At 43.5% G+C, this 258,059-nt stretch overlaps 10 protein-coding genes and 1 long non-coding RNA gene across 41 annotated transcripts; 8 read left to right on the forward strand and 3 right to left on the reverse strand.

Annotated features, from left to right (window-relative positions):
- Nucleotides 1-21,815: 21,815 nt before the first annotated feature.
- On the reverse strand, nucleotides 21,816-76,262 carry LOC135281768 (uncharacterized). Of its 5 annotated transcripts, XR_010348284.1 has the most exons (6): nucleotides 72,411-76,243; nucleotides 72,274-72,320; nucleotides 35,503-35,700; nucleotides 33,387-33,752; nucleotides 32,849-33,026; nucleotides 21,816-22,306 (listed from the first exon to the last, which is right to left on the reverse strand). It is a non-coding gene; the product is annotated as an uncharacterized LOC135281768 (long non-coding RNA). The 5 variants fall into 5 exon arrangements; XR_010348281.1 differs by having other exon boundaries at nucleotides 72,274-76,243; XR_010348282.1 differs by lacking the exons at nucleotides 32,849-33,026; nucleotides 33,387-33,752 and having other exon boundaries at nucleotides 72,274-76,240.
- A 222-nt stretch (nucleotides 76,263-76,484) lies between these two features.
- LOC135281678 (basic proline-rich protein-like) lies at nucleotides 76,485-78,734 on the forward strand. The gene has a single exon (XM_064390739.1). It carries the CDS (start codon nucleotides 76,485-76,487, stop codon nucleotides 78,732-78,734), a length of 2,250 nt encoding a protein of 749 aa, XP_064246809.1.
- Nucleotides 78,735-79,822: 1,088 nt separating this feature from the next.
- Nucleotides 79,823-93,619, forward strand: KDM8 (lysine demethylase 8). Its single transcript, XM_064390934.1, has 6 exons — nucleotides 79,823-80,562; nucleotides 81,863-81,995; nucleotides 82,916-82,957; nucleotides 83,714-83,863; nucleotides 85,035-85,127; nucleotides 85,217-93,619. The coding sequence occupies exons 1-6, from the start codon at nucleotides 79,880-79,882 to the stop codon at nucleotides 85,379-85,381; spliced, it is 1,266 nt and encodes a 421-aa protein (XP_064247004.1). The 5' UTR covers nucleotides 79,823-79,879; the 3' UTR covers nucleotides 85,382-93,619.
- NSMCE1 (NSE1 homolog, SMC5-SMC6 complex component) lies at nucleotides 87,002-94,448 on the reverse strand. Of its 3 annotated transcripts, none has more exons than XM_064390937.1 (8): nucleotides 93,965-94,448; nucleotides 93,478-93,553; nucleotides 91,487-91,608; nucleotides 90,589-90,666; nucleotides 89,710-89,856; nucleotides 88,677-88,793; nucleotides 87,687-87,807; nucleotides 87,002-87,237 (listed from the first exon to the last, which is right to left on the reverse strand). In XM_064390937.1, exons 1-8 carry the CDS (start codon nucleotides 94,106-94,108, stop codon nucleotides 87,161-87,163), a joined length of 882 nt encoding a protein of 293 aa, XP_064247007.1. In that variant the 5' UTR covers nucleotides 94,109-94,448; the 3' UTR covers nucleotides 87,002-87,160. The 3 variants fall into 3 exon arrangements, with proteins under 3 accessions (XP_064247007.1, XP_064247005.1, XP_064247006.1); XM_064390935.1 differs by having other exon boundaries at nucleotides 93,478-93,619; nucleotides 93,965-94,442; XM_064390936.1 differs by having other exon boundaries at nucleotides 87,002-87,225; nucleotides 93,478-93,619; nucleotides 93,965-94,437.
- A 702-nt stretch (nucleotides 94,449-95,150) lies between these two features.
- On the forward strand, nucleotides 95,151-107,691 carry IL4R (interleukin 4 receptor). 3 transcript variants are annotated; one of them, XM_064389817.1, is made up of 10 exons: nucleotides 95,151-95,268; nucleotides 98,202-98,315; nucleotides 100,528-100,669; nucleotides 101,536-101,687; nucleotides 102,774-102,925; nucleotides 103,475-103,631; nucleotides 104,427-104,526; nucleotides 105,120-105,189; nucleotides 105,328-105,404; nucleotides 105,506-107,691. In XM_064389817.1, exons 2-10 carry the CDS (start codon nucleotides 98,246-98,248, stop codon nucleotides 107,244-107,246), a joined length of 2,661 nt encoding a protein of 886 aa, XP_064245887.1. In that variant the 5' UTR covers nucleotides 95,151-95,268; nucleotides 98,202-98,245; the 3' UTR covers nucleotides 107,247-107,691. The 3 variants fall into 3 exon arrangements, with proteins under 3 accessions (XP_064245887.1, XP_064245889.1, XP_064245888.1); XM_064389819.1 differs by having other exon boundaries at nucleotides 105,373-105,404; XM_064389818.1 differs by lacking the exon at nucleotides 95,151-95,268 and adding an exon at nucleotides 95,583-95,722.
- A 4,450-nt stretch (nucleotides 107,692-112,141) lies between these two features.
- On the forward strand, nucleotides 112,142-130,794 carry IL21R (interleukin 21 receptor). 6 transcript variants are annotated; one of them, XM_064389821.1, is made up of 9 exons: nucleotides 112,142-113,000; nucleotides 119,745-119,819; nucleotides 122,911-123,016; nucleotides 123,666-123,862; nucleotides 125,509-125,660; nucleotides 126,067-126,244; nucleotides 127,538-127,634; nucleotides 128,444-128,525; nucleotides 129,038-130,788. In XM_064389821.1, exons 2-9 carry the CDS (start codon nucleotides 119,765-119,767, stop codon nucleotides 129,950-129,952), a joined length of 1,782 nt encoding a protein of 593 aa, XP_064245891.1. In that variant the 5' UTR covers nucleotides 112,142-113,000; nucleotides 119,745-119,764; the 3' UTR covers nucleotides 129,953-130,788. The 6 variants fall into 6 exon arrangements, with proteins under 6 accessions (XP_064245891.1, XP_064245893.1, XP_064245892.1 ...); XM_064389823.1 differs by lacking the exon at nucleotides 112,142-113,000 and adding an exon at nucleotides 113,039-115,449 and having other exon boundaries at nucleotides 125,551-125,660; nucleotides 129,038-130,794; XM_064389822.1 differs by lacking the exon at nucleotides 112,142-113,000 and adding an exon at nucleotides 113,043-115,449 and having other exon boundaries at nucleotides 127,541-127,634; nucleotides 129,038-130,789.
- Nucleotides 130,677-145,244, forward strand: LOC135281187 (interleukin-9 receptor-like). 2 transcript variants are annotated; one of them, XM_064389827.1, is made up of 9 exons: nucleotides 130,677-130,808; nucleotides 138,877-138,967; nucleotides 139,366-139,474; nucleotides 140,705-140,898; nucleotides 141,569-141,714; nucleotides 142,019-142,193; nucleotides 142,420-142,534; nucleotides 143,559-143,643; nucleotides 144,125-145,244. In XM_064389827.1, exons 2-9 carry the CDS (start codon nucleotides 138,889-138,891, stop codon nucleotides 144,662-144,664), a joined length of 1,443 nt encoding a protein of 480 aa, XP_064245897.1. In that variant the 5' UTR covers nucleotides 130,677-130,808; nucleotides 138,877-138,888; the 3' UTR covers nucleotides 144,665-145,244. The 2 variants fall into 2 exon arrangements, with proteins under 2 accessions (XP_064245897.1, XP_064245896.1); XM_064389826.1 differs by lacking the exon at nucleotides 130,677-130,808 and adding an exon at nucleotides 131,569-132,978.
- Nucleotides 145,245-146,017: 773 nt separating this feature from the next.
- Nucleotides 146,018-223,736, forward strand: LOC135281725 (3-phosphoinositide-dependent protein kinase 1). Of its 14 annotated transcripts, XR_010348262.1 has the most exons (24): nucleotides 146,911-147,052; nucleotides 157,523-157,792; nucleotides 161,463-161,505; nucleotides 161,693-161,830; nucleotides 163,041-163,185; nucleotides 165,503-165,600; nucleotides 166,373-166,448; nucleotides 167,927-167,995; nucleotides 168,499-168,595; nucleotides 169,870-170,043; nucleotides 170,468-170,685; nucleotides 171,540-171,597; nucleotides 172,529-172,681; nucleotides 184,440-184,481; nucleotides 185,054-185,162; nucleotides 186,269-186,360; nucleotides 187,213-187,308; nucleotides 196,201-196,326; nucleotides 215,363-215,441; nucleotides 215,684-215,767; nucleotides 218,299-218,371; nucleotides 219,980-220,089; nucleotides 220,262-220,341; nucleotides 223,076-223,736. XR_010348262.1 is itself a non-coding variant. In XM_064390844.1 (21 exons), exons 1-20 carry the CDS (start codon nucleotides 146,033-146,035, stop codon nucleotides 198,843-198,845), a joined length of 2,184 nt encoding a protein of 727 aa, XP_064246914.1. In that variant the 5' UTR covers nucleotides 146,018-146,032; the 3' UTR covers nucleotides 198,846-198,859; nucleotides 203,403-209,483. The 14 variants fall into 14 exon arrangements, 13 of the variants coding, with proteins under 13 accessions (XP_064246914.1, XP_064246920.1, XP_064246919.1 ...); XM_064390844.1 differs by lacking the exons at nucleotides 146,911-147,052; nucleotides 215,363-215,441; nucleotides 215,684-215,767; ... (2 more) ...; nucleotides 220,262-220,341; nucleotides 223,076-223,736 and adding exons at nucleotides 146,018-146,050; nucleotides 190,357-190,473; nucleotides 198,801-198,859; nucleotides 203,403-209,483; XM_064390850.1 differs by lacking the exons at nucleotides 146,911-147,052; nucleotides 215,363-215,441; nucleotides 215,684-215,767; ... (2 more) ...; nucleotides 220,262-220,341; nucleotides 223,076-223,736 and adding exons at nucleotides 146,018-146,050; nucleotides 190,357-190,473; nucleotides 198,801-198,859; nucleotides 203,403-209,483 and having other exon boundaries at nucleotides 157,523-157,582.
- On the forward strand, nucleotides 211,407-223,736 carry UBE2I (ubiquitin conjugating enzyme E2 I). 2 transcript variants are annotated; one of them, XM_064390858.1, is made up of 7 exons: nucleotides 211,407-211,462; nucleotides 215,363-215,441; nucleotides 215,684-215,767; nucleotides 218,299-218,371; nucleotides 219,980-220,089; nucleotides 220,262-220,341; nucleotides 223,076-223,736. In XM_064390858.1, the coding sequence occupies exons 2-7, from the start codon at nucleotides 215,376-215,378 to the stop codon at nucleotides 223,137-223,139; spliced, it is 477 nt and encodes a 158-aa protein (XP_064246928.1). In that variant the 5' UTR covers nucleotides 211,407-211,462; nucleotides 215,363-215,375; the 3' UTR covers nucleotides 223,140-223,736. The 2 variants fall into 2 exon arrangements, with proteins under 2 accessions (XP_064246928.1, XP_064246929.1); XM_064390859.1 differs by lacking the exon at nucleotides 211,407-211,462 and adding an exon at nucleotides 211,722-211,776.
- A 1,935-nt stretch (nucleotides 223,737-225,671) lies between these two features.
- On the reverse strand, nucleotides 225,672-229,743 carry TSR3 (TSR3 ribosome maturation factor). Its single transcript, XM_064390857.1, has 6 exons — nucleotides 229,575-229,743; nucleotides 229,275-229,491; nucleotides 228,261-228,454; nucleotides 227,318-227,491; nucleotides 225,912-225,975; nucleotides 225,672-225,835 (listed from the first exon to the last, which is right to left on the reverse strand). The coding sequence occupies exons 1-6, from the start codon at nucleotides 229,741-229,743 to the stop codon at nucleotides 225,703-225,705; spliced, it is 951 nt and encodes a 316-aa protein (XP_064246927.1). The 3' UTR covers nucleotides 225,672-225,702.
- Nucleotides 229,727-238,937, forward strand: GNPTG (N-acetylglucosamine-1-phosphate transferase subunit gamma). 3 transcript variants are annotated; one of them, XM_064390854.1, is made up of 11 exons: nucleotides 229,727-229,850; nucleotides 229,932-229,986; nucleotides 230,203-230,270; nucleotides 232,391-232,445; nucleotides 232,554-232,637; nucleotides 233,560-233,653; nucleotides 234,926-235,040; nucleotides 235,591-235,673; nucleotides 235,930-236,058; nucleotides 237,489-237,570; nucleotides 238,733-238,937. In XM_064390854.1, the coding sequence occupies exons 1-11, from the start codon at nucleotides 229,742-229,744 to the stop codon at nucleotides 238,855-238,857; spliced, it is 999 nt and encodes a 332-aa protein (XP_064246924.1). In that variant the 5' UTR covers nucleotides 229,727-229,741; the 3' UTR covers nucleotides 238,858-238,937. The 3 variants fall into 3 exon arrangements, with proteins under 3 accessions (XP_064246924.1, XP_064246925.1, XP_064246926.1); XM_064390855.1 differs by lacking the exon at nucleotides 238,733-238,937 and adding an exon at nucleotides 238,340-238,555 and having other exon boundaries at nucleotides 229,749-229,850; XM_064390856.1 differs by lacking the exons at nucleotides 229,727-229,850; nucleotides 229,932-229,986 and adding an exon at nucleotides 229,994-230,131.
- Nucleotides 238,938-258,059: the final 19,122 nt, after the last annotated feature.

The raw sequence follows: 258,059 nt of genomic DNA on the forward strand, positions 1-258,059 counted from the left end.
GACAAACAGATAACAGATAACAACCTTTGAGGGTAATACCCCAAGAGTCAGTCCTGGATGGATGGGGAAAGCCCTCCTGGGCACTCAGGTCAATGAAACCACAATTCACCACATGGGTTTGGGCTTATTGAGCAAGTCAGTGTTGGCACTTTGATTTTTCCCCCTAAAAAAGAATTGCTGAAGGAAAAATAAAATCAACAAAGAATGCCATCTGAAGCAAAGTCTCAGAGTCTTTTGAGAGGAGCTCTTTGAGGACGCGTTCTCCCTTCTCCCAAGGAAGAGCAGCTGCCAAGAAGCACACAGAGCCCAAGGTGCTGCCCTGTCAGCCCCCAGGCCAGCTGCTCTGCTCTTTGGTCTCTGCAATGCTTAAAGAACTTCACACCTGGCTTTGACCTGTCACCTGCCCTCACTGCTTCCCCAGGGCCCACTCCATCCCTGCCAGGCCCATCACCAACACAGGGCAGCTCTCCACTGTGTTTCTCCAGGCATCTCCTTCTGACAGTGCTCACCCTGCTGCAGCTGCCCGTCTGGAGCCCTGCACTCAGGCCTCACCAGGCTGATGACAGAATCATCCTACCTGCACATACATTTGTGGGCAATAAGGCCAGGAGGGATCTGATCAGAGAAGCATAGAATGGCTTGGGTTGGAAGGGACCTTAAAGCTCAACTAGTTCCAATCCCTGGCCATTGGCAGGAAATCTATTCAACCAGGTTGCTCCAAGCCCCATCCAACCTGACCTTGAACACAGAGGAATGGGACATCCTCAGCTGCTCTGGGCAACAGCTGCAGCTTTTTTTCCCTCATGGGGAAGATTTTCTTCCTAATGTCTAATCTAAACCTACTCTCTAACAGTTTGAAGCCACTCCCTCTGGCCACATGCTCTTGTAATAAGCCTCTCTCCATCTTTTTTGTCAGCTCCCTCCAGGTCCTGGAAAGCCACAATTAAGTCATCCCAAAGCCTTCTCTTTTCCAAGCTGAACAACCTCAATTCCCTCAGCCTTTCCTTACAGGAGAGGTGTTCTATCCCTTGCCTCATTGTCCTCCTCTGGACTTGCTCCAGCAGCTCCGTGTCCCTCCTGTGCAGGGTCCCAGAGCTGGATGCAGCACTGCAGGTGGGGCCTCACCTGAGCAGGACAGAGAGGTGATGATCACCCAGGATGACCTTGTGCCCAGCACAAGCCTTCAGACTACTCTGGATTAACTCCAGTTCAAGCAACCAGAAGGTTTTTTTATAAAGAAAACATTTGATCTTCACAGACAGCATTTCTAATGAGGAAGAGACCTGAGGTCCATTGTTCCAGTGCTTAATTACATTCAGTTCCCACTGTGTAGCTTCTCTCTAATCTAAACTTGTCTGTGTTCAGCTGCACACAGTTAGAGAGACCTTTGTCCTCCAGACACAGTGTCTGCTACCTGAGCTCTGTCCCCTAAGTAGGGGCTGAAGGAAGCTGCTTGCACAGCCTGTCTCTGACAAGGAATAAGAGATCCTTTCCTGCAGGCTCCCGCCCCACAGCATGAATTCATTCTCCATAATCTCATAGCTCTTCCCAACTCTTCTCCCTTACTCAACTTCCACCTTAGCACAGCTGGCAGACCCAGGCACTGTGTTTCAGTCACAGATAAACTTCAGCTTCAACCTATTCTGTCCTGTGTCCGTGAGGGGATGACTATTTAGATTTTATTGTGTTCATACAAAAGAAACAAGTTGAGTCCTAACACCCCCCAGCTCTCCCTTCAAAGCTATCTGGAAGGTCTGGTTCAGGGACCATGTCCTTGGAGCAGAATGGTTAACAAGGTTAACAAAGGATTAACAGCTGCTTTTCCTTGGGAAAAACAAGGGCTAGCACAGAACTCCTGAATGCAACTCAAAACTGGGCACTTGTCATGTATGGATTTGGAAACATGGGGTCATTTTAGCTCTGGTAGCATGGGACCTCCAGGCACATGACTCCAAGCAAAATATCCTACGTAAACCTGGTCTTTTGTCCCCTTTCCATAGATTCACATGGAGCTATCCTCCTCCATCACACATGCTGTTTTCCACAGCAATCAGCCACCTCCCCACCTCATACCCTACACACCAGGACACCCAGCAGCAGACCCAAGAGCACTTCGGCTGAGATGGACCTTCCCCAGTCCCAGCAGCTTTCTGGCTAGTGGTTTTCCCATGTAACTTTTCAGTTAACTTTCCCAGCAGGTCCCAGACACAACAAATAGTTGCAATGGACTCTCATAAAGCAGCAATTCTAAATCTTCTTGTGTATCTTCCTGGCATTGATACACAGCAATTAAATAACCTTGTTAATGTATCTTTCCAAACTTCTTACTGCACACACAGGAACGCCTTGAGATCCTATCACCCCTGCCCAGAGATTTATAAGCAGAAGCAGCAACTTAGATAAGATAGACCAACTAGTGCATGAAATCATACCAAAGCTCTCCCCACTTGGCTCACAACAGGAAATGCAGCCTTTGGGGTAAAAAACTGCTTCAGAGAGAACCAGAGCTCCTTTCTAATCAAATTGTCGTGCCAATGCCAGTCTTTACCATCAGTGCAATTAACCCCCTCATGCAAAAATACAAATGATTGAAACATTTCTGCTCTCCAGGCTCTGTGGGACTCACACATCAGGTAGGAGTGGTGCTGGTCCATCCCTGTCGCTGGGAGCTTCTGTGGCTTCTCCTGCCTCCAGCAGCATCGTCCTCCTGCACTCATCTCCTCTCAGTGTGCACTAAGCACCAGCACCAACCCCACCTCTCTGTGCTCCTCTTGTCTCACGGAAGAAAGAACAGAAGAAAAAAACCCTGAAACCCACAAGACTTCATAAACAACCGGTCCCCTGCTCCTGTAAGAAGGGCATGTCCCACACACTTGGTGCCACTGTTGCCACCATGTGAAGCAAATCAGATCTGCCCAGTGAGAGCTGTTTGTCTCCAGGTGACACCTGCCTGGAGGTCAGCCACACTGTCAGCATCTGGAAAAGAGGACACACCAAATACTGGAGCTTTTCCCTGCACCTAGCAACAGTGCCCAGTGCTGAGGGAACCAGCCCTCAGCTCTGCAAGAAGCACTGGGAGCGACAAGCTCTCGGGCTAATTCACATGAAATATAAAACACTTTACATGGAATGAAAAAACACTTTATACATTACTGTGGCAGCCATTTCCTACACACCAAACAAATGCAGTATTGGTTGTTCTTTCAGCCAGTCTTTCCCTGCCCTAGAAAGAGCTCTGAAGTGCTCTTCAGCATCCACAGTGCTGCTAAACTGTTGCTGACTGCATCCCCTCCCCAGGGACACTTCAGTGGAGGGCCCTGGCCAGGCTGTGCTGAGGTGCCATTCCCAGGGGCCGTTTGTCCCTCCACAGCTGCTCCTGGCCCTGGCAAGCCCCAGTGAGCAGAGCCCTGGCACATGAGTGCAGAGGAAGGGCCACAGCCAGGCAGGTCCAGGGCTCTGCTGCTCCCTGGCCGTGGCCGAGGGGCAGCCAGGTGGGCACAGAGCGCTGCAGGCTCTGTGAGCAGCTGGACACAAGGCCACATCTGCAGGAGCCAGCTGCCTTGTAAAGCCCTAAGAGCTGCTGGAGTATCCATTTGTAGTCAGTACCGGTGATGTATTAAGGGAGGATAAAAAGCCTTTTCCTCACACACGCACTGGCAGCAGCCACAGTCCCTGCAGCAGGCTCAGCGCTGCGGCACAGCTCTCCCAATAATCCAGCCCCACCACCAACCCCAGCCTCCCCCTGCTCACAGCCACCGACACTGTGCAGGTCTCCCAGGAGCAGGCACTCCCTGCACATCAGCAATTCCCAGACAGGGATATCAGAGGCTGCAGCCCAGTGCAGTGAGCTGACATCATGTGCCTGATGTTGCCAAACATGGATGAGCTGTTGCTAGAACAATCAATTTTTAAATATCTCTGTGCTTGTTACCCTGAGCCTGCAGTAACTATAGTAACATGCTCCGGGGCTCCTCTTCAAAGGCACCACAGCTGTGCCTGGGGCTAGGGGTTTCTGGGGGCTGGGAAGGCTGATGCCTCCTGGGCTGTGTCCCAGGATGCTCTGTGGGTCACCCTGCAGCATCCCATCTGTTCTGTTTTGGCAGCACCTGTTCAGGAACTGGCAGAAGGACTCTGCAGACACCAGGCAGCTCTGGCCTCTCTGACCAGGGAGGAAGCATTCCTGTCAGCACTGCCAGGGTCTGCCCCAATACCTTGGGAACAGGAATCCTCTGGAAGGGGCCACAATGCCCAGCCACAAGGCTTTTGCAGGGCTCTTTCAGGGGGATCCAGCATGGTCCTGCAAAGCAGATTTGCTCTGGCACATGTGGCTCTTGGCAACAACTGGAAGAGTCCCTGACTGAGTGTGCTGAGTGGCAGGAGCTCTGTGAGTGCCCCCCACCCTAAACTGCTCTGTCTGCAGCACAGGTGATCACAGTGCATGCCATGAACACTAATGAAGAGGAAACCAGACTTAGCTTGTTTGCTGAGCTGAATTAAAGGATCAAGCAATAAATACCAGGCTCAGAAGTAGGAAAAGGCAGAAGAATGATGTGCACTGCCAGTATCGGACAGCCCAGTGGCTGCCAGCTGACCTCTGGGCTCCCTCAGCGTGCAGTGTTGCCATGTCCATCACCAGTGCCACAGACCTCTTTCCAGAGTGCAGAGACACAGCTCTTGTCCAGTGTCAGTGCAGTTCAGGGTGCTCCCATCCTCACCTCTCTGCACTCACACAGCCTGGTCCAGAGTGCAGCATCCACCACCTGCAGCAGGATGGCATCTCCCTGGGCTCTGAGACACCTGCCCCATGTAGGGAACACCTCATGCTGTGGTCTGGGCTGTCCGGGATGTTTACCTTATTTTTCTCCTTACCTCTATACTGCTCAGCAAAAATGCAAACGAAGTGTTGTCAGTCTGATCACTCTTTCTGCAATGCAAATGCCGTGTGCTCCCTCTGTACCTGCTACTTCCCAGATTGAGGGGGTGGAGAACAAGGAGGGAGGTGGGTTGGCTGAATTGCACCTTAATTAGGCTCCTCCCCAGACAACCCACACTGTGAGTTTTTCAAAATCCTATAAATTGTGTGATATCAATTATTCAATCATTCTGCTAATCTAAAGGCTTCCAGAAGACTTTTAGCTTTGTAGGAAAGCTAAACATGAAGTATCAATAATTGACAGCCTTTCCATCAGAGGATTAACTCCCAGAAAATATCCCTTTGGAGCACAAGTAGAGCATGCAGTGCTCCCTGGGGAGGTATTACTTCACTAGTCAAAGTGCTCTTGGAGAGGTGTCATCACACCAAATTCCATCACTGCATTTCATAAATCCTATCCTATTAGATGCATTTATCCTGCAAACAACTTTGCAGTAGCATTCCTAGGTTTTCCCCTGACATGACTGAAGTCCATATAACCAAGGTACATGAACGAGCACATTTGACAGCCACATTTGCAGATAATTTCTGGAGTGTCCCATGGGGCTGGACTCTGCATGCACGCACTGGATCAAGGAGGGTCACCTCGTCTGCATGCAGTGCAAGCTGAGAGGGGGTAGTCCTGTCACGCCTCAGGGTAACTGCGTGCTTTGCCAGCCCCTGTCCACCGCCCCCAGCCCCAAACCAGGCAGTTGCACCTTCCATCTGATCAGAGTGGGGTCACCTTTCGACCTTCTCTCAGAAGCCGGGTTTTCCCTGCACAGGCTTCTCCCTTTCCCTGGCTGGCTGCATGCCGCTCCCGGAGGGCGCGCTCCCCGCAGCCCGGGATGATCTCCGGGCGGTTTGCTGGGGACAGGGACCCTCCCGGCACGGCCTGGGGCAGCAAGAGGAGGATGATGGTTTTCCCCGGCAGCTCTGGAAGCACTCGCTACAGAGGCTGCAGAAAGCCGCGAGCCTGCCAGCACCACGCAGAGCCTTTGGATGCCTCCTACAGGCAGGAGGGGCGCAGAGAGTTAATTAAAATGCACTGAGCAAGTGTAAAGTTTCATTACAAGACACAAAGGTAGGCAGAGTTCCTCCTCCAGCAGACGTATCTGCATAATTCGGCCCGGCCCTGCAGCTGCCGCTGATGCTGTGCTCGCTGCTGCTGCAGACACTGTTTTCATCTGTTTTGTTGAGTAAACACTACCCCAGGTTGGAGCTGCATAACCAGTCCTGCTGCGCAGTAATGCCTTTGCTTTCTTCCTACAAAGCTAACATAAAAGTGACCATCCTGCAGAGCTGCATGCCCCTCCTCTGCCACATCTGGCACAGGGGACTGAGCATCCCCATGCACAGTCTGCACATTGGCTGCTGGCATGGCTGAGCCCAGGACACCTCCAAAACCTCTGGTGGTTGCTGGGGTTGCAGCAGACTGCAAACCATCCAGGGTCAGCAGTCCCACTGCAGCACATCTTCCCAGGAAAACATCCACAAAAGTATTGCTGGTTCCCTGGCTGAAGCCCAGCTCAGCCTGCAGTGTTTGGAGTATGAATATACTGTACATGTGAACGGCAGATTTGTTCCACATATTTTCCTTGAAGACTGTATGTCTTTTCCTTTTTTTTAAAATAATGTCAGTCATAAATGTCATGTGTTGGAGCCCAGATCTCATTATTGTGAGCAGAGAAATGTATGCCAGGCAATAAATTCTTTTGTTGGAAATAACCCTGGTGACTAGAGAAATTTATGAATTTATTACTCTTTGTAGAAGCCTTTCCTCCTATGACTTAAAGAGAGATCTATCATCCTACAGGAGACCTTGCTGGTTCACTAGAAACCTTTGTACAGCTTTATGTCGCATTCTCTGCCTTCCTGTCCTAAGGATTCATTCACATGCGTGGCTCATTATAAACAAGGCGTTCTGAACCCGGGCAGCAGCTCAGCAGCACTGCCAGCGCCTCCCAGGCTGGCAGTGCTCCCACATGGCCCGGGTGCCACGGCCCTGGTGGGGACAGTGCCACCGGCGCTCCTCCTGGCAGCCATCCGTGGGATGGGGACAGTGCCACCAGCGCTCTTCCCAGCAGCCATCCATGGGATGGGGACAGTGCCACCGGCGCTCCTCCTGGCAGCCATCCATGGGATGGGGACAGTGCCACCGGCGCTCTTCCCAGCAGCCATCCATGGGATGGGGACAGTGCCACCGGCGCTCCTCCTGGCAGCCATCCATGGGATGGGGACAGTGCCACCAGCGCTCTTCCCAGCAGCCATCCGTGGGATGGGGACAGTGCCACCGGCGCTCCTCCTGGCAGCCATCCATGGGATGGGGACAGTGCCACCAGCGCTCTTCCCAGCAGCCACAGCCACTGCCAGGGGAGGTGGCACTGGGTCTGGGCCCTGTGGCGTGGGGCTGGTGGCTCCAGCCCTGCCAGCCGAGCGCTGCCAGCCAAGCCCCTCCTCAAGCCCCAGCACTGACACTCTGCCAGCCGCATGGCAAAGGGCTGAGGGGCGAGGTGGGGCTGGCAACTGAGGAAGATCAGAGGATCTGATGGCATCAGTTCAGCTCCAGACAGCGTGCCAGCTGCAGAACATCCAGAGTGCAGGGATGGGTGTGCGATCACCTCCTGACAGAGCCACTACAAAATTACACCTTGTTATCTCACTGTCAATTATATTTTCATGTAGGTCTGAAATACTGTGAATACAAACCTTTTCTGTAAGATTACAAATCACTCAAGCACTTCTGCAATTTGGATGGCAGGGGGTCAATTATTTGGACATGGGTTTGCATATAATGGCTTGCAACAGATTGTAAAGTTTCTCTGTTAGTGAAGCAATTATGAACACTGAATCCAAACTACGGCTGGAGGGTGGTGGAATGGGGCCATCTGGACGTGGAGACACATGCACAGCTGTGAGTGGACTCCCTTGCCCAGTGCTGTAGGTACTGGGGTATGTGTATGGTCTCCACAGAGCCTGCTGGGGCAGAGAATATGTCCAATAACAAATGTAAATAATACAAATATAAATACAAATACAAATGTAAAAATAAGAAAGAGAAGTGTCAGATTTTTTTTTGCCAAGAAAGAAGTTCAAACTTCACTTCCATGCGATTACTGTTTATTCCAGAAGACCATATCACTTCATTCATTTAACAATTCAAAACATGTTATTTTCAAAAATCCTTAAAAGCTTTCACAAACAGACTCTCATCCAGCCAAAATCCAGCTGGCAAAGCTCCTGGGTGTGAGGATAGACTAATTTATCACTTCTCAGCAAGGAACATTAGAGTTTATTTGTTGAAAAGGAAAACCAGTCAGGGTTTTGACTATCCAAAGTGGCAATCACTGCTGCTAAACACAGAACACAGAGTGCCTGCCATGAAAGACTCCAGAAACCACGTCCATAAGAGCACATTCCCAGCACCAGGCTCTGTTCCTGGGCTGTCTCCACAGCTAGTTTATCAGTCCCAGGCTCCTGTCCTGCTCCCAAGGCCATCGTGTCACCTGCTCTCCTCTAGTGGCACACGGACCCACCAGTGCTGTGCTTCTCTGCAGCATTTCCCCACCATGGTGTCACACTGTGCCCCAGCACGGCTGAAGCCTTGTCACAGCCAGGCACAGCCTCCTGCACTGGCAAAGCTGCCTGTTCCACACCCAGCCACGCACCTCACAGCTACGGCCTTAATTTCCTGCTTTTTTCTATCCCTTCATAAAAAATGGATGTTGAATGAAAGGTTTTACACAGAAAACAGAACTGAGATTTAGGGCTACAAAGGTCAGATTTCACAACACTCTGCCCATGAAACTGAAAGTCACATCACCAGTAGCATGAACCAGGGGATGGGATCACAGATTTCCTAAAAGTAAATGAAAATGACATCTGAAGTTATTTTTCTCCTACTCTTAAAAATCAGCCTAACAGGAACATCAAAGTAATCCATGAGCCTGGTCATTCCTGTAACACATTGGCATAAATCAAATACAAAACCGTGGTTGAGCAGGGTAGAAAATCATCTTCCAGAGACATCCAACTGAGCTCAGCAAAGGAGAACAGGCTGACACAACATCTTTAAACATTTTTAATTACCCTGTCAAAGTGACAATTATAGAGCTAATTATTAGGAAGACAATACCAGATATACTGAATAGCACATCAACAGTGTTTTTATGTAATTATGCAATTTAATGAATTGAAGGCTACAGTAATGGACTATATCTGGTTAATTAGGGACTCCCTTTCTGCTAATAATGCCATTTATTTTCAATTCACTATATTTCTTTTTCTGTAAAACACATTTCCATAGACAATGAGGGATTTTTCAGAGCAGCTCATACTGCTCACCTCTTCATGTATGGGTGGGACACAGAGTTTTTCATGGGGTGGACAATGAGCTCCTGCTGTTGCTCTTTCCACCTTTGCCTTGTTTATCTAGGGGTTAGTTACACCCTGGGGCTGGGCTCCTGGTGTTGGCACTCGCCTGCCCAAAGCCACCCTCTGCCCTGCCCTTCTGGCCCAGTCCCCAGCCCAAAGACAGCCCAGGGCACTGGCACAGGAGGTCCCCAGTGGCACACAGTTGGGTTGAGGTCGCTGTCTCTGGAGCCCTGCAGGACATGTGGGGCCTGTTGAGCCAATTCCAGGTGGACCCCACCCAGCAGCACCCAATCTGCATCAGACCCCACACCTCTGCCAGCCCCTCACCCTGCTCCTGAGCCACAGGGCAATGTGTGCACGCCTGGGGCTGGCTGGTGGTGCTGCTCCTCTAATACCAGTCACAGGAAGGAGAAGAAATAATTTAAGCATTTTCCCCAGCAGACAAAATTTTGGAGAGTTTCAAGCCTCCTAATTTCTCATTGTTGAACAAAAAATCTCTGATAAATTATTAATTGTATTTTAAATGTACCTATAGAAGTAATTTTAATTCTTTTTTTTTCCTCTTTTTGAAAATAATTAACCTGTTTAAATTTTTTAATCACTTGAAGATATTTCCCAGTTGTTGTTATCCGGTGGGGAGGAGCCCTGCCTGCCAAACAAACCCACTGGCTTTGGAACACTGGAGAGGGAGGAACGGGCTGTGGGAAGCCTCATGGCCACACTCCACTGCTAGACCAGATCCCACATCCCAGATTCCCACAGCATTCCAGGGTGGCATCTGCCTCATCAGCCTGTCCCCAAGGAGAAGACGTTCTACAGGAGAGGTGTCAGCTTGTGCCCATGTGTCTTCCTCTTCATGGTCCACCTCGCAAAGACAAAAACGGCCCATCTGAAAACAGCTGAAAAACTGCCCTTGGCCCCTCAGTTCTGCAAAGAGAGCTGTCCAGCTGCACCTGCTGCCCCATGCTCTCCTGCAGATGCACAGCAAAAGCCACAGCTGGCACAGAACCCATGGCCAAGGGGCATTTGGGCTGCAGAGAAGAGACACCTGTCACGGCAGAGGGGTCCCAAATGGTAACACAGGCACAAGCTCACTTTGATGCCCACCTTGACTCAGAGGGCAATAGAAAGCAGCTCAGTTGAGGGGTTGCATAAAGCTGCCAGTGAAGGCAGCTGGGACCATTGCCTGTACAGGGCACGGCAACCTGCCAAGGTGGGTATGAAAATGTGGGTGGTGAAGCTTCTGCTGAGTCAGATGGAGCCACTGTCACCACAGGTTCCTGCAGGAACTGCTTGATGTGCTGCCTGCCACTGAGGTACAGCTCAGATCCTGGCCTTTCTCCCCTCCTTGAGGAAGAAGTATGCCTGCCCAGGCCACAGCTGCAATCCTGCCAGCATCCCCCACACCACCTGCCAGCCAAAAACACCCCTGCCCTGCTGCTTTGGTCTCTGCAGCTCATTTAACTGTTGTTATGGGACAGGTTGACAGGTCCCAAAACATCGATAAAAACAGAGGTATTTAACTCCAGGAGCAGTGAGAAGTATCATAGTAACAGGCCAGCTTTTTCAGGTTCTGATGCCAACTGGGTACTTTCAAAGAAGGTGCCAATATGTATTTATGCCAGAAATATCCAGAACTTAAAGAAGATGTGATGGAGGAAGAGCCTGTGTTTGCACCAAGTGCTGGTGGAACTTGCAGGCTGTGCAAGAGCCTCATGTCCCACCAGCCAGGTGACACAGTCAGCTCTGCTCCCAGAGCCAGGCCTTCCCATGGCATGGAGGTGACTGGCAGTTTCTTCCTTCTGCAAAGAACTGCAATACCTGACAAATGAAAGTATCAAATTCACCTTTTCACATTTGCAGGCTACCAGCATTAATGGCACAAATATTTGGCAGTGACCCTTTGCAGAGTTTTACTGGCTTTACCCAAATACACTAAAGGACTTCCCATCTAAGTGGAAGTTGCTGTTAGGAAGGAAGAAATGCAATAATGTACTTGTAAATTAATAAAATCCTGGCAATTGTGAAAACATGCTGGGCTTTTGTTGGCCTGGAGATTTATTCAGTCCTGATGACTTCCCAGCTGAGGCAGAAAAGATCATAAACCTGCTAAGAGAAATGCCACTGCAAAATGTTCCAGGCTCAGCTATAACATCCCTCCTCCTTTTGGCACAGCAGCCAAGGTGCCCCAAAAAGGCCAAGAGCTGAACTTGCAAACCCTGTCCCATCTGTCCTTGCCAGAGGCTGCTCAGGAGCACTAACGCTGACAAGAGCTAACAGTTCTGCAGTTAGAATTTGGTTTGGGAGGATCTTTCAAAGCTTCCTTCTTTCTAGGAGTATAGTAACCCTTGAACTGTGTTATGTACCCATCAAAATTCCACGGGGGAGTGTTGGGAGGGGGTTGTGGTTGTCTGGACTGTGCACAGTCCCTGCTGTCAGCTCAGGCTGAAGAAGAGCCTCTGCTGAGCTGCAATGGGAATGGTCAGGGCTGAGTTCACGTGTTGAGGCGGACCATCCAAGTGTGGGGATACGAGGCTTGACTCCATTTTTCTCAGAAGGCTGATTTATTATGTTATATATTATATTAAAATACTACATTAAAACTATACTAAAAGAACAGGGAGAGAAGAAAGATCAGAAGGCTACCAAGACCAAGAATAGAATAGAATAGGAATGCATAACAAAATCTTGTGACTGCTCACAGCCTTGGCACAGGTGGCTGTGATTGGTCACTAATTGAAAACAATCCACATGGACCAACGGAAGATGCACCTGTTGCATTCCACAGCAGCAGATAGTTATTGTTTGCATTTCTTTCCTGAGGCTCTCAGCTCCTCAGGATGGGAAAAATCCTAGGAAAGGATTTTTCATAAAATATCATGGCTACACACATGCCCCGTTCAGAGCACAGCACCCAAGTCAGGGAGACCAGGCTAAGCTGCAGCTCAAGGCAAGGGCGGCAGGAAAGGGACCAGTTGAGTGCTGCAAGGCACAGCAGCAGCAGGAGCAGCTGTCTGCAGTGATAGTCACGTTCCTGCTCCTGCCTGTTAAACAGGGTAGACACAGCTCCCCGGCCTCGCTCCCCCAGCGATGCTCTGAGGCAGTGAAACATTTTGCTCCTGCTGTACAAGTCAAACACATTAACTCCAGCCCTCTGGGGAGTCTCTGAGCACTGTACCGAGCCACTTCCCCGGGGTCAGCAGCTGATCCAACCATCCTCCCAGCTATCTGTCAAGGCAGCAGAATTCACCACATGGTGAATTCACCACTCGGATTCATAAACACTCCGAGTCCCCGAGCCCAGGTGCAGGAGATAAATACTCTCTATGAGTAGCATCACCACAGGACAGACCCCAAGGACTCAAAGGTGCTGATGGGAGCTCTGGCTGAAGACTTGCAGCCCAGATTCCAGTGGACAGTGTTGCTTGCTTGGGATGCTTTGCCTTCATAAATTTAGGAACAGGATGATATCCAGGGTCTGGAAAGGGCTGAGCAATGAGGATACCAGGGCTTCAGTCAGACATCACCAAATATTTAATAGAGAAATGATCCAGAACCAACTCTTCTGAGGCACAGCAGCAGTTCATTTTCATCAGGCAATACTCAACTAGCTGATTTTATGACAGTATGTCTTCTTTATGTATATAAAACATGTGAATTAATTTAGTGCTTGTGAAACCAAAGAAGTAATCACACTGCCATGGGCCATGGATACAGTGGAAAGAATGGCCAGCAACTTGGGTCATGAGCTAGCTCAGAAACATGTGCCACACCACTTGTACCACAGCAGGAAGGCAGCTGCCCTGCTATTCCAAGCACTCCAGATCAGACAGGGCCACTTTCTGAGACTCAGTACTTCAGAAGGAGAATCTTCACCAGCTTCAGTGCAACACTCATGAAAACAGAAGTTGGTTGCACCAGTCCTTGTGTAGTGTAAGTGGTGCCAAGGAAGATTCATGCAGCTCTGCTGGATGGAGATTCACATGACTTGTCTCCAGAGTGGTTACCCAAAATGTCCCAAGAGGCAACAAAAGAGAAAGGCACAACTTGTTTAATCTACTTCCACACTGGTGTAAGAAGAACTGAGCTTCTCCTTCTCCTGCACCCCAGAGCACCTTCCCTGTTGTGGTCTCTGTTCTCTTGCTGCTCCTCATTTCCAGGGCAAACCAGTACTGGGGAGCCCTGGGAAGAATCTCAGGCACACCACGCCTTCCCACAGCATCATTCCTGCTTCCAGCCCTGTCCTCAGCCTTCCCTGTCTGGATGCATTAATGCCAAACTGTCTGCAACTTTATCCAGGCCTTGGCAGCATCTCACTGCAGAGCCAGCAGTGACCAGGGTGACATCACACGTGCTCTCCTTTGCCTCAGTCCTGTGTTCCCACCTGTGCTCCCACCCCTCTGGCTTCTCTCCTTCATTCCTCCACAGGTTTATTAACTGTGCTGTCACTGTGGGTTTGATCTCTCTTCTTCTCCTTTCCATGCAATGACACAGGCAAACTTTCTTTTCAGTCATTTACAATTTTTTTTTCTACTTTACAGTCTAAGATTTTTCTGGCTGATAACAGAAGGATTATGAGGATGGACATCCCCACCACTTTGCTCAACTGACTGCCTCTTGCACCTGCTGGGCTTTCAAATATCCAGAGTGCCTTGGATGTTTTATCTTTCTCTTCCTGCTCTTCTGCTGCCAATCCTTCTGGGCAGCTGCTTCCTCTCACCCCTCCTGCTCTGGCATGTCTTTGGCACTAGGTCACGTTGGATAAGCAAAGTCATCTTCTCTGGTCTGGACCTATGAAATGCCAGATTTTGTACCCGAGCTGAAATTCCATCTCCTGCTCAACCATCCATCAGCCAGAGGTACAGACTAAGCCTTCACAGAGCCCTGGAGAAGGTGAGAGGCTGGCAGAGCTGTGGGCTGAGGGCAGGAGGGATGATCAGAGCAGAGTGAAGTCAAAACTGGTCAGGCACAAAGGCAGCACTACTCCCAGCAAACATCATCCTCTGATGCCACCATCCCATTGTCCCAGGAGCAAAGCCATCCAATGCCAGAGCGTGGTGTGCCGGGGGGCACTCACAGAAATAACAAGGGGGGTTCTGGTGCCAAGGAGCTCACCCTGTACAAAACAAATGCTCCTTCTGCAGGCCCAGAGGAAGGGAAAGGCAGAACTGGGGTTTCAGGGAAACAGCCCTGGAACTGAGGAGTGGCCCAGAGCCCCCCAGGGCCAGAGCAGAAGGAACAGCACTGGGCACAGGGCTGCTCTGCTGGCAGAGCCCACCCAGCCTGGCCATTGCCAGTGCCAGACTCTCTGCTGAAGCTGCTCAGCCATCACCCATGGGGTGCCCACTCCGGAGCATCCACCTGCTCTCACTGCACCGAGGGTGCCCCATCCCACTCCTGCCTGCAGACCATGGGATTGGCTTCTGCCACCCTAGCACGAAGATCAAGATTTTCCTAATGACCAGTCCACAGGGACTGCAGGGTAACCGGAGAGCTGTTTCCTGGCTTCCAAATGTTTTTGCAGAGCTCCATCTAGGGGGGATGATTCTGGGCCAGGCTGCAGATCAAGACAGGTATTAGTAAGAAACACAATGGCTCCTTCCCCTGGCCTGAGGCCTCTCATCACACACTTACGGTGCTAATTACAAAGGAAGGAAACAGCCTATAAATTTTACAGTTTATTCTAATTTCGGTTGCAACTGATTTTAAAAGAGCTGGTGAAGGTAAGTGCACCTGTGCAGATGAGTGGTGCATCACAGCAGAGAGCCAGAGCACTTAATTAAATGTTATTCTAGGAATAGCCCTCATTGGACAAGACTGAGTACTAAAGCATCAATTTTCCAAAGGAGACTGAGTGTAATCAGAATCTCTTGCTATAGAAAAACAAAACTAATCCCAACTCCAGACACTAATGTCCCTCAGAGAGCAGCAGAGGAAAGTAGCACTGCCCTGGAAGCTCCTAGCATTTCCAGTGGCCTGCAGAGAGAGAAGCCCCTGGGAGGTCTCAGAAGTCTGCTCTGCTCACAGTTGGCCCTGCACAGGGAGCTGGGTCCCAGATCACGCTGACAGTGATAGCAGCACAGGTGCTGAAAACAAATGGGTATTTCCCCAGCCCTACTGCAAGTAGAAGTGATAGATGCTGTGTTGGGAAAATTGTCACAGCTGTGACAGCAAGCAGCAGGTTGGGTCACTGACAATCCCCTCAGAGGGGATAGAACAGATCTAGCCTCATCCTCAATGCCTTTTTATTTTCATGGTGTCTCATTTTATGGCCTCGGTCCTGAGATAAAAGAATAGTGTTAAACTTCACAAATCCTCTAATATTGCTGTGCCTAGAGTTGGAGGCCTCACATATGCAGATATTACTTCTCTATTGCTCTGAGGTCTCTTTCTAATTTAATACTTTAACAATATTGCAAAATTCATAATGTGGGTTTCTCCAGAGGAAAACAGTTTATCTTCCAGCAAAGGGGGCCTGTCACTGCAGTGGATTCTGCTGTTCCACCCTGTCCCCATGTCTGGATGGCGAGACAATGGCTACGATGCCAGCACATACCTCTGCATCCAGCCGGGCATTTGGGGTCCGTGCCAGCCTCGGTGAAGCTGCAGCAAGCACAGGGCAAAGGTTGTGTCTGTGGGCCCTTTCCATCCTCCAATGGTCTCCACACCCCCCACACGAGCAGGAGGAGAGAGAGCCAGGGAGGGAAGAAGGGGGACAGAGGGGCTGGCAGCCAGATTTGCCCTTTGCTGTTACTGTCACATCAAATAGCTGCTAATTGACCGTTGTGTCTCCTTTTGCTGAGCTATTAGCCACGGCACCATGGCAGCTTCCTGACATTAATTATCTGTGAGTTAGCAGGGTCTGAAAGCATAAATAACAATTTGCCATGATGGCAGGGTGAGCTCAGTGCTGCAGGCATGGTGTGGTCACTGTGCCCTGGTGTGGTGGGTGCCCTCGCTGGGCCCATGGCCAGCAAGGTGTCAAGCACAACGCAGAGCAGCCAGTTCTTCCCAAAAGCACTCAGTTTGATTGGACTACCATGGTGCAGGGGTGCCCTGCTTCTTGGGCCACTTCAGCAGGACAGCAGTACCAGAGACCTCAGCACCAGACAATGGTATCAGCAGGACCACAGCACGCTGGTGTGAGCCACGCTGGCTGGGCTTTGCCTCGGTTTGGAAGCACTGTCTTGCAGCCAACACAACCATGAAATGCAGCATGAGGGTCATTCCTCCAGCAGACCACCACCACAGAGAGGAAGGGATCAAGTACAGCAAATCTTGGCACGTGTTCACTTTCCTGGCAAGTCTAAGAAGTTCCCATTAGCCCCCTTGGTTAGAGGGGCTCTGACTGTCCCCTCAGCAGCCCCCTCTGAGACCAGCAGAGCTTAGCAGTCAACAAAGGAGCTCCTGCAAAGCAAATGGGCTCCTGGAACTGCACTGAAGGAGCAAGGAGGCTCTGAAACTTCCTTGCCTCATTGCAACACAGCCCTGCACAGACCTGGCCCTCCTGGGCTCACTCGGGGGCTGGGACACTTGTGGCACCTCTGCCCTGAGGGGATGGAAGTGGCCCCAGATCCATGGCACACATCATCCTCCCTGGCATTTCACCAGCTACCAGGTGGGCTCACCTCCTGCCAGAGGGGGGCTGCTTTCAGAGAATCCAGACCTTTAGCCAAAGGGTAGATGGATGTGACCTGGAGTGTAATTACAACAATTATGCTATTTTTATTTCCTAGTAGTTAAATTATTTCAAAAAGTGAATGACCCAAGGTCATTAAGCTTTCTAAAGAGATTAGTGCAGGTATTTCCAGACATCTATCAGAAACCAAGTCACCATGACTGCAGATGACTAGAGGAGAGCACAGGTTGGCAAACAGTAAATCGCCCTGGTTTATATCCCTTCAGAATTTTTGCTGAGATCTCCTAGTTCTTCATGTCTAATTTGATGACCATATTGCTTAGAGTTGAATAAGAGGTACCCTTACCCTTTTATCACCCTCTCTGCTACGAAGAATGAGTCTAACTTTTGAGAATATAATGAAGATAGATAACTGTAGAACTTGGGTTCTTTAAACCAGTTTCTGATTTAAGGATTGTAACTTTTGGGGATAGTTTTGCTTGCCTGTAATATTCAAGAGACATGCAAAGATTATTTAAAAGTTATAGGTTGCAGAAGTACAACATCACCCTTGACTCCATGAAAGGGGCCCTAAAGAGCATCCTTGCCACTCCCCTGGACAGCAGCATCATCCCTGGTGTGCCCCACGCAATGGACACCACGTAAGCAATGACACCCTTGATGGCCATAGGGTTTTCCTGGGGCCCTCATAGGGCTTTCCAGGCCAGCAGCCCCAGTGCTGTGTAGGACTGGGATGGCACATCCACTGCCAGAGTGAGCACCTGTTCCCAGGAAGACCCTGTCTTTAGAGGCCACACAGCAGCACCAGACACTGCTGCTCATGGCAAAAGTATGACACAAACAGATACAGCAGGATTAGATTGGATTATTTTTTTTCAATCTTTTTGCTCTGTTTCAGTGTGGGAGAAAAAAAAATCAAGCCAGAGTTAACATGATCAAGGTGTGAACATGAGCAGCCAGAATGCTGTGAATCACATAAAAGATTTGATCACAGTCAATATCAGCTGCTGAGCTATAATAGCTTTTGTGACTCTCCTAACAGGATTTTAATTTTATGTTTATTATTTGGGGACTAGCAAAGCACAGGAAGTGCCCTTGTGGTAGTACAGACCCCCTTCCCTGTACTTGTTCTATGCAAGCCTGGGAAGACTCAAGTGCAAAGCAGGCTGACTTTCAACATTTTCAATTTTTGCTTGTGTTCCCCAGGCTTGGCAGGAGAGGGTGAACTTAATTAAAATCAATGGAGAAACAGAACGGAATAAATCACAATATGAATATTCTCGGTGCCTCTCGTCATTGAAGCGCAGCACATGGCTCTGTCACACTCAAACAGTGACTCCTTCAAGGCTGGAGGAGCCCCCAGCCCTCTGCTGTCTCCAGCAGCACATCAGCCCCACTGCAGAGGCTGTGCCCTCCATCCCTTGCTCAGTCTGCCAGGATGGGAAGTGGGAAGCAGGCAGGAAGCGTTGCCTGGCCAGCCTGGGTGTGCTGTCCCAGGCACACAGCTTGTTCTCCAGCAGCCTTGGCCTCAGACCCAGCCCTGCCTCACTGGCCAGCACAGCCCCCGTGCAGAGGGTCAGCCTCCCCAGTTTGACAGACCCCAGGTCTGTTTCCAGCAGAGGAGTTATCTGATTCTTTTCCTCAGCCAGGAAGTTTGGTGGGCAGTGCTTGTTCTCCACAGCCACACACAGCACCATCCTCTGCATGCTGGCAATGCCTGGGACACTGTCGAGCCAGAGATGGGGACAGGCCTGGGACACAGTTGGAGGGGGCAAGAGGGGGAGTTGCTCCTCATGGTGGTTCAGCTTCTGAACCCCAGCACAGACCACGAACAGGCCAGGAAATGAGAGCAAAAGAAGAGGTGAAAGAAGAAGGAGAAGGGGATACTGTGAGGAACTGCCAGCCCCAGCCCTTGCTTACTCCCAAATAGGCTGTTTATGGGCAATCTTGGATTGCTTTTCAGAAGCAAATAACAGCTTTTTAGTCACCTGCCAGCAGGTGTATGTACTTTAAAGCTTTTCCACATCAGAACAGAATTGCCATGTATAGTGTGCTGAGTGGTTAGCACCAGCAGGTTAGAAGAGTGCCAGGAGTGCCTCACTCCAGGCTGGCCCCACATCGCAGTGCTTGCCATCCACGTGCCCACAGGGGCTGTGTTTGGGGCATCCAGGTGTCTGCCCCAGACAAGAGCAGATTCTCTATCGCTGCCTTGCAGCCTCCTCAACAGCCATTTTCCCAAGTCTCTCTGACTGTTACAAACGCTATATAGAGCCACAAAGCTGAGCAGCAACCAGCTTGTGCCTCTGCAGCAGAGGAGAACCCTTGGCTCAGCGAGGATCATGACGAGCCCCAGAGCCTCAGGCAGGCCCAGGCAGCCTGTCTGCCTCACCAGCCTCAGTGCTGTCCTGATCTGCCTCCTCCTCACCCTAGAAACCTGCAACCAGCACCACACCGGGGCTCAGTCCTCCCACCGCATTTAGCTGCTGCCATAGCTATCATGCAAGAGCAACAGGGCTTCCTCTCTCCATGCAGCCAGGGGTTCAGATTTCATAAAAAAATTCATTATACCATTGTTTAACACCACATGCCAATCCCTTCCAGATGACTTAATTTGTTAATCACACTTTTAATGGTGGAGACGGTTAGCGCCCATGAGGGAGAGGTTAATATTAGTGCCATTTAACTGTCGAAAGCTTTTCATGTCGTAAAGCAGGCACACGGTCAAACAATAAACCCACAGTGTAATTGGCGGGTAACAGGCCCCCCGGCGCTCATCGCTCCTGCCTGACAGCCGTGTGCCAGGCCAGGATGGCCAGCGCTGAGAGGGCACTGCCACAGCCCCCGGCCCAGAGCCCCCAGCCCAGAGCCCCCAGCCCAGAGCCCCCGGCCCAGGGCCCCCGGCCCAGAGCCCCCAGCCCACAGCCCCCAGCCCACATTCTCCAGCCCAGAGCCCCCAGCCCACAGCCCCCGGCCCAGAGCCCCCAGCCCAGGGCCCCCGGCCCAGAGCCCCCAGCCCAGAGCCCCCAGCCCAGGGCCCCTGGCCCAAAGCCCCCAGCCCACAGCCCCTGGCCCAAAGCCCCCAGCCCACATTCTCCAGCCCACAACCCCCAGCCCAGAGCCCCCAGCCCAGAGCCCCCGGCCCAGAGCCCCTGGCCCAAAGCCCCCAGCCCACAGCCCCCAGCCCACAGCCCCCGGCCCACAGCCCCCAGCCCAGAGCCCCCAGCCCAGGGCCCCCGGCCCAGAGCCCCCAGCCCAGAGCCCCCAGCCCAGAGCCCCCAGCCCAGGGCCCCTGGCCCAGAGCCCCCGGCCCAGAGCCCCTGGCCCAAAGCCCCCAGCCCAGAGCCCCCAGCCCACATTCTCCAGCCCACATTCTCCAGCCCACAACCCCCAGCCCACAGCCCCCGGCCCAGAGCCCCCAGCCCACATTCTCCAGCCCACATTCTCCAGCCCACAACCCCCAGCCCACAGCCCCCGGCCCAGGGCCCCCAGCCCAAAGCCCCCAGCCCACAGCCCCTGGCCCACAGCCCCCAGCCCACAGCCCCTGGCCCAGAGCCCCCGGCCCTGCTCGGTCAGCGGGGTGACCGCAGAGTGACTGGGGGGCAATCACTGCCTCCGGGCTGGGTTGCTGCCAGTGGCAGGGATGTGCGAGTGGGTGCATGGCATGAGAGAGCACTCAGCAAGTACGTGGGCTGTTCCTGACTGTATTTTTCTTACAGTCAATCTTTCACAGATTTATGCTGGAGAAATGGGAACATTAAATATCCCCTTGCTGTAATTCAGCATGCCGCAAGAGATACAGATTTAAATATTTAGTAGCACATAACTGGCTAAAAGCCTCGGCAACATTTTAAAAAATCACTTTTTAATAAAACTGGACTGAAATATTCCCCACAGTTAGAATTTATGGTTTGTAATCGGTGTTCTTGTGATAAATAGGAGTGAATATATATTTATGAACAACAAATGTTAATGAAGAAATAATATGGGAGCCCACCTTCAGGCTGCTGTGTAGCTGCTAGTGCTCTGCAGCATTCCCCGAGGAATGCTGACATTGAGCAAACAAAAAGGCCAGATCAACAGTGCTATTAGACTGAAAAATCCAAGCGGGAAGGAGCATGGCCTGGGCACAGAGGCCAGTTCAGAGGCGCTGCACTCAGTGAGAGGCTCTGCACACGACTGCAAAGGCACGACTGAGCTGAACTCGCTCTTGCCTGCGGATCACAGACACCGCGTGTCTGCATCGCAGCCGGCAACGCTCCAGCACGACTGATTGCTATCGGGTGAGCCATTCATCTGCATGTGTTTCCCCGTGATAATAAACCTGGAGGCAAAGCCCACAGTACGGCTTCTCTCTTCTGTCCGATGGCAGGAAGAGATTTATCTCGGGGTGGTGATCTCGATTACTGCCTGGGCGCAGCTCAGGCAGGAGCAGCATGCTGATTTCTCTGCACTTCACACCCAGTAGGAGCAGTCTGGGTTTTAATACTGGCCATCTTCTGCACCAAAACGTCGAATTAACACAAGCCAGACTGAGGAATGCCAGAGAGTGTGGAGGATCTCTCCTCTCACATAGCAGCATCTGCACCTGTGGGGGCTCTGCACCCCAGCCTGGACTGAGTGGAAGGAGCCACTGGGCTGCCCAAGGTTTGTGGAGGACCTGCATGGACTGTGCAGGCAGAAAAGCAGTTCAAACACCATCCCAGGGGACCAGCTTCAGGGAGTGAGATCCACAGCAGGAGCTCTTGGAGCAGCCGTCACATCTCTCTGCCCCACGGGGAGGCTGGCACTCGCCCCCACACTAGCAGCACTGAAGAGCTACAGCAGCCAAAGGAAACATTTCCAACATTAAATAAAACAGACATGTTTATTGTACAATAGAAGCTCTGTGATCTTGGAACACAATTTGCATAAACAGACAATTTGGCTATAAACAATTTCAACATTAACTAGTATTTACATATAGAACAACTCACTCGAAGTACAATTAAAGTCCTTGATGGATTATAAAATGTCAACATATTTAAAAGGCTACAATACATGCTTGGTTTATGTCTCCTTGGTCAGACATAAAACTGGAGTTTGTTTACATTTTCTCGGCCAGAGCCCAGAGCACAAGGGGCTTCTGGCTTCCTGCATCAGGACGTGCAGAGATCAATTGGCTGGTTATTCCTCCACACGGGGAATAATCTCTGTTTTATCTAAGAACATATTTAAAATAGGGAGGCTATGGTTCACCTCATCACCCCACTCACTCCATACCTTAAAAGAATCTGCAGGGCCACTGTTTTCCATATTGCCCAAACAGAGGCTGGTAGGATGGCATTCATTCAAGACTGAGATATTGCAGCAGAAGACAAGACCTGGATCTCACCACAGGCTGCCTGAAAGCAGAAGAATCCCAAATCAGCAGCAGCCTTTTCCAGTTTGGGCCAGAACCTCTAGCTGTCCAGACAAAGCATCAGACTCCTCAGCATTTACCAGAACAATGCCAAAACCCACTTCTCCCCACTCCCCACAGAGTCTCCTGCTCGCAGGCTTGCTACTTCACCCCACCAAAAAGCTAAGTACCTAACACAAATGGGAACATCTCCAGTATCAGCAGAAAGTCCTCCCCACCTCAAAGAGGCTGCCTCACTACTGTGAGACGTGGGAGATACATGTCCAACCACCCTTGGAGAAGAGGTACAGCACAGCTCAGTCACCCACATCCTGAAAGATGCTCTTTCCTCCCTCCAGGAGGAGGGTGCAGGCAGGAGCTTTGCTGGCACGGCAGACCCGCAGAGCTCAGCTCACCAGGCAGGAGCTTTGCAGCACATGGCAGCCAAGCAAGATGGTGAGAACCAGGCTGCACACTTCTGTCTGGTTGAGCTTCACACCCTCAGAGCTTGGCTGTCAGAACCAGCACACAAGTCACCCAGCCAAGACTGTCCCAACTGCCAGGAGTGACGCATCTCTGGAAATCTCACCAGACACTTGGTAACTTTACCCTCAAGTTCTCCGCCTCTGACTGCACACTGAGGTTACCTGAGAGAAAGAGGAGGCTGGAGTTTCTTCCCAAACCACACCAGCCAAACACACCAACTACTGCTGAAATAATAAGCAAGAGCAATTGTCCTGTCTGATCATTCTGAGAACATTTTGAAAGCTGCTCACAGCATTTCTTCTCTTCAAGGTCAGATTCTTCAGGGACTGAACAATTCTGCATTCATCCTAAAAACACAGAGCTTATTTATAAACTGCCTAATATGTTTTAAAGGGCAGACACTCCACATTTTACTTTTTATTGCCACTTATCTTTCATCTCTGCTGTAGTTTTTTATCCTCTGCTATGCCAAGGCACATCTCCGCAGCCCTGCTGGTGTGTGGCTGCCACGGTGGAACACTGTGAACTCAGTTAAGTGCAGCCCTTGTAATGTGTCAGAGCTCATGGAGGGGATCCGGATGCTTCCCCAAATACCACTGAGCTTATAAAGCAAAGCAAAAACCCATAAGCAGTCATTGACTGTGGAGCTCAAGGAAAGACTGAGAGCTATACTCACAAAACCCACAACATCAGCCTGGGAAAGTGGTGGAGGAGCAGCTCCAAAAGCGAACAGGCTTTGCTCCTGGAAGAGCAGCACCCTTGCTGGGATTCTGTTCCATCCACAAGGAGCCATTTGCCTCCCTATACTCTTTTATTCATTCCTTCCAGGCTGCAGCAACTGTCCAGCTCTGTGCCAGCCTGTGGGACAAGGCTGCACGTGAGCCCAGGCTCCACCAGCACACTGAGAACCTCTGCACCCTGCTCCGGGGGCACAGACAGCATGGGCAGGTGGTGCAGAACCTCTGGGACATGGCTGCAGCTGGAGAGAGCAGAGGTGCTGCCCAGGGAGCCTGTGTGGGGCTACCCACTCCTCTCCTACTTCCCAGCCCCTCTGCTGGGCAATGCTGCCCCTCTGCCCACAGACCCTGCCAGCTGCTGGCACCACCAGCCCCACTTAGCACAGCAGCAGAACAAAGAGCTCCTTCTACTCCACCAGGTTCAACAGCTGTGTATTAATTTGGCTTGTGGAGGGTTCTTATCCCTCTTTAACCTGTCCCTCAACACCACAAGTACCCAGCAGGGCCTTCCTGTGCTGACTCCTCAGCTAAACCCTCCTTCTGTGGTAGAGCCCTTTTTTCATGCTGCTGCTGCTGCTGCTACTGCCCAGCAAGTCACAAGCATTATTTATTGCAACACAGCTTACGGATGCTCTCTTTTCTATTTGTCTGCATTAAATAATTATTTAAGCTATGTTAGGTATTTATCAAAAAAACTGTCAGCATTTGAAGTTTCCTTATTATAGTTGGAGATAGAAGAGGGCAATTCATATGGATCCTAGCCCTTGCATGGAAAGGACTTTCTGCAGGCTGAAATTATGACATGACCATGTTTTCTGAGATACTAGAACTTAACCTCAGAATCTGGGGAGATGGGAGAAAGGAGTGAGGGGAAGCAAGCTCTCCGGGTGCCTGACACAGCAGGAGGCTCCCAATTGTGCTTCTCCTGGAAGCTCAGGGGCAGCAGCTGATGGTGGGGCAGTTGCAGACAAACCAACACGACTGTCACCTCTGGTCAGGGCACCCACTGAGACTCTGCAGTGCTCCCCTCGCTCCTCCTTCCTGAGCAGGAGAGGGACTGTGCCTGGCTCAGGCACTGACGGGGGACTGACCCCTGCCCTCCTGTCCCTCCTGAGATCTCAGAGGCCTCTATGAAACTGCTGCAGCAGCCAACACAAAGCTCACTGAAAGCTGAGTGCTTCCTCTCAGGATCCTGTCCACAACCCCTGCCTGCACAGCACATTTGGACGGGGTCTACATCATGGGATGATCAGTACAGAGATGGAAACCCACACAGTTTTCAATTCCTGAAAGAAAATACATTTTTTTCCTTTATAGATTCTTGATAATCAACCTACTCAATGCTTTTTATTTGCATTGATCACATTTTATAGTATGATTAAATTTGTATGGAAGCAAACCAGTTAGTTTTGTTTTACACTTATTGAATCCACTTTATGGTCAGACAAATTAACTCAGTTAGTTAGTTTGATTTATCTAGCAGCATAAAGCTTGACAACCTGGGCTCTCAGAGAAACAGTTTAAATTTTTTTTTTTTTTTTTTTTTCCTTCTTGGGAAAAACTGTTAAACCTGGAGGCAGGTATGAAGAAGCAGCAAACACCAATCACAGACTGGCCCTTCCCAGCAATTTCAAAACTCAACCTGACTGCCCACTGCCAAAGTGTCTGTTGAAAGGCACCACCATATTCTGCCCAGAGACTGTCTCCTGGCAGAGAGTGAGTGCCATCACAGTGACCCTCTCCTGAGGAGTGAGTGCCAGGCTGTTTTAAGAAGGTCACTTTACCCACTGTTTGGGAACTGCATGTAGGCACAGGACTAACGGGTACAGTGGGTGTCCAAGATGCTCCCCCAGGGAGCAACTGGAAATGCTGAGCCAAGAGGGTGTACCCAGGCAAAATTACCTCTGGGAGAGCTAGAGGAGATCTCAGAAAAGCGAGCAGCCTGGACAGCCTATACAGCCCTGCAGGGAAGCCTGCTAATAGATGCCCCTTCCCCTCAGTCTCCACCTGGGCTCTGCCTGTCCTGAGGACAGGAGCTCCCACTGCTGTGGCAGGCAGTGGATGGGATGGCCCCTGTCAGAAGTGTGCATCATGGGGCAAGCCTTGCTGTATCCCCCACAGGTCTCAGAGCATCGTTCTTGCCAGCGCTGTGTCACTACAGAGACGTGTGTCAGGATGGGGCACAGGCCACAGCTGATGGCTGCCCTTTAGAAGTGGCCTGCTCCGAGGCTGGCTCCTCTCTCTATCACTTGGGCAGGGCACACAGTTTGGAAGAAATGATTGCCAGTGCTGGGGATGTGTTCCTCTGCACTAGAACAGAGCTCTTGCAGCTCAGCACCAGAGATAGGTCTCTGAGCTTGGTCTTCCTCCTGTGTAAGCATTCCTTAGCCTGGGGCTCAGCAACCCTCTCATGTATAGCAGGGCCCATCAGAAAACAAGTTTTTTACTGGCAGAGTGCAACTGTCATTGATACAGGGACAAATGGGCCAAGGAAGTTTCCTGGCACCTGGGCAGCTCTGAAGCCCAACCTCATTTGTATTCAGCAGTTACAAGAAAAAGAATTTGTTCCCAGTTTGTAAATGAGATTTAGTTAATAAATTGGCACATGTGATCAAGCTGCCAGTCATTCCCATGCAATGCAATAAATGAAGAGATGGAAGCTTATTATTTTATGAGAAGAAGCTGTTTTGTTACGGGATGAGGTGCAGGAGAAATGTTATTTTTTGGCAGGCAGTGGCCACATTTGATGATCATTCATTTCATGGATCTTCACACGGCAGTCAGAATACTGCCAAGTCTGCTGAACTGTGCAGGGGAGCCCCTTCCTGACAGCTCCATCACCACCAGACTCCTCAGGCATGGGGGGCTTCTGTCACTGATGCAAGCCCCAATATAAGATCTACAGAAGAAGCCACATCAGGTTACCCTGTATAGCTGCTAGATAGGAAAACCTGTTATGTTAGAATGGAAAACTGCTGGAGAAAGAAGGAAATCTGGAAATCCATTATCAGGCCTGTCATATGGGGCCCCATTCCTTTGGTCCTTATTGATCCTGTAACATAAAATTCAAAAGTAGCATCTCTTACCAGATAAACCACTAGTTACTCTCTAAAATATCAAGCCTAAATATGATACTGAGAGACTGAGACAGCAACGGACTTCTAAGGTGGGGAACAGAACTGTAGTTTGGAGGACTGCATCCAAGAGAGAGGAGCATCCCAGCACTCCTCTGAAGTGGGTACAACTTTGCAGGGTCCTTAGAGGACACAGTTGCTCCTCTCCCTTACAAATGGTCTCCTTGAGAGGCTTCATGTGCACAGATTCCACAACTGCCATTTGGCCAAGCCATGAAGCACTATGAAAGTCAAGCCTTGGACTGGGAGCAGCACACCATCTGTTCAGGCCTGAAAGACAGGAAATCACTATCACAACTACAATCGAATCATGATCAGCTTCCTGGCAGCCGACAAGAACACACGCTGTCTGGTGAAGAGCAAAAATGCCTATCAGCTGAGCCCTGCAAGAGAGAAATGAAGTGTCTGATGGACTGAGGGAGAAGTACAGAAGTGGGTAGCTAAAACAAGGTTAATGAAAGAGGAGAGTGATGTGGTCCAGTGATAACCAGGGAGCATCTGCACAAGGTTCCTCTACTTGCACCTGTACACCTGTACTTTGTACCTCTAAGTTGAACCTTGTTGTTTTGCCCTTGAAGAGTTTTCTCCCAGACCCTATCTCAACTCATAAACCCGTCCTTAATTTTTTTCTCTATGCTGTCCACCTGTGGACACCTGGAAGATAAAAAAGGTGAAAAACTTAACAGAGCCATTATCTGCAGTAATGGTGTAACAGCTATTCCTTGAGCAGCACAAATCACAGTCCTGCCTGTGCTCAGCTGTGCACAGGAAATGTAGAATTTGCCCATCATTGTTGTTTCCTTATTGATGACATCTGGGATCTGTAACAGACATAGATTGTCCTGAAATGTCTCCTCCACTTTTCATTTCAAGCTTGCAGTTTGAATCAAAGGACTCGCTTAAACGTATTTAGAGGATTTTTTTTTTTTTTTGCATTGCTGTTGTGTATGTAAGAAGTTTTAATTGTTTCCAAAAGAGCTTAGTTTCAGACACTTTCAGCATTCAAGGTAGTGCAGCAACACAGGTGCCACAAAACACATGGTGTCACACCTACAGCCTTCCACAAGTAAACACGAATCCTGCGTGCTGATCTGGGCCAAGACACAGTCAATACACCCAGTACTTAGGGAAACAGAAGGCATGTTGCATTTGAGTAAGATGAATGGCTAACTCCAGGATCACTAATCACCCTCATGGATCACAGAAAAAGGGAAAGAGTACCAGGGAGGACAGGGAGGGAAAGTCCCTCTTTCCCCAGCCCCACAGCCCATTAGAGCTGCCACTTAGGGAGAATCTGACACTGAGGACAATGCTGACCACCCTGTCACTTGCTCACAGACACAGATCCATAAGCCAGGGGTAGCTGGGTGCAGGCCAGGCTGGCTGCAGGGACAGGGATAAGCTCAGTGTCTGTGCCATGCAGGTTTGGAGGCTGGGGGCAGGGCAGTCTGGTCCTCTCTCCTGGGGGCAGATGGAAGCAGAGCCCAGGCCAGGAGGGTCTCTGCAGAGACAGTGATGGAGATGCAACGGCCCTGTTTTCATGTCAGATGGAGGGAATGACAGCACCTCCCAGAAAAACAGAGCATCGTCCTTCAAGAGCTGTAGCTACAAAATCACTTCTCTGTGGTTGAAGTGATTCAGGATGTGCATCTCAAATGGTGAAGGACTGCAGCAGGAGCAGCTCAAAGCCCTGACCCAGAGGAGGCTCCTGCAGGCACGATGCTGTCAGAGGAGGCAGTGCAGAGTCTGGGGAACAGTGCATCCCCCCACTTCGGGAGACCCTCCTCCAGGGCAGAGAACACACATCACTGAAGAAACTGAACTGGAAGTTTTCAGGCTGCTATGATACATCCAATTTTGCTTTTTAACAGTTGCTTTTCTTTTTCTCCTGTCTTTGGTCTTTCATTTCTTTCTGGAACAATAACGAGAGCAGATAGGCATTCTTTAATCTGCTCCCAAGGAAAGGTGGAATGTGGATTGCTTGCTGTGCCTCTTTTGGTCAAGCAATTTTATCCTGAGTTGCTATGGGGAAAGGTCTTGGCTCTTCAGGCACCAGCTTTTGTCTTTTCGTGAGCTGAAGGATTTTTCCCAAAGTGAGTACTGAAATGCTTCAATGATCTTTAAAAAAACATTGTGCAGATTTTTTGAGATTTCAGGCTGCAGTAAAAGCAAAATTTAACATGCCGAATGTCTTTTTTTTTAAGGAGTTAAGCAAAAGGCTACTGGAGCTGTCAGAGTTTAAGCTTCAACCTTTATGTTTACAAAGCAAAAAGGGCAATTAGATGTGGAAAAATAAATTTTTCCAGGACTCTGTCAGCAGCTGTGGTTTGTAGTCAGACTTCTGAATGACAGGCTAGTTTCGTGCCGCAGGCAGAGAGTCAGTGTAGAGCAGCCCTGACATTTCTTTGATGCTAAGCAGTGTACCCTAATAAAGATGTGCTTTGAAGTCACTCCCTCTTGCCTGGCATGCAGGCATTAGAGAGCATTCCCAGGGCAGCAGGACTGGGACTGGCTGCATGCTCCAGACCTCCCATGCCTCCCTGCTTCCCTCCTTGCTTCAGACTTCCCCCACACCTCCATCCACTGAACTTGAGGAAGAAAGTTTTGGAATAAATGAAAGATATAGCTAATAGGCAAGTTCTGTGCTTTCACCTCCCAGCTATCTCACAAAGCCTGTTTTTACCAAGGAGTTGAGGACAGAAAACCTCACGGTCCTGTAAGCAGAGTCCATGAGTGAGCACAGCCCAGCCTGAGGCAAGGACAGGTGCCCAAACTTGCAACCAGTCACAGTCCTCCAAGCACCTGCGAGCAGCTGAAGGCAGACCTGCTTTCCCAGCAGATGGAGCGAGCTCCTCTTGGCTCTTTCCTGTGCACCCTGCCAGTCAGTTTTGAGCCTGTGGCCAGGCCAGCAGAGCTCCCTGTGAAGGGAGGGCATGGGCCACAGACAGCAGTTCCCAGTGCCAGCTGTGAGGTCCTGGCTGCCATACAGGGAAGGACTGCACTTTCTTCCCATTCCCTTTCTATCAGCCTCCTGTTCTTCATGCATTTCTTCTCTCTGCAAAGACCAAAGTGCAAAAAGAGAGATGTACAGAAGTGGGGGAAGGCACTGGGAAGCCCATCTCCAAGTGTGAAGTGACAGCAGATGGCAGAGGCACTGCTCTGTGGCAATGAAAAACGTGTCAAAGCAGTCATTACAGCAGCCTGCCCGACTGCCTTGGCTCCCAGCTGCCAGCACTCGTTGGGCTTGGATCTCCCAGGGACACAGCACTTTCTTGAGCCTCCTCCCACAAGGCTACAGACACAGGCACTGGAGCAGCTCCTCAACCCCTCAGGAAGGATGCAGCAGAGCAGGGTCAGACCACGGACCTACAGCGCAAATTTGCTCAGCACTGCCTGGGCATGAACTGCTCCTCACACGCTCAGCAAAGTAACACTGTTCCCTCTGCCTTTTGCTACCCAGGGTGGCTCATGCCAAGGACGGCTTTTGGCACAGCTGGCACACAGCCTCCAGCCTGGGCACAAGGCTGGGAGGGAGCAGGGCCACAGCAGCAGCAGCACACAGCTGCCAGTGGACAGAAGACCATGTTCCTACCTCAGCACTGGAGCAGGGCATCCCAGAGTGAAAACTTAATTAATTATAACACTAAGCACTGCTTTGATGCCTTTACATTTACAAAGCACTGGGTAAACACTAACTAATTAATCTACTCTACTTAGCAATTATATAGTTCTTTATATTTTCCAGGTCCTGTGCAAACATTAGCTAATTAATCCACTCAATTATTTCCATGTTTTGTATTCCAGAGCACTGCACACTGGCAGCATGAAGAGGAAGCCTTAGCAGGGGTAGTGTAGCAAGCACACTCAGCTTTTAGGTGCCTGACACATTTTGGGGAGATGTATTGAGAAGGTGACAGCAGTCCAGGACAGTCCTTCCACCACAGCATGCCAACAAAAGTAGACAAGTCAAAACTAAAGAAATGTGAAGCATTTTCCATCAGATCCTAAAAGAACTGAGTCTGCCAATCACACCCTCTCCAAACAAGGATTAATGTGCACCCCCTCATGCAGAGCCACAGCTCTCGGTTTATTGCATTTTAACATTGTCAACAATGGTTGCTGCGGTACTTGCTGTGCTCTGCTGACCTCCACTATTTGGGATGGCATGTGAATTGATTGCAGTTGAAAGATTCTTACTGGAATAAAATGAGCTTTTCAATTATTGCTATCCAAATAAATCCCTGTGTTCCAGTGATCTCCACCAGGAAGCACTTCCAAAACCCCAATGACATGGGGTTTCATGACAACAGGTATCTCCAGCTCACAAAATAAAGGTAACTGTGTTGTCATCACTGTTGAGGTACAGGACAGGGGAGGCCAGGTGATGCTCTTTACGACACAGGGAAGGGAGGCTGTGGGGGCAGTGTAGGGCTTAGTGGTGTGTCTGATGAATAAATGATAAACTCTCTATCAAAGCAAGCTGCGGTCATTTTTTATACCTTTTGTGAAACACAGTGCAGGAGATATGCAGGAAGTATTAACAGGATGATGAACAGGTGAACTAGATGAACCAGCCTTTCCTTGGATGTCTTACAGTAACCGAGGAGCTAGTTGCTTCTTTACTGTGCTTCTCTATAGCACTGCCACAAAGGCACATATGCAAAATTATAAAAGAATATAATTTGGCCAGAAAAAAACATTTTTTTTTTCTCTGAAGAAAACAATTGTGGAGTGGGGAGCAGACCCCTAAGCACCACAAGGTTGACATCTTGGGTTACCACATCAAGCATCCAATGTAGACCATAACTCATGTGTTATATCTTCATTCAACAGGAAAATATTTGTAATAGTCCTGTTCTCACCTGAAGCCTGTCAGCATGCATGCCCCTTTCTCCCAAAGCCTGCCCAAGAGGGCTGGCCCTCCCTCCCTGCAGTTACAGATGGTGATGCCAGCCAGCTCCATCACCACAGTGTGCCATCCTGTCCTGGCAGCCTGGCTCTTGTGACACCAGTCCTCCAGGAACACTGGAGTATCCTGTGACATGAAGAAGAGCCATGTGCAGCACAGCCATGGTAACCTTGAGGTCCCACGGAGAGCAGGAGTTGCTCTGACACTTGTGGTGAGGGGAAAGGAGTGAGGGTCTGCTGGAAGCACTGACTCCAGCCTGGGCACATACCCTGAGCATGCTGTGCCAGGGGCAGGCCTGGGCACATGTCCAGACAGTGGAGCAGCAGCCCCTCTCTATGCTGGCCTTAGTCTGAAGGGACCATGCACCATAACCATCATATAAATCATGGAAAGTCACCTCAGATGCAGGTGAAATTCTCCCACATCCATAAGAGGAGCACAGGATGAGTCCAGCACGGAGTGTCTGACTCACCAGTGAAGCTGTCCATGGACCAAAGAAGGAAATCCTTCTTTTGTCAGAGTTGTTTTTTTAATATGCCCTTTTGTTCAGTCTTGATTAATTCAGCTTCATATCTATGTGTCTTGCAAATTAATTGGCAGAAAAATGGAAACCATTAAAAACATTAGTTTCATCCATGCTTCCCCGAAGCAAAACACTGCAATGCTGCTCAAGCCTGCTGTGCTCCTTCTGAGCAGGACTTGCAAGCCTTGGGCTGGAGTTCTGGGTGGAGACTGCTGTGGCAAACCTACCCATGACCTGCCAGGTACCACGAGAGAAGCTACAGCAGCAGTGTTACAATTTAAGTTGGTTTCATTTCCATGGATCTCCTGGGGCTGCGCTTCCTTTGCCTGCTTTGTACTTGACAGAGAAGCTCATGCCTATGAAAGGCAAGTACTTTGCCCATAGTTCTGGCAATTATTTAGAGTAACATTAACAAATAGATCAAGCAGACTGCTTAATAGACACATAGTATTTCATTTTTCATTATAACCTATTAAAGATGGATTCTCTCAAGTTGCTGGAATAGAAGAAAGCTTTCTGAAAAGCTGATTTAAATACAACTACTCACGTTTTTGTGTACCTGAAAAGATTTTTCTTCTGACTGATACAGTGAGCACTGCCTATGGACACTAGTAATTGGAGTTCTGATAGAGTTGGCATTGGCATTATAACACTAATTAGTAACTAGTTTTTAAAGTTGAATTAATTAGAGGACTATGTATCTGAGGTTAAAAAAAAAAAACAAAAAAACAAAACAAAATGTTAATGAAACATTTACCCATGCTTGAACTTGCACACCCCAGCCTGATTCTGAAGAACAGCAAGTGTTCACTCACGTCCTGGCTCTGCCCCACAGGCGACAGCAGTGCTGCTCCCAGGCAGATGGGCACCCAGAAGCCCGACTCTTCCAACAGCTGCATTCACATCCATTCCTGGGAAACTGGGGCACGGGAACACTGCAGAAGGGAGCAAATGGGGCGGGGGGGAGCTGGGACAAGGAACCAGGTAGCAGTGCCACAGATCCTCCCAGAGCATCTGAGCATTGCCCTTCCCACAGCAGGAAAAAGCACTTAGGGCACAGGATAAGTGAACACATACTCTTCCTACAGGAAAGACCTAAGAGGAAATTTTAACCAGCAAACATAAAGAGACAACAAAACTGATGCTGACATGGCCAAAAAGCAGTGCAGAGCAGCAGCCGCCACTGAAGCCTCGGCTCCTTGGCATGCACAGCCTTCCCAGCAGCAACATTCCCACCATCCTATGCCACTTCCCCCCCAGCATTCTCTCATGTTGGATGAAGAGGTAGTACAAACCTGCAAGGATATGAGAAGCAAGCAACAGGATGGCTCCATGCACCAGCACTTCTCAGTCCCACTCTGGAATGCCAGGACAGAGGAACCATGTTTTGCATACCAAGGATGTCTAGCAGAGGAGAGAGCATCTGAACTGGGGAGAGGGTCAGTATCCAAATGAGGACAAGGCCAAAGGAGGAAGATGGACAACCAGTGCTTCTCTGTGACTGGTCAGTTGGGAGCAGGGAGATTTTCATGATCCACCATAGCCCCTTGGTAATATCAAATCAGACAGAGGCAAGCAAGAGGCACACTCTTTCCCAAGGTTTCCTGAGTCTTCAGTTGCAGACAGATACAGCTTGAGATTTGAAGAGTGCCACATGTCCTCTGCAATAAGCAGCACCAGCATGAGCAACAGCTGTGACACGTTTCTGCCACAGCAGAAAACAACTACATGGTCCAAGGGACAAAGGTCAGAAGCTGGGATGCAGCACCTGCCAAGGACCAATGATCACACAGCCTGATTTCAGCATCACTCCACAGCTGAATCGGCCACACCACCCCAGCCTGCTTGGACCAGCACCCTACACACCTACGCAGTCCTGCAGCCCTGCTGCTGGCTCAGGCCACGAGCCCAGGGTTAAAGCTATGCTCAGCATCTGCTTCCTGCCCTCTGCTCTTGGGCCATCCCCTCTGCACATGCCAGGTGGAAAGGAAAGCAAGGCTGAGAATCTGGACAAGAGATAAGGAAGCCATGGTGCTGTGCCTGCTGCTCTTGGGGGAGTAAGGGGTGAATCATAACTTTATCAGCCTACAAGGAAAAGAAGCAATTATCTGGCAATTGTATGAAGTCCATTTCAGTGAGAGGCTCATAACCTAACCAGCCCTTGCAGTCAGGGGGAATAAAATATATGCTGACATCAGTATACAGAGATTCCCATTGGAAGCCACTTTCACTGCAGTGTTGTGAATCTTTTCAGAGGCAGCTTGAAAAGATTCACTCAGTGTATCAATCTTCCTGGGGAGCAGAGCTGACGATGGTTGTACATAATAATGCTTAAGCCAATTCACATGCACTGTTAGTGGCTGTCTACAAGTCCTGGCCCTAATCAGTGCATTAAATATAAACATATAAATAATAACTCTGAAAGACCCTCTTCAGGGGCAGTGAAATCTTCTGCCTTGGCCACTCTCAGCTCCTCAAGCTTCCTCTATAGTGGCACAATCTCCCCTTGACTCCAAGAGGGAGAATGGAAAACCATAACTCTTCTTTTTGTTCAGGTGACATATTTTTTATGAGCCAGATTCTTTACTTTAGGTTTTGATGGTGATTCTGTGACTTTATGTTTGTCCTGTAATCACAACGCTCCTCTGAAGCAGGAGCAGAGCCCATAACTGCTACTGCCTTAACCAGCTTGTGCTGGAGGGGAAGAAGCTGCCCCACTGCAGCCCCCTGAAACAACCCATTGCTGGGGTACCATGGGTGCCCAGCTTTCCACCACGACAGCTGCCCTCTGGCAGCCAGCCAGCCTGGACAGGTGGACCTGCACTCTCCTGGCATGAGGAGCCCAGGAGCTGTAAGCTAAACAGCAGCTAATGGAGCAGGTGACTCGGAGCTCTCTGGATCAGGACCTCCCAAGCAGTCAGGATTTCTTGAGCAGTATTTGTATTGCCATACCTGTTATCACACATACCCCTTGGGGGTGACACCTTGGCAAGGATGGAATAACCTTAAATGCCACATCTTCTGCAGAAAGTATGTGATAAATCCTTACCAGACACCCATGTGCTGCAATACTGCTGGCGCCACTCACTCCATGTGCAGGAAAATCCCTCTAGAAGCAGCATAATCCTGTTGCAGACTTTCCCATGTAATAGAGTCTGTGTGTCTTTTTCTTTCTTTTTGATTCTTGTCGGGTTTTTTAACAGGTAGTAAACCACCTTAAAACTTCCCCTTTCATCATTACACAAACAAAATCTGACCATTAATTCCCTGTTTATCCCCTGTGCATGTACACCTCTGGTTACTGCAGCTGTGGGAGTCCCCCATTTACTGAATTAAATAAACAGGCACCTAGTTTTTGCTGCCAGAGGAATGTGACATTTGAGATAGAACACAGTATTCCCCCTTCCTTACCTTGGTGTCTGCTTTACTGCTGGCTCACAGGTATGCCCTGCACTTGGGCCACTGAGGAGGCAATGCAGGTCACTCCAGAGGAGGCAGCCCCTGAGCATGCTGTGAGCTCAACTAGGGGGATGCTGCCATCACTTGTTAAACTTGTCAGGTTTGTAGGAATGAAGTGTCATCCTAGACCAAAGTCTTGTGAGTGACTTTCTGTGAAGAAAGGGGATAGAAAAGAAAGCATCTTACGAAGCAGATTATAGCTACCTTCACCTTCCCCACCTCTGTATGACTGAGGTGCAGCTCCTGATATATTGGCTGTGCCCTGACTGTGTGGGCAGCAGCTCTGAGCTGGTAGCCTCTGTGCCATCCTCCATAAGACACTGAGGGTAGGACAGCCCAGATGGGGTGTCTAGGCCAGGCTAAGTCCAAATCCAGTGTTAAGAGTCCTCTCTGTATGTTGTTTTCTGTAGCAGCTGAATCACAGATGCTGCTTCATCAAGCTTGAGATTCATCAGCCATTGCTAGTGTTTCACACACTAACAAAAAATATTTTAAAGAAAATGGGCATCAGAAGAAAGCAAGCACACTGGCTTCTGGGTCTGCCATCCCCCACTGAAGCCTGGCAGCCTGCTTGCTGCCAGGCCTGACAGGTAGGCAGAGATGGGAAAACCCCTTATGGCTCTTTTTATTGTGATAGCCCTATATGAAGCTGCAAACATATCTGTCACCTTCCAGCACATTGTTTACCAGCTCTCCTCAACATTCCCCAAACAATATTTTCTAGAGACTGTAATTCAATACTCACACCCCAGAGCTGTAGCATCAGCCCAGAGAGCAGCATGATGAATGTATTGTGTTCCTCCAGAGCTTGGGCTTGGGAACTGGTTTGTGCTGTTCCAGCTGTTAATTATCCCTCTGCTTTTTGCTATTCTCATCCCACCTGTGCCTCTGTATTTATCATGTGGGTCTACATGCACTAAAAACATCCTTACTCTTTAAAGTATAAGGAGTAATTTATCCCTTTTGTGCAGCACAAGGCAGCTCAGGGGACCAAATGGCAAGTCTTGATCAATAAGGTGCTCACTAGATTAGAGGCACTGGGGCTCAGACCTCAAAGTGCTTGTTTAGAAGAAATGCAAGAGAATGAACTAAGAATGTTAAGCACAGGCACAAATACAATTTCCACCACTCTCCCTTCCCCATCCTTTCACCAGCCTGCATCCCAGAGACATCCTCCCACTAACCACTGCCGAGAACAGCCTCCAGAGCCAGGCCAGCCCAGGTCAGGCTGCTCAATGGGAAGAGCTGCTCCTGGCCTCTCAGGCATGGCAGCGCTGTCTCTGCAAGCAGCCAGTGCACTGGAGGAGCACCCACGTTGCTGGGAAGCAGCACACCAGTCTCCATCTGTTCAGCCCCCGGCACCCGCTCCGCACAGAGCACTGCTCTCGGCTGTTGTTACCTGGGCTCACCCAGCAAGCTGCAGCTGCTCCCCAGAACACTCCAGAGTCCCACCATGGTTCACTCACTCCTTCAAACCTTTAGTTAGTGTGGAGTATAAATGTTGAAGGCTGCACACATTCATGCTCATAGCATGCGATCCAGAGGACCAACCAGTAAAAGTGACAGGTAACTCAGAGGCGCCAACACCTGTCCTTCCTGTGTTTCTAGAGAGCATATCTTAGACCTTTGTCCACACTGTTCTGCACCCTCCCTTTCTTACCACTCCAGTACTGCTGCAGGTTTTTCTCACATCTCTGCTGAAGTCTTGTTCTCTGCTTATAATGACAGCTTGGATTTCTTAGGAAACCTGCAGCCTTATGAAACAGCCATGATGTACCCAACTCAGAATCCCTGGCAGGATTGCTGTCCTGCTTTCCACCAGTGGCCAAGAGGCTTCCTCCCACTGAGGCACCACACATCTCACTCCTTACAAAGGTGAGGGGTAGTTGCTGACCACAAGGACACTTTGGTTCCAAGGACCTCATACAGATAATTAAGACAGGTAATTAAGACCCATGCTGCCATTTCTTGCACTGGGAACTGCTGATATTTAACGACATTTCCAAAATATTTTTAATAGAAATTTCAGGTCTTGTTTCTAGTATGACATTTATCTTCTATTAGCATGAAAACAAATAGAAAAGTCTGAAAATCATTGCCTATATTATAAATTACTTTATTGTTGGTTTTATTACCTTCTCCATTAAGCTGTCATAATCTGTGCTTCCTCCCATTTTTGTGATGGCCAGCCACTGAAATCCATCGTGTTTTCCCTGTGATTTATACAGGACCCTAGTGATAACTTTATTCACCACGAGGATAATTATCAGCTATATTATTAAGGCTGCTCAGTTGCCCTAGGGGATAATGTGTCACAAAGGTTAAAATATTGACAAGCAATAAAGTATGTATTATAATTACACCAGTGCTGGGATAGATAACTGGCTGTGAGCAAGGAACTGACCTACATCTTTGCAGCCTTCTCCCAGGAAAGACAGCAATGCTGTGGTCACACTGAACACATCCCTACAGGACTGCAGCAGTCTCGGCCCATCACCGGGAGGGGACCCCAACAAAGGGAGTGCCCCAACCCATCCATATGGACCCCACAAAGGGCATGCTCCTAATTCACATATATTGACCATTTAAGCCCTGACAACTGTGCCCTCAGTGAGTTTCTTTATGATTCATAATTGAACAGCATGCGTAGCTGAAGTAGAAGAGGGTTTTCCACAATCCTTCTATATTTCTTCCCATGTCCCTTAAAAAAGCTTTTCTTCATAAGAATGGCAGAAGGAGGGAGAGGAAAGAACTGGCATCTTTGAAATGAAACATTGATTTCTTCTGGAACTGGAGCAACCAGGTGCATGCCTTATTGGTATCATGGTATATAGGTATAATCTGAAGGATGTTACTGAGATAAATTGCTTTTTGGTTCAGGCACTAACAAAACGAAGCACTGAATAACTTGGCACTGCATCTGAAGTGAGACCATAAAAGTAACCTTGGTCATTCCTCCAGATCTACTATTGTTACATCAAGAAGACTAGACCAGGGATGGAGGAGCTCATAAATAATTTCTCATGGAAAGCACGTACAACAGCCAGACAAAATCTCTCTCTGAGAAAATGTGGAAAAGTAGTAGACTTAACCTACTTCAAAATGTCATTTTTTGAAGAAAGAAAAAGCCAATCCACGTCTCTTTCTTGATGCTTAAAGGATGTGTCTGTACCACAGCAGCATGTTAAGCACCAAGCCCTAGACCTGGCTTTTAGCAGCTGAAAGAGCTTTGCTGCATCAAATTCTGCCACTTTCCTCCAATATAATCATATTGGAAATAGATGGTCACCTATTATGGGTAAACATGACTGAACAAGAACTGTAAGACATTTAATAAACTACATTGCTTTACTTTCTTCTGCTAAGGAAGTGCCAAGGACTACAGAAACTGTATTTACCTCAGGTTCATCTACATCTCACTGGATTTGTCTAGGGGAACATAAGTAGTATAGAGGACTGTGGTCCTAGAGATGAGGGTCAGAGCTCTAGCCCAGCCAGCCTGAGACACCCTGCAGCATTTCTCTGGAATATGAGCTCATGCTACCCTTTCACTGCCCCTTTGAATGAGTCATGGATGCTGGAGAATTAGAGGTAATTCAACAAAATATAATTTCTCTGTTCACCACAAGTACAAAAGTTAGAGCTTTTGGCTTTCTTTGATACAGAACCAAGAAGCCTGGTGCTATAGATGCAGCTTTGTGCTCATGAGCAACAGCTTTTCAACCCGAGAGGTGCAAGACACAGCCCTGGAGCAATAAGCAGATTCAAGAGCCCTACAGTAATTACAAATCATGCCAAAAAATAGCTATAGGGAGCCCACAATGCACTCCAGCTCCCCTCTGCAGACGCCCTGGAGTCCCACAGGAGATGCTTAATGCAGTTCTGGTGGAGAAGCTCCTTGGGTACTCACAACCGCATCTGTCTCCAAGCTTAACATTTACCCTAGTGCTGGACAACTTATTTCTGCAGCACACTGCTCAGGGCTTCAAATGAAAAGACCTCTGCAAGGGTGACTGGGGAGCTTGCCTTCCTGCCTGATCACCAGGTTTTTCCTCCTCCATCCAAGGAGTTGTCTGGCACTCAGGAAAGTATCAGAGCCAAGCCTGACTTGACTTAAGGACCTACCCGTGTCATCCCCAATGCCATCTCCAGCACAAATGCACCAAAGTCCTCAGAGCATGCCATCTGCTGCCCGTGCAAGGGGGTTTCCACAAAGAAGCATCACTGCAGTCAGTGCTCCCCTCACACAAGAAGGAAGGCTGAACCCCCCAGAAAGGTTGCTTTTCTCTGAAAATTTGTTGTTGACTTCCCTGATGACCCCCACACCATGCACTGCAGGAGGTATTAAAACATGGACAGATAACCACGAGTCTCCTCAGATGACAACTTTGTGGGACTGATTTAGAATGCCTGGCTCAGCCTGGCCACAGCTGGTACTGCCCAACACCCTGTGACAGGATGAGGGAGACATGAGCAGCACAAGCTGCAACAGGAGCTCATTTGGTCCACAGGCACCTTGGGAACTGAACATGTTTTACAGTGTCACATCAGCACACGAGGAACAGATGACATAAATGGAGGTGAATTAAAACCTACGTCTCATGAGGGCAAATGGCTGTGTATGCAGCATCTGCTCAGCCTGCAGCTTCAAAGCAGCAGAAATTTTAAGTACTACCATTTACAAAAGGTTCATCTTCACCTTTTGTTTGACCATAAATCTCTGAAGCTCACCTTGTTAAGGAAAAGTGTGGAACAGCAGGAGTCTTGTACCTCTGCCACACCTCCCCCAGTGCGTTCCTCTCTGATGCATTACAGATCATCTCTAGGAGAGATACATCTGCATTGCAAAGCATGAATACTCCTTTCAATAACAGACATGTCCACCACACGCCTGACAGCAAGAGACAGAGTATTTAATTTGCAGTCACCTGCTCCCACCATCAGCCCAGCCTGCTCTGGGCAGCGACCCGAGGAGGGGTTTCCTAGGTGTGCCACAAGGAGCAAGAGCACTGGGCTATTTGGTAGGAGTTTCCCTGTGCTTGCCTTTGGCCCATTATTGAAACGTCCAGACAAAATCACAGAGAGGGGCTGGTGTCAGCCTGGGGAAGGCACAGGTAGATGGTCACTATATCTTCTCTCCTACCAGAAGCACTGAAGGCTGAACTCCCTCCTCATTTGAAAGAAACACTTCATATTTACTGACAAAGAATTAGACAACACAGACTCTTAGAGGAAAGCATGATTAAATAACACACCGTCCGTGGCACAATGCATACAAATGCCTATGCTGGCTCTCTGTATGCTATCATCTAGCATTATCATTCTTTCCAGAGCACCAGAATACTGTCTCTACAGGACTATTACCTCTGACTCGTGATAAAACCTCTCCTGAAGTATTTTCTTTCCATTGTGCCTTGCAGATGTTTCCCTTTTTAATTTGTCAGAGACAAGTAACTGCATCTCTGAAAATAACATTCTTCAACAACACTCTGTTTACTGCCAGGTCTCCTTCCTCAGCTAGTACTGGTAATGTTTATCCTTGTTTATCAGATGGAAAACTGCAACCAGGCCCATGGTTTAGGTTAACAGCACAAACATGTTCAAATAAAAATCAACTTTATATTATTGAAAGCTCTATAGCTACAAAAAGATGGAAAACATGAAGTCTTCTCACAGCACAAGGGTCCCTGGCACTGGGCTACAACAGCAGACTGGAGAGCACTGATGGTATAAAGTCACTTCCCCGTCCAGCTTCTGCCACAGAACGTGCAGCCAGAATGTACTTGATTGCATGCAGGTCACAAGCCTCTGTCGTTACTGGGTTGCAGCTGCTGGGAACATACAAATCACTCGGTGCCTCTTCAGGAAACCCAATAGCACAGGGCTGGGAAATTCCTACCAGCTGCTGTCCATTTGTGCTATAGTCAGCATAGATTCAGGAATCAATACTACTGCTTGTAGGAATTACAAGTATTAAGGATGTTAGATAGAAGGTGAACTTGTCCTTTCCTAGAGCTAAATGCCTCTTCATGGCATTTAAGCAGCCTAGTAGTAATCTGCCCTTGCTGGATGTACAATCACAGGGGCTCTGCCAGCACTATAAACAGATGTGGAGAGTAGAACCAGCATCTCAGAGGACAGTACATCAGTAGAGCAGGTGCCAATGTGACCAAGGAAAGTTTGAGAACAGAGCTCTTTCTCAAGGGAGGTGGTGCAGACAGGTGCCAAAGTCTCTTCCTTTCCTCATGGGATACCCTCAGACTGAAATAAAAAACACTGAGCAAAGGTGTCCCATGCTCTTAAGGAAGGTAGAAATTTCAGGATTCACCTACCCTGGACCCAGAAGCACTGCTGTTGAAACCCCCAGTCTTCACAGCCCACAGACCCCTACCTCTACAGAAAGTCCAGTTCTACTAAGATATATATAATGAGGCGTTTTGTCCTGCCAAGCTCACCTGTAAGAAGAAACAAAATTACCTGTCCCTGTTTCCTTCAGTGAGCTGTAAACACACTTCTGATACAGCCCTTTGACAACGGCATCCTTGTTGCACCTGAGACTGGCAAATCCATGTTAGTGACCTCACACTGTCCCCCAGGGTAAGTGCAGGGCAGGTTTCCAACTCTGCAGGCTGATAACCTTGCAGGGTTGTGTAGGCCAAGTAAAAAGTATAGGAGGGATTCTTCCTCCTAAAATTAAATAAACCTTATGTGAAAAATGCCATTTTGAGTGTCTTGAGCTGTCAATTGCAGGAGAAAGTGATATTGATTTCTACAGAAACTTTATTTGAGTAACCTATTAAATGAAACTTATTTGACACCAGATGACTCCTGCAATTTAATTCCCGAGTGAAGTGTTGTCTCCAAGGCTTTGTGATGTTCTTTAACCTGAATGATGAAAGGCATTTTCCTTACAGCCATTTGCTGATGGATCTCAGGGTCTTTGCAAATAAAGTCCTCCAAAAAATCCGGAAGATGCTTTCACTGGCAAAGTGCAGCTGATACCCCAGATACCCCAGAACACACCAGGCTTTAGGAGCAAAGCTAAAGGTACAAAGAGCCTGAAAAGAGCTGCCAAACTCTGCGGCCTCCACCTAAACAAAAGTGCTGAGAAAAGCCCCAGGATCCAGGAGTTCAGTGGCCACAGGTGTTACAGTCCTGCCCCAGACAACACTTGTGCCAGGGCAGCCGAGCTCAGGGCTGGGGTATGCTCAGACCTCAAAACCTCCTCCCCTTCCTCCTGCACATTTCTATCCCCAAGTGCCTCAAGGCAAAGCTAGAGCTGCAGAGGCATTTGCTTTTCAGTCCAGCCCCCTCTGCATTGCACCTTGAAGACTTGTTAGCTGCCTGTGATCATGAAGCTGTCTGTCATGCTTCAGGGGCCACTCACTTCTGCTCAGCAAACCTTTTACACAGTTTGTTCTTTTAAAAGAAGCCAATTTATTTTTTATTTGAAATTTACAATAAACAATTAAATAGGAAAAGTGTCAGATTCCATTTCTTTCATCAAAATGGCTCAGTCATGTCTGGAATGCCAGCACTAACAACCCTAGTCCTTTGGTGCTCACAGCCCCAAGAGCTCATGCTGCAGCACCAGACCAGCTGTGTAGAGCTCTGTGCTTTGTCATACATACATGAACTAAAATATAACAGGGAACCCAGTGGTCATTGCTTCTCAGAACAAGGCCCAGAGAAATCAATTCACTCAAGGCACACACAGTCTGCTTGTTCAAAGAGGACACGGTACTGATGATACATGGATTCCACTGCAATGCACCCAGCTCAGCTCAGAGCTTCTCCCTCTGCTCCCAGGGTCATCTCCATCAAATTTAAACACAATAGCCGGGGATCTGGGACCTAAGAACTTGGACAGTAAACACTGCAGCCCAAAGAAAATCAGAAGAGCTTGTTGAAAACAGATAAGCTCTCAGCTAAGATGCACAGAGCACCACTGCCTGTCAGCAGCAGTGGAGGCTAGCTGGAACTGCTTTCTTGCAAAGAATCACATATGAGTTGTCATTCCAGGGACTGAAACTGGGCTTGACGTATACAGAGTTAAATTAATGATGACCCTTTCCATGTTAGCTGCCTGAGGGCTGGCAAGCAGCTGCCACAATCATGTTCTCACAACTGGCCTGTCTGCTGGGAGCCTGCAGGGCATCTCCTGCCCTCAGGAGGGTCCAGCCTGATCCAGAGCCACTGTCTCAGCCACTGCACAATCCAGCAAGGTGCTGTGCTCCCAAGACAACTCATACCACAGGAGTTATTCTAAGATCAGCCCAGCCTTCTGGAGGGAGACCTGAAAAGCTTACTAAAGCCTCAGATGGAACAGCAAAGGGAAATTAGGGCTCACTTATGCCACTGGCAATGCTTGGCAGCCCAGGATCCTGTCAGTTCAGCTCGCATGGGATCAGAATCTACACCACTCTGAAGAAGAATGAGGTTTTCCTGGTTGAGCACATGGCATGTATTGTCACAGAGGAGCAACCAGTCTAATCACCCTGTCAGGTCAAAGCAGCAGCTCCTGACAGAGACCAGCAATTTGCCACTGAAGCCAATTCCTGCCAAAGGTGCTGGGGGGCTGCTGGAGCCTGTTACAGTCAACGTACAGCTGATGGGCTGCCACATGGATCTCTCACAGCTGTGTACTGATAGCTGATGGAGTATATCCTTAAAGACAAGTTTCCATCCTTTAGTATGTTTGTTTTCTCTCCCTGCTTCCTTTCCAGATGCCAAGCCTTCTTTAAAAAGAAAGCACACAAAGCAGCATTTAATTTATAAAACACTACTTTCTTTCTGAAATTTCAGCAAAGCTGAAACTTGACTTGAAAATTAACATCAGCTGCATTTACTCTACAAGTAATTAATTCACTTCATCCAAGTGCTACCTTGGGAAAGAGAACAAGTCACAAACATATTCACCTGTCATTAAAAAAAGGCAGACAAAGTAAATAATTCAAGAGGTTTAAAAATAAATTCACACATTCATAAAGGCAGACTTCCAAGCTTCTTTTCATCTCCTCTCTGCAGCACCCTGCTGTATGTAATGGAACAGTGATACAAATATAAAGGGAGAGAACACAGAACAAGTCCTGGGCTTGACTTACTTGGAAACCAAAGGAGTCTGTTTGCAGTGACAGAGCCCTGTAGAATACACACAAAGGCTTCTGGATTTGCAGCTGGGCCCAAAGGAACCAGACCTTTGATATTCTGGAAGCAAATGCTGGCTTACAGAGCAGATCAGGCTCTTTTGACTGGATCGGGGAGGGAACCTGCAGTGCCTCCTCAGAGCTCTGAAAGGGGATATACAGCTGTGTTGTCTAACAGGAACCACATCAGCTTTGCTGCTGCATTTATGATGCAGCATTCATTACTATTGTGGTTCCAGCTGGTACTTTCAAGCCCTACATTTATGCTCAGCATCCTTACTAGAATGAAATAGTACTGCAGGTGCATCAGTGAGGGGGCTGGCTGCCCCTGCTCTTCCCAAAGTTCTGTGTGCTTCTGAAGGATGCCAGGAGAGTGGCATGTGCCTGACTCCACTGCCGTGGACCTCTGTCCCAGGCTGGGCCTGGGACTGTCCAGGGCTGGGTGCTGGCAGACCTCACCACAGTCCTTTGCCCAGGAAGAGACTGCTCAGGGACTTGCCCCAGAAGATTGTCCCTTCAGCAGTTAAAAAGCATTTCAGAAATGATGGGTTTGGAGATCATCCCTAGAAATAAGGAGGAAGAGTCTTCCCTGGCTCCAGTCTGCCCAGGATATTCTAAACCAGGGCAGTAAGGCTACACAGGATCGATGTTTCTTCCACCTAGCAGTATGTGCCTGACTATTCTACATAGAACTGGGAAACATAATTCCTAATACCAGGAGTAATGATCCAGGACTTTTAGTATCTTCAAAGTCTGTAGAATTTTATTTCCTGAAGTGTTTGAAAATTACTCTTTGCTAATGGCTAGCTAAATGTCTTTGAAGCTAAACATCTTTCTGGAGCCATGTCAAGTAGCTCAAAGCAGTCACCATCCCTTGGGGTACAGAAGTCACAGCTCACACAGATTTAGAGAAGTCCCTAGTTTAGCACTCACAGACTGAGGCAGGGAACTGTGCAGAGACAGAGCCCCAGCAAAGAGCTCCCTTTAAAGTATACAGAAGTCACGTGGTATTTTGTCTGTAATATTCCCAGTGCAGATTCTTTTTTTCCTCCCTTGACATCCACCAAGCTATCCTCTCCACTTTCAGGTCAAATATGCTTTATTTTTGAGAAATCCTTTTTTTCCTCCTCTTTCATAGAAGCAGCAACAAGTGTGGGAAGGTCTCTGGCACCTAAGACAGAATTCCTTGCAATGCCTTCTTGCTGAAGTCAAGAGGCTTCCTGTCACGTGAACTTAAATCGACCAACCTCATACAACAAAAAAAGTGAAGCCATCTTTCAGCAAAGAGCAAGAAATGGCAAATTCTGGCAGATCCATCCAAAGCAGTGATAGCATATTATTCCTTAATGCAGTGTCAGATACTTCCATAGTACAAAGGAACTATATGGATGTTACTATACATTGCTCAAAGATTTTGTGCTGAATCCCCTATCTGGGCAGCTCTGTGGTAGGATGCTCTCACTCCTCATCAACTACATGAGTATGTGGCTCCTTGAAAAGATTGCATTTTATCTTTCACTACATGAAGAGCTCCTATTTTCTTTTAGTTCAGTGTACACATATCCATACTGAACAGCACTTTGCTCACATGCTGCCTGCTTTCCCAAAGACTCAAAAAAAGTCCTTCCAGTGTGTGCTGGCAAGAGACAGGATCCCAGCAGGCCTGCTGCACCAAACACTTGGACTTTATGATACAGGCCAGAAGGAGCAGAGAGCCAGCATTCAGACTGACAAAAAAGGGATTCTTTTAGCATCTCCTGTGGGGACTGCATGGGACACCAGCATTCTTTGGGCCCACGAAAACTGGCTTACAGCTGGCTGTGACAGAGAGGAAAAAAAAAAACTCTCTTACAAATGTAGTTCCCTGAAAGTGTTCCTCCTTGGAGAAGGATAGAAAGAAATGAGGATCTGAGGGTGCCCCTCTTGGGGTGTGCAGCAGAAGCAGGATAGCTCAGGTTGTGCTGCTTTGTGACCTGTGATGACAGCTGAACACTGGGGATCTTCCAGGAGCTGGCTGAGCCAAGACTGAAGAGGAGTTGGTAAAGATGTGCTCAGGGTCTAGCACGGAGGCAAGATCAATGTGGATCTGGAAGCCTGGCACAGAGCCCTGTGGTTATCTGCCAAGGTGAGGGAAGAAGAGCCCTGTGTCAGCACAGCTTCTGTCAGAACTGCTCTCAGTCTGCCTCAGCAGCCACCACTCCTCTGCTTGGGAGGAGAGAGAAGAGCTCCTCTTTGATAGAATTTCATTTGTTCTCTTTTGTAATCCCAGCAACAGGATGGAAGCAGATAATGTGCAATTTGTTTTAATTCAGCTTTATCTTGTCAGTCCTAGCTATAACACTGCAACAAACATCATTCTGAAGAATAGAAATGTGATGGAGCAGGGTGAGATTCTGCAAACCTTATTGATTACATCACAAGTCATCACTATAAATATTTGAAGGAGAGAAAAACTCTTGATCTAAACATGTTCATGTAACAAATTGTGCAATTGAGAGTGAGTGAGAGATGGTTCTAACAGAAGAGGGATGCTAGAAAGCAAAGCATTTAAGCTGCTTAGCTTTCAACCCAAATAACATCCATTAAATGGAGCATTGTGGAATTCATGCTGTGAGAAAAGACATACAAAAGGCTCAGTGTTCAGGAGCCTCAGAAGCACGTGAATAAAGCATGTCATGAAGGAAGCACTGTGTTTCTAATCACTACAGAGAAACTAAAGCACTTTCTACAGCTCCTTTAGGGGCCAAGAGCTGCTGTGAAATTGAGGGAGCCTAGAATTGCTGAGTGGAGAAGGGTGCTGACAGCCATTACAGACAGGAGAACACCAGAGTAGCACAGCAAACCCTGCTCGGTGTTCCAGGTTTGTTACTGTGCCAACACTTCTCACTGTGCAGGAAGCAGAGAACAGGGATGTCTGGCAATCCCTGGCCAGCTCGTCTGCCCTTGGAAAAACCCTGGGCTCTTGCTCTTCTTCAGAATAAAGTCAAATTCGGGGAAAAGGCAATGCATGCTGTCAGCACAGCAGTCAGTAGCAGCTGAGGGCTCTCACCAGCTCTGCAGAAGTGATGAACACAGCCAGTGGCTGCTCCCCCAGAGCCAGCACCTGTGGCCACAAAGCCTGTTCTTTCCTTGTCTGTAGGAAGGAATCCTGATTCATTCAGACAGCTTGTATTGATCTTCTTTTTGGTTTTTTATAAGAAATTAATTGTGAGGCAATTTACCCTCTGTTTAAACTTGAGTAGATATTGTGACACTTCTCTCTCTGACAATTTTATTGGGTAATAGCCACAGACAGTGTAGGTGTGCACAGTCAGTCAGACCTTTCATACTATGTGTGTTCCCATAAAAATGATTGGGTTTAAAGCATTATTCTAGCATTGTTGTGATTGTACCACAGGACAAAGCAGCCTAAAAGGCAGATGTGAACTGAAGGCAGATCAGTAAGTGTGCCCTGATCCTCCCTGTCCTCCATGCCCAGCAGGGAGAAGCCAGACTGATATCTGCCTGCCAAAGCAGACAGCATAGAAGAGGAAAGCACAGCTCTGCTGAAGTTCAATCAACAAATTATATGCCGACACCCCAGCTCTCATGGGGAAGGGCCATATCATATTTCTCTGGCATCCCAGAGCAAACATGGCTCTTCTGTCACTCGAGGCACATTCTGCCCATGACAATGTCCCTGACTCAAGCTGTGGAAGTGCCCAGGCAGACAGTGCTGGGGCTGCCCTTCAGTATGACATAGCCAGAGCTCATGGACCTCCAGAGCCTCTGGTACCCCATCCCTGCCCCCAGATCTCCTACAACAATGTCCAAGGGCATGCTGTGCTGCTGCTATGAGCACCTAGTCATGCAGACAGCAAGCTCCGTTTATGGCACAGCTTCACAAGACAATCACTGAGAGCTGTCCTATTTTTTAGAATGTTTTAAAATACTCCACTGTATGCAGCTTGGAGGGGTTTTGATCTGACTGTAAAGCAAAGGACAGTCCCTCTTAAAAGCAAAACTGAAGGTATAATGATGATATTACCATCCCTACTATTCTAATTCCAAAGGAGAAACAGCTCCCAGTTTTAATCCTCGGGACTGTAGTGAGTTCTGTTTTACCCTTGAATTCTGTGATTTCTCTTGAAACCAATTGTCCTTTCCATAACCATTATGTGCCTTGGGGCAAGGCTTCTAGCAAAAAAAAAAAAAAAATTATTATTGAAAACATGGAAGTTCACAAAATTGACTTCTCAGCAGCTCAGACAACAAAGGCAGATGACATATTTGCTGCAAATTCCAAAGACAGAAAAGTATTGTTTTTATGGTAACAGGAACACCTGAATGAGACATTAATAGTTCCTTTAATCATAATTACAGAAGCTGTCCTTTTCCTGAAATGAATGAACACATTGGTAGCTTACCCTCAAACCCTCCCTAGTTAAATTAGTATTCCCTAGACTGGAGTTCAAACCAGACTGATGAAAGCCTGTGTTTCCTTTTGCTGTAGTAAAAGCATAATGACCAGGGATGCTCCTCTTGGCACAGGAATTTGCTCTGCATAAAACATTATAAACCATCCCAGGTTCAGCTCATCTAAAAGAAAGCTGCACAAGACGAGCCAGATGGCCCTACCCTGCAACTCTCACTTGGTCCTGAGGGAAATATACTGTAACCTAAGAGGTCTTTCCCAGCTTTTACTGTGATGACTTTGGAAGGAGAATATTTTTGCCCTGAGTAATGAAGAATCTACTCCTATCTATAAGTATAATGGCAGAATTGCCTCTGTCCAACGTGAGAGAGTTCCCCCATGGACTGGCACAGAAGCCAGTCCCTCACTGTCCCTCCACTGCCAAAACCTTGCCATGTAATCCCAACACAGGACAACGCTGTCTGCTCCACCTATTCCTCTGCTCCTCCTGGCCCCTGCCTCCACCTCTGCAGCAGGTCATGGAGGAGAGCATGGAACCAACCAGGTAAACAAAGGGGCTAAGAATCTAGATCACTCTGGATAAGTGCCTTTAACTGACACACACACCTTTGGCACTAGCTCCCTTGTCATCTAGGTCCTGCAGGTATTTATTAATGAAACCCTCCTGATTGTTGATTCATTTGATTGTTAAAGCTTGTGGAACTTGTGCCATTATTATTCATTGTTATTAATGTTCACAACTCAGCCTGTCTCTTTCCAATATGCTCCACAGAGGAAATCGAAGGCTGAAGCCAATCGTTGCAGTAAATGAGTGATGGAGATGCTGGAGGACAGGACAGAGCCCATTGCTCTGGGACTGAGGCAGGTTTTGGGAAGGACGTTAATCTTCAAGCACAGGGATTGCAAAATGAGTAGCTGTTTCAAGTACATTCTCTGGTGTGTGCAGTGCTTGCTCAGTTAAGTCACCAGGGAGCACCACCCTAACAAATCTGTATGTGCACAGGACCAGTGACCCAGGCCAGATTCTGATCTGTGTGCAGAAAGTTCAACACAACAACCCACACAGATGCTACAGGCCACATACAAAGCCTTGCAGAAAACACATCTCCATGTGATGGCTGAAGATGCCCTGAGGAAAAGCAGGGCTGGATAACCTCTGGAAGCTCTCTTCACTCCTTTGCAAGGCACAGGACAACACCAGAAGGACACAGCTGGTGGTGTCCCAGACCTCAGGAGTGCAAAACCCCAGTGTGCTGAGTCGGGGCAAACAGCATGCTGCTTGCTTTAGCACGCTCCCTCTCCTCCCCTTCTGCAAGCCTCCTTCACCTTTTCACAGCCTCTTTGCTGCACAAAGGTTTGCCCATTCTTGCATCACATATAAACACCACAGGTCAAGATGGTCCTGCTCCTGCAGGTTTGGTAGCTGGAATGCTTCTAAATCTTCAGCAGTGTTGTTATACCAGCTCTCCAGAACAATGTATTTGCTCAAGTTACATCTTTAGAGTCTACAGAGCCATCACATACCATATTCAAACCATTATTCATCTCAAACAGAGAATTCTGCAAAGCAAGAGGAAATAAAAGAGAGTTTAACACAGCTTTACTAAAATGGAATTTGCCAAAGACTCACAGAAAAATGGATTTAATTAGGGCTGCTAATGGGGAACAGTTTGTTCCTGTGATTTAAAACAGAAGTTAGATAGTGCCTGTAATTCCAACATTTTTAAATTATATATAGGGGGTTATTTCTCATTTCTACCTTAATTATAAAAATCCATCTTTATGAATCACAATTTTAAGGCAAATAAAGCAAAGGCAGTAAAAATGATGTTTTAGTTAATAAAACTTTTAAGAACTCACCAAAGAAGCAAAAGACTTCAGCATGGATGAAACAGACTTAACATAGCAAATCATAGTTGTAGGCAGTCCTCTGGACACTACTTGAGAACAGCATAACAAGGTTAAGATTTTTACTTGGGAATAGATGTGTTCTGTTACAAGAAATGAAATCAGGTGTCGATTTTAGGGAATAATGGAAATGTCCTCCATTTCATTTCACAGCTAGGTCTCTTTAAGTTGCAGGCATTAATTAGCCTGACATGCTCCAGATAATAATCCCAAATTCTAGAATTCTCTGCTACCCATTCTTACACTGACTACTATAAAATTTTCTGAATTGCCTGCAAATTATTCGTTCTGATTAAAGTGGACACAATTATAGAACTGTGAGCCTCTTCTGCAGCCTTTTGTTTTATTTAAAACTAACAAATGTTGGTTTTGTGAAATTTCTCCTGTTAGCTGGCTCTGACCACATGACCTACGTAAATGAGTCCCAGCATTGTAAAGCACTGAATGATTTAATTACAAATAGCCCAGACAACTGATAAGTAAGCTGGGTCTAACTTCTGTCACTGCTGCAGATTCTTCACCAACCATACTGCATTTTAATATTACACCTTGGATCAGAACAGAATCAATGAGTGAAGTTCAAATGTGGCACGTTTCCTATTTCTCTGACAGCTTATTTCATGGATCACAGGGACCAAAGTACAGCTGCTTATTCAACAGAGGAAAGAATGAATCAATTTTCATTCTTTAACACACTGTGTGACCTATTATCTTATGTTCTATCCTTTACAATGGCTTCAGTCTCTTCAAGACCTTCAAATTTGTCAGATACAGAAAATTTAAAATAATGACAAAATCCCCTGCCCTAGGTCTGCTTCCAACTGACTGACTGCTCTGCTGGTAATAAGTCCAAATCGAAGCGATTAGGTCACTCAGGTTGAATTAAACAGACAAATTATAGTCCTAGATCATTAAAAATGAACCAATCTTCTGGAAGATTTCTGTGACTTCACTCCAAGCTCCCCACAAAAGGCACTGGATGCCACAAAGCTTGTGATCCTCATGTGCTCCAGTTTTCTTCCCCTACTTCAAACATGAAGGACTAACATGACAGGATGGCAGCCGGGCAGCAGCTGCTGACCTGCACATTGCACAGGTCGCCCCAGTGTCTGCCCTGTGCAGCAGCATGAGGCCAGCTCTGGGCACCCAGGCCAGCAGGCGGACAGACACAGAGGTGCAGGGCCCCCTCCCACCCCACTGTCACAAAGACCTTGCCACTCCAAGGGGATATCAGAGCTCTACTGCTCGGCTTACCCCACCAGACTCCCTGAAGCCAGCAGATAATGTCACAGTTCTTTAGTTTTTCTTTTTCTTTTTTTTTTAGAAATAGCCCTTGGTATTGGGGTTTAAAATACTTTCTGTGTACCCTGTATTTATCTTCTTTTACTGTTAACCCCAGTTAATTGGTGACACTTGTATAGTTCCTTTCATTGATAACTTCGTATCAGCTTGTGCTTTTTACTGTAATCAATTTTCAGAATAGGAAGCTTATATTCTGAAAAGGAGAACAGAGCACAAGGGCGAGTGCTGTGGTCACCCTCGGCAGCAATGGGCACCACAGGCACCATGCTGGCACCCCAGAGTCAAGGCAGCAGGGCCCCTGCAGAGCCAAGGGCAGCAGGCAGCAGCCTGGCACCAAAACAGAGGGGCAGCTAAAGTGCCAGACAGATGGTGGACTGACAGCATGGCCTGAAGTAGAAACTCTGAAAGTGACAAACTAAGACAATTCTACCAGCAAAGAGGATTTCTGGATCTCCTTTTTCAAACTCTTCTCCTGCCTCATTCTACTTTATGACTGACCCCGTGAGGTTTGCCTGGCCTTAAGACATAAAAGTAATAAATCCAACCTTACCAGGATATTACCCAGATGAAACACACATATCACAGCCAACTTTTATTTGCTTCTCGCTCTGCATATCCAGTAGTTCAAATCTAGGGCTTTCAAAGCAGTGGATTTGACAAATAGCAGTACTTCAGGACACTCGGGCAGACAAATTGCTTTTTCCAGTTCATAAGATGAATCTGGGACAAGCATGGGTCACTAAATGGTCACAGCAAATGTTTTAGTCCAGACCTGTGTTTAAACAGGCCATGAGATGTAGCAGAGGTGGATGGTTTGCTTTGCTTTCCCCTGAGAGACTAATTTTCCTTTTTTATTTTTCTGCCTTTTGTGAAGGAAGACCAAAGACCCATCACAGCTCAGGATGGCTCAGCAGTAGTAGCCATTCCACTTGCTGCTTTAGTGTAGAAGGAAACAAGACAGTCAGCTTGTGAGAGCTGCTGGCTGAACTGTAAACTCTTCAGTATCTGCTGTCTCTTTTCTTACCCAGCCAGGAGTGCACTGCAGCTAAAGAAAACACCTGAACTTCCCAGTGATCAGGTTTTGGCACAGTTCTGGAGGACTGTAATGTGAAATGGAGGCTGAGCAGCCAGCAGGTAGTAGACAGATGATGGTTTGGATGATGCTCACCAGATCAGCTTTGGGTGCACAAATGAGAACTGTGCATGAACAAATACCACCACAGAGGTTACGCTCAGCGTGCCTGTCACCAACACCCATTTGTCCCCTGGCTAATGGAGACAAATGCCCACCATGTTCTGCTGAAGTAATGTTCACAATGGAGTTCTAACATAGCCTTTTCCCTTCATACAGTACAAATTAACAGTCCGCAGCATTTGAAAAATGGCCCTAATCCCTGTCCACATGGGGAGTTTGTTCCCAGTGCAAAGTGCCAGATTATGACAACAATATATATTTCAAGTGGGTGAAAATGAATGAATAACAACATCCTGACAGTGCTGCTATTCCTGAGTCTTAGGAGCTGGGTAAAACTGACAGTGCAAGATGAATATGGCACTGAGATGTTACTATGCATAGCTGGTCAGGAGAATCCAGACTTACTTGTCGTTACAGATGGGTTAATTCTAAAGGCTGCATTTGATTCTGAGCCATAGTTGCTCTCTAAGGAAATAGGGAAGGGTCAATCACATGAAGGACTGAATTGCAGTGATAAATGGGTGATAGTCCCATTTATGAAGAAAGCATCAATGATCCTAGAAACAAAGGATGCAAATTTGCCTGTTGCCTCTGCCTCCAAGAGCAGGCTGAGTCCCCTGCCCACCCCTGAAGGATCCAGTCAAACGGAGTGGACAAGTCACCTACAACTGCAATCAGGAAGGCAGGACTGTCCCCAGCTGGTGGGATCACCGTCACACACCAAATATCCATTAGCCCATTTTCATAGCATAAACATCACAATGTGCCAGGGAAATTATTTGCTATCAGGCTGACAGAGGAAAGCCAGTGTGACCCCAGGATCAGATGTGGCTCTTTACCAGGAATCCTGTGGAGCCCAGATGTACTCAGGATTTCAATAGGCTTCAGAGACACCCCTGGAGCACAACCCCATGTGCTAGCTCAGAGCAATGGTCGAACACAGACACTGCTCCAAAGGACTCTGATCATGATCTCAAGAACACCTCACCTTGTCTGCTACAGGCTTTTCAGAACCATCTGCTAATGGCTGTGGCCAAAGAGAGGCCCTCAGTCAGCCAGCCTCCCATGGCTCAAGGAGCTTTCTCTCAGATTGTTTTCATGGTGGTGCTGAGGGTCCTTCCATGGCTTGTAACTGCCAGCAGCCAAAAGCAGCACTCCCCAAGCTCAACAGAGGATCCCCAGCAAGGGGAATCCCTGTCTCAGTTACTTCTGCCCATCCCCTGCAGTGCTGTGGCATGTCCCCTACACCTGTAGCATCAGGTAGGCTACATCATCAAAGAAGGCTCGGCCTGCAGTAGCAGGCAAGGGTCACTCATTCCCCAATACTTGACACAGCTGCACCTTGTTCCCACTTCAGTTTAAACACAATCAAGGGCAGATCTTCCCTGTCCTCAGAAGATACAGAGCATGTCCCTTGCACCTGTACCTCTTTCCAGGAGTAGAGATTTCATATTACAATAACCTTGCAGTACATTACCCTGGTGAAATCATCGTTGCAGTGATGTCAGGATGGTCTCTGAGCCTCTTACCCCAGACACCCTCCTCCCCAAGAGAAGCTGGTTCCTGTAATTACAAAGTGGAGTCATATTAGAAGAAAACTAATCAGCTTCCTGGATGCCAACAAATTAAATATTAATCTAACTATTGTGAAAACAAAAATATTCATCTTCAGATATTTTCTGGCACAAGTGTCAAAATCAGAGTGGAACTAAGATTTTATTCATTTTCCATTATCAACTCAGATAAAAACACTCAGAAAAATGGGCAATGATGTGCAGAACCACTCAGCACAGATAATTACAGAGTAAGTTTAGGCAGCTAATCACTTCTAGAATATGCTTCAGATCAAGATAACTGACTGGCTTGTTTCCTTGCCTTGTTAAATCGGGCAGATTCTCAGCTTTGCCTAACGGGCACGGAGCTCCCAGAGTCAGCATCTTTAACAACAGGGCTGTCTGGCAGGCATGCTTATCTCACCAGTCAGAAGCAGACTGAGAGATGGTGTCCCTGCATCAGGAGAGCAAGACACAACAGAGGCAACAGTGGCAGTTGGGGCAGGCAGTGGGCAGGGCAGGGACAGTGGGAGAAAGGCAGGGCAGAGCAGGGTATCTGTGGCAGCGGACAGGCAGACAGCCACAAGCAAGGACATATTGAATAAGGATGAGCCACAATCTTTGGGTGTATTCTGCTCAGGATCCCAAGGGCTTGGCACATGGTACTGACAGAAGTCAGTGAATTATTCCAGCTGAGCCTAAAAACAACTCAAGCTTTTGTCGATATAAACCAAAAATGACCGTGCTCTCATTCTGGAAGAAACTGTGGTATTAGAAAGCATAGGTTTGACAAGACAAGCTAAAAACCTACACTCTTCAGATTCCAGTAGGTCTATGCCATATTAATTATTAATCAACATGTTTTCTTAAAGTAGTGTCTCTGTGCCTTTAATTTTCAATTCCCTTAATGCTAGGAGGATCTCTGCTGGCAACACATAAATTATTAACAGAGTTAAAACAATATTTGTTTTGCCCCAAAAACATTTTTGAATGCTGTCCTCATACCAGTTACATTTTTCTGAAACTTTAATGAAGGTCTCTAATTTCCTCCAGACTCATGGCTGAGGCAGAGGCTTTGCTGGGCCTTTGATTTGGCTGTGGGAGCACATGTGGCACCACATCCTCACACTGTTCATCCCACTGGCGCTGGGGGAGTGATCAAGAAAAACAGCTGTGATGAGGCAGGAGAAACAGCAGCATGTCTGTAATTAGGAATTTCAGTTGCTGAGTTCAGAGGTTCTGTTTTTCTAGTGACTGTTCTTCATTTTTTTTATTTCAGCAGCTGTCCCTAGGCTCAGCATAGAGAGCCCATGCTTCACTCTTCTTGGAATACTTTTCTCCTAACAAAGAAAAACACAATGCAGTTCCTTTAATCTACAAGAGAGCCATTTTGATTCAGCAAAAGGATACTTGAAACATCATGGGTTTAAGAATTTTATGCAATCTCAGCCACTTCTCTCTCTGCCAGGGAGCATATAAAAAATTAAAACCCCAAATATTGCTTCTTGCTCTTCTAGGCCCTAATTACAAATACATTTTCAAAAGGAGGAGTCAACTTAAGCCTAATATTGTGTGAAATCTCATACTTTCAATACAGTCTTCACTTGATGTGGATTGGTAATTGGAGCTGTGGAATCAATTTTTCCCACACTTGAAACACTCAAATGAGTATGAAATGTGTTGCATTTGTTCCATGCACGTTTACAGTTCTGCACTTTGCTTGGAGTGGAATGATCATTCTGATGTATTTTTTATAACAGAGCAACATTTCCTCAGACTTTGATGTTTCATGTACAGAGCTATTATAACCATTTGCCATTTAGGTGCATGATCCATGGCTAATCTCCAAAGCTTTGATGCATGCAATAATTATTACTATTGATGTCATTGCACCATATTTAAAATACGAACATCTCATTGTAAGTCTACAGCTAACAGAAAAGAAAGGCAATCAGTCCACACCAAGACGGGAAATTCCCTGTTGGTAAACATCTGAAGGCATGTAAGATGACATTCCACAGGCTCCAGTGAGGCAGTGATTGTGAGTGCAAGGGCTCTGAAAACAGAAGGGTGATGCAATGTGTGTGCTGGCCTCTGCACTGAGAACAGCACTGGGAAATTGAGAACTGGGGTCTCCAGATGACATATTCTGACAATCTGTCTTTGAAGTTTGACTCTGAACTCAAACACATGGCATGTTTCAGCAGCTCCTGCACCTAGGCCTCTAAGTAATTTTATCTGTGCCCTGTGTCACTGGCATTCTGGATACCAATATTCATTCAAACCACGGTTTCCAGACATGACTAAGCAGAACACCTGGAAGTGTCTGAGCTCTCTCCTGCCTTTTTATGAAATCTGGGTCTGAATAGATTGTTAATTGGGACACTGTCATGCATGTTTTCAATGAGGGCTGAAAATGTGTGTGCCTGTATTAATACTTTCAACTTGCTAAAATGTACCTTACAGGTCTCTAATTACACTGAAACAAACTGCATTAATGTATTTAGTTAATGGTCCATTTATGCTACTGGCAACTGTTTCTGGAAAGTCAAATTAACAACTCTGAACATCTGACTAATAGAAACAACATTATGTTTTGATTGTACATGAATGTTAATGGTTAATAAATTTTCAAAGCTTCTGTATCAGAATGAAATCAATATTTCCTTTAATTGCCTTAGCATAATGCTGTAACTGTGGAAAAACTTACTAGAAAATAATGACAGAAAGCAGACCAATGTCTTCAGCCTAAAAAGTCACATGGGTCTGAATGCACTGGAAATAGTCTGCCTGGAGCATATAGGACAAGATTAGTTTACTTCTGAAAGGTGGAAGGCTGAAGCTGCTAAGCTTGGCCTGTGCCCTGGGAAGCCAGTGAGAAAGCTCAGAGAAAAAAAAGAAAGCAATTCTTATCTCTATTTGCCGGTCCTGTTGTTGGGCACATGTGGAATGTTGTTATGGAGATTGTTTACCAAAAGTGATTTCTTAATTGGACTCTGGTGATAGTTGTTTGGATTGATTGACCAATTAGGTCAAGGCTGTGTAGTGACTGTCTGGTAAAAGGTCACAGATTTTTCTTTAGAATAGTTTAGTATTAGTATAGTATAGTATAGTATAGTATAGTATAGTATAGTATAGTATAGTATAGTATAGTATAGTATAGTATAGTATAGTATAGTATGTAGTGTAATATAATATAGTATAGCTTAAAAAAGCCATTGTTCAGCCTTCTGAATCATGGAGTCAGAGCAGGTCATTCCCTGGATGGGGGTCATCCTGCATCGATATAGCCCCACTCTTATCTTTGGGGTGGCTCACTGTGAAGCTATCATGGCACCACAAAAAGGCCTTGGCAGAGCTCATGTTTCTCTGTTTCACTTCTGAAACAAATGAGCTGAATGCAGCATCTTGATCTTTAGCTGGTGACAAAACAGCTAACATGCTTCAGCAAGATGACACAGAGCACCCAAATGTCATTATCACCTGTCAGGGCACTTCATTTTATTTCTTCAACAGAGATCCTTTTTAAAGCTGCATTGTGAAGGAGAGACCAAGTTAATCTAGAACTGAATCAGGCATTTCATTCTGCAATACAGCAGTACAGATCAGAAAGCACTAGGAAGGAGGTTAAGCAAATGCAGAATCTCTCTGAAAGGGCAATATCAAGCACCTGACAAGCCCAAATGCCTGCCCAGAGCACCCTGAGGTCACAATTCTTCTGCTGGGAACAACCACCTCACAGAAGCCCTCCCTAGCTGCCAGGCCACCTCCCATTCTGGCATTTGCCTATTGGTGAGACAAAGTCTAATCACAGTTTTAATATTATATGACTTAAGCATTATATACAGCAAGTTTAGAATGCAGGAGATTAGTGAGCAAGCCTGGTCTGCAGTCCCTTCATTGTGGATCTGGCCAAGAGATCCCCAGAGTGGTATGTAAGGATGACACAGATTTGTTTGTATCTGAGCAAATTGCAAAAGAAGAACCTCTGGGATATTTAAGAATTCAGGTGACAATATAGCACAGAACAATCTTACTTTAATACCGATTGCCAGCTACCCTTCATCATTCAGGCTGTTTAAAATAAAACAGAAGCACCAATGAGGTGCATTTTCCATAAAAATATATTCATGTATCTAAATTTGGTTGTAGTGGTTTGACCCCAGCTGGAGGCCAGGCACCCACCAAAGCTGCTTGATCACTACCCTCCACAAGTAGACGGGACAGAAATTATAACGAAAGGCTCGTGAATTTATACATAGGCAAGGAGAGGTCACTCACCCATTAATGTCACAGGCAAAAAAGACTTGGCTTGAAGAAATTTATTTAATTTATTACCAATCAAAATCAGAGCAGAATAATGGGAAGCAAAAAAAAAAACCAAACAAAAAAACCCCCCAGTGAAAATACCTTCACTCCACCACTCCCTCCTTCATGGGCTTAACTTTATTCCCAATTCTCCACCTGCTCCCCTCAGCAGTGCAGCAACAGGGGGAATGAGGGCTACTATTAGTTCATCCCACGTTGTTTCTGCCACTGCTTCTTTCCTCTGATGCAGTGGGCAGTCCCTCACAGGGAGACAGTCCTCCACAGACTTCTCCATGCGAATCCTTGGGCTGCAGCTCTTCATGAACTGCTCCAGCACGCGTCCCTTTCCAGGGGGTCAGCCCTTTCGGCACAGTCTGTTCCAGCCTGGGTCCCCCACAGGGTCACAAGTCCTGACAGCAAACCTGTTTCAGCTCTCCAAAGGACCCTGCTCCCGCACAGGCTTCCCATGGTGTCACAGCCTTCTTTGGGCATCCACCTGCTCTCGTGTGGCATCCTCTAGGGGCTGCAGGTGGATTTCTGCTCCCCCACTGACCTCCACAGGCTGCAGGGCACAGCTGCCTCACCATGATTTTCACCACAGGCTGCAAGGACATGCCTGCTCTGCCACCTGGAGCATGTGCCCCTGCACTCCTGCAATGACCTGGGCATTTGCAGAGATGTTCCTCTCGTATACTCTCACTCCTCTCTTCTCTGCCTGCAATTACCTATAAATAATAATTTTTTTTCTTTCTTAAATATGTTATCCCAGAAGCTTTAGTGCAATCACTGCTGGGCTCCGACTTGGCCAGTGGCCTGCAGCCAGCTGGCATTGACTCTGTTGGACTTGTGAGAAACTTCTGGTAGCTTCTCCCAGAAGTCCCTGTTACCATCCCCTGCTACCAAAACCTGGCCATGAAAACCCAATACAATGGTGTGCAATCCCATTCTCTGGCATAATACTGGTAACACATTAACCCTAGCTCTGTGTGTTTGACCTTTCCAGCGTCAGCCTTGGCTTCTTAACTCCCTATTCAAACTTAACCTCTGCAGGAAGCAGAATGAACAAGGTTTGCTCAGTACCTGTAGCACTTTGCCACTTAGTAGCTGCCCAAGTCTTACTGTGCAGAGAACACAGCAAGAACAAGACCCACTAGGAGGGAAGCATTACAGGAACCCATAAGGAAAATTCAGTGTTGAAAATGCTCTGAATTTATTTTCACTTTTTCAGGCCTACTTTGGAAATAATTATTGTTATTACTGAACATTTGACTTGATTTAAAAATGAATATAAAACTGAGAATAATGGTGATATTACCTTCCCCAAGGTGGGCATCAAAGGTAGAGAGTTTTGTCTTTAACTCACAAGTCTAAAGATGGGATGCAGGTACCCACATAGCTTCTGAAGTCCAAAAGGGGTCTCTAGAAAGGATGCAGGTATCCCTCAAAAAGAAAGAGGAGGAAAAAAAATTGGGCAGCTATTGCTGCCCTTGTCACTCTGTCAACAAATCAATGAATAAGCTCAATATCAACCATGAGAGCTTCAAATGATGCATTATTTTGTCATCCTCAACAAGTTACTAGACAGCTTCCCTACCTTTGATTTCTGTTGCAGAGAAATACAAACTTCTTCTGAACAATCTGACAGTACGGTGGCAGAATAGGCTCTGCACAAGTTCACCATATACCCTTATCTCCTGCTAGCCTACAGAGATGGTATAAAAACTATGGAGAAGTGACTGCATCCTAGACAGCAACAACTACAGCCAGTGCACAGCAAAGTCACAGACAAAATGAAGAAGGATGGAATGCCATGCATGGAAAATTGCAACTACCTTTTCTTACTACCTGAGGTTTCTCATTTTGCTGCTTAATCACTGTTACACATGCAGTGACTACTATCTCTGTTAGACCACAGCTTGCTGTAGCCAAAGACTGTACATACACACTGTGTGAAACTGTCTATAGCAACAGAAGTTTATATCCCACTGGATATATTTCTTCTGAACACCAGAGCAGAAAACAGTAGCTGATTCCAGAGCAGAAAGGTAGAGCCTGTGATAGAACAGCAGTCAGACCTTTATCACAATATTGCATCTGAGTGGTGCTTGAAAAACTGTCCCTGCATCATGTCTCCAGACAGATTTCTCCTCCTTTTTCCCAAAGAGGCCTAAAAACATCTCAGGGCTAGGTTCACAACAGCTCTCACCAAGCAGGCAAAGAATGAGACACCAGCACCCTTTTTGTCTACTCAGCACTCTGCCCCTTTCTGTCTAGGATCTTTTTGGCCAACTAACTATTTAGAAGAGTGGAGAAATTCAGCTATAAGGAGCAGTCCCAAATTCTTGCAGCAAAATGCTAGAGTTGCTTATGATCTGGACACACAGAAGAAATACCTGTACAGTATATAAATCACCTGTCATCATCCTCTCTGGAAAACTCATTACTATAATAGTCTAATCATTGTGATATCCAGTGGCATTATTCCTGCTAACATTAATCCTTATTAGTTCATCTAGTATTAATGTACATGTCACAAGTATTTCTACATGATTTTCCAGCTTCTTGTGTCCTTAAGACCATCCTGGTTTCTGCTTCAAGGAAAAAAACTGTTCATTCATCACCTGTAAGACAGTCAGGCACTCAAGTGCCCAGATTTCAACCTAAGGAATCCCTTCCTTAGGTCTCCCAGTGTCTTTCTCTTAGTGAAAAACATACATCATACCCCACCACCTTGCAAGTTCCTTGGTATAGGGGATGTGTGTTTTCATTTTGTTATTTTGTACACATACCACAGAACTGAGGCTGAGTTCAGCATCAGTGTTCAACAGGTAGTAACAACCTGTCCACAACACTGGAGTCACAAAGTCCTTCCAATATGCAGGGTCAGTCTTTCAAAGGGAGGGAGGCACTGTGGTTTCACATACCTGCTTTTCTGTGTCTGCACTGTCCCCTGGGGACCAGTGTGGGACCAGCCTGCAGGCAGGTCCCCCAGTACAAGACATTAGCCTCAGTCTGCAGCAGGCAGCACAACCACTACCAAGAGACAATTTTTCCTGTAAGAACAGGAGTGGGGATCACTCTGCTCAGCCTGGGCATCTCACCACAGAGCCAAGAGTTTTACTACCAATTCCTTCAATGCTGTTTTACGTTTCACTAGCTCTGCCTTAAACATGGCTGGAATGTAAAGCAGAATTCCAGGCGAGGAGCATCAGCTAACCCATGCTGCCCTCCTCAGGAGCCGAGCACAGCCTGCACAGGGAATGATGGGCTGCTTTGCATAAACAGGCACACCATGAATTTCATTTTAGTAAAAGCTAAAGAGCTTCTCAAAAGGAAGGCCCTTGTCTACAGCACTAAACATGCTCGTCTTCAGCTGAAGCTCAAGGAGTGAGAATAATCCTTTCTTTGGGACAAACACGCACTCAGGAGATGCAAAGGGAGACAAAGAGCAGGTGCTACATTAGTGGCAGCAGCAACACCCACTGCATACACCTGGTGGAGCAAACAGCTGGGTGGAGATTAAAGGTAGCAAAACCCGTACTCCTTGCTTCACATCCTTATGCAGTGAACAGCAGACAAATGGGGATTTCTCCATAGCACATGCCATCACACCCACACACAATGAGCTCTGCTGCTCGATCACAGTCACTGACTCAAAACACCAGTACCATTCTATTGCAACAGATAACTTTATAGCTCAGAAAGAGAAACATCCAGAGACAAAGCAATCGGTCCACCCACTAACAGGAATATGTTTCCCAGAACCAAAAGGGGATTGTCCAGTCATAAGCTCCAAAAGGGGAAAAGGGGCGAGTATCAAACAACAGGGAGACAGCAATCAAAATAAAAACATCAATGAATCACCTGAAGTGGGAAAAAGGAGGATTTTAGCATTACATCAGTATGGGGAAAAAAAAGAAAGTCATTGAGAGAATTCCAGCTAGTTATGTTCCATTGAAGAGCTAGAATTCAGCACAAGGTTATTGTGTTTGAAAGATGCAACTCCATATGGCAACGTCATGGTCTGGCATGTGCCACAAGGGCTGCCAGGAATGGTGTCACAGTAAAGGGCCTTTAGCTTCTTTTCCCATGAGAGGAAAAAGCTAGAGCAACCATATCCAAAGCAGATATCTGGAGGCAAGCTGTGGCACATGTCAGAGATTATGTCTATAGTCCAATGATGTTTAATTCTTTTGCTCTCATCTACCACCTAGAGACAACTTTGCATTTTGCTTTTATCACCAAACTCTATTCTCATTCCAGTCCACAGAGGCTGATGAACAATATTTCTTTATTTTTCATTTCAGAGGATCATTACTTACGTTGAACTCATTTGTCCCTAACAGAGATGTAAGATGTAGTTCCCTATAGGAATTCAGAGTTATTTAAAGTTCTTTTCCAATATCCAATTTGCCTGTTATTTATTTAGGGAGTTATTTCTGCAGGAACACTGCAGCTGAGAGGCACTTTGACTTGTTACCAGCACTGGCCCTAAAGGTGGCCAGAAGTTGGGGCAGGCAGCCAGATGGTAACATTGTAGATTAAAGTAGTAATTACAACAGATGTTAAAGAAATGTTCTTCAATGTTAAAGAAAGCAAAAGTAGCAAAGTCAAAGGAGGAAAAGAAAACATAAACAAGGAAATACACAGTGGTGCTTAGGGTAATCAGAGCACAGGAACTAGAGTGTGCTCCTGAGAAAACACTTCCCAGACACCATTCACTTCAGAGTAGCTCTCCTTATGCATGCCGAGATGCTGCTAGTGTGGCTGGCATATCACCTCTCCGGAGGCCATCAGCCACACCTGTGTTGGCAGGATGGCTCCTGAACCACTGCTCAGCAGAAGGGCCTGCCTGCACGCAGCAGAGTGTGGGGCTGGTCCCTCCTAGGAGCAGACTTGCAGCCCTGACTCTGCTCTGCTGCAGACATACTGCACAGCCCTGGGCAAGCCTCTTCACCTTTCTCTGTCAGAAGCACTGGCGACAATGACATTCCTCACACACTCACAAGAAAGTGATACATTTGTGACTGCCTGGACCTGCACTGAGCCTGTCTGAGAGGAGAAGAGACTGAACAAAGCCCTGTCACCCAGCATTCCCAGGCACCCTCCCATGCAGCTCTCAGCAGACATGCAGTGAGGAAAGGGAATGGACTCAGGCAGGTACCAGGAGCTGAGCAGCCTTGTTTGCACAGAACTTCTCTGGAATAAAGCTCCTTGTGAGTAAGACCTAGCCAGGCCCCTCTGCACAGCACCATGATGCCCACCCAAAATTCTGTGGCACTTGCTTGGCAGCACCAAGATTACCTGCATTCTCATTAACTATTATGGGCTTCTGAATGAGCATTAAGGAGGTAAGCCCATGCCCCAAACACAAGGCAGCTGCTAATTATTCCCACTGTTAGTCTCCTCTGGTCTCACTCTGATCATTTAATGGGAAGAAGATTATGTAATAATCAAATGTTGGAACCAGCAGAACCCCCACTCCAGCAGGGGATACACATTATTTACCCATAAAAAAGGGTTATTACCATGTAAACTGTGATTAATTAATTTCACAGAAGTTATTTCTGTGGCATGTAAATGGAAAGCTTCCTGCAGAGGAAAAGCTGGGGAGCTGGCTCCATCCCGACAGTAACACAGACATGCAGTGAGGCAGCCCTGAACTCAGCCACAGGACTTTTGTGCTATACAGTGAACAACCAAGTGTGCAAAGCAGTGGGAATGGTGGAGACTGGAGTGTCTGCTTAACCCAATACCCATTTCCATCTATCCACAACCTCCTGACCATCTCAGTTTCTCCAGCTAGCAGGCTGCTAGCCCCTTCACAGGAATATAAATGCATGTTCTTCAACCATCATCTACTGCACAAGAGTCTCCATAAACATTCCCAGGGCTTCAACTGACCACCTCACAGAGAACTCTGAATGCTGACTGAACCTCTTCTTCCTCTTTCTTCCTTCACCCCAATCAATCACCAAAACATCACTGGATCAGGACCTTGCCTACCCATCTGTGACATCCATGCAACACAGCACATGTCTCCCAAATTTAGACCTGACTTCCATTGCTGGTATTACAACTTTCACTGCAAGAATTAAACACACCACAGCTTATAGCTGCAGTTATCCCTGATGAGCCAGAGGAAAATTTTAGAGGTAAATAAACCAACAGTAAAAAAGACTGGCCCTAAATGTAAATCTGCATCATACATAGCTTCTTCCCTGGAATGTCTCAAGTTGAGAATAACATAGACATGTAGGAGTAGCCACATGGCTTCAAATCTGAAGTCCATTCAGCTTAATATCCTGCTTCTGGCAACAGACAGAAGAAGAATGTCTAGCAAAGAATGTAAGAAATAGAAAAGCACATAGCAGCATGTTCCCAATCTCCAGTGATGCACATACAGTTTGAAAAATTCTGAAGAGAGAATGTGGTGGGGCTTTGGTGATTAATATTCACAGGTGGATTTCAATTCCACAATTTTTGCAACTTTTAGCACCTACAACATCCTAACACAAGGAGTTCCACAGCTCCAGTATGCAGAGTGTGAAGAAGAACCTCCCTTTTGATTTTTTTATTTGAGTTTGACTCATGTATTTTCATGTCGTCCCTCCAACTCCAGGCCCTTCATCAACAGAAACAGTGAACAATCATTCTTTCCTCATCCTTCCTATTCCACATGATTTTATACACATATTTTCCATTTAATTGCCTCTTTTCCAAGGCAGAGCTCTCCTCATAAAGAAACCATTCCAGATCTTTTATTATCTTTGTCCATCTTGGCTAACATTTTCTAGTTCAGTTCTTTGCTTTCTGAAATGGGGGAACAGCACTGCACATAATATTCAAGGTGCACAACATTGGGAATTACAATCCTGTTAAGTGTTTTGTTGCTTCTCTAAGAACTCCTAACATGTTATTTACTCTTATGACTCAGTGCTATGCCAGCTTTTCCATGTAAGTATTTATTACCATCCCAGGTCTCATTCATCACTTAACAATCACCTCTGTACTTTTGACTGTCTACACAAAATTAGGATTATTCTTCCTTCTGCTCATGACTTCCTAGCTCTCTACACTGGATTACATCAGGTTAGTCACTCATAGCACAGGGCAGCTGGGAGAGGTGCCCCACTCCTCTGTGGACATTGCAAGATGGTCAGAGGTGGTGAGACAAGGTGAGCACTCACATCCCACTTACATGATGTTGCTCCTCTGAGGGTGCAGAAAAGCTCCCTGGTTCCAGGGTGCCAGTGTAAAGCTCTGCCATTGGCCATGGGCTCCTCATACATGTCCCTTTATGCCTCCTGACATCGCTACCACAGGGACTCCCAAAACCAGCTTCAAGCCCAGGGGTTCAGTGCACACTAAAAACATCCACACTGGTGAAGCAGACAGGAGAGTGAAACAGCATGTGTGACTTGGGAGCCATTTGTCACAGAGTTTTTTTAGTTCCTCATAGTGAAGAAAACAGCAGAACATAGAATTCAAATTTTTAAATTCTATATAGCGACAAACTAGCAAGTGCATTTAACTACGAAAATACACTTCACAGCCAGTAATGGATACTGTAAAGTGTAAGCTGGTACTTGGATTATCAAAGGCAGAGTCTATCAATTTTTGGTTTTGTATTACAGTTGCTTTTTCCATCTGTTGAAAGTGGCTCTTTGTGATTTCACAGGGCATTACACTTTATGTGTCTCATTTGCTGCACCCAAAGGAATTTCATTCTGCTACATTAAGAAATACCTTGGTACACTGGCTAAGCTTTTAACTTTCCAGAACGTACTGTTTCATGTCTGTCTCCATCTCAGCAAATACTTCCTTTAAGTGTCTCATTTATACACACACACATACAAGATATAGTGTAATTCACGTGTCATATTGGCTTTGTCACAATGAGGATTCTGTCTCTGTCCCTTTGTGACCTCTGTGATCACCACCCCAGCTTCTGCCACATGTGTCCAGAAGGGACCTGCCTGATCTCTGAAACACACTCAGATCTGTAGCTTTTGCTCTGCTCTGCACTACACACAGGTGGAGAAACAGGAAACTACACTGAAACTCCTTTTGCTGGGGACGTCCCACAAATGCACACTGCAAACACAGACAGTTGTGCCTCCATTCTTGTGAGCATCTCATTTTTTCATTTTACAGCAACGTACATTCCAGCAGGGTGTTCCCATGCCAAGACACGGCTGCCTCTTAGCAAAGGATCACCCCAGTCGTATCACAAATACCATCTACTACAAGTGCCATCGCAAAACACACTTCCAGATGCATATTCTATTCTTTCTTAAAAGCCATGGCAACCAAACATCTGTAATTATGCTTCAATAGTAAGCCTGGTCTCCCATTCATCCAAAGTTCACAATGCCCCCTTCTCCCTGCATACTTGTCCTTCCTTTTATTGTCACTATACTGCAATCAGCTCAGATCTTGCTGTCATTAGATACATATTCTGAAGGATCTTGCTACAAATTAAATTTAGGGAAGGTTTAGTATATTGCTGAATCTAAGCTTCCCATGGGGTTTTTCCCACCTGCACTGTTACTTCACAAAGCTGTTGACAGGAACTGATGGTAGCTAGGCAGGTGACTTGAACCTGCTCTGCAACACACACTGGCAAAAATACCTGCTCTAGATGGACCTGCTTTAGCCGTGGGTTGGGCTAGATGATCTGCAGAGGCCCCTTCCAAGCCCAACCATTCTGGGATTCTGTCAAAAGCAGAGACAGTGTGTCCTGCACCGCCTTTTTGGAGCAGTAGTGTTGTCCGCAGTTCTCAAACACAAGCTGTGTGTAAAGCATGGCTGGGTGACTTGTTGGGAAATACACTTTATTTCCACAGTGATGTGTATTATATTCCTTTAAAGATCATGATGGAGATAATCTCCAGGGCAAAGGAAGCTGCACAGCATTTTCATAGACTATTACAACATGAAGGGATGCTTCTTCCCTTATCCTCACTGCAGTGATCCAGAAAATCCTCTTCCCCAAAAGCTCCAGCCTGTCTGAACTGGAGAGTTACTCACAAATAAATGGAGGCTGTTCCTTCTCAGAACGTGCATGAAAATACACCCATTTCTACTAATTCTCCTTACCGTGCTTTCCAGAGCACAGTGGGAGCATAGCCTGGCCTTACAGGACACTAAGATCTCCCATCCTGGCCAGACTCTCTGTGTGCTTTGTGAGGAACTTTGCTATCATGAGCATCAGGCAAGGTGGGTACACAGCTGCTCAAGAAAAATCAACCCCAAAATTCCACACAATATCTTGGAATGAGTCAGGAGGAGGCAGCAGAGCAGCATATCTACCATCTGCCCACATGGGAAAAATCAAAACCCATCTCCAGTCCAAGGAGAACACAGCCAAGAGCCCCTGATTGCTGCTGGGCAAACATGGAGCCACAACAGAGTCAAACTTCTGATTTTCTAACACAATTCCAGCAGGGACACCGAGCTATACAGAACAGACAGATGCTGGACACTGCAGACAAAACTGAAACATACGAACCTGATGGGTTTCTTTCCTGCATTTTCTTACAGCCTCTAATATTGCTATAGTGACGCACAACACCAGAGAATATAATTGCTGTAGTGATTACTTACAGCCATTACATTAAGTTTTAAAATGCTCCTTTCAAACTGAACAATGTTTTTTTCAAAGTCAACAGCTGGTTCACAGCTTGAAAGCACCAGTTAAGATAAATTAAATTAAAAGTGTAATAAAATTACAGACTAAATTTAATTTTTGAAGCACATGCAACCTCCAACAAAGACTTTAAAATATTTTTCAAAAGCATCCACAGAAACAAAAGGCAATACAACCAATAATTGTGGTGTGCAACCACTGTGCCCATTAATAAGAATGTAATTTAGGAACACAGATAAATGTGTATACTTAGAGCACAAAACAAATTCATGCAGCATTTATGGCTCTAGTCCAAGGGATGAATCAAACACAAGTTTCAAATGAGATTTTTAAATCTTGGGAGGAAGGCAAAAATGTTTATATGTATAAATATTCTTTCTTTTAAGGTACATAAATGTATATAAAATGTGGCTAATGAAAATTACATGTCCCAGCCCTTAGCACAAAAAGGGAATCTTGTGTGCACTCAAGATCAGTACAATGGCAGGAGCCTGCACCAGCTCTTGAAATGCACTGCTGGAATGACGAGTAAGCCTTATGTTTCCAGAGTGTACAACATCATCTAAATGCCAAGAGACTTTCCTCCAGCCTGGCCCTCTGTTTGCCATTGGGAGAACATTGTTAACAATTCCAATGGCCTCTGCCGCACTAGCAATGAGGTGCCAAAGCTACACATCCATTTGGATAAACAGAAAAACATAAAGGACCCGTGCCGTCACTTCCTTCCACACTCCTGTCAGGAAGTCTACTACCTGCAGCAGCGTTCCAGACAGGCTGACTACAAGCCAGCTGTCTCTGTGCCTCAGACCTTCGGGCTGCCAATCAGCTGTTCAGCAGCTGACATTCTGTGGCACTTGAATAAGAAAATGATAGAAGAATCAGGAATACATATTCTACCTTCTTCATCACAACAGGGTTTTCTGCCTCATGAGAAAGGCTGTTTTTCATTAATGCTCATTAGCAATAAGAAATATTGAAATTCAGTTTTCTTTGCACCTGCAGCTATAAAGATTGTTTTAAAGATTTGTTCTTGTTGTAGTGCATCTGCTCCATTCCTTCTTGGGCCACAGTACAATCCAAGAAATGCTGGCTAGGCTTTGGCCTTGACAAACAGCACCTGCGCCAAGCTCCTCTTGAGCTTATCAGAAACAGTGTCTGTTCCCAGGAAGTGGTGCTGTCTAATGAGCTCCTGCTTTTAACAAACAGCCTAGGAAACTTATTTTTCTTGCCTGAATAACATCACAAGTGGAAAAACATTTTTGTTATTGAAATTTCAAAGGAAGTTACCAAAGTGAACTGCAGCCAGGATGAAAAATTACTGTGACTGAAGCCCACTCTCTTGAGACCCTATAAACAATGGTCCTGAATGAGACCCTTTGAACTCTCCTGGACTGCAGCAGGCTGCAACCAATGACCTCCTTTTGAGTGGGGCCCCTCAGAGCCAGTGAATTCTCGTTTGCTATACTCAGACAACCACTGCTGAATGACAAGATAGATCCTGGGCTGATGCCTCCACTCCTTGAGGCTCAAACCTTTGCCTGTTGAGAAGGTGCAAAGACATCCAGTGTGAATCTTCCACTGAATTCGAGGGGAATTTTTCACAGGTACATACCTCGTACATAGTGTTTAGTCTCTATGCGTGTAAATGTGAATATGCTATATGAAATGCACTATAAACGTTGCTCTCTTAAATTCTTAAGAAGTTTGAATGTGTAAGTAAATTAGGCCTGGTAGTTACTGTTGCCCTATAGTAAATGCTAAATTAATATTTTGTTAAATTGTTCAACTTAAGCTGTCAAGTGTTACATTTAAGAGCAGTTAAACCTTTGGGCCTAAACTGTTGGTCATGCCCCAGCTCAGTTTAGCGGAGAGGTCTATTCTGAACCTTGGGACTCAGCAGGAGGATCTTTCTTATTCCTTTTTATCCTTATCATTTTCTGCCCTTACCCATTTTTCCCCCTCTACTCCCCAGCCTTCACACAGATAATTTTGGAGTTGATTCTGGGTTTAGATTGATTTTAGACTTTAACTTGCTTTTCCTAGTTCTTAAACCAAGTAGTAGAGTTAACCTTGCAAACAAACATTTTCATGCTTCCACTTTTATATTAAACATGGTTTTGCTGATACTTTCACTGGTGATTCTTTAAGCAACCTTAAAACACTCATTCATGAATGTTTTCTTTAATGTTGAAGGAGCTGTCTGAACTTATTTGCAAATATTAAGGGGATTCAAGTTGATATAAGGAAAAAGAACTTTAAAATAGTCTAACTTACATAATTTCCATCCAGCAAAGGTAACTAAGGCTACATGTGTAAGCAATACTGTCTCAGTTGCGTCTCAGCACTGACACATATGTCCCAGATGGATGTTACGTAATGTTTTTGTAAAATAAGTATTTTCCAGTGATTTCTGAAAGTATAACTGGGTGTGCTGATATAGCTTGCACCAGAAAGAACACTCTGTGTCCTACACCCAAAGCAATGAGACACATTTCTAAGTGCCATGCAAAATGTCACCTTCTCTCACTTAAAGTTATTTCATCTAGTAATATCAGGGAAATTACAACAATATGTTGTTATACATGAAAGTACATAACAGCACTATTTGTGAGACCTGGCAGCTGCCACTCTTGGCCAAGCAGATGGCAGTGATAAAAACAGTTCAGGGTACAGGTTGATAAAGATATAGCCATCATTACACTGTCGCTGCACAACTACACTCAACTCCAAGATACCATGAAAATACACGGCTGTGTTACTCTCAACCAGGAAGACCTTGCTCATCTGATGAAAATTATGTTTAATAATTAATTCTGTACATATTTTAATCAGAATCATTCATCTCCTGTTCAGAAAAACAGAACGGAAAGACAACTAAAATCATTACAGTTTTATGCGTTCACACTTTGACAGTAATTTTCTGAAAAGGAAAATAACAGCCAACTATGGCTTTCATGGCAGTCATCAATTTATATTCTCATTTAAGTGCCAGAGGGCATCTTAGGTTCCATTTTCACATATTTTTACCTTTTTTTTTTTTTTTTTTTTTTTTTTTTTTTGCATGGGTGGGGAGGCACAGGGGTGATGTTAAGTGAGTATATTGTGTGTACTGCTCATGGAAGGTACCAATCAACCACTTCTGGAAGCAAAAACAGCCTAAGCACTGCTGGCAGAGCAGCAGCAGGATCAGCCTGTCCCCACTTCATCCCTGCTCCTGGATGCTGCCAACACTGACAGGCACTTACCTGCTGCGACAGCCAGTGAAGGCACATGCCCAGGCATTCCAAAAGCCCTGGAAACAAGGAAACAATCACCTTCTCTGGTACAGAATTACAGAATGGTTCAGGTTAGAAGGGACCACAGGTGGGTCATCTGGTCCTACCTCCCTGCTCAAGCAGGGCCATCCCAGAGCACTTGACACAGGATCGTGTCCAGTACATTCTGGAATATCTCCAGTGAGGGACTTTCCACACCCTCTCCAGGCAATCTGTTCAGTGCATCTCACTCACACAGTGAAGTTCTTTCCAGGGTCAGGTGAAACTTCCTATGCATCACTTTCTGTGCCTTGTCTCTTTTCCTATTGCTGGGCATCACTGAGAAGAACCTGGCTTCATCTTCTTGCCATCTTCCCTTTAAGGAGGGTATAAATTCCAAAGTGCCAGGCTGCCAGAAGGGACATGGCACTCCTGAGGAGCTGAGCAGCAGCCCAGAGTCCTGAGAAAGAAAATCTTCAGTGTTACTTGTTGTGGTCTGGATGCTAGAAATGGTGTTGCACCGAAGAAGGTTTCATCTTTAACAAGAACTCCAGACAAGGCAACCCATCTGAGATGACGTCACCATTCAGCACTGCAAACAATTTACATGTCCTGACTTGTGTTTAGATATTTGGAGCATCTATTTAGTTTTCATTACTCCTGGCCTCAGCTTTCACACTTCTTCACGGAACAAATAACTGCTTTCTCTATCTGCTAATTCCAACGGCTGGCTATTTCTCACTACACTTCTGCTACATTCATCTAGGGAAGAATCATAAATAAATATGTACACACAAGCAGATGCTGTAATTTTAAAAATTCATCCACCTAATACAAACATCCTACTTTGGACTTAAGTGGTGAATCACTGAGCATGTGCCTTCATGTAATTTTAATAAAATCCTAAAACAATCACAGGACTTTGTTCATTAACTTAAATTAGCAAATGAGGAAAGTGTGCTATAAAGGAGAATATTCCTATAAATAATTTTTTTTTTTTTAATTATATTCTGGTCAGGCCAAATACGCTTTGGCCAACATTCTTTTCAATGAAGACAAATGCAAAATAAGATATAGAGTGTATTTTTTTATATTTGGTGTAACTAATGACTTTTTCACCAGTGGCAGACATGGTAACATCGACTGTGGGTCCTGGAATCTATGACTTCCAGAAGAGAAGAAAGAAGAGAAAACAGAAGAGAGAAATACAGATGGTTTTATCTGTATACAGATGGCATTATCTCCCTTAATTGTGTGCCTGTTCATTTGGGTTTTTTTAAATAGATATACTTTCTTTCTGAAAGTCCATGCTAGGAGAAAAAAAGCTGGCTGGAGGCTGGAGCATATTTAAAAATACACAGAATATAAAAGAGAACAAAAGGCACAGACTATAACCCAGGAAGCAGGAGGGGAAGTCTTGGTACCAAGTTTTCTTCTATACTTTAAGGGACATCTTTCTACAAGGTTAGGTAGTCTGCTTTCCACAATCTTAAAAAAAATTACTTCTGATGAAAACAAGTTTCAGTGATGGTGGCATAATCCGTGGAACTCTTTTTCCCATCAGTTTCTGCAGGTCAGACACACGACAGTAATCTTTGTTCTTTGGCAGCAGGAATTAAATTCTCTCTTCTTGACCTAAAATGGAAATGTCTAGTACTGAAGTCTTCTGCTTCCTTGGTCAGCCAGCTCATGCAAAACATCTGTAGTAGCTTACAGGCATTTCGAAATTAGCATGCATTATTGCAAGGTTAACTGCTCTGAGAGGTAAACTTCCCAATTCAGCATTTGCAATCTGTTGGGTTTTTTCCCCAATGAAGATAATTTCAACCAAGTTGTTAAGATGCAGCATGATATTATGAGGTTTTAGTGGATTTTCCTCCAAGGCTAGAGGCCAAACACACAAGACTCAGTACACACCCCAAGACCTGAGCTTTATTAGCTCAGCAGATATACAGCCCCTTTAACAGCAACGACAACTTCCTGAAAGGAGTTTGTAGCCAGGTGGGGTCGGTCTCTTCCTCCAGGCAACCACTGACAGGACAAGAGGACACAGTCTTAAGATGCACTAAGCAAGTTTTAGGCTGGACATTAGGAGGAAGTTCCTCACAGAAGGAGTGATTGGGCATTGGAACGGGCTGCCCACGGAGGTGTTTAAGGTAAGTCTGGAAGTGGTACTCAGTGCCACGGTCCGGGTGACAAGGCAGCGTTAGATCTTCGCTTTGACTTGATGATCTCAAAGGTCTTTTCCAACCTAGTTGATTCTGTGATTCAAGACTATTGATGCTGTATCAGAATTCAAACTATTGCACCAAAACTGACTAGAAATAATTGTTTTCCAGTGTATGCTTACAGAGGAACACAGCCTCCCTGAGTACTCAAAATCTAAAATCACCTGAAGTGAAACTGATAAAGCTCATCATGGCCTCAATGCCCCACTGCTGTGCTGGAGATTACTTGTTCAGACCTTAGTTTTGTTTGAAATTCCAGGAAGAAAATCCTAATCTTCAAAGTGAAACTCATGAAAATATTACTCATATTTAAATTACAAAAACTATTATTTAATGATAATTGTATTAACTAACCTAAATGCAAATAAAAACTAATGTAAGTGGTTATAAAAGTGGACAGCCCACAAACACAAGACTAACAACACTTGCTATCATCCTCAATTGCAAATAATGAACACAGAGTCTAACAAGAAAATCTCCTCACCACTTAAATACTTTCTCCTATAGCAGCATATATTAACATTTAGCAGTTAAGGAGAAAATACTGAATGAAGGTGCTAAAATCACACTGTCACAGAAAGAATTTAAGGTGCTAAGAGAAAGGCAGTCAGAAGACAGCCAATAGACAGGCCAGCATGATAAGCAATGCACAAGTCTGAAGTGTGAGAAGTGTGAGAGCAGAAGTGATCATTTCGAGGAGACAGCTGGGGGCAGGGGAAGAGCCACCAAGAGCAGCAACAGAAGGATTCACATAAACTTTTTTTTTCCTTTTTGGAAAGCAGTAGTGACTGAGCATGGAACAAAGAAGAGCGAGTGTCTGAGTACAGAAAATGATTATTTTAACTTTTTCTGTAAATTAGGATTTGTCTCAAATCTGAAGATTTCAACCCTAAGTAGGAGCTAACAATTCCTCATTTCTTCTTATGATGATTTAGCTTGGTTCACCCTGCAAAACATTCCTCAGTTGCAGAATTCTAAGTAAAATATTATTTTGCCTTTGCAGTCAAGTATTAAGTCCCGAGAACGTTCAGAGCACATTTTCAAAGCAAGTTTGGGTTCAGTGATGCCGTGCCCAGAGCGTTAGAAAGAAGACTTCCGTGCATATCCCATGCAGAAAGCACATCCTATGTGCAGATTAACAGGCAGCAGCTGAGCCAGCGGGAGGACACGGGCTCGGCGCCGCGCCGGGCTTCGCTCGAGCTCCTGGAGCGCCGCGGGGGCCGGGCAGAGGCGTTTCTTTGCAGCACGAAAGGGAAGAGCGCAGCTCCCTTTCCCCCAGCACTCACCGCCTGCGCTCCGCTGTCCCGCGACCGGGACCGAGAGGCTTCCACAGCGCAGGCAGCCACCTCCTCACGCCGGCCCCCGGGGAACGGCCGGAGAAGGGACCGAGACCTTCGCCGCGTCTGCGGGCTCCCCTTTACTACGAAAGCAGCGCCGATCACAGTCACGCAATTCCAGTTGACTCGCTGGTCTAGTGCACAGGCAAGAACGACGAGACCGAGCTTCGCCAGTAAAACAGAAGCTCCGGTCCGGGAGCCGACAGCGCGACCGGCCTCCGAGCGCCGCCTCAGCGCCGGGCCCCGCCTCCCGGGCCCCGCCTCCTGCGCCCGGCCCCGCCTCCCGCGCCCGACCCCGCCTCAGCCCTGGGCCCCACCTTCCGCGCCCGGCCCCGCCTCCTGCGTCCAGCCCCGCCTCAGCCCCGGGCCCGCCTCCTGCGCCCGGCCCCGCCTCCCGCGCCCGGCCCCGCCTCCGCAGCCGGCCCCGCCTCCTCCGCCCGGCCCCGCCTCAGCGCCCGGCCCGGCCTCCCGCGCCCGGCCCCGCCTCAGCCCCGGGCCCCGCCTCCCGCGCCGAGCCCCGCCTCCTGCGCCCGGCCCCGCCTCCCGCGCCCGGCCCCGCCTCCCGCGCCGAGCCCCGCCTACTGCGCCCGGCCCCGCCTCAGCGCCGGGCCCCGCCTCCTGCACCGGGCCCCGCCTCATGCGCCGAGCTCCGCCTCCTGCGCCCGGCCCCGCCTCCTGCGCCCGGCCCCGCCATAGCGCCCGGCCCCGCCTCCCGCGCCGAGCCCCGCCTCCTGCGCCCGGCCCCGCCTCCTGCACCCGGCCCCGCCTTAGCGCCCGGCCCGGCTCCTGCGCCGAGCCCCGCCCCCTGCGCCCGGCCCCGCCTACTGCGCCCGGCCACGCCTCAGCGCCGGGCCCCGCCTCCTGCACCGGGCCCCGCCTCCTGCGCCGAGCCCCGCCCCCTGCGCCCGGCCCCGCCTCCCGCGCCGAGCCCCGCCTCCCGCGCCGAGCTCCGCCTCCTGCGCCGCGCCCCGCCTCAGCAGCCGACCCCGCCTCCTCCGCCCGGCCCCGCCTCAGCGCCCGGCCCCGCCTCCCGCGCCCGGCCCCGCCTCCCGCGCACGGCCCCGCCTCAGCCCCGGGCCCCGCCTCCCGCGCCGAGCCCCGCCTCCCGCGCCGGGCCCCGCCTCCCGCGCCGAGCCCCGCCTCCCGCGCCGGGCCCCGCCTCCCGCGCCGAGCTCCGCCTCCTGAGTCCAGCCCCGCCTCCTGCACCCGGCCACGCCTCAGCGCCGAGCCCCGCCTCCCGCGCCGGGCCCCGCCTCCCGCGCCGAGCCCCGCCTCCCGCGCCGGGCCCCGCCTCCCGCGCCGAGCTCCGCCTCCTGAGTCCAGCCCCGCCTCCCGCGCCGAGCTCCGCCTCCCGTGCCCGGCCCCGCCTCCTGCGCCCGGCCCCGCCTCCTGCGCCCGGCCCCGCCTTAGCGCCCGGCCCCCCCTCAGCGCCCGGCCCCGCCTCCCGCGCCGAGCCCCGCCCCCTGCGCCCGGCCCCGCCTCCCGCGCCGAGCCCCGCCTCCCGCGCCGAGCCCCGCCTCCCGCGCCGAGCTCCGCCTCCTGCGCCGAGCCCCGCCTCCCGCGCCGAGCCCCGCCTCCTGCGCCGAGCCCCGCCCCCTGCGCCCGGCCCCGCCTCCCGCGCCGAGCCCCGCCTCCCGCGCCGAGCCCCGCCTCCCGCGCCGAGCCCCGCCTCCTGCGCCGAGCCCCGCCTCCCGCGCCGAGCCCCGCCCCCTGCGCCCGGCCCCGCCTCCCGCGCCGAGCCCCGCCTCCCGCGCCGAGCTCCGCCTCCTGCGCCGTGCCCCGCCCCCTGCGCCCGGCCCCGCCTCCCGCGCCGAGCCCCGCCTCCCGCGCCGAGCTCCGCCTCCTGCGCCGTGCCCCGCCTCCCGCGCCGAGCCCCGCCTCCTGCGCCGGGCCCCGCCCCCTGCGCCCGGCCCCGCCTCCCGCGCCTAGCCCCGCCTCCCGCGCCGAGCTCCGCCTCCTGCGCCGAGCCCCGCCCCCCGCGCCCGGCCCTGCCTCCCGCGCAGAGCCCCGCCTCCCGCGCCGAGCCCCGCCCCCTGCGCCCGGCCCCGCCTCCCGCGCCGAGCCCCGCCTCCCGCGCCGAGCCCCGCCTCCCGCGCTGAGCCCCGCCCCCTGCGCCCGGCCCCGCCTCCCGCGCCGAGCCCCGCCTCCCGCGCCGAGCTCCGCCTCCTGCGCCGAGCCCCGCCCCCTGCGCCGGGCTCCGCCTCAGCGCCGGGCCCCGCCTCCTCCGCCCGGCCCCGCCTCAGCGCCCGGCCCCGCCTCCTTCGCCCGGCCCCGCCTCCCGCGCCCGTCCCCTCCTCAGCCCCGGGCCCCACCTCCCGCGCCGAGCCCCGCCTGCTGCGCCCGGCCCCGCCTCCTGCGCCCGGCCCCGCCTCCTGCGCCCGGCCCCGCCTTAGCGCCCGGCCCCCCCTCAGCGCCGGGCCCCCCTCAGCGCCGGGCCCCGCCTCCCGCGCCGAGCCCCGCCTCCCGCGCCCGGCCCCGCCTCAGCGCCCGGCCCCCCCTCAGCGCCGGGCCCCGCCTCCCGCGCCGGGCCCCGCCTCCCGCGCCGAGCCCCGCCTCCCGCGCCGGGCCCCGCCTCCCGCGCCGAGCTCCGCCTCCTGAGTCCAGCCCCGCCTCCTGCGCCCGGCCCCGCCTCCTGTGCCGGGCCCCGCCTCAGCGCCGGGCCCCGCCTCCTCCGCCCGGCCCCGCCTCCTGCGCCCGGCCCCGCCTCCCGCGCCCGGCCCCGCCTCCCGCGCCGAGCCCCGCCCCCTGCGCCCGGCCCCGCCTCCCGCGCCGAGCCCCGCCTCCCGCGCCGAGCCCCGCCTCCTGCGCCGAGCCCCGCCCCCTGCGCCCGGCCCCGCCTCCCGCGCCGAGCCCCGCCTCCCGCGCCGAGCCCCGCCTCCCGCGCTGAGCCCCGCCCCCTGCGCCCGGCCCCGCCTCCCGCGCCGAGCCCCGCCTCCCGCGCCGAGCTCCGCCTCCTGCGCCGAGCCCCGCCCCCTGCGCCGGGCTCCGCCTCAGCGCCGGGCCCCGCCTCCTCCGCCCGGCCCCGCCTCCTGCGCCCGGCCCCGCCTTAGCGCCCGGCCCCCCCTCAGCGCCGGGCCCCCCTCAGCGCCCGGCCCCGCCTCCCGCGCCGAGCCCCGCCTCCCGCGCCGGGCCCCGCCTCCCGCGCCGAGCTCCGCCTCCTGAGTCCAGCCCCGCCTCCTGCGCCCGGCCCCGCCTCCTGTGCCGGGCCCCGCCTCAGCGCCGGGCCTCGCCTCCTCCGCCCGGCCCCGCCTCCTGCGCCCGGCCCCGCCTCCCGCGCCCGGCCCCGCCTCCCGCGCCGAGCTCCGCCTCCCGTGCCCGGCCCCGCCTCCTGCGCCGGGCCCCTCCTCAGCACCCGGCCCCGCCTCCTGCGCCGAGCCCCGCCTCCTGCGCCGAGCCCCGCCTCCTGCGCCGAGCCCCGCCCCCTTCGCCCGGCCCCGCCTCCCGCGCCGAGCCCCGCCTCCCGCGCCGAGCCCCGCCTCCTGCGCCGAGCCCCGCCCCCTGCGCCCGGCCCCGCCTCCCGCGCCGAGCCCCGCCCCCTGCGCCCGGCCCCGCCTCCCGCGCCGAGCCCCGCCTCCCGCGCCGAGCTCCGCCTCCTGCGCCGAGCCCCGCCCCCTGCGCCGGGCTCCGCCTCAGCGCCGGGCCCCGCCTCCTCCGCCCGGCCCCGCCTCAGCGCCCGGCCCCGCCTCCTTCGCCCGGCCCCGCCTCCCGCGCCCGTCCCCTCCTCAGCCCCGGGCCCCACCTCCCGCGCCGAGCCCCGCCTGCTGCGCCCGGCCCCGCCTCCCGCGCCCGGCCCCGCCTCAGCCCCGGGCCCCGCCTCCCGCGCCGAGCCCCGCCTCCCGCGCCCGGCCCCGCCTCAGCGCCCGGCCCCCCCTCAGCCCCGGGCCCCGCCTCCCGCGCCGAGCCCCGCCTCCCGCGCCCGGCCCCGCCTCCCGCGCCCGGCCCCGCCTCCCGCGCCAGGCCCCGCCTCAGCCCCGGCCCCGCCCCGAACCGGCCCCACAGCGCCGTCTCGCGGACGTCGGCGCGGGCGCGGCCATGGCGGTGACCGGCAGCGCGGAAGGCGAGGGCGACAGCCCCGCGCTGTGGGCCGAGGTGCGGGCGCTGCTGCCCCGCGCCGAGGAGGGGCTGACCTTGGCGCTGAGCGGCGAGGTGGAGGACTGCGTCCTGCCGCTGCTGCGGCGGGCCCGCGCGCTGGTCTACGGCGCGGCGGGCCGACCTGATGCGGCAGCGGCAGCGGCGCTGGAGCGCCTCAGCGACGTCCTGCGTGACTACTCCTGGGAGAAGCTGAACACGGGGCCATGGAGGGAGGTCGGCAAGGGCTGGCGCCAGGTCTACGCCTACGGCTGCCTGTTCGGGGCGCTGGCCGAGGTGGCCGCGGGCCGCCCGCTGGCGCGCGCCGTGCGGCTCTGCGACCTGGGGCTGCTGATGGGCGCCGCCGTCCTGGACAACGTCCTGGCGCGCCTGGTGCGCGCGCTGCAGCCGCGCCTGCCCCCCGCGCGGCACGGCCTGCCCGCCGCTGCCCCGCGCGCGCCCGAGGGCCAGCGGCCGCTCCCGAGCGCCCGGCCGCGGGGGCCGCCCCCCGCCCTGCAGCCCCACGAGGCCATTCCGCACCTTCGCTGTCCTTCGCTGGAGCACTTCAGAGACAACTACCTCCTTCCCCAGCGGCCCGTGGTCCTGGAGGGCGTCATGGATCACTGGCCGTGTATGAAGAAGTGGAGGTGAGAATTAAGTTCCTTCCCTGTCCAAGTGAAGGCACGATCGTTCCTTGTGTTGGATATCATGATGCTCGATAGAGCAGCAGCCCTTCCCGGGTGATGGATACCGTGGGCAGTGCGTTTTGCTAGCAGCACTGTCCCACTGCTCTGTGGAAGTGGCTTCATGGATGAGGGAAGCTCTTCAAAGCATTCAAGGTGGATGCTGCCCTGTCTCGGAGCCAAAGGTACCCTTTGACCAGCCTCTGGCTCTTCATGGGTGAAGGCCACCCTCTGCCGTGCCTTTAGCCGTCCCAGGAGCCCAGCACCTGGGAACTCACGAGAAGTGCACATTGCAAAGTGCCAGTGAGCTGTTCAAAGCTCAGTGGATCTGTGTCAAGCACACATATCAGTGGTTTTTACCTCTTGGAGCTTTCCAATAATTACTGCAATACAAAGTGAATTCAGAGCCGAGAGTAAGCACGGTTGGCTTTTTCATTCATAAGTCCAAGCACTGATGTTTGTTCAGTATTGTGTTATAGAGTGTTGAGTTTCAGACACGCCTGTGCAGGACTGAGTAACAGCATTGTGCTGCCTGGTTACTGCACGCAATAGTGCCCACATTTCCAATACTGAGCATCAAATATTTGTGAGGTGAAGGTCATGATTCCCCAGAAAAGGGGAAAAATCACTCATGTTTAGTTTGAGTAATTGCTTTTGTTCAAAAACCAAAGGTAAAATTATGTGCACACACTTGTTATGTTGTAGAGATTTAATTAATTTTTGAGTGAAGGTACTGCACTGGTTCACTTTAGATACTTAACAAGATTAACTTTTCAGTTTAATTAGTGCTGTTCTCCATGGAGAGATGTATTCACCCATCAAATTAATCCCTCTGGCTACAATTGGAATGGATATTATTGGCACCTGTATAGACACTGACAGAGAGTTGATCTAATGTTACTGAGTAAAAGATACAACATTTTATCAAATGTGGCAGCAGGCAGAAAAAGGATTGGCCATCCTTGCCAAGAGACAGTAACAGCTTAAAACTTGTAATTTTGGAATGAAACAACTGAGGCAAACAGGTTTTTAAACCAAAACAAAAGAGAAAGTTGTGGGGTCATGTACACACAAACATGCCTGCTGATTTCCTGGTTGCTTGCATTGTTTTATTCTGCCTTTTTCTTCTGGTGTGTTTGATTTAGACAGGAGAAACTCAGGGTAGTAGAATTTTATTACCCAACAAAATTGATTTGGGTTGATTGCCTTACATTCAAAGTTAATAAGAGCAGTATAGAAGGTAATGGAATTTTCTTTATTTCAGTGTGGACTATTTCTGTCAAGTCGCAGGGTGCCGCACAGTCCCCGTGGAGCTGGGTGCTCGGTATACAGATGAGGAATGGTCTCAGCAGCTCATGACTGTCAGTGACTTCGTCAGCCAGTATATCATGGATGAGGTCTGTTACACTCCTTTGGTTCATCTCCAAACACAGCAGCATGGTACTGACAACACTTCTGTTTACAACAAACCTACTCAGAGGTGATATCAGAGGAGGGGGTGTACTGTAAGCACACCTCTGAATTAAATGATTTGACATATTTTCAAGACCTGAAGCCAGGAATAATTATTGCAACAATAGGTTTGATTTTTCAAATTTGTGTATGTGTGATTTTCAAATGTGTGTATATATTAATCAAATTCCAGCTACTGTACATTTCATAATCAAATGTACAGTAGCTGGAATTTGATTAATATATACACACATACATATGCAGCAAAAACCTGAATGGTGGAATCCAAGAATAAGGGATCCTCAGCCAGCAGTGTTCCTCTTTCTCATTAAACTGCTTAGATCCAAATTTACAAGCCATGAGGCAAAAAAATACAAAGTTGATTAGCATCTGGGATGTCCTTTTGCTTTCACAGATGAGGATCCCAAGCCCCCATTTCTGTTTCCTGGCCTTCTGGCAGGAAGGATTATGTGCCATAGCAAATTGATCTGTGGTGTACCCTGCAATAGAGTATGGAAGTAGTTCCAGGGTGTGAAGGAGAACTGGTCTGTGTGCCAGCAGGGTCTGGCTAGAAAGATGCAGTGCATTGCCAGCTGTCAAGTCTCCATAGGGAGTCCCAGCTTCCTTCAGTAACTCAAGCTGGATGATTTATTCATTGCGGAGACACACCTACATTCTCACTATTTCAGTGGAGCTGTAAGGTGCTGTTTCTGAAGACACCTTATACTGGTGAAATAGTTATGTACAGTACTCTGAACAGGACACTGGAATTTACTATAAGTAAATTCTATTCACATGTAAGTAAATTAATTCACTGTCTTACCTGTATGTTACTGTGTTTTTTCTTCCTCTGCTATCATTTCAGAGCAATGTAGGATACCTTGCCCAGCACCAGCTTTTTGATCAGGTAAAACTGAGTGAATGTTTTTATCTTCCTACAGTCATGTCTTCCTTTTGTAGCACAAGTTGTCTCTCAAGATGTTGACTGTACTAGATTGAAGGGCATATGGAGAATTCACAGTAATTCTGAAGTTTCTATTCCCATAATTTAAAGGATCAGAGGGAGAAGTTTGTCCATTTGGCTACAGGACATGGAAACAAATCCTGTTTAGGATGAAGACATTCAATCCTAGTGCTGTTTCAGTACAATGTAGCTTATACTTAGGGGGATATCACCTGGAAAGCCTCTTTCATAAGTCAGGGAAAAGATTTGGACAGGAAAGTTTTCAACATTAATATGTTTACCATAATCTGAAGTGTCATTCCAGTTTACTGGAGCATTTGTTGGTGTGAGACATAAAAAGGAATTTCACAGAGAAGCAAACATAGGATAGAAGAGATAGCTGCTCCTTTTCCATGAAGAGCAAATGAACTTATTCTTGTGGGTGTCTCTGATTTCTGCAAAAGCAAAGGGTCTCTGAAGAATGAGGAAACCCCTTTCTTTCTCCTACTTCTCCTTCCAACAGAGTCTGCTCACTAGAACAGAAAGTTTGAGAACATTTCCTGCAGATTCCTAGCAGGTCAGCTGCTTTTCTCCTACCCTTGCTATACCAGCCAGTCATTTGTTTTCTTCTCATCTAGCCTTGCTCATCTGTTTGATGAATTACATATTTTGGCAAGTCAGCACATACCCTTTTTAATGTTTCTTTCTTTGTGGAAATAGATCCCAGAACTGAAAGAAGATATCAGTATCCCCGACTACTGCTGCCTGGGTGAAGGGGAAGAAGATGACATCACCATTAATGCCTGGTTTGGTCCAGGAGGCACAATCTCACCTCTTCATCAGGATCCCCAGCAAAATTTTTTAGCCCAGGTATGTACTCTACTTGCGGTACATATGCCATTAATGCAAAACTTAGAGAAAATGTTTACGGTATGTGTTAGAGACAAGGGGAGCAGACAACTTGAACAATTGAAGGTTAGAGAACATGCAGATACTATTTTGCTACTTTGTTGTATTTGTCACTACTGCAACTTACTACTGAATGTAATCTTATAGACCACAGGTGTTGCTCATTGAGAGACCATTACTTCCCCTTGTTTTACAGATGATAGATAGAAATCACAAGAAGCAGATTTTCCAAGGTCACATGGAATTTGTAACAGAGTTACAAGAATCTGGATCCTGTCATGTTGTACTAAGGAGTTTATTTTCCTGGTGTTGTGGTTTGAGCCCAGTGAATCCCCAAGCCTCATGCAGCTGCTCATTCCCCAGCCAGCAGGATGAGGGAGAGAATGGGGAGAGTAAAAGCTAGAAAGCTTTGGATTGAGGTTTAATAGGCAAAAACCGTGCATGTAGGTAAAGCAAAACAAAGAATTACTTGACTGCTTCCCATGGGCAGGGGAACACCCAGGGTGTTCAGTCATTCCCAGGAGAGCAGAACCCATCATGCTTAACAATTACTGGGGGGGACAAACACTGTCACTCCAAACATCCCCCCTTTCTTCTTCTTCCCCCATATACTAAGCATGATGTCACATAGTCTGGAATATCCATTGGTCAGTCAGTTTAGGTCACTTGTCCTGGTTGTGTCTCCTCCAGTCTCCCAGGTACCTCCAACTTCCTTGCCAGCATGGCAGTATGATAGACAGAAAAGGCTTCAGATCTGTGTAAACCCTGCTCAGCAATAACAAAAATGTTTCTATATTATCAACCCTGTGTTCCGTACAAATCCAAAACATAGTCCTATACCAGCCACTTGGAAGAAAATTAGTTCTACCCCAGCCAAAGCCAGCACTTCTGGAAAGCAATCTGGTTAAAAGCATTTCCTTCCCAAAGGTATTTCAAATTCTTATCTGTTCCAAGGGAAGAGGTACTTGAATTCCAATAGCCTGATTTAACTTTTTATTATAGCAGTGTCTATTACTAACAATAATTATGTTCCTTGTAATCAGGTATATTTTACTGGTAAATGCCAGCTATGGCACACAGCTTCCAGTAATGTGCCAGTTAATGATCAATGGAAAACATTTATTATGTACAGGTATTTGGAAGAAAGTATATCCGTCTCTATTCACCACAAGATTCAGAAAACCTATACCCCCATGAAAGCCAAATTCTTCACAACACCAGTCAGGTAAATAGTTGCCTGAAATTTTAGTATCAGTAATGTTATCAAATCATATTTGAGTAAAGACATTCTTCTGATGATTGTTTTTTTTATAGGTTGATGTGGAAGATCCAGACTTCGTCAAGTTTCCAAATTTCACAAAGGCTGCATTTCAGTCCTGCATTCTGATGCCTGGGCAGATTCTGTTTATTCCAGTTAAATATTGGCACTATGTGCGATCGCTTGAGCTCAGCTTCTCTGTTAGTTTCTGGTGGTCATAGTTCTGAAATGTAGTCAGCAGCACTGAAATTAAATTAAAAATCAGGCAAGTAGCATCTCTCTTTCAGAAGAGGTTAGAGGTGGAGCAAAACCAACAAACTCTTGCTAAAGCATGGAGAAGTAGTCATAATGGGTAAGTGGAAAGATGATGCTGTTATCACTTCATTTTTGTATATGTTTCTAATAACTCCTAAATAGCATAGGTTAGGTCATTCTCCTGTGTGTGCATCCATCAGAAAGAGCCTCTGTATGGGCACTGCCAGGGCTCTGCCTGAGCCTGTCTCAATAACCGGGTCAGGGTTATCTTCTACTTGGATTTGGTAAATAAAACCCTGGACTTAGCTAGAGAGATGGTGCTACCTGAAGATTCTATCTATGAAAAAATTAAGCTAACACCAAGCAAGGTACTAGTCTCCTGCATGAAAAAAGTTACTCATGTGCTGGTTCTGGCGAGGATAGGGTTAATTTTTGCAGTAGCCAGGAACGGCATGGCCCAGACCCAGAGGTTATTTTGTCCTACCTCAGCCTGCCACTGCTGCAGGCCAGGGGTAGGAAGGGGCTCCTTGGTCTTACAGTGACTGAATCTGTGTGAATCTTTTTGTGTGAATCTTTTGTCTCTCTTGTACACTGTTATTGAGATTGTTGCTACTACTGCTTATTTTCTTATTCCATTGCTGTTTCCAGTAAATTGTTCTTATTGCAACTCATGGTCTTTACCTTTTGGACCTCCCAATTCTCCTGTCCATGAGGGGAGAGGTAGGGGGAAGAGGAAATGCGCAAGCATTTCATGGTTTGGAGTGTTTTGGTGGGAACACTAATTTGGGGAGTACTGTTTCTAAACCACAACATCCTATTAAAGCCTAGAACATAACTGAAGTTAATCCATAGTTTAATTGCAGTTAGATAACCTGAAGTTTAATTATATTTTGATTAACCATCATATGAGCTGCTGCCACAGCTCTTCTGCTGTGTCACATATCTCTACCAAGGACAAGGATGCTGCCATTTTAGTCTGCTGTCTGGCAATAGCCAGTCCTTGGCTCCTTTCCAAGTTCACTCTTAAAGGAAAAAGCATCCTTTCTTAAAACTGGAGACAGAAGTGCCAAGATGAAAAACCTAAAGAGTCTCAGTATGGTAATGTTTTCAGCAGTTTGCAGACATAAGCTAACATTGCCCCAAGTCCTGCCCTACTGCTTCCCAATCCTTCTGTGGCAATATTCCCTCCTTACAGAGCACAGCTGCTCGTGACATGGCCTTATGTCAAGACAAATTCTTCTGCATCTAAAGAAGGGACAAAACACAACCACAGTGCCAGCTAGAAGTGTTCCAACTCCAGCCCTAGGTCAGAGACTGAGCCAGCTGCCTTGCGCACACCGCACTGATTTTTCACCTGCTTGATGTACCACAGCAGTTCCATTGTGCAACTGAATTTGTACTGCTCCTGTACAAACAGGGAGCACTTGCTGAGAAAGGCTTCTTTCAAGAGTTTAGCTGCATATATCAGATTGCAGGACTGACTAAAACATTTGCATCTTTCATCCCCAAACATGCACTGAGAGTCCCAACCCAAGAATATGGAGAATTACAAACACAAAACAGCCTCCAAGAAAGCTGTGCAGGCATTACTGTGAACAGGAACATCAATGATAGTTTTATTGTAAGATTCTTAGAACTTTAGAAAATGAGTACACTGAGCACTGTTACTAATGAATACAATACAGTCTGGCTGTTCTGCCAGAGTGGGGGCAAATAGATGTCACTGACATCAAGTTTTACTGGCATCATCTAGAGCCAAGAGTGGAGCTCTGTGGTAAGTCTGTACCATTGGAACCCATCCGATTCACACCTGTAAAGAAAACTAAAGGAAGGTTAATGGACAACACACAAAAAAAAGATAACGTTGTATAACCACCTTTTCTAAAATGCTTTGTATATTCCTCTGTTGCTGTTCACAATATCCAATTTCCCTGGACAAATGGAGGAATTCCAAAGAGATTCTTAGAAGCTTGGTATTTCCAGAAGTTCTAGTGTCATGGGTTGTGTGTGCTTCTATTCCTTCTCCCCTCCTCCCCACCTCCTAAAGATAGTTATAAAAAAATTTGCACAGGGTCTGCTAATGCCCCTGTGGCACTCTTTGGGCACTGTGGGGGCTCAATGCTGCCTGTGTGTGGTTTAGTGCCTGAAATGTACCACTGGAGTCAGAAATAGCTGATACAGTTATAAATAATACAGGCAGTGCCACTGAACATGACAGCCCATTTCCTAGTATTACTACATTCAATTTTTTAAAAATACATTGCTTAGTACCTGGGGTGTCACAAGACCAGAATTCATTACACTTGGGACAGCGGGGTTCAGTCTGGCCTCTGAAGTACTTTCTGACACAAAGTAAGTGCATTCCAATTCCACAGGATTCACATACTTGGCTCTGAAATCAGGAGTGTTGATTCATAAAATCATTCTAAACTGTCCTTCAATTTAAGAGAAGGTTGTTACAAAGAGCAGCAGATACACAATGCTTTGTTCCAAAGAACGGTTCCCACAATATGGGTGGTAGACACACTCAACAGTCAAAGTTGGTAAATCCTAAAAGAAAGTCTTTTTCTATAAACTGGGAAATACTATTTCCCTATATGGACAAAACTTAGTTTGAAAGGCAGCAATTTCAGTGCAATAAAGGAGACTAATTCGGATGGAAAAAGTAACAGGGAAGCATGTATTAGTTGGGCAGATCAGAAGATGCAGGCTCACAGAGCAAGAAAATGTAGCAGTTTTGGAATATGAATCCAGGCTGTAACTACTTAAGCAAGATGGAATGGTAACATCCCAGCTATCAAAACACAGTGCTTTAGCATGCTCTACATAGCACGTGTGTTCCTTCTGAGGTCCAAACACAAGCAATTCCTGAATTAAAATCCCAAAACCAAGAATGAATGTGTCACACGATGACATCTACTGGCAAGGCCCAAAGAGGACACTGCTAACACCTCACTGCTAAACCTCTTTCAGCATCAGGAGCTCATCTCTAACCTGCTGGTTTGGAAAGCTAGACAGCACAACCATGTTCCTCATTGCGGGAGTGCACTTTTGCCATTTTATACTTGGAGACACTGCTCCAAGACAATTTTATTTCTAAAGACAGAAGCTAAAATGCCTAAAATGGAGAAAAATTTTTTTTTTACAAAATGCACGAGCACCATGACCAGATTACAAGACCAAGATTATACCCAAGAGAAAGCATCACAAACCCAGCTATAACCATGCAAGTCCATTGGCTGAGGTGATATAACATGTTACCTGGATGGCAAGGCTGCGACAGATGTTACATTTCCTTGCCACATCCTGGTAGTTGCTGAGAATGTACTGTTCCATCTCAATTATGCAACGAGTATGCAGAGTGTAGTCTCCATTTTTCTAAGGAAACAAATGTTGAGATGAGGAATTTCCTTTCATTCCTTTACCTTTTTTGACTTTGCTAACCACCTGTTAACAAGCCATTCTACTGTCATGAAACCAACATACTGGTACAATGCAACACCAGAACACTTTTGAAATAGCAGAACTCCTTTGTTTAGAGGAGCAGAATAAAAATCCCACACCTTTAACAGAGATCTAGTCCTTGGAAAACATAAATGAGCAAGCATGCACTCCTTAACAGCAGTATGGTGTTTTGGGATCCTCCCAAAAAGAATGTTAGAGGAAATTCTCCCAGCTTTCAACAAAATCTAGGCATTTCCTGCTTGATGTATCTTTGGAAATATCTGCCAAATCAAATTAACATGTAAGTAACTGTGTGGCAGCAGGTTGAAGATCTATGGTGCAATGACTTCAGCAAAAAAGGGATTAAGCAACTACAGTATCCATGTGGTCAGTCCACCATGGTCCACATGGTGAGCTCATTTCCACTGCTGCCTCGTAAAATAAAACAGGTAACATGCACAGTGGCCCATGCATTTCTGGTACAGGAGTTTTCAACATGCCTGGAAATTCCAAATGCAACTAACAGCACTGATCACTCTGAAGAGCTTTCCCCAACTCTTGTTCCAGGTTGAAGAATGCTGTGCTGTTGTGTCTGTGCATCACTGGGCAGGACTGGACACACAAACCCACCTGGCTCCGGTAAAAGGAACCGAAACCATATGGTCCTGTATAGACCTACCCAAGGACTTTTGTCCATTTAAGTCCTTTTCTGCAAAAATCATTGGAGCACCAATAAGCATGGGTGCCATAAGACCATTTTTGCCATCAGAAGAGCTCCAGTCTCAGCTACCACATCCATAAGAACATGGTAGCTGGACCCTTTGAACTAAGAACACTTGAATGCAGTTACCTCAGAGAGCCACTTATCCTCCACAAAAACTTTCAGCACTTGTTCTGCTTCTTTCTTCTTCATTTTCTTTGTCTTAAGTTGGTCAGCCAAGTTTAAAATATCTGTAGATGAGGCAAAGCCATTTTCTGATAAAATTATTAGGTCCATCTACAGGAAGAAACATTACCAAGTATTAGAAACACTGCAATTAGGCAGACATCAGTAATGTGCTGATGTGCAATTTTTTTTGCATCCATGTATGTGAAAGATACTACAGTATACAGCTTGACCCAGAATTGTAAAACAAAGGCCAAAAGGTGAAACACTCATTGTCTCCTTAAGATTTTGATCTTTGCCAAGAAAACATTTCCACAAATAGAAGTATACATGCTGCCTAAATAAAGCTGCATTCAGGGACACCACACTCAGTGGTGACAGATCCATTTCTTTTTATCTGCTCTTTGTCAAAGATGTTTTGAGGAAAAACCTCAAAAACCATAGACAAATATTTAAATGCAAATCCACAAATTCATTTTGTAAGTTACTAGCATTAAAAACTACTGTATATTACTAAACGACTAAATCCAGTGAAAAACTCAGCAGTCATGACTGAAAATCCTGAAGAAATTTGTTTGTATAACTAGACGTAGGCATGTCTTGTCCCTAACCCAAGGAGCCATTACCTGGTGCTGATTTTGCCTTACCCATAACTGACTAACAACAGCAAATCATTACTTGCACATACTTTCATTCCTGCCCACCCCATCCATTTGATCTCAGATAAACTTAGGTGAAATGGCAACTACTTCTTCAACCACATCTCCATTTCCATTTTCATTCATTTTAAGATGACAGCTTCACAAATAATGTGATTTACTAAGCTATAACTGACATACATACTGTTTTTCTGAACAATTCCAATTCAATTTCTGTATAGTCAGATGCCATTTTAGTTACTTCCGTTTCCGCCAAATTCACCTACAAAAAATAACATGATATAAAGTGCCGATGTAGTTTCATACCAGAAACTGTAAAAAAACCCCTCAGGTTAAGAATACATCATATAACAATTAACATAAATGTTAATTCTTTTAGGGGCACTTGATGGTACTCAAGTTCTTTCTTTACAACCCCTCATCTTCCAGCCACAAATTCTCCACAGCTTCCTCTGCCCAGGCAAAGCCATTCCACAACACAAGCTCCCAGAACTGACACAGAGTGCTGCAGCAGAGCTGACACATCACAGGTGCTAGATAGTTCCTGCTGCTGCCTACCACCAGACCTATGTTAGCAGTCACCTTTTTATTCACTGTGAAAATCAGCTGCCCGTGTTTTCTACTGTTATTGCACATGCTACTACTATTAATTATTAGCTCAACTTAACTGGAAAAGGGAAAGGTTAAAGGCAGCAGCTAATTTAGGATACCTTCTGTATGGTCTTCTGAAATTACCAGATAACCTTCTCTGCACATTGCAGATCATCTGGTGAAACAACTTGTACAACTCCTTAGCAACCTTTTTGTGCTAGGTTGATTTTTGAGTGGGAGAAAAAGAAAACTGATGTTGGACAGCTCTCTGTGTTTTCTAGTTTAAAAATCTGTCTCAGGAAAGAAAGTCTCCAGTGGAAAAGAAATCTCACTTCAGCACTTAAGCAATGTTTATGCTAAGTAACTCCAACGCTGCTGTCATCCTTGCTGCCGTGTCCTACTCCCATAAATCTGGTCTGTGACAGTTGATCCTCCAGCAGCTCCTGCAGCCACTGCCAGCCCCATGCAAACACAGCACAGCAGGTACCTACTACAGCATAATGTGCTCTCCCATCATCTTCTGATATTCCTTTCCGGATCTGCATAAACAAAGGCTGCAGGTGGCTGTTAATAGTGCTGATGAAATCATCCAGTTTATCGTGTGCATAGTAAACTGAAAAAGAATGAGAAAAGTCATACAGAGAAAAAAACATAAGTCAAACAACTACACATCAGACAGATCTTTTTATGTGAAACATTTTTTCCCAGGTAAGACTGCTAAAACTGAGACAGAATTTGAACATGAATTCAAACTGTTCTATTCAGCAGAAATAGCACTTCCTTGTGCTACTATCTCATGACCTTCAGAGATGCTCAGCTCCTTTAAAATCAGTTGACAGAGTCCAGACATTCTGCCTTGTTGCAGGGAACCCATAGCACTGATCCAGTAATTACAGTGACCTGAACTAAGCTGAATTGAAAATGAAATATGACTGGGAAAAAATATTATGCACAACAGAAAAATACACTGACTTAAATTCCTTTATATACAAGGGATTTCTTCTATGTTTCTGTATGCTCTGTTTCACAAATTAATGCACATAAGTGCTCAAGTTACATATCAGAAAACCTAAAATTCCAGTGTTGTAGAAACAAGAAGAAATATCTCGAGTCACATTTTATAAACCAAGCAAATACTAGGAGCAGTTTTACCATAGACATAATTAGGATGGACTTTGCAGTAGTTCTGTGGAAGAGAACACAATGGGTCTTGCCTGCACAGCACCAGCACAACCCTCACATCTATCCAAAACAAGACTTTGTTGCTCTCTGTGACCAGAGAGCTGCTGCCACAAATTAACAGCTCATAATTTTAGATAAATGATTCACGTCTAAAATTACAACCAGTTATCATGAAATTAATCCTGTTCTCAGCCACAGGAGTCCCTTGCTCACTTAGGAACACCGGGCCAAGTCCCACTCCCAAAGCGCACCGCACTATCCAGCCCAGTGCCAAACAGCCCTCATAGGATGCTCCTGCCCAGGAGTTCCTGGTTCTGATATACAAGATTCCCTCAGTGAACAATGCCAACATACAGCAAGAACAATAGTAAAGTACAAAATTAAGTACAGTTTTGCCATTGGCTTGGCCCCTGTCAGCAGGAAAGTGCACACAGCAGCCAGGGAGCTTTAGTGACTGATCTCAGAGATGGTAAAAGATGAAAGGGTAACAGAATACTCTTCTGTACAACAGCTTTAACACTTTAATGTTACATTTTAATGTTAAGTGGCTGCTCGAGTAGATCTCATGTGGAAAAAAGGGATAAAAATTCCCCATAAAAAATGAATAGGGGTTAGAGAACACCAAAAGTTGCACTTCACAATTTTAGCATCTAAGAAGTAGGTCAAGTTACAGTTCCTGACTCAAGAGACTATACAAATAGATTACTATAATCTATATAAACAGATTACTTTGTGGGAATCTGATGTTGCATTATGGGTAAGTAGGTACAAATTCACAGAAAACCAGAAGAGTCCCTGCAGAGTAGCATGGTGGCATGGCACAGGGACACTCCTAAACCTAGCAAGAGCACAGCTTCCAGGACTTGGAATGGACAATACATTGCAGGTGAGGTGGGAAGAAAGCACAGCAATTCACCAGGAATTGCTCATCCTCACAGAAATATTTTTGTAGCAGTCACTTCTCCCACAACACCTGGGAGAAATGACTGAAGTGCATTTACTTAAAATTATTCAATATAGTGAAGTACTTCCAGTGTCAAAAATTATTTTTTAAAATCATCTATATGTATAATCGATAAACAACAACCTTGGCAAAATAAAAAGTACTATATACGAATCTGGCCTGATTAGAAGTTAGTTTACTCATTGCTGTACTATTTTATCTTTCAGGAAAGAGACAGAACACTCATATCATTACAGTTTTTAAACTTTTTTTAGCTGATGCATGCCCTTCAGAAATCAAATTTGCGAGCTGCACCACGCAAAAAATCCAGTTCTTTCATCACCAAGACAGACACACCTTTATCAGTTTCACAGCAGTGCTGGTGTAATTTTCTGGCCTCTGATCCTTCTGTTATCCCATTAGACATCAGAACCTGCAAGAACCGTCGATGAGCATTGGTCATCTGAGCTGCCATCAGTATTTCACCAGGCTTCAAGTGCTGCAGGATGTTTAAGGTGGAATTAATGCACGTTAATTGAAATTAAGAATACAACAGTCCAAGTATACACAAGATTTTAATTAAAGTCTATTACATTGAACGAAGGCAAAAAAAGCAGATCCCAAGATTGTCCTCAGAATGCAGAGGGTGACCAGCTCGGAGGTTGTGGAAGGGTGCAAGAGATAAAATCCAACTAGTTTTAGCTGCAGAAAAGAACAGTGCTGTGTCATTGCCACCCAAAATCGGGAATCAAACTCCTTCTTAACACCAGTGTAGCATTAAAAAGCAAGCAATACTTTATTGCAGCACTGATACACAGGGGAATGACTTCTGCTCAACACGCACAGTTGGCTCAAGGTTATACACATGGTAGCCGCTCGAGTCTGCAGTCAGTCTCAGACGGTGCTCCTGGAGGGCTTCAGGCACCCCTGGTGGCCACTGAGCCTCTAAACCCTGACAGAGATCTTCTCCATGCGGCGCAGCTTTCATGGAAGCTGCAGAGCATGTTGCTGAGCAAACTGGATCGGGCCGGTTTGACCTGCTAGGAACGGGAGCTGAGAGCGCTCCACGTCCCACTAACCGCTACAAAACGCTCCCTGCGGTATTTGCAAACGTGACAACAGCAGCGCTGGGTGACAAACACAACACCGCCTGTCCTTCTGTGTCAGATCAAGCTCCTGCTCCCCACACAGCCTCATCTGAGCACAGGCAATAAGCCTCAACAGGTTTCGAAGAGCACCTGAAGTAATTAAAGGCAGCTCAGGAAATTCCCTGACCACTGCACCACCCGAATGCCCGCTTCCGGCTGAGCTCCGGCCTCGCCGCCCGCGCGGCCCCGGGCCAGCCGCAGCACACGGAGGCAACGCCCCGGAAAACCGCCCGGCCCGCCAGCCCTCGGCCCAACCGGGCCCTACCGAGGTTCCCCGGGGCTCCCACCGCGGTGCCGGCACCCCACCTCAGCCCCCGCCCGTGCTCGCCTGCTCCGCTGCGGCTGCGCGCGCCCGCCATCAACGGCCCGGCCCCGCCCCGCGCCGGCCCCGCCCCGCGCCGGCCCCGCCCCGCGCCGGCCCCGCCCCGCGCCGGCCCCGCCCCTTCCCCGGCCGGCCCCGCCCCGCCATGGCCCCGCCCCTTCCCCGGCCGGCCCGGCCCCGCCCTGGCCCGGCCCCGCCCCGGCCGGCCCCGCCCCGGCCGGCCCCGCCCCGGCCGGCCCCGCCCCGGCCGGCCCCGCCCCGGCCGGCCCCGCCCCGGCCGGCCCCGCCCCGGCCGGCCCCGCCCCGGCCGGCCCCGCCCCGGCCGGCCCCGCCCCGGCCGGCCCCGCCCCGGCCGGCCCCGCCCCGGCCGGCCCCGCCCCGGCCGGCCCCGCCCCGGCCGGCCCCGCCCCGGCCGGCCCCGCCCCGGCCGGCCCCGCCCCGGCCGGCCCCGCCCCGGCCGGCCCGGCCCCGCCCCGGCCGGCCCCGCCCCGCCATGGCCCCGCCCCTTCCCCGGCCGGCCCCGCCCCGCCCTGGCCCCGCCCCGGCCCCGCCCCGGCCGGCCCCGCCCCGCCCCGCCCCGCGGCGCTCGGGCGGGTGCGGGCGCAGGGCCCGGGCCGGGCCCAGCCGCGTCCGGGGCCGGGAGCGCTCGGGGCCGGAGCGGGCGCCGGTAGACACAAGGTACGTCTGGCGGCCCCTTCGTCCTGGCGTCAGGACCGGCTCCTGCTCGTTGCGTGCGCTTGGCGTGCCCTTTGTGCGGTCTGCGTTTTTCTCCGTGCCGCTTCTGGCGAGGGCGGAAGGTCCGTGCTCCCTCCGGGGCTTGGCCGGGCGCGGATCCCTGGGCCCGTCCCGTGCGGTGGCTCCGGCTGGAACCCACGGCCAGAATCGCTTCTCTTTCCTGAAGCTGTTCGACGCGAGTGCTCCTTTTACAGTATTTTGCACAGAAGTTGTGATTCTCCGAAGTGTTCGTGCGGGGCGCGCCTGTCCCGGCCCGCGTTCCCGGCCGGAGCCGTTCCCGGCCGTGCCCCCCTGTGCCCGCGGGCCGGCGGAGCTCCGGAGCGGCTCGTGCTGAGCGCCGGAAAGGAGAGGTTTCTCGGCACAAGGCAGTACACTCCGCACGGGTTTTCTTTTCAAGGTTTGCTGAACCTTTTGCTCTGCTATGTACCGCTTGTCTCATTCTATTCAGCGTTTCTAGTCAGCGCTTTAAACTAGAGAGTAAGACGAGATGTGCATCAGTTTTAGAAAGAGGCAGTTTTAAACAGGGAAAGATGTTTTAGCTGTACAATTGCAGCAACGGTGCATTAAGCAGTCTTGTTTAATATGACCTCTTGGTTTGGGCAGAGTTACTCTTTGCACATAACAGTTTTGCAGATTATACCTGTTAATGAAATGTGACCCTAATTTCCACAGAAGACCAGACCAAAAATTAGTACCATTTTTCTTGATAGTAAATGAAATAATTCTAACCACATCCTATTTTTTTTCAGGAAACAAAAGGGTAAGTGATCAAAGCATGTAGCTTGTGCCAGTAACCATGTAGATCTGCTTCTAACCCTGACAGAGATTTCTTTCCTGGTTTTAGGGAAGTAACTTATGTCTTTGCAATTTACTTTCCTCAAGTATATCAGAGCTACTAGGTTTGCTGCAATTTTAATATTGTCTATATGTGTTACATACTTTTTTAAGATTGGTGTTTTATTGTCTGGTATAATGAAAAACTTAAGAGGTAACAGGCAGAAGAGCTGTGGATTTTTTAAAATTTTCTCCTTTTGCAGTTTCATTAAAGCACTGGCTTAACTCCACTTTCATCCACATGTGCAGATCCATTCTTCCACGAGAAGATGGTTTTGGTCTGGCATCTGCTCATTTGGACATGCTTACGTGATTCAGGATTCTTTGCCAAAGTTCCAAGAGTTTCTTGGAACTCCAGTCATGTGGCAGTATTACCTAACAGTGGAAAGCTGCAAATGCTTCCTCTCTTGAGAATTCCAGGAAAAAGGGAAATGAATTTTTTTTTTTTTATGCCAGAGCAGTTGGCTCTTTTTTTCTGAGCAGCAGCAAAGGTGCTTGTGTTCTTTTAAAAAAAATGTATTACTGTGCTTAGTAACATTTCATCTATTCTCAGAATATGAAAAAACTCAGCTCTTGAGTAATAGTTTTCTCAAGCTCTTATGAGAAATTTGTCTTTCAGGTTTGTTCTTTATTACTCGATGAGCAGTGACTGCCCCAGAGAAGGCCACAGAAGAGTCTCCATTCTGATCTTCTATTTTGACTAACAATGTCCTTATCCTTTAACTTTTAAGGTGGATATATTCAATCAGACAGACTCACCTTTGTCAGACACATATAATGTGGTTCTGCTGCATGGTTGGTTTGGGAAAGAGAGTATTGAACCACCATCCAAAAATACCTTCTAGTGGTCTTTTCTGCTTCAGAGTCTGACCAATCTTATACAGAACACCCAGTACCATTCACCTGCTGAAGAGGACTTCCCTTCCCTTCCCTTCCCTTCCCTTCCCTTCCCTTCCCTTCCCTTCCCTTCCCTTCCCTTCCCTTCCCTTCCCTTCCCTTCCCTTCCCTTCCCTTCCCTTCCCTTGAAATAAAAACTAGGATACTACCTGGGAGCCCTACAGGTATAAACAGAACAGCTGAAGCTTGCAGGCAGCAAGAACACTCTGTCCAGATATGAAAGTTAGAAAATTCCAAAAGCATGAGAGGAAGGGACCAAAGGGTTGTGTCTTAACAATGTGCTGCTGAACAAATTTTATCCCTCTTTATACTGAAAACAAAGCCAAAAGCATATTAGTTAGCATGACTTCACTTACACATTTACCAAAATTTTAAATGCCTGATATCCGTTTATAGTTATATGAAAGCTGGTAGCCTTATCTTAGGCATTAAGTAGCTATATTGGTAAAAAAATCTTGGGGGCACTTGCTATTTTTAAGTCTGAAATTAATTATTTCATCTGTTTTCAATTTACCTAGACAGTTTTGCTATGCTTAGGGACATAAAAGCTGCATTATTTTCCTTCTCCAAAGTTGTTCTGGTTATATCATAATTAGGTGTGTTTTACAACTTTTTAATAATTAATGTTTTAATGAATCTGTATTCTTTTGGAGCAATGCTCAGAGTTCTTTGCTAAAATTCTTTTCTTAAAGAGTTGATACTCAGATTTTCAAGGTACTGGTGACAGGACTTGAAGAAAACATTTTAGTCAATAGATTGGACACTTCATTCTTAAATTATTTTACTTATCAGAGTGGAATCATAAGGCTTTGGTGACGTCACTGGTTTTGGTCCAGTGCTTGCCCTTTATTACCCTTTACATACTAGCAGCCTTTCTTTTCTAGTAGCTAAAGAGAGCAGCTCCACTGCCAATGTCAGTCCCGTATCCTCTGTAATGGAAATTTTGCAGAAAACTCTTCTAGCTCATTTGTGTTCTCCTTATTCTTCTACATGTCTCATTCCATGAGCTAATTTTAGGGGCCAGAGGTGGGAAACAGGTACAGCAGGGAGTCTGAATTCTAACATCTAGCAGAATTGGTAGGGAGAGCTACACCTTTACCTTAACTGAGACAGGGATGTAAGCTTATTATGTTTTCTGTTGGCAGAATTGCAGCACAGTTTTTCCTACTGAACCTGACCATTGTCAATAATGGCAAGGCTCCCAAGTGCTGCACCCTGTACTCTGTGGATCCTTTTCTTTTCGTATACAACAAATGAAGGTATGTTTGTCAATATTTTAAATTATTATAGTGAAGTTTTTCTTGATAGCCTTTTTCTATGACCACTAGGTAACACTGTTACCACTAATTAACTACTATAAAATTTGTAACTTCAAATGTCAGAAGTATCCCTGTACTAGAAAAAAACATAGATTTTTTTTTTTTAATCTTTATATTGACCTTTTCTATGTGAACAAGAAAAACTAGAAACTTGCAGAAAGGAGAAACAGGTTTGGAAAGCCATCGCCTTCTTCCTCAGCATCTGATCTGCACTGGACCGCTCACTGTGAGCCAGGTCTCTGTAGCCCAGGCAACTCTGCAGGAAGCTCCAGTGTCCCCTGGCTGCTGTGGTTTGCCCGTGGGGCTGCAGGGGAGCCGCTCACAGAGCTGCTGCCAGCAGAGCTGCTGCCAGTTTGTGCTCTCCTCTGCTGCCAGTTTGTGCTGTCCACTGGTGCCAGTGTGTGCTCTCCTCTGCTGCCAGTTTGTGCTCTCCTCTGCTGCCAGTTTGTGCTGTCCACTGGTGCCAGTGTGTGCTCTCCTCTGCTGCCAGTTTGTGCTCTCCTCTGCTGCCAGTTTGTGCTGTCCACTGGTGCCAGTGTGTGCTCTCCTCTGCTGCCAGTTTGTGCTCTCCTCTGCTGCCAGTTTGTGCTGTCCACTGGTGCCAGTGTGTGCTCTCCTCTGCTGCCAGTTTGTGCTCTCCTGTACTGTATCAGAGTATGCAGAAGTTGGATCATGGTAAATAACACAAGTGGACTACAGAAAAGTAGACATGTAGGGAAGTACCAAATGAAATTTGGTACTTTCAGCAAAAAAGGCATGTGAGGAATAATCTGAAATTTAGATACCTGTGGGAAGGAATAAGCATGTGAAGCAGAGGTGGCTGAAGGACGAAAGACCTTGCAGGATGTGAATAGCTGACAACTGAGTCTTGAATTTGCAATGTAAATGACCAGCATGGAGGGTTGGTAATGTACCGGGCCATGTACACAAAATTTGGTCTTGTATAATTGCCACAGAAAACCTTCTAGCAGAATCCCTTTGGAAATTCTCAGATAATTAATAGGATTTTAAAAAACAGGTATTTTATTTTTTTTACAGGAGATTGACATGTAAAGCAGAAAAGTATTTATGTTTGTTCAGGTTGTGCAAGAAAAGGGAGATACTGTTGTTATTATTTACCTGTGAAAGAGAAGTCAAACATCAGAAAAGGCAAATAATTGTCTTTGATGATAAAAGTATTATTTATTTCTAGCTATTTTCTTATAATCACATTCCAGGGTCCAGTATCAATATTGGGTTGGCACACGGTTAGTCCAAATAACAACATGGCCTTACTGTCACCTGGCTTCTCCTCTTCTGTTCTGTATATCACTCTTGTGGAGCACATTGAAATAAAGGAAAGTGAGGCTGGAAGGGATACTGAGGATTGTGGATTCTATTTCCACTTCCAGTGCTAACAAAGATATTTTGACCACTATATTCTCTTTTTTGGTTAAAACCTCCAGTGAAAATAGTTATAAACTTGAACACTGGAGTGCAGAGACTCTGGGCTTTCATGTACCTCCTCAGTGCCTGGCTCAGTGTGACTTCATCTCTCCTCAGTCTTGAATGCTCTCATAACAATGATGAGTAGAAGACAGAGCAGGAAGTACTGAGTGGAATGAAGTAAAAGTATATATTGGAAGAAAAACTGTGGCAGGAAGATCTGTTAGTCTCTGGGGAGCTGCTCTGGGAGCATGCTCTCCCATGCATTTGGGAAGCTTAGAACCTTTTACCTTAGTTGTAGGTAAAACACGAGTCATGACTGTAAGCAGTGATCCTGGTCTGACTCTATTAATTATCTGCATTTTGGGTTTTGAACCTTTTGTATTTAATGCTGTTTTGTAATTTAAAGCTGATGTGTTTTAAATAGAGCTATTGCAATTGGATTTTCTTTCTTGGAAGTCTGTGTTGGCTGAAATGTGCCTTTCTATCTCAATATTACTACTGCAGACTCTTCCTGTCCAAGACCATAGACATTGTCTCCAGAAAGGTGGAGACAGTCTCAGTGTCTGTTACTCTTTCCATTTACTCAGACACAAAAAATAAAAATGTTTTCACTTAATTTGTAGCGGTGTGGCAGCTCTGTTTAGATGGAAAAGTTAGTATTTCTGCTTAGTCCAATATAGTCTTCTGATTCTCTTGCTTCTCATTGTATGCTGCTTTCCCCTAGTTTTGACTGCAGGACACATACATGAATTTGCATGCTTCACTGACTATGACAAAGAGCTGGTTTGTCACTGGAAGGTGCCTGCACAAACCAATTGCTCCAAAGAATTCGTGCTCTACTACAGCAAGGAGACTTCTTCTGTGTCGTAAGTATTTAATAAGATGTTACACTGCCATTGTTAGAGTTTCATGTATCCTATAGCCACTATTTGCTTTAATTTCCTCCCTCTACTGTGGGTGTCTGGGAAAAAATTTACTTCAGTAATTTTTTTTAAAGTAAAATTGATTATTTCCTTTTAAGTAAAACAGGTTTCTGCAATTAACAGCACCCTCAGTTCAGTGGTCTACTCTTCCATAGAACTTTCTGCTCTCTTAGGACAGAGGAGGGATCAAGTCCTACTGGTAGGAGTGGTAGGGCTCTTAGAAGTTTACAAAACCTTAACTTCATGCAAAAAGTTAGCTTCTTCATGAGAAATCTTTCTTTATTCACTGGTCTGTAGCCTATGTGAAAGATGCTTTCCACTGAAGGCCAGGTGATTGTCTCTGCATATAGTGTAGCTCCTTGTTCAGGCACAGACTGCTGCCCCTGTTCTGAGCAGGGCCAGGCATCATCTCTTACAGGAAGATGCATCTGGGTTCTCCTGTCCCTTGCTGCATGATTTCAGCACACCAACATTCAAATAACCTTGCTATAGATAGAGTGCAATAAACCTGTTCCTATACTAACAAGCTGTTAGTATATTCCTTTAGAAGCTGAAGTGTGACAAAGGGTATTTGGGATCAATCCTGGGCCTTTCTGTCAAGTTTTTAATTTGTGTGATACAGATATCCAGGGGGTAGCTAGGGAGGGTGGGTTGTTTGGGGATCTCAGTTTTGTTTTGGAAACATTTCTGGGAACTGACTTGTCTCAGTTCTGATTAGTTATACATGTTGGGAAACTTGATTTCACCTTTTCAAGGAATAGTGTGTCACATTCTCTTAAATATTACATAGTTTTGTGCCTGTTTTTCAGAGACAAGTGTGTTCCTGAGAATGAAAAAGACAGTTTAAGGTGCACTTGTACAATATATCCGGAATATTTTGTATTAGGCCTCACATATATTCTAGCCCTGCAATTCAATGGCACTGATTCATGGAATTACAGTGTTACACCAGCCCTTGTTGGTAAGAACTTGTTTACTTTGTCGCTGGCGCATCTGGCTCAAGGCTTTCTAATCCTAGCTGACTTCTCATTCATGTCCCCAGAACATGCTTTGTTTCTTGTCAATTTCTTGACAAGAATTTGCTTGTCAGAGGTGCAAAATGTCATGGTAGCTTAAGTGCAAAATCCATTTGTTTTAGAAACCTGATTCTGCATTGGATTCTTAAGGAATTAATATAAGTAATGGGGAAGGCAGAGAGTGATTGTACCTCCAGCTGTACCCTTTCAGCTGCAAGCCAAAAGGAGTTTGGGGACTTAAATTATCTTTAGTGCCTTTTACTTGTGGCTTACAAGAGGAACAGGAATCATGCTACTTTCAGTTTCTAGAAAGAAACTAGGTTATCCCTACTGAAATTCTTCCCATTCCTGTCTCTGTCATACTCTGATTTTTCACGCTAGTTGAATCATGCCAAATGAGCAGGAGATTTTTACAGTAATTGCTGTTGGATTTTAACAGCTGGTGATAAAAATGTTTAAGAGACTGCTCCTAAACAGGACAGAGTGTAGACACAATTCATGTCTGCGCCTAGACCCCCAGTTTTGTCAGAACAGTGTGCTTGTTGGTAACGCCTGTCACCTTAAACACTCAGAGAAACCATTTTCATACCTTAGGCAAGGCAAGGAGCTGGTTCTCTTGAGAATACTTGATTGGTGCTGGTGCTTATCTGCCAAATAAGCAGAAGTCCACATTGATTTTCAAGAGACAGGAAGCCAGGACAGCTTGGTGATGATGTTGAAGTTCTGTGCCCACCCGACCTCACAGCTGCTACTGTCAGGGCACAGGTTGTTCCTGTTTGTCCAGGCTGAAAGCTGCATCCAGTGCACCAAAAGGCTGTGCTTGCAATTGGTTCAGCCAGCTTGAGGAATCAGTGCTTAATAAATACCCTCAAGCTGCTCAGGTTCGGCCTCTCTATTCTTGTGCTGCAGCATAGTGAAAAGGGTATGAGCATTGACTGCAATGATATTCTGGTCTCTGGTGAATGCTTCTCTCTCTGCTTCTATCTATCAGTGCTCTCCCATTACCCTGTTCTGTGTTTTTTAACATACAGTTAAGCCAAGAGCCCCCAAAAATCTTGCCATTGAGAAAGCTGAAAATGGTAATTTCAATCTGAGTTGGGAGGAGAGCTACTCTCATCCATCATTTCTCTCTGGACCAGTCATCTATGAGGTGAAATACTGGAGGAAGCAGCACCCGACAGAGGTAAGAGACACCCAGTCTCTTCATTTTCTGTCTCCAGAGTTAAGGTTTAAAAAGTCCTCTACGAAGTCACTTCATTAATAATATAAGGGCCAGCCAGAGCACAGTGATCCTGATTACACACTTGCCACAGTTCACTTTGCCCCCAGAATGGTTCAGCTGGGTGTCAGAGAATTGAGACTCTTCTGACTGCCACCCCAAAATGGTCTTCTGCTTGCAGTAGACAGGGCAGAGATTGAAAATAAATGCTTCTGTTCCCTGAACTTCATTTTCTCCTTAGACATCAGGAAGCTGGAGGCTGATGGCTCTGTGGGGCAGATGAGTTATGAATAATCCAGCATTACTGGGCTGGGCTGCTTCTGGTAGCAGAAGAATATGCATGGTGACAGGTAACAAATGCCACCTGCTGATGACATGAACTGCAGTATCATAAACCGTCATTCATTTGTTCATTTGTGAAAGGTCACTGAAACACATATTAATATGTAGTTGCTGTCTCTAACCCTTCACCCTATAAAGAAAACAAAGTGAACTTTCTCACTTTCTTTTCAGGTTTCTGTAAAAGCAATTAACTACCAGGCAAAAAGCTTTGAGATTACTGCAAGCTCCTTGAAGAGAGGCTATGATTATGTTGCAAGTCTCAGGTGTAACTACGTGTACTACCCAGCCTACTGGAGTGAATGGAGTGAAGAAGTTGAATTTCGCTATGGTAATAGTGTCAGAAATAACAGATTGGTAAAAGGATGGTATACAGTCTTACATACTCTGCTGCTCTCTTGGACGAGAGTTATGGACTCATCATCTTCATCATTTTGATTGTAATGTGAATACATCTGTAAAGGCTTCCAAAGACACTAAACATAGATAGGCAACTCCTTGGGAAACTAAGGAAGAGAAGACCAAGGGAGGTTGGATTGCTTAGCCTTGTGAAAACCAGGCTGAAAGGAATCTGTATATTATTCTCTATAAATATTTCATGAAGTAGAAGAGATATTTGAACTAAACAACAACATTGATGTGAGAGCAAGTGAGTATAAATTTTACATATATATATATATATATACACACGTATATATGTGTGTGTATATGTATGTGTATATATATATACTGCAAATAAAGCAGTATTTTAATAGAGGTAGGAGGGTTTATAAAAACCCCCGAAGAGCAACAGAAAGAACAAGAAACATAGCTGCACTATAGTGACAATGATAATGCCATTTTAGGCTCTGTGTGATAGCCCTTGTCCTTGAGGGCTGACACGCTGGCTCTCCTAGCTCCTGCCACACCCAGCAGCTGAGCACAGACCTGTGCCAGGTCTCTGACACACCACACACACCATTGCTGCTGGCAGCTGTGGGGGTCTGTTGTTAACATGCTGGAAGCTTTATTTTACATCCTCTAAAAGAGAATTTTTTTGAGTTGCAGAAGAGCAGCAAATAATTTGTTATTGTCAGTGCTTGCATGTAGATGCACATTCACATGTAGACATTTGCTTATTTAACAGATTACCAGGTGAAGGCTGAAGACATTTTGCAGATGGCTGTGCCCACATCCTGCATACTGATCATGGCAGGATCTATAATTTGTTACTTCTGTTTCACCAAGTAGGTATCCTGGTTGTTACACAGTTTATAGAGTAACAGTTTATACGGATATCAGTATTGCTACTGGTTAGACAAATGTCTGGTAGCACAGAAATGTACTGTTTTGGGTTTTCTCAGCACCTTTATCTAGCTGTCTGTGAGCAGAGATTTTATAAACACAAGTCAGTTTTATAAACTGTCATTTTCTGAATAGTCTTATTAATCTTACTAGAATAGGCTTATTATAGTAGGGGTTGTCAGTTTTGGACCTTGGTCTTTGCTGGAGTTCAAGTAATGATTGCTAAATACCTTTATTTGTTTCAAAAAAATTTAAATGGTAATATGAAATTTTCAAATGGTTATGAGATCCTATTTCACACATCCTTTTAAACATGATTAGAAGTACAGGTGACTATTGTTGTGCAGGGCAGTCACATACCAAACATACAAACATCTTTGCATTGGTTTAATGAAAATCAGGAGATGTCCAAAATGAACACTTTCCGTTGCTGCAATGCAAATGCCTAAGAGGGAAAGGAGAACAGAAGAGAGAAATGTACACTCATTAAGCCCAAGTGCAGTCAAAACAAGTTATTTTCATTCTTCCCTTGCAGAGTGAAGAAAGAGTGGTGGGATCAAATCCCAAATCCAGCAAAGAGCCAAACGGTTGTAAAAAATGTCAAGGTAATTTAAATGTTTTGCAAAAAAATAGCTTTTCCTGATCATCAGAAGTAGAATATGTAGTAAATTCTATTGTCTGTCTAGTGTAAAGGATAGCAAATACAGCTTATATGTCTCCTAAATCCCATTTGTATCTATTAGTTTTCAGTTTTGTACTATTTTGATGAAATTAAGTTCCCGTTCCAGGACTTAAAGCAGAGTCACATGGAACAACAAATGTAAGTAAGATTTTTTTTAAAAATCCCTCTGCTTTACCGCATAAAATTGTTTCCTGTACCATAAACATTAACTGTCCTTTCCTCTTGACTTCCAAAAACAGAAGTTGCAAGAACTGTCTGGCTCGAAGTTTGTCAAGCCAAAACTTCAAGGGAAAAGATAACATCAGAAATGTTGAGAAATCTTGCAGTTGCCACAGCAAGTCTGAAGAGTGGTTGCCAAAAAGCAGCAGTGCAGTTTTAACCCCTGATACGATACCGGTTGAAGAGTGTATAGAAATCTGTGTCTGTTTAACAGACAGTGAAACTGAGAGCCAAGAAGAAACTGGCAACCAGATCACCATGTTTGAGCCTTGTGAGAGCAGCATTGGTGCTTTCAGAGAGCACCCTGAACACAATGAGTTACTAGCTAACATGTTTGATGCACTCCTGGCAAATGAAAATAACATGCAAGACAATAAAGGCCCAAACATCCCCACAACTGAGAGGAAAACCTTAGAGAGCATTGGGTCAGAAAATCCATCACAACAAAATCCAAAAGAAAGTACAGCCCAGAGTCCACAACCATGTGGTATTTCTCATACAGCTCCCCTTTTCACCAAAGCCTCTCAAGATGACTACAATTGTAGTACAGCCAGCAAAGAGTCAGAACTATCAGAAGAATCCTTTGAATCTGGCTATCGGAGCTCCAGCATAAATTCTGCTTCTCTGGATGCAAGAGATCTTCACCAAATGGTTCATCAAAGCCATTTTCTGTGTTGTTCTGAAAGTGAGCTTGACTCTTTTGTCCAGACCCAGGAGTCTACGAATAAATCATTGTTTGGAACCAAAACAGACAGAATAAACAGCTCTGCAGACAAGAGTTTTGATACCCTTGTGCCTGCATCCATGGGGTTGTGTGGTTCTGCCTACAAGAGCTGTGACACCCTTTTGTCTCCATCCCTGCAACCCTGTGGCTCTGCCTACAGGAGCTTTAATATGCTTGTGTCTGAATGCAAGGAACCAAGCAGCTCTGCATACAAGAGCTTCAGTGCCCTCATGTCTCAGTCAATGGCTAACTGTAGCCTGACTCTGGGCTTTGAAAGTGTGCCTTCCTCATCGCCTTTGAGACAATTGTCAGAGATGCCCAAATGCAGCTGCAGAGATCAAAGTGCTCAGCCTGGTAGCAATCAGATGTGTTATAACAGCTACAGATCTCCCAGCACGGAGCTTGATTTTCCAAACACTTGTTCAGAACATACTGATTTTCCATCTTTCTCCTCACATGCAAATGAAGATGCTTCAGCTTTTCTTTCAGAGAAAGAAATGCATAAGCAAGTAATATATCAAAATGTTCAAAGGAAAGCCAATATAGTTTCTTGCTCCATTGCACCTCAGCCATCCGGCTATCAGCCTTTTGGTAGTGCAGGTAAATGTAATGGTATGTACTGGGACAGTGACAATGAGGTTATGTCTACATCACTATATGAATCCTTCATTAATCTGTGCAACAACCTGAGTGAAGCACCTCCAGATACTGCAACCTATGAATCTGACCCAAGGATAAAGGACGGTGTGTGTTTGACTGTTCAGGGTTCTGACTGCCCCATTGTCCCAGGTTTAGCATCTAGTGAGAATGACACACAGACTAGTGATGGCAGTCCTTGGATCAACAGCACTAATGAACTGTATGGTGATAGCAATGATGAAAATACCAGCAGAGATGAACAGCTGTTGCATTTGTTAGAGATGAAATGTCAGGATTTAAACAGCAGAGAAAGAGCTACAAAGGCAACAAAATGGAAAAGCTTTAACCCTACTCATAAAGTAATGCAAGAGGGTGGTGATAACAAACTAAAATACTGACTTCCACTGCCACTCACACAACCACTTGAGGGAACTTGGAGATGCAGGGGGAAGTGAAGAGGTGCTGAAGCATGCACAGACGGGGGTGGGGGGTGGCTCAGCAGTCAGTTTACCAGCATCACTGAACAGTATTGAGCTAAACTTAGACAGAAAACTGCAGAGCCTCTGGAGCTCCATAGCTCAGACAAGGTGCTACCTTGTAATTTTGTGAGTATCTCCTATCCTTCTGACTCTCATACCATTCACAGAGAGGACTCCAGACTGGCACTTGCAGTTTAAAAAAAGACCAGTAGAACTATTAAAGGAAAACAGCAGGAAAAATGAGAAAAAAATGAAACTTTTGTGTGAACCCTTGCCCAAGAAGACAACTGCTATATGGAGGTAGCCTAGCTACATTTGCCAGAACTGAACTAGTCTTTGGAAATAAACTGTATGGCAAGTTGAATTGTTGCTTGTTATTTCAATCTTTACTGAAGTGAGGACTACCATAGGTCACCCATGATTCTTTGGGTTGTAGCACTTATGCCTGCCTGGGACTGGCAGCTGGGCCATGATGCCGACCCCAGGGCACAGTTGGGTTTGGCACCCAGCAGTCGCAGCCGCAGCTCTACAGGGACAAAGTCAGAGCTGGTGTCTGCAGCTGTGAGAAATCTCTAAAATGGAGCAGCAGCTGCAGGAAGCAGGAGTTCTTAGTGGTTATTGTGGTTATTGCCCTGGCTGTGTGTTGCTTGGGAAGCACACAAAGGTTACATGGAATGTGCTGACATACCTGAAAGTGGGATATGGGTGCAGGTCCAAAGGGAAGGTGTTTGATTTGTGACACAGCTTCCATATTACTTCCTTTGGAGTGGGGGATGTTGCCTTGTGTGCTTAGCCCTGGTATGGGGTGTATGTTTCTACACCTGCACAATCAAGATCTGAGGTAAAGATTACCATCATTTGCACTTACACAGTGCTATTATTGGTGATTAGTTTCTTACCTTGTAGAAACAAGCAGTTACTTCAGCAGCTGTAAAAGGAATCAGGGATTTCTAAGTAGTGTTTCTTCCCAGGAAGATTATCCAGTGTGTGGTCCGACACCCTACTTTAGTGAAACACTTTTTTTAGCTTCTTGTTCTTGTCCAATCAGAATGGGAATTAGCCCACACTTTAAAGGCAGTATGTACTTCTTGTTGGATAATTACTCAAGAAGTTTTACTGACAAGTTCTCTACAGCATATATTTCAGTATGGTAAATTCCACCCTAGTATGTTGGCAACAGCATAAAACAAATAAGAACCATTAAGTAATGGAGTTTTTCTATTGAAATGTGTATATTTAGTCTCATTTAGAAAACTCTATTTGTATTACTATTCATAAGATAGGAAACCATAATGCTAAGCACAGCAACTGATACTGCAAATCTCTCTCCAAAGCTGGTAAAATAGTAGAGGTGTCTGTGTAGGGACACCAGTGGTGCTTTCTTTCCCTTCTACACCTGCGCTCTCTTTTGTGTTGTTTGTGAGAAGAAAGATTTTGCATCCATGAAGGCTTGTGCTTGGCTGGAGAGGTCTGCTTAGGCCAACTTTGCTGCAGCACTTGCTTCTCTGCTGAGCCCCAGCTCTGTTCTGCCTTTCCCTGGCTTTTTTGTTCAACATAGCACTTCAGTCTGCACATTTCCATATGATGGTTTTCTGTGTGGGGTTATTCTTCCCTTTCTCTCCCTTCAATATTTCTCTGGTGAAATGGAACCTAACTCTCAGAGAAGGGGGATCCCTGTTCCTATGTCTTTGTATAACCCAGAACTGGAGACAGACAGTGGGGTTGAGGAGGCAGCTGTCTGGCTCACCCTCTCCCTGCAACAGGCATGGTGCCTGGCTGTAGTGTGAGCTGAGTTCCCTGTTCCGTCCTCTAACCCTGCCACTTTTGCCATCCATAGCTATTGCCAGGCTGTGAAACCCAGATGGGTTTCAAGTGACAGATTTCTAGCGCAAGCTGGTGATCTGCCCCTTGGGTGGTGAGTGAGAGTTGTGACTTTGAGCTGGCAGTGAGGGGTCTGAACTGAGGTCACCACTTGGGGACTAGCCTGTGCCTGCATGCTTATACAGAGAGAGGCAGCTCACCCTCCCAAGAGAGGAGCTTTGGTACCCTCCAGGTATGTCCTATTTGTGAATGGAGGGCTCCTGCCAGGACAGAGAATTACTGATCATGGTAAGCATATATTCATTGGTTTTCAGTTTGTTTTGAAAGACTTCTGTGCAAGTGAAGGCTTGTGCCAAGTTTTAGCCTAGTTGTAGTGCCATTTATTACTTGCTCACAATCACTCCACCTCCACATCTTTCTCACCTATCTACCAAATACTAGCAACCTGACTCACCATGAGTGAAATAGGTTCCTGAGGAAAAAAAAGCTGGTGTACTCACAGTTCAGGAAAAACTAGTTCAGATACATTCCTTTTCCGTTACAGAAATGCCACAGGCTTGGCTTCTTTTCATTTCTCTTCTGAACAGAGTTGGCTCCTTGGAAATATGCACCTGTTAGGATCAGCTGTTGGCAAATTCCCATCAGTCATGAGGTTTATCATTGCCCAGAAAAAGCTAACAATAACCACATGACAAGGGTGATCCTAGTATAGAGCAAGACCTTGAGGATGTGGCGTCAGGTTCTTGGGGGTAGGGACAAGTTAATTTAGGGTGAAGGAGGGGTCAGCTTTTTAAATAGCTTGACTCTGCCTCTTGCTTTGTGACCCTACATTGTTGAGGCAGGGTCCAGGGATGTCCAAGTCTTCACCCACCATGAGGTACAAACTTTATATAAGAAAACCAGTTATTTTAAGTGTTGCAATGATAGGGCCAAAGGAACAAAGGGTTAGAGAACTAAATGAGAGGGTTGCAACTCCCAAAACCCTGCTCCCTAAGGTTTACCTCTGACCATTCAATTATGTGACAAAACTCCTTAATGAAGAGAGGCTGAGAGAACAGGTTTTTTTTTCTCCTAAAAAACAAACTGTTGCCAGGTCTTCTCTGTCAAAAACCTTTTAGGGATCATGATTCATGCAGTTTGTGTTCTAGCCCTCACAGACGTGCTTCCAAAATGTGTTATTTTGTATGCAGTTGCTTTTACAAATAAATAGGTAATTTTTATTAATTGTTGGGAGAACTATGCCTGGGCATTGCCCTGGCATGTGTGTCCATGCATGCATACAAACACACAGATCATTTCTCACCTGTGCAGATTGCTGAATACAAGGTTTGCCCCAGGCTCCCACATGATGATGTGTCTTGATCTCATATTACCCAGAATTTTCATTTCTTCAGCATACTTCTGTGACTGAGACCTTGCAGTCATGGCCACAGCCCTCAAGGCCCTCCTACTATGCCAAAGTCACAAGGTCAGAAGGTAAAAAAAGCAGGGAGACCAGTGAACTGGTTTGGTTTTCAACTGCAGGACTGTTGTCTTTCTAAGCAGATTGCTCCAAAGCAAAGGAAAAACAAAGTCAAAGGAGGAAGAGAGCACTTTCTCTTCCAATGTTAAAGCCTAATGAATTGCCATACGTTGGCCTGTTTTCCCAGAGTGCCTAATAACAGCTATCAGCAGAACAGCTGGATTTCTAAATCCTGAGTGTTTTCATTCCTTGCAGCAAGCTTGTTGAGAGGAACTTTACATCTTTGCAGTACTCTGGCCAAAGGCACTTTGCTCTATTTGTCCTTTTTGCTGTCCTGCTACCAATCTGCCCCTCCTGTGGTTTTCTATAACACTGGAATGTCCATGCTGTCCCTTCAGTAAGACTGAAAGATGAAAGAGAAGAAAAACTGGCAACAGCCCTAGCTGAACAGAATGGGGAACTGGCTGCTGTGGCATGTTTAGCTGCATGAGGGGAGGAGCAGCCGTTTTGGTCTTTTTTTGCTCTTAGCCAGAATGCTGTCTATAAAACTGACCATCTTTGCATGAGACCTAAGATTCTACATTCTGAATGCAGTGAGGCAATTGTCATGGCAAGAGCTGTTACAGTACAGCCTGTGAGTCACAATCTGTCTTTGGTACAGGGATTACTGAGCTAGACCTGCCCCAGTCCAAGGAGCATGGCAGGCGTCCTAAGGAGCTCCTGTCCCAGTTTAGTGGTGGATCAGCCATTTCCTTCATCCTGTCTCTACCCAATGGTAAAGAGCAGGGCATTCATAATAGTGTGTATTTGTGCTCTGATTGAGGGCTACAAAGTTGGTGACTAATACGTAGCACTGGGATTTTCCAGCTACTGTTTCCCCAGCTCTTAGAAATGGGGAAATTCACTATAAGCTGAAGGGTTTGAGGTTGACTGCTTCTCCCCAGCTCAGCTACTGCTGGTTTCACTTGCAATGAGCCACCCACACAACAAGAATTATAATGAGGTGAGAAAGCACTGGACGGTGTTATGGGGGTAGAATTTCCATGCCTGGGTCAGCCTTATAACCAATCCCCAGTTCTTGTTTTGATGCCCTAGGGAGTTTCTGTGAGAACCAGATGTGCATTGGCCATGGCTGGCCATGGAGCCAGTGCCTGTGGTAAACAGCCAGCTGAGGTCTGGAGGAGCTGGCTTGTACTGTGCTGCAAATGCTGACCAGTGCACATGTCTGGCAGGCCCTGGGCTTGAAGTTTATGCAGGGCAGTTCACTGTTGGGTGGTCTTCCCTCTCCACTACCTGGCTGAGATGCTTCAGAAACACATAGAATGCTCCTCCACAACATTACGGAGGGGAATGAAGCCATGAAATGCCTTGTTTCTTCTACTACAGCAGGAATTAGGATATACAGTTTGGCCTGTGCTATTTCACAGCCTCATTCTGAGCTGTGCTGTGCCCCTGCAACAGACACTCTTGTTCAGAAGTATTAGGAAGTCTTCCCACTTCTGGTCAAGCTGTCTTTGCTGTTCTTACAACTTAAAAACCTCTGGCTCTGCTCCTATATTGGCTTTGTGTAGCAAGATTTTATAGTGGAGGGGGGGCTACAAGGGTGGCTTTTCTGAGAAGCCACTCCCTTCCTGCCTTTTCTCCTAAAGACACATCACATTGCTGCCAGTGACATGGGAAGTCACCAAATGTGTTAGGACTGCATGTTCTGTGGTTTACAGATGCAGCTGGCCACCCTCCCTGCAGCTTGCTGTGTGAAGCCTTTGCTTTGCACATGCTGCCAAAGCCAGAGGCTGAAGACAGCTGGTGTTTTTCACCCTGTGACAGGTGCCCGAAGCTGCCTAAGTCACACTCCATTGCTGCACCAGTCCCAAGTGTGGAAGAGCTGCAGCCAGGCAGGATAGGTGGGACATGCTGATTTTTGACAGCTGTGGTAAAACAGAGCTCCATGAGATGCAGATGAGGATCTTGCCATAAAGAGCTGTGTGCCAGGGGTAGAGTTCTGGTCTTGGTGCATCCCCAGTGGCAGATCTGGGAACAAGGTGATCGATGTTGCCTTTAGGGGGTCAGTTTCTGCCAACCTGTATGGAAGGCGCAGGGAGTTCTGCCAGCACTGCTAGCTCAGGTGAGCACTGTGGGAATGCATGAGTCTTGCTGACCTTGTGCAGAGGTGCTCTGGGCATGCTTTGCATGGTGCAGCTGCGGATGTTGGGTTCAAGCCTGAGCAGAGCTGTAGGTTTCTGTTCCAGATGGTCAGGGTGAGTTCACAAGCACAGTCATTCCTGTTTCTCTTTACCAGCATGTGTTGGGTGATTTCCTAAGAGAAGATACAAGCCTCTGTGCAATCTCCTCCATGTGAGCAAGACGTACATAGCCACAGCTCTGTGAAGGTAAGCTCTTTTCCCCTGCTAGAGCCAAAATGATGTCCTCTTACTACAGCATTCATGCAGTATGGGCTCAGACTTGATGGATATTGGGGAAAACAAGAGGCTGACCCCAGTGTTGATGGCTACAGATAACTGGCAAAGGCAGAAGGGAGGAAGGAGGGCAGGATGCTGGGCTCTGCAGGTGACATTCAGTATTCCTCAGACTGAAAGAAATGCACTCCTCCCTCCCCTGCAGCATCCTGTGTCAGCTCACAGCCACCACCTGTGGAGCTTCGGTGTTTTTCAACCTGCTGCTTTGCTGACTAACACCTCTGCTTTCTGCCTGGCTCATTCATATTTTAGCTTGTTTCCTGAGCTTTGAGGTGGTTTCTTCTATTGCTTTCCTTTCCAGCAGAGCACTGTTACTCATGTCTCAGCTGTTCTCCTGCCATTTTTCACTTATTGTAATGTATGATTATCTTCCTACTAAATGTCACCAGCCAGTAATGGTGCCTTTGACTCTAAAGTTATGCCATGTCTGTATCTTTGACGCTGCTGGGGATATTGGTTTAATTCTGTTATGACAGGAAGAAAGTACAGAGGTAGTACTGTTTCTGTGGAGTTTTTTCTCTTTTTCGTCAAATCATGAACCTGATAACTCTGAGCATGACTGGTTTTATATTCTAGAGAAAGGAACTGTCAGTTCTGAATGTTGCTTTTTCAATGATTTATCTTGCTGATAAATACGTAATGATGTTGTCCTTCTTCCAGTGATGGCAAAATGGTTTTGGGTCATGAATAACAGAATCTACCAAGCCTTCCCTTGTGTGCCCTTCACACTTGCTTCTTGGTGAATATTACCACTGCAGACTAGGCTGAAATTACACTTTTTATGAGTTAAATTTGAGGAAAACAGGCCTTTTGATGCAATATGTTTAAATTTATAAAGCCTTTGGCCTTACAGTTCTACCAGTGTTCCTGTTTTTAAAATTAGCTCTGTAATATCAAATGCATATTATTGCATGGTTTAAAAGTACTGTGGCTTGTGACTGCCAGACTATCACTCGTTGGAGTGATCACACATGCTGCTCTTTCCCTCCCTCCTGCACAAATAACAATATTGGCACACATTGGAGAGTCCTGTGTAATCAGGGGGCAAAAGCTACACCACTGTCCTGGTGTGCTATCCTCATAACAGAAAGATATTACTAAGAGCCTGGGAAATTTCTGACTTAGCCACTCAGCCTCATTAACCCTGCACTGTCCCACACTGCACCCAAGAGAGGTGGCAATCTCCACAACCCACAGGCACCAGCAGCTGAGACAAGTCTTTTCTAGAAGCTTGGGCCTGACATTGTGCCTGTAAGTGATCCACAAAGCCTGCAGAAGGGAGAGCTGGTCTTTCACAGAGGCTGCTCCAAACACAGTGAGGAGCAGCTTCTGGGTTAAGTCATGTGACCTTCTCCATGCATGTTCTAACAGTGTACAACCAGCTCAGTTACCAGCAACTACCTGGCAAGCATGGTCAAGAGCCACCTGCCCTGACCTGAACATTCCAAAACATCTGTTTTTCAAAGAGTGAGTCAGAGGTATGGAGGGCTTAACATGGAGCTCCCTCATCCTGCACCCTGCTGCTTTGTGCCAACTTCACTGCTGCAGTCTTCTTGGGTTATTACAGCTCCTTGTTCTTGCTCCTAGCTCCTCCTACCTCCACACTGTGTTGTGTGTGCCAAATCCCTCCATAGTGCTGCTCATTTCCCTCTTGTCCAAGAATACAGTGAGTGTGCATGGGTTCCTTGAAGCCCCTTTAAAGGCATGATAAGTGAGTTGATGGACCCTCCCTCAGTGTCAACCTTGCAATCTAGAGACCTGGCCCAGACACAGGTCACAGGCCCTCACCTTGTAGGAGCCAGGTGACCTCCCTGCCTGTGATCTAAGGACTGGTGCTCTTGCCCTGATCCTGGGACCATTTTGGGAATGGATGGAAGCAGAACACAGTGGTATTTGACTGTCTCCAATGTGGCACATGCTGTACTATGTAGTTTGGATTAGCCCTTTAATACCTTGACACTGATGCCTCCTCACTGCACAAGTCTAAGCCCCACTATGACCTTTTAAATATGAGGCTTGTGAGTTTTTATCAGTTCTCCCACCCTTTTCTCACGTAAGAAAGCAGAGCAGTACAGTAATAAATGTTGTGTGGGTGTTTGGACATGAATTCATCACCTCCTCTCACCACATCCTTCTGTTGGCACAGTAATACTGATACAGTGGTGACGTCAATCTCCACTTATCGCTGTGTATTCCAATACACCACGGCCCTTGGTTGTGCACAAGTAGGCTTTGCTCTTACTCTGTGCTAAGGAGATCCACCTGCTCCTCAGCTCCCCAGGTGGGGTTTGCAATTGCAGTAATGATTTAGCCAGGCTGGTCATGGAAGTGTTGGAGGGCTGAGATGTACAGAACAGGGCAGGTAATATCCATGTTTCCATCACTTTTCCCTGCTGCCAGTTTGTTCCTGCTTGATGTTGCAACTTCACTGTAAATCTTTCTTATAGCTGATGTGGCCCTTGTGCCCCAGCTGTCATTGCTCTTACTCTCTGGACAATCAGAGCACCCCTTTGTCTCCCTGTTGCTTCAGCTTTCTGATCAGATGGCAGTGTGCATTGATAATGATTTTTTTCTCAAGAAGAAAGCTTATTTGGGCATATAATTGGTGGACTGTATCTTCCACTCTTTTTTTGCTTGGGTGCAAAAAATTCATTTCCTCATGCTTGGAAATATTTTTCCCTTTTTTTTTACTTAAACTGAGCTCTTAATTAGTTTTTATCTGGGATTTGATGTGTTTTTTTTTTGTTTGTTTGTTGGTTTGGTTTGGTTTTTTTGTTTGTTTGTTTTTTGGGGATGTTTTTTCTGGTGGATTTTTTTTTTTTTTGTTTCTTCTTTTGTTTTTGGTTGGGGTTTTTTTGTGTGTGTGTGTTTTGTTGTTGTTTTGGGGTTTTGGGGTGTTTTTTTTGTTTTGTTTTTTAAGTACATACATTTCCTGAAAACAGTTCAAACTGTGAGCTTAGACTGCATCAATGTTTGGCAGCTTATAGCATCATATTTCCAGATCCTTAACAAAAAGAATCTTCATAAAGGTCTGTCTGTATTGGTCCTATTTCCTATTCTCTGGTATATTAAAAACTTGTAGCATCATGTACATGTGTATATTATGAATGGCTACTCAGCTTTATTGCTGTAATCTCATAGGGATATTACAGAGTTTGCAGATGTAGTACTTGGCAGCTGTACAATGCTTGACATTTTATAACAAGGGTCTGTGTTGCAAGGATGTGTGAAACTGATTCTGAGTCCCCATTTCACAGACCAAGAAAATGAAATGAGGCAGTAGAAAGGACTTTTCTAATGCCAGACTGGGAATAAGTTCCTGCCTCTGCTCATTGCCCACTGTCATTCTTTCCTCCAGGTTAACAATCACATGCTGACAGATAGAAGAGATGGGAAGGGTGTAACAAATGGAGGGATGCAGGAAAGGTGGGGGGTCCGAATAATAGACTGGGATTGAAGCTTGCAGGGGGCCTGACTGGAGCATGCTTCAGAATTAGGGCTGCTATACGTCTCCATTGAAGTCATGAGGTCTTTGGCATCAAACACCACGAAGATGCTGCTGCAGAGCTGCAGCTTTCCCAGCTCTTCTGCACATGTCTTGTCTGTCCATGTCTTGTCATAACAATCTGGAGCACAGCCAGGAGGTCAGACAGTTTCAGCCGTACTGAAACTGTCTGTGGTGCTCTTAGAGGTCATAGTCCTTTCCTACTACACTGAGGTAGGGAAATAGAAGGAGATAAATGTTGGACTAATCTGTGGGCACTAGCAAGGGTAAGAGATGGGACAGTGGCATCCCAGCTGAGGAAGTATTGTCTCTTTGTTTCAGCTATTTTAGCAGATCCTACTGTTTTTCTTATTTTTGCTACTGTGCTGCTCTTCATGAATCTTCCCTCTAGATTACAAGGCTATGTGCTAGCCTCTCCCCATTGTGTAATGGCAGTCCCTGGTAACTCTGTAAGACATCTACTCAATGAGCTATTTGGGCTCCTTGTTTTGACTTTTTCCAGTTCAGTCCTGCCTGTCCCTTCTGGTTGATGGTGCCATTCTCTGAGTAGAGACAGAAAAGTAGTGTAGCCCTTGAAAGAAGCCACAGTCCAATAAGTAAAAGCAGCAAAGACTTTCCTTGCATTGGTATGTTCATTTAGTCAGGAATAGGCATAAAATCAGGGAGTTACTGCAATATTGTGAATACAAAGCGTCAGAGGCCCTGCCAGTTGGACTCTGAAATAAGTGGTGGGTCTGCAGATCTCTCTGAGGGCCCAGCTTTTCCCTTTCCCTTTTCTTTCCTTTTTCTTTCACAAATTGCCTTCCTTTGTTTTCCATGGTTGCCAAGAGTGTGGAGCATGACAGTCACAATACTAAGTGATGCTGAGATGGGCTCATGGTGCAGCCAGTCTCAGCATGAAGTCAGCTGAGCAGGTTTCAGATAGGATGACAGCAAGCCTTCCTCAAATGAATGAGGATTTGCAGAAGAGCCATTGAAGATGGGTTTTATCACAAGGTGGAGTTAGACAGTGGACTGTATCTCAGTGACTAGGGACTGCACCACCAGAAGTAGTGGTAATGACAAGAGTTATTATGCAAAGAAAACTTGGAGAGCTTGGACCAGAGTGGTCAAGAAAAGGTGTTTACACAAGGCAATGTGTGATGCAGAAAGAAGGGCTGGAGTATGAAGGTAAAGAGTTTGCCCTGCCACTGGCAACAGGTGAGGGAGGATGGCAGGGTGCCTGGGGCTCCTTGCTGAGCTGGAACAGTGCTTCATGGGCAGGGTTTGTTTGGCAGGAAAGAAGGGGCAGCAGCTGCATCCTTGCTTCCAGGAGGGAGCACACAGCAGGGTGTGACATAGTGTGTCTGTGGCACCTCCAGAGCGAGTCTTGTTAGTCTCACCTGGGCATTGACACCCTGAGAGCATGTCTGTGTGCTCACATGAGGCTGCAGGGGCTTTCTGGTGGCTGCTAAATTTGTTTTGCTTTCATTATTTGAGTAAACCTGGGAAATTTTTAAACTCCACAACTGTTCCTCAAGTCTTAAAGGCTTCATGGGTTTCTCTCTTCTGGGTGATTGCCTGGGCATTTGTTGCTTGTGTTGGATGCTGCATAGGCACGCCAGGACCTGAATACCTTGAACTCCCCATATGAATACAGGCTGAGGGACAAAGAGATTGACACCAGCTCTGCTGACAAGGACCTTGGGGCAGTGGTGGAATAAAAGCTGGCCATAAGCAGGCCATATATGCTGGTAGCCCAGAAACTCCTGTCTTGGGGTTCTTCCCCAGCAGTATGGGCAACTGATAGAGGGAGGAGATTTTTCCCCTCTGTTCTGCTTTCTTGAGACCATACCTGGTGTTCTGCCTTCAGGTCTGGGACCCCCAATGTGACAAGCATGTAGAACTGCTGTGTTCAGTCCAGGGGAGGCCACAGAAATGCTTCAAGGGCTGAAGCATGTTTGCTATGTATGACAGGCTGAGAGAGTTGGGCTCGTTCAGCCTGGAGAAGAGCAGGCTCTGAGGAGACCTTACTACAACAAGTAAGAAAGATAAGGACAGGCTTTTTAGCAGAGTCTGTTGCAACAGGACAAAGGGTGATGTTTTTTTTTTAAATCAAAAGGGTAGATCAGACTATGTGGCATGGCATATGGGCCCTTCCTGCTGTCTGTGCATCCTTGCAACTTGCTTTCAATGAAACTATGTCACCAAAATAATACACATTGCTTATCCAAAGTTTTGTCCCATTTGAGAGCAGCTTGAGAAAACAGTGCTGAAGTGTGTACCAGGTATCAACAGCCAATACTCTGCAGAGAGCACATTTTGAGTTTTTCTATGCACATCCATGTATTTCTATAAATATTTAAATGTTGTGAAAACACAGCTTTAAATACATTATATGACTTGAGGGCTTTGTCTTGGAGCAGGGGCTGTGGGTTGAACAGTCATTTGTATGTGATGCTATTTCCTCTGCTGTCATCTTCTCTGAAGACTTTCTTGCAAGTTCTCTTCCCTATACCATCTGGGCAGCCTTTCCCTGCAGTCAGTACTGTACATTGTTCTCTTGGATGCTATATGAGAGGCTGGGTGTTTTTTTTCTTCTTTTCTTTTTCCTCTGGTCTGTCTTTCTGGAGTCCCTTAACTAGATATTTCATGCTTATTTAACTATAGGTAGGCCAAATCAATGAGTTCTCACCAGCTTTCCTCACACAGATCCACAATGACATTCAGACTCCATTTGGCTAATTCACTGCATAGCTGTTTAATCTGCAGCAGTGTCACTTCTAGTGGCAAGCCATTCCTAGCTGCAAGATACCAATGAAGAAAAAATGGGTCAGCAATTAACCCAAGAGTCTTTCTTGTTGCCTGGATAGCCAGAGCTGCGGTTACTTTGCTGCTTTCTCTGTGCATGTGCTAGCAAGGAGCAAAGATTTCACTGACCTTGCTTATGGCAAGTTGGCAGGCTGTTGGTCCTACCCCCCTAGCACATGGAATGGACAGGAGAGCTGAAATTAATTGTCTAAATAAGACACTCTACTTTTAGATGTTTAAATGAAAGCAAGATTAATTCCACCTCAACCTTAATCAAGTTAATGTCCAAGCAGAGCTCTAAATTGGTCGTGGGAGTCTTGTGTGTGGGTTTTTTTGTTTTGTTTTGTTTTTTTCTTCCTCAGGACATCCAGTGAGAACTACCATGAAGAACAAACTGTGGCTCCAGAATATTTTCTTCTGCCTTTTATTTCAGTACAGTAAGTCCTCAGATATTTCTTTCAGGTTGTATAACCACAGGATTTATCTTAGTGACCATATGTACCAGCTCTGATGAGATGTGCATGGCACAAGGTTGCCATGGGACAGCAAGCACGAGATGAGGTCCCAGGGGAGAGAGTTCCATGCAGTAATGAGTGGAGGACAGCACAGGAAGGTGCACAGCTGGGCCGAGTTCAGCCAGGCTGTATACGGCTCTAGGGAGCAGCACCAGTGGAGAGCCTGCAGAGGCAGTGCCTGCCTTGCACTGAAATGTCTCCTAGTGACATTAAAGTAGGATTCCCCCCACCAAAAATACCCTTTGCTGTAGAAAAGGTTCTGGTGGCCAAGACCAGGATATCCCCAGGGTTGCTGTTGGCTGCTCAGCCAGGGTCAGTGTAGTGAACCTCTCCTAGTCTGAGTCTCTTTTTTTAGGACTGGACTGTGCATACAGTCACACACTCCACACGCCCCCTCCCCCTTTTTTCTGGCTCCTACCCACACTGCAATCTCCAGCTGACTCATAGCTGACTTTCTGAACAGATCAGCCAGACAGAAAAAGGCAGTGACAACCATGTCTGCAGGGAACCATGCAAGTTTAGTATTTTACCTGCTGCTTGTAGGCAGAGCATTGGACCTGCCCCAGACCTAAATAAGGAGAAAAGATGCATTCAGAATTATATCTTTCTGTCATAGGGGACCACTGTGATGTCTGGTCCGAATTTTGTGTGATGCAAGCCAGGGAATTACCGTGTACTAATTTCAGTTTGGATCAATCTAGATCTTACTGTTAAAAGTATTCAAGTTTTTGTTTCTAAAGCTGCCAAGGAGAGACATTTCATCCTAGATCTAACTAATTGGTTTTAGGACACTTAATTATTCCTTTGCCAGTAAAAAGCTGTTCTCTTAATTTTGTTAACAGATTCTTGCCCAAAGATACCCTTGCAACTTACCAGCTACCTAGGAATAGTAGCCTGTCTACCAAGGAATAATAATCTGTTTGACTAATTAGCACAATAGCATAGAAGAACACTAATTACTGATGCTTAATAGCCTATTAATACTTGCTGCCCTTTCTAAAGGAATGCAAGAGATTCCTAACCCAATTTTTTTCTAGGAGAATAAAGTTAGGCTAAAAGAGAAAAAGTACGTTGCTCAGGATTCTGAACTAAACAGTGCTTGGTCCAGGATCCTCAGAAGAGTCTATTGAGGGTTCAAAATAAAACGTGAGAACTTAATGAAAATTTTAGAAAGAATTCTGAAGTTGATGTGAAATTAAAAAGTCAAAATAGAAGTTAAAAAAAATCATATGTTCATCTTTTGGACCAATCTGTTCCAAACATGCCCAAATTTATTCTGCCACCATCCTAAACCTTTGGGTTAAGGAGGATTTTGTATGCAAATCTGAGTGCTGCCCTGAGTTTGTGTAGGGAGAGTAGTGTGTGCTCTGATATGTAAGGACTAAGAAGTAAATGTTGTGATGGGTGACTTCAGCAGGGAAAAGTTGGACTTTGTTTTCCTCTGGGCTAACCCCTCCCAAGAAGGAGGCTGCACCCTCCGCTGGACACACCTGCGGCTTGTTGTGACTGTAAATGCAGACAGCTTGTTTGTGTGGGCAGCCATTTAATCTGAAGGGAGAAACGGATGTTTCTGGTCCATCATTGCACACACTGTCTGCATTCCATGGTGGTTCTCTGCATACAGCTTCAGCTGTAAGATTGGGCATTGGGGTTGTTGAACATATCACACTTGCAAACAACACTCTGGACTTAAGCATGTTGCAACAGAGGAGGAGGAAGCAGGGAGTGCAGCTTCTCTAACCAAGAAAGCAGCAGAAGAACAAAGGGAAGTGAGCTTGCAGCGTGGTTAGTATCAAAGGGTTTGGTTGCCTGATGGCTGCAGAGTAGTATGTTCTCAGGAGGCTGGGAGCAGCCTTTACGGTAGGGGAGGACACATGCTTAATTTAAGCATGGATGTAACAATTTTGAGTCTTTTCCTAGATGATGACCATTTTATTCCCATTGAAAATGGGTAATACTTTACGTGTCAGAAATGACTGTCACTGCAGTAGGCATGGTTTGAACCAGCATGGCATGCTGCATCACCTGCAGGCCTTTCCTCATTCAGTCTTTCCTAGTGTAATGGTGGTGGTTCTTGTCAGCCCAGGGAGCTGTCAGGAGGGGACTTGTCAATGCAGACATTTCTCACTGTGCTACTATCTTACCTGCCTTGAAATCCAGGGAGATAAGTGTGTTATGTACAGAACAATTGTACTTTTATAAAGCACGTACTGGATATTGCTCTGTGAGCAGAGCTCCTGAAGAACAAGTAGAAGAGTATAAATGCTGCTTTGTGACCACTTTCAAAATATTACTTGATTTTCCTAATACCAGTGTAAGTTCTACAATTGCATTTCAAGTTCTCTTGAGAAGTCTGTAATTAATAAATTGTGCTTATCAGAATGTTTTATAGAAATTATAGTAACAGCAAAAAACTGCAGTATTTTTTATTCCCAAATTTAATTTAAAACATACTTCAAGGCTCTAGAGCTGCACATAAAAATTATTGATACTGCAGATATCAAGCTTTAGAAAACAGAAAAGAGAATGGCAAAGAAAAATTACTAAAATAGCACTTGAAAAAAATGTGTAAAGTGCTATGTAGATATACAATGAAAACTAGACTAGCAATGAACAGTACCCAACTTTTTGGTATCATTAAAATGTTTGAATATGCTACTGTTTCTCACTGGGTTTTGGGCATCTTCTCTGTGCCATATAAGCTAAGGTTCTTGCAGAAATATGTGCCTGTGCTGTAGTGATTCTATGAGAGTCACAATTTGGACATTTCCTGATTTTGGCTGCCACAGCATTTTTAATAGGTTTTTGTTTGACACTTATCTTGGCATCAGTGACTTGTCACCCTGTCGAGTTGGAACACATCTTATGCCCCAAAACTGGAGACTTTCAGTGAGAGGGAGGGTGGTTGTCAGAGACCAGTCTGTTCTCTCCAGATTTAGTGGGAACCCTGAGGAGTGCATATGTTGATTTGTCACAGAAGTTGATATTGTGTTTTCTCTTTCCAAACCTACAGCTATGTGTTGTGAAAACCTCACTTGTTTTGTGGACTATGTACAGACCCTGTCCTGTATCCTGCGAGATGAGCTGGGTGCCGGTTCATACAATGTCACTGCTACATGGTATGTCTTGGTGGGATGAGCAAAGTCCAGTTAGCAGGAGCTTCTACATGGCCATAGCACAGTGGCGACCTTCTGTCCTCCTTGCTAGGTAGAAATCCTGGTTTTGCTACTATGCTGTTTTTTACTTGGTATTTTGCAGTCCAGTTACAAACTAACTTCTTCCCTAGCAAAGGACCCCTGGTTCCTGTCTCCACTGATTGTGCTTCTTGCTGCCGACTGCTATGCTGACTCCAGCTTCCTTAGCATCGCCTTCTCTGCTGCCGTGGGAATACCTTGCCCTTTGTTGCTGTTAAAAGTGAAATTTCACCCCTGTGCATTGGTGGGGCTCATGTAGACTGTCCAGTCTGCTGCTGTTCTGCCCCAGTAAGGAAGTGGATGTAGTCTTGGGCAGTGTAGGCCTGAGGATCACCTTTCCTTTCCAGAAACACTTTCCTATTTCTCTCAGAGACTATAAGCTGAGCAAGTAGAAGGGGGAAAAATATCTGTTGACATTCAAAGATAATTTTTTATTTGAACATGTTGATTTTTCATTTTAATAATAATATAATAATTTCATTTTAATAATTTCCTGGTGCCTGGTGGTTCAGCAACAAATTAATCCAACTACAGCATGTGATATATGCAGACTTCTTTGTTTCGTCTTTTTTAGGGTTCCTGGGGAAGATACAGAAAATACTGTGGCTGCCTGCACTCTCATGCAATTGTCAAGAAACACCAGTCACATCCAGTACATGTGCACTGTGGATATGACTGAACTCCTGGCAGATACCAAAGTCCAGGTGGATGTTATAGAGGTAGCTGATAGGCAGCCCGTGCTTTCCAAAGACTTTTATTTGTCAGACAACAGTAAGTACAAAAATGGTGAATTCCATAAATACTGTTTGACTTTATGTGCTAGGATAGTCTGGACAAGGAGTGAGCAAGCAGTGTGGGGCTACATTTGCTGTACACTCATCTACATAAAGCACTGTGTTCTTATTATTGCTATTATGCTTGAGGCTGAGCTTTAAGCTGGCTTGGTCCATGCTTTTTGTGTGGAAATTCCTTTTCCTCATGAAGCAGTAGGTGATAAATATCCACCTTAGACCAGTCTCATACCTAGGCTATGCAAGAGCTTGTTCTTGGCTGGATTCTAAAGGGCAGGAGGAATTACTTTATAACAAATGTCACAAATCGCAGAAACCTTAAAATGGTTTGGGTTGGAAGGGGCCTTAAAGATCCTTCAGCTCAACTCCCTGCCATGGGCAGAGACACCTCTCACCAGACCAGGTTGCTCCAAGCCCCATCCAACCTGGTCTTGGACACTTCCAGGGGTGGAGCAGCCACAGCTTTTCTGAGCAACCTCTGCTAGTTCCTCACCACCCTCACAGGCAAGAATATCTCTCTGATATCCCACCTAACCCTGTTCTCTGCCAGTATGAATCCATTCCCCCTTGTCCTATCACTACATGCCCTTGTCAAAAGTCTTTCTCCAGGTCTCTTGTAATATCCAAGGAGCTGGAGGCTCCCAAAAGGCTTTTGCAGTGAGCACCTGAACCAACACGGCTTTATGGCTTTATTTTGGGTGGCACAAGGTGTCCCAGATGTACTGGATGTGGTAGTTTCCCTTTCTGGAGCAATTACTAATAATTTCTCCTGCATGGCACAAAGAGTGAATACAATCCTGTAGCTGACTTGGTGGAATGCTGGTATGTTCTGGGCTGTGTATCAAACTGAAAAAAAAGGAGTGGTTAGCCAGGCAGATGGGTACCACGCAGATGTAGGAAAAGGATTTTTCTATTTGGCTTCTTCTGAAACTTTACTTGACAAGTGTCATCTTTTTGACAAATGCCTTAACATTTCAGGAAGCCTCCTGGCTGCCACTTACAGACTAGAGATTGGGTAGTGGTGCTTTGTATATCTCCGAAAGGTCCTCATTCAAAGGCATCACAGCTCAGTGATGGGCCCTGCAGACTGCTGGAGTTCTGCATTACTGCTTTTCAACGTATGAACACTCTCTGCAGGGATACAAAAGCATGCTTTTTGAGCAAATGGGATGTGGAGTTGCAGTGGGTTTATGCAGTGTCCCCTAGCCTCAGCTTTTCCTCATGACTCTGTTACATTGAGGGGTATTTCCCCAATCTTGTGAGTAATCATGACTACACAGAGTTCTTTTATGTCATGAGAAAACAAGGTGTTCTACATTTTACATAATCTCCTGGGAATTTATTATCTCTGTGTACTATCTTGCCTTCTCCATAGGCAATGAGGTGATTCAGAGACAAGCAGAAAATATATTCAGAGAAATGTGGTCTGGACTTCATTATATTCCTCACATGTGGGATTCTGTGCATGGCTGAGGACAGGAATGCTGTGGATGTTCTCTAGTGTAGGAAGGCCCACCACTGCGAGGGCAGCTTTGTTCTCTTCTCACTCTGCATTGCTGATACCATGTCAGGCCATCTCTTAACTGTAATAATCTTAATGAAAGGTAACACTATCCTGTCTTTCAGTAAAACCACAGCCTCCATTCAACCTGACCGCTTTGTTCTCAGAGGGTTACAATATTTCTTGGGAAACTATCTACCAGAACTCTTCCTTCTACTTTTTGAATGAGGAGCTGGAATATCAGCTGCGTTACAAAAGAATAACTGACACCTGGGAGGTAAGTGAGACGTCAGTTTACCGTCAAGTAGGGTGTACCAGAAAAGAGGAGGCCAGCACACCTAGGACGGTAGCACTGGTGGGAAAGAAGGGTTTTCATGGTTTAGAAAAAATGTCTCTCTGCTTGACTGGACTGAAAAAAAGGCAAACCCAAAAATTAATTGAGAAGCGGAAGCTGTGTGAGAAGTATTAGATCCTGTGACGAAGGCTGATAACTCATTTGATTCTCATGCTGTCCTGCCTGGCAGGCTCCCCTAGGACTACATGCAGCTGCTGACCAGTCAGAGCATGGCCTTGCAGAAATAACATGAAAGGAGAAGAGCTTACTTTGCAGGCATCCTCACTGTGCAGCAGTGCAAGCAAAGTAAGAGCAATCACTCTAGTGTTTGGTATTTAATAATTTACAGATTCAGAAGACCAAAGCTGTTCACGAAGATAAACGGACATTGGTGATCCTGCCATGGGAACTACAGGAGAACACTGAGTACGAGTTCCAAGTGAGAGCTAGACCCCGTGAAGACAGTGGCTATGGTGGTTTTTGGAGTGAATGGAGTTCTCCACTGTCACTGAAAACCAGCCCTGCCGGTACATGCTGCCATATCTCTTTGCCCTTTCCAGTCCAGTGTCAGGAAATGCTTTCAGAAATTTAATAAAATCTAATTAATTAGAACAAATTTTAAGCAGTCCAGTGAAGACAGGTATGGTTAGTTTCTTTACTGGTTATGTGAACCCCAAGCCTAGGCTGTCAGTATTGATGTTCTCACTGTGCTGCAGAAGAAGGGTGTTTGGTGGACTTGGCTGTACATTTGGATGCTACTTGCAGAAGTGCAGCCTCTAGCTTCCTTTTCAGTGTCAAATGTCCAGGGTCCTATTTGCAGCTTTCAGAAATGGGGGCGATCTCCTCTACCGGGTCTTAGTGTTGTCTTCAGCTGAGGGGAAGGGCATCCTGCTCTCAAAACTGAGTTCTGTGTCTGGACTGGGATGTTGGGTCATGCTGGGCATGGATGTTTTGTTTGGTAGCCACCACTCTGCAATACTCTGCAGGGAGTTCACAGTATACAGAAGTACACTGATGCACATCATGGTGGAACAGAGGCTGTGAAAATAAGGAGTCTTTGCTCCAATAGAGCAGGTGCAAAATCACTGTGGTCGATGCCAGCAGTGTGTGCTGAGCTTCCCTGCTCTCACTGCTCTGCAGCTCAAACTGAAGTATTACAGGGTTTACCTGGTGCAGTGGCAGCATGGCCAGGTCCATTTGCTAAGGGATATCTGAGTTCTGGATCTCAAAGGTGCTCCTTTTCATCACAGGTGGAGAGCAGCTACCAAACCATCATCTAGTCAACACCTTTCTCTAATCAGCTGCACTCTTTCACCTCACAGATCATCTGTGGAGGTGTCCCGAACCAGGAGTCAGAACTCCAGGGGTCTTTGTGGCAAGGAGCTGTCCTGCCCTAACTATGTTGGCTGTCTATCTGTGGTGCAGCCAGGTCATAGGGCAGCTGATGTACTGCTCCTTTCATTGATGCAGTCATCTCTGAGCACCCTCAGTCAAACCTGTCTGGAGTACTGATGCCCAGGTGACAGCCTCAATGAGATAATCTAGGATAGAAATTAATCATTTAGGTTGGAAAAGACCTCCAAGATTATCAGGTCCAACCTTTGACTGATGATCATTTAATCAACTAGACCATAGTATTAAGAGTGACGTCCAGTCTCTTGACCTCCAAGGATAGTGACTCCGCTATCTCCTTGGGCAGTCCATTTCAATGCTTGACAACACTTTGCATTCCAAAAACCCTTTTTCCCCTCACCATCTCCTGTTTATTGATCAGGGTGTAAACACAAGGTGAGCTTGAATGACCTTGTCTCTTTCTCCAGCAGCGACACAGAGAGCAGGCATGGAATGGCTGTTGCTGTTTGCTATTGTCGTGGCAATCATGGCCTCAATCACAACATTTCTGGCCAAACAGCAGAGGTAAGAATGCTTCAGGAGGCAGAAGTTAATGCTTTTATTCTATCTTGTTAAAGATGGGGTGTTCACATGCAGCCCTCCTTGAGTCTTGTATATCTGTGAGTGGGCAGCATGAGCCTGTGAGGAACAGCCAAGAATGGTCACTGGCTGATGTACTGCTCCGAGTGACCTGCTTTTCTCTGTGACTCTGTTTCCATTCAGGTGGCTGGGCCAAGATGGTGGCACATGGAGATGAAGCAAGAGCCACACAGCCTTCTGAGCTGTTCTCCTGGTCTTGTCTGTGCTCTGCAGTTGCCAGATAGAGCACAGTAGCCAGAGCAGCTTCCCCTTTCCAAAGCTGACATAGGTCCCTCAAGGCTGGAGGCCTCTATCCCTCTCAGAGGCTTGTTATGCCCTTGAAGAGATACGGGGTGCTGACATGGAGGAGGGCTGGGCTGGTGCAGCAATAGGGCTGGCACAGCCTAGGTCCACAGAAGAATTGCATAGGGAGGATTTCTGGCCTGCAGACCACAAACCACCTCAGCCTCAGTGAAAATTTCTAGCATTTGGTGCTTTTCCAGGAAGGAAAAGACTGGAACTTCTTACCTTTGTGTGAATGTGTGTGTGCAAGTGCTGAGGTCTCACCTCTAGTGAGGTTCACAGGAAAGGCTATTAGATGGCTCTGGCAGCACAAGACATCCTTGGAACATCAGCTGCTTGCTAACTCACAAGGCTGGGCAAGTGATTCCAGTTGCTTGAATGGATCTGGACATACCTTGCTTTGCATTTGTAATGTGTGCTTAACCCCAAAGCCTTTTTCTTTTCTCTTCCAGCTTGTGGAAGAAGATGGCTTGCATCCCAGACCCTGCTCCCTTTTTCAAACCTCTTTACATGGCTCATAATGGAGATTTTAAGGTACAAATGGGCTGCACAAGTGAGTGGAGTACATGACAAACTAAAAGCCCATCATGCTATCCTGAGCAAGGGATTCTCATTAGGGCAGTAGAAGGACAAATCTATCTCAAAGGAATGCCAAACGTCTCTAGATATAAGAACCAGAGCTTTCCAGTACATGTTCGGTGCCATGAAAATCTTTATGTTATACTCTTCATTCTCTGTAAGTGCTGTCTCAATGTGTGAGCTGAGTTCATGTGATTTCTGAAGCCTGGGATCCTGACGGGAGTGTCAGAGAAAACTGCAAAGCCATGCAAAGCTCTAAGAGGAAACTAATTATTTTCAATTACTTCAGTTAGTTCTCCTGCAGTTGCCCATGTCTCATAATAACAGCATCCTCCTATGATATTGGAGGAGTCAGTGATTTTAGAGTTTAATTTTTGCCTCCAAAAGTGTAAGAAATTTGATTATTTCTGTGGAACCTCAAACCTTGTGATGCTAACTTCTCTCTCTCTGTGTTTCTTTTTCTGCAGAAGTGGGTTGGTGCATCCCATATGAAAATGACCTTTGATTTCTTTGAATGGGGAATAGTCCTTCCAGAAGTCCTAGAAGTTTACACCATGCATCCTTCCAACAGCCCCCCACAGGAAGAGCTGTGTGAGCTAAGAAAGAATCTGCCTTGCAAGCCCTGTGTGTCTTGCCTGACTGCCCCAAGTCATGGTAGCCAGTCACTGTGGTGCAGTGTGAACAGTAGTGGTGGGACTGAGGACCAGTCATATGGGCACTTGTCAATTGATACAGTGACTGTGGCTGATGAATTTACATCTTGTGACTGCCAGTGCAGCTGTAACCATGTGTACAGGGAACATGACCATACCAACAAAGAAGATGATAGTGCTGGAGAACCTGGTTACCCCAAGGTTAACCTTGATGAGGAAGACAGAAAAATATCCAGTGACTTGCATTTGGCTGATCTGAGTACACAGGACAAAATACTTGCTTCAGGCTCTGTGTCCACAGACCACTTGAGGAGCACAAGTGTCCCAGTCAACCAGCAAGGAGAAAGGGGAGTGGAAGGAGGGGTGGGAAGCATCCTAGAAGCCCTTTCCTTGCAGCCTTATCAGTGGGATTTGGAAAATCCAGGTTCCCTACCTTCCCCTGATGGTGAAAGTGTTTCCTACAGTGAAGGCTCCTATGACTTCTTCCCTCACAATACAAAGCCTGGTGACAGTTATCCTTTGATCTGTGTAGATTTGGACACTATTGACAGTGGCTTTATGGACTCAGACTGTGGAAGTCCAGTTGACTCTGAATTTGGGCAAAACAGTCAGACCATTTGTGGGCCCATCTCTCTTGAGCAGGAGGGGCAAGACTTTACACGGAGCTACGTCAAGCAGTGGGTCTCCTGTCGCTCTGAGAGCCCTATCAGTGGAACACAGACAAACTAGGGACTGGATGAGTGTGGAGCCTTTTCCATAGTGTGCCAGGAGCAAACTGCTAGCAAAATTCAGAAGAGAAACAAAGTTTACTTTGTGTAAGCTATATTGCATAAACTGACACCTGTTAGGTCCACAGAAGTATGCCTGTTTCTATTCCCACTTATCCTATTAATGTCTCAAATGTGTTGTGATTGTTTCTGAGTTTTGTTGGGTTTTGTTTTTTTTTAGAATCATAGATCAACCCTCCTTTGATGGTAGAAAAATATCAGAAAAAAACAACTGTACTTTGAAAATTATCCTTTATTATCCTTATAGGTATGCAAAATTTTTTGCATTAACCTTATAAAGAGTACAGAACTTTAAGTTATTTTCCCTGGTATTCTCACTTGAATTAAGAGTTTGGCTGCACATGGAACCTTAGAATCATAACCCACACATGCTTGCTATGTTAAAATTTCCCTACCTTTCCAAACAACATGTGATGTTACTTTTCCTTCTACTACCTTTGGCTCTTTAAATTCAGCTGTAGTAGTCTGTTAATTACAGAGGACTCCATATTTGTCCATGGGGATCAAAACTAATTCTTATGAAATTATTGCAGAAATGCATGTACTAGAGACTAAGCACAACTCAGGTTTCAGAAAGACTTTCCAGGTGGAGTCTGCAAATGAAAATACTTCAAAATATATATCATTCTAAACAAACTCTCACCGCTAGGCTTTTCTATTGAGTCAGACTCTCTCCCTGCACTTTTCAAGCATTTTAATTGACCAGCTTTTAGAATTTTGCCAAAATTATCGAAACATTGTCCTACCTGGATATGCCTGCCACTTCTGCCTTGGACTTGCTCTGCTGCAGTTAACAGGTCAGTAGCATAAATTTTGAGCAATTTCTGCTGGCTAATAAAGTCAAATATGAAACTGCACTGTAACCTTGAATCTGTTTTTCTCTCTGACATCTCCACATCTCTGATTTGTTCAGGATAATTGTCTTAAAAAGTCACTGAAAAGTAATACTGAAATTGAATGTGAAGACCTTCATCTTACGTAAGCATACTGCTACTAACCCATAGACTGCTTAGCTCCAGAAGGTCGTATTTTGAGAGAATCTTTGAATGATGCATGTTTCCAGTGTAGTGATAATCTGTTGTTGCTGTGATACCAATAAACTCCCTTCCCTCACCCCCTTCTCTTACCTGAGACTATAGGCAACCTCACAGCTCCCTCTCCTCTCTCAGTGGAGAGAGCACTGTAGTAAAGAGAAGCTGATTTTTTCATAGGTGAGTGCTGGGACAGTACTGCATTGCATCCACATTCTCTGGTTTGATTGTTCAGATCCGCCATGGTATTTGCTGTGTTGATTTTGGACCTACATGACTTAGTTTTGTCCGTGTTGTTATTGCTCCCCCTGTACAACCCTCGCTCAATGGCTTCCTGGGTACTGCTCTAAGATATATTAGCTTCTTTGGTTTCTTCCCTCCTTATTTTCCATTTTTCTTGTCATATGCTGTGATAAGTCATGGGAAGTGTTGTCTTCGTGTGCTGATGCATGCTCCCTGCTGCTATTGGTCCCTCACATGCCCTCCACAAGGCAGCACAGAATCTCCCCAGCTCTTCTGCCCCGATGAGCTGACTGCCCCACGCTGTCCTATGAGAGCTGCTTGTGAGAGATCACATTGTGATCATGTTGATGCAAATGTGTACTGGACAGAAGCATTTCTGATGGTCTTAGCACAGTCTTCTGCAGCTTCATCTCACAGGTCTTTTCACTTCAGAAACTACACTGTGGTAACTGACCCCAGGCTGCTTAAGGGAGAAACTTCTTGTTTTTCTGGGGCCCTTTACATCTCAGTCCTGTGTGCTCCATTTCCATTTGTGTTGATGGTCCCAGGACTGCTGAAGGAACTGTTTCTGTTACTGGAACACTATTTGGTTGTACATCTGATAGATGGTGGTGGTTTGGTGTTATGCTGTGCTGGAAGTTATCTCTGCTCACCCTAGGAGTCAGACTTCATGAACAAGTGTGTGACACAAGGGTATTAAAATAAGGGAAGTTTTTCCCTTTGAACCAAGCTATAACAAATAGGCTTTTGGTCAGTGAGTTGTCACTGTGGATGTGGAGGGGTTTGAGGGGGGGATTTTCAGTGCCTCTTAGGAGCAAACTGCAAATGTCCCTGACCTAGCAGTTCTAGGTCAGGGACATTTTTTTCCCCCAGGAAGAATGGGGGAATTTTTTTTCCCCCAGGAAGAATGGGGTCAAAAAGCAGGTACTTTCTGGTGTACCAATTTGGAAATGTCCATCTCCATTTCTGCATGACCCCTGCCTCCCTGTCTCTTGGCCCCAGAAGCTGATACTGACAGACTGTTAGTCTGTTCTTTGACTGCTTCTCTCTCTTTCTTCTCTAGCACTAGACCCATGTACAGGACTGACTTGATGGATCCTGGCTATAACACTGCCATTGCATCATTGCTGCTGGGCATGGGAAGAACTGCTCCTTATATGGTCTAGGATCAGGACAAGGAAGCACTGCAGTGGTTGTTTGCCTTTGCTTCCAGAGCTGCCCTTTGAGCACAGCACAGCAATCGGCTGTGGAAGTACAGGACAGGGCAGCTCAGGGGTGCCACGGGGGTCTGAGCACAGCTGGGCACAGGTCCTGGGTGGAAACAGTTTAGCCACATACCCACACGGCTATGAAATGGCTTTGGGTTACTTAGAAAGTTATTTTGTTGACCTATTTATATAAAAGTTGCAAGCAGATACTTTTCTATTCAGCAATTACTTGGCCTTTTAAATATTAACCCTTTAGCAGAAATTCCTGTTTCTCCATGACTAACTGAGAAATTACATATATAGCTACTTTAACTCAATCTGATAATCAGAGCAGTTTTTCATTGGTTCTTGAGATAATCTTTAAAATCAGGCACAGTAAGCTCTGTTTTATTATGCCACGGCTGCTACTGCTTGATCATCAAACCACACAGCTTAAACTATCAAGGGACAGAAGCAGGATGAAAAGTGACATTTCTTTTTTGCTGGTAAGACAGTTTACCATATTTTTGTTCTATGCATTCCAGTATGTATGTTAGGGGACATCTACTGAACAAAATATTGAAAAATATTTTCTTTATCTAAATGTGGAATTCTATACTGTTTCTTGAACTAGGAGCCTGAAGAACAGAAGTGTCTTTGTACTTTTGTTCTGACAGTTTGCTGAGCACAAAACACCACTATTGCAATAATTCTGATGGATTTTGCTTGAAAGAAGGGCCATCTTGAACAAGGTACTCCTCTCTGACTACAAGAGATGAATGTAAAGGAATCCAGCAAAAATAGTCCTCAGTGTTTGGGACTTTGCAGACGTGAACATACTTTTTTAATGTATGTGTATATGTTTGTGTGTGTATGTATGAATATTGCTTTATTGCAGTCATCCTTTGTAGCAGCTTTCTTTCTGGGATCCAAGTATATCACATCTAAAAGTACGTGGCTGGTTTTGGGCATCAAATTGTTGGGAAAATGGCTCTCCAAAGATTAAGAGAGAAAAAGGCTTTTTATATGGGGTTCTCTCGGATAATCTATGCAGATAAGAAAATCCAACTACTTTTTCCTTATTCCCCAGGACAAGTCTCATGTGAGCCTGTTGAGCACATTCAATGTGTTGTTATTGCTCCCCCTGTACAACCCTCGCTCAATGGCTTCCTGGGTACTGCTCTAAGATATATTAGCTTCTTTGGTTTCTTCCCTCCTTATTTTCCATTTTGTTTCCGTCTTGTTTCTGCAAGACGTGTGCTTAGAGGCCTAGATATTCAGAAGGTAGATAAGGTATCGCTAATTTTTCTTAAAGGACCTGCCTTTTCTTATAGGCAGGGATGATAGTTTGCAATGTGTACCCCTCCTACTACACATACTAGCATGACAGATTGCTCTGGAGACTCTGCACTTTGGGTAATCTTTGTGGATGAAGGAGTGTACCTGTTGGTACGGACACTGTTTTACTTTGTAGGTGCTAGTCAGTGTCCTATCTTTCTTTAGTGCCTGTTGCTTAGGCCTCTGGAAGAGACCTAAGCAAAGGAAGGGATTATGGCCAAGGGAGAGCAGGTCATTTATGACTAATTGCTAAGATGTAAGGAATGGAAACTGAGCATTCAAGGGTCCAGATCTGCTGTGTCTCCTCCCACTGTGCACCACTCATCATATCATAGAATTCTGGAATAGCTTCAGTTGGAAGGGATCTTCAAACCCTCTGCCTTGGGCAGCAACATTTTCCACCAGACCAGGTTGCTCCAAGCTCCACCCAACCTGAGCTGGAACACCTTCAGGGATGGGGTAGGAATGTCTTTTCTGGACAACTTGTGCTAGTGTCTCATTGTTCTCACAGGGAAAAATTTCTGTACCCCACGTAACCCTGGCCTCTGCTGGTTGGAAGTTATTCCCCCTTGCCTCATCCCTACATGCCCATCTCCAGCTTTCTTATAGCTCTTTTATGTACTTAGGGACTCTAAGATCTCCCTGGAGCCTTCTCTTCTTCAAGCTGAACAAATCCAGCTATTATCCTGTCTCCATAGCAGAGGGACTCCCATTCTCTGATCGTCTCTGCGGCCTCCTCTAGACCTGCTCTAGTAACTCCATGCCCTTTTCATGTTGAGGACCCCAGAACTGGACACAGTACTGCAAGTGGGGATCTCACAAAAGCAGAGTAGAGAGGTAGAATCCTCTCCCTTAACCTGCTGGTCATGCTGCTTTTGATGCAGCCCAGGATACAATGGGCTTTCTGGGCTGCCAACATGCATTGTTAGACCTTGTCAAGTATCTTGTCAACATCAGAATCTTGTTCTGGGAGTGATAACAAGTAAAACACCTTTTGAAAGAGTCTGAAGCGACTGCCAAATCAGAGCCTGAAGCTTCTGACTTCCTCTAAGATTTAGGTGAGCATACAAAATCATGTGAATGAGCTGCAACAAGAAAAAAATTCATTAATTAAGCAACATACCTTATAAAAAAGTTGATGTCAGAAGTGGAATAAAACCCAGAACTCCCAGCTGTCTTCTGTGGGCTGGCATATAATATCATATGTATCAAAGGATACCCAAGCATATTGAAGAATCTTATGTACATATCTCCATGCAAAATCCTTGCTCATGCTCTTATATGATACTTCATGTTTTATCAGGCTTTTGTAAAGCTGATTGTACTTGCAGCCATCCAAAAGTCAGAGACACAAAAATCCTATTTTATGTCCATTTCTTTGAGTTCTTTGCATTTCTTCTATCTCTTTTCTCTATCTCGTCAAGCTTCTTGTTCCCACTTTTAAAGTCACTGACAGCGTCTTCTTGTCATCTCTCACTTCCCTATCTAGAAGTTAACTCTATGATGTCAGCTTCTACCTCCTACTAGGTCATTAAATCTACTTCTCCTAATCATCCTCCATGCTACTGCTTACACATTGGAAGTACTGCTTACAATTCTCTTGGGTTACATCAGCCTCATTCTTCAAGTCTCCCTCTAAAGCTCTGCTTTGCAGAATTTCTGAAACCTAGATGATATCTAAGCTACCCACATGCTGAGACTATGTTTTCAACTGCTTGCACTATTTCCTCTCTCAGTGGTGTCTGTCAAATAATTTATTTTACCTTATACATTCTTATGAGAAAACGTTATATTTTTGTTGTGCGTTCAACTGGACCCCAAATCCGGGGTAAATCCCAGAATATTAGTTTCTGGTGACAGATTTAGCAATAACAGTCAGTTATCTGTTTTTCTGTTAATAAGCAGTTGAGATCATTTGGAAAATCTGTATTGTACAAATTCTGGTTAAAATTACTTAAAATTACTTTTGGGAAGTGGAGACAGGAACCACAGGAGGGGAGGGGAAAGGCACAGATACAAGGTCTAATTTCCTTGAGCAGATAACAGGCAGAATTCTGCCCTGAAAACATACACAAAGGATGGAAACACCATTGCAATCAGCTTGAGACCACTTTGGAAATCAAGGTCACTACCACCTCCTGGTGCTGATAGACTGCTGGCAGCATACCTGATGTATCATTTCTGGGCATTATCTCAGAAATGTTGTCTCTTTCCTACAGGTGAAGGTAGTTCTCCTTTCTTGACACTAGTTCTCATACAGCTTCTCTGCCTTCACCCACAACTTTGCAGTGCTGCAGAAACTGGACATTAGAACACAAGAAAGCAGCAAGCAGTCTGGTCCCCAAGACATCCAGCTAAGAAGCTGATTTGTCTTCCACTGCTAGAAGCAGCTGTAATTGTACCTGCACTGCTAGTACTGGGCTTCCATCTGAGCTAATAGGAAGACTACAAGTCTTGCATATGTTTAGGCAAGAGGTTTCATAAAGATAATTCCCCTTTGTAAAAATTCTTCATTTCTGTATAATTGTATCTACTTTCAGTGTCCAACTACTGGACTCTTTTCATATTTCTCTTGTAAATTTAAAAAAGAAGAAAATACTTTTCTCATACCTGAAATCATCTTCTCATGTAAGATACTTATGGCTTGTGAGAAATGACTACTTAGCCTTTCCTTCAGCTAAGTTAAAGAGATTTACTTGGTCTGTAATTGTTAATTTCTGAGTAAAGTTATTCAGGACTAAATCATTCACATCTCCCTTTTCAGAAGCTTTTTCATATTGGCAGCTATTTTTTGTTTAAAGTGTTGATTCCAACAGAAGAAATTAATTGTGTTTCAAATGCTACATGTATTGATATGTATCCACAGTCTGCATGTTAGCTCCTCTAATTGTATTAATGTACTGCAGAATCTCATTCAGCTGGTTATGTGCTACTTCCTGAAATTATTTTCTGGTAAGTCTTTCAGAATTCAGTGCTCCGTGACCTAATTATGACTAATGTTTATGCCTTCTAACACAAAAATTTGCATTTAAACATGCTGTATTTATTTCCAGGAGAGTCAGAGAGCCAGAAATGTCTAACGCATTTCAAACATTGCAGAACTGAACACAGAACTTCTTGTGTGGGAGTAGGGGGAGTTTATCAAATAAGTAGCAATTACCTGGAAACATTCTGTCCTGGTTTACTTATCTTGACCTAAGTTTGTTTATTTGTTTGTGTGCCTGAACAAGTTCTTGTAAGCACATGAATAATTCTACTTAATGCAGCTCTCTCTATTTCATATTTAGTCAGTATTACTGTATTTATCATAGGGACCATAAGCAAACCTGATCTGAATGATAAGCACTAGAGACTTCAAACCTCCCAGCCTCTCGGCTAAAATCAGCTAATGGTGATGTTTCCTCTCAACAACCCCCACCCTGAAGAAAGTCTGCAGCAAAACAGGATATTTATGAAAAACCCATAACTGAAGAGGTGGTGAAGTGAAAGCCAGAAATACTCCTTTTCTCTTGATCAGTTTCAGAAACATCATAATTATTTTACAATTTAATTTAGACAAGGGAAACTATAGACAGACATAATCACATGCAAGAAGTTATACTTGGATGCTGTTGTCTAGCTTTGTGAAATTCATGACTGGAAGGATATTCTTGGTCATGGATCAGGTTGCTTAATCTCTTCCATAAAACAATCCTAATGAGTACTATATCACAGCTCTTCTAAGCACAGGCTTTTTCTTGCACACTTCTATTCAAGACTGCTTCAGATCCTTTGTTGATTAGAAATCACAATATTATTCTATAGTCAGGCTATATACCCTTGGTCCTATGCTAATGCTGTACTTATTTTTTCTCCTATCCTGACACTCCTTCCCTTCTCCCCACCTTCTTCTGAAAGAGAGATCATAATCTCTGGCAAGTTTTGTTTGGTCTTTTTTTTCCTTTTTTCTTATAATAACTAACCCAAGCTCTTTTGAGACTGAACATTACCTCTTGTTACCCCAGTTATAAAGCTCGGTTCAGTGTCTGTGCTAGTCAAGTAGTGCAAACATTGTTCTTTCAATATTTTTTTAACTTTCAAGAAACTGGTTTTTTTTATACTGATTAATGGTCTCTGTCTACAAAATCAGTCCAAGTTTTCTGGGTTTCAGGCTCTTTGGAGCAGCCCTCTCCTTGCAGTGGTGCTGGGCTCATTTGCTGTGTTCAGGTAACAGCAAATAATGCAAACTGGAAACACCTTTTTAAAACATTGCTAAATAGATCAGGTCCATATTCTTCATATTAACTGTTGTCATAAAATCATCAAATCAGAAACTTTTAGTGAAAAAGTATAATTTTAAATTAAAACTTCATCAGGAGAAAATTCAGAAAACTGAATTTTTGGCTAAAGAGAGTGAGTCCACTATAACTTTGTAGAGATGTAGAGTCCCGTATTGTGGAAGATACTCTTCAAACATCCTTGCACAATGCTTCAGTGAATTGGGGTAATGACTAGGCCCTAAGTATTCTATATCTCCCAATGAGTGCTTTGACCAGGATCATATCAGTTATTCTGTGTCTGTTTTCTGAATACGCGAAATAACGTTGCTCCAGGAGGCCCCGAGCTGCAAATGTCCAGAGGCCGAGAATGCTCAGAGAGGAACATCAATGCTTTATTGCTACGATTCCCTCTAAGCATCTGGTTTTAACTATGATCAGAAACAGGATTTGGGGAAACATGAACATTGGTTCCAATCTACTGTGGCTCTCTACTGCTCTTCAATTGTCACAAACCAGATGACAAAAATGCAGGAAGAAAGAAAAATAGAACACCCACACCTTCTCCCACCCTTGATAAAATTGTAGGAATTGTAGATTTCCTTTCAGGCAGTTGGTGCTTTAGTGCAAAGTACTGTTTACTGCTATGAGAAGAACAGTTCCTATAGAAGAAATTATATAGCTGAGTTGGTGCCTTCTCTGACAGATTCAGGATCAGCTTTTGTCAGGCTGGCAGAAGAATGCAGCTAACGCTTCAACCTGCTGGTAGAAATACCAACAAAACTGCTCTTAACGATTATTCTGTTCTAGATACTATCTGGAATGGGAGGAGTTGTGTGGCATTTGGGGCTCCAGCTGTGCATTGCTGCTGCACTGCTCTTTGGTGGAGGAAGAGGGAGAGGTAAGAGGAGATCTGGAATATGACCACTGTACAAAGACAGGTACATGCCTGTGCTCATTTTTCATTCACAGACCCTTCAGTATGCAATCCAAGATCTTGTGACTGCCCTGTCCCAGGAGCCAGTACAGCTGGCTGACAATGCCGGGCCTAGGGGACTGAGCACATACAGGACAAGCTGGGCACCAGAAAAAGTGTAGCCACTGCCCAAGGTCCCTGCTCTAAGATCTTACACTCATGTCATGCAGTGAAGTGTGTTACAACAGAATAAGAACATGATGAGGAACACTTGATGCAGTGTCAGCAAAGGAAGTACTAGCAAGTAATGCATTTATTTAGTGTGCTGAGCAAGGCATCATCCAGTGATATATTAATCCAGTTCTGGTCTCCTTCCTCTGCAGAGCTGTCTGGCAGCCTGAGCTGCCTGAATAACTACGTGACTACTGTGAGCTGCATGTGGGTAACAGAGAAGCCCATGGGTGATGGACCTTTCCACCTGCATTTCACCAAGTAAGAACTGCACACCAAGAGCTGTCTGTGGCAGCCCCAGCTCTGGCTTGGACAGCCCCAGCACTGAGAAGCAGAGATGGAGCCCAGCTATGGGCTTTGCTCCCTCCACAGCAGGAGACCTGTGGAGCAGCTAGCTCTGCCATCCCACCACCTCAGACCTCAGAAGCTGCTCTCTACTGTGGTCCCACAGCCTCAGGGGCCACAGCAGTCATGTGCACATGATCTCCTGTCAGCTGTGGACTCTCCATCTGTTCAGCAAACCATTCTGGCAGGCTTCTCAGAACAGAGAACCTTTCCTTCCTGGCCTCTGGGTTCCCATGACCCGGGAACTTCCAGAGCCCATCATATGTAAAGCTGTCTAATCAACTTCTAATAATTTCTTTCCTTTTTTGCATAGAAATTAAACATCTAATGGTTTAATGCATATTAGTAAATATATAAATATAAGTCCAGTTATAAGCTTTAATAAGAGATTAATAGATTATTAGAATAACAGAATATTGTCTGAATAGTTTTTCCTCTAAAAAAGAAATCAGATTAATAGTTTGCTAACTGATAGGATAACTTGAGTTTAATGTGTTTAGGTTATGTAGAAACATTGTCTTGACCACCAGTAGCTATTATATGAGGGTAAGCCACTCTGACATTAGATGCCTTATATTCTGCTACGGTTAAGTAAAAAACAGCCTCTTATTAATACTGGATTTTAAATCTATGGAAAGATGGGCAAGCTGATAAGCTGTGATATCCCAGTTTCCTGTGGGATCACATGCAATGTGAAAAAATTGCTAATGAATGGCTAAACCACAAAAAGAAAAGCAACTTCTAACACATTTTGCCGTCAGTACTGGTTTGTTTCTAGTGAAAGAGGACTTAATGTACAGCTTATTGTTACCTCTATGCTATGCACTTGTAACCAACTGTCCATCCACTCCTTCCCCCTACCCAGCTGCTTTCCTGCAGTGATAGCAACTCTCTCACTTTCAGAGGGAGCAGGGAACAGCTACTGGATGCTATGTGCAACTCCAGTGAGATCTGGTGCTCTAAGCAGTAAGGTTATAAAGGTGTCTTCCTATTCAGCCCTGCCATCCATCCAGCACTTGGATTGCTGGTTTGCTTCCTGTCTGCACTAATGAGGTTCATGGTCTTCCACAGAGTGGTGCAGTTTATGCCATATATGCATAAACTGAAAAGCACTTAAAGAAACTTTCAGCCTTTTTATTCTTCTAGCCTCTGGTCAAAGGGCCACAACGCCAGCTGCAAACTGACTGCCACAGAGAACATGCAGAATCAGTACCACTGCACAATTCATTTAGCCAGCCAGATCTTGGAAACAGATGGTTATAGAGTCTCTCTCCAAGGAAACTTCTTTGGATGTAATCAGACATACATGACCTTTCCAGAGTACAATCCCCGCAAGCACAGTAAGTATGAACCAGGACAGCTGTGAGCTGAGGTTCTGTCTAGCAGCTTCAGGATAGGTCTGATATGCTGCCTAACAAAGGACAGCAAGGGAAAACAATGAAAACAAACAAGAATGTCCATCCCCAGAGAGTGCACTGTGTGAACTGCACCAGTAAGGATGCAGTCGCTGAGTCTCTCCATCCTGACTTTTCCTGGACTTCAGAGGGGCTGGCTCTGGAGCACCATCCAACAATACTTCGCAGCTGCATCATGGTTTTTTGTGCCATGGGTAATTTGCAATTGGATTGCTTCAATTATTGTTAATTTTGTTGTTTTATTTTTCTCTAAGAAATTATGTAATGAGGAGTCATGGGTTTTATCTGAGGGTCCCATGGCCTGGTACCAGGGAGAAATCCTCAAAACCTGTCCGTATTTGTGGTACGTTGTAAGGGCAGAATGTGATTTTCAGAGTGGTTCTTTGCTTGCAAGATTAGCCCTAGGGACTACTGGATTGCATTTATGTCAGATCTGTAGCTGTTCTGATGCTGTAAGCTAACTTGGTCTACTGCTAGTGTTAGTATCCCTCTTTAGACCCAGCTTTATCTTCCATTTCAGTCACCCTAATATCATGCATTTTTCTTTTGTGGTGTCCCAAACACTGTAAAAAACCCCCACCTCCTCTATTTCCAGTAAAACTTGATCCACCTTTGAACATCCAGAGCAATGCCACTGCCAGCAAGTGCCAGATATGGTGGAATGTATGGAATGTGCCTTGGTACCTCGCTGAAATTCTCCAATATGAGTTGCAGTATAAGGAGTACAGCATGTCCTGGGAGGTAACTAGATGAAGCATACAGTGATTCCTACCTTTTTCTTTGTGTACAATGGCCTTGCCACTGAGCTCCACCAGCTGACTTAAGATGGCCTTTCTGGTTTCCCATATTAAGGCTGAGAAATTTTACATTAAAGTTCAATAACTCTTCTTCTTACGAACCCTGCATAATCATTCAGGCCCTCTTCTTTCATCTAAGAAAAGAAAACATGGAAAAGAAAAGGGAAAAAACAACAAAAAAAAGAGTATATAAAAGACCATCCTTTTGCCCAATCTCATTAACAGCAATGCATTGTAATATTTGGCAGGTTGCAATGAACAAGACACTACCAAGTTCACTGCCACAAGTAGAAATTGAAGCCACAGAGCTCCGCAGTGGCATTGCTTACGCTGCAAGAGTTCGCTGCAAAGTTTCTGAAAATGAGAATTCATACCACAGTCAATGGAGTGAGTGGAGCCAGACTACAGTGTTTCAAAGAGCAGGTACAAGAATGTTGCTTTCATCTCATTTCATTTCTTTTAATGTCCGTGTTAAAAAAAAAAAAATGAAGCTTTTCAAATCAGAGCAAGCTTTCTTCAAGTATTCATAGCCATATTATTTTCCTTAAGACCTTTAGCTGCCTGTTTAATTTGTAGTCCTTGGTTATTTGGGGTTCTATCTTGACTTCAGACTTTTTATTATAAATTTTTGTGCTGATTCTTTTCCTAGATGTCCCAAAAGTCTCTGAAAAGATTCTAAATCTCAAAACTATACAGTACTTATTCATTCCTCTGAGTTTTGGCACTCTACTCTATTTATTCTGGAACTGCAAGCTTTCCTCAAGGTATGTGATTTTCAATAAGTTCCCCTTGATCTTTATGGCCTGAAAAGGGTAAATCAAGAGCTGTTTTATTCCTTTTCCTTCCTGTTTCTGCTGCACACAGTCATTTCCAAAAGGTCTTCTGACAATCTTGGAATGTGACATGTTCCTCAGCTGATGATAGTTAATGACCCACTATACAGTCCTTAAGGAGACCAAAGTACCTTTGGGACTCCCAAATTTGGCTGAAGTCCAAGAATGATGGTATCTTAAAGGTAAAGAAATTTAAGCACATGGAAATATTTGAAGTTTCATGTAGATAAATTAAAAGTGCAAGTACACAGTAACCCATAAAGGCGGTTAAACTGATTTCAATGCTAACTACATGTGATATTCCTGGCAGGAGTCAGTAGGTAAAAACTAATATAGGCAAAATAAACCGACTCTGATTCATCTGAGACCAAGTTGTACTGAGAAAAAAAGTGGTTTTAGAACCTTGGTTCAACAATCCTCTGCAATTTTTTATGCTGGCAGAGCATAAGTACCTCCTTCTTTTCTACCTTGACATACATTATTATGCTCCATATACACATCATTCTTGGAGAAACAGAATACATTATGTCCACATGATAAAATATTTTTATAGGATAGACTCCAATAAAGGGACCAGGATGTTTGGCAGAATTTCTCTGTTTAAATGTAATGAAACTACAACTCTTTAAAACACTTTCAGAAACAGTGGTTTAGATCAAGTAAGCTGATACACAAAAGCTTAAATAGCTCAGTGTATATAATGAGTAATAGACCAGTATATTAAGTTTGTGAAATATTCCAAAGAAACTTATGAGACTGTGCTTCAGGTTAGAAACATGAAATGGATGCACAGGTGGCAGAAAAATAATTGCATGAGAAGTCAGAAATTATGATGAGTGGGCTTCTTGTGCAATTTTACTAACATAAGTGGGGTGGGGTTCATCTAACCAGTATCATGGAGACAGAACACAGAAAAACTATGAATGTTTTTTTGAGTGTTGTTTTCTCACTTTAGGGCAAAAAGTCTCGCCTGCTTTAACATTCCCACACCAGCTGCTTTCTTTCAGCCACTCTATAGTTTGCACAACGGGAATTTTAAGGTAAGAAATAAATTTCATTTCTTTCTTATGAACCTCCATTCATGACAGAAGGACTTTTTTTTCCAGGGATTAATAATTCTAGCTCCTGAGCAGAGTTACTGACACATGGTTCTGATCTTCCTGAAAGTTTATAGTTTCTCAGTTTACTGCTTCCACATACTAGCTAACCACCAGAGCTTCTGTCCAGCCTCTTGCTCCTTAGAAGTGGAATTCCTCCAGTGGCTCCCAGCTCAGACTGAATGCAAAAGGTGCACCTTTTCAAAACCAAAGCAATACCAGCAGCTTGCATTATATTCTAGTGTGTAAAAATTCTTGTAAAATTTTGTGAAATTAGCTGCTGGGTTTTTACCCTATTATTTTAACCTTGCCTATTAGATTTGCACTAAACATCTGGGTTATTGTGCCAAAGCCATATAAAGAAAGAAAAGTTATTTTGTAATAACTATACAAAATGACCCCAAGTTATTGATGCTTTCATTAGGACTGGGTTGGACTGAATGAGGCTTGTAGCCAACTTGAAAGAGAAGAGGCCAGCAACTCAAGCAAAGTGAGTGCAGACAGCGTTTCTGATCTAAACACCCAAGAACTGATTTCCCAAATCCCATGGAAACCTACAGGAAGCACAGATGTGGCTACTGCAGAAGAAAACTTTGCATTTGCCTCAGGTCCAAGCCAGCAGTATGTCCCCAGCAGGTACATAAAAGCAGAAGAGATAGAGACGTGGCCGGGACTATTGTTTGCACCAAGCCATGCTGATGATACCATTGGCCTAAAAATCTCTGAAATAATTAAAGACAACCTTGAGAGCCCTAGTATTGGAAGGAATTATCCTTCTCACTCACAGCATGGAAAGGGTGACTTTCTTATGCTTCGAGAGTCTTTAGGGATAAAAGATGTGTCTTTCAGTGGTAGTGACTACTGTACTTTGTGTGACAATGATATCACAGGAGGTTTGATTTCTGCTGAACTACTGAAGCTTTCTAATCACAATAGTCATGTTAAACATCAGAAAGATCAGTGACCTTACCTGAGGAATACTGCCTACAAAGTTCCTTGTGCTCTCCTATCACCTCCCAACACTGTCCTCCCAAGCGGCACAAATGGTGACTGTGCAGACAGTTTCAAACATGTATCATTTTAAAACATTCTCAACTTCTGTACTTCAGAAGAAGATTGTGACTAGTCCCGTCTAGCAAATACTACCCCTACAGGCATTCCCTAAATTAACCTCCTGACTGCAAGATCCAGTAGCAGACCTGCTGTTTTCCTCAGGAAGAACTATTACAGTTGTGTGCCTCTTGGAAGCAGCAGTATTTTCAAGGTGATCAACCATGATTTAAATGCCATCATTTTGTAAATAATATGCATGATTTTTCACAAAATCATGAGAAACCATTTTTGCTTTAGAAAGTAATTCTGCTTCTTAACATGATATTGATGAATTAAAGGGATTCCTGATTTGATCAGAATTTGTTATTGCTCTGTTTAAAGATAATCAAACAGTAGGCCTTGTTCTTTATTATCTTGTATGGCTGTAACTTTTTATTTTGCAATAACTAAGCCTCATGTACTGCTTTAACAAAAATTTATTTCAAGGTTAAGTGGCTGGTCTGATTTAATGGAAAAAAAGGTGAAAAATAAGAACAGCACAAATGACCTTTACTTAATCACAGTATAGGCCAGGTCCACTGCCTCTCCAGAGCTTCTATTATTTCTCCAGAATTCATGAGTCCTTTGACTATCTGCACAGCAGGTGCAGCCTTTGCGAGCTGAATCTCTGGAGGTTTACTTTCTGCCCCAGACACAGAAAATCCTATATGTGATTAATAATCTACCAAGCAGATTTCTGGAGTCTTAGTTGCATCTCTTAGATTTAATGGGCTCAACAGTTTTAGCAAGCATGCTGAGATGTGTACACATACATCCGAACTAGCTGACACATCTATATACACAGTCACATACATTCATTCCTTACTCTTTGGAGTGCTTCCCTTGTCTCTCTGGTGAGAGCACAGATTAGTTTTGACAAGGCATCCCCGGGGCAGTGTCCCCCCATCCCCGGGGCAGTGTCCCCCCCATCCCCGGGGCAGTGTCCCCCCCATCCCCGGGGCAGTGTCCCCCCCATCCCCGGGGCAGTGTACCCCCATCCCCGGGGCAGTGTACCCCCCATCCCCGGGGCAGTGTCCCCCGCCCAGCACGATGCCCCTCGGCGCGTGGCCGCCTCCTGCTGGCGAATCCCGGACGGTTCCTCCGCGTCTCCCATCACAGGCAGCGTTTCCTTCCCTCGATTCTCTCCAACTGCCTCACATCTTCCTGAAGGCACCTAGACTTGGATATACCTATTCAACTGCATCCTCATTTGTTACATGAAGAATGAAATAAGTACTAGATGCCGTTCTCCAATTCTGTATGTCATTACATGTTAAAATAGCATTTATTTGCAGTAACTATTAATTCATTATGTAAATTCTGGTACCCTGTAGCTCTCACATCCTATTAGAAGGATGAGAAAACTGTCATACAGGAAAGCTGATTTAGGCTGGCTTCTTAAAAAAATCTTTCTGAAAAAAGTGGATCAGCCCTGGGACACGGCGATTACCCAGGGCCTTCACGCCACCCCCACTGGAAGCTAAATATCTGTATTGTGTAGATTCTGATGTTCAGTAAACTAGATGGTCTTTTCCTGCCTCATCCTTTTGAGTAATCCCTCACAATTCTAGGAATTCCTTGACAAACTCAATTTGTTCGCTGCAGCGTCGCGCATCTCTGGCCCGTCCCTCCCGGGCCCCGCGGCCGGCGGCTGACAGAAAGCCGCTAACGGGCACCGCGGGCTCGACCGGGCCGCAGGGAAACAGCCTGTCCGAACGGGCACGGCACCGCGGGCGTTACGCAGACGAGGCGGGTTCTCAGGAGCGAATACCCGCACTGGAACTGCATTTAAGACGCACCCGAGGTCCGAGCTGCGCGGAGGGCGCGGCAGTCCCGCCCGCCGCGCTGCCGCCGTCCCCCGCTCGCACGGCGCCGCAGCACGGACCCGGCCGCCCCTCCCTCTTCCGCCCTCAGCATACGCAGCTTCCTGGGGGCGTCATCCCACAACTGCGCATCCTCTCTTCGGCTCGGGCGCTGAGGCTGCCGGGGGACGCTCTGGCCGGGCCCGAGTGTGAGTAACAGCTACCGCCACCAATGAGCGAGCGCAGTGCGCGGAAAGCCCGCCTACGGTGGGGGGATTGTTGTGGTGACGTCAGGGGCGGGGGACGCGGGAGCCCCATTGGCTCAGGTTGGGCCGAGCGTCTGGCGCGGAACGGGTGGGGAGAGGTCCCGGTGGGCCATGGCCAGCACCGGCAGCCCCCTGGTGAGTCTGGGCACGGGGAGCGGCCCGCGGGCCATGGCCAGCACCGGCAGCCCCTTGGTGAGTCTGCCTGGGGCCGCGGCCCTCAGGGTGCTAGGGGAAATAAGTAGGCCCGGGCGTGAGGGCCGGCCTGTGCGAGGTGGCCGCCCGTGCCCAGCGCTCTGGCGGCGGTGGGGTCGCGGTGGGCTTTCGCGAACGGCCCCGCCTCCTGCACCCGCTGGAACGGGGCGGGTGAGCGGGCGCTGCCGCCCGTGGGGCCTCTCTTGTGGCTGCTGCTCGCGGTCCTTCCGCCCCCCGCTCCTGGTTCGCCGCGGGTCTCGCGGGAAGGTTCCGTTCTTCCCCGAGCGTGGCCCGTTCGCGGGAGGAGGTGAGGCCGATAGTGAAGGGGCCGCACCGCGGCCTCTCGCGGACCTCCGTTTTCGGTTCCGGTACGGGGCGTTGGCGTGGCTATGCCGGGCCGTTTCCCTACGGGAGATCAGGTGTTGTTGCTCTGTAGGGGCTGCCTGTCACTCTGTAATCGATTTCTTTTGTAGTAGGAACAAACGCGTGAGGAAGATCGCAAGGGTCACGGTAGGACGCCGTTTCAAATGGAGTTGTTTACTTTAGTCTGACAGCGTAAACTCGCTTTGTATGCAGTGAGATATCTAGAAGATGGAGTTGTAGATGGTATACAGAGGTGGTAATGGTAAATCTTCTTTTGTATTGTAAGTTATACGGTTCAGTTAGCGTAGACGTTCCCTCACGAAAAGGAAAATAATCATCAGCTTTCACTCGTGTTGGCAAAACTACCTGGCAGTGATATGTTCCTTATCCTCATGTGCATGCTGCTGTGCTTTTGGGTCTTGTGTTCTGTCAATTGCAAGTTGCCAAGCTTCATTCTGCAACACTTAAAACCTTTTCATGAGTTGGAATAGGCTAAGGAGGGTTTTCTGTGGAGAATAGCACAGCACTGTTGATTCTTGGCATGCTGTTTCAGTGTGCTCTCCTCTTCATGCTCAGTGATTTTTTTCATCAGGGTATTACGCAAAATCATTTATTGACTGAAGATGAGAAGTCCCGTGTGAATAACTCTATAGAGCACATAAATGCTACATTAAAGGACTATGAGATAAACCAATTTTTGATTATTAAAAGAATTAGTTTTGCTTTCTTGCTAGTTGATGCAGCTCTATAAAGCTTCTTCTTAGCATCAGAGATGACTTCTGTTTACTTGGACTCTTAAACACAGAGTATGCTTCCCTTTGAGTTTCTGCTCTTGTTTTTTTCACTTTTTTTTTTTTTCTCAAAAGTACTTGCCTTTCTGTTCCTTTTCTATATACAATTTAGGTCCTTGCCCATAAGAAAAACATGTAGAGAGGGGAAAAATTAAGACTGCAACTGATGACTATTTAGGTAAAAATTAGGGTATTTTGTCAGGATAATTCTTTCTAATTCCTTCTCTTCCATTCTATTTAATATTTTCCTGGTTAGGTGAGTGTACTGACAGGCAGTACCAGATACAGGTGGCTCAATTCACCTAACCTTTTTGTAATTCAGAGGATATCAAATATGGGAAATCCAGTATTTCTGAGACTGAGCAAGTTACTGTTAATGTTTATGTGATGGAGTTAATGACATATAATGAGTTCCATGATGACTGAATTATAAATGCATAAGAGGGATTAGGGAGGGGAGGTGTGAACAGAGCACAGCTTTGAAAGGAACATTCTAGCAATTTTCTGCCAAAACAGTTTTCTGTATTTCTGTATGCACAGACAATTCCTAAAATGTTCCTTTATTTTCTGAAGACGTGACATAAGGAGGGAGTTGTACTTCTAAGAAGGAAAGTATTTTAGTGCAGCTTTAGTTGCAGATTCCAGTCTGGTTTTAGTTATTTGCTGTTAATCTTATTGTGAGTATATTGGGTCTCAAACCAAGAAGTGCCCTTCCTCTCAAAATGAGGAGTCTGGAAGTATGGTAATTAACATCTTCATTTGTAGCAACATCTTCACTGGACTGTTCAGCTGCACTAGCAGTTACTAGATTCTACCAGTGTTCCTGACCTGATAAAGCCTATAGTGTAGTCATGGACCGGCTGAACAAAATTGATAGCTTCTTTTTATTCCCCCAGTGGAACTAATATGAACTACAAAGAACTGGGCTCGCAGAGCTTACATAGTGTAAGTTTTGCATTTATGTTACGAATTAGATTACACTATGTTAAGAGTTCTGTTTGTAGTTATTTGTAGGTATAAAATTTCCTGATACATATGTAGGAAAAAAACCCTTCAAGCCTGTGTATTTAATGTTCTCTTCTTTTCATAATAAAGCCATGACTAGTCTTTATCACTCATATATGGGCTTTTAACTGGGATAAGTTTTCAGTAGATGTTTTAGGCATCAAATCCCTTACCAAAGCAGGCTGCAGGAATAGAAAACAGGGATGTTGAAAGGATGCTTAAAGGTGGAAAAATCAGAAGTTTTAAGAGGAGCAGTTTTATATGCATTCATATTTCGAACATTAAAAGTTCTTAGAGTTAGTGGAAAGAACATGATCCGCAGGATAATCTGAGTATAATAGGGATGTTCTAAACAATGATTCTACTATGTGGGTAGGCTTTTTTTTTTAATACATTTTTCTTTGGGTTATTGATCTATTACAGTGCCAGAAGTAAAATTTAATTTAGCTCTTGAAACTCTACAGGTAGATTACTGTAGCTGGATGTTGTAAGATACCCTGAAGGCTCACACTCATTGCACTTTGCTAAACCAGATCAGTTAGAAGGCAGCATTGCCAGAAAATCTTGGAAAGGGATGCTGACTACTGAGGTACTTGAAGGAATTTTTGTACAGAAGTCATGAAACCAGGGGCACAATCACTTTGTTAGACTGAAAAATGTAGTTAGTTGGCAAAGTAATAAAAATAAATTTGGTCTGTGAGTATGTGAAATATTTTAGTAATACCTGTTTTTTAACAGAAAACTTGTATTTTTTTATATGTATTTGTCAAGAAAAGCTATACAGATTGGTGTAGAACTAGGACATTTATGGCATTCAGAAAATACGTGAGTGACCTTAATTTAGAAAACCCTATGTTTGAAAGATAATATCCTTTTCCATGTTCCTCATAATGGAGCTTTCCAAAGAATATGTATGATGCCAAGGAATTATTGTTTCTGGTATTTCAAATGGATAAACTTTCTTTGCAAGTGGCCAGGTTAGATTATGTATATATAATAAAGAAGGAAAAAAGTGGAAGAAGCACTTCCCCACTTCCCCTTCTGACATCTTATTTTCAGGTAAGCTTGTAGAAACTTACTGCAATCTAAAGCACCTGAAAGGACTGTAGACAAAATACACAAAGCTAGCTGTTTGGTCTAGAATCTTACTTTTCATGCCATATGAATTCAAATTAAAATTGCTGTAGGAAATAAGTGGTTTGCTGTGTGGTTAAATATTGAACTTGAGAATTGATTTCTGCTTTAAAAGACAAGCTGTAAATACTTCACTTGCAAATATTTTATAATTCTTTATGGTGAAAAATTGCAAAGATTAACTTGCTTAGTGCATTCTTCTGAAAAAATACTAAATTCAGTGTTTGGTTCTTTAGTAATCGTGCAGGAATTTACATTTCTTGACTGTGCCATAGTTCTTTGTACATACGTTCCATCTGTATTCTGCCACCTTGGTGCGTCTGCTTCTCTGTTCTTCACCCCAAGCTGTTCTCTTTGCTTCCTATAGTTGCTAGCAAGGAGCCTGGCATAGGAAGCCGTTTTGTGTTTGCTAGCCTGAGCCCCATCTATGCCGTGCAGCACCTGATTATCAGTGTGCCTTGTGAGATAGCTGGTGGTGTATCCTAAGATCCAGACTATTGTGATCACAGATGGCTTTTGTTTTCTTGTGAGCTAGCCTAGATCTGTTTATGTTAAATTAATTCTCAGTGGTTTGTTTACATGATAGCTGTTTGGGCTGTAGGCTGACTTTAGGTTCTTGGAGATTTGAGTGGTTTCCTGTTTCTGATTTGTTTTGAAGTACTAGGCAGTGGAAGGAGGCCTTAAATAGTGTGTCTCTGAAGATGATTGGAATTTAATGCTTTGCTTAGCAGTAGAGGAGGTTAGAGGGTAACTGGCTGATATGCAGGTTCTTATAAATCCTTTCATTAGCTTTAATCCCTACCTGATTTTTGAATTAGAAGTGGAAGTCAGTGGCAAGAAATACCACTATATGTAACGTTGTCAAATTTAGAGAAGGGCATTTGCATAAACTAAAATTTTGGATCAGCATTACTTGGTATGTGAAAAATTAATTTCTCTGGAAGTGAAAGTGGTCTTGTGGATAAAATACCTTTATTCCCTAAAGGCCAAAACAATCTAAGAATGTAGAGGTGTTCTCTGTGCTTCCAAAGCATTGAACCTCTTGGCTGTATTTTTGCTAATATAATATGAAGCTGATATCCTCATTACTCACTTAGGGATGAACTGTGTTGTGGATTTTCTTGCTCAAAGCAAGAAATGGCGGTAGACAAACAGTACTTCTGTTTGCCACTACTGCAGAGGTACCAGCCATTTTTGGTAAAATAGTATGTTTGAATAGGGGAAACCTTGAAGCTTTCAAGCTTTCTCCTTCCATTAATTTGTACAGTGTTTGTTCTTGAAATGTATTACCAGGACATGGTTTTTGAAGGTCTTTTATAGTTTTTTTAAAATTATGGTTATTTCTGTCAAGATATTTTGTTAAGAAGATTTTTGGGGGAAACAGTTTTATGCAGTACTTCAATGAGTGCTTACCTTTCAGCATTAGAGAGATTTCAAATGACACTGGGCATGAAGGTGAGCATAGTTGCTTCGGTGGGTTAGAGCCTAGACTTCTTTAATCAGTTAGTATAGCAGTCTGTCTGGACAAGAACAAAAAAACCCACTCCTTTTATGCAGCCTAATGCTTTTGAAATTTGCATGGTTAATTCATAAAAATACTCTTTAAACAACAGTTTTTTCATGTGGCAACTTCTGAGATCAAAAAACTTCACCGTAGATAGATATGACTTACGATTCTCTTGCAAAATGAATTTGTGTTAAAATAGTTTTTATAATTGAACTATGAGGTTTTAATATGTTCATTTAAATGTAGTAGTAGGTAACCATTTATGAACCTTGATCAAAGTATAGATTTTGACAAATTGTTTGGCTTCAGACTGTTTTGCTGACTGCGAAAATCAGTTTCTTCAAAACGTGGTGTTAAAGAAACAGTTTGTTGGCTTATGTGCTAAATTTTAAGTTCTCTACAGTAATCTTTTGCATGCCATTTGATGATGAGGTTTGAAAGAGCGCTGATGCAGCTCTATGCAACATAAGTGCAAACCACAGCTACATGAGATCACAAGATTAATGTTTGAGGTCAATGCTTTTTAAATATCTACAAATAACTAATACATAGAGTGGGGTTTCTTTGCTGCAGTTTGACTTACTAGACTTACTATTGCTATTGTCTTCAAATAAATGTATAGGAAAGTGTGTCCTGTCTTTTTTTTTTTTTTTGGAGTAGTGTTTGCTCTTAGAAGTCCTGCTGAACTTCTGTCAAGCTGAAAGTGTGAGCAGAGTACATGTCTTTAAATACCTCCCAATTACTGTGATGTTTTAATATGGCTGTGTATATTTTGGTGTCAAAGTTAACCTGTTCAGTGGGTGAACAGTTAACGAGATGTCTGATGCAGTCAAAGTACTTCTGAGACTTGGCTTACTGTGAGTTTTGTCCTGTTCATTACATGCTTGATTTTATGTTACAGTAAAAAGACAGACTGATAGCATCTAGTGACCTTTTCTAGTGAACGTTTTTTTCTCTTTAGCCTAGTATTTTAATTACTTAAAGGCAATAATAATCTTGGCAGATAGATGTACTGTTGAATTCTTGAGATTATCTGACAAACTTCTAAGCATATTCAAAGTGTATATAAAGAGAAAGTGGCACACAATGGATTTTCATTAGTCACTATATTTCTCTCTATACAGATACATGTACAATTGGTTAATAGAAAGAGGATGCTGTTGGTCACTTAGCAGAAAGTCTGGCAATCCATTTTTAGACAGACATACAGAGCATAAATAGACATGAGCATATAAGGTCTGAGAACTGATGTTTACTGCAGTTTATAAAAGCACACTATCTGTTATTGCTCTGGGTTTTCTTCATTGAGGATGCTTCACTTTCATGCAGCAACAGAATTTATGAAAGGAAAACTGGTGTTAAATATTAGTAAGGGTCCCACAATAGTCATTACATTTCCTGCAAACAGCTCCTATATGGGATTGGTATTTATTGGTGCAAACTGTACTGTGCTCTCTGCACTGAAATGTGAGGCCTTCAGTTGGATTTTGTTACTCTGAATCAGTGGGTTTGTATCTTCAGTTTCTTGTACCTCAACTACACTGCTTTTGCCTGAAGTCTCATTTTAGGTACTATGATAGTTTGAGGACATATATTCAGACCCATCTAAGTATCTGACCTGATCAGTTGCTTTTTCTTTGGAATATGCTGGAGCTCTCAGGGTGTGTTACATAGTAACCTTTGAACTGGAGACTGTCACAATTGGAGAACATAGAGAAGGTTAACATTTTAATTGTGGGATATGAGGGGTGAGGAGGCCAGTGGAAAAGCTGTGTGTAATATCTGTTAATTATTCCTTTATGCCTTCAGATGCTCTTTTTCAGATATGTGTGTCACATGCAGTTGGTGCATCTTTGTCAACCCTCTGAAACACCACCGTGCCATGAAAAGAATATATTAAATATAACTGCTTAGCTTTTAGTTTTTTTCACTTTAGACCTCTAGGTTGTCAATGTTTAAATTGTAAGCAATACAAAATAAATTTCACTTTCAGAACTTTTGGCTTACATGACAAGGTCAAAACAGTTTACAAAATAGCTCAGGCCAAACCTGTCTAACTTAAACTGCCTTTAGGAGAATCTTGGGTTGTGCCAATCTTCTAGCTTATAGTCTCATTAGCATTATTTATAATGAAAACAAATGTACCAGTTGTGGTTTAAAGGTCAGGTTGCTTTGTGTAAAAAATACTTTCTGTTACCAAGGTCGGCTTCCAAAAAAATTAGCTTTATAAGTAGTTAGATGGAAAAGGTTCTATGATCATGTCTGCCCTATGTCTTAATGCAGCTTGAGATTCTGTAATAGTCAGCAGTCAGACTCAGTGTTATCAGACACCTGAGAGGTCAGGATCCTGTTCATACTGATTTTCTTTGTAATAGATCTTGCTATTGGAATTTCAGCAATAGCAAAGATGTTCTCAGTCATCTTCAGTGTTCAGCATCATGTCACTTAATACAGAAGTAAAGGATATTATATTGGAAGTTTCTGCTGTCAGTGTTGATAGAATGGTCTCAGGAAAATAGTGTTGCAGGTTTTGTGGTGGGAAGAAGCTAGTGGAGATGGCAGTTGTAGTGGTAGTTGCTTTAGAGAAGTGTGGTATGTGTTTGCATATAAATACATCAATAGTTGTAGTGATAGTGCAGTTGTCAAAATGCTGAATTGCAGAGGGAAAAGGTATGAGTCCTTTTGGGTGGCGGGGAAGAAAGGATCACATTTTTCCTATCTAGTGGGCTTTTGGCATTGATTCCAGTTTACTTAGTTTATTTCTACTGTTTGCAGACTGGTGGGGAAAAGAACAGTATTAGTACTTCATGTATAATAGAAGGAATACTGTTTCTAGTTATTTAGTGAAAACTACTCGATAGAGATGTTGAAATGACTGTTGATCTGTAATGCCACATATATTCAGCAGATTTGGTGTTTTCTTCCTTGAAAGGTTTTCAAATTCAAGTATGTTGTACTAAGAATGAAACTACTTCTATATGAAAGTAAATGAAAAGATCCCTTAAGGTTTGGAAAAGTAGTGTTAGAGACTAGTTTTTAAGAGACAGAATTACTGGATAAGTGGTTATCAATATGGTCTATGGTGATACATGACATGCAATAGGTCAGTCTGTTGTTGCCATGTGAGGATCTGTGCTTTCACTGGCTGCCAGCAGAGAAATGTTAATAGTTGCTAGAAGGAGAGAATCCTCAAGATTCTGAGATTGCAGATGCAGTTTAGAACATTTTAAATTTCAGTTAGTGACTTTGTTTCTCACTAATAAAATGTCTGCATCTGGTAGAAGAAGGATCTAAAGTCTGATTTTTACAAAAGAGTATGGTACAGGGTTACATTAGATAAGCTGGCCTGTATTCTGTTTTAGGCATATGTGAAAACCTATATGTAGAGGCATATATGGTTTCTGCAGACATGGTTTTTGGAGCCTTTTAAAATAAAACTGAGAAGGTAAATAATGCAGGACAAAATACTAAAGAAGAATATATGGAGTGTGAAAAGGCGAGTGTAGGAATTACATTTTTCAATAAACGTTGAGGTGTAGACCTAGTTGCATAGTTCATTTCTTAGGTAACTGATCCTTTTAAATCTATTGCATGTTTCTCTGTCCTCCTTGTTCTTAATCTTGACTTTCCTTTGAGAAAGTCAGGGGACTAATTGATGTTATACCCTGGCTGAAAATAACCTTTTCCTACGAAGTCCATTACTCCTGTCTCTTCCCTCAGGATTTTTCTATACTTGATGTTCATTGTGACTTAGTTTCAGCTGCTGTGTAATGAAACACTGCATCCAGCACCTTTTTCTCCCTTTCTCAGTGCTCTGATGCTTTTGTGATGGATGTTCTTCTTGCTTGTTTGCTTTTTCTAGGTGATCTTGCTAGCTGCAGAATCTAATCAGACCCTCCCGCAATGTTACTGCTTTATTTACCTGTAAAACCTCATTTGTGACTGGAGCCAGTTCATAATTTAGATCCCGATATTTAGTCTGTGTATGTGTGTTTTGTTTACTGTATTTCATTTAATGGGATGGTTTTTATACTGGCATCACTTTAGTTGCTGTGCACTCATGCTTGTGTCAGTCTTGCTGCAATCTTGATGGGAAAAGGTATAATCTGTTTTTAATTCTAGCTAGTGTGTATCTTTGGACATGCTGCTGTGTGAGTAGCTGTCTGAAGGAGAGGTGATTCATGTGGAATATGAAAATTCTGGGGACAATAGTTAGTCTGCAGAAGGTGTCAGCTAAAATATATGTATATAAGGCATAAAAGGAACTGTGACCTACAGCACATAAATTTTAATGTGTATGTGTGTAATAATAGTATCAGTTTAGCAGTAAATAAAGGCAGCTTTTCTCTACTGCACAGAGCACAGCCAAATGAGGAATCGCTTATTTGGGAGCTAGGTTCCTTAAGAGTGAGTGCCAGTCCAATTCCCTTCCAAGGTGGTTTCTGACAAAAATGCAGAAAACGGTTTTGAATTGAAATGCATGAGGTAAAAAAAATTCTTTTTGTGAGAAGTAATTTTTAATTTGGTAACATGATGTATGATATAGACTCTCTGACATGGTTGTACAATACATCTGTTTTGAGACTAGGTGATTTGGTGATTTTCATTAAGGCATAGTTTAATTCTGCTGGATGTATGTTAGAATATGGAGATTTAAAAAATGGGTGTTAACTTTCTTAAATATTTCCTCTGTTTACATACTATTTTTTTTTTTGGTCAGTGGTAGCTTAGCAGAGCTCTCCTATCTGTTTGTGTTTTCTGGCCAGTTTCAAGTAAAACATCAGAAGCAGTCCCTGACAGACTAATTGTGGTGTATTACCAAAAGGGGCAGAAAGCAACTTCACAAGGTTCCTTGATCTTACTTAGGGAAAATTGATAAAAGGGTACCAAATGACAATTTGCTTTGTATATTACATTAATCAGTTTTAGGAGTGTGTCTTGTATTTGCTGTTTTCTGGGCTATCTATATCTGTTCTTTTTGTTTTGCAGTTGGATTGTCTTTATGTGGCCATATGTAAAATTTAAGTAGTGCAATCTCCCTTGTTTTAAAAGGTCATGAACCAGAGCATTCTTCAAAAAAAGTTTTAGGTGTTGCTGATTATTAAACCCTCCACCTGATCTTCCTTTTTATGTTATGTCCTTTCTCAGTGTGTACTAAAAGGAAATATCACCAGAGAAATTGAAATTCTGAGTAAAAAAATAAGAATGTGTCCTTTGTCTCCATTAAAGTTTTCACATGTTCGTTTAGAATTCATTGTAACTTGTATCTCTGAACTAGTGTTACTGGTACATACTGGTGTTTATTGTATGACTAGAAGTTTAAGGTCATGTTATTCATAGGAGAAGATGCCATGAAATTTGATAACTTGGTGTTAGGAGCATTTTTTGAGTTCAAAAAAAGCATTCTTGAATTAAAGTGTTCAGATGTTTTGACCTCGGGCTGTATGACAGCATGACCTAAAAAGAGTTATTGATCAAATTGAAATTGAAAAGATTTATTTATCAAATTGTTGCCATTTCCAACATAAATATTTTACTCCCTCCTAAAGAGATTTTTAATGATAACCCTTTCAGAGAAGAATTTTTATGATCCTTGTATGGAAATAAAATATAGTTGTGCATGGTAATTATGTCAGGTATGAGAATAATAGTTTAATTTTCTTTTTTCAGTATGATGCTGTTCCAATCCAGTCAAGCGTGGTCTTATGCTCCTGTTCGTCCCCTTCAATGGTGAGGAACCAAGCAGATTCCAGCACTCCACCTGTCATTTCCGCTTGTGGCAGCAGACAGGGATCTAACATGGAGGGTACAGCACCTGAATCAGGATCTGATTCAAACTCCTTGCAGCAACATACAGGACAGCAGCCTCCACAGCCTCGAAAAAAACGACCTGATGATTTCAAATTTGGGAAAATTCTTGGTGAAGGATCTTTTTCAACGGTAACTTTACTTTTTATCAGAAGTGACAGATATCTTAGATAAACTTGAAAATTTGTTGTGTAAGATTGATGACATTGAAATATGGAGAGAACAGCTTGAAGAGTAAATGAATAGCACTTAGTGGATTTAAGCTTAACTATTAAAATTAAGTGTCATCCTAAATATGGGTAGCAATTTTTTTTAAGTTCCTCTTAAATTGATCAGAAATCCTGTTGTATCCTAACGACTTGATGGCTGGATGTTTAATCAACATGCTTTCTAATGTAAGTGTGATAGCCAGAAAAGGTTATGTAAAAAGTTTGATATAAAGGATTGGAACTGTTCTAGGAGCTTGTAGTAAAAACTGTGATGTCCTGTCTATGGCAGGAGGTACTGCCAGATGCTTTCAAAAGAAAGAACGCTGATACTTCTCTGTTGTTGTTACTCAGCCCCTGGTCCTTGAGGATTTAGTGAGTCACAGTCAGTATGTTTGTGTTCAGTAGCCTTAAATGGTTTGTTTCTTACATCCACGGCATTGCACAAAAATGAATTACTTAAGTGTTACCTTAATGAATTCATGAAGCATTTAATACTTTCATTTGATGATTTGGTAGTTTCCCAGTTGTAAGACAGTAACATTTCTGTATCTATTTCATATGATACTTGTTGTGTACAATTTTTGGTTGTAGGTCTCTAACAACAGGTTGGGGTTTTCTGGTTCTTCCAGTACAGCCTACTGCAGTGTTTAGGATGCAGGCCTGTAGTACTTGCCAAGAGTAATTTGAGCTCACGCAGTTGCGCAAATTACACGTAGTTTGTGCAATTTGCAGGTTTCCCTAAAACATCCAAAAGTGGTTTGGGTATACCAGGACACTTTGCTTCAGTAGTACACTTTTCATTTCTGCTTTTGGTCTCTGAAAGTTAATGCCATGTTCTGTGTAGGTGGAGAAATTCATAGGGCTTAGCCCAGACTCTGAATTAACTTTGTCCAGCACTCTGCTACCTGTCTCACTGGACGGCAGCACAATCCTCTGTAGTATCAACTTCAGAGCATTTGATCTGTGGGGCATGTATCTTTGTGTTGTCATCAAAACATCTTGTTAAAAAGTATGACTTGTTCATAATAAACACAGTTGTAGACCCAGAGATCTGACTGTACTCCCCAAGATCCTCATCGATATTCTAACTAAAAGGTGTTTATCTCAAAAAATAGGCGCCCTCAAATTACCATATATCCAGTGACAGCTTTAGATTAAAGAAGTATTTTCTTCATGGTCGTAACAAGTATATTCCATTTTCTTGGACTTCTTTTAAGAGCTACCACAAGCTCTTACCTAATGCCAGGGCTGCATTTTAAATTCAACAGAGAGACACATGGTGTGGCTTCAGGGTTTTTCTTCAGAGCCCTCTCCAATTTTGTGGGATCTTCTGCAGCTGCAACTTCTTGGACCCATGCCTGATACAAATGAACACACAAATACATGGTCTTCTATTTTTTGGTCTGCACTTTTAAATTAATGAGAATCTACTTGCTTTGTAGACAGCTTCAGGCTTCTCTTAGAATAATATCTCTTATTGGTGGAAAAATTGTTATTCTCATGATTGAGGAAGCATGTTGCATAGCTCACCTCCTTCAATATGGTGGGTAGGGTACATATATATTCCACCTTGGTTTTGTCTCCACCTATAAATGTGGCATTTCTTAAAAACAGGAACTCTAAGGAAGTATGATTGTCTGACCAAAACCAGTTCTTAAATGCAGATTTAATCTCTAGCAGCCTAAAGTATTTGTTTAAATTTAGAGTGGGGCTTGGTCATGATGTATGCCAGGTATGTTGACAGTTATTTCTGCTTTGTAGCCTCTGAGGATTCTCTGCTCTACCTGTCTCGCCTTCCTCTCCCCTTCCTTTGATTTGGGATGTTTAACTACATTTCTTACCTTGCTGTTGTCTGAATTTACAACTTACACATTTACATGTTCTGTGAATGCTTTTGTTTTTCTGTTAGTTTTTATAGCTTTTTTTTTTAAGCTATCCAGTTAATGTCTAATTTCTTTGTATAGAATTTACATTCCATATTGATATTACTTCTTCTCATAGGGTGGATAAGATTCAGGCCCCTGATAACAGAGGCATTGTATTAGTACGTCTGAGGGGTTTTCTGTTTGTTTTCTGTGCATATCTACTGTTGTTTTCTGGATTATTAGTTAGGAGGAAATTAAGATACATGGTATGCTCAGATCTGATGGGTGAGAAGGAGCTTGAGGGTACCAAAGTACTCCTGCTATCAGGTAAGTGCTCAGTGTACTTAGAACACAGCTGCTCAGTATCAATGTATGTGGGTAATACCTGTGAAATACAGTGGTAAAAAGTTGGATACAGTACAGGACTGGAGGAGAGTCAGTCCTTAGCTTAATTTGCCAAGATATATTTTCATCTGTGTCGGCTGATACATTCTGCCATCTGAGTTTGGTCTCTGCATATGTGGGGTTTTATTTAATAACTGCCTTTTAAACTGACCTGCTTTCAGAAGCTTTCATGGTAGATGTGGTTATTGAAACCTAGCTGCAAAAATTAGAAAAGTTCACAACATTGTCATTCAGCTGCACATCTTATCTAGTGTTAGTGTACACAGAAGGATCTGAAAAATTCCTTGTGCAGAGACATAGATGTTAACAGACTGGTTGTTTGTAACATTTCTAGTAGAAATTTTCATTGATCAAATACTGTAAATGTCAATGTGGTTTTAGGAGATGAAATTTTAAAGAAAGTTAAGGCTGCCTGTTACTACTGAACTGAGGTCAATTTTCTAGTACTAAAGAGTGCAACTGCATACACTTCTTTCATCTGACAAAATGCCATATTTAGATTTCCTAAATACCTAACATTTAGCATCAGGTGTGTGTAGTAATATTTTGGAGTACTCTGTTATAACTGATTTTGCGAGGGATTAGAAGCAAGCCTGGAGCAGTCATGAAAAAAATAGCATGAAGTTGAGATTTTTAGCAAGGTGTTGAAATGGATATAAACGTAAAATGAGAAAAACAAAGAATGGTACTCATCTGTTGTTACAAGGTTATTGGTTGCATTCATGCAAGAAGACTTCAGATTGTCTCTAAAATGACCTTTTATAAATTTCTGTCTTGAAAATGTGCCTTGTGTTCCTCCAAAAGTATTTCTCTTTAAAAATGTAAACCTGCTTGCCTGAAATTTCATCCCTTGCTTCTACTAATTGGAAATTTTCTGTTCCTTTTATTTAAATCTTTTTCTTAACAAACTGTAAAGAGTTGAAAAGTTCTGTCTCACTTCTTACTTTTGCTCATTTGTATAAAATTTATCTTTCAGTCTTTGCCATCTGTATTAAGGAAAGTACTATGACAATTATTTTTATAAGTATTCCTCAGGGTACTTGTTGCTTTTTTTTTCCCCCTTTAGGAAAATTTGTGACTTACATTACAATCTTCAGAATTCTTCTGGAAAAAAAATCAGTATTTACACTTAGATGTGTAACTCTTTTGGCAAAACAAACATTGGTCAGCTGAACTGAGTTTCTGCAGAAGTCTTGCCTTAGCCAGCATAATATGAACACATGCTTAAATATTTTGCTGTGTTCCAAATACTTACTGAAAGATGAATGTTAGTGCATGTGTTTAGTGGCCAGTTACAATATGTTTTCTTTCCTCTGACAACAGGTTGTCTTGGCTCGAGAATTGGCAAGTTCTAGAGAATATGCCAGTAAGTATTGACTCCTTTAACATGAATTTTTTTGAAAATATAGTATCGGTGTAGTCCAGTTACAAAACACCGAAGGAACAGAATTAATGGTTTTATGTTAATTAAATGTAACCAAAAAACTCCAAAACAAGATGGGCTTCATTTACTTGTACCTCTTGCATTTTTACTCTCTCTTTTTTTCATTAAGTTAAAATTCTAGAAAAACGTCACATCATAAAAGAAAACAAGGTACCATATGTGACACGAGAGAGAGATGTAATGTCCCGTCTGGATCACCCTTTTTTTGTGAAACTCTACTTCACCTTTCAAGATGATGAAAAGCTATGTATCCTTTGCATATTAAAACTTGCTGTAACACTTTCTTAAGAGTAATAACAATGCCCAGTTTTGATTCCTTGAAAAATGGTCTAATGAAAATGATGGAGGTAACTTGAGGTATTGAAAATATCCTAATGTATGTGATGCAATTTTTGTAGTCATGCTTTTTACAGAAATTAAGCAGATTGAATGAGTGGGTCCTCTCAAAGAGAAGATTAAGGGTCTTGTGAGACATGGGTGAGCAATGAAACAAATTGTCCATGTGGGAAATTTTGAAGGCTGACTTGTAACAATTCAAGTTCAAAAATAATTTGAAAATTCTAAAAGGATGGATGTCGGATGTTGGATGTATGAGAAGTGTTTCAGAAGTGTTTTATTCCTGATGTGTATATGTGTCTGTGTATATCCATCTGTCTTCTGTAGTAAAACACAGTAATTCCTGCATTTAAAATAGGGGTAGTCAGCTAATATTTCCTACTAGTTTCATTTCTACAATTAGAGCTATTATTAAAATTTTTGTGTAAAGATGAAGGTGCTTATAGAATAATGTGAATCCTCTGTTTGGGCTGCTGTTTTCCCAGCTCTCTCTAACAGTAATTGTGAAGTGCAGTTTCATCCTGGAAGCGCATTGCTTGGCAGTTTTTTTTTTTTTTTTTTTTTTTTTTTTAAAGAAAATGTTAATTATGTGAACTTCCTCTTAAACCTTCTGCTTGGAATTGGCTGTCCCAAGCATAAAGGTATAAATCAGTCTATTTCTGAGGTCAGTAAGTAGTTTTCTGGTTTTCCCAAAGGCTGCTAATAGTGCTGGGAAGCTCTACATATCATACAGTATGAGCTCACAGGGCCTCTTTTGTATGGTAAACACTTGCTCTGGTACTTTCCAGGTGATGGGACAATTTTTAACTACTATCAGTTATTACTATAAACAACTCTGAGGACAATTTTGTATGTCATTTGAATGAATTATCCAGGTCACTCTCTGGAAAAACTGTGAAGTTAACCCTTTATGTAGTTTTTGCTATGCTAAGAAATTTGGACCCATGGCCTAAGTTGTTGATATAGTTAAATTGCTTGGGCTTGCTATTTGTAAAGTTTCAAATTAACCAACTTCCCTGTTGTTCATGTATTTTTAGTAGTATTCTTCTGTTTGGAATAAGATTGTGGGCATTTTTGTTTTAGAGTGGCTTAGAGATAAACCTTAACTAAGTTACATTCAGATTTTGGACTTAGCTATGCCAAAAATGGAGAGCTGCTAAAGTATATACGCAAAATTGGCTCATTTGATGAGACCTGTACAAGGTTTTATACTGCTGAAATTGTATCAGCCCTGGAGTATTTGCATGGCAAAGGAATCATTCACAGGTAATGCAGAGTTGAGACAGACATGCAGTTGATCATGTGAGAGGTGGGTTTTTGCTAAAAATGTTCTTTGTGAAGCTAAAAGCAAAGTTGGATTTTGTGGCAAGCTAAAGAGCACAAACAGTGTTTGATCAGCCCTAGCACAGTTAACATCAGTAGTTAAACAGAGGAGAACTTGAGGAGGAGAGCCAATCACTGTTATACCAACTGTTGGAGCAGGAAAAAGTAAGAAAACCTTCTGGCCTGGAATTAACATTACCAAAAGCTTGTTTTTCAAGCTTCATTGGTTGACTTGAAAACCAGAAAATGACTTTGTTTAACTGCTTTTTTCCTGTGCTGTTATGTAGCAAAAATAACTAGAATTCTTTTTGTGTGTGGCTTAATGTGCACTATATAATCAAGTAAAATTAATCTATATCAGTTTTCACTGAGTAAACAAATTCCACAAAGCTGCACAATAATTAGGTAAGTGGTGGAATTAGCGAAGTTTTAAGTAGTACTTTCGAATTTGTTCTTGATGTAATATATTGTTTGCATAGTCATGTTTTGTCATTCATATTTATTAAATAAAGCTTTAAGTGCTGGACATCTGAGCTGCAGAACTTCTTTTTGGGTAAGAAATCTGTTGTGTTTTGGCTACCAAGCAATTGTCATGGGACACTAGATGCTAGTTTGCAAAAAGCTAACTAATTATAATTCTGATAGCATTATTTCTTTCAGTTATTACAAAAACAGTTTTTCCTTTTAAATACAAATTTTTGTGGAATAATTTGAATTTGAATCTAAGAGTATGGATGTGTAGCATACTGAAAACATAATATATTCTGTAGGGACGGGGGAAAGTTCAAGAATTCCCAATTTTACAGTGTTTAGGCTGAGAGGATGCTTATAAAATGAATGTGGCATGATTGTCAGTATTACTAAGCCTATATTGGAAACCTCCTACTGGAGAAGAGCTGCTTTATACTTGTTTTTATATGAAGGACCCTACGAGGAGCTCACAAGAAAACAGTAAAATTGTGCAACTGGAGAACTTAGTATGAAGTTTATGAGGTCACAGCTCTAGCAATGCCTGAAAACTCTTGGGACTTTTTGCTGCCAGAAGAAATAGGACATGACATAGAACCACTTTAAGATGTCAGGCTACCCTGGAAAATTTATTACAGATATCTCTCTATGTATTTAGATATATAGCTATAGATCCATAATCCAGTATTAATGTAGGTATAGGATATATTATATAAACAGTATATGTGAATTGTGTATAGGGTACAATTATCTACATACGTACGTATCTTAAAGCCCTACACAAAACTGTTAAAAGGGTCCATTCCATTCACGTACTTTCTACTTCTCTCATAGGACAGGCACAGGAAAATCAACCAGATTTTTATGGCTTGTTGCTCTCTGTGGTAGTTTCCAGACTTTAAACTGTACAACTCATACTTTTCCATAGTAGGGGGCTTTAATCTGAAGAAAATAGTGCTGCACAGTGATTGACAGAAACAGCTTTCAGTTTTTACTGTTTTTTTCTTGCCAGTCAAACAAAACAACTCCCATGCTCCTAGATTTCTTTATAAGCATTCAAAGATTCTGCTTAGGAGGGAAGCATGTAGGTTTTTTTTGGATCAGCTAAGGAAACTTGATGCAAAGGCATATCATATCAGTGTAACTGAATGCTCTTAAGTTGTTTCTAATGCACCTCTTGACATCTAACTCTGTACTGCTATCATGTTTGTGATACTGTGAAGTCTGGTTTTATTCCGAATCAGAGGCTGTGCCTATGCAAATGGTAGGCATACATTTGAAATGCAGATTATGCATGGGGGTGATCCATGGTTCTTACCTGGTCAGGACATTTAGCTGGGGTTGGGTTTGCCAGTGTTTGACTAACTGGAGTCTTGCAGTGAGGAAATGGACATAGAAAATCTTCATGCCATATCAACCTGTCAGATGTTATGTAAATTAAGGCTTTGGAGTGAACGGGCTTAGGGTTTTGTGTGTGTTTTTGTGAGGTGGGGTTTTTGTTAGGATTTGTTTGGGTTTTTTGTTTGTTTTGGTTTATAAATTTTTGAACATATGACATACACAGTAGCGTAGTTTTGAGATGATTATTTATGTGATGTTTTAAGAAAAAAGTTAATGGATTTAACAAAATTTGGTAGTCTGCAGGTTGACAGCTGCATGATAGAGAAGTTGTTGTAACAAAGTTTATAGAATGTCTGCATCATTTATTATAGCATTATGTACCTAAGTCACAAGACAGTTTTTTCAGCTTTAATTTGTGTGCTGTTTGAATATAAAAATCTGTCTTTTCCAGGGACCTTAAGCCAGAGAACATCTTATTGAATGAAGATATGCACATTCAAATAACAGACTTTGGAACAGCAAAAGTATTATCTGCAGATAGCAGACAAGGTTTGCCATTATTCATTATGTGACACCAATAATTATAGCAAGTGATCCTTTAAAATGTACATGTGTTGTATTTGCCAAGATCGTAACCTTCCAATGTCATTACCTCGCCTAAATCACTAAAAGATCTCAAAACAGTTTTGACTGTCACTACTTAGATTGTATCTGAGGAGGTAGCATTTGGTGTAGTGGAACACCAGCTAGATTACCAAATAGACTGGGAAGTTGAACTACTTCAGGTTGCTTAGTTTTCCTTTGCAAGACAAGAATACAAACAAACAGGTACCATGGCTCACCTGATACAGTAAGTTTTATCTCTGCTTACATGTTTAACTCCAGTGGCTGAAAGAATTACACAAATGTGAAGGTTGTAGAATTAATGTGTCTGCAGTTGTTACTAATTGCCTCTAAATAGATGCTGCAAACAATGCCTGAAAAAAGCACTAGGCTGAACTGAATTCAATTGACACTTTTTTCTTAACTATAGCAAACTTGTGTTGGTAGATATTATAAATAAGTACCTAAATGCCTAGCTTCTTGAACCAAACAGCTATCACCGAGATTGATTTGTTTCTTCCAGGCAGGTTTTGTGGATAGGTAGAGAAGTTAAATTCTCATGGGTTCTTTGCAGCATTACGTAACTTGCAGTGGATTGCCTTTTGGGTTTTGTTTTTTTTTTTTTTTTTTTTTAAACTGGGTGGCGACAGGTGAGGAAGGGGAATATTGGCTTATGCATAAGTATGTGTTTGTTTATTTCTTTCTATTTCCTTAACAGCACGGGCAAACTCATTTGTAGGAACAGCACAGTATGTTTCTCCAGAACTGCTGACAGAGAAATCTGCCTGTAAAAGGTGAGGGCTCTATATTCCAGAACTTTCCTGACTCTGTCAGGAAACTGTCAAATGGGGAGGAGTGGATAAGTCAAGCAAGAAAGCTTAGTATTTTAAAGAAACAAGATGCTTGAGTATTTTAACAGAGTTTGAAATTTTTTTTCTTATTAAGTATTGCTTCTTGTCTGAGGGCTGGTTTCCTCAGTTTATCTACTTTGAATTCTACTAACAGGACTAGGTGTTGTTGGAGAAGGTATAAGGTGAAGTTGGATTTCTCACCCATAAATAAATCAGGAAAATCTGTTATCCAAGTAACACAATTATTTTAACTCCATTTGGTATAAGATTGCTCAAATATGGTATTTCCTGCTGTAGAAACAACAGAATATCTCATGCTGTCCAGTTAAGGAGAAGGCTGCAGCTTTCTTTGACTTGTATTTAGATCAACTTGCAGTTATCTTTTCTAAACTGTAGTTAGGATTTGCAACATTTTAAAGCTCATCTCAAGGGTATGAGTGATGCCCTTAAGAAATTTCTGAACTCATTAAAATTGCTTATTGATGGTATCCTCCTGAATATGTATATTATTTTATTGTAATGATAGAAGAGTAAGCTAGTTGCTGACAAATGACAGGTTAATTGGATCATTTATGTGAATAGTAGTAGTAATTTGTGCTAGCATTTCTTGAACTGATAGAGATACTATCAGACTTTTCACATCTTTTAGTGAAGAGCTTTTGACAATTTTGGCTAATGGAAAGACTTAATTAGAATATCATCTCCCTTTAGAAGTTGCATAATACTTCACCTGTACAAAAACCTCTTATTTTGAGTAGTTTTAAGTATTTGTTAGTATTTTAGTCTTCCATGAGGGTTTTGAAGCTTTAATCAAATCTATGGGTAGCTTACCTCGAGGTAAAATAAGTTGAAAGTGTTCTTTCAGGTCAACACACTAAAGCTTAACTTTCCTTTACCCGCCACACTAGAACATAGCTTTCCCTCACCATTATAGCCTGTCTTTTTGTTTGAGTCTTAAGAAAAGCTTCAAGTGAAAAGGTAAAAAACTGTGTTGTAATATGTTCTCTTTTTTAATTCAAATATTTAGAGGAAAATATTTTAACTCTGAAGGGGCATATATTGAATTAAGTTGGATGAATCTTTGAATCATCATGTGGATAGTCAGGATTCTTTTCAAAGTCATTACTTACCCATTATTTTGACTGAGAATTCACCTGTCTTCCACTTGCTCCTCCTGTGCTTGGAGTCAGGTTTTATGGGACTGTTACTCTACGTTTTTTTTCATTTAAGTTGTGTTGCTAGCCTACTCTTCTTTCAAGGGCTGAAGTAAAAATAGTGTGGAAAATATTCAAAGCAGGTTTGTCCACTGGGTTCATGTTATGTTTTAAGTAGAAGAAGATTAAGAATTTTTCCTTTTAGATTTCATTTTAAAGACTTCTTTTACAAAAAAGATTCTATGTTTTTTCCTCCTTGTTTTGAAGCTCTGACCTCTGGGCTCTGGGATGCATAATATATCAACTTGTAGCTGGATTGCCTCCATTTAGAGCTGGGTAAGAGATCTGAGCTAATTATTTACATGTGGATCATAAATATATTGCCTCTGATTGGATTTTTACCTCACTACCAGTTCTGAAGTATTTTCATTATGCAGAGCTGGTATTAATGTCATGCGTGCTTTTATTTGTCCTTTTTGATGTCATGAAGTTGCTTAGACAGCAATAACTAGAGCTTCTGAGAGACAGATGCCTTAAACTATCCTGGAATTTCACATCTAATTTGTGCCATGATGGTAACTATATAACTTATAACTGTATGTGAAGAGGTTTATAAGGCACATCCTCAGCACTCTCTGTTAAGTCATTTGAGCTTTTGTTGTTATTGCTCAAGTATCTGGTGCTTACAGGATCACAGTACCTCTTCATACTAGGAAGAGTTATGGGAACATAACTGAACTTGTAGATTTTTTGTTTAATATTTGTCTGGTTTATTCAGGTTAAGGTGAAAGAACCATGGAGGACTAATAACAAGAGTTAATATTTTTTCTCTTCTGCAGAAATGAATATCTTATATTCCAGAAGATAATAAAGTTGGAATATGACTTCCCAGAAAAATTTTTTCCTAAGGCAAAAGACCTTGTGGAGAAGCTGTTGGTAAATATTTGTGCTTTTCTTCTCAAATGTAGTATGCTTGTCTTGACTTTTTTTTTTTTTTAATAACTGACCATGTGCCTAAATGCCTAACTTCTTGAACCAAAAGGTTTAACTGAAATTGATTTGTCATTAAATGGTTTGATGACATTGGAAAACATTCAGCTTATGTAGTTTCTCTTTTCTGAAAGTTTCTATGCACTCTTGCAAATCTTATAATATGAATATCTGTGACCCTTACTAACTGTCTAGAGGACTGTCTTGAAAATTGACATCTGTTGTTAAACAGCACTTTGATTTTTTTTTTTAATGTGAATTCTGACAAGAATTGTTAGAAGGACAAGGAATGACTTTCTATGAAATGGAAGCAAACAATTCTAGATACTGTGCATTGCAAACAAATTAAGATTCAAATACTTAGGCTTATATAGTTCTCAGATTAATTGGTTTTGAGTTGTATAAGGGATCATTTAGTTGAAAACAGCTGAAACAGTACATCACAGGCACATATATTCATTACAATATAAATCCAGTTGCCTTGCATTGTAGCATGCACTTAACATGTTTCAATAGTATCAGCCTAAGAATTACTGTGCCTGTGAAAGTTTGACAAGTAGGAAGAAAAAGTAGTTATGTTCCATCACTGAGATTATAGTCATGACACTCAAGTGAACATTTTAGGCGTTACAAGCTTTTTAAAGTTCAATAATCTATCATATTAGCAGGGGATGGGGAGGAAACACTAATCTTTGTGGATGATGATAAATACAACCTAAAAGTGCGTTCCTGTGTCCAAGACCAGTTCTATGGCCAAGACAGCGTCTCCTGAATGGTGAAGTCCAGATTGTATTAACCTGGTTGTATCCTGAGAATTGTGTCATTTTGAGGTGCTTGAGAGGCTGATGTTTAACAACAACTGTAGTTTCCACAGCTTCTTGCATCACTAGAATGTGATGGTGGACTAAACTTAAAATGAGGTGTGCTTCATCAGGCCTTCTCTGTAAGGATTTTTCAGTCTTGATGAAGAAGCAAAGCCAAAAAATTGTGTCGACCTAAAGAAGTGCTCCTGTCCTTAGATCTGTGAGCTATCTAATACGCAATGTTGTTGACAAGACATACTGACAAATAAAGTCTTTTATTAGAAACAACCTCCTTACAGATACGTATGCTTAGGGCAGGAGGACAAACTGGTTTTATGTTTTCATATGGAGCTTTGCAAATGTGATGAATAATGCTTGCCCTTTGTCATTATTTTAACTTAATTTTCATTTGTTTAGGTTCTAGATGCTACCAACCGATTAGGCTGTGAAGAAATGGGAGGATATGGACCTCTTAAGGCTCACCCCTTCTTCGAATCCATTGTGTGGGAGAACCTACATCTTCAGACACCCCCTAAACTTACAGCATATTTACCTGCTATGTCAGAGGATGATGAAGACTGTTATGGAAATGTATGTTTGTCTACTGCTGTATTCAGCTCTGATGCTGCCTGAGACTTCAATTATAGCACAAATATTGAATATTAATATAAATGAATAATATAAATACTAATATAAATATTTTTACTGAAACTATGGATTAGTTATATTTTAATGAAGATTTTAATTATTAAGAATGTAATAAATATTGCTGGTTATATTTTTACTTACATCAGCATTTGTTTTCTGATCAAGTGAGTATTTTGAAAAAACAAGGCTTGCTTTTGATCAATCATACTTTTTTGCATAGATGCCTGCTGATCTATAGGGAGTAGGCTGGGGTTTGGCCCAAAAGTAAAATAAACTAAAACATGCTTAAATTAAAAGCCACAGTTTAGTGCAAAACAAGCTTTTTAATAAAAGACATTTAATTACTTCATTTTGTTTCCTCCTTTAGTATGACAATCTCCTGAGTCAGTTCGGTTGCATGCAAGTTTCTAGTTCTGCCTCTTCCCATTCACTGTCTGCTGCAGAGACAAGTACACCACAGACATCAGGAGGAAATATTGAACAGTATATTCATGATCTTGACAACAATTCCTTTGAGCTGGATTTACAGTTTTCTGAAGACGAAAAGAGGTTACTTCTGGCAAAACAAGCTGGTGGAAATCCTTGGTAGGATCTTTGAATGTAGCTAAATAACTTGCCCAGCAATAAAGAATCCTGGAAAATAAGTGATTTTCATTTAAATTCATACTTGTCAGTCTTAGTATTTTCAAGTAAACAATTAGCAACTAGATTTTGCTTGGCTTCTATTTTTAAAGCAATAGCAGCAAAACACTAATGTTATATTTCCAAAATTTACAAGGTATAGAAGATGATGTGGAGTGTATTTATAAGATAGGCAGAATGATGCTATCAGTGCTTCAGAGTCTTTGCACTACAATCCTAGAATTAGAAAAGGTTCCTCCTATTTTACAAATGCCATAAGTTGTTGGAAATTTTTGCATGATAATATTCTGTGAATATCTAACCAAAATACCTCCAGACTATGTAACAGGATTTCTTTTCACTCTTTAGAGAAGTCTGTCATGTGTGAACTTTTGTCATTGTTGTTCCTTGGAGGTTGGAATGGGGTGTGCTAAGGGGTTTGGGTTTTTTTTTTTGGTTGGTTGGTTTCTTTACAGTTTTCTTGTTTATTTTTTGTTCCTGTTTTGTTAATTTTTGGGGGGTTGTTGTTTTTTGTGGTCTTTTTTTCCATTTTCATAGTTTTGTTTGGTTGGGTTTCTTCTGTTTGATTTTGGTTTTTTGTTTGGTTTTGTTTGGTCGGTTTTTTTGCCCCCTGTCAAATTTTGGAAAAAACTCACTGATCTGGACTAAGGAACAGTCCAAAACTCACGTACTAAAGTTGTTCAGGACTCTCGTGGAAAAGGACATGCTAGGGAATGACATGAAAAACTACTTGATCATTATAGCTGTTTCTGTGAAAGAATTACTTCTGGAGTAATAGTTATTTTTCTTTTTCTAAGGCATCAGTTTGTAGAAAATAACTTAATCCTAAAAATGGGTCCAGTGGACAAAAGAAAGGTAAGGGCTTTTCTTAATTTCCTGTAACAAGATTGAGCTGTCAAATTTTTGCACAGCTGCAGCATAGATAAGCAGCCTGTTTTAAAACTTCCTCATTTAAACAATTTGTCACCTATAAACAAGTTATTTTACAAATTCAGTGTTTTCTTGTGAGTAGATTGGATTTTTTCTTGATTTAGTGATGTGCTCTGGATTTCTTGGAAAAGCCTAAGTAAATCTGCTATTGATGCTTTCATTTTGAGATTGTAGCAAATGAGAATTGCTTGTCCTCCTTCTCCCAGTCTGATATAATCTAATAAACACTTTCTTGATGCATGTCTGAATGTGATTTGAACTAAAAATACCAAAAAATTACCAATGTTATTCTCAACTGTGCTTTTTTCCTGAATCTGACTTTGTGCCTTTATCCTGAACGACGCAGAGATGATCTTAGAACAGCTTTAAGTGTTAATTTCAGCAGTTTACAGATAAGCAAGGATAGTCTGCATCAGCTTTAGCAGAAAGAAGGTTCTCCTTCGTCTAAGTTACTGCCTGCTTTGTTGTAGTCTTTTCTACAAAACATGATTATTGATTTCTTTGAGAAATAGATTCTGCTTCGCTCTGTGCTGCTAGATGTTTTAGGTTTTGCTAGAACTTGAAGATACTTTCCTAAAATAGTAATTGTTTTTTGCCATGTAATAGAATAATGCACTGCAGCACCCTAAAAAAGGTACGAGGTCAAATAGGTAAAGTAAAATTAAACATCCCCCCCCAAACCCAAATATACCATCCTAGCACTGAGCTGGTTTTATCCTGCCTCTGTTGGTCAGTTCAGAGATGTGTAAATTTACATTTTTAATTCCCTCATGGATTTTTCTGGGGTTTTTTTGTTTTTCTTTTTTTTTTGGTTTTGTTTTTATTTTTGCATTGCTACTTCTACTTTTCTTGTTAGGGATTGTTTGCACGTCGGCGCCAATTGCTGCTTACGGAGGGACCCCACCTGTATTATGTGGATCCTGTCAACAAAGTTCTAAAAGGAGAAATTCCATGGTCTTTAGAGTTGCGTCCAGAAGCCAAGAATTTTAAGACATTTTTTGTTCATACGGTGAGTTTACTTTCTGAATTTTCATTGTAAATTGCTCTAAAGTCCTTGGCCAATTTCTGTAAGTTATCAAAAAGATTTTTCTGGAGAAAGTAGAAATGCTTAGACATAAAATTTCATAGTCCTAATTTAAAACAAAACTGAACAAATACCTGAACAAAGTCAATCATCAAAAAAATGCACAAAATCTGTGCCCCTAAACAAAATTGAATAATAATAAAACAAAAATCACACAAAATCTCACACTGACATACACATTTATCATAAAAATGCTACTGTATTTTTATTATTAGTGTTTAAATTAACCATAAGTGGATTTTATGCTTTGAAGGACGTTCTTAATGACTTAACATTTAGCCCTCCTTGTATGTAGTGAATCATGAGATGTGTATAATATATTGTCAGTTGACTGCTTAAAAATATTCAGGTGCCAGATGTATGGTTAATCAGTAATATATAATGTTATATAGCTGTAATTGAATTTAACTTTCAGAAAGTTAATGAGCTAATTCTGAATAATTTTTTTCATTGGTAGGTGCAGAATTACTACTGCTTTTTGGTTAAACTATGTTTGGAGTAATCATTAAAATGTTGTTCACTTATAGCCAAACAGGACATATTACCTGATGGACCCAAGTGGGAATGCTCATAAATGGTGCAAAAAGATACATGAAGTTTGGCGACACAGATACCACCAGAATGCTGCAAAATAGTAAAGCTCATCCAAAATTTCCCAGTTTCCCTACTTGCTGCTAGAACTCCGTGTGCAGCCGATCAGAGGAATCTTTTCAACCCGCCTATATACCATCTCAAGGGGAAGCATACGTCTGAAATGTTCTTGGGGTGTTTTTGTTATGTTTTTTTTTGCTTTAGTTTTTGGTTTTCTTCTTTTGTTTGTTTGGGTGAGCTTTTTTGGTTGGTTGGTTTTTTTTTTGTTTGTTTGTTTTTTTCTGGGGGGTTTTTATGGTTGTTTTGTTTGTGTGGATTTTTTGGGGGTTTTTTGTTTTTTTTTGTTTAAGAAGAAAAGGAAGAAAAGCAAAAACCTAGTGGAATTCAGGGTTGCTTTGCTCGCTCTTTGTGCTTCTGTTGAGGCTTCCACATGCATATCATTGCTGTGAAGATCTTGCTTTTGTGCACTTCAGTTCTGTTCTTGCTGCAGACTAGTGGATAGACCTTGCATTACCAGCTTCACTTAAGATGAGTTAAAACCAACCCACACGCACACACGCTGAATCATGTACCAGCCTTGCATTTTATGGGGCTGGAGTTTTCTGTGACTCTCAGATTATCATTAAACTGTGTTTCATCAGGGAGCTTTTATATGCCTCTCCTAAGTACCACCTCTTTGTTTCCTCTTCCTTTCCTCACAGTCCCCCAGCTTATTGGTATATGGCATTTATAGCCAGGTTGGTTGCACCCTTGTGTAATTCCTAACATCGTTCTGGTTGCAGGATTTGTGTGGTACTATAGTAATCATGTGAATGAATCAGATGTATTTGTCTGGCAGACAGGCTCCACTGATAAAGCTTTTGAGAGAGTAAAATGCTGAACACAGCACTGACATTTCTAAAATTGAAATATTGGCTTCTGAAGCATTTTAAACATTAAGTTTAAATTTTAATATAGGTCATATGTGTGTTTAATCAAGGGACAATAAACTTACCAGCATGCTTTTAACTAATGCTAACTAAAAGAGAAAATAGTTAGTATGGGGGAGAAAAGGCTACTATTGAAATAGTAGATAGTTTTTCACCTTTTCAGCAGATGAGGGCTGGAAGCTTTCTTTCCAGGGTGTGTGTGTTGTGCATTTTAGTGGGGCCAACCTATTTTCTTGGGTAGAGAAGGAAGTGTGAAAATGTTGTACAATTGATTACTTGGCTTTTTTTTTTTTGTCTCATTGTGTAATGAGATGTCAATTTTATTTTTGGTCCTTGGCCAAACATTCAGGAACTCTGGAAAAAATGTAAGGAATTTAAATACAGATAATAAAGTAATATGGTGAGAAAAATCAAAGGCAAATATTGATACAAAGGGGAAAATATATGGTACTTAAAGCATATCTATAAAATGAAAATATTTTTCATATTGATCTCCTTTATCCTCTTCAAATTATGGCTGTTTTTTGTGGTCAAACATTTCTTGTCATGTTGCAAAAACACAACTTCCTATGTGCTAAAAAAAAAACTTCCCCAGTGCTATTTTCTATATCCTTGTGTTCCTAAATCTTGCAGAGGAGAATGACCTAGGTCTGGACAAAGGCATTCCTTCCTTGTTTTAAAAGCAGTATAATCATCACACCTATTTATTCACTCTACATATACCATTACTTTGCATTTTGAATTGTCATACTATGATGTGCTTTTCCTTCCTCCAAAGAAAGTTTTCTCTACAATGCTGAAAAAACTCATAGGCTACTGTTCTCTAGAAGCAGTATTTTAAGAACAATGGTTTATCAGCTTTCTCCGAAATTATGTGAATGTTGAATATTTTTTTGTACAGGGTGAAGGAGATTTATTATTGATCTCTTAAAAACTGCATTATGTGGTTGAACTTGATGGCAGTTCATCTTTTCCAGTCTTTAGAAGAGACAGTGCAGTTGCCTTTTCTCTTGGAGCAACTGCATTCCTGTAGTCGTCTGCAGCCCACCACATACGGAAACCTAAGAGAAGCAAATCCCTGGCTTACTGTGTCTGGTGTTAAAGGGCAGAAGGGCCCCTGTAAATGGCCGAGGAAGACAGAAAAGTGTTCCCCTTTGCATCATGAGAAATCCCATCACATACAAAGTATACTCCTTGTTGCTCAAATTTGAATAGCACACTGTACCTTTGATCTGTGTTTGTAGTAAGCTATATGTGCTGTTCTAACCAAGATGACATGTATTTTAAATCTGTTGCAGTGCTATCCATTTGTTCTCTAGCTGTCAAATTCCGGCCATGTATTGTGTCTGCTGGAGACAACCCTACCACTTCTGGATTTACTCTCTGGTATTGCGATCTGAACAGACATATTCCCAGCTTCATACAGGAGTTTGGCAGTGATGGAGATTCACAGTGCCACTGCTGTTCAGTGTGATAAAACTTGGCCTCACATAAAAATGTCTGGCAAAATGACCACCATTGGCTTGTTAACTAGGTAGAGATCTAGGTGTGCTTTAACGTGTTTTCTATAACATTTAGATTTTTAGTCATTTTACCATAGCAAATTAATTGTGTTTTTTCACACCTTGAAAATCTTCTCTCAGTAGGCTTTCATCATGCCCACCAAAAGCTTTCAGCCAGCCTTGTAGATCTTGGTAGCAATAAGCTGTCAAGAAGGTATCTGGAAGGCTGATGTCTGCATTCTAGAAGTCCTTTTTTTATTTTTTATTTGACAATGCTGTTATTGGAAAACTGTAAGCATCTCTTACAGGCATCACTCCACTTAGAGCTTCAGTATTCCTAATCCAGTCTTACTTAGCTACTGCTTTTTTGGGAAGGAACTAGAACTGTCCTGGGAAAGGTATTTCTATTTCTTGGACTATCTGTAGAATCTGTGGGTTTGAAAGGTGGCAAGAGTATAGAGTGAGGCATCACAAAGCAATTGTGGATTTAAGTATGTTTTGCCAGTTTGTCCACTTAAATGTGTGTTGAAAGGTGCTGCATACTATGAAGGGCTGGTACCCATTTTAAATGCTTATACCTGATGTGGGGTAGAATCAGGTCTTTGTCCTGAAGATCACTCCTGTGGTTCATGGGCGTTCATGGAATGAAATGTGCAAAGGAGGTTCTTCAGAGCTGCACATAGGCCAGGTGATTTTTCTGCTTTTAATCCAAGGTGTTCAAAGGAGAAAAAAAAATTAGGTACTTGAAGACTCTCCTTAAGATTTTTCCTTACTGCAGACCTACTGAAAACCCAATCTGTTGATTCATTCCATCTCTTGAACTTTCAACAGTTGTTGATAATTTATGAAGAATCTGGCCAATAGTGTTGTAATTTTGGTTTGCTTGGTATTTAAACTTCAGAAAGGTATTTTTTCCATCTTTTTCTGTGGTGTGGAGCTTAACAAAAGGATGAAGTACTACTGCCCGGTCACAAGAAATTTAGGACTAGTTTAATAAACTGAGAAATTAGTTTGTTACCATTTGCCTTAAAGTCCAGTTTTGTAAAGCTTTTGTATTAAGAAAAGTTACTTCAGATGTGATGTTGAGGCACTGTTAGCAGATTGATACTGCCTATTACAATTCTGTTTGCTAGGCACTTAGGTGCTGAAAAGATCAAATTATCAGTACTGTGCTCTACTTGTCTCCTTCTGATGTGATTTAATTGTGAAGTATCTGCTATATATAAGTCTGAATTTTCTGAATGATTTAGTAAAGTCAGGACAATTACTTCATTTGGCCTGTGGATAAAACACTTGATTTCAACATCTTGCTGAGGACAAAACTTGTGTATTAATAGTTGCCTAAAGATGTGGCCTCTGGATGGATTCTGATAATTTTTTCTACTAGTAAATTGCACAAATAGATGTAGTATTTATATCTGAAATTTTGCTGAATGCCTGTAATGCTTCATGGAAATATTTTATGAATCAAATGGAAATGCTCCTGCAAAGCCTTGTGATGCAGATTGTCTATCAGGTGATCAAGTGAGCTTACAGACAAGTAGTTCTGTAATCCAAAATGGCATGTTTTCATTTATGACTGATAATTTCAGAGTGTTTCCTCTTTCATAGAAGAAATTACCATTATGCAACAAACAGTTGGAGAGGTTCTTAAGCACCCAATAGCCTGGTGTTAGAGTAAAGAGAATATACTGAGTTGGAAAGGACCCATCAAGGTCATCAAGTCCAACTCTTGGCGCTGCACAGGACTCCCCAGCAATCCTACCATGTGCCAGACACCTTCTTGAACTCAGGCAGGCTTGCTAGTGTGACCACTTCCTGGGGAGCCTGTTCCAGTGTTCGGCCACCCTCTGAGTGAAAAGCCTTTTCCTGACACCTAACTTAAAGCTCCTGTGACTCAGCTTCATACCATTTCCTCAAGTCCTTTCCCTGGTCAAGAGAGAAATCTGTCTGTCAGCTGGGCCATGAATGTAGATGATTGCCATTTGACAAAGCTTCCTATGGCCATGTATTAACTGACTTGATGTGGTGAATGTTCACAATGGTAGCAGAACTGAAAACTACTCTATCTGACAAAAGAGAAAAATTAGGAACCAAGAACCATAATCAGTTTTGATAGTTGTATGCTGTTTTCAGGTTGGTGGCAGTCAGTTACATGTGTAATATGCTCTACCTGGTTTGTAGCTGTAACTGTGATGTACAGAAAAAAAGAAAAAACTCACCCCAAAGAAACAAAACCCCTGACCCCCCCTCAACAAACCACAAAACAATCTCCCCTCCTTCAAGAACTCGTGAAAACAGAAGCAAATAATGCAATGATGTGATACACACTTTTGTATTTTTATTCTTCTAAGGTTATTTGCTGGCTCTTGTTGGCCTCTAGTTCAGTCTGTGTTATTTAAATTCTAATATATGAATTATTTGGATTGATTCATGTTCGGGGCCATGGTGTTGTATGTATTGATGTACAGCCTTGAATGTGAATAATTATTGTAAACTATATTTTACACCTTTTTTCTGGCTTTATTATATAAATTTTCTATTGGTCGATGATTTAATCATATCTCATAATTTAATGACTGTTTATTCTCCTCTCGACAGATCTCTGTGCTGTAGATGTGTAGTTAGTGACTGGATGACGGATTTCACTTATGCTTGGTAGTCTGTAATAAAGGCATGTAGGGTTCTGCGCGGCCTCCGCCTCTTCCTTCCGCCGTGGGGCGGGGGGCATGGGGTACAGACAGCCCCGCGGCCTCTGGCCCGGCAGCGGCCCTGTCGCCGACGTGGGCGCTGCTCCCGGGGCCCCAAGCCGGAGCCGCCGGGGCCGCGGGCGAGAAGGGGCAGGGCCCTGTTCCAGCCGACGCTTCCGGTGGGCGGTGCGCCGGGGGCCAGGCAGCCGGGGCGGCCCCTTCCGGCGGTGGCGAGGATGGCGGCGGAGAACCACTGTGAGTTCCCGGTGCCCCCGGCTGGCGGCCTCGGCGCGGGCGGGCCGTGCCGTCGGTGTAGCTCGGCGCCGCTGCCTGGCGCGGGGCCCGGCAAGTGGGTCAGGCTCAACGTGGGGGGCACCTGCTTCTTGACCACTCGACAGACGCTCTGCAGGGACCCTAAGTCCTTCCTCTTCCGCCTCTGCCAGGCCGACCCCGACCTGGACTCGGACAAGGTGAGCGCGGGCCCCGCCGCGCCCGCACCCCGCTTCGGGCTCGCTCGCTCCCCCCGGCGCCGCGCCCGCTCCCCGCTCCGGGCCCGCTCCCCGCCTGCCGCGCTGAGGGTGCGCTGCGGCTGGTGCCCGCTCCCGCTGTGACGCCTGCCTAGGCGGCCGCCGGCGTGAAGGGAACGCGCGGCTCGGCGCTGCGGTGCGGGGCGGCAGGAACGACTCTGCTGTCGTGGAGGGAGTCTTCCTGAAGAGTGTTGCTTAATGAGTATGTCGTGCGAAGCAGTTGGGTTTGTGGATAACAAAACTGCTCGTAAATAGAGCAGACAGCACAGTATCGTCTGTACGTTTGTGTCATATTTTTATGTTGTTTGACGGGGTTTAGTTTTAGCGTTTTTATGAAATATCTGTATGCATTGACACTGTGTTATTTCTGCACTGTCATTATTCTCTTGTTCAATAACAAGAACCAGAGCAAAGTACTTTTGATAATAATCTCTCACTTAGACATAGCATTCTGTCTTTTCAGCAATTCTTAGAGGAAAAGAATTCTCTGTGTTACATAGAGTTGCATATTCTGCATAGATTGCAAGTAGTGGGTGAATATTTTGGTATTCACTCCGACTCATTTTTAGTAGGGAAAGAAAATTATTAAGATTTTATTTGTGGTGTGGTATGTAGTAGTGGATGTAAAGTATATAGTGCTGGCTCTGAAATAAATTTTGAAGCATCACGGACAAAAAAGCATTTTCCACAGTTAGGGAAAGGAAAGGAACAGCTTATACCCTTATAACCAACAGGTTGAAAATAAGGAGTTGTTTATTATATCTAAATTTTGGATATTTTTTTTCTTTTCAGTGAGGTTAGTAGATTTCATAATTTTTTCAGGTGTAACTTCCTGAAAGGATAATTGAACAGTTAAGATAGGGAATGTAATGTTCCTGAGTTAGAAGTAAAAAAAGTTGAAATGTGGTGGTGGGGGAATTGTTTTGTAGTTGTCTTTGGTTTTGGTTGTGATTTTTATGCAGACTTAAATTTACCTATAAAACTAAATTTAAAAATGTAGGTGGCTTGCTGATAGGTCAGCTTTGTTTGGGAGAGAGTAGGAAAGCATTCCTCTAAGGTTTCCTAATTAAAAGATAAATCACTGCCGTATGCTCTGGCAAATAGGAGGGCCGACTGTGTCCTGCACTGTTGTCCAGCATTGCCAGCTGGGCAAAGGAGGAGATTGTCCCATTCTCCTCTGTTTTGGGGTGTGGCCTCACTTTGAGTCCTGTAGCCAGTTTTGGGCGCCACAATATCAGAAGGGTCTAAGGCTCTTAGAGAGCATCTGAAAGAGGAATGCAAAATTTCTGAAGGGGAAGCCATAGGAGAAATAGCTGAGGTCACTTGGCTTCTTCAGCCGGAGAAGAGGAGGCCGAGGGAAGGCTCATCACTGTCTGCATGTTCCTCTTGAGGGATAATATCGATCTCTGTTCTGTGTGACCATTGACAGGATCCAAGGGAAAGGCATGGAGCTGTGTCAGGGAAGTTTTTGTTGGATATAAGGAAAAGTTTATTTTCAAAGAAGTTGGTTGAACACAGGAACAGGCTTCCCAGGGACTGGTCATGGCCCCAAGCCATGAGGTTGACAAAGCTCAGGCACACGGTGGGAGTGTTGGGGCTGTGTTGTGCACGGCAATGAGTTACACTTCATCCTTGTGGGTCTCTTCCAACTCAGGATATTCTGTGATTCTATGATTTCCTTAATGCTTCCTACTTTAAATAACTGAAAGGTAACATGTTGGCCTTTTAAACTCCCTTCAGGTACTAATGTTGAGTAGGACAGGGCAGCCTGTCTCTTTGCTGTCTGGTATGTTTCCACTTGTAATGGGAGAAAGATTAACCTTTGGCACACCCTGTGGCCAAACTAGTGTTGAATGGATTAGGATAGTGAAATTGACCCTCTGAATTTAGGATGTTTCACAATGTCACTCACAGTTTTAAAACTGTTGGAGAATCATTTCAGATTTCAGCAAAAAATGAGCTGTAGTGGTTATATTTACTGTTCAGAATAGCATTTGTTTTCCATGGTATTTAAATCTTGGTTTAGAGATGGATATGTAAAAATAGACAAGCAGAGCTTTGCTCACCTTGTCATCATTGTTTAATATAATGCTTTTACTGCATTACTGTTAATAATTTCCATCTATTTCCTTGTTTCAGCGTCTTCCTATTTTAGCTATATACCAGTTTTTTGTTTGCAAACTGTTCTAGCATTCTTTTAACTTTCCTCTAGGAAGGAGATTGTCAAACTTTCATAATAAGGTTTTGGCAGTAGTATTCATGCTTGTATTTTAATGCCTTTCTAAAGTTGGCATAGAATCTGTCAAAGAAGGAAGCATGCACGCACTGAGTGGTTTAGAAAAATCCAAGTCTTCCTGCTAGCACAACTTTGACTGTCAGCATTAAGAAATATCTAAATTCTAGTCATTATTCTAGGAAGTAACAGATGCATTTCATTTGTCCATGAGATTTCTGACTTGTCAGATGGGTTGTGTTACTGGTATAGTTTTGATAAGTACCGCTGGTTTGCAGGCACTCAAAGTTTTTAGGCCACGCAGTTTGTGAAAAATTCACTAGTTCAGTATTTAAAAAGCACAGATGATAGGGATGACAATTATATATAAATCCAAGTTTAGTACCAGGTACTACTGTGTTTCTCTGCATATTGCTGCCTTTATAAGAACTCAGAATATGTAAATGATGTAAAATTAAAAAATTATGTAAAACTAAAATATTCATGTTAGAGCCTTGAGCCAAGAGCTTGATGGTATTGAGTCATACCATCACCTGCCATACCATACACCGTCTTGTATCCAGATCCAGTGCTGATCCCAATGAAGATAATTAATTGGAAATAAATTTATGACATTTCTGCTAGTGTTTTAATGCAATTCTTGGGGAGATTATTAAATGGGATTAGAGAGATGTATGTATTTGGTGCACCTTTTGAGTCCTTCTGGAATCCTGTACGGGATTCTAGCATCCACAATTCAAGGTCATAGCAGGGCAGTGACTAGTCTCAAGGTGAAATATGATTTAATGTAAAGTTTTAAAGAACAAAACTTTTTTATGGCAAGGAGTTTAAGGAGTGACTTCCAGAGGTACATACATGGAGACAAGAAATCTAATAGTGAAGCCCGTTCAGTCTAGTAAAGGTGTTGTGAAGTACAGCTAGCAAAGTGTCAAACTATAGATGTCCTTGCTAGAAAGTACATAATATTACCAGTGACAGTAATTATTTATTGGAATGGTTAGGTTTCACTGCTACTTTCTAAACGTTGTAACTAAATTAAGTTTTTTATGTTTTTTAAACTAAGATCAGGGTAAGTGTTCATTATGATTCCTTCGAGCCTCAGCCTCTATAAAGATCGAAGTGAAAACATTTGTAACGGGAATACATGATCACTTAATTGCTTTGGTCAGTGTTTTTCAAAGGAATGTAGTTGTGAGCTACACTGACTTTTCATTGGTATGCTGAACCAGGTGATTGAAAATTTAAGAGCAAGTTACTAGGTTTCCTCTAAAATTCCATGATGTTTGTAACTTGAACTAAACATTACTGTGGGAGAGTGGTAATAAACAAATGTAGTCTTCTCTGTATGTAGGCAATGCTGTCTTGTAAATGGTGTCCTTGTAAATATGCACGAAAAAGGCCTAGAACTTACAGACAATGAAGAAAAAAGCTCTGGGAGAAGAATGTAATGCAGAAGTAGAACTGAGTAGAGATACAAACAGTCCTGTGATTAACTAGCAGTTTAGGGCTGGATGCACAAAGACAACATGCATTTGTTTTGAATTTTCTTATGAAGAACGTCAACATTTGCAGGAAACACCTCGAAGTGTGGGGTGATATGACTATACTGAATAGAGAGGAAACTTGAATTTCTGCTGCTGTTATGGTAAACAGTAACACCTATTTCTATAATGTACATCTGAAAGAGAGAGAGCTTTGAAACCTTATTAGAATATAAGTTTGTCTGACATTTGTGGTATTCACCTGAAGTTTAGGAAATGGCTTCAAAATACCTACACTAGTTGTGTCAGTGAAGATGCTAACTTTCTCAAAGCTCGTAGAAAAAACAGCTTACTAGTAAGCAGAGGAAATTGCATAGATGAGACATCAAAGTCTACTAATACTTAAGCTAGCAAGCCTAAAGCTAGTTATGTGCATGCAAACTAGCTACCTCTTTAAATTGTCCAGTTCACATTGGATCATGTTTGCAATTTATTATTTTATCTTACAATAAAACAGTTTTTATTAAAAAGTGTCCAAAAGCTAATTACATGTGATAATACAGTGTGTTTTCATGTACGTGTGGATGAAAACAGCTCTGACAATATTCTGAAATACTTACAATCTGTATTTTTAGAGTTCTAAGTAGAGCAGATGACTACGCTTCTGTGTCAGCTTGTACTGGATTTATGTTTACATAAATATCCTTAAAGATCTAGTGTAATCGGCCTTTCTTAGTGATTTCAACGTGAAGTGCTTAGCATACACTGAAGAATATTGAGGCAGCTCACTCAAAAGGAGGAGTGATAAGGCATTTTCTACAGGAAGATGCTGAGGAAGTAAATTTTTCTTCGTCACTCACTATATGCGTTATTTGCATATGCTTACAATATTCTTTACTGATCGGTTTATCTCTGGGCTCTTGACTCCCTGGTGCTAGTGTGTAGCATATCTGAGCTGTCAGGTCAATGTTCAAGACACACATCCTCCTCTTAATGTTAATTAATGCATATTTTCTATGTCTGTAATCTGAGCAAGCAACTTTTGCATGGAATTTAGATGCTTAAGTGAATCCTGTTGACAGAATTTGGGTTGCACACTTAGAATTTAGCCAGAGTTCTTTAACTGCTGATATTTTCTAATGTTTTTAAAAAAATCTATTACAGCAAAAATGGTAGGACTTTTGTGTGCTTTCTTTTTTATTATTTTTCAAGGTTTGATCACATTCTTGGTAGTGATGATTTTTTGAGTATCTCCTGTAAACTACTAGAATACTAAAGAATAAGTTAAAAAGTATTTGGGGTGCTGACACATCTCTCTAGTATATATCTGTAGGATATCCATTGCACCAAAACCTTATGTACTAATGGATTCATACAGTCAGTAATCCACTTGATAGTAGATAAGAGCAGTGGATCAGTTAGAAATCTTTCTATGAATCTTCCTTAGATCTCCGGCCAGCACAAAGTATGTCAGTACTATCTTGATTGCAGGAGTTCACACATAGATTCTAAATAACATAGGAATTACCAATTTTGCTTCTTTATCTCTTTGTCAAGAATATCAGCTCTGCAGATAAATTTCTTGAACTGTTTTGCAATTCACAAAACGCTGTGGTCTGTTTGGTAAATTGAGCATTGGTTTTCAAGTATTCATCTAGCCATCTATTACTTCACTTGTCTGCATGAGATAGGTAGGAATTGCATCTTCAGTGTACTTTTTTTTTTTTTAGAAGATGCATGTACAACCCTTTCTTGGTACACAGCAGTTATCAGTGAGTATTTGTACATGTGAGCAAAGACAAAGGCAAATGTTTTTAGAACAAAGTGTTGAGGTTAAAAAAATAAGTTTGTTTGCCTTTAATTAAAAAAAAAAGAAGCTTAAAAAGGAAAAATTGGTATTTGAAGCTTGCTAGAATGTAGCCATTGTTCTGACTCTTCAGGCTCCCAAACAAGATTACCTGGTTTTAAGTGCTATTTTTAACCTTAACTTTTGGTGTTCTCACTTACTGCTTGGATCTTTCATGCTAACAATGTTGTTAATCATTGATAAGGGGTTAGGGGGATTGATCAGATACAAAAAGTTGTGTATTGGATGATTTGATTGATCAGTCTGATACCATGACAGTTATATTGTTTAATTCCTTGTACTGTCTTTAATAAATCTGGCTTTCAGGGATTTGGCTATATCTGAATACCTGCTCACTGCAAGATGAATATTAGCTTGCAGTTCCCACTTGGATGTTCAATTAATTGTGATGTTTTTGATTTGTTTGGTTTGGGCTTTGGTGTTCTCTTGCTTTGTTTTGGGTTGTTTGTTTGGTTTGTGTTTGTTTTTCTAATCTAGGATGAAACAGGTGCCTATTTAATAGACAGAGACCCAACCTACTTTGGGCCAGTGCTGAACTATCTCAGACACGGAAAACTGGTTATTAACAAGGACCTAGCTGAGGAAGGTAAGACGTCTCTAAATATCTCATTTGCTTGCCACTTGCTTATTATTTTCACTTCTTTTGAATCACCAAAATTAACTTAGAACAAGATGGCAAACCTTAACCAGTGTAGCATTTCTATCTGTTTCAAGCAGAACTGATAGGTATCATGCAGTTATAGTATATAGGGTTATTTGAGCATTTTGAGTACAATTCCTGATTTCACAGCCTGCATTTTCAGTTGGAACATAAGTATTGAAACAAGAGGGGAGATGTCTTTTATTGTGTAACCTTGTATCTTTCCTGTGTAACTGTGAAATATTTGGGTTTAGTTCTCTTTAAGCAAAAGAGTGCTGCCTAGGAAGCAAGCTTTAGAAGATGTAAAGCAAACTGAAAGTGAAGTTCTGGCATGTTCAGATGTGTGGAATATGGTTTTAAAGACTGAATTCTTCCCCCAGCTTCTCCCTCCTTATTCCCAGTTTGTATCAATTTTACCCTAATGGAGGATGACTGCTTTAAAACATATAGTAATAAAACTGTATTGATAGCATATTGAAGGAATTTATCAAAGAGTGATACAATTTAACAATACTAGGGGGAAATAGTATGAAATATAATTTCCACATGCACTGTGGGTGGAGAACAGGTAGGCCTTGAACATGTGAGTAGAAGCAGTATATATCTTTAAGTTTTTGTTTCAGACTCTTAAGATCGCAAATGACAGGAAGAAAAATGTTATGCTTGCTAGCAGCTTGCAGAGATTTTTCAGTAGGATTATTTAAATTTCTCTTTTGCATTCCAGCCTGAGGCAGGGCCTGAGGTATGGTAGTCTTATCAGTCTGCTATGGAACGGTATCTGTGAGCATTTTTTTGTTTCTTGTCTCATTTTATATGTGAAATGGCATCAGTTTTCTTTGGGATATTTTTAGGACAATTTTTTAGAATGAGCCAAACATTGAATTACATATACCTGAAAGAAGCCAGAATTGTTAGGTTGGTGAACTGCCTTATCATAGGGAAAAATAAATAATTTTCTCTAGTTGTTGAGAAGATAATCTTATGAACTGGTTGGTGATTTTGGCCTGGAGTCTTTAGTTACACTGTCTTCCCAAAAAATGTTTTCATGCTAGGTGTACTGGAAGAGGCTGAATTCTACAATATCACATCTCTAATAAAACTGGTAAAGGACAAAATAAGAGAAAGAGACAGCAGAATCTCTCAGGTGAGGCTGTTTTCTCATGTGCTTTTGATTATTTGTTCTATGACAAGTAGTGAGTGGATTCCATTTGTTTTTTTATGTAACTCCTGATTTCCCTAGTGAAATACTGAATGGTTGCCTCCATCGCTGGATGATCTGGAACCACTAGTACACAAAGATTAATATTCTTAATTGCTGGCTCCTGCCAGTCTGCTTACAAAGTTCACAGATCGTTTTCAAAAACTGAAAACATTCTAAGTAATTGTTCCAAAATGTTCAGTAATAGTAGAATTTGTCATAATATTTCTGGAAATAGTTATTTTAGAGAACAGCTTTTGTAGAACATAGCTTTCTCATTGACTTTTAAATATTCTGAATATGATGTGGTTGCCTAACTATGGTATAAATGCTGTTTATACAGTGTGTTTATGCAGCATATGTACAGATACTGTTTAGCTCCTGTCATATGTTTTTGTAGTAAATTTGCTTTCTTTATTTGTATTGCTCTGTGATTGAGAAGGTTGCCTCTTCTCATAGCGGTTCGTGTTCTCCATGAAAGTGAATATGATAAAGTTGGTTTATTAACTCTGCTACTCAGGTAACTGGTAACTTCCCTGGTAACTGAGTATTCATGGAGATATTACAAACTTATATTGTTATTGACAAATTTCTCTTGAAGCTAGGCTGTTGGATCGCAAGGTTGCTCTCATAGCATTTACTATAGGTGTCAGCTGAAGTGGTCCTAGTTATTCGTTGCTCTTGATGGGTTCAAAGTGGTGTTGCTTACAATTTCTAGAGAGTAAGGGCAGCTTCAGACAAGTCACAAACATAGTGAATTTCCATGCCATGTTGAGCATCTTATATTTCTTCTTGAAGGTGCCAGTCAAACATGTATACAGAGTGCTGCAGTGTCAGGAAGAGGAGCTCACTCAAATGGTTTCCACAATGTCCGATGGCTGGAAATTTGAACAGGTAAAAAATCCGTATGGGGTATAGTTAACACAGTCTTCTATGAAATGAGTGTGAAGTACCTTTTGTGAAAGAGGAATATAAATTAAATTCCATGCATCTTTTTTTATTCAGTAATTTTCAGAATTTGGATAAAAATACACAGCAAAGTTAAAATGCAATATTTGTGTTTGCATTTATCATTAAAAAAAAAAAAATCAGCTTTCCAGGAGGTAAATTTTGCTGACTTTCTATAAAAACATCTGCAACATCTGAAATGTAATTCTTCAGTGTCTACACATGAGCAGTTGAAGGGTGGATCAACCAGAATTAAGTAATACAAGTTTATGTGAATGATAGGTTAGATATGAAGAGCTCTGAGTAAAAGAGATGAGCTTGGGAGATAAATGTTTGCCAGGCCCAAAGAGTGATTCTTCAGATAAAAAAAAACCTGATGCACAAGGGAGGGTGGACTTTACCTGTGCAGATGTGAAGCTTGATAGCTGTGAGCTATGTGCATGTTCTTGTTCTTTGCAGTGCATAAAAATAGCTTTGTGTGTACATTCAGGAACACACTGTAAAATCGCAAGATCTATCTTTTATCTTTGATAATCTGTGTAAGTAAGAAATGAACTGTACAGCTGCTTTATCCTTCACATTCCTAATCCATCAGAGTATTTAAACTGCATTGAAGCAATGAATCTGTTAACTCTGAAACACAAGTGTTCATCTGCTAGCACCTTTTTCAGTGTCTGATGCTTACAATAGGAGAAATGGAAATAAGCACAAGCCCATTACCCTGTGTAGTCTCACTCTAACAACACAACAAAGCAACATTTAAAAAATGTTTATGACACAAAGGTGAAAGAGAACATTTTGTTCATATTTGACAAAATATGTAAGGTGCTAGTAAGGTGGAGACAGCCATGAGCAAATAGACTAAGCACAGAAGTACAGAGCAGGCTTTTTATGCTTCAGTACTCTGCTTCAAGTATTACCATTTGGCATGGCAAGTCAGTTTGCCATGCCAAATGTTATTTAAGTCCCTGAAAAAAACTCTCACTTAATACACGACTGTTTTTTGGCTGGTGCACGGAAAAAGGTTTTTCAACACTCTTTGTCAGGAGAAACTAGCTTTCATTACAAATAGGGCTCTTTACTTCTTAGCAGATTAAATGACACTATATCTTTTACCTATCCTAAATCCTTTGGGGATATTGTATTTGGGAGTAATACTGCTTTGACAGTGCAACTGCTGAAAGACCTATTATAATCTCTTTTAGAACTGGAAGAATCCATTGGTTCTTTTGGACATTACATCCTTGTTTCATCCAGCTGTCTCCCTACTTCCTCCCTCTCCCATGTTACATATTTTTAGACACATAGTTTGAAGAAGATAAACACAATAACTGCTTGATCTCATAATACTTAGTATCTCATTACCTCACACTAGCCCATTCCCTCCTTTGTACTCACTTGAAGCAGGATTAGAATATTGTGCATAAACAGTTTTATTGTTAATACCTTCAAACACTGTAGCATTTCTGTAAATTTTTCTAAGCCCATGCTGCTCAGCAACATGCTTTCTTTCAGAAGCAGTGTCTGGGGCAGTGCCCACCATGCTCTGTATGTGAAAAAAGATGGACTCATCAGCTTTTCAGCTTTTTCAGAGGAGTGATATTTTTACAGATTAAGAGTCCTTGTGCTCTGAGCCACATATAACATGCCCAAGTGGTTGGTTTTGAAACAAATGCTATTTTACACTTAGCATTTCAAAATTTTATCGTTAAATATGATTGTCTATGATTGTTAAATAGGAGTGGAATGTGCTGAACTGTTGATGCACTAATGCAGACGTATTGATGCCCTTTTTCAAAGAACACACTTGAAAGCTCTGCTAGAACAGTACAATCATATATTAGTCCCAGTCCAAAATCTATTACTAAAGATTATGCTGCCCCTCTTTTGTGAGTTGTTTTGTAGAGGACTTTTAGCTTTAATTGTTGCCTCTTCAGACAATCAGAAAAAAACCAGTATTTTGGCAATACAACAGTATAAAAAATTGTGGGCTATACAAAGTAGCTAAATAGAAATGCTTTAGACAGCGCTGGTGTTGATCATGTAAATTTTAATGATTAATGTAACCTGAGTCTGGCACCATAATGCAGTCATAAGTATGTTTACTGTATGAGGAGGATGGTGTTTAACTGCTGTCTTCAAAATTACTCACACACAAAGCAGGATATAAATAAAGTTACTGTTCAGGGGCTTTCTCATCTGTTGTAATCTCCAGTTTACTCAGAATAGGCAATTGTTGTCTAATTCTTCCCATATAAATTAAAGTCCTAATCTCTCTAAAGTGCCCTGACAAGCTGTGCTTTAATTTAAATGGGCTAGGAATTGCCATGTGTTAGTAAGGTAAAATTTGTTTTGTAATAAGAGATATTTAGCTGAGGTTGAACTTTAAATTATTAGAAGTTTGGCCAGTGTTCTTGGTGGTGATTTTTGTGGGAACAAGACAGTTGTTTTACATTCCAGTTATTTTCTTGGATCTTCTGTAACTTATTCCTTCTGAAACTAATCTAGACCACTCAACGTTTTTTCCTCTTGTTGAATTGTTATGTTTCCTTAGCTGTATTTTATCAATAGTTGGAACAAGATGAAGCTCTTTAATATACAGGCTTTATATATTGGTTTACATAACACCTTCCAGTCTTATATCCATGCTGCCTTCTCCACTTGTCAATGTATGATAGGAAAATAATGGTTACTTTTATAACGCACCAAACTTTGTTTTGCAGAGTAGTTGGCTACTACACAGTTATATGGGGAGTTTTCTGTCTTCTTAGCAGTAATTCTTAACTTCCATTTAAATTAAAAAGGGCTTTGCAACTGCCTCAGTGAATTTTACGTTGAAATGAAAGCTGTAGCTTGATAGAAACCTGTTCTAGTGGCGAGTAAGTGTTACCTGAAGGTCTGAGCTCATCTGTTACTTGTACAATTTGGATAATGGTATGTACTTCAGCTTTACAAAGGTTTCTTTTTGTGTTTTGCTTTGATTGGTTATTTCAGCTTGTCAGTATAGGTTCCCAGTACAGCTGTGGCCGGGCTCAGCAGTCAGAGTTTCTGCTGATAGTGTCACGGGAAGTGAAAGGGGAAGAGAGATGCTTCCAGAAATGCTGCAGTGAGGTGTGTCACACCATTCTTTTTGCCCTCACGGTGATATGCTTGGCCTCCTTGCGTTTCTGCTGCTTTCAGATCATTCCACTTTTTTTCTGGATGTACAGCACATAGTAATTTGTGTGTATTTGTGACTGGCTTTTATTTATATTCACAATATTTCATTACACATTATGAATGTCCACATTGTAAAAATAGAAAAACAACCGAACAAGAATCCCTCGGTTATTTAGTTCAGGGTTTTTCTTAGGAAGAGTTCTTATCTCTGCAATAACTTCTTTTCCTTAAATTTTCCTGCAAAATTAACAGCCTTTGATCCATACTTGTTAACTAAGAGATAAAAATCAAACGTAAGGAGCCCTAAAAATACACCTTTGAGTTCAATGGGTCCAGAAGGGGACATTTCTGGTAAACTAGGAAAATTATTATTTCATCCACCAAAGTTAAGTTCTGGGTTTGAACCCTTTATTTCTGGTAACTCAGAACTTAACTCTTTTTTAGGTGGATGAGATATGTTCACATTTGAACAACGAGTAACGGGAGTTTTTTTATAAGTAAAATATGGAGAAGTGAGGGGAGAACAAAATAGACAGTTTTACATCTTGTGTCAAGTTGGAAAAACATGCTGGGTGTTTCCTTAGCCTTATTGTTTTGTTGTTTTGGGGTTTTTTTCCATCTTTTTTTGATGATGAAATTTTCTTGAAATCCAAATGGAGAATCCTAGCTTCATTCATTCTCTATTTTTTTCATCCTTCCTTTTCCCCTTGTTCTGCTTTTTTGATTGCTGTGTTACTTCCAAATATTTGTGTGTTTGGGAAGGATTTTTTGCTCTCAGTAACATTGGAGGCAGTTTCTGTTTCTTTAAATATCTGTGCTACATTTCAAAATGTTGTATGTGAATTGATTTGGGAACCTGGTGCTTTGTAATTTTTTTCGTCAAAAAAATGCCTGGAGTACTTGTTCTTTTTCTTGCAACATATATGGTTATTTAGTCTGAAAGATGAGTATAACATTATAAAGATAACATGATAGTGAAATGGCTTAATAAAAACAAACCTTTCTTGTGACTTTATATGGACGCATAATCATGCAATTCTAGATTTGAAACAGGGACTGTTACCCAGCCATATAGCAGAATCTGCTTTCAATGTACCAAGCACTGTCTCTTTCTTGCAGTTGTATAGGTAACATTTGGAGTGTGAAATATGGGTTTTTCATACTTCCAACAACAGAGAAAGAATTGTGGCTTGTTAGTGATGTGTAGAGTACAGGCAGAATGATGTTATTCATGCGTTCATGTCCTGGATAGCTCAGAGTAAAAGACAGCATTGTAAAATGGAAGGTGGGGAGGGCAGTGAAGAGATCAATGTGGGTATAAAATAAAATTTTAAAAAATGAAATTTTGAAGTCTGACTATTGCATTAAGAGACCTAAAATAAATATTCTTTCAGGCCTGGTGTCAGTCATCAGTGCTGAGTTTTAAGAGCTGATATGTGTGTATCTTCATGACCTTTTCAAATCCTTTGGGAAGGCAGAACAATTGCATTATATGTTTAAAAGGCATAGAGTTGATTCTTAGATTCATACAGTTTGATTCTGTAAAAAAAAAATTGAGTGGAGGATTTTCTTTGATTCTGTTAGCTGATAGTATAATTTAAAATTTTGAAAGGACCGTTTTTTCAAGCTTTCTAGTGTACAAGGAGTTCACCACATCTGAAATAGAAGCAGTAATATTCAAAGTACAAGAATATTTAAAATAAAAATTGGTTTTGAGAATCAGACGATCACAAAATAGAGAAGGAAATTGCTAGTGGTGAAGTAGGAAAGTTAGTTAATATGAGTAACTCCAGTGGTAAGCAGAGGAAGAAGAAAGAGGAAGAAGACTGGGCTGCTGTTCGTGCAAGCTGGAGTGGTTATCTGAGATAGCAGTACTATTGCTGATTTGTCTGGTAAATATATTATATAGATTTTGAATCAATATTATTAAACCAATACAGCAAATCTGTATAGGCATGTTACTGAAATGTGTCTAGTTTAGAGATCTGTCTCAGTTCAAGTAGGCATGAGATTACTTCACTTCAAAAATAAGGTTCCTAATTATGAGACAGGAAATTCCTTCTTATGATTTCTTTTCAGAAAAATTGTGATCTCTTGGCACATGAAGCAGTAACTATATTTCTTTTGATTTAATAAAAGTAAAAGTAATGCTGCTTTCCATTCCTGCCTTTTTTTAGCTGTAGCTGACAGCCTACTAGTACCATCAACCCTTATTGCATACAAGCAGTAATGGATCCTTATCTAATGAATTTTCTGTGATAAGTAGCATTGGCATTTTCCTGTGCTCAGTTCTGGCACTGTTGGGGCTCACAAGGATGCTTAAATAGGATCGCAGTGCTTTAGTAAGGAGTGTAATGAAACAATTCATGAAAGGAATAAACCAATGCAGAAAAATAGATATATATATGCACGTATACGTACATATGTGTATATATATAAAAGCATACAAATCTATGGAATTTACCATTTCAACATGTAATTTTATCCTTCCTTAAGTTCTTGGTAATTTAAGCTACATTAAGCAAATGTGGCTTCAAAACAAAAAGTTTGTCCTTTCAGAAAGTCTGAGAAACAGTAGTCTGGATAATCTGAAATCCTTTGACCTCTTTTTCATACCTCATATTACTCTGATGTGTTGTGGCTTCTTTTGGGTTGTGGGTTGTGGGTGGTATTGTGGGGGCAGATGAACATGACAGGGGTTTATCAGCATCCTTCTTAAAGTGTTGTCACCAAGACTGGGAACAATGAAGTGACTTTTGGAAGAGGAGTGCTAAAACATTTTTCTGATCTCAGTTCCTGACAGAACAGTTCAGTTCTAATCTGCAATAATTTTCCATTGTTTCTTTTTCTGCCATCAGCCTTGTTGACCATTTCATAAAGCTACAATGACATTTCTAGCATGCAGTTGCTTCTTATGCAAATGCTACCTTTTTAGCTGCACACATATCAAACTGTTTATGAGAGTATTGTGAGTTGGAGTTTTGAGGAACTTGGGTCTCATTCTGCAAAAATGACTTTATCAACTGTTCAGTAGTGGCAGAAAGTCATTAGATGTTTTGCAGTCAGCTAAACTGATAATCCTATCCAACTGGCTAAAAGCATTCAGTCTGCCATGTCTCCTAAAAAGACTTATGTGCAATAGGTTGGTTTACGTGGTTGGATTATGAAGCATTTGTTCATAGCTATCAACTGAAGACCTGTCAACCTGGTTGAAACAGGATTGATGATTTGGCTGATGTTTGGGTCTTGTATGGTATCTACTTTCAGAGTGGTCATTTGTTTCTTTAGAGTGTCAATAAGTAAAGAAGTATTTTTCCTTCTGGTAGTTAACGTAGTTTACCTGATAATGAGTTGTTGCCATTTTCCAAGAAGAAGAGTCAACTATATATTAATTAAGATGTATGTTTGAATTCTTCAAACTTCAGAGAAGGTGAATTTTGAGTGGCTTTATTGAAATATGTATGCAAACTTTCTGGATGTTTTCTAGCCTTAAGTGGGTTAAAAATATTGTTTAATGTCCTACCTTTACCTTAGTAATTGAAGCAGTTACTGTATTTGTATGAAATCGTTTATAATTGCTATATAATGTATAGTGTAAACTTTATACCACTTTGTAAGCTTTAAAGCAACTTAATTGCTATTATTTTCTGAAAATCTGTGCATGTTTTTTGTTGATAGGGAAATTTATCAACAAATCATTTTAGTATACAAAGTAAATTTGAGTTGATTTTCCAGCTTTTCAGTAGACTTTCTTAGTCCATCTTGTACAACTAAGGAACTAGTTACTTTGTGGGTTTCATGATTCTATATTGCACAAATACATTATGGTGCAGACTGCAGAGTATTCATTATGAAAGATTAGCTGATTTAACATCTCAAGGTAAAGACGTCTTTATATGCATTGGTGCTTCTCAAAAGCCTGAGTGTTTGTAACTTCATTACATAGTTTTGGTTGAAAAAATGTCTTTAACAATAATTTTTGATCAGCCTGTGTTCATTACTGTTTATGTATATATTTTGCAGAACTAGAGTGATGTTAGAAGAGGAGGAGGCAGGGAAAGTTTCTGGTTATCACATTCAGTGTAGTTAAAGTACATAATTTGAAAGTGATGAATTTTGATGGGCAGTGGTGCTCATGGGAGGCTGAGCCTTTTATGCTGTAATATCATCAGGCTCCAAAAATTTTTGACAGTGCCTAGGCCTGACGTCAAGTTGATTCATTATATAGACACACTGCCTGCTGCTCTTGGTAGATATTAGCTCTGTCCATCTCTGGAACTGCTTGCTTGGCTGTCTTGCTGCAGTGCAGGAACATCTGAACATCTCTCTCCTCTCCTTAGAAAGTACAGTGAGGCTTGGTTTTCTTCTGACAGTGCTATATGGAAGCTGCTTTTAACCTTGGTCTAACTTCAGTTTTTGTTGGGGAATAATTTTATCCCTTAAGTGCAAACTCTGCATCAGGATTTCATCTTGACTTCATCTTTCAGGCTGTAACAAATCTTTTGCTCTCTTTGGTGTTCTGCTTGACTAATGGTAGTACACTATTTGTCTTTACAGAGATAACTACAGTGTTTTAAGTGCCATTACCCTAAAAAAGTTAGGCCTTTCCTATGTGGCTGTTTCTAGAGCACTGAAATGGTACAGTAGAGATTGGGGAATAGGGCACTCTTATTGTATATATGTGGTGATTTGGTAGATAGATTAAATATAGTTTGGGTAATGACAAATTGACACAGTGCGTCTGTGCAACAGTTTTATTTTTAGGACTTTGTGTCAGTAGATCTGACATTATCTTGTAGATCACACATTATCTTGTGCTTTTGAAATAAAACTTTAAAATAAATGAACCAGCTACATCTGAATTGAATCTGACTTGGAAAGGCAGGCAAGCATGTAAAGCTGCTAGCATATTAGGTAAGTGTATTGTGTGTAAGGTAAGACAATTTCTGCCATTTAATAAACATGCTGCATAAGAAGTAGTAATAATGTTGCGTATTTTCTTCTTTCTCAGTAAATTGTCATTTGTCATTCAATGTAGAGACTGTAGAAACTTGTAAATATGTCACATTTCATTATACATGGCTTCTGCTTGTAGCACTTCCTTAATTAGCTTCCTTGTAGCAGTATGTATGAATTTCAGATGTTAATCTTGATGTCCCGCCATACTGTGTCTTGTTTTCCAGTCAGATGCAAATATTGTGTTTGTTCATTCAAAATATGTTTTAATAGAGATACCATTGTTCTGTAAGTAGTGATGGGTATCCCTTCAGGCTAAAGAGGTTCCTGCATGCAGCCATTTACATGTTAAATCATGCCACGTTAAGATACCACATATAAACTTTAAAAATTAACTTCGGAGGATAGGAAGGTTTCTAGTAAATAACAGAAACAGGGAACAGGCTACTTCTTCACTGGCCTGCCTCTACAGTCTTTTCTTTCACAGTGATTCATTAATTCTCTAACTGTTAAAAAAAAACCCTGTGTGTATCTTATCATCAGAGTGTATATTGTCAATGTATTTGTCAGCATCAAAACATATTTGCATTGAAGTGGAGAATCATGCTTCAGGCACAGCCTACAGTCTGAAGAGTGAGGAATGTTTGTACTAATCATAAGACTTTATGGAATTTCTTTTATGTGGAGATACAATTGACTTTTTTTTAAAATTTCATCTTTCAGCTGGTCAGTATTGGTTCTTCTTATAACTATGGCAATGAAGATCAGGCTGAATTTCTGTGTGTTGTCTCAAAGGAATTGCATAACACTCCTTACGGCACAACCAGTGAACCCAGTGAAAAAGCAAAGGTGAGTTACTAGACATTGGACTAAAGAAGTGGTGTTGAATTGCGTGGGCTTCACAAGTCATGATAGATCTACCTCTGTTCTAGACTATTATTTGATTGTCCTTTTTTCCCCCTTGTTCAGGGCTAATAATATTCCCTGTCCATTGTATGAGGGACTGTAAATGGTACAGTCAGCATGCATTTGTTATGCATGCCTGAATTATTTAAGTACGTTACTCTGTACTTTTTCAGTATCTGTTTTTTTTCGGGTATTGGCAGATACTTGCTCTTTACAGCTGAGAAGCTAGGTTTTGTTTATGATACGTGTGAATGACAGTAATTCAGTTAAAAACTTTTTCTTGCTTGACTTCTGCTGAAGAAATCTTACTGTCGAGAATGGAACTCGAAAGATACTATCTCTGTAAAACAGTCACGTGCAATACGTTATAAAATGATACTTGTTAATGTTTTTAGGGTTCTACCAAGTTTACTTTCTGTAACCAACTTTACAAAAAGATTGTAATGGGCACAGTATCTTAGTATTTCACTCAGTTGTATTTCAGAATTTGTACAAAGGGAAACGTAAAACCACAGCCAACTAACCGTAAGGCAGAACAGTTCTGTAATGTGTGTTCAGTGTCGTGATTAGTGAACAGCTTTTGTCATTCTGTTGCTGATTTGTATCAGGAGATGACTACAGACAAACTGGATACACCTGTAGTTGTCTTAAAAGCTTTTGATTTCCCTTATGTAGATTGAAAACGATTGCTAAATCATCAAAGCTTGCTTTTTCAAAAATCACCTTCAAAGAAATTGATTTTGAAATAATGCTAAGAATGGGTCTGAGTCTTGGTACTGAGGCCTCAGATAAAACCTCATTACTTTCTATGCTTTGTAGCATGCTTATGCAGCTACACATATGGAATAATTTTTATAATTTGAACTATAGAAATATGTAGAAATACTCTAAGCTGTATGTTGGATTCCTAGTGAAATGAGTAATTTATGTTCATCCCTGTTGAGATAAAACTTCCAAAGAGTTGTAAAGGATTAATCTAGTTAGGGATAAATAGTGAGACTGGGTAAGCTATGTCTTACTCTTTCAAAACCCTAGTTAAGGTCTGCTTTTGCCAGGATGCTTGAGGAAGACTTTGAAAGTTGACATGTTAGAGGTGCGTGGTAATAATTTAGGGCTGAGATATCTACCTGAAATAAAATGTGGAATTCTAGAGCCTCATAAAAATCTTTTAGAAGGTAATTTTAGAAGTTGCCAGAGTTACATTGCATGCTTAATGTAATAGAAAATATGAGTCAAAAATAAGTGTTAAAGACAAAAACCAAAAGCTAGTTGAGACTGCATTACGACTGTGTAAATGGAGTAGTGCTGAGAGAGGCTGTCTTCATTAGTGTGCTGCTTGGTCATTGTTTGAGAGAAGAGAGCAGAGCATCACTTGACCATTGTGATGAAGAGGAGTTACTGTTAATTTTGATTGGAGGGTCCCTCCTTTTGTCCTGGAAGAGTTAAGCTGTTCCTAACAATTAATAGGCAGTACTTGAAGAATAATTCTCTTGTATATTAAGTTTCTAAAATATAATATTTTTGTATCTAGGTATACGTTGTAACTGGGAAAAAAAAGGAAAAATAATTTATTTTTTTTTCTTGAGACGTTTCTGACAGCTGTGTTCAGGAGTCTTGACTTTGGGAGATGTTGTGTCCATAGTTCCCTCTTAGCAAGCATTATCCTCTAGCCTTGGTAGCGGCTGAGCTGGTCTTCATGAAGTGCATATGATTGAAATTCTGGCATCCACTTTTATGTACAGAATAATATGTTCATGTACTGGGACTGACTTATAAGAAACTCCTCCTATTAGTTTTACAGCAGATTGAGTTAGAGAAAAACAAAAAACATATACCTGCCACTATTTTTTTTTCATTGACGAGTACTTCAGTTTTAGTTAATAGTCCTGGATTTTCAGAACAGGAGAGGGTATCTTCTGATAGCCATCTAATCATGTTTCACCTTCATTCCTTCTTAGGAACCTTTTTCTTGTATTTTCTTTTTTTAGTTAATAACATAATAAGTTAGTAGACAACTTCTGTGTAACCTTCTAATACACCTAAACAAAGGAAATCCGTCTTAAATGGTTCCACTGGCTTTTACTGGTAGCCATGGCACAACCAAAAGATAACCTGTATTCCCACAAGCAGTATTCTCTTTCAAACCACTTTATGGACCTGACCTTTGGCTTCTATCTGCTGACTTCAGGATATTTGGAAGAGGAAATTGTCATGAAATCTGTTACATTCCTTTTTGAAATGGTCAGCTGTCATGCTTTTTTATAGAAAGAGTGGAGGTCCCAGGTAAAAGTAAATAAATGTCATTGCCACACGCTTCAGGTGTAAGTGGAATGTGCTTTGTTGCAGCTCTGACTCACTTGCAATCTCTTCTTTTCCCTTCCTTCTTCTATATGTGCTGCATGCTGCATGACACTCAGAGTGAGGATGAAGAAACGGATTACGATATGAATGACTCAGATTAAGTGTAAATGTCATGGTGAGCACTAGCTGCCCTAGGATTTTAACCAGATTCTTTTCTGCCCCATCCAATTCCCACCCCCACTAGTGCTGTCCTTCAGCTAGTCCTGGTGGTGTGTGTGTGTTTGTGATTATAGTTGTTGCATGGTTGGCAAAGGTAGAATTTGTGTTCCGGATATTGCTTCTTTGACAGAATAATTAGTGTTGCTTTTATAAACTGTATTGTGAGTAGTACCTTTAAAGCTTTGCTGAGAAGGAAAGTTCTTAATGTAGATTCTAGGGCCAGAATTGCTTTTAATTCATTAATTTCTTTCTTACTTTATGTGCACCATATTTTCTGTCAGATAGGTTTTCACATGTAGAGGCATGTGATACAAACTTACTGTATACATCTTCAGTAAATGTCTGATTTGGCAATAATTTTCCGAACTTGATTGAAGTGCAGCTTAGTCCAAAGGTGGTCTTAACCTCATAATTTTGAAACTTAAGGATTTTTTCAGTAAAGATGTGGCAAATATAAGTAAATAATGTCATCTTCGTGCTGCAGTTGTATTTATCACAGGAAACAACTTTGGGGAGGGATCCTTTCCGCTGTAGTTTGACATCTGACTGAAGATCAAGTTACATTAAAAGTCACAAGTGGAAGAGCACAAAAAAAGCTGTATCTGAAAAAACAACTTAGGCACTTTTCCTAATGTGTCTTTAAGTACTACTCATATTTATTCCACTCTCTAGTTTCTAAAAGATAACATACCATTGAATGTTCAGTTGCATGGTGTGGGTGGTCACTTGAGCATGTATAAATTGAAGATATTTACCATTGCATGAGATTAAACTTCAGCTTCTCACCTATACACCTGAACTTTTTAGCTGTAAAGCAGCCTTAGCACTTATGTCTGAAGTTTGGACCATGCTGTCAGGCACATGGTGTGGTTTTTGAAGTTGTCTTGTGCTAGGCCAGGATCATCACTTAATGATTCTTGTGGGTCCCTTCCAGCTCAGGATATGCTGTGATTCTATGAAGTCACTGCACGTGGCTGAAAAAGAACTACATTATTTTCTGAAATGGTGCTAACAGAAGCTACTGCTAGGGTAGTGTAAAGGCTTTTGCCAGGTCTTCAGGAATGGCTGAAAAGAATCAATCAAATCTGAAGCTTTATTGAAACAAAGTAAACTGGCACTTTGCTGGAATTTAACGTAATATTCTTAAGGTGCCTGGGAGGCAAACAGTCCTTAAAACACATTTCTAGCAGCAGCAGCTTTATTTTGAGTGGGAAGAAATAGTTTTCATGTTCTGCTTGCCTAAGAAACAATCACACTCAGGCCCCTAGAATATGAGAGTTCATTCAGCATTGTTTAGAATTTTTAAGGTAGCTTTGGATATGGTGTACCTATAGGGAAAATAAAACAGAAATATGAAAATCCTCTATACAGTAGATCTGTACTAGAGTTGATACAATTCCCAGCATCAGTACAGACTGGGTGATAGATGGATTTACTGCAGCATTGCAGAAGACTTGGGGATACAGCTGGGTGAAAACCTGAATTTGAGCCAGCAGTACTTGAAGAGCAGAAAGCCAGTTATCCAGGACTGCAACAAAAGATGCATGGCTGGCAGGTTGAGGGAAGTGATTCTCCCCCTCAACTGTATTTCTCATGAAATCCCATGTGGAATGCTGCATCCAGCTCTGGGATTCCCAGTACAAGACCTGTGAGAGTGGATCCGGAGGAGAGACACGAAAATGACCTGCAGGCTAGAACACCTCTCCTGTGAAGATAGGCTGAGTCAGTTGGGGTTGTTAGGCCTGGAGAAGAGAGCCCCAGGGCCAATGTTACTGTATTTCCAGTGCTTAAAAAGCCTTATGAGAAAGATGAAAAAAGACTATTACCAGGGCTCATGGTGACAGGACAAGGGGTGAGGTTTTTAAACTGAAAGAGGCTAGTTCTAGATTGGATATAATGATGAGCATATTTTTTACCATTAAGGTGATGAGACATCTGGCACAGGTTGTCCAGAGAAGCTGGGGTTGCTCCATCACTGGCAGTGTCCAAGGCCATGTTGGACAGGGCTTGGAGCAGGCTGGAACAGTGGAAGGTGTCCTTGCCCATGGCAAGGGTTTGAATGAGATGATCTTTAGCATCCCTTCTAACCGAACCCACTCTTATGATTCTATGGTTACTCTTTCAGTAGAGATGAAGGTTATAGAAGAAGCATCAAGAAAAGTGTGTTAAAATATTGCCTGGTGGAATCGAATTTTCTGCTTTATGTTGGGATTACTGGTTCAGTAAAGTGTACAAAGTTCAGTGTCCAGATCTGGCTCAGCTTTATCTTACTACATGTGTTCCTGATGCTACAGAAAATAGTTCTAAGGCTATTAATCTTGCAAGTACTCTTCCAGGAATGAACAAACTTAAATACTTCATATTAAATCGTAAATATTAACAAAATTAATAGATCCAGTATTATTTTCTAGTTGCACAGGTATTTGTTTCAGCCATGTTTTTGTCTCTGTTGGATATGATTTTACTTACTGATTCCATTTGCTGCATCAGACTGTTCTATCCTTTATTGTGGATGTCTACTCCAGCACTTTGTTCTCTGCTCTGACCAACAGCAAATACTTGGGGAAGGAGTTTAAGTATGAAGTATTTATGATATCTGCTCCTGATATATTTCCCCACCTTCCATTAAAACTCAGTCTGTGAATTTTGTCTACAAGCCTTCATCCAGATCATTTTATGGAAGCTACAATGACATTGTAATACCATGAGTTGGTATCAGTGACACTATCTTCCGTAAGTTTATCTAGTCCCTTTGGCAGGTATTACACAAGCAGTTGCTGAGTAATTTACAGAGCCTGGTTCTTCCCCACAGAATTCACTTATCTCTTTCCTACAGTTTCATATGAATGCTTTTTGCTTAGTACACATAGTCAAGTGTAACATTCATTAATTACCTTCATGAAATAAGAGGTGTTTGCTTCTGAAATGTACCTGAAAGCATGATAATGACCAGTGGAAAACGTCCTTCTGTATTTTGGAAATTTTTCAAAGTGGTTGTGCTGACATCTGGCTTCATAACTTCAAAACAATAATGCTGAATTTGAAATGGAAAAGAGCTTTGTATGCACAAAGCTAGATCCAGGTGTAGGAGGGAGTACAGTGAGCAAGTGATATAGTGGATTTTTAATTGTTTGAGCTAACACCACATGGCCTCTGAACTGTCCCTGAGCTACACAAATGGTAATGGGTGTTTCATGAACTCCAGCCCTTAAAAAATCCCATGGACTTGGGCAAAGCAGGTGAGACCTTGCTTGACTTCAGTCACTATGAAAGACATAATAGCCATTTTAACAATATTAAAAGGAAACCAAATATCTCAGATTTTAAAATTTAAAACCATACTTGAAACTGTTGTGTGAATCAGCTGCCAGCCTTTACCCTACAAGCACAGAGATTGAAGTGTTTGTGTGTGCTGGCAGATTCTGTGGGCCGGAATGTGCTACTGAGTGTTTGTTGTAACATCAGGTTACACAAAGATCATAATAGAAGGAAAATCCATCTTGAGGGCAGCTCTGCCATTGTCAAGGGATTGTGCCTTTGCTTTCTTTTGAATGCTTTTGAAATAAAGAGCCCTTCCCAATACTAAGAAAATTATCAAGAAGCAAAAGAAAATGAAGTATCATAAGACTTTGACTTACAGATTAACATTCTTAAGTACTTATGCTCAGTACGTTTGAAGCTTTGTTTAATGCTTTGTTTGCCTTTTGTCATGATTGATTCTACAGCCTGCTGACACAGTTCTAGAGTACTGTGCAGCCCAACAGTTTACCTCATTATTGCTGGTTGTGATTCAGTTTAGAACAGCAACATTAAAATATAGTTGCTTGAACAGTCAATCCTAAGACTTGGATCCTTTCCTTCTCTGGAGGAGGCAAAATAAACTGAAACAGAAGAGGAAAAAAAATAGTAAAACTGGAAGTAAATTGTATGCTATTGTTTTAAATCTTGCCAGGTTGTACTTGACCTTTAAAAACTTGCATCAGTGCGCACCCAGTGTGACATTTCTGCACATTTTGATTTGCTAGTTCATGTTTTCAGTACTAATTTATGGAACACAATTTGCTTCTGAAACTTCAGAAAGTTAAGGACATGTTTCTTGAACAGGAAAAATTAAGATTAAATTCAGTTCCTAGTAAAGTACCCAGGTTAATATACCACATAGGACCTCAGGATCTTCTGAACTACGTTGAGGTGCAATGGCTTACTTTTTGCAATTGCCAACTCTTAAGTCATATTAATGTATTAATGATTTATATTAATAATACTCAATTCCTAGCAGTATTTTACACCTGTTTTAATGGCATTTGATACTAGACATTGTACATATCAATCTGGTTTTTTTCAGTTTTAAAGCACAAATCCTAGGAATTTCCTCAAACCAGGTCCCTGACACATAACCAGTTATTTAAAGTAGTCATTGTGTTGCTCTTTGATCTCCATGCTTTAGGAATGACATTGAGCTAATTTTCATTTATAGAATTTTTATTGATCTATTTCAGATTTTGCAAGAACGAGGTTCCAGGATGTGAAGACAGTATTGAACGGTGACAATTTTTTTCTTGTATTCGAAGATGCAGTGAATTGTCACACTGAAGAGGCTTGGCTGCAAAAGAAAAAATCTGATTTAGACAATTTTCTGTTGATCTGGGTTCAACCATATTTGCCTATAAGCTGGTGTCAACTTCTGGAAGCATTGCAAGATTACATAATGGGAATAGATGGTGTGGGAGTGTGTGTTAAGTTTTGGTTGTAGTGCATGGTTGTGCTCTCTTGTCGGCTTATTGACACTGGTCATTTGAAAAGAAATGACCATGCACTCATATTTTCCTTGGAGACATGTAGCACTTAATGTCTGGTGCTGGATGACCCAATGTTGATCAGTTTGGAGACCTTTTCCTACTAATCATTGTAAACCTTAAAAGGACAATGTAATTGGTGCTACACACACAGACACTTACACACACACGCACACACACACACAAATGTTACAGCCCAGAAACGCAAGTGTTTGGGCATACGTTGTTTCAGAATCAGTGTCAGCCCCAGTTGACTGTATTATACTGCACATTCCTTATGGTTCTGTGACATAATCTATTATGTAATAACAGCCTAGGAGATCAACTGAAACTAGCATGTGTAAGTTACACAACAGAGAAAAGGTTTCTCTGAAGGGTGTATATATTGACTGGATGTATAGCTTATTTTAATACCCAAAGGGAAGACTAAACTCAGAGAAAATGGCCTTCCTCTGAGTTATTCTTGATGTTCCCTCTGTTAAAACAGTCTCCTGCAAAAGTTACGCTCCAGTCCTGGTCACATGCTTGAAAGTGGAATCAAAATTCACTTAAAATGACCAACTGAACATTCTGTTTCTTTGGAGGTGTTTGTACTCATATGTGTGTTTGTGCTTCTATAAAATGCTTATAAGCATTGAACTGTGTGGATTAGAGTAGAGATTTTTCTAGAGCTGAAGGTTTTACAGAAATACAGCTGGCTAGTCCTAAGTCCCTGTCTCTATGACTCGGATTAAAATCAACCTTAGTGTGAACATAAACTCATCCAGTTGAAAAACCTGATTACTTTGGATATTCAGGATCCCTGTAATCAACCTTTCTATACAGTTTCAGCTATGCAGTTAAGAACAGTGTTTGAACAGAATGTGGTGCAGCTTTGTTAGTTTGTCCTTGATAAAGCTAATACACAAGACACACACTATGTTTTGAGCAAAATCTTCAGCACATCTTTAAAACACTTAATGAAATGGACAGTATAAAACTTGGCTTCATTGACTCGTGGAACCGGTGGAAGGGAGTTTGAAAAAGCTACAAGATGGTTTTAAATTCTAAAGACATTACCGTTTTCATTCTAAGTAATTTCAGAATTCATGCATATACTGTAGGTAATCCTTTACACAAAAACCTGATTTTCAAACACCCAGGGTCTACTTTTTTTTATTATTATTTTATTTTTTAAAGGACTTAGACATTGATAAAAGTTTGGCAAAACAATTTGTAAGAAACATTTCTACTAAACAGATTAAGCAATGGGCTAAATGTTTTGTCCGTGTGCCTAATGCTTGAAAGGATTTGTAATGCATTTTGTGACTTGGATGTGGTCTGCACAGGAAGATGCTGGCCCCTCCACAACACATACAATTTTTGTCTTTTTTTAAGAAATTAAAACTGAATTTAATTTACTAAAGCTGTAATTGTGTAGGGGGAAATGTTTATACTTTTATACTTTTTTAGGTACCCATATTTTATCAGCTTAAATTGAGCACAGAGATGTCCCCTAAATAGTGACGGATTATCTTGTGTATCTGAAAATAAGCATAACAATTGTCTGTGTTAATTGCATATTAAAACATTTCCTCTGCTGCAGTAGTCACTGTGTTTTTAAGCAGTATGACTAAACCAAAATCTCTGAGCTCCCCAGCTCATTGCAGCCAGTTGCAGCCAACCATGTTACTTGTTGTTTTCTCGATGTGCTCTGCGGAGTAATTCAGCATTGATCTAAGTGGATTTTAATGCCTAAAATACCAGTTTTACAGTGATCCTTCTGAATCAGCATTTCTGCTGCCTCTCTGAGTAAACCCAAAAAGGACAGACTATTTAATAAAAGGAAATTTTCCTGAATGACATCAGCAAAGCATGAGTAACAAACAGAGCAAACTGAACACATTTAGAGTATGTATAAGAGTGGTTTTTTCTAAGTATGGAGGTTTTTCCCCACTGGAATATTTTCAGTTTTAAAACCTACTTCTATGCTGAGATTACCTGCAGTTTAGTTTACATTGTGTCCCTGCTGTAGCTAATTTTAGGGAAATGAGTGCACTTTGTTTCCAATATCTCGTGAAGATTTTAAGAAGGAAAGAAAAGAGAGAACTTCAGTAGGCGGGTAGTTTGTAAATTATTTTAAATACACTGTTTGAGGCCACCTGAACTAACTACTTTCCTGTTCTTGCTATTGCCATTATTGCTTTAATTTTTATGATAATGCAAGGCTTTCAGATAGATGGAAATGCTCTCTTCAGCTTTTTTCAAGGCATTAAGAATTTATCCCTAAATAAGTTTTGTTTTGTTTGACTGTTCCAGTTTCAAATGAAGTTAGTGACAGTAACCAGGTAATTGCATTAGAGTCCAATCTGCATTACCAGGCTTTGCAAACATTGCTTCATGTGTTAAGATCTTGCAAGAAGGAAGTAATGTACAATTAAAAATGGATTCCTTTGTTCTTCTTCTGCCATTTGGAGAGTACCTACCTGAGAATTGCCTGTGACTGTGCAGAGCTGAGGGGGGTTCCCTATTAGGCTGGAACTGCAAAGCTGTACTGCAAACCCCTTGGACTTAACTGTGGACATACACAGCTCCACTATCGTTAAATCAGAACAGTATTCCAGGTTAAAATTTTAAATCCTGAACTTGAAAAGACCATAGCAGAAGGAATAAAGCAGGAAGGGAAAGAGATGAAATTCCTTAAAGACATTTATATGACAGACTTCTTGCAAAACTTGTTTAAAAACAGAAGTTCAAATTTGCTATAGCAATTTCTTGCTTTGAGTTAGGAGACGGCCTATTGTTGGCCTTAGGTTTTCTCAGAGGCTATTTTTTTCTTTATTGGAGATGGCATTTTTATATTACACGCTTTTGACTTCTTTAAGCGTCAAGTGAATCAGAACTTCTCTGTAATGAACAAGCAGTTTTGAGGCCTCGAAGATACTAATGTCACATGGTCCATAATAACTATCCAAACATAGACTGACTCAGCAGCTCCCAGCCCAAAGGTTACCTGGGATTTTGTCCTGCTTACTGTGGGATTTCCATGGATTACAGTTAATTGCATGTTTTTAATCCCAAAGTAATTTAATTGTGTGTCAAAGTTTAGAGTTTAGAAGTTTTTTTTGATTCTTTACTAAAGTTTCCATTGTCACAATCATATACTCATAAAAGTTGGAAAATGGTACTGTGTTTTTTTCAAACTTAGAACTCTTGTAATGATAGAAGTTCCTTTCATCCTGCATTGTAGCATTAGGAGAAGATATTTCTTAAAAAATGAAGCTCAGTGAATCCATCTGACTGTTTTGAGCTTTTCTTTAGACACTAGCTGTATAACTTCATTTCTAGCAATGTGAATGCACAGTTATAATTGATTAGAAACAGGACTATTTCCTGCAGATTCAAAAATTTAATCAATCTCCTCTTTTTCTGAGAGAGGGGTGTTTTTGGGATTTTTTCAGGAGAAAAATGAAAACTGGCAGATTAAACAAAAGATAACTTGGTTGCAGGCATGCAACCAAGGGAAAAAGTCTGCTGAGTAGGGAGATAGTGTTATCAGAAAAGTGCTTCTCATAACACAGCACTATTCTGTGAATGTCTGTTGAAGTTGTTGAGAGTTGTCAGTCTCTGTTTAAGCTGTAGAGAGCTCCCACCAGCAAATTAACACACATTAGTTACAAATCTTTATTAATATTACAAAAATGAACTTGGAGTGCAAAAATGCAGTAGTATCTGGTTCAGTGGAATTAAATAGAATTTGGATTATAGTTACCCAGATACACTGGAATGTATTCCTTGGGAAGTACTGGGAGAAGAGTGAAGTTGTCCTGGGCTTTTTGGGGAAGATGGAAGTCAAAGCCTGAAGTCCGGGGATTTGTTCCCTTAAGATGTGATAAAATCAGAAAGTGCCATTCTCCTATTTTTATTCTCTCTTTCACCACATGAAAAGTTTCAAGTTTTCAAATTTTTCAATCAGCCCTTGAACTGCGGGGCTTTGGAAAAGAGATGAAATTTTGGTATGCCTTTAATAGTGTCTGTTATCTTAAGAGAGTAGGGTTAAAACCTGAGTGGACATTGGAGAAGTGTCTTTCCTGACACAACAGTTTTGAAATACTTTAGCCTAAGGGTGATGCCTGTTACTTCATTGTAATTTATACTGCAGCTATCTCCAGTTTTGAGGACAATCTTGGGCTCCGACGTGGGGCTTTTTGTGGAATTATTGATTCTTTAAATAGTATGAATATTCAGTTAAAAAAAAAACATGAAATGTGGAAGGCTCTCTGAACTCAGTGTCATGCAGGTTTTCTTTTGTTTCACAAAAATCAGGAGCTGTCTTTATAGGCTTCTTAATGAACAGTGGCTTTAAAGGGCTAAAAAGATCACATTGTCCAGTTTGCCTGGATGACTGTCAGAAGGAATTCTTTCCATTTTCAGAGCAGAAATGCTAAGGGCTAAAATGCTTTCCAGGGCTAATTTGACGTTCCAGATACGTACAATATCTAAAAAACAACTAGTCCATTTTCCTTTCAAATCATGGACTCTAAAATAATTTTTACGAATGTCTGAACCAATTGCAGATGTAAGTATTCCTATCTGGCTTGGATTTTCAGTACCCAGATTGGATAAGGGCACACTAGAGAAGGCAGTACACTTACCCTCCACTTTATTATTACCTTTGCTGAAATCTAACGATGTTTATGAACCGCACTGGCAATAGAGAAGCTTTGGGGAAGATTCTGCCCCAGGAAATTGTCACAGAATAGTTCTTTGCAACTTAGTTGACCTTTACTTTAGTGATGTCTACCAAGGCATAAACTTCTGAAAAGTTCAGTCAGTAGATACTGCTGCCAGCATAGCTTTCTGGAGGCATCAGAGGGTTTTCTTCATGATGTTATGTCTTAATAAGTACTATAACGAGAGAAACTTTTAAAAATTATTTTGTTACTTTTGGGGGTGAGTGGAAGAGGTTCTGTGATAGTGCTCTCCTCACCTTAGAAAGCTGAGCCTAAATTTTGACCTGAGACCTGCTGTGATTTTGAGGCCTCGTCATCTGAAATGAGTAAAGAGTAAAAGTGTTTGTTATGTACGTGATTCTTGCTACTTTTGAAGATTTTCCAAAAGCTTATGCACAACTTGACTCACATTAACTTGGCTCATGTGTACTTGCTAGAATGAAGCAAGTGCTAAGGCACTCTTAAAAGGAATATTACCAGCCTCTCTACTGGAACTGAAACAAGATCACCAAACTGAAGGAGTATCAAATGGCAGCTTTTTCCACCTGCTTCTGCCCTTATCCTTACCTCAACTTAGCTATGAGAAATCGACTTCCTATGCACTCTTTAGGATCATCTACCCAATTCAACAAATGTTCTTTTTTTTAACCTTTTCCTCCAAAACACCGGTCTCAAAATTAGTTGTGCATCAGCTGTTTGTGCTTATACCCAAGTTGCCGTACTTGCAACATGTTATTTCCTGGATAGTGGATTAGCAATAACACTTTATTTTTGTGCCAATTCATTATATCTGAAGTGTTCTTACTGCAGCAAAATTTGAGTTATGATTTGGTTTTAATGCATTTGCATTAACCAAAACTCATAGCACAGACACAGACAAGAAACTAAATTCAGGGAAATTTCCCTGGAAAAAAATCTGCTAGGGCTTCCCAAATAATTTGAAGATGGTTACAGTTAACCATCACTTTCACAACAAACAAATGAAATGCGTATGGGTATTTTTTTAACTTCCTTTTCATAACACTAGTGTATTGTAAACTGCATGGAATAAACCTGGTTTTTCCCTTTTAAAGTGTGGTGTCTTACATCTGTCTTTTCTTATCCTGTGATAATTCCTAGTTTAGCACTTCAGATGTAAAATGCAATTGCATATTTGTGCAGTGATTCAAAGCATTAACACTTTCTTCTTTGTAAAGGAGAAGTATCCTTTATTGCTGGCCGAAAGACTTTGTCACAAAAAAAGTTAGGTCTATTCAGACATATACCAGTTGGGAAATTACTTTCCTCTGCAGTTGCTGTGACGTACTGATTATTGTAGGACGAAATAGTTGTCTCTTTTATGGATATGTAATCACATGAAAAAGTTTTAAGTAATCACTTTGCTTACCTTTTATTTCGCACAACTCAAAAATTACTCTCCCTAACATCCGAGATTCTAGAATCCACATCTTTGCTATCTAATATAAGTGCTTCCTTTGTTTGAAAAACTAAGCTAATGGAAATTGATGCTTTGTAATAAGGCAAACATATAATAAGTTTCAAGGTTAGAAATGGCTGAAGGAAGTAAATTATTTAAGTGCAAAGTACAGGTTGTTGAAATTATCCCGGAAATTTGACAGCTGTGTCCTCTACAACTATAGAAAAGTTTATTATTGAGTATTAGTATTGAGAAGACCACTGGACAGCTCTTATTTTACGAACTGCTAGTAAGAATTTGAGAAGCTAAGACCCATGATTTTTAAATTCCTAAAGGCTCTATAATTACATTTGAAGTGAATTTCACCTTAACAGTTTAGTCAGTTTTAAGTGCAAAGCACATTCTATTATTTCCTTGTATATCCAGCAACATCTGTAAAATTGTTATTTTACTAAACTAATTTCCTGCATTTAATTGCATTTAAATTTTACTAAAATAAGTGCTAAGAACAAACACTGCTGTAGAAATCAAGTACAGCAATTACAGTAATTAAGTAATCAGTGTGTGCATCTGTATTTTCATCAGACTGTCCTACTAAAAGTACTGGTATTTTAGAGTCAGCCAGCATGACTTTCAGCCCAAATTCCTATTCTACATACCTGTTGCTGCAAGTGTTTTCACCATGTAGGGAAAATGAGAGCACAAAAAGGACAAGTGTCTACCCTGAACTAGAAACCAGGTTATAAAGGGGACATAAACTACTAAGTCATTAGCTACCTGTTTGGATCTTTTATAACATCTCGGGTTCATTTGGCACTAAAGTGATCCTGCAAATTCACTTTTTAGGGTGCTGTTCACCTTTCAGTGTGCTGAAATCTTGCCTGGTAGTCATATACACATAGTCCATATGTATGTGACATTATCAGAGACTGTAATGGGTACAATTTCATGAGAGAGATCCTGTAAGCCAGGTGCTTTTCGTAATGCCACTGGAATTGTGTGGAAAGTTACACAGGGAATATGTGTTTATCCTGGTCTACACTGGGTATTTGCTACTGGTGAAAGGTTTCTTAGGTACAGTGATCTTCAGCATATATTTTGATTGGGGCTGATTGGAATCTAGGTGATTATTTATTGAAATAGTCAATTCTAGAGTTCTGAAGAAAACCATTTTGAACTTCAATACTACACAGAACATCGTTCAACTAACATTGACACAGACTAGCGCAAGGTATAGCTAGGCAGTGGTTTCTGGACTAAAAATTCAGCAGTTTCATTAATAAAGAGAAGTTCAAGATGAGAATAGAATGTGATTCTTACTCTATTTGCCACTAAAAATGCGTTCTTAGAAACCCAAACAACACCCCTCCCCCAGGAAAGGAAAGGAAACCAAGCCCAACCAAAATAAACCAAACTAACAAAGCAATGGGAAACAAAACCCAGGTCTCAAAGGTGGGTGAGAGCAGCGCGGGATGGAGGCGAACTGAAGGCCACCCTGCGCAGCCGCGGCCCCGCCCCCAAGCGGGCCCGGGGGGCGGGGCTCGGACCGGCGCGAGTGCGGCCCGCCAGACCTGCGCGCGCCCGTCGACGGACCAGGCGTTCTTAAGTCGCAGGCGGCTCCCACAGCGCCGGAGGTAAGGATTGATCCCGCTTTCTGCCGGAGCTGGTGGGAGCGAGAGGCGCGAGGGTAGCCCCGCGTGGAGTTTTTCCTGGTGCTTCGTAGTCAGGCATTGCTGAGGGCGCCTCTGGGTCCTGTGTCGCGGGGTGCGTAAAGCGTGACGATAGGGTCACAGACGGATCGGGCCGAGGGACAGAACAGCGCTTTCGCGCTCCGCGCCAAGGCGAGAGGGAGGGAAACTCCGGAGTGGAGACAAAGCAGCGGGAGCGGGAACATCCGGGTCACTCGCGCGGCCTCGATCCGGGACACGCGCGGCGGCGGCGGCTCTCGGTGAGGCCCGGCCGGGAGTGGGGCCGGGGTGGCCCCGGGGTCGGGGAGCGGACCGAGGCTGGGCCGGGCTGGCGCCCCCCGCCTGCGACGGGACGGGACGGGACGGGACCGGCGGCCGCGGGCGTGCGGGCCTGGCGGCTCCTGCCTTATGTCTGGGCCGGCCGGCGCAGCGCTATCCGCCCGAGGCTCTGAGCGCCCCGCAGCTCTCGGTGGTGGCGGGCGGAGGTCGCCGAGCAGGGCGTGGAAGCGCTCGGCCTGCGCGAGCCGGTCCCGCCCCGCCGGGTGTATGCCCGGGAACGACGGGCGGGCCCGCGGTGCCCCGTGCAGGCCTCGGGCGCTGCCCGGGCCCCTCGCGCGGCCCACGGGACCAGCGGGCCCGCGGTGGCGGGCGGTGCTCGGCCCTGTCCGGTTACTTGGCCGTCGAACACGGCGCCCATCGCCGCTCGGCATCTTCTGTTGTTTAATGTGCGACTCCGGTCGCCGCTCGGCCTCTTCTACCTTTCTCTTGCCGCAAGCAGAGGAGACTTTCTACCCTAGTACAGAGTTAGAATGCTTACGCCGTGGCTTTCTCCACCCTTCTGAAAAATAAAGTTTGTATAGTTCGGGGAAAACTACTTCAATAATAATGTCTTTCTATGTCAGTATTTAACCTGCAAAGTAAAAATGTGAGGCTAGCAACCTTAACGTTTTGGGGTCTTTTTTGTTGCTGCTTGGAATCAATAAGTCATACTGAAAGTTCTTGAACCTCCAAGAGCATATTGTTGACGTATTTACAGAGTTGTTTGTGGCACGGGAACGATTCTTTGCAAGACTTGCATTTTGTGTGTGGAAGTAGGTTGTTTCACTCCATCAGAGGACGTAAATGGGTAAGATACTCTGTAATGGGACACAAAAACTTGCATGTGTGATGGTTTTATTTTGTTCTTTTTCTAAAGTAGGCAGTAACAGCAGCAAAGGCAAGCTACTGAGTAAATTTGGAAGTTTCTGTTAACTTTCTGAGTTGATGGCAGTAAAGGGGACATTATTACCTCTTAATGGCAGGGGCTAATTTGGGGGATTAAACTCAAAATCTGAAGACTGATCTCTTTGAATTTTGTGGCATGTGCAAAAATAGGGTTGAATAAACTTCCTCTGCTGCAGGATTTTTTTTTGTAATGTAGTACATTAATAGATTGGGATATAGAGAATCTATATGGACAGTTTGTTAGCAGAGTGCTTTTGAGGGGATGCTTAACTAATGGGATCTTAGTTTGTGAAATGGGCCTTTAGTTGTCTTGTTTAGTCTTTATTTTCTAATAGACTGATGAGGTTTTAGATACTTGTCTGTTCTTGTCGATGTAACTGAATTCTGTGGGAACCATATATGTGAAGCCTGTCGTCTCTCATACACACTGACATTTTTCAGTGCTTAACTAAGTCAAATGCCTCAAGATTTGGAAAGCTCTCTGTAGAGCATTAGAAAAATCTGTATTGTACTAGGGCACAGTATAGTGTGTAACAAAAGCAAGTAGGATGCATGGTTTGAAAACTCGGGATTTTTTTTTTCAGTTACTTGAAAAGTTACTGGGTTACTGATGTTCTGCAGAAGATCCACTGTTTATTTACCCAGTGAGAAACTGGCATTTCCCTTGAGGTTCATGTCGTAAATAATTGGCTGTTAGCCACTGGAAATGGAACAAATGCATTGGAAAGCATCCTGTAATGTGTCTTCTGCCAGAAAAGGTAGCTGAGTTTGGTGAACTATGTAAGAATATTTGGATGGTTTATAAACAAATATGGTTTTCTCAGCTATGATGGGAAGGTTAGTATTAGTACTGTGGACTACTAGGTACCAAAAGCAGAGCTGAAGTTCTGCTGTATATGCAGTTCATTTACATCTCTTACAATATATTAAAACTTGCTCACAACATATTAAAACTTGCTGCCTGTATAATTTGGTTAAGGGAGATGTTTTTTGTTGTCTTTGGTTTTTTGGTTGGTTTTTTTTTTTTTCAGTTCTACTGGTATCTTTTTTTCAATGGCTCTGCATCTCCTGCTTGTGAACAGACTAAAATCTGTATTCATGTGTACAGGTCCTGCAAGTCTTCTGCTATAATTAAGATACAAGCGTATGGAATACTAGAGGAAAATTGGACTGAATGTAGGAATATTTTTGTGTGTGTGCATGTCCACTGAGTGTGAATTGTCCCTTTTCAAAAGCTTTATCTGACATTAATTTAGTTGCTGCTTTGAAGGTGAATTCGGGAATATGGCCATCTAGTCAAAATGGGCTGAGAAAAGGTTGAAGAACAGATTTAAAATACATATTGTCCTAGGAACTGCATAAATTGCTTAATCTGGTGTTTTTAAAGATCTACAGTTCATATGATTATAATAGTAGTAGCCTGCTTCATTACTTCATATAAGTAATCAGCATATTGAGAGGTTGTGAAATTTTGCATCATTCTTAACCAGTGTATAAGGGTTCGTTTTAATAGAGTGGTAATGCTGCTTTCAGTCACTCTGTGAACTTGTTAAGTGGAAGCACTCTACTATTCTGCTGTCAAAAAGGCTTATGAGGTACATGTCGGGTTGAGAACAAATTGGCCTGACTTCTCCCATTGCCAATTATCAACTCTTATTTAAAATGTGTGGAAGTGCAGTTATAAGAAGGATTAAAAACCTTCATTGGAATTTGAGCATGTAGATGGAGAAACCCTGAGTTTAGATACAGTTTGACAATGAAAAATAAACTCACTTTGAGTACTGTTCTGGGTGAATGGAGAATTGTCCCCTGAATTTGAAAGCACCACTGGTGCAATCATCCTGTTTAGAACTGTTGTTCTGTCATGCAGTAGTGAATGACCTGTGCTCTGCATATTTTTTCTGTAGTCGTGGTCACCATGCTTGGCTATTACTAAGACATTGAAGGTGCAGAAATATTCTTCAGTTTATACTGCAATTTAAAATCTGTCTTGTGGAATGACCTGCTGGCTCTTCCTTAGCTGAGCTCTGTGTTGTTGCTTGTTCCTGCTGTTGTCTAGAAGTTTTATAATGGCATCGCTGCAAAACTGAGGTGACTTTGTGAAATTCTATACCCCTGTTGCTTTTGTGGGGAATACTGGCTTTCAATGGGAATTTACCCAAAAAGTAGCATTTCTTATTCCCATTTGTGAGAAATGGGAGTAATGGAGGTGTTTGCCTACAGAAGAAATTTGCCATACCTCACATTTTGTAGGAAGGATATAAACGGAGTGTGCGTCAGTTGCACAAGTAGGAAGTCTGAGCACTTTTGCCATTACTAATAGTGCTTCTGTTGTCAAGCTGCTGTCAAAGTTTCTTCTAAGATGGGGTTCAAATATAAAGCAATAAGGTAAGGATGGAATTTTGTAGGTCAAGTCCAGTAACTAAGAACTTGAGGGCATGGGGAAACTTGATGTTATTCCTGATGATAAATTCTGCTGGCTGTGCAGAAACATGTGTTTAGGTTATTGACGTGAAAATGAGAGTTCAAAATTACTCTTGTGTGAGCAGGGCTTATAAATGCATCGTGATTGTTTATGCCATAAGTAAAAGTATATGCTAACAGCAATTACTTTTGTTTTAGAGGGACTCTGAATATGTCTGGCATAGCTCTTAGCAGACTTGCACAGGAGAGAAAAGCCTGGAGAAAAGATCATCCATTTGTAAGTATGAAAGCTACCAAATATCTGACTCTGCAATTGTTTCAGTGTTCTGGTGATGATTTTTTCATTACCCTGATAGGATTTTAAAAAAAAATCCTAAAATTAATATTTTTAAATTGAAAAGGGAAAAAAAAAAGTAGTGCAAAAAGAAGTAACTTTGTGTAAAGATAAAATATGTCACAAAGTATTTTAAGTACATCTTTTAAAATTCTCACCATATGTCTTTTTGCCTTTATTCACAGGGATTTGTAGCAGTACCTACAAAAAATCCAGATGGCACAATGAATCTAATGAACTGGGAGTGTGCTATTCCAGGAAAGAAAGGGGTAAGATTTACTGTTCTCCTGATTTCTCATTTATGGTGAAAAGTAACTTAACTTGCTTATGCATTACACTGACAACTAGAAGTGCTGTGGACTAGGAATATTGAACAAAGTATACCGTAAACCTGTTCAACTCCTGGCACTGGGCACCTGAAGAATACAAGTTTTCAGAGGAGTGTTTAAGAGTCTTGTACTGAAGCTGGAGGTTGTCCTCTGCTTCTTCTGAAATACTACTATTAATTATTTGGGGGTTTTAATTCTTTCTTTTGGGTCTTCAGTGTGGGACTTTTTTGCCTTGCCTTTTCTACTGCCTTTTGCCAATTTGCCTAAGTACCCTTATGATCTTGTTTCTTAGATTCTCAGAAGAGTCTGTGTGTAGGCAAAACCTGCAGGCTCTGTGATGCTGTCTTAGTTGAATGCTGGGCATAACATTGTTACAGTTGCAACTTAGTTTCTGGTAGTTGTCTGGGCACAGCATTAGTTAGTTATTAAAGAAGGACCAACAAATATTCTAACACAGTGTAAGGAAAAACTCATCCCCTTGTGTTCTGCCTGAACAAGATTATTTCCCATAACAGTTTATGTACCTTATGGAGGTGGCGCTTTTAAATACTCAGGTAAAATTTATGTGCCGTACAAAATCTTCATTGTATTGCTTTGAAGTTTTGTAAATCACAAAATGGAGCGAACAAGGCCTTAAAGCCAGCTTCGTGTGTAGTAGAAAATGTCACACCCGGAAAAGATCAGTTAGGCTGATGTGATGCCTGCTAATTAAAAAAATTACATTTAACAAGAAGCAGCATGACTTACTCGTCTCTGTCAGACCAAGCAGTTGCTCTCTATTCCCTTTGTATTTGGAGACATCCTATACTGCTGCTGAAACCACCAAAATGCTTTCTTGTCAGCCAGATTAAATATTGAAGTGGTGTTAGTCCTGAGTGGCATACTCTGTTCACTTATTTGACAGCAAATCACTTGTTAACTACCTGAAATTTGACTCAAACATCTGCAATTAGTCCCATAATCCAATATGGTCTCCATGATACTGCGGTCATACTGTTAGCCTTAGCAGGGCTTGAGTGCTATCTTTCACCCATGAGGTATGTTGCGCTATCAGAAGAATGATAAAAAATTTGCCAACTGTTCTATTCTTCTGTGTAATAGGTAGTTTATTCTGTCAAAAAGCTCGTATTTTCTAAAAAGGAACTCCTCTGAGAAGGTATGGAGAATGGATTTTTCTAGTTGTTGACAACTGACTACAGCAGTTTAGAACGAGTTCTTTAAATACACTATAGCAAATATAATAAAACTCATTCACTTCTGGAAATGTGTTATCTTATTAATTCCTAGCATGTTTTTCTTCCTTTTCTAGCTTGAGACTTTGCATAATGAATACCAATGACAAGGGAGTGATTTTTCTCTTTTCATGTGGGTTTTTTGGGTGCTTTGTTTTGGTTTTCATTCAGCTAAAAATCACATAGTTCAGATAAGAAATAATAAATAATTTCCTTCTAAGGTAGTCTTCAAACATAACTGTCTTTCTGTGAGGATAAGATTTAGTCAGTTTTGCTCTTAAGATGTGAGACCATCTTTACTCCAGTTGTTTTAAAAAAATTAACCCAACATTTACTTTCATTGCCATGCATCCATAGCAAGGGCAAGTTACGGAGAAGTAGCAGAGAAATAAATTTTACAGCTATAAGAATCTTTTCTGTATTTCTACACTTCTTAGCAGAACTCATTTTGTCAGAAGACGGGCTTTTTTCTTTGTGTTTTGTATATTTGAGACGGTCTTTTTCTCTTCTGCTAGATGTTTTTTTTTCTTGTTTATATGACCCTTTTGAGTAGTACTGTCTTATTTGGTTTGCTCTATGTCATGGAAACTGCTCCTAGGAGTGCCCTTCCCAGTGCTGGATAGGGATAAAGACCCTCTTAAAATTTCTTGTTATACAGAAAAATGGAATCTGTGAAACTACATTCGACCAAACGCAGACAGGGTTAGTTTAGACTAGTGGATCTCATTAACTGTAGCAGTAGTACAGTTCTGTCTACGTTTTTGGTTCATTTGTGGCTTTATTAGCCAAATTCTCATAAGGTACGAGAGAAGCATTTGCATTCATATGCTTAATGGGTGTATCCATCTCCGATCTTCTCAAACTTCCGTGGGGGTACAACAGTTGCCCCTTCCTCATTGTACATGTATAGTGTAAAATTTCAGAAGTATTCTGTTCTTACATAGTGTGAAAATTTTACTTTTATATGGAATTACTGGTGATGACCCTGACTGTGTTGATGAGTTGGGATCACTTACTAGCTGAAGAAAGAAACCCCTTCCTTTCCTTTTCAGTTTCTTCTATAGGTAGAATAGCTTGCCATAGTCTAGACAGTGTGCTACAGTGCAGGACAGCTATTTTCTGCTGTGTAGCAGAAGAATGTCTTGTGCTTTGCCTGAGAAACTGTATTCTTGGTAAGCTTTTTTCCACAATTTTGACTTTTCCTTGCTGTAACCAAAATTCTACATTAACTCTTGATAGACACCATGGGAAGGAGGCTTATTTAAACTACGGATGCTTTTCAAGGATGACTACCCTTCTTCACCCCCAAAATGTAAGTAAAATTACCACAGGTAATTGAAAATCACTGGTTTGTTAGAACGGTGTTGAATTAATCCATGAGGTTCTTACAAATGGTTATTACTTTCTTACAATTTTGATTGATTTTGTTTTGTTGTTTTTTAAAGACACATTGCTTTTTTCTTTTTTCCCCACCCACTTGCATTTCATCACAGAAGGTTGTGATGAAATCAGCTAACTGCTCGGTATATCAGAATTGGGAGGGGAGGGAGATTGGTGTGTCAGTTCCCTCACAGTTTGCCGAAAACATCACTTGAAATACTCACTACATTATCAGCTGTCCTTGGAGACCAATATGTAGGCACGCTTAGACTAAATCCTTATGTTCTTACTGTTGGTCTTCTACGCTGAGAACTCAGAACACAGGAACTTGGAAAAAAGGACTCTGTAACTCGTACCTTTTAATCAGCTTGTTCTAAAATATGAATCTGTTCTTTATCTGCTACCGTGTATAACTTAGTAGATTTTCAGATACCTAGTCTCCTTAAGTTTTTGAACTTAATTTTCTTTATATCATCTCAAACGTCACCTATTATAGAAACTTGAAAACATCTATTGCATTGCATGGTTTCTTGGTTCTTGAATTGGCTACCTTCTCAAATCAATGACAGTGATTACAAATTGCTCTTTTGACAGCAATTCATCTCCCATCACGTAAGCATATTTCCTGGCTATCCCTTTTGTTTGATACCGCCTGAATACATGTAACACAGGAGCAAACATCTCTTGTAACTGAAAACATTTCACGTTATTTTCTTGAAAAGTACCAGTTTTCACATCCTGACAGCGTTAAAGGAATTGTCATGCCTTAAAGTAAGATGTGTATGTGACTGATAAAACTGCCTACCAGTGCAGCTTCTGAAGTACCACTGAACTTCATAGGGCAGCAAGACTGTTATGTCTTGTGGATATTTGCAATGTCAGATGGATGAGAAAACTGCACTAATCTGTAGATACTTCATGTACTGCAAAAGGAGTGTTCATTACTTTACTGAAGATGTTTACTGTTGCATTTAAGTCCTGTAAAGATTAAAAGCAATGCCAGACTATAGATTGAGTGGCAGAAGGAAAGCTGCACAAGCATTCAGTTGGTCTTGTAATTTAAACTCAGTTCCTTTTGTTCAGTGCATCTTGATTATACATAGGAAAATACGAAACTGAAAAAAATGCTAAGAACCTACGTCTTCCTTATGTGAAACTTTCATTATTTTAAAATGAGAAGAGATGAGTGAAGGGTAGTATTTTTCCTTTACGTAGCAGTATGTAAAACTGAAAAGACAGAATTGTTTTGAAAAGGTCTTTATCGCAAAGCTACTATTAATTCCTTTGTCCATTTCCATTCCTAAACCAAAAGATTGCCAGTCAAAAAGACAGTGCTGGATTGGCTGGATTGATATCACAGATGTGATGGAGTTTGTTTTAGGTGCGGGCTGAGCCGAGAAGAAAACTGGTAATAATAGCTCCAGAAATTGGTGGGGTTTTGTTTGGGGATTTTTGGGTTTTGTTTCCCCTGACTGATCTAACCCAACTCTCTGAACTTCCTCTTAGCACTGTATGCAATTAATTTCTTCTTCTTTATCAGGTAAATTTGAACCACCGTTATTCCATCCAAACGTGTATCCTTCAGGCACTGTGTGTCTCTCCATCTTAGAGGAGGATAAGGACTGGCGGCCAGCAATCACAATTAAACAGGTCATTAGTTATACTTAGACATATTCTTAATGCTTTTGCTTTGCTTGCTTATCTGATACAAATATAAGATGTTCACTGTGTGTACCTAAATTGGTTTCTAAGGGTTTTTCACTGAATCTCAATTAGTAATACCCATAATATATGCCTGTTACTTCTATTCCTTTTTCTATAGATCTTGTTAGGCATACAAGAACTTCTAAATGAACCAAATATTCAAGACCCAGCTCAAGCAGAGGCTTACACAATTTACTGGTAAGTGTCTTTGCAAATGAGTCTGAAAGCTGTCATATTGCTTACAGGTGCCTGTTACTTGTAGTATAACATGCAAATGTTTTTACAAATGACACGGGGAATTTTCTTACCTTCATTATTGTATTCTGTGAATTTGCCTAGATTGTGCTAAACTTGAACAAAATGGTAACTGCGTGGCTGTTAGGCTAGTGGAGCTTTTAATAGCAAAGCAACAGCAATAAGATGTGAAGACTCCTTATATCATTATTTTCATCCTGGTTCTCGCCTAACACAGAGTCTTAAAGGCTTAAAGGCCAGATAGTAACAATGTGGTGTAATGGTGTCGTGACACCAGGAGGAGACCGAATTAGGTGGCAGTTCACATTTGTGAGTACAGGCGTAACTTACTTCTGCCCAGTAGTGCATACCTGTAAAAACTTGTGCCTGAAGGACAAAGGAGAGCTGTGGTCACTGAGGGAACATGGCATCTTGGGAAAACTACATCTTCCAGAAGAGTAGGTTGAAAAGTACAGAATGCCTATAGCTTTAGCAGAATGAAGTTTGCATTGATCAGGAAAGGGGATAATTTGTGAGGTAGAGACTTTTTTTTTGGGTTTCTTTGATTTTGGGTTGGTTTTTTTTTTTTTTTGTCTTAGTCTTAAAAGTTTTCTCACCATTAAAAATGGATATCTATTCTATAATCTTTAAGGAAGCAAAACATTTTAAACAAATGCTTTTGGCACTGGTAGATACTGGTAGTATTATTAGAAATAACAACCAAGGTGGAATTGTGGAATTACAGTTCTGGACGGAAGAGGCCTCCAGGAGAGTGCCAAGTTTGAAAAATAACATTTTATGTGACCATACTTGCAAGCTATGTTAAATGCGTTTTTTTTAATAGAGTCCTAGTGAAAAGGAAACGTAGGGGATGGATAGTGGCTTCACTCAGTGTTATTTTTTTAAAGTGCTTACCGAAGGCTTGGTGGAGTTGAGTGTATATGGAAGACAGTTAAGTGGCCACAGTTGTAGGAGCCAGGAATGATGAAGAAGGCTTCAGTAACGTACTTCTGTACATGTATAGATAGTCTGTGCTTTATTCTTTTTAATCACCTCCCGCGTGCGTGTATGTACAAAACCAGTCTTGGCTAGTCTTGTTTGTGTTTAAAGTGCTTCCAGGGGGGACAAATACCTGTTTTGTTTTAAATATGACAGGATTTTTGTTACTTCAAGTATGTGTAGTCAACCATTTATGCTTTTCATGTCTCTTGGACATGCAGAGTATTTCAGATGGGTTACTATTCTGCAGTCTAAGAGTGTGTCTCTTGCTACTTAGTGAATATCTGGTGGAAGTTAAACAGAGCAGGATTGTGCACGCATCTGTAATGTTGGCATAGTTGATAAATACTGCAGAAGATGCACCATTGTTTACATAGAGGTCTTTTAGTTGTTAAACTTTAAACGAGTTGTTAAATTTTCAAGAATAAACATTCAGAATAGGAATACATATTCTGAGGATTCCTTTGGTACTATTGTTCAGTAACTTCAGCACTCCTAAGGTGCTAGCCTACTTCCTCCTCTTTGCTGTAGACGTTCAGGGTTTACTATGGAAGGCATTCTTCTGTGTGGATTCTGTGGGTGCCAGACTTAACAGCTAGGCTATGTTCTCATGTGGCAGTGCAATATGACTTAGAGGAAAATATGTAGAATAAAGTTTGTAAGTCTCCTCATGAGAAGAGAGTATCTTCAGTCTCTTTGCTAGTAATTGTTCATTGCATATGATCACAATTGGTTTCATTTCTTCCCCCCAGTCTGTCAAGTTCTGAGGATATAATTTGCTGCCTTTTCTTTTTCTTTCACTGCAGCAAGCCTTCATAGTGTGAAGTAAGTTAAATTTACTGCAAAGCTGACTGCAAAATCTAGTCACTCTAAACTATCTCTGGCAGAAGAGTAATGGTTACAAAATTCTGTTTAGCTCAGCTCACACTTCTGAGAGCTAATACAGAATGGACGACTGAATGTGAATGAATGCTTTACTATGCTACTGCTATGCGTTGTTGGCACAAGAACAGAAAACAAAGAACTTGCTCTTTTACGTCTTAAGTCTGAGACTTAGTGACTGGACATAGTTCCCTGATCAGTAGCAACTATACTACACTTAGCTGTGTTGAGCTAGCTTTTTTTCCCCCTGAAGATTAGGATAAACCTAAATCTGTGAATCAGGGTCTGTAGAGATAAAGGCTGAAATTACCACACCATTATCATTCTCCTGTTTCTTAGGAGTGTTTCCCTTCTCTCTCCCTCCAAAGCAGTAAAGATGATAATTTAAAACTATATGAGGTCCACCAACTGTTAGTGAACTGCTCTCCTCGCTTTGTGCTGTTAGGGTACTGGAATTTGTTATTAACGACCTCGGGTCTTAATGTGAGTGGGGAGTACAGAACTTCAGATGAACAAACATTCGGAGGGAATGTTTGCACAGGAGGTACAGTTGGTCTCGAGAAGAGCAGGTGCAAACCTGTTTGAAGAGACTGGTGCAGTACAAAGTAAGTGCAATCATTTGACAACTGGTGATGGAAGTAACTAGTTGAAGAGTACCATACTCATTCAGAAAAGTCTTTAATTTATTGTAGTGTTCTGTGAATTGCTATCAAAAGGGTTTGCCTTCAGCAATGACTTCTGTTTCTCTTCATTATGAAACTAACTCTGTAATACAGCCTCTGATTTCTCCAGCTATAATTACCCTTTCTCTTTTCAGCCAAAACAGAGTGGAATACGAAAAGAGGGTTCGAGCACAAGCCAAGAAGTTTGCACCATCATAAGCATTTGTCATGCAGCATCTTAAAAAGGAAGGGATTGGTTTGGCAAGAACTTGTTTACAAAACTTTTGCAAAATGTAATGTTGCTATGTTCAATTAATATCCACATAAGGGGAGGGGGTTGTATGTGTGCCATTTTCCATATTCGCCAGTTGTATACAGTTCTAAATTTGCTGAATTGCCCCCAGTTTTTTCATACAGGGTCTCTTCCTTCAGTCTTTTGTATTTTTGATTGTTATGTAAAACTTGCTTTTATTTTAATATTGATGTCAGTATTTCAACTGCTGTAAAATTATAAACTTTTATACTTCTATAAATTCACTAGTATCTCTAGTTACTTTGCTATCTGATGCAGGCATGCTTTAAAATGTTAGAACTATATTTAGCCTCTAGCTGGCTGTATGAAAAAAAATCATGCCCTCCACCCCCTTCCCTCCCTGAATTTGTTTTTTTCTATCTTTCAGAAACTAGGTTGTTATTGCTTAAGAAAGCCTCTGAGATCCAAAGTTAGCCAGCATCCTTATTCTGCATCACTTTCTTTGTGTTTATATGGCATTCTGTCTGTGTTGCTGTTTAGAGTAAATAAACTGTTTATATAAAGGGCTTTGTTTCATTTATCTTCATTAAAATTATTAAAAACCTGCCATTTAAATGGCTCTAAACACCATTCAGTGCAAGTTCTGTTTTTAAGGCCTGTGATGCTGCATTTGCCTTTGATTTAGATGTTGCCTTCATTTGTTTTGCCTGTCCCTGACTTGGAGCATGTATGTGGCTCATCCTTGGGCCATGTGTGGTAACTGCAGCAATTCTCATCGGTTCCTCAAGCAGAGATCAATTGCTTACTCTGCATAATGGGATCAGCATGGTGGTGTGACCACATTAATACAAAAACGTGAGCTTTAGACTGATATGAACAATAATAGTTGTCCAAGGAACGCTGATGATTTTTACTGGCGCTTGTTTATCAGAAATAATTTTGTGCCTCTTTCCGTATATTAATGCATATAGTTTCTAGGGAAAGAATGTGTTCTATGCAATTAGTTTCCCTCTGTAAATGAAATCTGTTAAATTATGTAAGTTATTTTCATGTACATGAAGCTGATATGCTCTCTATAAACTTTCACTGCTTTTTTAATTATATTTTTAAGTCAAAATCATTCTGCAAAACAAAAGTGGAAAGCCTTGTTCCATCTGAGCTTACTTTCTTCAGTGGTTTTATTAAAAAGAGGCTGCAGCTCAGCACTTAGGTTAATCTAAGTTATACAGCTCTGTTCCCAGATCTGTTTTGCTTGTCTGCATTTGATTACTACAGCCTAATAATATAAAAGCATTCCCCCAAATTAGAACAGCTGACATGCTCAGAGGGTTCTCAGTCTTTTAAAAGTTTTGTTGGATCGCTTTCTTGTTACTGTCTAAGAAATCCTTGCTAAAGCAGCACATTTGGAACAGATTTCATATGGGTGGGAAAGTTATTGAAAAAACCAAATCAAAGGGAATGTCTCCTTGTAGAATTAATTTACTTGTGCTTCTTGTTTTTAAAAGGGAAATTGAGTACATGTACTACCCAAACTGCTGCTGTTACTCCCAGCTTTAGCTCTAGTAGCACTAGTATTTAATCCCTCTAGTAGTAGAGGGAGAAGAGGAGAAAGTCCTGTGATGTGAAGAACTTGGATTTGTGAAGGTGAGTCTACGAATTGTCCTTAGTATCTCCAATTCCACTGAAGGATCGCTAAAGTTTAGGTTTCAGTTGGGTGCTTGAATCTCCAAAGACTTTTCTATTTAACTATATAGAAAACAACTGCTAACAGCTCGTTTTCACTATACAAACTGGCAGACGTCAGGAAAAATGACCTAAGATACTAGTGCTGGTACGAATCTGTCACAAAGCTTTAAGGGCCAGACAATGTGTACTTCTGATTTTGTACACTGCCACTTTGAGTGATGAAAATACACAGAGATGGCACTGATGAACCTGTGATGTGAAATTTCACAGTAAAATTCTGAAGTGCCCAAAACACTGTGTTGTTGCTTAGGACTGTATCAGAGTAAATAAAATGAGCAATTAAAAGTTCCTGAAAAGACATACTGAAATGTTAAAGCAATTCCAAGAAGCATTTTTTTTCCTTTCAGGCTTAGCTCAGTTTATTCTAAATGGATGAAGCAGTTGAAATATGTATGGCAGGTTCAAGCCTGCAAAAAGTCTAGACTCCCTATGTGGTAGGTAGCCATGAACAGGCCAATAGCTTAGTCGAGTTCTACTGTTGAAATATAGACCAGAAGTTAAGAAAGTTTACCTAATATACTATTAGTTAAAAATAATCCCCTATAAACCACTTTCCAGACACACTGCTTAGAATACTGGGTTATTTTTTAACTTGTAACTAAGCTTCAAACTCCTCACAAAATAATTTAATGTTCCATACTTACCTAAAAATTAAATAACCTAGAGCTCTTGTGCATAAAAATACCTACAAACCTGCAGAGAGACCGAGGTTTGCTAAGCACCAAGTTACAGATGAAGAAGACACACTCAAGTATACACAAGAAAATTTCTTTATACGAGATGTTACAACTCTTTGGGATTGTTGGGGATTTTTATTTCTTCTGGATTGCTCTCATCAATGCTTTCACTACTTTCAGTGGCATCATCTGGATTGCTCATGCTGTCCTCCTCAGAGTCTTCCTTCCTTGGTGCTAGACTGGAAACATTTTTCAGGATTATAAACGCAAAATAACTTAGTAAGTAAAACTATTATTTAAATTAAATTTCATTACCCTGAGGAATTCACTGGCCTGTTGGGATTAAAAAATTCTTTTTCTAAGTCAACATCAAATGGATCTGGAAAAAGAAGATGAAAAAAGCGTTTTCTTAATGGTCTTCCTTCATTTTCACAGATTAGTGGCAGGGAGGGAAAGGCACAGAAAGACTAGTTCACATCTCTCATAAGTTTACCATAGTTGTTTGAGGAGAAACTTGGGGAGATGAGAAAATAACAGAAGTCCTGCCTGCACAGTCTAGGCTTTTCACTCGTTTCCCTCACCCCCTGCAAGGGATTCTGTTGCCCTTGAGGGGTGGTCAGATTGTATTAGTAGGTTTCTAAGGCTTTGGGTAAGAAAACACAGATTAAGTTCTAAAACGGCTGTCTAGTTAGCTGATATCCACTGAGACGTGAGTTACAGCTGCCCAGGTTTAGCTCTTGCTGAGTAAGGGTAAGGCTGAAGTAGCTGGGAAGAACTGTCAGAAAAGTCAAACGAGTCTTGGTTCTGCAGTTCAACCAGAAAATACATAGGATTGTAGGTGGAAGTGTGCTTTAAGTGGCACAGCCATGTTGCCTCTTAAGAGCTGTCTTCAGTTTAATCTAACTAGTTAGGCCTCCAACAAGAGGATGGTTTAATTCAGTATCATGGCAAAGAGATTAGAGCAAGTGAAGGCTACTGACCATCTTCTTGCAGTACGAGCCCCTGGCCTGTTTTAAGGGCTTAATCACCACAAAAGGAAAATGTTAATTTGGATAACTCCTTTTCATATGTTCTTGATTATTTGCCTTTCTTTGTGCTGTCTTGAATGAGACCAGGCATTCACTGGTGAATACAGCCTGAAATACTGGGATGGCAATAAATTACTGGAAGACTTTGGGAATAAACTACTCGTACTTATTGTAAATTATTTTCATTATCTTTATAGATAATTAAATAAAGATCTGATTTTAAACATCTTGATTAAGGACTATATAAATATGTCTATTAAAAGTCCTTCTTAGATTTATGTGTAACTAACTTGGTATCGACTGTATCCCTGTATTTGTCTTATAGTTCCTTCTCAATTACTAGTCTTTTTACTCATACTCTGCTTTTAACATCTGTATAGAAAACAAGGAAGCATTGTATTTTCTTTTTGCTCCTAAGTTTTCCAATTTGGTTAGCTGAATAAGGGTAACTGCTTTACAGTTCAGCTGTGAATACTCTATGCATTAAATTGCTTTAGTCATTTTCACCCTATTTGAGTTGAAAAAAATGGGCTAACAGGTACACTTAGCACAGTATAAAGACAGAACAACACATACCAGCAAAGCAAAGCACTTATCTTCTACCTGGCTAATATTTTTATGAGATTTAAGAAAAAGACTGTGAAGAAACTAGTTAGAAAAAGGGCATGTGTACTGTTTCTGTTTTTCTCTTACCTACTTCTTCATCTTTTTTTTCTTGGACACAGGCTAAGAAGTCCTTCTCAATGATTAGCATGTCGTCCTGGCAATGACAGGCTGCATATTTTTCCAAGAGATTTTTGTTCAGGTCAAGAAATGCCTTACCCCATTTAAATTTCCTTAGAAGAATGGTGGCTAGATCTGGGAATCCTAAAACAGAAAATAATTCATCAGTTTTCTTCTTTACTGTGAGATTTCACTTGGCTTCTAGTTCGGTATGTGCATTCATGTCAATACATGAAAGATGTTTGCCAGTGTTTCTTTCAGTGTTCGGGGATTAAAACTTTTGGAAAGACTACAAATATTTTCAAATTTCAGTTTAACTTGAAACATGGAACTGAACCCAAGAGGAGTTCATAGCCTTCTAGCAAGTGCTACATAAAAGTATTCTATACAGGTAATGAATGATTCTGGGTCCCACAGCCTTTCAGTACAAGGCAAATTGTACAGTATTTTCAGAAGGTAAGATTTGTCTGCAGTATGGTTAAATATAGAGCATTTCTTATCAAAGTTCTGTGATGAGTCTGCAAAACATCACAAGAGGGGGCAATTTCTTAGTTCTTATCCAGACCTCACCCTGTTAACAGCCAGCTGCTACCTCTCATTAAGACAGTCTTGCCTAACCATTTGTGTTCTCTTCTTTTTTTTAACAGTTTTTTAAGGTTATGCACCATCCAGACAAAATGAGGATTATCAGTTTGTGTCCTGTTTAGTAGCTGACATGAATACTCCACGGACACCTCAGTGCAACCGATGACACGCACTTGGAAGAAAACTAGACAATCTGATCCCAAAGTCAAGCAAGTGACAACCCATATGACAACATTACAGTTTATTTTGCTGCAGCCCATCTCTTCTGATTTATTAAAGATGTGGCAATTGCTAGCACCATACTTCACATCACACAAATGGAGCCTACCAACAATGCAAAACGCCGCAGCAAAAGCTTCCACACAGGACAGCTTGCATGGCCGACCGTAGTTTACAGGATTTGCAGCCACCAAGTAAGGCAGCAATCGCAGATGACTTCCCCTCATTCTCTGAAAGGGAGTTTCTTCTAGCTTGGCCCATGAGCAATCTATGACTGCAATTCCATTCTGAGCAATGACACATCTGAAAAAAAAAGAAACGTCACAGTAGTTGAAAAATTGTTACCATTATACTGATGAAGTGAGAATTCCAATTGATGCTTTATATTGGCAACAAACTTGCATACATCCCCTGATTTTGTTAATCAAAACCCACATGCTTTACAATAACCTGTAACAGAGATGCAGTGAGAAAGAACAGTAGCACTGTTTTCCTACACACATGCAAATGGCAAAAAAAAGTTTACCCATGTGGTTCAAAATCAAATGTGAATAATTCTATGTTTAAAAATGTGACAGAAGTGTGGTTAATAGTAATGTTCACACCTTCAACTACACTGAAGTTCCTAGTAGGTTCTCTGCTAGGTTCTCTCTGCTTCTAGAGACAAATCTTTTCTCTGAGTAAGTATATCTTTATAAAAATTCTGCAGGCACATTTGAAGAAAATTCTCCTTTTCTGCAAAAAGTTTTTGGGTTAACACATTGTGTTGTCTAACTAAAGAACTTACATATAGCATGATAAAAGACACAGCAGCTACAGGGCCATGCTCTGAAGAAATTAACCTACAGGACGTGCACTTTGATTTTTCATTGGGAGCTACAAATGCTTTTCTCATACTAGCTGTGTAAAAATGGTAAGCTGATTCGATAAAACGACTCTTTCTCATGTTCATGCATCAGTGCAACGTCATAAGAAGGTCAATTTTATTCCATATGACTTTCAGCCAGGTATCAGTGGTTCTTTAATATAGCATCAGGACGGTATTTGAACCAAGTGGTGACCCTCACAGTCTACACCTCCCCCACTTCCCTCGAGTTTTGCTAACAGGCACAGAGGCCTCTACCTGTCAGCCGGAGAGACGTACTCCGTGGCCAGCGGACTCAGGACGACGCCTGGGAATCTCTGGCGGAGGCGCAGGGTTCGCAGCAACCCCTTCCGAGCTAGTTTTCTCCCGGTGCATTTCTTGGGATCGCAGTGTCCGAGCTCCCACATGGCAAGGGGGCAGGGGAACTTGGCCTCCCGAGCGCCCCCATCCGCGGCCGTCTCGCCGTCCAGGCAAGCTGGAAACAGCAAGTGCAACAGCAACGGCACACCTCGGCAGGACCCGCCTGCCCTCGCGCGCGTCCCGCGGCGCCTCACGCACCTGCCAGCGCGGCCTCCGCTTCCGCCGCGAAAGCCTCGAGGCTGAGAGCTCCGCGCCGGTCCCCGCGCCGGTCCCCGCGCCGGTCCCCGCGCCGGTCCCCGCGCCGGTCCCCGCGCCGGTCCCCGCGCCGGTCCCCGCGCCGGTCCCCGCGCCGGTCCCCGCGCTCCATGGCCGCGCTCGGCGGAGACACCGCCCCGCGGCGTGGCGCACTTCCGCTTCCCGCGGAGCGGGCGATGGCGGCTCGGGTGCTGCTTGCGGCGCTGAGCGCGGCGCTGGGTGGGTGCCGGGGCCGCGGCGGGGGCGGGCGATGGCGGTCGCTTGGTCCATCCGCCGCGCCCAACTGCTCTCTCCTATCAGGTCTCTTCGCCTCGGCGGGGAAAATGAAGATCGTCGAGGAGCCGAATACGTTCGGGTACGTGGCCGCCTGCTCGCCGTGTCGTCCCGCGATCCACCTGCACTCGACGGGTTCGGGTCTATTTGCCGTCGTGCCCGCTCCAGCCCGTTTTTTCCAACGCAATTGGCCCGCGGGCAGCGGCCGTCGGTATTGAGACACACAGGTAGGGGAGGATGTGTGGACGCCCAGATGCATAACTCAGCCTTAAACGTTTAACTTTCCTTCTTTTGAAAGGTTGAATAATCCATTCTTGCCTCAAACAAATAGACTGCAGCCAAAGATGTCCCCGTCTGCAGTATCAGGTATATGCAACCGTTACTTTTTTCTTTCTTTTTTTTTTTTGGTACAGTTTTCATCATGTATCAACAATTGTTTGCAGTGCAAATAGTCTATTTCGACTTTATGCATACAAAACCGAATTTTGTGTGTTGTTTTATAAGCATCATGTAAAATAAGCACGGGCAAATATATTTTATTGTGCTCCTGAAGGATTAAAACCTATATTACCTTCACTGGTGGTTCCAGGTCCCGGTGCTATTAATACTGTTTTTGCAATGGGACTATGCATATGTTTTATTTTGTGTTTTTCTAGCCTGTAAAAGATCCTTTTGACCCACAGTAAACACTCTTTTCTCTTGACACAATCCTCAATGTCATTGAGATTATCATATAAAAGTCATCCCATCATCCGGTAGTACTTAGTACCCAAAAATATTTTTTAAAAGAACTCCTAAGAGTAGGTTTGGAACCAGTCAGAAGGGCTCGATTTCACACACACAGCCTCAGTGTTGCAACATAAATACATCCCTTAAGCAAAATTAACAGGAATGTACTAAGTTGTAGGCCATCTCTAGAGGAGAGCAAATAAACACCAAAGGCAAAGATTAAGCAAAAGGGAGTAACTCTTGTCTCTCTGCTAACCTTAGGCAGAAACTTAAACCTTGTTCAGATTCAGGAAAGGCATTTTGGTATGACGACATTGAATGTGATTATGCTTAATGATTTCTGTCACTTTTTATAAACTCAAGTGTATAATTCTGCATGTACTGCATGGGAAATGTGAAATAGTTAGAAATAGGATTAGTAATAGAATGCTGAATGAGAAGCTGCCAAAAGTAGTAGGAAAAAAAGGACAGCACACCAGAAATCCTTCTTTCTTTGTTGTGGGATCTTACATGTAGCCAAAAATTGGGAGTGTAGATGGAACAGGAACCTAAGGGCATGGAACCCTGCCTTGCAGAATTATCTCTTTAGCATGGAAACCGTACTTGTTCTTTTCTTCTACAAAACAGTTGGGGTAATAGTTCTGGTAGTTTCTCTTCTACAGCATTTGCCCTGGAAAGGGAGACGTGAGTTTAATGCATTACTTATGGACACATTCACATTTGCTGTTTTTCATTTGCGGGGAGAGCATCATAATCACTGAGGCACAGATTTCATGTAGTAGAGGAGCAAACCCTTTGGCCAAGCCCATCTGTAGAATGAAATGCAAGATCACGCAGTCAGAAGAACACCTGGGAAAGAGCACCTGCCTGTATCCCAGTATCCCTGCAGCCCGGTGGTCAAAGCATTCTGGAGGGCGTGATTCTGGTAGTCTGACCTTTGTTTGTAGGATTGCTTGTCTAGATACTTGGAAAAAGTACCTACACAATCCTGAGAGCGGGGAATTTGAATCCAGGATGGGGTTTTACTTTATTTGCTTTGTAATCTCTTTTCTTCTTTCCTCATAAATATTTAGTAATTCCAAGGTAAATTTCCTTATACGAGAGATACTGAAATACTCCTCTAGCATGTAGTTCAGAACTTTTTGCCCTCTTTTTAAGGACAAGTTACTTGTCTTGGATTTCTTCGGCGGCAAGCCTTGCAGTCAATACTAAAAGAATAGAATTGCAACTGCTGATCTGTCTGACAGCAAAAGTTTTATCTTGTTGAATACTACCTGGATCAGACCTGAATGGGAAAAAAGAATATCCAGTTTGAGAATCTCAAAATAAATATGCAGCACTGTTAACATTTTGAACAAATGAGCTTTACTAGTATAAACTTGCAGAGTTTGGATGAATTTGGAGCTGCCAAGCAAGAGTTTCAACTATTTCAATGTTAGATTTTGGCAGGATCTGCTCTGATGATTCCTCTTATGGACCTGGGCTCCAAATGTTTATTTCTATATGGGTTTCTCATTTTTGTTGTCAAATTAGGCTTATCTATTCCACTGGGTAGTGAGAATGATAAACGATTGTGATGCAATCCTGTATAGTGCTGGTAAGAACTTAAGGTAATTCACATGGAAGATAAACATTTCCTTATGTATAGCAGAGAATTAAATTTGTTACATACTCCTCGCACTTTTATCACCACAGCAGCTTGCTTAAATTTAACCAAAATATTCTTTTTCCTTTTTGTCATATTGTGATGTTTTTAGGCCCCGCACATCTCTTTAGGCTTGCTGGCAAGTGTTTCAGTTTTGTGGAATCCACGTGAGTAATGGATTTGGATATTTGCTTATATACTTACTAGGAATAAACTAGTTTTTTATTCCAATCTGAAACATTTCTTATTTTCCGTTTCTCTTCTCTCCTTTTAAGGTACAAGTATGAGTTTTGTCCATTCCATAATGTCACTCAGCATGAGCAGACTTTTCGATGGAATGCCTATAGTGGGATTTTAGGGTGAGGCATTTAGACCTTTTACGTTTTAGCTATGTTGTCAGCAGGCCGCTTCTTAGATTGTAAAAATGAGGCCGTTTTAAAACTGAGATTCTTCCATTGCTGAGCTTAGGTCATGATAGTTCCCAAGGCGTTATACATAAAAACATCCTGTCTTGAAAAATTCAGATTTTTTTTTTGTTGTTGATAAATACTAACCTCCTATTTTAGCTGGAGACTGATTAATAACCCCTGCCAACTGCAAGTGTGATATGTTAATGTGAGAAATTCAATAATGTCTAATTACAGCTTATATTAACGTAGATTTCATGGCCATTAACTATTTGCAGTTTGGGTTAAATACAAATATTACAAAATTAAAAGAGTGCTTTATGCCTAATGGTTGTTAAACAATATAAACCAGACCATTGCTTTTCTAGATATTTTGTATATAGATTTATCTTTTTTTCCTATGTGCAAAACAGTAAGTGGGTATGTGAGGAAACTGGTACATCGCCATGCTGAGAGTATCAGGCTTTAGGACTAACAGAAGTAGACTGGTTTTTGTAGGTGCTCTCACCAGCTAGTGCTGTCACCAGCACTAAAAATCCTGCAGTCAAACCGAGTTGCACGGTGTACTTGGCCTCATGGAATTGTTGTAGGGTTGATCTATAAACTTTATTTTACTAGACTTAAACACAGATTTCTAACTGCAAATGGTTTGCAAACTGCTCTCAAAAGTGCTGTTGATGTGTCCTATATAGCAACCTGGATAACTACACTGCTTCTAAGGTGTTGGCTGTAGGAAGTGGAAATCCTGTGACAACAGAAATGAAGTATATACATTTAAATTGAACATGGTACAAGGGTATTCGTGATTTTCTTCCTGAAGGTTCATCTTTTTTTGTCCAGTAACTGAAAACAAAATAGTGTCCTCTTTTTTCAGAATCTGGCACGAATGGGAAATTGACAACAACACATTTGTTGGAATGTGGATGAGGGAAGGAGACTCCTGTGAAACTAAGAGCAGACAGACAAAGGTATAATAACTTAGACTATGCTAATTCAGACAGCATGACTCTACAAACACTTGTGAGACTACAAACTGAAATATTCCTACCCTGAAGAAGTCATCATTTAAGCTGTGATAGGAAACATAAAGAGGAATTCCTGCAGAGATTATGTGAATGACTGGAGGAGGAAAGCTAGAATCAGGATAAAATTTTGAGGACATTGGTTACTTACAACTCTTTTTTTCTTTGATAGAGTGGTATAATTATTACTGTAGAAATACAGTACAGTGCTTTGTAATGTCTGTCGAGCAAAATAAAGAAAAAGAGCTCTTTGCAGAATTCAAGATGCCAGCCTATTAAAAACATTCAGGAGAAAGGAGGGAAAAGAATTCGGCAGTTAACAATAGCATGCTGAGAAGCTAAGCGTGGTGTTAGAACAAGCACTTGGGACATTTTAAGAAAGACTTTGAGGTGATGGAGCATGTCTGGAGAAGGGCACTGGAGCTGTGGAAGGGTCTAGAGCACAAATCTGATGAGTAGCACCTGTCAGCCAGCACCCCCAGGTCTTTTTCCACCAGGCAGCTTTCCAGCTATTCTTGCCCAAGCCTGGAGCAGCGCACGGGGTTGCTATGATCAAAGCGCATTACTCAGCACTTCTCCTTGTTGAATCTCTTGCAGTTAGCTGCCAACTTGGCTGCCATATCCTGGCCATGGTGAAAATTTTATACTCTAATGGAGGTGCCTGCTTAACATCTTTATTTCTCATGGAAGCTGCAGGAAGAATTCATATTGTATGACCTTTGATATTGCGATTGAATTTTTCACTGGCATTTCATTTTGAAGACAGAAAATGTTGGTGCTGCAGATCTAAAGATGAAAACAATTCTCTGCAGTCTGGATGTGTCTTGTATTCTTAAATTAGCACATTGGTCAGAAATAAAATTTAAGAAGATTGTGCTTATGTTAGATGACATTCTAAAGGCATCCTATTCACTGTCCTTTTTACTCTCATTCTTGCTGGAAATACGGTACTTAGTAGTTCAAGGAACAATGGTTGGTGGGGAGAATCATTTCCCATTAGAGAAAACAGTTTTCACATTTGATAAAATGAATGGATGATGTGCTTGCTGTGATGCTTTTTCTGTCTGAAAGAAGTAAAAAAAAGGCGCTGGAAGCTTTGACATGACAGTATGTGCAGAAATGCATTTACTGGCATTGGAACACAGCAGATAGATCATCAGTGATGGTATCGTTTCTTGTAGACATTTTTTGCTCATATTTGTTTTTACTGATGTTTAGGTTCATCTTGTTTGTGGGAAGAGCAATAAATTGGCTTATGTGTCTGAGCCAAGTACTTGTGTTTACTCTTTGACATTTGAGACTCCTCTCGTGTGCCATCCCCACTCACTTTTAGGTAAGATGTAAAAAATACTTTGTGGAACAGCTAGCCTATACACTATCCTCAGAGTGTCCATTTTTAGGTTGAGTTAGTACCTTAATATGAGTTAGTAATAAGTGTTAACATATTATATGAAGTCATTATAACACAGGTATTTCTCAAATATTTTTTTTAATTTGAGATTATAAATTTGTAATTTATTTTTTTGTCGTTGCTAGTGTAGACCCAGTGAATGATTTTTTTCTTTTCTTGGTCTGTAGGAATAAGCCCTGTACTATCTGCCCATTTACTTACATTACAAAAAAATCTCCATTAGAATTGAGCAAAGGAATATGAGGCCTTTTTCCTATTTCCTGGAAATAGGAAAATTTTCTGGTCATTCTGCAGAAACTTCAAATGTGCAAAGTGCAATTTAAGCATAAGCCTCTTGAAAGCAGTGGAGGCTGTGTACTGTAAAGAAACATTGAGTTCTTAAAACAAATACTCCTGCATGATACTAGAGGATACATTAACTAATGCAGGACAGCACTCCTGGTTTTTACATGGTTTGACTTCCATTTTTCAGTTTATCCAACTCTGACTGAAGCACTGCAGAGGAAGTGGGATGAAGCAGAGCAGCTTCTGTACGACGAACTAATAACCGACCAGGTTTATTAATTCTTTCAACTCTATTTGGTAAAAAAAAAAAAAGTTACTGTCAAATAGCCAAACCCGGCTTCTGTAGTTTCTCCTTTCGGAGTAGATGCATTTATTCTGCAATTGGCAAATAGTAATTTTTGTGTTCTGTAACTGCTATATGAACTGGTAATGAAGCTTGAGGACTTGGAATGGCCAGTGCAAATTACAAGCAGAGATGAGAGTTTAATAGATTGATCTATCACCTTTTGGAAACTTTCTTTTCTAGGGTTACAAAAAAATTCTGAAAGAGATTTTTGAGGAAGCAGGACTTCTAAAAGCAACAGAAGAAAATGAAGGTGAAAAACAGAGTAAGAAAATAACTCTGGAATTTGAATCAGTGGAAAAGTGCAGTAAGGTATAGAGCATAATATTTACAATGTGGAATTGCCACCTTTTCACTATATGACAGTATAAATGAGAGAGCATTATGTAAATTCCCTTGGTGTTCAGCTGAATCTCTTCATGGGGTTATCCTTCCTGGTTTCAATATGTGACGGCCTGCATGTAGTGTGATTCGGTATCTTTATTATAGCCCCTAAGTCAAAAGCAAACCAGCAAAAATGAATGCCCAGTAAGAAGATGGGGGGTTGCAAAGGAATTGGTGTTTGCGCCTGGGTTATGAACCCCTTGTAGGTACTCTTTCTGGGGAATATCAGTCTGGAGACTGGAAGAAATTACTAGCAAAGATAAATGTGTAACCAACCTCGAGAATGTTGACACTTTAAATAATCTCTGTGGATAATTATCTCTGTGAATAATTATCCAAGCTTGTGTAAGAATGCATTAGCTGTTGCACAAGCAAAAGGCAGAATGGCTGTATTTATTTCTGAGTGACTCTTGTGTATGTGAACAGTTCTCCTGCAACAGAGTTGGAATGGGGAAAATAGAGGCAGAAGGTGTGCTCTGCCTAAAAGAGCACAACCTGACCATCAGAAAAAGATCACGGATGGGAATTCATTCATTACAATGCAGAGAAGCAGTTGGTGTTGTCTTTTTATTTGAAAAATGTAGCAAAGACAAAACACCATGTAGTAATTCATTAATATTGCTAAATAAAACTACGGTTAAGCTGAATAGACATTAATATAAAGACCACCATTTTGATCTGGTAGGAGCTGGAACAGTCACGTGATTATTTTTTTCACTCATTAATAATACAGTATTTTATAATTTCTATTTCTTTTTCTGGCTTCATCATAGCTTAATTGACATAAATTGGCTGGTTTGGTAAACACAGAATCTTAAATACTTATTCTTTTGCTGTATCTTTATTCATGTAACCACCAAAACACAGCAAAAAATAGGGGCTGCTCTGAGATTTCAGGTATGTGCTTTGAGTCTCAAAAGAACTAAGCAATCCCCATCAGTAAGGTCAGGAACAGAAAATGCTGAGAGCAAGAACATGAAGTTACTAGGCCAAGAGTAGAGGAGTTGACAAATTTCCAGACCGCAGAATTACGATAATTATAAAATAACGGTGGCCCCGAAGCAAACTTAAGATTTGTTCTATGATAAAATTCTAATTACAGGACAGATAGGAAATAATTACGGAAAGCATTTCTAATTTTTACTCTTGGGCTTCAAAAAAGCTGGCTTCTCTTTTGGCAACACAGACATGTATCTTTTTCTAAAATTTGCTCTATGTTCTTGGAACAAGCACTTTAAGTTCTTCAAAGCCAAGAAGTGTAACAGCTGTGCACAGACACATTTTTTTCTTAAAAGCTCCCAATCTAGGTATGTATTTGAAAAGCGGGTGGGCAATTTTTAATATATTTTCTTTCTTAGGAATACAAGCAACTTTCTGAAGAAATAAAAAAACTTAGAGTTTTATTAGGTCAACATGGTATTGCATACAAAGGAAATTCTGGTGAGTTTTTTTGGTATCATTCTTTTCCATTGTTGTCTGCTCAGAATGTGAATACCCCAATGCTGTTTTCAGTTACAGTAACAGTTAAAAAATCTGGCATATATGGTGGTAACATTCAGTAGACAAAGTTTTTAATAAGCACTTAGGTTTTGATTCCTGTGCACAAGGACTTACTTTGTCCTCAAAAAATCTGTTGATGACTTGAAATTCTAGCTTTAGAGAAAAATTTTGACCGCTGTTATAACTGAAGTTTGTCTCCAGTCCTTAAGGTGCCAATTTAAAAGGAAACTGATATTACATCATTAATAGAACAAACGTGTCTGTTAAGTAACTCCACTTTTGTATTTGAACCACAAGGCCTGATTCCTTTCATAACACTTGAAGTTTTCTCTGTATCTTTTTGGATTGTTTTTTTCCCTTTTGGAAGTTGCCTGTTTCTTTCTTCCCTCTCTTTGATTTCTGTTCTGTTTGATTTCTGTTCTTCCCTCTCTTTGATTTCTAAAAACTACCACATGCAGTTTTAGGAAAGACTAGTGCTGGCTGTGAAGGGGCACGGCTAATCTGGATTAATTCCAGACAAGTTGGGTTTTTTTTGGTTTTTTTTTCCTTTGGAGAGATTTGTAATTTGGTTTTCTGTTTGTTTGTTTGTTTTCCCTCATTCCTGCCAGATCATCATGCCCTTTATTACATGAACTATTTGTCAAAGGAGAATTTAATGTCCAGGAATACATATATATACATAAATACGTGTATATTTTTTCTTTTACAGATTGTATGTTCAGAATTGGCACTTCAACAAAACAAAGAACCTTTGAGCTAATTAAAGTAGCTTAAAATTAGTGACACACTTGGTTTTTTTTTTCTTTTTGCTTTGAGAAACTTTTCTAGGGAAAAACTCATATAAAATTTTGTAGAACGTGGTATCTGCATATTTAAACTACTAACAATGTAATTTGCACAGTATTTCTGCCTGTTTGGTAGCTCTTTCATTATTGCAGTAGTTCTTTTAATTATTGCAGACTAGCACTCTATAATCAAAAGTAGAATTCAGTTTACTGTAGGTGACTTACTTCAAAATTATTTAGTGAATTCTGTGACAAAAATGTTGTGGTGTTTAAAAGGCAAAATAACTGATGTTGTATTAAAAAACTAAATTTTACAGCTGGAAATACCAGTGTTGAGCATGTAAGTCACCAACTGGCAACTGCAGTGGCATCAGTTCTTAATGGGTCAAAGAATGATGAGCACCTGCATGGCGAAACGGGAATTTGGAATTACACTCTATGAAGAAACTTGGGTGATACAGAATGTAAATTAAACTGAACATGTATTATGCCATTAAAAGATTATTTACCGTCTTGTGATTATTCTTGACTTTGTTTCAATTTGTGCCCTAAAGCAAACAGTGTAGTAGAGTGAGGGCACACCATTATGAGAACAGGTAGCTACTTTCTGACAACATTTGTAACGCTTCTTTGGCAAGACCAGTGTTTGGCACGAACTTAGAGATTCTGTGCGCCTAGTCCCAGCTTTTGCTGTGGGAGAAGTTGGAGCGAATGCAAACCAGCTCAAGACCAGTGCTGCAAGATGTTTTAAGAAAGGTACTAAATGAAATAAATGGGCAGGAGATCTTTCTCCTTTTAAATGCCTTTATTAAAAGGAATCAGCTCAGGTGGGGAGAAATCGATGGGCCAGGAGTGGCACGGAGGAGGAGGGTGATGCAGCTTTGTCCGCTGGTCTGCAGGCAGAGGTGGGGACTCCGTCCTCACGGGAGATTAGCAGATTCCGCCTTTTTGGTCCAACACCTCGGGTCGTCTCTTTAATCAACATCTTTAGGTTAGGGTGAGAAGCAAAAAGGATCCAAGCAGGTACTGGACTACGCTCCCATCCTTAGACGTCGCTTAGGTCACTCAGTTCTATGTTGGCTCGTAATTCCTAGGGGTTTTCCTGGAAAACTGCAAAATTCGGGGCGCAATGCATCTCTCATCTGCATATTAGCTCTGATGCCACTCCCATTCTCCTGGTACCTGCAGGGTCCCGGTGTCCCTCCCTGGCAAGCATCAGGGTGACAATGGTTATTCACCAGCCATTAACAGGTAATTGAAGAAGAACTCTTAACAATGAAACTAACTTAACAGTGACTGGTCTGACTTGTTTTTAGCTCTGCAACCAAAAAAAAAATAGATAACTTTTTATTCATAACACTAAATACAATATTAGCAACATGTTATTTCATCTATATGCTAAAAAGTTTTCTGGGCACACTTTAGCAGAAAAAAAAAAGTTTTCTGCCACAGCAGTGCAGACCACACCGCTCCATGGACTCGTGTTCAAAGGTCGATGTCGTCTTTGGCTGTCAGGTTAAATGGAAGTTGGTCAGAATCTGACGGAAAGGTGCAATGAAATCACTGAATCGTTACAAAAGCATAGTTGAGGAAATACCCATTCCTCCTAGCTGGAGATCAGGAGCAGCGGTGAGGGAGGCCGGGAACAGACAACAGAGCACTCTTTTGTGCGCCCATGTCCAGCGGTAACGCTCTTTGGCCACCCCAAACCCGCGCCTTGCCGACCGGCGGGCGCACGCTGCTGCCTCTCCGGAGAGCGAAGCCGCCGCGCCTCGCAGCCGCCCGAGGCCGCCAGGACACGAGCGCGGCCCGGCCGCGAGGGCGGGGCGGGCAGCGAGCCCCGCCCCCCCGCAACGTGCGCTGCGGTACTTCCGTCCGAGCCGTGTCCGCTTCCGCCCCGCGCTGCCGCTCTTCTGCCAGCTGACGACAACACGCTTGGGCCCCGACCAAGTAAGCGCATCCCCGCGGGTGGCCGCGGGCCTCGGGGCGTTTCCTGCCCGCCGTGCCCTCGTTCCCCCCGGGGCAGAGGAGTGGGCGAGGACGGGCCTGCCACCGCGCCGGGCGGGGGCCGCTCGGCTCCCGCCCGCCGCGGCTCTGCCCCGGCCGCTCGCCCGCCTCGTGGCCGTGCCTGCACTCGCGGGGGAGCCGTGGGGCTGGAGCAGGCGGGCGGGGCGCCTGCCCCGGGCGGCCGCGGGCGCGTGGTCCGGCCGGCGCTGCCGGGTCTGCTCGCGCGCTGCCACCGCGGCGGCTCCTCCCGAGCGAGGGGCAGGCCCCGGCCGCGGGTGACGCGTGCAGTGCCGTGGGCTGTTGTATTCTGAACGGTGTCCGGGCGGGGAGTCTGAGCTCTATGCTGCCATGAGGTGTTTTCTGCCAAATACCAAACCCGTCAAGTTTTTTTATGTATATTGACAATCTAAATGTATTTATAAATTCATTTTGAAATAAACCCTTAAATTCTACCAGCCAGCTAGTAGAACCAAGCTTCCATCTCTCGCATTAGAGAGCTTCGTGACCTTGGTAAAGAGTACAAATAGATTATATAAACTGCTCTAAATTTAAATAGAAAAAAAGTCTCTGCTTAGCATCGCTTGCATCGTTTTGGAATGGGTTTAATACTCCGCACTGAAAGAAATAAAGCAGCTGTAAGTGTAAAAAAAAAATCTGTCCAAGAAAGTTCACTGTAGATATGGATCGCTGGCTAGCATAATGATAGACCAGGAGATAGAAAAGTGGGAGATTTAGTAAGTGAAGTAATTCAAGCCTTCAGGAGTAAGGAGGGAATTAAACAAAGGCTGCTTATATTTTGCCACCCACAGCACTCAGGAGAAATGAAAAAAGAACGAAGCAGACTAGTAAAATTAAGTTGAAGAAAATGATAGCAAAATACCCTGAGTAACGGTCTGAAAAATAACCACTGATGTTAGCAGCTTTATGAATAGTGATATGTTGTAGCAATAACTGCAACCTCCTTTGGCATTTAAAAGTAATATGAATAGTAGCAATAACTCATGCACTAGTTTACATCTGTGGCATGTTTTGTTTGGACTGCCCATGCCTCACATGGGCATGACACCCTAAGCATCCTGAAGGTGATCAGTGGCAATGGGAAGGACATTATAAGATAAGAAAAATGAAGTTTGGCCTCCAGTGGAAGGAGCTGTAAAAGAAGCAAGAAACAAAGATGGGGTAAATGAGACTAAACGTATATGTGCTGGTACTGAGGCCACGTGACGGGTTTGAAGCCAGGGAAAAAGAAGCATGCCTTAGAGCACATCCTAGAAATGGAAGGTATGAGTCCAATATCATGTGAGTGGGATGAGGGCAGTGGAGCATTTGAATGACAGCTCCACATTTTTCAGTTTTTCACCTCCAGGGGTGAAAACTTGTGCACTTAGTTGTGAATGTCCTTCTCTCCAGGCTGAGAAGGACAATCCCTGCACCATCAGTTTGAGAAGTTGGATATTTAGGCTGACTTTCCGTCCAGCTCACAGCAAGCCCCCCAAAAATTCCCTCTCTGAAAATCGAAGGAGGGAGCTGTAGTTTGACCTGGTCACTTGCTTTGGCCCTGACACCAGGTGTTAGAGCAGAGCTGTGCATTGCTGGATTTTTTTTCACTTATAGTCTCTGCCACATATTAATGTTTTTAGCAGCTGTGGCAGATTACTGTATAATTGTTCTGTTGTAAAATTATAGACCTCTAGTAGTAACAGTACCAGCTGAATTAATTATTAGCATAGCTAGAAGGACTGTGCCTTTGAATGAACAGTGATTGTTACGTGCCTTCCTCTGATTCAAGTCCTGAGCCGGCAAAAGTGCATTTGCAGTGTGTAAGTAAGTGCTGGAAGGCTGAATGTGGTTCAGTAGGAGACCGTGGTTACTGCCTTGGTCCTTGCACTCCAGCATCTGCCTCTGGAGGATGAGTGGTCACGATCGACGCAACGGCACAGTCGCTTGATCTCATCCAGACTCTGAGGAAGGGGTTAAGGAAAGAGGACTGGGGGAAGAGTTTCAGAACACCATCCTTTTTAATCTTTCATCTGCATGTGTATGAGTGAGGTGCATTATACAGGTAATCCTTCACACATGGCTCATTCATTCATACCTCTTAAGTTGCAGTAACTTAAGTTGGGAGGTAATACCAGAAAGTCAGCTGATACAGCACATGGTGTAAGTGGCATTCCAAAAGCTTCCAGCTTTTCGAACGGAATGAAAAGCATGGGAAACCTGTAACACAGGGCTTCTAATTTCATGTTGGCTTTATACAGATACCAGGCTTAGGTTTACAATTTTGTGACTGTTTAATCTGTGGCATTTGTTATTAGCCTCTCCGGAATATGACTGATGACGGAACTACACGCGTTTGGAAACGTACCTTTCAAAAGCCGTAAGACGGGTCTTGTTAATTTAATTTTGATTCTCTTGGTTTTTTTGCTTCCTCATGCAGCATCTGTCAGCTGCCAAGTAAAGAAGGTAAAGAAGTCTGTCCACACAAAAGGCTTATTAGCCAGTAAAGGTAAGAATACATTAGATGCCAGGTACATCATGTGTATTTGTTTGAAGATTTTGAAGTTTTAAATGCAAATCTCTACTTCTGCATTCCAAGTCTGGTACTTCCTACTTACCTAATTTCTTTGTGCACTATAGAAGACCCTGTGCAGCTGCAGGTCTGTATAATCCCTTATTAGCAAGAATACTATACTTCAGTTTACAACTGGAAGATGTCTCTTTAATATCAAATTTCAGATTTATGTCCTACATTGTCATCTGGCTTTGGCATTACTTCTTACTATGAATGTTAGCACTATAACCGGGCAGCTGTATTGGACCTTTCTTGAATACACATGTCATTATTGCAACATGCCTCTGTGAATGTCAAATATGCAAAATTCTGCAATATGTGCACTTAAATGGGCAGTAAGTCTAGAACCCGTGGATGACTGAATTCCAAATTACTTGTAACCTCACATTTGTCTTCAGTGTATGCTTTTCTTTCATTGTAGGGATGCTGCCTGGAGCAGAGATGAGGCCAGGAAAGCCAAGACAAAGTATGTTGAACAGAAAAGGAAAGAAAATGCAAGCATCACACTCCTCATGCTGTCCTGATAAGGAAGGCAGGAAAACTAGAGGCAACTGTCATGGAGAAGGCTGAGATACTCAGCAGTTTTTTCTGAGTTTTTCTCAGTTTTCCATTGTAATCTCTCTTGCTACTTCTCTGAAGCCCCTGCCCCTCAAAACAGAGACTGGGGGCATACATAATAGCCATTGAAAATAACGATCAGGTATGGGACCACGTAAGGAACCTGAACATACAGCGTCCCGGGAGGCAGCAGCAGCGTCCTAGGGAAGGGACGAGCCAAATACTACCGCCGGCAACGGAGCAGAGCGCGAGCAGGAGCTGCGGCAGCGTCCCAGGCCACGCCGTCCCCGTGCTGTGGGGTGGCCAGCGGTACATGACAACAGAGCTAGGGAGGAACTTCAGGCCTTCTGGGGGCTACCGCCCTTTCTTATTGCAGCAGAGCCCCTTTTTGAGGACGCATGTACATGGAAATGGCTTTAATAAAGCAATGCGCTGCTGTCCAGGGGCTCATTTTGTGCCTTCTTTGTGGGTGAAGAAAAAAGGCTGGGGCATGGGGTGGAGGCTCAGGGGCTCAGATCTCATTTGGGGCACCCCAACATCCCTGGGAGAGCCACGATGCAGTGGAGGAGCAGGTGAGTGGGGAACGGGATGGGGGGGGGGGGGGGGGGGGGTGTCGCACTGGGTGCCCTCCCCCAGAAGGACCCAAAGCTGCCAGAAGATTCACAGGGAGGAGTGAGTGTAGAATACCAAAACCTGTCAATTTCAGGGATATATAGATACAGTTTATAAATGCACCCCTCCCCTGCAACTCAGTCCTTCACTGCACATCCCAGGAGTGGATTTATTCCATCCTTTGTTCCCAACAGTACCTCTCCAGCACAAATCGCACTTCTAACAGACACAAACAAGAAACCTAGTACAGCTGCTGGCTCTGAAAGTGATATTACATCTGGCTACATGACAGTGAGAGATTCTCACAGGATCGGGGGGAGCACCTGGATGTGAACTTGGATGTGTGGAGCATTAGTTAAAGGAGGTGCTAAGGGACAAACCTTCTTGCCAGGCAGCAGCAGCTTAGCAGATGCGCCAGCGCATGGAGTTGCAGGGGGGAATCTTTCTCCTTTTCACTTTTGATTTCCTCTTGCCAGTCTCTCCAAAGTGCCCCTAGAAAAAAATGGGAATTATAAGACAAAAGGAGTTTAAGCAGAGGGAAGCAACTCCTCCTTCATTACTGTGTTTGAAATTGGGGGAATGAAGCAAGTAAGACCCTGCATGCCCTTAAAGCCCTACATGCCACCTCGGAGCTGATACTCAGACCCTGGGAAAATGACTTCTTTTTCCCATGGAAAAGAGCCTCTGTTTGCGGCCACTCACACTGGTCGACAGGGTTAGGGTTTAGGGTTGAGGTTTTTAAGGGCTTGAATGGAAGGGAAAACTTCCCCTTTTTCCATTATATGAGAAATTTAAAGTGAGGAAAACCCCTCTTCTCCCAATACTTTGAGGGACTAAATTAAAGGGCAGAAGCCATTTAATTACCATTGTATCAGTTTAAATGGAGGTTACTGCCCCATTTCCTCATTTCACTTGAAGGAAGCTCTCCCTTTTCCAGCATTTTAAAGGTTAAAATATGCATTTCAGAGTGCTTCTACCCATGCCCCAGTACCAAATACCTTGTATAGGAGCATGTTCAGCACATACATAATACCAACACTATCCAAGAGTCTATTATTTTTCTTATTTTTATTTATAATGTAGATAGCCCTAATTAGAGGCCCCAAGCAGACTGAGATCATTCATATAATTACTATTCTTCTTCACCCTACTTAATCACATGTGCAGTACTACCTATTAGTCCCTAAGGAATAACTAAATAAGTCAACAAAAAATTACCCAACTTACCTAGCTGTGCTACCTAAACGCAAAGTTTTCTTTCTTGCCAATTTTCTACCCTTTTGCTCCAAGTAGTTGTAGCAAAAAAAAAAGTGCTGTCACTTACCTGTAGAGTTTTCTCCTATATCAAGACCTTTACCCCCCTCAAAATCAAATCAGAGGAGCCAAACAGCTGCAGCCTCTCTGAGAGCTTTTATACCTGGTGGGATGTGCCCCCTCCCTTTTCCTGGGTGCCATGGGAATGAGAGGCGGGCACCATCAGGGGTATATTAACCCCAGCCTTTGCTAAGGGGCTTCATTCCCTCCCTGGGATTTGCTAGGTTAAGAGCTTTCTTCTCATTTCAGTGAAGAGGCTCTTTCAAGGTATCTCAGCTTGTTTTCAGCAGGGGTTTTTGGGCATCTAATTCAACAGAGGCTTTGAAGATAGAGTGAAGAAAACAGCATTGAACACAGGGAGTATTTAAGTTCCTGACTTCAGGTTGTATGTTCAGGGGTGGTAAGGTGCTTTTGTAACTTCTGGTTTTATTGGGGGTTTTTTTGGGGTTGGTTTTTTTTTTTTGGTTGGTTGGTTGGTTTTTTGGGTTTTTTTAGGAGGAGTGCAACTTCTAGAAACTCCAGGTTGTGTCAAGTGCAACCCTTTTTTCAGCGAATTCATCATGTCACAAAAGGGAACTGCCCTGTGTCAAAGATGATGTTTGAGACTGAGGCTTTAGATGAGTTGAGGATTGTGACTAGGAGAGGGAGGGTGAGCAGGTACCTGGTTAGGAGTTATTGTGAGGGGCCTGAAGGCAGCAGGGTGAGAAACGGTGTCTATTTGGGGGCCCCCGAAGGCTTTTCACAAGCGTAGTAGGGGCATTCACATGTCTTACAGCACACAAGCTCATCCACTGCACTCACAGAAATGCTATGTAACTGGCTCTCTTTAACCCAGGTGCCACTCATAATAACAGCCACATCCTTGGATGCAGGATGAAGCTGGGGACACGCGGACCCAGGCACCCTCAGGCAAGGGCAAGTAGCTGACTTGCTGGGATTTGGCCCATATAACACTAAACTCATACACTGTTTTTGTTTTTCTTTATTGTAGCTGACTGAGAGGCTAACGGGCAGTCACGGGGCCCTCTGAGACAGGCTCATTTCAGGTCCAACGTGGATTTGCATCACCGGTCATCAAAAAGATACGTTTGGGGTCACTGCCTGGAGATGGGATGGTAGGAGAATAGTGGGTTGGAAGTTCCTGGGACAGATCTAAAAATTAGCAGAGGGTAAAGGGACGTTCCCTAAGGGGCCTCTTAGGACAGCTAAAGGGAGAGGCTCTGCTTTTGATTGCAGCTGTAGGGTGTGCAGTGCAGAACAGTTCTGATCTGTGTTGCGTTGTCTGGTGTACTGTGTTAGCTAGTGTGTCCTTGGAGTCCCTTGGCTGAGATCTCTGCCTTTTCCCCTCGAGGCCCTTACCGCAAGCATCAGCCATCATCTCTAGGCTCTCGAACCTAGGGCTTATAAGATCGTACAATACAGAGAGCATTCTAAACGTAGCATTCTCTCACAGCCATCTTGATCATCGTGACCAACAGCTCCTATAAGAGGTCACACTGTTCCAGTCTTTTCTTCTGCTCCTTAAAGGAGCCCCCTCCATCCACAGTCGCCTTGGCATCGGTCATCCCTTTTGGCATCCACTCAGTCCCTGCCATTATTAATCTTGCCAGGAACATTTTTCTCATCCTTGTGTCACATTGTAGCATAATGTGTTGTTGTGTTTAGCGTCACCTTGTTTGTCCTGTCCTGTGTCACGGGTGTCTGCACATATTTGTGCCGGAGCTGCTCTGCCCTGCTGCATAGCCTGGTGTAATAGGACAAATCCTGGGGGCTTGAAATTTGTAGTGTGGGGTGTAGCTGGGTTCTAGATGGGATTTGTAGATGGACACAAGGTGTCTGGAGCAGTGAAGTTATCCTGCAGCCCTTTGACTTTTGTCCTGACTTTCTTTCAGATGCGGGCGGATAAAATCCGTGGCAGAGCACCCCATCCCGGCTGGAGGGGGATTCCTCCGAGCAGGTCAGTCACAGTTTGTCTCTGCAGGGGAAGTGTCAATGGTAACTCTGTTACAGCACTGTTCTTTGTTTTTATTTTTAGGAGGTAAAGCCGGATATCAGCAGTCAAGGTGAGCGGTGACCAGTGGACAGAAGCATTTGTTATTGCTGAGGTTTCAGTTTCTGGTGCAACTCTCAGCCTCCACTCTTGTTTGTGTGCTTTAGGCAATCCATTTGGAGTATGCCAAGCCCCCCTCCCCAACCGGCTGATGGACCGGGTTTGCTGCTCTTGTGAGCCCTGTGGACGTATTGCAGGACTCTGTGATGAAGCCCTGAACCTTTCTGTTTAAAGGTGCCATCGGGCTGGCCTTAGGCAGCCGCCGAGGAGTTGCGGTGAGTCGGGGAATAGGGAGGAGGAGCGAGGGTCCGCTCAGGTTTCAGCTACGCCACATCTCCCCGTCTCCCCTTAACCCAGGCACACCTTGTGACCACGGCATCGGCCTCCAAGCATTGCTGAAGCTTACGGCCTGAGGAGCTGGGCATTCTGAGGAGATGGTGAGTAGTGGAAGAGTTGGGTTTTGGGCAATGTGCTGGTAAGACCATAGACTGATGTTTTGTTTTCTTTAATGTAGCCATGAGACAGCAGCCCGGTGTCAGCAGGAACTTCCCAGATGGCGAGGTGGCCTTCTTTTGCACCTGATGCAGATTGGCATCTGCAGATGTCTGAGAGATAAGTCGAAGGCTACGACCCACAGAGGGGAGGAAAGGGGGTTGCTGGGTTGGGATTCGCCGAGAGGGGTTTTTCAGCCAGCTTTGGGGCTGAGCCTACCCAAGAAATGTCTCCTTAGGCCACATAAAGAGAAAGTGTCACATTTGATCGCACCGCTGAGGTGCGCAGGGTAGAGCAGTCCCGGTGTGTATTGTGTCTCTTGTCTAACGTGCCTTATGTGTTGTTATATGTCTCATGTCACAAATCTTTTACCTTAGCCCTTTGAGGGGCCTATCAAAACCCTGATCATTCTTAGCATCTTGGTCTCTGCATGTCTTGGCCTGGCACCAATGCCAGAGGACTTTTGACTCAGGAGCTCAGACAGGCATTAGAATTGCATTTCTCTTTAGGAGCATCTGGCCTGATGTCTTCTAAGGTCTTGTTCAGAGCTGTATGTACTGCGGTGCACTGCAAGTATCCATTATGGCAGGTTAGGACTTGTAAGAATGTGAAAATAGGTAGGGGATTCTGACAGTAGTGATCTTGGACATCCGTCCTTGTAGTTCTTGGAATAAACCATTGTCTTAGCAGATTCTTCCTCCACGGTTCTCTGAGCCTCTACAGCTGGCCGTCGGTCTCACCTCGGTCATCTAATTTGCCTTCTCTCGGTCCTTGCAGTCCTTCTTGCCAGGAGATTTGTCTCTGTGTCCCCTTTGTTTGTCGTGTCCTGTCCTGTGTCACGGGTGTCTGCACGTATTTGTGCCGGAGCTGCTCTGCCCTGCTGCATAGCCTGGTGTAATAGGGCAAATCCTGGGGGCTTGAAATTTGTAGTGTGGGGTGTAGTTGGACTCTGGATGGTATTCGTAGATGGACACCAGATGCCTGAAGCTGTGAAGTTATCCTGCAGCCCTTTGACTTTTGTCCTGACCTTGTTTCAGATGCAGGTGGATAAAATCCATGGCAGAGCACCCCATCCCAGGTAAGTGGGCTCCCCTGAGGAGGTCAGTCAATGTTTGTCTCCGCAGGGGAAGCGTAAATGGTGACTCTGTTACAGCATTGTTCTTTTCCTTTATTTTCAGGACGTATAGGCATCTAGCAGCAGTCAAGGAGAAGTGGGCAAGGTGAGCATGGGAGAGAAGCAGTTGTTATTGCTGAGGGTCTCAACTTCTGGTGCAACTCTAAGCATCCATTCTTGTTTGTGTGCCTTAGGTAATTCACTGAGGTTATGCCAAGTCCCCGTCTCCAACCGGCTGCTGGACCGGGTTTGCTGTTCTGGTGAGCCCTGTGGAGGTATTGCAGAACCCTGTGATGAAGCCTTGAAATTGTCTATTTAAAGGTCCTTTCTGGGTCGCCCTCAGGAAAGGCCATGGAGTCGTGGTGAGTCGGGGAGGTAGTGAGGAGGGGCCAGGGTCCGCTCAAGTTTCAGCAGTGCCACCTCACATGTCTCCCCTTTACCCAGGCATACCCTGCAATGATGGAATCGGTCTCAAAGCACGGCCGAAGCGTGCAGCCTGAGGAGCCGGTCATTCTTAGGAGGCGGTGAGTGGCAGAATTGTTGGGTTTTGGTCGATGGGCTGCTAAGATGATGCACTGATGTCTGGTTTTCTTTACCTTGACCTACTAGGAGAAAGCAGCCTGGTGACAGCAGGAACCTCCCAGACAGCCTGGTGGCCTTCCTTTGCACCTGGTGTGGATTCTCATTCCTGGACAACCAAGAGATAAGTTGAGGGCTATGACGCGCAGAGGGGATGATGGGAGGCTGCTGTGTCAGGACTCGCCGGGAGGGTGTTTTGAGTCAGCGTTGGAGATGAGGATATCCAGGAAATGTCCTCTTAGGCCATATAAAGGGAAAGTGTCACTTTTGATCCCAGTGCTGTGGTGAGCAGGGCAGAGCGGTCCCGGTGTGTGTGGTGTCCCTTGTCTATCGTGCATTATGTGTTGTTTGGGTATCTCACATCTTTTACCTTAGCCCTTTGAGTGGCCTATCAGAAACCCTGGCATCATTCTTAGCATCTGTGATCTCTGCATTTCTTGGCCTGGCACCAATGCCAGAGGACTTTTGACTCAGGAGCTTGGATAGGCATGAGAAGCGCATCTCTCTTTAGGAGCATCCTGTCTGATGTCTTCTAAGGTCTTGTTCTGAGCTGTACAGACAGCTACGCCCCGCATGGATCCATTATTGCGGGTTAGGACTTGTAAGAAAGCAAGGATACGTAGGGGATTCTGACCTTAGGATTCTCAGGCATCCATCTTTGTAGTTCTTGGAATAAACCATTGTCTTAGCAGATTCTTCCTCCAGGGTTCTGTGAGCCTCATCAGCTTGCCGTCGGTCTCACCTCGCTCCTCTCATTTTGCAGTCTCTCAGTCCTTGCAGTCCTTCTTCTTGCCAAGAGATTTCTGTCCCTGTTGTGACCCCGTTGTTTGTCACGTCCTGTCCTGTGTCACGGGTGTCTGCACGTATTTGTGCTGGAACTGCTCTGCCCTGCTGCATAGTCAGGTGTGACAGGACAAATCCTGGGGACTTGAAATTTGTAATGTGGTGTGTAGTTGGACTCTGGATGGTATTTGTAGATGGACACAAGGTGTCTGGAGCAGTGAAGTTGTCCTGCAGCCCTTTGACTTTTGTCCTAACATTGTTTCAGATGCAGGTGGATAAAATCCGTGGCAGAGCATCCCATCCCAGGTGAGTAGGTTCCTCCGAGCAGGTCAGTCACAGTTTGTCTCTGCAGGGGAAGCATAAATGGTGACTGTTACAGCATTGTTCTTTTCCTTTATTTTCAGGAAGTATAGGCATCTAGCAGCAGTCAAGGAGAAGTGGGCAAGGTGAGCATGGGAGAGAAGCAGTTGTTAGTGCTCAGATCTTAAGTTCTGGTGCAACTCCAAGCATCCATTCTTGTGTGCCTTAGGTAATTCACTGAGGTTATGCCAAGCCCCTGTCACCAACCGGCTGCTGGACCGGGTTTGCTGCTCTGGTGAGCCCTGTGGAGGTATTGCAGAACCCTGTGATGAAGCCTTGGAATTGTCTATTTAAAGGTCCCTTCTGGGTCGCCCTCAGGAATGGCCGTGGAGTCACGGTGAGTCGGGGAGGTAGTGAGGAGGAGCCTGGGTCCGCTCAGCTCTCAGCTGTGCTACATCACCTCGTCTCCTCTTTACCCAGGCGTACCCGACGGCGTCGGTCTCAGAGCACGGCCGAAGCGTGCAGCCTGAGGAGCCGGTCATTCTTAGGAGGCGGTGAGTAGCAGAATTGTTGGGTTTTGGTTGATGTGCTGCTAAGATGATGCACTGATGTCTGGTTTTCTTTATCTTGTCATACTAGGAGACAGCAGCCTGGTGACAGCAGGAACCTCCCAGACAGCCTGGTGGCCTTCCTTTGCACCTGGTGTGGATTCTCATTCCTGGACATCCAAGAGATAAGTTGAGGGTTGTGACTCACGGAGGGGATGGAAGGGGGCTGCTATGTCAGGACTCACCAGGAGGGATTTTTGAGTCAGCTTTGGAGCTGAGGATATATTAGGTTCTGTTTTGTCGGGCCAGAGTTTTATGAGCCCTTAAAAGGGAACCTAATACACCCAAGGATAGCTTAGCTATTACCTTTGGAGGCAAATAATGAGCAGGATGGCTTCTGCTGCAGTGTTAGAAACAGAAAGGTTTAATAAAAGGAAAAACAATAAACAGAAAATCTGAGCCATGTACAGAGGTCTGCTCCTGGTAGAAACACCTTCACAAAAGCCTCGTGGTGCTTTTGTTCTCTCCTTTTCTACCTTATGGCCCAGGCGGGACTTTTTGGCTTCTATCCAATTAGGTGATCCTAAGGTTTTAGTGACATCTCTGGGGTCTTATAAGGTGGCTTTTCACCTGATCGTTGGGAGAAACTTCTGGGCTCCCTTCCTTTTTTGGGGGGCAAAGGCTAGTTTGCCCCTCTCTCATCGGGGGCATCCTCCTACACTCCTTCAAGGATATCCAGGAAATGTTGTCTTGAGGCCACACAAAAGCAAAGCATCGCTTTTGATCCCAGTGCTGAGGTGCGCAGGGCAGAGCAGTCCCGGTGTGTGTTGTGTCACGTGGCTATTGTGCATTATGTGTTGTTTGGCTGTTTCATGTCTTTTACCTTAGCCCTTTGAGGGGCCTGACAGAAACCCTGGCATCCCGCTTAGCATCTGTAATCTCTGCATTTCTTGGCCTGGCACCAATGCCATAGGACTTCTGACTCAGGAGCTCGGACAGGCATTGGAATTGCATTTCTCTTTAGGAGCATCCAGTCAAATGTCTTGTAAGGTCTTGTTCTGAGCGGTATGTACTGCTGTGCATTGCAAGTATCCATTATGGCAGTTTAGGACTTGTCAGAATGCAAAGATAGGTAGAGGATTCGGACAGTAGGATTCTCAGGCATCCATCTTTGTAGTTCTTGGAATAAACCATTGTCTTAGCAGATTCTTCCTCCACGGTTCTCTGAGCCTCATCAGCTCGCCATCAGTCTCACCTCGCTCATCTAATCTTGTTTTCTCTTGTTCCTTACACTCATTCCTCTTGCCATGAGATTTCTGTCCCTGTTGTGTCCCCATTGTTTGTCACGTCCTGTCCTGTGTCACGGGTGTCTGCACATATTTGTGCCGGAACTGCTCTGCCCTGCTGCCTAATCTGGTGTGATAGGACAAGTCCTGGGGGCTTGAAATTTGTAATGTGGGGTGTAGCTGGATTCTAGATGGGATTTGTAGATGGACACAAGATGCCTGAAGCTGTGAAGTTGTCCTGCAGCCCTTTGACTTTTGTCCTGACTTTCTTTCAGATGCGGGCGGATAAAATCCGTGGCAGAGCACCCCATCCCGGCTGGAGGGGGATTCCTCCGAGCAGGTCAGTCACAGTTTGTCTCTGCAGGGGAAGTGTCAATGGTAACTCTGTTACAGCACTGTTCTTTGTTTTTATTTTTAGGAGGTAAAGCCGGATATCAGCAGTCAAGGTGAGCGGTGACCAGTGGACAGAAGCATTTGTTATTGCTGAGGTTTCAGTTTCTGGTGCAACTCTAAGCCTCCACTCTTGTTTGTGTGCTTTAGGCAATCCATTTGGAGTATGCCAAGCCCCCCTCCCCAACCGGCTGATGGACCGGGTTTGCTGCTCTTGTGAGCCCTGTGGACGTATTGCAGGACTCTGTGATGAAGCCCTGAACCTTTCTGTTTAAAGGTGCCATCGGGCTGGCCTTAGGCAGCCGCCGAGGAGTTGCGGTGAGTCGGGGAATAGGGAGGAGGAGCGAGGGTCCGCTCAGGTTTCAGCTACGCCACATCTCCCCGTCTCCCCTTAACCCAGGCGCACCTTGTGACCACGGCATCGGCCTCCAAGCATTGCTGAAGCTTACGGCCTGAGGAGCTGGGCATTCTGAGGAGATGGTGAGTAGTGGAAGAGTTGGGTTTTGGGCAATGTGCTGGTAAGACCATAGACTGATGTTTTGCTTTCTTTAATGTAGCCATGAGACAGCAGCCCGGTGTCAGCAGGAACTTCCCAGATGGCGAGGTGGCCTTCTTTTGCACCTGATGCAGATTGGCATCTGCAGATGTCTGAGAGATAAGTCGAGGGCTACGACCCACAGAGGGGAGGAAAGGGGGTTGCTGGGTTGGGATTCGCCGAGAGGGGTTTTTCAGTCAGCTGTGGGGCTGAGGCTACCCAAGAAATGTCTCCTTAGGCCACATAAAGAGAAAGTGTCACTTTTGATCGCACCGCTGAGGTGCGCAGGGTAGAGCAGTCCCGGTGTGTATTGTGTCTCTTGTCTAACGTGCCTTGTGTTGTTTATATGTCCCATGTCATACATCTTCTACCTTTGCCCTTTGAGGGGCCCATCAGAAACCCTGGCATCACTTGTAGCATCTGTGGTCTCTGCATGTCTTGGCCTGGCACCAATGCCAGAGGACTTTTGACTCAGGAGCTCAGACAGGCATTGGAATTGCATTTCTCTTTAGGAGCATCTGGCCTGATGTCTAAGGTCTTGTTCAGAGCTGTATGTACTGCAGTGCACTGCAAGTATCCATTATGGCAGGTTAGGACTTGTAAGAATGTGAAAATAGGTAGAGGATTCTGACAGTAGGATTCTCTGATATCCATCTTTGTAGTTCTTGGAATAAACCATTGTCTTAGCAGATTCTTCCTCCACGGTTCTGTGAGCCTCATCAGCTCACTGTCAGTCTCACCTCAGTCATTTCATTTTGCATTCTCTCAGTCCTTGCAGTAATTCTTCTTGTCAAGAGATTTCTGTCCCTGTTGTGTCCTCGTTGTTTGTGCCGTCCTGTGTCACGGGTGTCTGCACATATTTGTGCCGGAGCTGCTCTGCCCTGCTGCATAGCCTGGTGTAACGGGACAAATCCTGGGGACTTGAAATTTGTAGTGTGGGGTGTAGTTGGACTCTGGATGGTATTCCTAGGTTGACCCAAAGTGTCTGGAGCTGTGAAGTTGTCCTGCAGCCCTTTGACATTTGTCCTGCTTTTCTTTCAGATGCAGACGGATAAAATCCATGGCACAGCGTCCCATCCCAGGTGAGTGGCTTCCCCTGATCAGGTCAGTCCCTGTCTCTGCAAGGGGGAATGGAAATGGTGACTTTGTGTTACAACATTGTTCTTTTTCTTTATCTTCAGGAAGTAAAGCCATATAGCAGCAGTCAAGGTGAGCTGTGACCAGTGGACACTGGGGTCTCAATTTCTGGTGCAACTCTAAGCATCCACTGGTTTTTATTTTAGGCTGTCCACTTGCAACCCATGCTGGCCAAGGATACTCGATGCCAGGTGCGTGCAAGCTCATGGTGTACTTCCGGCTTATTTGTCAGGTCAGGGAGGTTGTGTTTTCACAGTATCTCAGCATGCTTTTTTGCTTTGTTTCTTTGCAGGTGCCGTCACTGCCCTCGGTGTGCCAAGGAACAGAGGCGAGCGGGTGAGTCTCTGTTTAGGCGGAGTGACTCATAGGTGAGCATTATGCAGCAGCATGCTAAGCGTGTCCCTTTTCTTTTTTGCAGGTATCTTCCGGCCAGACTCTGGAGTCAAATCAAGATTTGAGGTGAGCCAGGGCAGTGGTGTGGAGGAGTCCCGGGAATTACCGCTGTTGAGGGCAATAGTTACATTTTCTGTTTTGTCTTAGGTGCCGCGAGGAGCTTTGTAGCCAAAGTTTGGAGAGAGCACTACCGAAGCGCACGAGACAGTCTGAACGTCCACGTCCAACCGGCGATGGATTTTGTCAGCTCGTCTTCCAAAAGCTAAGTGTTGGGGTCCATAGTTGGGAGAAGGGGAAAAACCTTTGCTCTCACAGGAGGCAATTTGATGTTAGCTTAGCAGAGCAATCTGTAGCAGAACAGGTCCCTCGGAAGTAAAGGGAGAGGGTTTCTCCTCAGCCTCACCGGAGCCTTTGCCGGGCAGGGCAGTTCCGACCCGTCTCCGCGTTCTCGCGAACTTTGCGTCGTCAGCCTCCTTCGACCCTCGACGTCGTCACGGATCTTTCTCCCGAGGAGCTCGCCTTCGGTTCCGGAGCTATAGCCACCATCACCCGGCAGTCTTTGCTTCCTTCTCCAGGCCTACAGAGCCTCCCGAGCATCCTCTTAACTGCTTTGGCACTAACCTCTTTTAAGGAGTTACGTTTCATCATCACACGCTATTGCCATAGGACTCGCTTTCCTTTGGCATCTTTGGCCTCTGGCTCATCTTGCGCAAGGAATCTTGAGTCCATAAGGTGAAAGTGCCAGGCGGTTTCCACTCGTGTCTGTTATGTTATCTGTGTCTTTGTTACGTTGTCCACGTTACGGTGTCTGTGTCGCGTAGTCTGTGTCCATCGTCTTTCGTGTCGTAGGCCTTTGTTACGTCTCGACGCCGTATCGGCGTCATTCCGTGCCGTATCGGCCATATTTTACTCACGTTCCTTCCTGGACGTAGCTTATTCTGCCATCTTTACATTTTTACTCTGAGACACGAAGAAGTACACAAGATGTTCTCATCAGTCTTCCGTCTCAGCTGCGGTAGTGCCTTTTTCTTCCTGTGCCATTCTCTTGGGCTTCTATAGGGAGTGTCTTACACCCTCCTCATGTGAGTGCCATAGTTCTGTAGGTTCCATCTTCTCAAAGGGTATGGTGCTCAAGAATTAATCTTCCAGAGAGTTATCTGAAGTCCTGGCTTATATTGCATGTAATTATATTGTATGAACCTATGTTGGCTTGTATTGCGTGTAATTATATTGTATGAACCTAAGTTGGCTTATATTGTATGTAATTATGTTGGCATATATTGCATGTACTTGCATGGTATATAGTAATTATGTTGGCTTATATCGTATGTACTTGTATGGCATGTAATTACGTTGGCTTATATTGTATGTACTTGTATGGCATGTAATTATGTTGGCTTATATCGTATGTACTTGTACTGTACGTACCTGTGTCGGCTTATATTGCGTGTACTTACATCGCGTCACTCACGGTCAGAGCTGCCCTGCCCTGGCACGTAGTCACAGTTAGGTAGAACGATTATAAAAACTTTACCATTCATCTGTCTTCTATGGGATTTTGGGTAGAAAACTTAGGGGCCCAGAGCAGGGATAAGTCCTAGCTGTCAGCCACTCGTTGATCACCTCCCGTTGTCTCACAGGTCCCCGAGGCGACCGCTTTTCCCGGAATCTACCATTTGACGTCAAGGAGCGGCAGCCCGATGACGCGTCGAAGCACGTTCAGGGTTTCAAGTAGGGCTGCAGCGAGCGTGTAAGTCGAAGAGCGTGCGGGTCTGCGAGAGTGCGAGCGACCGTCTGCGTCCGCTCGTCTCTGCACGTGCGAGTGTATGCTGACCAGATCTAACCTTGTGCGTGTGAAGTTTGCCTTTCAGGTTTTTCAACACATTTTAAAATTTAGAATAAAAAATCCCCAGCCGGGGGGGTTTTTTTTTTTTCCCCCCCGGCTGGGTTTTTTTTTCCTCGGTCCCGGCCGGTCCGCGAGGCGACGTTCATCGCCAAAGTTTGGGCGCCGGACCGTCCCGGGGCCGGGGTTTTTGTCAGGCAGGAGGATTTTTTTTGGAGGTTCCCGGGAACCACGTTCCCGAGGAGCAGCACGAATGCATGCCGGGGGTCAGCAGGGCTGTTGAGGTGCGAGCGAGGGTGGGTTTGTGTGTAAGCAAAAGGAGAGGTGTGTGTGTGTGTTGATGAGCGGTTCTAACCTTGTGTGTATGACTTGTTCCTTTCAGGTTTGTCAACACGTTTTAAAATTTAGAATAAAAAATCCCCAGCCGGGGGGTTTTTTTTTTTTCCCCCCGGCTGGGTTTTTTTTTCCTCGGTCCCGGCCGGTCCGCGAGGCGACGTTCATCGCCAAAGTTTGGGCGCCGGACCGTCCCGGGGCCGGGGTTTTTGTCAGGCAGGAGGATTTTTTTTGGAGGTTCCCGGGAACCACGTTCCCGAGGAGCAGCACGAATGCATGCCGGGGGTCAGCAGGGCTGTTGAGGTGCGAGCGAGGGTGGGTTTGTGTGTAAGCAAAAGGAGAGGTGTGTGTGTGTTGATGAGCGGTTCTAACCTTGTGTGTATGACTTGTTCCTTTCAGGTTTGTCAACACGTTTTAAAACTTAGAATAAAAAATCCCCAGCCGGGGGGTTTTTTTTTTTTCCCCCGGCTGGGTTTTTTTTTCCTCGGTCCCGGCCGGTCCGCGAGGCGACGTTCATCGCCAAAGTTTGGGCGCCGGACCGTCCTGGGGCCGGGGTTTTTGTCAGGCAGGAGGATTTTTTTTTGAGGCTCCCGGAGAACCACGTTCCCGAGGAGCGCCACGAATGCGTGCCGGGCGTCAGCAGGGCGGTTGCGATGCGAGCGAGGGTGGGTTTGTGTGTAATGTGAAGGAGACGTTTACGATGGATGAGTGTTGCGTTCTGCGTGCCGCTGTTGTTTTGGGGTTCCCGTAAAAATAAATCAAAATGTAAGGAAAATAGAAAAAAAGGTTATCTTGTGT

This window comes from Passer domesticus, chromosome 15, assembly GCF_036417665.1.
Source record: "Passer domesticus isolate bPasDom1 chromosome 15, bPasDom1.hap1, whole genome shotgun sequence".
Classification (NCBI taxonomy): domain Eukaryota; kingdom Metazoa; phylum Chordata; class Aves; order Passeriformes; family Passeridae; genus Passer; species Passer domesticus.

Coding starts and splice junctions, on each gene's coding strand:
- LOC135281678 (XM_064390739.1), top strand. CDS start 76,485: ATGCGCCGAGCTCCGCCTCCTGCGCCCGGCCCCGCCTCCTGCGCCCGG.
- KDM8 (XM_064390934.1), top strand. CDS start 79,880: ATGGCGGTGACCGGCAGCGCGGAAGGCGAGGGCGACAGCCCCGCGCTG. Junction 82,958..83,713: donor AGCACCAGCTTTTTGATCAG/GTAAAACTGAGT, acceptor TTGTGGAAATAG/ATCCCAGAACTGAAAGAAGA. Junction 85,128..85,216: donor TTCTTCACAACACCAGTCAG/GTAAATAGTTGC, acceptor TTTTTTTTATAG/GTTGATGTGGAAGATCCAGA.
- NSMCE1 (XM_064390935.1), bottom strand. CDS start 94,108: ATGAAAGCTGCGCCGCATGGAGAAGATCTCTGTCAGGGTTTAGAGGCT. Junction 88,794..89,709: donor AGGATAAGTGGCTCTCTGAG/GTAACTGCATTC, acceptor TTGTTTCCTTAG/AAAAATGGAGACTACACTCT. Junction 87,808..88,676: donor GTCGCAGCCTTGCCATCCAG/GTAACATGTTAT, acceptor TCCTGATTTCAG/AGCCAAGTATGTGAATCCTG.
- IL4R (XM_064389817.1), top strand. CDS start 98,246: ATGGCAAGGCTCCCAAGTGCTGCACCCTGTACTCTGTGGATCCTTTTC. Junction 102,926..103,474: donor GGAAGCAGCACCCGACAGAG/GTAAGAGACACC, acceptor CTTTCTTTTCAG/GTTTCTGTAAAAGCAATTAA. Junction 105,190..105,327: donor CGGTTGTAAAAAATGTCAAG/GTAATTTAAATG, acceptor TGTATCTATTAG/TTTTCAGTTTTGTACTATTT.
- IL21R (XM_064389821.1), top strand. CDS start 119,765: ATGAAGAACAAACTGTGGCTCCAGAATATTTTCTTCTGCCTTTTATTT. Junction 119,820..122,910: donor CTGCCTTTTATTTCAGTACA/GTAAGTCCTCAG, acceptor CCAAACCTACAG/CTATGTGTTGTGAAAACCTC. Junction 128,526..129,037: donor CTCATAATGGAGATTTTAAG/GTACAAATGGGC, acceptor CTTTTTCTGCAG/AAGTGGGTTGGTGCATCCCA.
- LOC135281187 (XM_064389826.1), top strand. CDS start 132,886: ATGCCACGGCTGCTACTGCTTGATCATCAAACCACACAGCTTAAACTA. Junction 132,979..138,876: donor GTGACATTTCTTTTTTGCTG/GTAAGACAGTTT, acceptor ATTCTGTTCTAG/ATACTATCTGGAATGGGAGG. Junction 142,535..143,558: donor AACTGCAAGCTTTCCTCAAG/GTATGTGATTTT, acceptor TTCTCACTTTAG/GGCAAAAAGTCTCGCCTGCT.
- LOC135281725 (XM_064390840.1), top strand. CDS start 146,972: ATGGCCAGCACCGGCAGCCCCCTGGTGAGTCTGGGCACGGGGAGCGGC. Junction 147,053..157,522: donor CCAGCACCGGCAGCCCCTTG/GTGAGTCTGCCT, acceptor TTCTTTTTTCAG/TATGATGCTGTTCCAATCCA. Junction 168,596..169,869: donor ACCTTGTGGAGAAGCTGTTG/GTAAATATTTGT, acceptor TCATTTGTTTAG/GTTCTAGATGCTACCAACCG.
- UBE2I (XM_064390858.1), top strand. CDS start 215,376: ATGTCTGGCATAGCTCTTAGCAGACTTGCACAGGAGAGAAAAGCCTGG. Junction 215,768..218,298: donor CTATTCCAGGAAAGAAAGGG/GTAAGATTTACT, acceptor AACTCTTGATAG/ACACCATGGGAAGGAGGCTT. Junction 218,372..219,979: donor CCCTTCTTCACCCCCAAAAT/GTAAGTAAAATT, acceptor CTTCTTTATCAG/GTAAATTTGAACCACCGTTA.
- GNPTG (XM_064390854.1), top strand. CDS start 229,742: ATGGCCGCGCTCGGCGGAGACACCGCCCCGCGGCGTGGCGCACTTCCG. Junction 229,851..229,931: donor GGCGCTGAGCGCGGCGCTGG/GTGGGTGCCGGG, acceptor CTCTCCTATCAG/GTCTCTTCGCCTCGGCGGGG. Junction 233,654..234,925: donor CTAAGAGCAGACAGACAAAG/GTATAATAACTT, acceptor ACTGATGTTTAG/GTTCATCTTGTTTGTGGGAA.
- TSR3 (XM_064390857.1), bottom strand. CDS start 229,743: ATGGAGCGCGGGGACCGGCGCGGGGACCGGCGCGGGGACCGGCGCGGG. Junction 229,492..229,574: donor AGCGGAGGCCGCGCTGGCAG/GTGCGTGAGGCG, acceptor TGCTGTTTCCAG/CTTGCCTGGACGGCGAGACG. Junction 225,836..225,911: donor AGGCCAGTGAATTCCTCAGG/GTAATGAAATTT, acceptor AAATGTTTCCAG/TCTAGCACCAAGGAAGGAAG.